The sequence below is a fragment of the Mercenaria mercenaria genome, chromosome 14 (assembly GCF_021730395.1).
Source record: "Mercenaria mercenaria strain notata chromosome 14, MADL_Memer_1, whole genome shotgun sequence".
Taxonomy (NCBI): domain Eukaryota; kingdom Metazoa; phylum Mollusca; class Bivalvia; order Venerida; family Veneridae; genus Mercenaria; species Mercenaria mercenaria.
The window spans coordinates 38,705,532-38,993,889 of NC_069374.1; the positions used below are offsets into that span (position 1 = coordinate 38,705,532).

The 288,358-nt window shown below is 36.3% G+C and overlaps 7 protein-coding genes across 16 annotated transcripts in view; 3 read left to right on the forward strand and 4 right to left on the reverse strand.

The window, feature by feature from the left end:
- Nucleotides 1-2,093: 2,093 nt before the first annotated feature.
- On the forward strand, nt 2,094-131,032 carry LOC123539361 (calsyntenin-1-like). Its single transcript, XM_053523303.1, has 18 exons — nt 2,094-2,295; nt 25,449-25,598; nt 45,722-45,920; nt 54,584-54,792; nt 72,543-72,689; nt 74,665-74,856; nt 79,377-79,652; nt 84,463-84,644; nt 88,035-88,164; nt 92,635-92,789; nt 95,473-95,624; nt 97,526-97,670; nt 98,843-98,990; nt 100,013-100,189; nt 110,518-110,663; nt 111,210-111,336; nt 122,613-122,794; nt 126,745-131,032. The coding sequence occupies exons 1-18, from the start codon at nt 2,232-2,234 to the stop codon at nt 126,922-126,924; spliced, it is 2,961 nt and encodes a 986-aa protein (XP_053379278.1). The 5' UTR covers nt 2,094-2,231; the 3' UTR covers nt 126,925-131,032.
- A 24,892-nt stretch (nt 131,033-155,924) lies between these two features.
- On the reverse strand, nt 155,925-200,627 carry LOC123538488 (alanine--glyoxylate aminotransferase-like). 2 transcript variants are annotated; one of them, XM_053523304.1, is made up of 12 exons: nt 200,138-200,627; nt 199,809-199,887; nt 198,918-199,031; nt 196,082-196,146; nt 195,767-195,867; nt 191,646-191,716; nt 191,131-191,215; nt 181,929-182,024; nt 164,940-165,009; nt 163,005-163,100; nt 158,882-159,000; nt 155,925-158,610 (listed from the first exon to the last, which is right to left on the reverse strand). In XM_053523304.1, exons 1-12 carry the CDS (start codon nt 200,420-200,422, stop codon nt 158,469-158,471), a joined length of 1,323 nt encoding a protein of 440 aa, XP_053379279.1. In that variant the 5' UTR covers nt 200,423-200,627; the 3' UTR covers nt 155,925-158,468. The 2 variants fall into 2 exon arrangements, with proteins under 2 accessions (XP_053379279.1, XP_053379280.1); XM_053523305.1 differs by having other exon boundaries at nt 158,882-158,964; nt 200,138-200,625.
- A 5,347-nt stretch (nt 200,628-205,974) lies between these two features.
- LOC123538414 (uncharacterized) lies at nt 205,975-234,173 on the reverse strand. The gene is made up of 5 exons (XM_053523307.1): nt 234,026-234,173; nt 213,807-215,151; nt 210,721-210,883; nt 210,332-210,537; nt 205,975-207,389 (listed from the first exon to the last, which is right to left on the reverse strand). The coding sequence occupies exons 2-5, from the start codon at nt 215,080-215,082 to the stop codon at nt 206,815-206,817; spliced, it is 2,220 nt and encodes a 739-aa protein (XP_053379282.1). The 5' UTR covers nt 215,083-215,151; nt 234,026-234,173; the 3' UTR covers nt 205,975-206,814.
- On the forward strand, nt 233,744-243,609 carry LOC123527423 (protein PRRC2C-like). 2 transcript variants are annotated; one of them, XM_045306862.2, is made up of 2 exons: nt 233,744-233,845; nt 241,080-243,609. In XM_045306862.2, the coding sequence occupies exon 2, from the start codon at nt 242,176-242,178 to the stop codon at nt 242,584-242,586; it is 411 nt and encodes a 136-aa protein (XP_045162797.2). In that variant the 5' UTR covers nt 233,744-233,845; nt 241,080-242,175; the 3' UTR covers nt 242,587-243,609. The 2 variants fall into 2 exon arrangements, with proteins under 2 accessions (XP_045162797.2, XP_053379283.1); XM_053523308.1 differs by lacking the exon at nt 233,744-233,845 and adding an exon at nt 239,661-240,178.
- On the forward strand, nt 241,231-242,091 carry LOC128546147 (trichohyalin-like). The gene is made up of 3 exons (XM_053522597.1): nt 241,231-241,402; nt 241,463-241,789; nt 241,826-242,091. Exons 1-3 carry the CDS (start codon nt 241,231-241,233, stop codon nt 242,089-242,091), a joined length of 765 nt encoding a protein of 254 aa, XP_053378572.1.
- Nucleotides 243,610-245,350: 1,741 nt separating the features above from the next.
- On the reverse strand, nt 245,351-247,432 carry LOC123528215 (uncharacterized). The gene is made up of 4 exons (XM_045307944.2): nt 247,140-247,432; nt 246,589-246,615; nt 245,840-246,419; nt 245,351-245,486 (listed from the first exon to the last, which is right to left on the reverse strand). Exons 1-4 carry the CDS (start codon nt 247,192-247,194, stop codon nt 245,465-245,467), a joined length of 684 nt encoding a protein of 227 aa, XP_045163879.2. The 5' UTR covers nt 247,195-247,432; the 3' UTR covers nt 245,351-245,464.
- Nucleotides 247,433-264,424: 16,992 nt separating this feature from the next.
- Nucleotides 264,425-288,358, reverse strand: part of LOC123527417 (uncharacterized) — a 265,494-nt gene continuing 241,560 nt past the window's right edge. For all 8 annotated transcript variants that reach the window (XM_045306853.2, XM_045306848.2, XM_045306852.2 and 5 more), the window contains 2 exons: nt 277,986-278,156; nt 264,425-265,166 (listed from right to left, as the gene is read on the reverse strand). In XM_045306853.2, coding sequence (XP_045162788.2) covers nt 265,029-265,166; nt 277,986-278,156 — 309 coding nt within the window. In that variant the 3' untranslated portion in view covers nt 264,425-265,028. The remainder of the gene's footprint in view (nt 265,167-277,985; nt 278,157-288,358) is intronic.

Here is a 288,358-nt window from a genome sequence, read left to right on the forward strand (position 1 = left end):
AATCTATGGCAAAACTGATAAACGTGGCGAACTATTTGAATTGCGCATGAAATTATATTTTGTGTTGTCAGTCTCAGCACCTTTGAACTTTTGTTGAACTTGTGGAATCTCGATTTATGGTTATAATAGTCTGGCGAATAAATCGCCAGCCTAAAAACCACTACTTACAACCGATGTCTTTCCAGACATCCCAACTCTCCCGATCCGATCGGGTTTCTCCCGATTCTGGTTGTAAAACCCGATCACCCCGATCAGAAGTCTCAAACTCCCGATTAAAAAAACAACAACAAAACAACATAAACAACAATGAAAAAACAAAAATTATGAAATAATCCACTTCTTTGCGCCTATCTGATACTGTATGTATCACTACTGATCGAGTCTGTAAACAACACCTTTCGGATATTTTCGCACCTTATTCTACCCGTGCTGATTATTGTTTATTACACGATTCAACAAAGCCAGGTGTTGATTAATGTGTCACAATTGAAATTAAAATCCAGACATTAGATATCTAATTAAATTCAATCAAATTTAGATTAGAAATTATACTGGCTTTACCTTTTTCTGTAACTTTTTGAAATCGAAAGTAGATGGTCGCCGAGTCAACCTGCTAGGTTTTAAAACATTTCTCTTAAATTCATTTTGAGAAGAGGAAATGTCATGGTAAATTTTAATATCACTTACTATCAAATGCTGTTAAACTGTCTTTTGCATCAAAACAATTTGTCAAACACATCCTTTTAACTGGAGATTTTAGGCAAATCTACGAAAGTGTAACAATACCCCGGACATTCAATTTTGGATAACAGGATTTTGATCAATAAAAGTATTTGAGCGAGGGTTTTAAATTACTGGTTGACAGGGGTGAGAATCAAACAGTAAATTTTCTATTGCTTGAACTTTTATTCTTTTAGCTATATACATTTTGTTTTTACAGTTCTAACAGCTGCACTGTTTGTCATGTAAAATTCACCTGGGGAGTCTTCTTTCCAACAAAAAGAAATAAAAGTGCAGGTTTAATTCTCAGTGGTGTTTTGAATTAAGACATAGTGCTTAAAGTGCCATAACTATTTAATTTTGCACAGAAGGCTTCATGTATTATTGTTCCAAAATATAGACAAGTGAATGTTTTAAGACTAGTGATTTTATATGGGCAAATAAGTTTATATTATCATTAGATTTGTTAAAAGCTTCGTTATCATGAACATAATTACCGCGGTATAAAATCTCCCACTTGGACACCTCAATCTCCCACTTTGGAAAGCAAAAACTCCCACTTGGCATTCAGAAAAAGTTGGGATGTCTGTCTTTCAAGACTGAAGCAGATCGATGCAGGATATACAACAATACGTCTTGACTGTATGGCTGCACAGGGCCGGATCCAGAAATTTTTGACTGGGGTGGGGGGGGCACCAGTCTTGAATGAAGACATCAACGCCAAGGCACAAGGTTTTCGAGGGGGCGCCTTTGCCCATGTTAGGTAGGGGTTTAGGGGTCAGGTGTGGATCAGATTGACTCCCCCTGTAATTTTTTGAAGAACATGCATACAATGGTGGCCTCTGGTGCAATTTAGGTCTAAAATTTGAGGTATTAGAGGAGTATGATACTCCCTTCTTGATTGGGGGGTCAGGGCGATCTCCCCCTGGAAAATTTTGAACTACAGGTATGAAATGGTGGCCTCTGGTGCATTTCTGGGTCTAAATTTTGAGGGGCATCTTTGATGAGTACAAGTCACTTCTCGGCCAACTGGGGGAGGGGGGGGCACGGGCCCTGGATCCGGGCCTGCTGCAGGAACTAGAATGCCTCTAGAATACCCCCATGTGCACTGGTCAGAGGCCATTATTCACAACACAACACACACACACGCACAACATCTCAATATTTTCATTTTTGGTAAGAAGACATGTTATACTAAATTTCTATATCTGGTTTTCATATCAATGAAATGCTCTAAAGAACTGAAAATAAGGTCTCATGATTTCATTGTTTATATATGAAATAAAGAAGGAACTGGGATTGGTATAGTGTAACCTGTTTCACTAAAGGGAGGCAACACCTGATACTGTAACCGAAACCGGAAGCAAACTTACGACATTGTGGGAATTATTTGCATATATTTACATTGTCGGCCATATTTGACAGAATACACATTTTGTTTGAGTTATAGACAACGAAACAATAAAGGGGACATACGTGATTGTGAACAAATCTGATGACCTAGTGTCACAATGGAAAAACTTTTATTTCTTACATTTTGTGTTTATGGCGTCGGGACAGTAGTTTCTACCTCGGGTAAGGCAACAGGTCAAAGCCAGAGTGTGGCAGAGTCTAGGGGTACGGATCCGTACCTCTAGAATCTGATTCTAGGGGTATGAATCCGTACCTCTAGACACTCCTGTTAGGGGTTGTCTAGGGTAACTGACCTCCTTTACCCAGATGTGTGTTATTCCAGAAATCATTCTGAAATGTCACAAATTAGCTATTCATAATTTTATCATGACATCACAGTACATTAGGGGTTCTAACTGACCAATCAGAGAGTTGCATTTTCGAGTACCTGCCAGTAAATCTAGCTATATTAGCTAAAATTGCCATAAAACCTATAACGATTGTTCAAAATATGTGAATATCTAATATAAAATAGTTATTATCCCATTCAAATGGTTTATGAGACAAAAGACAAACACCAAGAATGGAGATCTATGCAGTTTCAGTTTCAATACATGTTGCGAATTTCTGCTATTAGTCATTTATAAATTTGTCTTATACTACGATGATTATCACAAGTGAAAAATTCAGTTATGATTTATCGAAAAATACTGCCACAGTAACTGAAAATGTGACTACCAAGTTCTCGGTTTTGTGTTATTGTCTTTCATCTTCTAAACCTTTTGGACGTGATTATGACCATTTTGCATCTTATTTTAATTTAACATATTTTGCATTATTGGTATTGGTTTTATAGCTACTTTTAGCTATATATTGCTAGATTTAGCTATATAGCTAATTTGTGACTTTTCTAGGACCTGTTATTTATCCTGTTTTCTCATATTCTCGGGGGCCTAAAGGGTTGTTTTTATTCCCAGTAACAGATTAACCATTTCATAAACAGCATTTGGGTGTTATTTTGTAGAAAAATCACTTGTCTTTCAGACTGAGTCATAAAATATTACAGAAATTATCCCATTTAATTATTTTGTTACTGTATTTGATACCATCCTCACCGGTAAAAATGGACCAAGAGTTTCTCGTATTCCTGTGGATTTAGATTTGACTTTTCATCACAAATAAGTTGTAGAATTTAAAACATTAAAATTACCATTGTGTAATAAAAAGATATATTCTGTAGTAAATACATCAAGAAATATGACAGTTAATTGTATAATCAATAATTTATGGCAAATTTGCTAACCCCACCAGAAAAAATAAGGATTTTTTTAAAAATTGAATAAAATGCTGATAATTTCTTCAATATACTTTCCTGTGACGTCATACTATTTTGTTATTATACTCTGATGAAGTCCAATGGACGAAACATGTTAGTTTTGAAGTAAAAAGTATATTTCTGGAGTTAGTTCTTCGCTTTATCTATTTCTTTCAATATGCGTTCAAATCACTTGAAATTTTCAGTGTGTCAGTTTTGTACCATTCCTGTCTAGAAAATAACAAACATTAAATTATTTGACAACATTAAGGCAAAAAAGAGAATATAAGAAACCCTGAGAATATAAGAAACAGGGATACATCTTAAATTTGGTTGCAAATGAAAAATCAAATAAGATTTAACCAATATTCAACTAAAACTTTAATCTGAATTGTTCATCGATACCATTACCAGCATTCACCCGATTGTTAACTAAATAACTTTTCCATTGAAACCTTAATAACTGAGGAGCACCAAATAAATGACGAGGAATCAAATTGGCACATAATAGGTTAGTCCAAATAATAGGACGTTTCAGGACAGCGTGATAACTTTCCAAACTTATTCTGCATATTTCTGTTAGGAAATCCCCAATTAAAAATAAAATCCGTTGGGAACGTTTTCTGGTACATGTACAAAGTATTTGTAATGATTACATCTCTGATAATGAATTCATGTTGACATTGAAACATAAACTTGCCTCGCTGACATTTTATGAATGTATATTTTAATAATTTTGTGTTTTATTTCTGTTATTTAGTGTCATATCGGCAGTCTGCTGATGAAACCGGTGTCGGGTTAGATATCTTCTTGCACCTGTCACGTCATATTTTCGAAGATTTAAGTCTCTTATTTAAAATTATAGATTAAATCAGGGCTCACGCTGTCAGTCGCCATTATCGCCATTTGCGATTATTTTATTTAAATGGCGAATATTTTTTTCATTTTGGCGACAGGAACTGGCGATTATTTTATTTAATAGCTACATAAATAATTATGCCAAGTGAGACAGTAACCCGCGGTCTGCTAGTGTAGAAAATCAATAGAGCGGACTGTTTATTACCTCCTGTATTCCAAACACTGTCAACTATGCCGATAACATTGCCCAAGGTGGTATGATGCAGACGACAATTAAACCGATTATGATCGGAAGTTAATCTTACTTATCTAGCTATCAATTAGGCTGAACTGGCAGGCTACTTTTTTGGAACATTTTAAAACGCCAACGCAAATTTTCTTCAACTCTACATTCGGCAGACGACAATTAAACCAATTTGTACGGCAGTTTCCTGATGAAAAATTAAATTGCCATCTTGGCATCTATAGTTACCGCTAATTTAATTATCTTTAAAAACGTGTTATAAACTGACCTAACTGTCGACGATTTCAAAATATCTTTAATCAGGATCTAGGTTAGATCTGTGTGTTTTTAATATAGAATGAAATTGTTCGAAGAGAAAAAAGGATTATAGTCTTAATTTTTTACCAAGACAATTCTAGCATAATAAATGTTTTTTGTTTTGCACATTAATTAAAAAATTATCGGAAAACCCAGTCCTGTTTCTATTTTTAGAAACATGGCCGATACGGGCAAACTAAAAAAATCAACAAATAACTTTGCTTGCATACTGTAATTAGCGTAAGTAAAACATTCTAAAGCGCTTAAAAATTAGTATATTTATTGAATAAAGCATCAAATACTTGTTGACAAAAAGCTGTAATTCAACAATGTGCATAGATGCCAAATATCACGTATTTTCGCGACCTGATTGTTTTGTACTTTTGAGCTATTTAAGTGCAGCTATGGTCAAAAGAATCATGAAAACACTTTTGTATAAAGAAAAAGTATAAACATGAATGATACTCAAAGACTTGGTAAACTTTGCATTGTGTGCAACCGTGTCCTTATTGTGTGTGCATGAATGGGGCTAATTGAGCCATTGCCCTGTCCATAATGTCAGTCAGTATCAACCATTTCAGCTGCCTTACACAAACTAAATATGTGTCCTGTAAATGCCTTCAAAATCGATCAGAATATAGCATTTTACACTGTTACAGTGGTGGGGTCCTATTAGGAAGTAATTTCCCTGAATCCCCGATTCCCACACCTGTTGGGGCCTGCTACATGTACTTTTTAAAGCAATATAGAAGATATATCGCCCAAAATCAATTAAATAGCGCCAATGTCTTCATGAGAACGGCCACACATTTTTTGTCAGGGATGTTAATCTAATATATTGTTTTCATAATTTTGGTATCTGTAGGGTGCGAAAAGAGCATTTATAGAGTTTGACTGTTTGGAAACTTGTTTGCAGCACATGAAATAAAACTGATAGTAAAATTGTTCGTGAATTACGTTACGTCTTAGCTCACATAAACAATCATCAAATCTAAGAAAATAATCAGTTAGTACCGGATCCAAACGTTCAGATACCTGCGGCATGGAAAATAATCAAGAAATATTTTATCCTAAAAAGGTTCAAGTAGGCGTAAATTTTCTCAAAACAAAAGATTCAGTATAAGCTTAATCTCTTATTTTATCAATTATTTGCACAGTTTAGGAACTAATACATTTGACTTTATTTTGCAGGTAGATAATGCAAAGTCTGTGACTTTAATCATCTTCAATGCAGATAAAAGAGCAGTGCTGAAGTGCTGTCATACAAAAATAATGAATACGACGTTACAACTCAAATTTATTTGTATTTCAATAAACAGTCTCAAATGTAACGTAATTCACATTCTTTTTGCCAAAAATGACAATATATATATATATATATATATATATATATATATATATATATATATATATATATATAAATCGAAGTTGACAACATGAAACAGCCATACAATGATAGATGTATCGAACTTTACTGAGTCTACTTGTGACTGAAGTCTCAACCTTCATAGAATAGTCGAAGAACTAATGCAACCTGGCTACTAAGTTATTCATATCTTAAATGTTTGTTCAGAAATGTCACTAACATTAAAACAGCTATATGCAAGACTGATACTAACAATAAAATTTAAAATATGTTAGTGAAACTATCTGTTCCTTATAAGAATCTAACGCTTAACACAAATTGAAACTGCAATAAACAGGAAAAAAACTATTCAACATTAACAATTGCTTTTTGTAACGTAGTTCACATTTTCAGGAGAAATCACATGTAACATTAATTTACATTAAAACGCATAAATTTTATCAATTGGAACAATAATTCTGTTACCAGTAGATCTACATATAATACGTACATATAAAAACATTTAAATAAGACAATTTATGCCTTTCACATATTCCAAAACACAACGTAACTTTCAATAACATTACGTGACACATTATATCTTTCACTTAAAGAACAACTCTAGTCAATGAATTTCATGCAGGTGATAAACTTAATGACGTAATCATATGCTTAAACACTAGGATGTCAAGAACTATGAAATTTCAAAAAAATTAACTGCAGTAATAATAACTGGAACATTTTCAATTCGTGTAACGTAATTCACAAAATTATTTAATCAATGAAACCATGCACCTTAGGATCGATAATATGCAATGAAAATACTGCATACTATATTCTGACTTTGATGACTTTATTGGTGTGTACTACACCATAGTTATTACTGTGTTAGTTCATCTAAGTATATGTATATGGTAGTTTTCAAACCAGATCATTTTCCAACACACTACCAGATTACTTACCAAGATACTACATGTATGCCGATCTAATTTCCATATAAACTTTCAACATTATCAATGTCATCTTGGAGGAACTTGAACGTGTTTCTTGTTTTTCCAAGTCTAACTGGTTCACGAACCACAGAGAGGATGTCATCTTCCTGGATCAAAATTGTGTCTGGTTTATCAGGCCATTTGTAAGACTTCTTACCGGCAACCATGAACGAAACAAAATACTCCTGATCATTTTCATCATATTCTAGTATTTTACCCATATACCACTGTTTGTCATACAAGGCCGCCACATAACTACCGATAGCAAAGCCTGGTTTTATAATGGATTCGTCTGGCACAAGTTGTTCCTTCTCAAGTTCGTTTTCAGTTTCAGTGGAAGTGTTCTTCGCCGAACAGTATTGTAGCGTTGGTTTACTCCACCCTGGACATAGAACTGTAAATTTATCACCATTAAAGCAGCTTTCACAAAAGCATGATGTATCCCTGACTGCTATGCGACCGTTATCTAGAGGTACAACTGCATGCAACTGTAGGGTGCCTTTAACAGGTTTGATAGCAATGTCATCAAGTTCTTTCTGAACGTCAGTACACATGTTGCGGGAAACAAACAAATATTTCAGACGACTGTTTTCTTGGCTCTTGCCCCAACTGTAAAACTCCTCTGCAGATTGTATAACAACAGACTGACGCTTGACAGCCATATCTGCTAGACGCTTTGCTGTGCCCCCAACACCATCGCACGGGCCTTTACCGTGACCTGCTTCAAAATACAACCATGACGCTTTAACACCTGGGAATATTTTGTCATGGTTTGCAACAACAGAAAATATTTGTTTGTTTCTGTACTGGGACGTAGGTGAGTCAGTCATGTAATGTATCATCTTGCATTCTGGCATTATATTTTGTACTTCCTTAACAACAGCTTTCATGCATGCAAACACGGTGGTGGCTGTATGAGCAGTTTCATCTGATACAATCACAAATGATCTATGTTCAACTTCTTCATCATTCCCCTCTGTATTGTTGCTATAAATAACTACTGGATGCAGTGTAACTGTACCTTTGTCAAAATAAGCAGATTGCACTTCTTCTGCAAATGTGCAAATATAATTCTCTGCAAAATCCATGTGACAGATCACGTGGTCTATTGGTAATTCATTCTTTAACTTCCGTGACTGCTCGTACTGGATTTTCACTTTCCTTATATGTTCTCTAAATTCGCCCAACTCTTTTACCATTCTCTGTCTAAATTTTTCTTTCTCCTCTTCTACATTTACAATCTGCATGCGTTTAAAGACTCTGCCTTTCTTTTCTATTGTCACCCTTCGCCACTCTGAGAATTTTATAACGTCATCTGTGATGTCGTCTATTTTGTTAGCGATGTCATTGTCATTTAGTTTTTCGACAAGAGCATCTGGATTATCTATCATCAGTACTTTATTAGTCTTTTAAACGCCTTACATTTTAACACCATGTTTTGGTGTTTCTGACATAGACATGTTTTCCTGTTTCTGAAGTGTACCAGTTGTACATAACTTGGTCTCAATCTACTGAAAACGCTCAGACTTATGTTGGATGTGCTATTTTCGGCTTTAAACTTCAGATGTAGATTGTAGAGGTAATCGTTTAGAACTCTCTTTGGTATCTTTCCTTTCCGATTTTCTTACTGTCCTTTTTACCGGGTAAGTTGGTGCTATTATCATCCCTCTCCATAAAGGCCCTTACCTTTTCTCTTAAGCTATTTCTTTCTCTTTCATTTCTAGTCTTTCTTATTGATGAACTTTTTCTGGTTTTCTGTATCTGTTTTCTATTGATGCATGTGTATTTTCCCAGTTGCCGTTCCATCTTGTATTTGTGCATGATCTTCCCACAGAGAACACTTAAAAGAGGTCGCTGTGATTGCTTTCCTTTTGCAGAATTAACAGATGTCTTCACTTCTTGTAGTAGACAGTTTTGGAATTCAAGCTTCTTTAGAACTTTCTTACGTGTAGACGGCGTCATATTCATTTCTCTTACTTCTGCTTTTGCTCTACTTTTTGGTGTCAATTCGGCTTCCTTTTGATCATTACTCTCAGTACATGGGGTAGCTTTATCGTTTCTCGGTGTTTTTGTTTTGCTTGCTAATCTATGTAATCTTTTTCTCAGGCAAGAATTTCGGCACTGCAAGTTTTCGACTTTCTCGTTCATTAGCTTCAATTTCTTTTTTGTTAGATACAGCTGTGAACTGGCCTTTCTCTTTTTCTCTTTTCTTGGCTGTTTAAAGTCTAGTTTTACGGTCAGCTTTGACGGTTCGGGGGCTTGAACAAGCATATCATCATGTACTGTAGAATCACACGGATCATCATTTATTGTTGAATCTCGTTGACTAAAACTACATGAAGCTACTTCGGAATTACTATTCACTTCATTTTTGTTACTGTTTGGCCTTTTTCGCATTCTTTTCATACATTCTCGGATTTTTTCACGCCTTTTCAATAGCTTCCTTGTAGGCAGCTCTGTTGTTGGGACATAATAGCGCTGTACTCTTTTACTTTCTTTTTGAAGAAATTTCTCTCCTTCCTTGGCCTTTTTACGCTCTCTGTATTTCTTTTGTCTCTCAGCATTTGACATACGAGCCATTTCCTGCAATAACAGAAGTCAATGAATTACGTTACATTATTGGTGAATTACGTTACACTATGATTTCAGCAGTTATTTAGAAACGGGAGCCTTTAATACACAATTGTGATGTGAATTTATATAATCATTTATATTTTAATCCTCAAAAACAAGTCACACATGTAATTACGCTAAATAGAATGTCAAAATCGCAAGAGAATAAAATGCATACTTACCTAGTGTTTTTGGCAGAATTCATGTACGCTTTAGTTGTTTTCCAACATGGCGAAATTACGTCATTTATGACGTAAGTGCTTGTAAGCGGTGTTTATAATTGTTTTTCTATGTGAAGATAGCTACTTTAGGCTGTTAACCTTCAAATCTTATTTTGTTGTGTAACATAGTTCACTGTAACGTAATTCACATTTTAGAAGAATACTTCCACAAATCTACATAAATTTATGGAATCTATATAACACCTGTGCTTCTTATGGGGGAACAGTATAGTCTACACAGCTGTGAAAGGATGATTTGTATTTCATCCTACACTTTCTGATAAATATGCGTAACGTAATTCACAAAATATTGGAAAAAATGAAAAAATTAGAAATCAAGTAAAGTAGCGTGGTCTTTATTAGACTGATCTTTATATGCACACTTTTAATATTAAATTGATGTATTTACATGCTAATTTGACGATACTATAGAGTTTTTACATGTTTCCGTTCGATTAATATATTCATCCAGTTAGTGTAACGTAATTCACATAAATATTGTGACAAGTGTCAGTAAGAAGTGTGGAAATTATTTTTTGAAGAAACTATTAAAAACGGCCGATGTCACTCATGTATATTTATTTGTAATTATAATTAAATGAGAAAATGAAGTTAACATTAAGTTTAATTAATGTAGCCCCACAGGTTTTATAAACCACTGACACTGTGACAGGCTATTTGAGGAATATAACCATCAGGTTCCGGTGTGTTTTGAAAAGAAACAGCAGTAACAATTACTTTTACCAGTTTAAACAATATCAATTACATTAGCACCTTTAACAAAAAACTTGTTTTGTATTGTGCTGCGAGTTATTATTAAGTATATGTGCACGTGACTTATAAAAAGGCGACTGGCGTGATTTAACTGATTTTGGACGATATATGTTAAAATTTATCATTTTTATACGCCCGTTTGAAAAACGGGACGTATTATGGGAAGACCCTGGTGGGCGGGCGGGCGGGCGGCGTCCACAGACTTTGTCTGGAGCATATCTTCTACATGCATGAAGGGATTTTGATGAAACTTGGCACAGTTGTTCACCATCATGAGACGGAGTGTCATGCGCAAAAACCAGGTCCCTAGGTCTAAGGTCAAGGTCACACTTAGAGGTCAAAGGTCAAATTCAAGGATGACTTTGTCCGGAGCATATCTTCTTCATGCATGGAGGGATTTTGATGAAGGTTGGCACAATTGTTCATCATCATGAGACGGAGTGTCATGCGCAAGAACCAGGCCCCTAGCTCAAAGGTCAAGGTCACACTTAGAGGTCAAAGGATACATGAAAGAAAACTGTCCGGAGCATATCTTCTTCATGCATGGAGGGATTTTGATATAACTTGGCACAAATATTCATCACCACGAGGCGGAGTGTCATGCGCAAGAACCGGGTCCCTGGGTCTAAGGTCAAGGTCACACTTAGAGGTCAAAGAATACAAGAATGAAAACCTTGTCCGGAGCATTTCTTCTTCATGCATAGAGGGATTTTGATATAACTTTGCACAAATGTTCACTACCACGAGGCGGAGTGTCATGCGCAAGAACCAGGTCCCTAGGTCAAAGGTCAAGGTCACACTTAGAGGCCAAAGGTCAGATACAAGAATGACTTTGTCCGAAGCATTTCTTCTTCATGCATTGAGGGATTTTGATGTAACTTGGCACAATTATACACCATCATGAGACGAAGTGTCATGCGCACTTCCCTTCTTTAGAATTACTTCCCTTTGTTTTACTATAAATAGCTTATATTGTAACTTTTTCATTACTAGTCGTAGGGAAAAATCGAGACCACTTTTCTGTAGTACATCATGCATACTACATCCAATTATGAGGTGTATTTTGACTAATCTCTACCTGGTAAAGATTTTTGTGTGGACTTACATTTTTTTGGGGGATTTTTTTTTTTTTTTTTTTTTTTTTGAAGATTATCTTCCCTTAGTTGTTATTATAAATAACTTATATTGTAACTTTTTTATAATTGACAGTAGGGAAAAAACAAGACCACTTTTCTGTGGTACAACATGGATGTTACTTTCAAATTTTAGGTGTATTTTAAGGTATCTCTACCTGGTAAGGAGTTTTTTTGTGGACTTAGAAAAACTTTTTATGACTTACAATGATTACTTAACAACCACAAAATTAAAATTCCATTTGCAAATACAGGTGCTAGAGTAAAGAAACTTGCAGTGACGGGCGTATATTGTGACATTCTGGCACTCTTGTTATTTTTATGAAAATTGCACGCAAAGATCCGCATCAATTTTGGCTATTAATTTTTCATAGGTTAAAAAGTTGGCCATTATTTTTTAGAGGCCAGTGTGAGCCCCGTTAAATTCAACCCATATGAAGTCTACAATGAATATTTATGTTTAATTATTAAAGCAAGTAAGTCTGACCAGTATGTTATGAATTTTGGATTATTTAAAGTGTTCATTTTCATAACAGTAAAATGCAGATACGGGTAAAGCTTAGAAGGATGACAACTATAAAATATCAAATCATAAAATAAGTCGGGGGGACCGTCATCCCGATATTATGTTTTCCACGCCGGTGACCATTATGAATATGTCACATATGTTTTACGTTACCTTCAACTGCAGGGTTCTAGCCAGGATTTTCTGAAGGCATGTTGCTGGAGGGTATTTTTGAAAAGAGCGTAAACGACAAAGGGGTGGGTGCGGGAGGGGTACCTCCAGAAAATTTTGTATTACTACAACTCATTTTGGTGCATTCTGGAGCATTTCAGAGTGAAAAACACAGTGTTATGTTCAATGTTTAATAAGCATCATTTACATGCTCAACAAGAACAAATAGAGATAATGTGTCATAAAAAATTCCTCTGGAGTTTATTTTCTGAATGACAATGTAAACTTAACCATTTTAAGTTTTAATTTATAAGTCCCCTACTAGTTGAAAACCAGTTTCGGGGACTATAGGAATGCACTTTTCCGTCATTCCGTCCGTCCGTCTGTCCGTCCGTCCACAATTTCGTGTCCGGTCCATAACTCTGTCATCCATGAAGGGATTTTAATATTACTTGGCACAAATGTTCCCCATGATGAGACAACGTGTCATGCGCAAAACCCGGACCCCTAGCTCAAAGGTCAAGGTTACAATTGGAGGTCAAAGGTCAACAGGGCTTTTTTCCTGTCCGGTCCACAACTCTCCCATCCTTGAAGGGATTTTAGTATTACTTGGCACAAATGTTCCCCATGATGAGATGACGTGTCATTCGCAAATACCGGACCCCTAGCTCAAAGGTCAAGGTCACAATTGGAGATCAAAGGTCAACAGGGCTTTTTCCTGTCTGGTTCATACTTCTCCCATCCATGAAGAGATTTTAATATTACTTGACACAAATGTTCCCCATGAGGAGACGACGTGTCATGCGCAAAACCTGGACCCCTAGCTTAAAGGTCAAGTTCACAATTGGAGGTCAAAGGTCAACAAGGCTTTTTTCCTGTCCGGTCCATAACTCTCCCATCCATGAAGGGATTTTAATATTACTTGGCACAAATGTACCTCATAATAAGACAATGTGTCATGCACAACTTTCAGACCCCTAGCTCAAAGGTCAAGGTCACACTTAGCAGTCAAATGTTAACATAGCATGAACAGGGTCTGTTTCGTGTCCGGTCCATAACTCTGACATTCATTAAGGGATTTTAATATCATTTAGCACAAGTGTTCCCCATGTTGAGACGACGTGTCATGCACAAATCCCGGACCCCTAGCTCAAAGGTCAAGGTTACAATTGGGGGTCAAAGGTCAACAGAGTTTTTTTCCTGTCCCGTCCATAACTCTGCCATCCATGAAGGGATTTTAATATTACTAGGCATAATTGTTCCTCATGATGAGACAACATGTCATGCGCAAAGCCCAGACCCTTAGCTCAAAGGTCAAGGTCACAGTTTGAGGTCAAAGGTCAATAAGGTTTTTTCCCTATCCGATCCAGATCTCTGTCATCCATCAAGGGATTACAATATTACTTGGCATAAATCTTCCCCATGATGAGACGACGTGTCATGCGCAACACCCAGTACCCTAGCTTAAAGGTCAAGGTCACACTTTGAGATCAAAGGTCAAGAGGATTTTTAGCTCGACTATTCGAAGAATAGTCTAGCTATTCTACTCACCCTGGCGTCGGCGTCGGCGTCGGCGTCACACCTTGGTTAAGTTTTTGCATGCAAGTACATACAGCTATCATTTAAAGGCATATAGCTTTGAAACTTATTTATTCTTTTTCTAGGTCAATTACCAACCTCACTGGGTCAAGTTCCATAACTCTAACATGTATTTTGAGCAAATTATGCCCCCTTTTGGACTTAGAAAATTCTGGTTAAAGTTTTACATGCAAGTTACTATCTCCAAAACTAATGCAGATATTGAATTGAAACTTCACATGTGTCTTCGGGGTTATAAAACTAGTTGATAGCACCAAGTCCCATAACTCTGACCTTCATTTTGGCCAAATTATGCCCCCTTTTGGACTTAGAAAATTCTGGTTAAAGTTTTGCGTGCAAGTACATACAGCTATTACTAAAAGGCATATAGATTTGAAACTTATTTTTTCTTTTTCTAGATCAATTACCTACCTCACTGGGTCAAGTCCCATAACTCTGGCATGTATTTTGGCCAAATTATGCCCCCTTTTGGACTTAGAAAATTCTGGTTAAAGTTTTGCGTGCAAGTACATACAGCTATTACTAAAAGGCATATAGATTTGAAACTTATTTTTTCTTTTTCTAGATCAATTACCTACCTCACTGGGTCAAGTCCCATAACTCTGGCATGTATTTTGGCCAAATTATGCCCCCTTTTGGACTTAGAAAATTCTGGTTAAAGTTTTGCGTGCAAGTACATACAGCTATTACTAAAAGGCATATAGATTTGGAACTTATTTATTCTTTTTCTAGATCAATTACCTACCTCACTGGGTCAAGTTCCATAACTCTTAACATGTATTTTGAGCAAATTATGCCCCCTTTTGGACTTAGAAAATTCTGGTTAAAGTTTTACATGCAAGTTACTATCCCCAAAACTAATGCAGATATTGAATTGAAACTTAACATGTTTCTTCGGGGTTATAAAACTAGTTGATAGCATCAAGTCCCATAACTCTGATATGTCCCCTTTTGAACTTAAAACTCTTTTGATATTTAACATTTTGGGTAATAATTTCCAGCTTCTGTGACAATATTTCGAATAGTCGAGCTTGGCTGTCTTATGGACAGCTCTTGTTTTCCTGTCTGGTCTATAACTTTGTCATGCAAAGCAGAATTTAGATATCATTTGGCACAAATATTCCCCTGGATGAGACAACATGTCATGCGAAAGAACCAGGTCCCTAGGTCTAAGGTCAAGGTCATATTTAGAGGTCAAAGGTCAAATTCAAGAATGACTTTGTACGGAACATTTCTTCTTCATGCATAGAGGGATTTTGATGTAACTTGAACCAAATGTTCACCACCATGAGGCACCCTTGTTTTTAGAATTACGTCCCTTTGTTATTACTATAAATAGATTTTATTGTAACTTTTTTTATTACTGGCGGTAGAGAAAAATCAAGACCACTTATATGTGGTATAGCATGCATGTTACATCCAATTTTTAGGTGTATTTTGACCTATCTCTACCTGGTAAAGAGTTTCTTGTGGACTTACATTATTTAGATTTTTTTTTTTTTTTTAAGATTAATTTCCCTTTGTTGTTACTATAAATAACTTACATGATAACATTTTTATAATCAGCCAAAAAAAATTCAATATGAAAACAACTGTGGGTTTTTATATATGCACATTTTAATCCAAGTGTTTTGTTATAACATATTGTATATGTAGTACAATATTGTTTATACATCATTGACAGATATCAGTTCATTATGTTATACTGCAGTAGAGAAAATTAGGTGCCTTCAAGTAGGGGACTTTGTATTCATTCACTTGTTTTACTTACAACAACACAATTTTAGCACTGCACATTAAAGTTTCAGTCTTCTATTCCTGTGGAATTTATTTGCAGAATGTCAACGTAAACTTATCAATTTTGTGTACTTGGCATTATCCCCCTTCTCCAAACTATTTAGAACATCCACTCCTAATGTCTTAGCTACATCAACTAAAGGTTTGTGTTTGGTGGTGTGGGGAATTTCCTCCATCAAGGAAAGTAAAGCAGTGTCATAGATGCTGTCATTGCCTCACGGTTCACATGTTTTCTTCCCTCACAAAACAAGCCTCGATCCCACCACCAGTTTTTGCTTCTGCAACGTCAAATACCACTGCTTTCTTGTGTGAGTGTGAGTCTGAGTCCTTATGATTTACTAAAGATGATTGCCTTATTGAAGTACACTTCTTTGGCCTTCTCTGGTGCTTTACGCATACTGAACACAACATACCTTGGCCTGAAATAAAGAATTTAAAACAATTTTGCCAAAGGGATCCGTCACTGCTATGATAAGAGATCTAAATGTTTTTTTAATGAATTTCAAGAACTTATATCTAAAAAAAAAGACACAAACACATAAACATAGCCCTGTGTGTAAAGCCGTGACAACTTAATTTCTAGTTAGTCATCATCTCTTCCTACCTATTTTCTAAGTATGCATGTCCAATGTTTTTCCCCCAAAGGAATCAGATTTGAAATATAAAATGTGGTCTTCTTATAATATGTTTAACAACTGATAGTTTGCACTTTTTTTAAATATGTTCACAGATCGGGGATCAGCCTACAAGGCGATTTGAGCGATATCGTTGCTTTAAAGTCGGCCACTTCGCCTAATTATCGCCTCCAGGCGAAATCCAAATCGCCGAGTTTTTCAGCGAGTTATTATCTGTTTACTTAAAGTTGTAAAACTTGATGCATATTCTAGATTAAATTATCGATAAATCCATAGTCAACCCCGCCTACTCCCCTGTCAAACTTCAGCCAATGGTAGCGTTAATATCTAACAGTGTCAATCAATAATATTGTAAGCCGCCGCCATTTTGAAAATTTTCAATCGGCGTGTAAAAAGCCGATAAACTTAACGAGAGCATGATTTTATGCAACAATTGTATATTATTCTTTCATTTTATTAAAGATTACTTCAAAAATTATTTCAATTACCATAATTACGGTCAATTTCTGTAAATGAACGGCTCGGGTACTGTGGATAAAAAATGATTTCGCGGACGTCAGAACTGCCGTACAAAATATTGTAAAAAGATCGCCATTATCTACGAGTTTGATATTATTTTCGAAAAAAATAATAAATAATTAAATTAAATGTATAAATCTGAACACAAGTTGGTGCAAAAATCGGGCATTATATAAGTACAAGAATCGAAACATTAATGAAAATTTTCACGCCGTTTTGATCGCGCACCTGTTAAATTTACGAATTTCGGACATGTAAATTTTGGATAAAAATTTAAAGGCGACTTTTTCATAGCTGAGTTTATACTTTATTTAGAAATTCATGAAAATGATAATGCAAGAATCAATTTCCTTAAATAATTACTGTTTATAAGTTACAGCTAGACCCATAGAAAGTGGATATATATAGGCAAGAAACTGAATGCTATGCCGATTCTTCTCCTTAAATTTCTCAACTTCACTTCTCCCTAAAATTTTGACCTAGGATGATCCCTGTATATGATAAGATTCAATAGACCGTTTAGTATTTTTGGGATTACTTAAAAATGATTTAAGTTACCGTTCTCTGAGACTGTCATCCAGGGAAACACTTGTTTCCATTTTGGATCAATGCCTGATTTCCTTTGGTCATCCGGCGTGACTGGGTGGGATTCTGAATTTGTGACCATTTTCTCAGGTGTACCTGGTCCAGGAAGAATGTCATTCACAGATTCATCTCGCTTTTCACATCTCACTGTCTCCCTCTCCTCTATTACTGAGTCACTAACATCAGGGCTCTCGCGAGTGGGCGACTTGAGCGAAATAGGCGCTCTAGGACTTCAAACTTCGCTCAAAACTAACCTCAAAGGGAAATGCAAGTCGCCCGATTTTCTTTGATTTCCGCACTCGCTAATTACTGCTACCCGGACTGTTGACAATTTGCACGGTGTCATAAACAGGTCAGAGACTTCCCCTGGATTGAGAGACAGTCTCTAGATCTAAACACTGTCTCTCGTTTGAAAGATAAAATGAGCTGTGCCATGAGAAAACCAACATAGTGGGTTTGCGACCAGCATGGATCCAGACCAGCCTGCGCATCCGCGCAGTCTGGTCAGGATACATGCTGTTCGCTAACAGTTTCTCCAATTCCAATAGGCTTTAAAAGTGAACAGCATGGATCCTGACCAGACTGCACGGATGTGCAGGCTGGTCTGGATCCATGCTGGTCGCAAACCCACTATGTTGGGTTTCCCATGGCACGGCTCAAATGTCTTTCGATCGAAAGACAGCATTTAGCTTAAGTGTTGAAAAAACATGAAATCATTATTAAAACAATCATTTCATTACAGTCGCATTATTCATTCATTGAAACAAATTGTTATTTCAAGTAAACTTTACAAGAAACACATTGTCATAGAAGTTTGCTTAAGCATTATAATGCTTAAACAAAATTCCCAAAATAATTTTGATTTTGAAAATTTGATAAAAGAAAGATAATTTTCTATATTTGAAATAAATTTGCACATTCTAAAAAGAGAGTTTCAATTACTCTTTCAATGAGTTTCATTGCTTAAGCTAATTTGAGTCTTTCGATGGAAAGACATTTTGTCTTTCGAACGAGAGACAATGTTTAGAACGAGAGAATGTCTCTAAATCCAGAGGATGTCTCTGACCTGATAAATGAGTGTCGAATACACAAACACACGCCGGTAGCATAATTTAAGCTCCGCCTACCTCAGGTACTTGCGAGATTTTCCCGAGAAGTCTGAAAGCGAATCAAATTATCCGGTACACCAGAGTCTATTGTGTTAAGCCAATCAGTGCCGCGTTTATGTCTTTGACACTTCGCGTTAATTGTCAACATGTTCGAGTGCAAAAAAAAAACAAACAACACAATGTTTTATTAAAGAAACTGCTGATTAACCATGCGATTAATTGGAATATGGTACACAAATATTTGTTATCTATGATAAAAGAACGACATGTAATGTATTAACTTCGTTAAATTGACTTCCATCGATGAATTTATTTGAATATGTATATCTAGTTTACACATTTTACTTTCAGTTTTATAATTCGAGTGAAATACTGACATTCCTCGGTGAATGACTCGGTGCAAAGAGCTATAAAAATAAATTCACTTCTACTTCTTTGCTCGGTGTTAATAATAAACACTTCATATAAGATATAACCAAAATTCGGCAGGTTACATTTACAGCATCTCCTTGAATTTTGAAAACTACTTTTTTTCAGAATTTTGTAACGAAAGGATTACCACTGTATGGGAAATGATCTAACTAAGAAAATGAATGATCACATCAATGTTTTTTATCAAGAAACAAGAAAATTTACAGCCACCTTTCGAATCACTCAACATCATATTGCGGTAGAAAAAGTCTTCCCACTTCTCCCTAAAGTCTCCCTACTTCTCCCTAAATCAGCTTGAGGCAGAAGTGACTTCTCCCAAAAATTTGGACCTAGCTAGACCCCTGAACATTGTTCTCCTTCTTCTTGAAACAGTTCATATTTAACAATGTCCCACTCTCTGATTTACGTTTATTTCCAGGCATCATCAATAATTAAGTAATACATCCACAATATTTCAAACTTTTCTCTCCAAGTTCTATTTTGAAAGTGACGAAAGAAAACATTAATTCTGGCATTGTCTTTTCGATATTCCATTTGAGAAAACACAATTCATACATGTGAAAAACATTAATATTACGCCGAGAATTGTTCAAAATCATTTTAACATGTTGCACAATTTTTGACTTTGTACCTTCCATGGTCTTTTCTTGATTGCGAAAACATTCGGACAATAATTGTTGAAAGTCATCTGTCATTTCTGATTACATAAAAAATCTTAAAACACTTTCATGTACACATACAAGATACCGTCTGTCAAAGGATTTAAAGGCGGAGCTACGATGAAATTTAAGTCACACGTTTCTACATAGGAAGCTGTCATTGGTTTATCGTATATCTTAACTGACATCGCTTTACCTGAACTATCGGGTGAGCACGTGGTAAACTTTCCAATACCAGTCAGGGGTGTAACTGTTTTATGTTATGTAACCTATTTCAGTTACTTTTTCAAGCATTTTATAACCTGTATTAGTTATAAAATATAGTTAACTCAGGTAAGTTATTCAAAAAAAGTCTTTTTGCTGTTCTCACAAAGTGACCTTTAAAGTGAAATTAGTAGCAAACTGTGGTTAATCAAATTCTCTTTTAGTCTGAGCATGACCTGATAAGCATAATGGGATATTAAGTTTTATAGCTTTAAAACGTTTGCTTAAAACTTTATAAGCCTTGCGTAACAAAATTTAATGCATAGCTGGAAAGATAAAAGGTCAAGGATTCAGGAAATAATTGCATTAGTCTCATTCAAAATGAGGAATTGGCACAGGAGGGCTTTGTAATATTTTATGATAACTGAAATAAGTTAGGAAAGTTTAAGCAATAACTCAAATGGGTTATAAACTGAGATAACTTGAAACAGTTACACCCCTGACTGAATACACTATCGGATTACTCGAGGTGTTGATCACTGTTTATTGGAATGCGTTTAAGACACGTCGCTTTGGCAATTAAGGGATGACGGGGGAAATAAGGGATGTCAAATATACAACTCAAAGCCTGAAGGCATATGCACGCGACTGGCTATAATAGCCTGGCTAGAACCCTAAACAGTGATTATAAAACAAGCTGTTCAATGTTGATTATTTATTGTTAATTGTGAACAACATGAATGGGTTCACAGCCTTTTAATATACGGTAATGTTTGTTTTAATCAGTTTATTTTTTTCTGCTGAATTTCAAATATCATTCATTTGAGAGTTTGTTACTCTGGTGCATCTTTTATCAACAATTTATATTACAATAAAATAAATCAGCACGGAACAATTATCTCATTTGGAGTTCCTCGAATTTTTACGTCTCGGAAGAAAAAGTAATTAATCGGGAGAATAGTGGTATCTGTAAACCATTTTGATTAAAGTTGCAATTTTATTATACTTTTATATTGATTAAGTTGTATTTGATATTTAATTTTCTACCAAATTAAAGATGTAAACAACCCACAATATCTGGCAAAAGGAGGTCCGTAACCCTAGACAACTCCTAACAGAATTGTCTACAGTCACAGATCTGACAGTAATTTTTAAATGGACCGATAGTTGGGACCAACTCAATTGGTGAGCAGGAATAATTTTGATTTAGATAATAATTTATTATCAACAGTAACAATTATGGCATATTTTTGTTAAAAAAATAATTGTTCCTCGGTAAACTATTAACGGCCACGAACATTACGCCATTTTATGAAAACTTTTAATGTTTCCAATCATAATGGACAAAAAATAAGTTCAGTATAAGGTTCATGTGGATTAATAACAATGGCTCAGAAAAGCCTTTTTGATTTTGGAGCTAGTTGTGGTAAAGGACAAAAACATGTCCTTATGAATCCGGAAGTTCAAACCCATGTACAGTACAATGCATTCACAGTGGTTGACTCCTGAAATTTGGACATTGACTCATGAAAATTTCATTTTGGCCCTTGAAATTTTGACCTCAAGGGTCATTGACTCTTGACTTTTAAAGTCTAGTGAGCCCCCTGCGTGACATACGTTCATGCACACTTTAAATCCGAAATTTCCTGGATTACCTACACAAATATACATCATTAGTCTAAAATTTTCACAGCGAATTTTTCATGTTTTCTCACTTTTCCTTGACCTTGACCCTACAACACTTTCTCAAAATAAGATCAGTCAGCTGTCATTAAAACAACAGATTACTTTTAAATGTGTTAATGCTTCTTTTGTGATGATCAATCAATTACCATAATAAATATATCAAAGTTTCTTTAATCTTGTACTCAGAATCATTATGACTTAGTTATGTATTATTACAGTTATATTTAAAAGTTTGAATAATGCAACAATCAACAAGGTTTTTAGCAAGGGTCTCCTCAAAGACACTTGCTTTAGTTAGGCTAAATGCAAAGACACTAGATGAAAGCCTTTAGATTTGAACTGCCAGATTGGCATGAAGAAAGTAGTCCTTGGTTAACAAAAAGAAAGCAGCGGTAAGCATTTGCGATATCAGCTGGAAAATGGATTTGAAGTGATATGACTTATACAAAAGAAATCACCGAAGAGAAATTCTCTGTTAAAATTTTGTAATTGCAGAATTAATAAAAATGTCTTCCTACGCGAAAGCGACCATCAACGCATGCAGTCATCAGGGGTTCCACTAGACCCGAAAACCCAAGAGTCCCAGGACCCTTGGGCTCAAATTTTGAAAGGTCCTTTTTCAAAATACAGGAGTCCCAACATGTCCGTATAATTGACTATATTTTTAGCCCACCATCATCAGATGGTGGGCTATTCAAATCACTCTGCGTCCGTGGTCCGTCGTCCTTCCGTCCGTCCGTCCGTCATTCCGTCCGTCCTTCCGTTAACAATTTCTCGTTATCGCATCTCCTCAGAAACTACCAGGGGGATTTTGACCAAACTTTGTCAGAATGATGTATTGGTACTCTAGTTGTGTCCCCCTGAAAATCAGACTGGTTCAACAATTTTTGAATGAGTTATGGCCCTTTGTTTATTTCTATAATGTACATAGATTTATATAGGGAAAAACTTTGAAAATCTTCATGTCCAAAACCACAGAGCCTAGGGCTTTGATATTTGGTATGAAGCATCATCTAGTGGTCCTCTACCAAGATGATTCAAATTATTTCCCTGGGGTCTAATATGGCCCCGCCCCGGGGCGTCACATGGTTTATATAGACTTATATAGGGAAAAACTTTGAAAAACCTCTTGTTCAAAACCACAGGGCCTAGGGCTTTGATATTTTGTATGTGACATCATCTAGTGGTCTTCTACTTAGATTATTCAAATTATCCCCCTAGGGTCAAATATGGCCCCGCCCTGGGGGTCACATTGTTCATATAAACTTGTATAGGGAAAAGCTTTTAAAATATTCTTGTCAATAACCTACAACATTCAGATTTGGACCACATGTATGGTTTTGAGTGGCAAGATGAACCTTGACATGAGTTGACCTTGATTTTGACCTAGTGACCTACTTTCACATTTATGTAGCTACAGCCTTCAAATTTGGACCACTTGCATAGTTTTGTGCACTGAAAAAAACTTTGACCTTGACATTGACCTAGTGACCTACTTTCACATTTTTGAAGGTACAGGCTTCAAATTTGGACCACATGCATAGTTTTGTGTTCTGAAATGAAATTTGACCTTGATTTTGACCTAGTGACCTACTTTCACATTTTTCAAGCTACAGCCTTCAAATTTGGACCACATGCATAGTTTTGTGTACCGAAACAAAGCTTGACTTTTACATTGACCTAGTGACCTACTTTCACATTTTTGAAGTACAGGCTTCAAATTTGGACCACATGCATAGCTCTGTGTTCCGAAATAAAATTTGACCTTGATTTTGACCTGGTGACCTACTTTCATATTTCTCGAGCTACAGCCTTCAAATTGGGACAACTTGCATAGTTTTGTGTACCGAAATGAACTTTGACCTTAAGATTAACCTAGTGACCTACTTCCACATTTCTGTAGCTACAGGCTTCAAATTTAGACCACATGCATAGGATTGTGTACCGAAACAAACTTTGACCTTGACATTGACCTAATGACCTACTTTCACATTTTTGAAGGTACAGGCTTTAAATTTGGAGCACATGCATAGATTTGTGTTCTGAAGTGTAATTTGACCTTGATTTTGGCCTAGTGACCTACTTTCACATTTCACAAGCTACAGCCTACAAATTTGGACCACTTGCATAGTTTTGTGTACCGAAATAAACTTTGACCTTAAGATTGACCTAGTGACCTACTTTCAAATTCTCAAACTACAGCCTTCAAACTTGATGCACATGCATAATTTTGTGTACAAAGAACTTTATCCTTGAAATTGATCTAGTGACCTACTTTCACATTTCTCAAGCTACAGCTTTCGAATTTGGACCACATGCACAGTGTTGTGTACGGAAATGAAATTTGACCTTGAGCTAGTCATTAAGTCTTGAAATTTGGAACACTCAAAAATGGCACATTGGTGGGCGCCAAGATCACTCTGTGATCTCTTGTTTATACAGTAATACGTAGATCTTTACCTAAGAAAACAATAAACCCAAGATCATGTTACAGCATGATAAAAATGTCAGTTTCAGGTCATAATTAAAGTCTTATATTGTAAACTAATATTTATCAAAATTCATTTTACTTTGATTAGGGTTTTCTTCAATATTTCATTTCATTTTTAATAACAGAAAAGTGCTAGAACACTTTATAAAAAAATAAAAATGTATCCAAAATATACTATCCAGATACTGGTACACTTTCAGAATGTCATCGGAAAGTACTTTTTGCTCTATTTACTTGTCAAACTAAGCTAAATCAGCGATAGTTCCTCGAATAATGATGCTACTTGTCATTAAAAACTGCATTGAAAGTCAGTTTTTATTAAGGAATTTTGGAAATATGCATATGACATCGGGTGTAATTAGACCCGTGAACGGACATTCTAAACTTATTTTTGCTTTCAAAATTCATCAAAATTTGTGAAGTTTCTTGTTGAAATTACGATATGATCACTAACAATGGTCTGATTTAAAGTTGGCATGAAAAAACCTTGCAGGGCACTTTTCACATGCTCGGTTTTCAGCTGCTTATGATAATTTAATAATTGGCGCCTTTTTTGACAGTACACGTGATTCGCTTTATCAATTAATTTCAACACTTCATTGATTCTTGTTACCTATGTGCACTCGCCGTGACGTAACTTGCTGTTAAAAAAATCAGCGAAGCATGTCTACAGGAGAAAGGGCGGGATTTAGCAGAGATCAAAGGCAGAAAGACAGGAGGGCATGACCGCGAGTGTTTATTTTGAATACACGTGTCTATCGTGGAAATAGTTTTACTGCTGGAAATTAATGATAAGAGAAAGGATTATCAAAGGAAAATGCCCCGGGTCCCGAAGGACGCACAGGCAAGTATTCTGCCGGGTCCTTTGAACGTCTTTTGAAAATCTCCCGGGTCCGGACCCGGGGTCCCGGGTCAAATGGAACCCCTGAGTCATGCCTGTCATGCGTGAACTGTATGGGACGGTAAAACACAAATATGATTGGTGCGAAAAAAATTGGTTTACTGTAGTTGACATTAATACATTTGCATGTAGGTATTGATTGCTAGCATTTGAATATCTACAGTCTTTAAGGCTCTTATAAAAGATTTATAGATATGTCGTACTTACTTTAATTAAATGAAGACATTTGTAAGTATTTTTGTTCATTTCAGAGCCAAATGCTTACACACCAGAGATAATATCACAGTACAAAAATAGCCGAGACATTCCGTTGTTTAGAGGTAAAATACGGGAAGGTGAAACTGTAGTGCGTCTTGAGCCGAGACTGGCTGCTCGTGATAATGATACGGTTGGATCTGCACGTAAGTTTTTTAGCTCACCTGTGTACCAAGTGCTGAAAGTAAGCTATTATGTTCACCCAGTGTCTGTTGTGTCATTGTTCATCATCAACAATTTGACTGTTAACACTCTACACAGGTCACAACTGTAGACCAATCTTAACGAAACTTGGTAAGAATATTACCCTCAATAAAATCTTGAACGAGGTCTTTACTGGGTCATCTGGGATCAGAAAATAGGTCAATAGGTCAATTAATAGAAAAACTTTAACATTTTAGAGGTCACATTTTCTTCCTTACCCTTATGAAATTTTGTCAGAATGTTTGTGTCTATGGAATCAACTGGATTAACTGAGGTCAAACACTAGGTCTAATCATAGAAAAACCTTGTTTACTCTCTAGAGGTCACATTTTCTATTTTAGCTTCTTAAAACTTTGTTGGAATATTTTTCTCAATGAAGTCTAGATAAATTTCAAAATTCAAAAAAAAAAATGGTTGCATTTTATCAGAAACTAGATCACTAGGTTAAATCATAGAAGGATGTTGTAAACACTCGAAAGGTCACATTTTCTACTTGATCGTCATACTAACATCTTTGTCAGAAGGATTGTCTCTATTAAATCTAGGTCAAGCTCAAAACTTAGTTACCCAAGATTGTGAACTAGGCCACTAAATGGAATCATAGAAAAACCTTGTTAAATCTCTAGATACCACATTTTCTACTTGATCTTCATAACACTTTGTCAGAATGTTTTTCGTGTTTGATACTGGGTAATCTAGTTCAAAAACTAGGTCACTTGGTAAAATCATAACATGTCAATCAGAAGGCCACATTTTCTACCTGATCTTCATTAGACTTGGTAATAATGTTTGTCTGTTTAAAATCAGGATAGATTTGTAAGTGGGTCACTTGAGAAAAAACTAGGTCATTGGGTTTAGTCATACTCATAGAAAAAGTTTGTTAACACTTTTTCAACTTGATCATTATAAATCTTTTTTTATCATTGTTTGATGTCGTGGGTGTAATATGATAGGGTTATTATAACAGTAGCGCGATCTGGGATGTTGTATTCGGCTCGAGTTGATTTTGTGGGCGGATCACACGAGGCGCTTCCGCGCTTCGTGTGATCCGCCCACAAAATCAACGAGAGCCGAATACAACATCCCAGATCAAGCTACTGTTATAATGACCCTTTTATTATATACCTCCTACATTTTACTTGTTGTTATTTTATTCAAAAGATGACTAAATACCCATCGGCAAAAATAACTATTTGTTCAGCTCGCGCAGGAATATACTATACATTGCAATCATTGATTGTCACTCGTTTAAAGTCGTGAAAGTATTGATTGCCACCTTTTGGAAATCATTATCGTTTTTCAGCTATTTTGATGAAAAAAAATGACAGAAAAAGCAAACTTACACATAATAATTGTTTAACAGCAAAACAACACAAAATGGATGAAACAGTTTTTCTTCAAGGTTATTCGTTGTTATCGATCTGAAAATAGAACTGAGTGGGGTTTTTTGTGCACTATTTATAGATCTGGGTCAGGTTATGCATATTAATGAAAATAGTCCGGCAACATGCAATACGGAGGGGTATAATCCGGAGTTTTGAGGTACAATCCGGGATTTGTTTTCAGCCTGTTCGTATTTCCTCGTGAAAAACAAGCTGTACTTTTTACAGAATTTATATAGGTATATAATAAAAAGCCATTACATAAATTTTGTATTACACAAGTGTAATAAAGCTTTGACAAAGTCGTTGTAGGTGCTGTTTGTTGAATTGACTTGTTTATAATAGTTCAAGAAAGTAGAATTTTGAAGTTTCGGTAAGAAAAGCTAACATGTGATAAAAAGAATACTACATGATTTGTGACTTTCCACTTAAAATTTGAACTATGAACAAAATTGATGAAATGCTCAGCAGAGCCTTTTATTTTAGTATTTTATTTCAGTTGTTTAAAAAATTCAGTATGAAGAGGCACTGGTGTTATATCCTCTGTGTCAGATTGTTTGTCTGTATGAAATCTACATGTAGGTCAAGTTAAAAAATGGTTTACCTGTGGTAAAAAACTATATCACTAGGTCAAATTGTTGAAAAACTTGGTTAATGATCTACCTGATTTACATAAAATTTGGTCAAAATGATTGTCTCTATGAAATCTAGGCCTAATTATATAGGTTATCTGGGATAAGAACTAGGTCAGGTTCATGCAATACAGGGCGTTCAGGGCCCACTTGTGTATTTCTTGTTGGCAGTCTCAGTATGACAAAGTAAATATCTTAGAGTTGTTACCATTTTGAAGTCATGTTCTGCCTTTCAGTGGCATAGGAACGTTTGCAATACTTCTAAAAGAAATTTTCACAGTAAGTTCAACTTCAAAAGTTTAAACAAAGGACGCTAAGAGAAAAGCACTCATCATTTCATGTCCCAACCTGCACACTTTTCAAACAAGCATGTCAATCCTTGAAAGTTCACTGCTTTTGAGCATAACACTTGCAGTTATTATGCCCCCCTTTGAAGAAGGAGGGGTATATTGTTTTGCAGATGTCGGTAGGTCGGTCTGTCGGTATGTAGAAAAATCCATTTCCAGATGATAAGAACTCTTGGGCCTAGCATCATGAAAGTTGATAGGGAGATTGGTCATGACCAGCAGATGTCCTCTATTGATTTTGAGGTCAATAGGTCAAAGTCACAGTGACTTGGAACAGTGAAACGGTTTCCGGATTGTAACTCAAGAACACTTGGGTCTAGGATCATGAAAGTTAATAGAGAGATTGTTCATGACCAGCAAATGACCCCTATTGATTTTGATGTGAGTAGGTCAAGGTCACAGTGACCTGGAACAGTTAAACGGTTTCCGGATGATAATTCAAGAACCCATGGGCCTAGGATCATAAAAGTTGAAAAGGAGGTTGGTCATGACCAGCAGATGACAGCTATTGATTTTGAGGTCAGTAGGTAAAAGGGTAAGGTCACATTGACCCGGAACAGTTCAACTGTTTCTGAATAATAACTTGAGAACGCTTTGGCCTAGGATCACGAAACTTAATAGGGAGGTTGGTCATGACCAGCAAATGATCCCTATTGATTTTGAGATCAATAGGTCAAAGGTCAAGGACACATTGATGCAGAACTTTAGAACTTTTGTGTACAGTGATCAAGTAATTTCTCTTCCTTGTGCAATTACTGAATGCATCAATGGAGGCATTTCGTGTTCTACGAGCTCTTGTATTATATTACATTTAACAAATGTTACATTGTTGGCAGTAAATAATGTTCATTATAAACAAAAAGTTAGGAATCTTGTGCTCTTTGCCTAAAAAATATAAAAATAAGTTGTAGTTAAAGCTGTACTCGCTTTGAAACTTTGAACACTTGCTTATCATCATGAACTATAGGCAAGAGCACATAACTTTGTCAACTATCTTGCCTGAATTATGGCCCTCTTTGGACTCAGAAATTGGTTCAGTTTCGGTACAAACTTGTCCACGTTTTTGTCAAAACTGTTTTGACTTTGAAACTTGGAACACTTGCTTCTCATCATGATCTCCACCTGTAGGCAAGAGTACATAACTCAGTCATCTATTTTGGTTGAATTATGGCCGTTTTTAGCTCTACTTTTCGGAGAATAGGGGGGCTATTCTACTCACCCCGGCGTTGGCGTGAGCTTTCTTGGTTAAAGTTTTTCGGCAACCTTTGTTTTCTTTCTTACTATTGCTTATATCTTACTGTAACTTCACATTAACATTGTCCAGCATACAAACAAAGTATGTGCAGGGGCTGGGCCCATTATACCCAAGGTCAAGGTCACCAAGGTGTTATACTTAGGTTATTTTTAAGGTTAAAGTTTTCCAGCAACCTTTGTTTTCTGTCATATCTTTGTTATACCCCCACCAAACATGTTTGAGGGGGGTATATAGGAGTCAGTTTTGTCGCGTCCTGTCGCGTCCCGTCCCGTCCCGTCGCGTCCCGAAATCTATTATCTCAGTTATTACCAAATGGATTTGATTCAGACTTAAAATACATGTTAAACCTTATCACCCACATCATGTGACACAAGGTGCATAACTCTTGACACCAAGTTTTCATGAATTATGTCCCCTTTTACTTAGAATTTAAGGTTAATTTTGTTGTATTTTCACTATATCTCAGTTATTACTAAATGGATTTGATTTAAACTTAAAATAGATGTTCCACCTCATCACCCACATCATGTGACATAAGGTGCATAACTCTGACACCATTTTTTTTATGAATTATGCCCCTTTTTACTTAGAATTTAAGGTTGATTTTGATGTATTTTCACTTTATCTCAGTTACTACTGAATGGATTTGATTCAAACTTAAAATAGATGTTCCACCTCATCACCCACATCATGTGCCCACATCATGTGACACAAGGTGCATAACTCTTACACCAAGTTTTCATGAATTATGTCCCCTTTTACTTAGAATTTAAGGTTAATTTTGTTGTATTTTCACTATATCTCAGTTATTACAAAATGGATTTGATTCAAACTTAAAATAGTTGTTCCACCTCATCACCCAGATGATGTGACATAAGGTGCTTAACTCTGACATAAATTTTTTATGAATTATGTCCCCTTTTACTTTAAATTTAAGGTTGATTTTGATGTATTTTCACTATATCTCAATTATTACAAAATGGATTTGATTCAAACTTAAAATAGATGTTCCACCTCATCACCCACATCATGTGACACAATGTGCATAACTCTGACACCAATTTTTCATGAATTATGCCCCTTTTTACCTAGAATTTAAGGTTAATTTTGATGTATTTTCACTATATCTCAATTACTACTGAATGGATTTGATTCAGACTTAAAATAGATGTTCCACCTCATCACCCACATCATGTGACACAAGGTGCATAACTCTGACACTATTTTTCTTGAATTGTGTCCCCTTTTACCTAGAATTTAAGGTTAATTTTGATGTATTTTCACTATATCTCATTCTGATTGGCTTAGAGCCAAAGGGAAGTAACCTTTTTTTAACCTTTGTACTGAGTTTCTTCCCCTTAAATTCCAGGAATTAGTCTATTTTTAGAAATCCTATTTTTAGATTTTCAATATTTTAGGTATTTTTCTAACTTTTTAGCTCACCTGTCACAAAGTGACAAGGTGAGCTTTTGTGATCGTGCGGTGTCCGTCGTCCGTGCGTGCGTGCGTGCGTGCGTCAGTCCGTAAACTTTTGATTGTGACCACTCTAGAGGTCACATTTTTCATGGGATCTTTATGAAAGTTGGTCAGAATGTTCACCTTGATGATATCTAGGTCAAGTTCGAAACTGGGTCACGTGCGGTCAAAAACTAGGTCAGTAGGTCTAAAAATATAAAAACCTTGTGACCTCTCTAGAGGCCATATATTTCATGAGATCTTCATGAAAATTGGTCAGAATGTTCACCTTGATGATATCTAGGTCAAGTTCGAAAGTGGGTCACGTGCCGTCAAAAACTAGGTCAGTAGGTCAAATAATAGAAAAACCTTGTGACCTCTCTAGAGGCCATATTTTTCATGGGATCTGTATGAAAGTTGGTCTGAATGTTCATCTTGATGATATCTAGGTCAAGTTCGAAAGTGGGTCACCTGCCGTCAAAAAATAGGTCAGTAGGTCAAATAATAGAAAAACCTTGTGACCTCTCTAAAGGCCATATTTTTAATGGGATCTGTATGAAAGTTGGTCTGAATGTTCATCTTGATGATATCTAGGTCAAGTTCGAAACTGGGTCACGTGCGGTCAAAAACTAGGTCAGTAGGTCTAAAAATAGAAAAACCTTGTGACCTCTCTAGAGGCCATATATTTCATGAGATCTTCATGAAAATTGGTCAGAATGTTCACCTTGATGATATCTAGGTGAAGTTTGAAAGTGGGTCACGTGCCATCAAAAACTAGGTCAGTAGGTCAAATAATAGAAAAACCTTGTGACCTCTCTAAAGGCCATATTTTTCATGGGATCTGTATGAAAGTTGGTCTGAATGTTCATCTTGATGATATCTAGGTCAAGTTCGAAAGTGGGTCACGTGCCGTCAAAAAATAGGTCAGTAGGTCTAATAATAGAAAAACCTTGTGACCTCTCTAAAGGCCATATTTTTCATGGGATCTATATGAAAGTTGGTCTGAATGTTCATCTTGATGATATCTAGGTCAAGTTCGAAACAGGGTCATGTGCGGTCAAAAACTAGGTCAGTAGGTCTAAAAATAGAAAAAACCTTGTGACCTCTCTAGAGGCCATACTTATGAATGGATCTCCATAAAAAGTTGGTCAGAATGTTCATCTTGATGATATCTAAGTCAAGTTCGAAAGTGGGTCACGTGCCATCAAAAAGTAGGTCAGTAGGTCAAATAATAAAAAAAAGTTGTGACCTCTCTAGAGGCCATATTTTTCATGGGATCTGTATGAAAGTTGGTCTGAATGTTTATCTTGATGATATATAGGTCAAGTTTGAAACTGGGTCAACTGCGATCAAAAATTAGGTCAGTAGGTCTTGAAATAGAAAAACCTTGTGACCTCTCTAGAGGCCATACCCTTGAATGGATCTTCATGAAAATTGGTCAGAATGTTCATCTTGATGATATCTAGGTCAAGTTTGAAACTGGGTCACGTGCCTTAAAAAACTAGGTCAGTAGGTCAAATAATAAAAAAACCTTGTGACCTCTCTAGAGGCCATACTTTTCATGGGATCTGTATGAAAGTTGGTCTGAATTTTCATCTTGATGATATCTAGGTCAGGTTTGAAACTGGGTCAACTGCGGTCAAAAACTAGGTCAGTAGGTCTAAAATTAGAAAAATCTTTTGACCTCTCTAGAGGCCATATTTTTCAATGGATCTTCATGAAAATTGATCTGAATGTTCACCTTGATGATATCTAGGTGTGTTTCGAAACTGGGTCACGTACGGTCAAAAACTAGGCCAGTAGGTATAAAAATAGAAAAACCTTGTGACCTCTCTAGAGGCCATATTTTTCATGAGATCTTCATGAAAATTAGTGAGAATGTTCACCTTGATATCTAGGTAAAGTTCAAAACAGGGTCACGTACCTTTGAAAACTAGGTCAATAGGTCAAATAATAGAAAAACCTTGTGACCTCTCTAGAGACCATATTTTTCAATGGATCTTCATGAAAATTGGTCAGAATTTTTATCTTGATAATATCTAGGTCAGGTTCAAAACTGGGTCACATGAGCTCAAAAACTAGGTCACTATGTCAAATAATAGATAAAACGACGTCATACTCAAAACTGGGTCATGTGGGAAGAGGTGAGCGATTCAGGACCATCATGGTCCTCTTGTTTATTATAAGTCCTATGTAAAAAATAAAAACATTTTTCTGTGGTAACATGGGTCGGTAAGACACTTTTTTGTATTCACTTTTAGTGTATCTCTAATATAAGAGATTTAATATATTTACTAGTATTACTTTACTAGTATTATACTAGTATTACTTACATGTGGAAGCCCAGGATGAAGTACTCCAAAGTATTTTTAAGATTCCTTATGGTTGCCATTCTTCTGTGACAAGACCGTATGGTGGGGGTATGAGTCACTCCTGTGACAGTTCTAGTTACTATTGCTTATACCGTATTTTCCCGAATTAAGGCCCCCCCTCTAATTAACGCCCCCCACCCATTTTGGAGGGAAAAAAAGTCAACAAGAACGGGAAAAAATCACCTACCTCATTTTTATAAGTCCACATAATAAGTAATTTACAGTACTAAAGTCCAATGTATTAAAAATTAAACACACTTTTAAACAGTCCATGTACCGTAAAGCCAAAACATTTGTACTAAGTACGGTACGTAACAGAAAATTAAACGGTAAATACATTTTTGATTTGTTTTTACACCACTCGCGCACACGCTTCCTTAAACAAACTTGCAGCAATGTGTTTACGATATACCCTTTTCTTCGGCAGTTTTAAGAACTTTTAATTTAAAAGCAGGCACAGCAGCGTGTCAAACCATTGACATTGTGTATTGCGCTATTAGCTACCCGCATGTACTAAGGAAAATGTTATCGGAGTACACAGCTGTTTGGGTCATGACGTAATGTGTAGTGTCGCGAGCGTGTCATAAAGCCAGACATGGAATACACGAGGTACCGTATTTAAATGCATAAAAGACACACTGCATTAAATTAGATGCCAAATAATTACGTTTTAGGGGGATTAAACAACACAGAAACACTTTATAGCTAGTTTGAACGATGTTTTTAAGTTTTGTAAAAATTTTCATTTTTAGCTCACCTGAGCACGAAGTGCTCAAAGGTGAGCTTTAGTGATCGCCCTGTGTCCGTCGTCCGTCGTCCGTCCGTCCGTCTTCAACAATTTGACTGTTAACACTCTAGAGGTCACATTTTTGGCCCAATCTTAATGAAACTTGGTCAGAATGTTACCCTCAATAAAATCTTGGATGAGTTCGATATTGGGTCATCTGGGGTCAAAAACTAGGTCATCAGGTCAAATCAAAGGAAAAGCTTGTTAACACTCTAGAGGTCATATTTTTGGCCCAATCTTAATGAAACTTGGTCAGAATGTTACCCTCAATAAAATCTTGGACAAGTTCGATATTGGGTCATCTGGGGTCAAAAACTAGGTCACCAGGTCAAATCAAAGGAAAAGCTTGTTAACACTCTAGAGGTCACAATTCCAATCTTAATAAAACTTGACCAGAATGTTAATCTAGATGATCTTAAGGTCCAGTTTGAATCTGGGTCATGTAGGATCAAAAACTAGGTCACCAGGTCAAATCAAAGGAAAAGCTAGTTTACACTGTAGAGTCCACATTTATGACCATATCATAATGAAACTTGGTCAGAATGTTAATCTTGATGATCTTAAGGTCAAGTGTAAATCTTGGTCAGGTGGGGTCAAAAACTAGGTCACTAGGTCAGATCAAAGGAAAAGCTTGTTAACACTGTAGAGGCCATATTTATGACTGTATCTTCATGAAACTTAGTCAGAATGTTAAACTTGATGATCTTTAGGTCAAGTTCGAATCTGGGTCATGTCGGGTCAAAAACTAGGTCACAGGATCAAATCAAAGGAATGGCTAGTTAACACTTTAGAGGCCACATTTATGACCATATCTTAATGAAACTTGGTCAGAATGTTAATCTTAATGATCTTTAGGTCTGTAGGTCAGGTGAGCGATACAGGGCCTTCATGGCCCTCTTGTTTATTTTTTTACCTCAAATAAACGCCCCCTCTTTGGAAAATGTAACGCCCCCGGGGGCGTTAATACGGGAAAATACGGTATCTTACTGTAACTTCATATAAACATCGTCCAGCATACAAACAAAGTATGTGCAGGGGCTGGGCCCATTATACCCAAGGTCAAGGTCACCAAGGTGGAATTATTTTCATTTGCATTTTTAGCTCACCTGAGCACGAAGTGCTCAAAGATGAGCTTTAGTGATCACCCTGTGTCCGGCGTCCGTCCGTCCGTCGTCAACAATTTGACTGTTAACACTCTAGAAGTCACATTTTTTGCCCAATCTTAATGAAACTTGGTCAGAATGTTACCCTCCATAAAATCTTGGACGAGTTCGATATTGGGTCATCTGGGGTCAAAAACTAGGTCACCAGGTCAAATCAAAGGAAAAGCTTGTTAACACTCAAGAGGTCACAATTTTGACCCAATCTTAATGAAACTTGGTCAGAATGTTACCCTCCATAAAGTCTTGGACGAGTTCGATATTGGGTCACCTGGGGTCAAAAACTAGGTCAACAGGTCAAATCAAAGGAAAAGCTTGTTAACACTCTAGAGGTCACAATTTTGGCCCAATCTTAATGAAACTTAGTCAGAATGTTATCCTTAAAAAAGTCTTGGACGAGTTTGATATTGGGTCATCTGGGGTCAAAAACTAGGTCACCAGTCAAATCAAAGGAAAAGCTTGTTAACACTGTAGAGGCCGCATTTATGACTATATCTTCATGAAACTTGGTCAGAATGTTAATATTGATGATCTTAAGGTCCAGTTTGAATCTGGGTCATGTAGAATTAAAAACTAGGTCACCTGGTCAAATCAAAGGAAAAGCTAGTTAACACTGTAGAGGCCACATTTATGACCATATCTTAATGAAACTTGGTCAGAATGTTTATCTTGATGCTCTTTAGGTCAGGTTTAAATCTGTGTCATCTGGGGTCAAAAACTAGGGCACTAGGTTAAATCAAAGGAAAAGCTTGTTAACACTCTAGAGGCCACATTTATGACTATATCTTCATGAAACTGAGTCAGAATATTAAACTTGATGATCTTTAGGTCAAGTTCCAATCAGGGTCATGTTTGGTCAAGAATTAGGTCATGGGGGCAAATCATAGGAAAAGCTTGTTAACACTCTAGAGGCCACATTTTTGACTTTATCTTCATGAAACTTAGTCAGAATGTTAAACTTGATGATCTTTAGGTCAGGTTCGAATCTGGGTCATGTTGGGTCAAAAACTAGGTCACGGGGTCAAATCAAAAGAAAAGCTAGTTAACACTCTAGAGGCCACATTTATGAACATATCTTGATGAAACTTGGTCAGAATGTTAATCTTGATGATCTTTAGGTCAGTAGGTCAGGTGAGCGATACAGGGCCTTCATGGCCCTCTTGTTTCGAAAGCTTTGTTTATAGACATACCTTTGGTACTTTAAAAGATAATGAAATTGAGATATAGTAATATAGTACGTAATACAGTCAATCTAACAAAACTTGCACAAAAACATGACAGAAATCCAAAAACAGTCACTTCATATCAATTTGTCCCTTCAATAGTTTTTGTACTGTCAACTGTACGACCAAAAATGAATGTGTCGATCTCACCTTACACATGTGGCTATCGAAAGAGTATATCAGCAGTTCGATCAAATGGCAAATAAGCATGTACTTACATGCTTTTTTTTTAGCTCACCTGTCACAAAGTGACAAGGTGAGCTTTTGTGATCGCGCAGCGTCCGTCGTCCGTGCGTCCGTCCGTCAGTCCGTCCGTAAACTTTTGCTTGTGACCACTCTAGAGGTCACATTTTTCATGGGGTCTTTATGAAAATTGGTCAGAATGTTCACCTTGATGATATCTAGGTCAAGTTTGAAACTGGGTCATGTGCCGTCAAAAACTAGGTCAGTAGGTCAAATAATAGAAAAACCTTGTGACCTCTCTAGAGGCCATATTTTTCATGGTATCTGTATGAAAATTGGTCTTGATGTTTATCTTGATGATATCTAGGTCGAGTTTGTAACTGGGTCACGTGCGGTCAAAAACTAGGTCAGTAGGTCTAAAAATAGAAAAACCTTGTGACCTCTCTAGAGACCATACTTTTGAATGGATATTCATGAAAATTGGTCAGAATGTTCAACTTGATGATATCTAGGTCAGGTTCGAAACTGGGACACGTGCGGTCAATAACTAGGTCAGTAGGTCAAATAATAAAAAAACCTTGTGACCTCTCTAGAGGCTGTATTTTTCATGGGATCTGTATGAAAGTTGGTCTGAATGTTCATCTTGTTGATATCTAGATCAAGTTTGAAACTGGGTCAACTGTGGTCAAAATCTAGGTCAGTAGTTCTAAAAATAGAAAAACCTTGTGACCTCTCTAGAGGCCATTCTTTCAAATGGATCTTCATGAAAATTGGTCAGAATGTTCACCTTGATGATATCTAGGTCAAGTTTGAAACAGGGTCATGTGCCGTCAAAAACTAGGTCAGTAGGTCAAATAATTAAAAAAACCTTGTGACCTCTCTAGAGGCCATATTTTTCATGGGATCTGTATGAAAGTTGGTCTGAATGTTTATCTTGATGATATCTAGGTCAAGTTTGAAACTGGGTCAACTGCGGTCAAAAACTTGGTCAGTAGGTCTGAAAATAGAAAATCCTTGTAACCTCTCTAGAGGCCATACTTTCAAATGGATCTTCATGAAAATTGGTCAGAATGTTCACCTTGATGATATCTAGGTCAAATTCGAAACTGGGTCATGTGCAGTCAATAACTAGGTCAGTAGGTCAAATAATAAAAAAACCTTGTGACCTCTCTAGAGGCCATATTTTTCACTGGATCTTCATGAAAATTGGTCAGAATTTTTATCTTGATGATATCTAGGTCAGGTTCAAAACTGGGTCACATGAGCTCAAAAACTAGGTCACTATGTCAAATAATAAAAAAAAACAACGTCATACTCAGTTCAAAACTTGGTCATGTGGGAACAGGTGAGCGATTCAGGACCATCATGGTCCTCTTGTTTAAGAAAAACCTCCCGTTTCTTTGTTTACATCGCCATTTCTGCCAAGATGACATTGAATTCTCGCTTAAAAACCTGAGAGACATTAGTCCCCCTGTATGAGCTTACATGCATTGTACAGGTTCCATAACCCTGTTATGCAATTTTACAAAATTATGCCCCTTTTTATACGCCTGTTTGAAAAATGGGACTTATTATGGGAACGCCCCTGGCGGGCGGGCGGCGTCCACAGACATTGTCCGGAGCATATCTTCTACATGCATAGAGGGATTTTGATGAAAGTTGGCACAATTGTTCATCATCATAAAACGGAGTGTCATGTGCAAGAACCAGGTCCCTAGGTCTAAGGTCAAGGTCACACTTAGAGGTCAAAGGATACAAGAATGAAAACCTTGTCCGGAGCATTTCTTCTTCATGCATAGAGGGATTTTGATATAAATGTTCACCACCACGAGACAGAGTGTCATGCGCAAGAACCAAGTCCCTAGGTCTAAGGTCAAGGTCACACTTAGAGGCCAAAGGTCAGATACAAGAATGACTTTGTCCGAAGCATTTCTTCTTCATGCATGGAGGGATTTTGATGTAACTTGGCACAATTATACACCATCATGAGACGAAGTGTCATGTGCAGTTCCCTTCTTTAGAATTACTTCCCTTTGTTGTTACTATAAATAGCTTATATTGTAACTTTTTCATTACTAGTGGTAGGGAGAAATCGAGACCACTTTTCTGTAGTACAACATGCATGCTACATCCAATTTTGAGGTGTATTTTGACCAATCTCTACCTGGTAAAGATTTTTATGTGGACTTACAATTTTTTTTTTTTTTTTTTTTTTTTTAAGATTAACTTCCCTTAGTTGTTACTATAAATAACTTATATTGTAACTTTTTTTATAATTGACCGTAGGGAAAAACCAAGACCACTTTTCTGTGGTACAACATAGATGTTACTTTCCAATTTTAGGTGTATTTTAAGGTATCTCTACCTGGTAAGGAGTTTTTTTGTGGACTTGGAAAAACAAAAGACTTACAATGATTACTAAACAACCACAAAATTAAAATTCCATTTGCAAATCCATTTGCTAGAGTAAAGAAATTTGCTGTGACGGGCGTATATTGTGACATTCTGGCACTCTTGTTGGACTTCTATATTCATTCAATTGACAAAGATGTTGAATAGTCGAGTGTTGCTGTCGTCCAACATTTGACATAGAAATTAGTTAAGTTTCATATATCATTCCATATTTTGTCTGAACTGTTTGATATGCGACTTTGTTACCATCATGGTCACACATTGCCATAATATAGTGCAATACTTATCCAGTTCCACAAATACAGGAACATAATTTACATAATTTGTTTGTCTTATCTATTTTTCTTTTTTAAATTCTGTGGTAATATTTTGACCCCATACTTAATACATCAATTCTTTGTGTAATCATAGTCGGGCACATTGTCAGCAGACAGCTCTTGTGGTGAACTGTAATTGTGGTGACATTGTATATATGCATTGATTTAATATTATTAGCTCATCTGATTTTTTGAAAAAAAATGATGAGTTATTGTCATCACTTGAGCGGTTGTCGGCGTCGGCGTCTGCGTCGGCGTTGCCTGGTTAAGTTTTATGTTTAGATCAGCTTTTCTCCTAAACTGTCAAAGCTATTGCTTTGAAACTTGGAATACTTGTTCACCATCATAAGCTGACCCTGTATAGCAAGAAACATAACTCCATCTTGCTTTTTGCAAGATTTATGGCCCCTTTTGTACTTAGAAAATATCAGATTTCTTGGTTAAGTTTTATGTTTAGGTCAACTTTTCTCCTAAACTATCAAAGCTATTGCTTTGAAACTTGGAATACTTGTTCACCATCATAAGCAGACCCTGTACATCAAGAAACATAACTCCATCTTGCTTTTTGCAAGAATTATTGCCCCTTTTGGACTTAGAAAATCAGTTTTCTTGGTTAAGTTTTATGTTTAGGTCAGCTTTTATCCTAAACTATCAAAGCTATTGCTTTAAAACTTGCAACACTTGTTCACCATCATAAGCTGACCCTGTACAGCAAGAAACATAACTCCATCCTGCTTTTTGCAAGATTTATGGCCCCTTTTGGACTTAGAAAATATCAGATTTCTTGGTTAAGTTTTATGTTTAGGTCAACTTTTTCTCTTAAACTATCAAAGCTATTGCTTTGAAACTTGCAACACTTGTTCACCATCATAAGCTGACCCTGTATAGCAAGCAACATAACTCCATCCTGCTTTTTGCAATAATTATTGCCCCTTTTGGACTTAGAAAATCATTTTCTTGGTTGAGTATTATGTTTAAGTTGACTTTTCTCATAAACTATCAAAGCTATTGCTTTAAAACTTGCAACAGTTTTTCACCATCATAAGTGGACACTGTACATCAAGAAACATAACTCTATCCTGCTTTTTGCAAGAATGATGGCCCATTTTATACTTAGAAAATCGTGGGTAGGACAATATTTCTATTACACAAAAAAAATCAGATGGGCGTCAGCACCCGCAAGGCGGTGCTCTTGTATTTAATTCACTTTGACAGTACTTTAACAGACATTTTTGTTAACAAATTGCTTACAGGGTTAAACATTGATGGATGTTTTGTTACCGTCAGTGTTATACAGGGGCTATTTCTATATAACAAGATTGTGTCCTCACAATGTTTAGTATTGTTTGTTGACACTGGTGATATTGATACCTCAAGCTGACTGAGTCAATACTTAGCCAAACTGAACCTGTTTTTCAATAGTTTCTCATCCATTGATCTTTCTGTCACAGAAGTGTTTACTTTCTGAGGAGTTTGATACTTCACAGAGAATATGCAGAATTCTTTTAAGGCCAGAAAAAAAGACCTGTGTTTATGGTTACCAGAGCAATTAAATATTATCCCCAACAGCTATGTTTTTTCTTCTTGATTTTTTTTCTGCCAGTGACTTAGTTAGGTAAAAAAAAATTGTTACCCTAAACACAAGTATTTTTAATCTCCTATAATGAAAAACACTGCACATCATCAAGTCTCATAACTGGAGCAATGATAGATTCTGTGTTCCTAATGTTTGGATTGGTTGCTAGAGCAATGATAGATTTCGCATTCCTAATGTGATAGGTTCCAAGTTGCTAGAGCAATAATAGATTTCGCATTCCTAATGTGGTGATAGGTTTCAAGTTGCTAGAGCAATAGATTGTGCCTTTTTAAGGTGGTGATGGGTTTCAAATTGCTGGAGCAATTATAAATCCTTCGTCTTGCATTATAAGGGTGATAGGGACAACTGTATTGATGGGCCCTAGGTTGCTAGAGCAGTGATAGATTCTGCCTTTGTAATGTAGTGATATTTGGGTTCTAGGTTGCTGAAGCACTGAATGATTCTACCTTCCATAGTTGATAATAGGTTGTGGATTGCTAGTGTGATGATAGATGTTGAATATAGATTGATGCAGGTTTTTGCTAGCTGCAGCTGGCATAAAGTTTCCTAGGAATATATCCCACCCCCTCAAAATCCTACAGCAATGAATTAGATGGCATTAAGTTGATCAATAATTTACACCTTTTAATTACTGGGGTTGGCTGGCAGTTGTATAGGATTACTGTATTTACTGAAATAGGAGACATGAATAGCGTTCTTATTTTTGCTAGGTTATGGTGAATAAAATAAATGTAAATATAACATTTACCTGAAAAAATGGTCAAATTACTAGTTATCGGTAAATACTCGGGGATAATTAATTTAAGTTGAAAGTAGATTCTCTTTAATATATACTCAGTTGTGAGGACATTGGTAACTTGGTGTTTCTTGTTCACATAAAAATTGTTTTGACTAACATACTTGTAGGAGTTTCCAAGTAACACTGGCATTATACTTTAGGCAGATGATGGTTGACTGATTGATTACGTAGTATGTATTTAGATAAACACCATCTATCCACTGCTGATGGCAGAGGGATATAGTGTCCATCCCTCTGTCATCTTTGCATGTATCTTTCCATCGTCAGTGATTTCTTTGCTAAAACCACTGAATGGATTTTGTTGAAACTTGGCCTTGATGTTCTTTTGATGATCCTCACTTTCACTCCTCACTTTTCCCTATATGTATAATAGTGGAAACTCGAATAATCTTCTTGTGTGTTCCATGATGCCAGGGTGATGATAAATTCTGCCTTCCAAATGTGCTTGTGTGTTCCATGTTGCCAGGGTGATGAAAAATTCTGCCTTCCAAATGTGCTTGTGTGTTCCATGTTGCCAGGGTGATGAAAAATTCTGCCTTCCAAATGTGCTTGTGTGTTCCATGTTGCCAGGGTGATGAAAAATTCTGCCTTCCAAATGTGCTTGTGTGTTCCATGTTGCCAGGGTGATGATTGATTTGACTTCCCTTATGCTTTGAAGTGTTCCAGATTGCTGGCCCAATTTTAAAATAATTTCAAACAAATGGTTCTTGTGTGACCTTGTACAAGGATTTTCAAATTATTTCGATTTGTCAAGAAACATGGCTACCAGAGAGCTTGGTAACTTTTCCCTATTATGGGAACACCCCTGGCAGGCGGGCTGATGGATGGGTGGGCGGTGTCCGCAGACTTTGTCCAGAACATATCTTCTTCATGCATAGAGGGATTTTGATGAAACTTGGCACAATTGTTCACCATCATGAGATGGAGTGTCATGTGCAAGAACCAGGTCCCTAGGTCTAAGGTCAAGGTCACACTTAGAAGTCAAAGGTCAAATTCAAGAATGACTTTGTCCGGACTATATCTTCTCCATGCATGGAAGGATTTTGATGTAGCTTGGCACAATTGTTCACCATCATGAGGCGGAGTGTCATGCCCAAGAACCAGGTCCCTAGGTCTAAGGTCAAGGTCAAACTTAGAGGTCAAAGGATACAAGAATGAAAACTTTGTTCGGAGCATTTCTTCTTCATGCATGGAGGGATTTTGATATAACTTAGCACAAATGTTCACCACCACAAGATGGAGTGTCATGCGCAAGAACCAGATCCCTAGGTCTAAGGTCAAGGTCACACTTAGAGGTCAAAGGATACAAGAATTAAAACTTTGTCCGGAGCATTTTGAAAAATGGGAGTGACTTTTGCCCAAACTTTTTTTTGCAAGTGCAAAATCTCAAATAGAGATGATTACCATTTTCATTCACTTAACTTTCCATCTGCTGTAAATACGAAATCATTGGTGATGTTTCACACAGTATGCACTGATTGGTGCATGGACTGTTTTGCAGACTGCAATTTTGCAGTGACATTATGCAGTGACATTTCATTTACTCTGGGTTCAGTCTTTTTTAGGCTCATCTTATTAGCTCACCTTTCACATAGTGACAAGGTGAGCTTTTGTGATCACCCTTCGTCCGTCGTCAGTCCGTCCGTGCGTCAACAATTTCTTGTCTGCACAATAGTGGTTTCATTTATGATTTATTTTAACCAAACTTGCACACAACTTGTATCACCATAAGATCTCGGTTCCTTTCTTGAACTGGCCAGATCCCATTATGGGTTCCAGAGTTACGGCTCCTGAAAGGGCCAAAATTAGCTATTTTGACCTTGTCTGCACAATAGCAGCTTTATTTATAACTTGATTTTTACCAAACTGGCACACAACTTGTATCACCATAAGATCTTGGTTCCTTTCTTGAACTGGCCAGATTCCAATATGGGTTCCAGAGTTATGGCCCCTGAAAGGGCCAGAATTAGCTACTTTGACCTTGTCTGCACAATGGCAGCTTCATTTATGATTTTATTTTAACCAAACTTGCACAAAACTTGTATCACCATAAGATCTTGGTTCCTTTCTTCAACTGGCGAAATTCCATTATGGGTTCCAGAGTTATGGCCCCTGAAAGGGCCAGAATTAGCTATTTTGACCTTGTCTGCACAATAGCAGCTTCATTTATGATTTGAATTTAATCAAACTTGCACAAAACTTGTGTCATCATAAGATCTCAGTTCCTTATTTAAACCGGCCAGATCCCTTTATGGGTTCCAGAGTTATGGCCCCTGAAAGGGCCAAAATTAGCTATTTTGACCTTGTCTGCACAATAGCAGCTTCATTTATGATTTGATTTTAACCAAACTTGCACACAACTTGTATTACCACAAGATCTTGGTTCCTTTCTTGAACTGGCCAAATTCCATCATGGGTTCCAGAGTTATGGCCCCTTAAAGGTCCAAAATTGGCTATTTTGGCTTTTGCAGCCATATAGATACTTCATTTATGGTTTTATTTGATACAAACTTCCAAAATATCTTCAACAACAATAAATCTTGGATTCCATGACAAATCGGATCCAATCGTAGGTTCCAAAGTTATTTTATATCTGATTACCTCCCCTGGTTGTAATCAAAATGGATTTATATCAGTAAGTACTTATAGGACTTATTTGAAATTTCATTATTGTCATTAGTTGGACTGAGTTAATCAGGGTAGATAACTATGGACTGATTTTATGTCAAATTACCTCCCTTTATTTCAAATTAAAATGGGTATATCTCCGTAACTAATGAAGATACTGATCTGAAATTTCATTTACGTCAACAGATTTATTTGGCAGATCCTTCTTTTGTTCACTTACAATAATTTTCTTTTTAATTATTTTTAGTAACTTTTTTAGTATTGGCCATAGGCAAAAACCGAGACCAGTTTTCTGTGGTACAACATGGATGGTACCTCCAATTTTTAGGTATATTTTGACATATCTGTACCTTGTAAGAATTTTTTTTCTTTTTGGTTCAATTTCTTCCCTTTGTTGTTCCTGTCATTTCGACTTAGATATGTTTTCTGAGGACCTTCTTGTCCTCAAGTGCAATGATAACAGGTGAGCGATATAGGGCCATCATGGCCCTCTTGTTTTTAGCTCATCTGAGCAATGGTGAGATATTGTGATTGCTCGATGTTTGGCGTCTGTCTGTCTGTCTGTCTGTCGTCCATCAGCATTTAACTTGTGTATGCAGTAGAGGCTGTATTTTTCTACTGATCTTCATGAAATTTTGTCAGAATGATTACCTTGATGAAATCTAGGCCAAGTTCGAAAATGGGTCATCTGGGGTCAAAAAATAGGTCACTAGGTCATATCAAAGAAATAGCTTGTGTATGCAATAGGGACTGCATTTTACACTGAATCTTCATGAAATTTGATCAGAATGTTTGTCTGGATGAAATCTAGGTCAGATTTGAATGTGGGTCATTTTGGGTCAAAAACTAGGTCACCCGGTCAATTTGAAGAAAATACTTGTTTACACTAAAGAGATCACATTTTTCGTCCAGTCTTAATAAAAATTGGTCAGAATATTTGTTTCCATGAAATCATTAGGTCAAACATGTTCACACTGTTATGGTGTGTTTCTCAGGTGAGTGACCTAGGGCCATCTTGGCCCTCTTGTTGTTGTTTTTTTAATCTACAAGGGATTGTTGTCACTTGATCGTAGGCGTTGGCGTTGGTTAAATTTTTTGTTTAGGTCCACCTTTTCTCAAAAACTCTAGGAGCTACGGCTTTGAGACTTTGCATACGTTTATCAACTTTAGATGACTATGTAGGCCAAGAACCATAACTCTGATAAGCATTTTGTAAGAATTATGGCCCTTTTTGTTCTTAGAAAAGTTGATTTTCTTTATTAAAATATTTGGTTAGGTCCACTTTTCCTCAAATTTGTAACAAGGTACTTGAATTTCTTAATTATTTTCATGTAAATCATGCATAATTACCATCATGGAAATACAAAATACAGTAACTGTTATTCTGTGGCGTGTCTTTAAAGACTCCTACATAATAAATAACCTATTTAACAACGTCTTGTCATGAACTGCTTGATGGGTGACACAAAATTTGTCACAAACAATTATTATTTACATACATTCCATCTATTTCCAGGTCTGATATGCAGATATGAAATTGTCTCAAATCGAAAAAACATTCCATTTGTGATAGAAGTGAAGAACAAGGAAACGGGAGAGGCAGAGCTTAAAGTAAAAGAGGGGATGCTACTAAGCTATGAAAAGAGGAAACATTATAAGTTCAATATATTTGCCTACGATTGTGTAGATCCGCCATACAACAAAAAATCAAACAGGTAAGGAATGAAAGTATAATGTTACTGATATTTCAAGTGCATACTCCAGGGACACAGTTTGAGAGAGATGTGAGTGATTTACATACAGACCATAATTATGGAATATTTGTTATGGTCTGCAGGTAAAAAGTAAATAATGAGTGGGTTTTCGTCCTTCCATAAAACTAGGTGATAGTACAAGTCCCATAAACTGACATGCATTTTGGCCAAATTTTGTCACCTTTCCTGGTTAAAGTTTTGCATGCAAGTACATATAGCTATTATATAAAGGCATATATGGCTTAGAATATCCTAGTTAGAGTTTTAATTAAAGTTTTGCATACAAGTTACAATGTCCAAAACTAATGCAGATATTGATTTGAAATTTTATTTGTGTCTTCAGAGTTATAAAACTAGGTGATAGCATCAGGTCCCATAACTCTAATATGTATTTTGGCCAAATTATGCCCCCTTTTTAAATCCTGGGTAAGTTTTACATGCAAGTTAACATCTCCAAAACTAATGCAGATACTCGATTGAAACTCTGTAGATATTTTAACAATTAGGGTATTATTCCTGCTTCTGGGACAACAGTTTGAATAGTCAAGCACTGGCTGTCTTACGGACAGCTCTTGTTGCAGCTAACAATTAACACTTCCATATATTATATTACTTTAGAACTGAACAAAATGAACAGTTTTTCTTACTTGGCACAAATGTACCTCATAATAAGACGATGTGTCATGCCCAACTTTCAGACCCCTAACTCAAAGGTCAAGGTCACACTTAACAGTCAATTGTTAGCATGGCATGAACAGGGTCTGCTTCGTATCCGGTCCATAACTCTGTCATTCATTAAGGGATTTTAACATCAATTGGCACAAATGTTCCCCATGAGGAGACGACTTGTCATGCGCAAGACCCGGATCCCTAGCTCAAAGGTCAAGTTCACAATTGGAGGTCAAAGGTCAGCAGGGCTTTTCTCCTGTCTGGTCCATAACTCTCCCATCCATGAAGGGATTTTAATATCACTTGGCACAAATGCACCTCATAATAAGACGATATGTCATACCCAACTTTCAGACCCCTAGCTCAATGGTCAAGGTCACACTTAGCAGTCAAATGTTAACATGGCATGAACAGGGTCTGCTTCATGTCCAGTCCATAACTCTGTCATTCATTAAGGGATTTTAATATCACTGGCACAAATGTTCCCCATGAGGAGACGACGTGTCATGCGCAAGACCCAGACCCCTAGCTCAAAGGTAAAGGTCACAATTGGAGGTCAAATGTCAACAGGGCTTTTTTCCTGTCGGTCCATAACTCTGCCATCCATGAAGGGATTTTAATATTACTTGGCACAAATGTTCCCCATGATGAGACGATGTGTCATGCGCAACACCCAGAACCCTGGCTTAAAGGTCAAGGTCACACTTTGAGATCAAAGGTCAGTAGGATTTTATAACTTTGTTCATGCAAGGCAGGATTTAGATATCAGTTGGCACAAATATTTCCCTGGATGAGACAATATGTCATGCGCAAAACCTGGGCCCTAAGTCTAAGGTCAAGGTCACACTTCGAGGCCAAAGGTCAGATACAAAAAATGACTTTGTCGGGAGCATTTCTTCTTCTTCAATAACTTGAGAACCACTACCAGAATGTTGAAACTTCATAGGATGATTGGTCATTCAGAGTAGATGACCCCTATTGATTTTTGGGTCACTCTAATAAAGGTCAAGGTCACAGGGGCCTGAACATGGAAAACCATTTCCGATCAATAACGTGAGAACCACTAGACCCAGAATGTTGAAACTTCATAGGATGGTTGGACATGTCAGTAATTTGAGAACCATTTGACCTAGAAATTTTTAATTTCATAGGGTGATAGGACTTATAGAGTAGATGACCTCTATTGTTTTTGGGCTAACTCTATCAAAGGTCTAGGTCACAGGGGGCTGAACATAGAAAACCGTTTCCAATTCATAACTTGAGAACCAGAAGGCCCAGAATGTTGAAACCTAGTGGGATGATTGGACATGCCAAGTAGATGATCCCTATTGCAGCCAACCATCAGTGTCTCTTTGACTTTTGCTCCTGTCCCCTATTGACTTCTTGCCTATATGACTATGCATTGGGGGAGACATGCGCTTTTTTCTTCTAGTTACCCTATATCTGCTCTTGACAACACTTTCTGGATTGACAGACAAGGTAGCTTTTCCTGACTGCTCTCACATTTCCAGGCGAATTACTGATCTTTTATATGTTACTGATTATTGTAGGAAGTTGTTTTGCCAAATATCCATAATTTATTTTCATCACAGAAAATGCAAACCAGTAACTGCCTTAGTACATTCAAGTACCATTTCAACTGCAACTTATTGTCAGACTTAATCATGCAAAGAAAAAGAAACTATCTGTAATTAATGCATTTTCCAGACATATTTACATAAAGTAAACTGTTCAGTCAATTGATTATATGCCTGATGGGAAGTTGTGTGATGTGTTGCCAATTGTCTACATGTTAAATCTACTGTAGCTGCAGGATTACCAACAGAAAACCTAAGTTCTACCATTGTTAAAACTGTTATAATATGGGTATATTTTCAATACCTGAAACAGTTTTCAAATGTTGACTGTAATAAGATAATGTGCAAAGCTCAACTTGCAGCGATGTCAGTAAGTTCCAGGTCAAGGCTATAGGGTGAGGTTGAAAGTCATAGGTAGTTCTTCAAGTCCTCTGCATATTATATAGCTCACATGAGCTATGTTAAGGGTGAACTATTGGTATAGATAGGTGTTCCAACTCCAGCAACATTTTTCAGCCTCCCCATCCATACATATATCCCAAAAGTCAAGTCTTTAGAGGCAACATTTTCTATCTCATCTTCATAAAATTTTGTTAGAATATTTTTCACTATGAAATATGTAAAGTTTGAAACAAGGTTACCAGAGTCTAAAACTAGGTCCGTAATAGGTCAAATTATAGAAAAAAAACAATGACAAGTGAAGGATTTTCAAAAAAGTAACCAACTTATTATGCCCCCCTTCGAAGAAGGAGGAGTATATTGTTTTGCAGATGTCGGTCAGTCTGTCGGTCAGTCGGTCGGAATGTAGACCAATCCGTTTCCAGATGATAACTCAAGAACGCTTGGGCCTAGGATCATGAAAGTTGATAGGAAGGTTGGTCATCAGCAGCAGATGACCCCTATTGATTTTGAGATCTAAATGTCAAAGGTCAAAGTCACAGTGACCCTGAACAGTTAAACGGTTTCCGGATGATAACTCAAGAACGCTAGGGCCTAGGATCATGAAAGTTGATAGGGAGGTTGGTCATGACCAGGAGATGACCCCTATTGATTTTGAGGTCAGTATGTCAAAGATCAAGGTCACAGTGACCCGGAACAGTTAAACGATTTCCGGATGATAACTCTTGCTTGGGCCTAGGATCGTGAAAAATGATAGGGAGGTTGGTCATCACCAGCAGATGACCCCTATTGATTTTGAGGTCAGTATGTCAAAGATCAAGGTCACAGTGACCCCGAACAGTTAAACGATTTCCGGATGATAACTCTTGCTTGGGCCTAGGATCGTGAAAAATGATAGGGAGGTTGGTCATCACCAGCAGATGACCCCTATTGATTTTGAGAGCAGTAGGTCAAAGGTCAAGGTCACAGTGACCAGGAACAGTAAAACGGTTTCCGGGCGATAACTCAAGAACGCTTTGGCCTAGGATCAGGAAAATTGATAGGGAGATTGGTCATTACCAGTAGAAGACCCCTATTGATTTTGAGGTCATTAGGTCAAAGTTCAAGGTCACATTGGCCAGGAACAGTTAAACAGTTTCTGGACGATAACTTGAGAACGCTTGGGCCAAGGGTCATGAAAGATGATATATAGGTTCATCATGACCAGCAGATGACCCCTATTGATTTTGAGGTCAGTAGGTCAAAGGTCAAGGTTACAGTGACTGGGAACATTTAAACCGTTTGCAGACATTTTCTTGAGTGCAGACAATTTCTTAAGAACGCTTGGACCTAGGATCATGAAACTTGATAGGGAGGTTGGTCATGACCAGTAGATGACCCCTATAGATTTTGAGGTCAGTAGGCCAAAAGTCAAGGTCTCACTGACCCGAAACAGTTAAACCCTTTGCGGACGATACCTTGAGAACGCTTGAGTCTAGGATCACGAAACTTAATAGGGAGGTTGATCATGACCAGCTGATGACCCCTGTTGATTTTGAGGTCAGTAGGTCAAAAGTCAAGGTCACATTGAACAAGAACAGTAGAACTTTTGTTTACAGTGAGCAAATAATTTCTGTTCCTTGTGCTATTACTGAATGCATCAAGGGGGGCATTTCGTGTTTGATGAGCTCTTGTTTTCATATTATTTCATAACGGGGAAAAAATGAGTCACTTAATCACAAAGTGGTTAAAAACTAATGGGAATTCATAGATACATCAATTAACATTCAAGGAGGCAGAACAGCTGCCAAATACAGGGACTGCTAATAAAATTAATAAAAATGGACCCCCTCGATCGTGAGTGAAGTTAAGACTAGCCAATGAACTCCAAGAGACTGAAGAAGGCGCTGTTTAGTTTACCTTAGACAGAGATTTTTAGCTCGACTATTCATAGAATAGTGAGCTATTGCACTCGCCCATGCGTCGGCGTCGGCGTCGGCGTCTGCGTCCGCGTCCGCGTCCCGATTTTGGTTAAGGTTTTGTATGTAAGCTGGTATCTCAGTAACCACTTGTGGGAATGGATTGAAACTTCACACACTTATTCACTGTGACAAACTGACTTACATTGCACAGGTTCCATAACTCTATTTTGCTTTTTTACAAAATTATGCCCCTTTTTCGACTTAGAAATTTTTGGTTAAGGTTTTGTATGTAAGCTGGTATCTCAGTAACCACTTGTGGGAATGGATTGAAACTTCACACACTTATTCACTGTGATGAACTGATCTACATTGCACAGGTTCCATAACTCTATTTTGCTTTTTTACAAAATTATGCCCCTTTTTCGACTTAGAAATTTTTGGTTAAGGTTTTGTATGTAAGCTGGTATCTCAGTACTTACTAATGGGAATGGATTGAAACTTCACATACTTGTTCACTATCATGATCTGACATGCACTAAGCAAGTCCCATAACTCTACTCTCTTTTTTTCAAAATTATGCCCCTTTTTCGACTTAACAGTTTTTGGTTAAATTTTTGTATGTAATCTGATATCTCAGTATCCACTAATTAGAATGGATTGAAACTTCACACACTTGTTCACTGTCATGATCTAACATGCACTGTGAAGGTCCCATAACTCTACTTGGCATTTTTACAAAATTATGCCCCTTTGACTTAGCAGTTTTTTGTTAAGTTTTTGTATGTAAGCTGGTATCTCAGTATCCACAAATTGGAAAGGATTGAAACTTCACACACTTGTTCACTGTCATGATATGACATGCAGTACAGAGGTTCAATACCTCTACTTTGCATTTTACAAAATTATGCCCCTTTTTCAACTTTTGTATTCATTCAATTGACAAGGCTGTTGAATAGTCGAGCGTTGCTGTCCTCCGACAGCTCTTGTTGTTGTTTGTTTTAACACTTCAATAAAATGAAACAGGTCGTTTTTACTATAAGTCTTTATAGATCATTTATGCATTTTAATGCTGCGCTCCATATCACCAAACTTAATTGCATTAGAATGTCAATCAATGATCTATAACCTATACATAGAGGCCACAATTTCTACTTGATTGTTTTAAATCTTTGTCAGAATGTTTGTCTCCATGAAATATAAGTTCAAGATGAGTTACCTGAGGTCAAAAACTGTTTGTTTGTTTTGGGTTTAACGCCGTTTTTCAACAGTATTTCAGTTATGTAACGGCGGGCAGTTAACCTAACCAGTGTTCCTGGATTCTATACCAGTACAGACCTGTTCTCCGCAAGTAACTGCCAACTTCCCCAGAATCAGAGGTGGAGGACTAATGATTTCAGACACAATGTCGTTTATCAAATAGTCACGGAGAACATACGACCCGCACGAGGATCGAACTCGCAACCCTGGGTCAAATCTCTACAAAATTTAGTTTATGTTCTTAAATAGATTATCTGAGGTAAGGCTAAACTGTGTGGTTCCAGTTTCCCGACCAACCCTATTTTTTCCTGCCAACCCTAACTTTTTTATTGTGATCAAAAAAAAAATTAAAAAAAGAAAGAAAAAAAAACTTGGTTTGGTTCCGCGAAAAATCGAGAAGAAACTCTTATTTGACTGGCACAGAAAATGTCCCATGCGACAGCTTGACCCGAGGAAATTTTCTTTGAAGAGTCTCAAGTTCGAAAGTTCTGCCTCATGTCAATCAAAATCCTGGTGAATTTCAATATTGTTCGCCGCCACAAGCGGAAGTATCATCTGGGGTCAAAAAGTAGGTCACTAGGTCAAATCGAAGAAAAACATTGTGTATGCAATAGAAGATGTATTTTTCAATTGATCTTCATGAAATTTGGTCAGAGTGATTGCCTTGATGAAATCTAGGTCGAATTTGAATATGGGTTATCTGAGGTCAAAAACTAGGTCACTAAGTCAAATTAAAAAATAATCTTGTGTATGCGGTAGAGACTGTTTTTTTTCAATTGATTTTTATGAAATTTGGTCAGGATGATTGCCTTAATGAAATGTAGGTCGAATTTGAATATGGGTCATCTGAGGTCAAAAACTAGGTCACTTGGTCAAATCAAAGAAAAAACATTGTGTATGTGATAGAGGCTGTATTTTTCAATTGATCTTCATGAATTTTGGTCAGAATGATTGCCTTGATAAAATCTAGGTCGAGTTTGAACATGGGTCATCTAGGGTCAAAAACTAGGTCATATCTAAGAAAATGCTTGTTTTATCATAAGAGACCAATTTTTTGGTCCATCTTAATGAAAATTGGTCAGATTATTTGTTTCCATGAAATCACTAGGTCAAACATGTTTTACACTGTTATGGTGTGTTTCTTAGGTGAGCGACCTAGGGCCATCTTGGCCCTCTTGTTTAATGAGATTTTCTAGCGCAATCTAAATAAAAAGTCAATAAAAAGTCTGCATTTAAGAAAAATGTGACAACTGTTGCAAAAGCATCTCTTATTTTGAAGCATTTTTCGAAAATAAAAGCATGCAAAGGCACCAAACCCCACCCACTTTTAGACAATGTGCAAAATAGGATAAGTTAAAATATATCCTCCAACTGAAAGATATTAAATATTTAAACACAGAAATAAAGTCACTCTCCAAGAAAATATTAGGCTGTAAGACTTTACCATTATGATAAAATATATGCAAAATTTACCTTTTTCAATTTGCAACTTTAAATTGGATTTTAGTTTACTATGAGATGTAACATCATGATCGAAACTTATGAATATGATCCTATGTGTATTTTTATGCCCCCGAAGGGAGGCATATTAGTTTTCAACTGTCCGTCCGTTCGTTAGTTAGTTCGTCCGTTCGTTCATCACAACGTTAACTTTTTGCATGAAGGCACTTTACTCGTGAACCACTGCACCCAGGACCTTCAAACTTCATATGCTGATAGTACATATTGAGTACACCACCCCTACTGACTTTAGGGTCACCAGGTCAAAGGTCAAGGTCACAGGGGCCAACATTAACTTTTTGCATGAAGGCACTTTACTCGCGAACCACTGCACCCAGGACCTTCAAACTTCACATGCTGATAGTACTTATTGAGTACACCACCCCTACTGACTTTGGGGTCACCAGGTCAAAGGTCAAGGTGCTATGGGGGCATTTGTCACCATAAGTGACAGCTCTTGTTTATATATATATATATATAGTTTGAACTGTTAATTACAAAATGTACAGATTACATCAGATGAAGGCCTGTGCCTGAAAATTTTTATCAGAGTAACCTTTTTCCTGGCCTGTGTTTTGGACTTAGTAATATTCAGAATGCATAAATAAACTATTTATATATCTGCTACATTGACTTGTGTTCCTGGGTATTTTTCTAACCTGAATGCCCAGTTTTGATGGTTAATATTTTTCACATGCCAAACGTTCACTTTGCAAGCTATATTACTGTGAACATAAGATTAAAAGAACGAAAGAAATATACATATCAGGAGAAGAAAGCAATATAGAATATAGTAGCAAGTAAATTTCATGAAAAGAAAGTTAACATGCTGCAGGAAGTGATTAATAACCAAAGGGTACATAAAAAAGCACCGGTATGTACTGATACACCATTGTTTCAATACTAAAAAAAAAAAAAAAAAAAAAAAAAAAAAATTATCCCTACCTACTTACCCTATTTTTTTTTTGCCATGTAACAGGAACCACACATTTCTTTTTTGGCCTAAGTTAATTGGTCGAATACTAATCATAGAAAAACCTTGTTAGCACTCTATGAGATATGCAAAGCACACAGCTCAGAACAATAGGTTTAAGGTCAAGGCCTCGCGTAGAGGTCAAAGTTCATGATCACAACATTTCATTTTGCCTGTATCAAATAGGCATTTCAGAGTATTTAATAGCCTTCAGTGATAGTTCTTCAAATTGCAGCATTGCAGAGTTATGTGCCCTTTGACTCAGACAAAGTGTCTTCTATCCTGTGATAAAGCAGTATTTGTGAGTGTAAACTATATGTAGTGATTGGTAAAGTTTTCATTTTTCAGAGCGGTTGTAACAGTGAAAGTTGAAGATATGGACAAGTATGCACCAGTATTTGATAAAACAACATACTTTTGTGAAATGGAAGAAGACAAGTTGTATGACAGTATCATGAAAGTGAGGGCACATGATGATGATAGGGCACCTGAGAATCAAGGCATATGTGCATATGATATATTGGATGAGGATGTCCCATTTGTTATAGACAATGATGGTAAGTGGATTAACAGTAATGGTTTTGCCACCTGAGTAACAGGTAAGGTCCTCAGTCATCTGACAGACACTTGATTGTGTCTTTTTATACATCAGTTACACAGTGGCAAAGGCAGTGAAATACTATTGTCTGTGTGTGTGTGTGTGTGTTTGGACACTCTTACCTGATTCACAACTTTAATGCATGGCCAGATGTTGAAATAACTAAAGGGTCATTGATACCTATATAACTTTGTCCATGTGTCTGTTCTGATAATTGAGTCTGGCTGTTTAACATTTTTATCTCCTAACACATTCATGTCATAGTGCCATAGTCAGGTATTGCATATCCATTCATCTTTCCAATTTAATGAATTCAGGGAGACATGAACTTTTACCAAAAAGCTGCTTTTGATATCTCCAGCCTATAGGAGTTTGTGCTGATTATTGTTAATTGAAGATTGTTAGTTTGAAACAATTTGCCTGATCCTGAAATTATTTAGCTCCTAACAGAAATCATTTACAAATCATTGGACACAAATCATTTAGGCAAGGAAAAAATAATATATATGAGATATATGGTCTCACCAGCTATAAGTTTTAACAAAGGACATTCTACATCGTTTGTCAGCTAGTCTAAGACAGAGTCACCTTAGCGATTGGACCCATTCCATTGTTCAAGATACTAAAGGCATAGGCACCTCCCTGGGCCATATAACTCGTATCCTGACAATTGCGAAAAAACAGCCGGTCCCTTGGCTTTTCGTAGGACTGCGATTGTATTGTATTTATTATATTTCTGCAATATTATGAGGATTTGAAAATATCTTACTACTGATTAACACGTAATGATATTGCAAGATGGGAAATTTTTGTATGCCTATGCTCTAGGAAGTAGTCCAGCCCTGAATTAATTATTATGGAACAGTTGTGTATACATAGGAATACATTTAATTTAAGTTGATAACATTGCCTTTATGCTAGACTTTTAATAAACAGAAATCGCTTAAAAATTCAAAACAGTATATTTGACTTTTTAGCTCGTATGAGCTCTAAGTTTTCGTGGTTTTTTGTTGGAATGATTGCCTTGATGAAATCTAGGTCGAGTTTGAATATGGGTCATCTGAGGTCAAAAACTAAGTCACTAGGTCAAATTATAGAAAAATCTTGTGTATGTGATAGAGACTGTATTTTTCAATTGATTTTCATGAAATTTGGTCAGAATGATTGCCTTCATGAAATCTAGGTCAAGTTCGAATATGGGTCATCTGGGATAAAAAACTAGGTCACTAGGTCAAATCAAAGAAAAACATTGTGTATGAGATAGAGACTGCATTTTTCAGTTGGTCTTCATGAAATTTGGTCAGAATGATTGCCTTGATAAAATCTAGGTCAAGTTTGAATATTGATCAGGGTTTGCACAGGTCTGGAAAAGTCATGGAAAACGAGATTTGTCATGGAAATGTCAGGGAAAATTTAAAAATCGTCATGGAAAGTAGGAAAGTGATCTGGAATAAGTCTGTATGTGCATAAAACCATTACATCTGTTTTAATTTTATATCAGAAAAATCCAGATTTAAATGCTTAATCGAACAATCAGTAATTTACGTCAATATTGGGGTTGAATCTGGTTGGGTACGAAATGACCGTTAAGTTTACTATTGCACCGTTTCCGGTTTATTTTCGTTGTATACTTTTAAAAACGAAACAAAGCGTAACAGCTAAAAATAGTAAAATATGAGTCAGAAAAGAAGTTGACGATACAACATAACTGGGAAAGGAATGAACAGTACAAAGCATGGTTAAAGCCTTTCAAGTCGGATAACAGGAAAGCCTTATGCACCGTCTGTGACAAACTTATCACCGTCTGTGACAAACTTATCAATCTGTCAAATATGGGCGAAACTGCAATAAAATCGCACATGAAAGGTGGAAAACACAAGCATTGAACTCCGTGATAAAACCACAAAAACATGTGACACAGTAAAATCTTTTTTCAAACCTGTGGAAACAAAACGTGAGGAAACTGTCGTGTCTGATATGTGTATTCCCCCACCCACTCAAGAACAATGTCCAAGACAAAGTGCCAGTGGGATAGACTCCTTTGTGTCTAAGGAGGATGTAACAAGGGCTGAAATATTATGGACACTGAAACTAATAACATCACATCAAGATAGCATTTGTGACCCAAGCTAACTCTTTGAGAAGGACTGCTAAAGAAAAGCAACAGGAATTAGAGCAGTTGGACCATAAACTTGACTCACTAAAACAAAAAGAGTAAACAGCTGTTGGAACTTGAACTTTACTCTTGAAAAAGAAAAAAAAAAAACTGAAGTCTTATTTTGCAAATAGTTTGAAATAAATTCTCTGTATGCCAATAAAATGAGTGTATCATTGCATTTATTTCGAGTTTCGTATGTTTGGATTGCGTCATGGAAAACCAGGCAATGTCATGGAAAAGTCATGGAATTCTTGTATCCAAGATCTGTATGAATCCTGTTGATCTGGGTTCAAAAACTAGGTCACTAGGTCATATCTAAGAAAATTCTTGTTTAAGAGACCACATTTAGACCAATCCTAATGAAAATTGGTTAGAATATTTGTTTCCATGAAATCACTAGGTCAAACATGTTTACACTGTTATGGTATATTGTGATGAGTTTCTCAGGTGAGCGACCTAGGGTCATCTTGGCCCTCTTGTTAAGATAGTTTTATGTCTTAATTGTCCATCCGTCATCAATAGTTTCTTTAAAGAACATCTCCTGAACTATGTTGCCAATTTCAACCAAACTCTTAGGTGGCCCTTTTATAGCTTCTATCAAATTAAGGTCATTTTGTGAAAATTCTGGTTGCCATGCAGCTAAAAGGAAATAAATAATTATAATAACAATCTTCCTAGAAACCACTGGCCCAATTTTAAATCAATTTTACATAAATTAATGTTCTTTGGGTTACCTTCCCCAAAAACATTCAAATCATACTGTTTTGTTAAAAAAAAACATGGCTGCCAGGGTTGAGGCTACCTTGCCTGAAAAGGCTTTATGGACAAATTTGAAAATATTGTTCTCTGAAACTTCAGGCCCAATTTCAAAGTAATTTCACAGCAATGTTCCTTAAGTGACACATGACCAAATTCAGTCAGATCATTTGGTTTTGTTCAAAAGCATTGCCACCATGGTGCAGGGTCAGTTTTCCCCATTTGGATACATGGAAAAAGTCTTCTCAGCAACCACTGGTTTGATTTCAAGTAATATCACAGCAATGTTCCATGGGTGACCATCTCCCAAGTTCCTTTAAATCATTCATCTTTGTTTAAAAGCATGGTCTATAGAGGTATATAGAAGACTAGTTTTCCATACATAGCTTGAGGTCAGAAAAAAAACCTGTGCATGGCTACACAACTGACCCTACAACTTTGCCTTACCCGTAATGTTTTCTTTTTCCTCTTGAAAAAATAAAAATGTAAAATTGGAAGGAAAGTATTTAAAGTAAGAAATTGATCAAGGATTTATTAAAAGAATGAAAGTAAGTGATGAAAAGATGATCAAGTAGAATCAAATAATCACTGCTGACAGTATCAGATCAACACCAGATAGAGGTAAGATGACTTGGTTTAGCTTTTGGTGTATTTGGCTTGTTGCTTTCTTGTCTGGGAACTTTCATCATTGTTTTCAGTAAACTAACCCATTCCCACATAGAATATTACCTGTTCATCATTGCCGCTTAAGATCACTTACGCTTGTTTTTTTTTTTGTTATGCTGCATTGTGTAAATGTGGTGTGAGAGAAAATACTAGTTAAAATAATCAGCCAATGAAATGTTGGGTTCCTTCCAAGCAAACATGCTTCATCTTTATTTCAGTGCAAAAAACCCACGGACAATTAAGTATCTGTCACACATTACTGGATAACGTTAACAAACCTCCAAGAGAAACCAAAACTTTAAGTCCGTTTGTCCCCATCCACGTGCATTTCTTGTCCGTTTCTCATTCGGATAATGCACTTCGTCTTGGGCGAGATCCTTTCAGTCAGATGGAAAGTTGTGATCATACACAAAACTTGAAACAGACTCCACCAGACTAAGTTGCCAGCTGAATGTATGGTAGCTTTATGCTGGCATGTGTTTTGTTTGCAACTGGTGTGTTCCTTGTCATGATCTTGTCCAGTTCACATCCATTGATGTCTGCTGAACCTGATTCACAGCTGAACCCTGAGAGACCGCGACAGTATAGCTGGTTTGCCAGTCAAACAACCTGGATAAAAATGTTCTTATAATGTTCGAAGAATGTTTCATCATTTTCTCATGCATTACACTTTCATTTTAACTTGCTTGTTACTCATATGGTGATGTCTGTTTAACAACCGTTAATCGTCCTCAGTACAATTGTCTGGTAGTCACGCAGGGCCCATGCTACCGTTTGCCACTGTAGAGTCAATTGGTAAATTTGCAATCAAAGTGGTGCATAATAATCGCAAGAGGCAAATTTGTTTATTCTAAATCATAACCTTTCTAGAATTTTGACTGGTTCAGATAACGTGCCTTCGATTAAAGTTGCAAAAAACTGATACTGATACGCAGTCTGCATTTTATGCAGCAGTGTGAAATAATGCGTGTAATAAACATCTTGACACGTGGATTGCAGTTTGCACTCAATTAACTGATAAATTATTGGGTAAAGAATAAGCACTAACTGGTTTGTTTTAATTATTACTGATTAAATGATTGTATTCCTTTAATTTTCGAGAAATAAACAAATGGGGGAAATAATATTTTTTTTGAGTCCGTCTGCACCGAAATCTTGTTTGTCCAACTCCTCCTACACTATTGGCCTGATTTGCTTCAAACTTTCACAGATGAACCAGCTTGATGTACAGACGACCTTAATGGAAAGAATTATTTCTGTGACTAAACAGTATTATGGCCCTTATATAGTTTTGCTATATAGGATATAGAGCAAAAATCTTGTGTGTCCAACTCCTTCAACACTATTAGCCTGTTTTGTTTCAAACTTTCGCAGATGAACAAGCTTAAGTGCAGATGACCATAAAGGAAGAAATTTTCTTTATGACTATTTTTACCACAGTTATGGCTCTTTGATAGTTTTGCTAAATAAAATACAGAGAAAAATCTTTTGTGTCCAAATCCACAAACACTGTTGAAAGGATTTGCTTGAAAGTTTCACAGATGAAGGACCTTCATGAGAAGATGGCCATAAGTAATAGACTTTTTTCTGTGTTTTCTAGAATTTCACAAAATAGGCCGCAGTGAAGAAATCTGGTATTTTCAACTCCTCATACACTTCTTGAATAAAAGGATTCAAAGTTGCTTAGATGCACAACCTTATCTGAATTCAGTTTGCTTCAAAAATTAAGTTGAACATCCTTCATGTGATGCATGATGGTCTGTACTAAAACTTTGCTATTTAGAGGATGGCACAGTTTGTGGAGGTATCCATGTCCAATGGACGCAATGTTATTTCTAATTCCTTTCTGAATTTTTTTCCTCCGGAGACTGGCAAGAGAACAATTCCCAATGAACATGGATTAAGCCATTTGGTGCATATTTATATTGTGAAGATCCTATACAAAACTACAGAAAGATCGATCATGGTATATTGAGAAAATGGGTTGATCAGATATTGTCAGATTTTTCAATAATCAGATAGTGGTGTTGCTGCTGTCATCAGAAGGAATCCTCTAGTGATTTATTTCTGGTCATATATCTTCTTGCTTCATGCTTTTCTGCCTAACAATGAAATATGTATGTCATATAATTATCTTGCTTTTATTTCATAATCATTTGATCAATACACTGAAGTAATTTTCATTGAGATATAATTTGGTGGATTTTAAAAACAAAAGATGGTTTAGACAGAGTTAAAGTTATATGACTGGTTAGTTATCAATAGCAGTTTATCTTAAACAGGGAAGAATAATGGGAAAATACAATATAATTGTCATGTAGTGGTCTATCAGGAAGTAGATATTAACATGCATCACTGTGGTATTCCTGATGTGACTAAGTGTAATATTTGGCCTCTATGACTAAGTGTAATAGTGGTCCGCTGTGGTATTCCAGAAATGCTTATGTGATTTACCAGGAATGTCATTATTATTGAAAACTAACTCAGGATTTTATTTTGAACTCGGGGATTTTATTTTGTTCTTGTAATAAATAAGACATGGCCTGAAAAGTAGTATATTAAATGAAAACCACAGCAAAAGAAATTGTTAATACTCTCACTCTTTGCTCCAATGATAAAATGATAGAAATCAGATAGCAAAAGGACTCCTTACATAGATACAATAGTTCATGAATTGTCTCCCTTTTTCACTTAAATTTCAGGTTAAAGTTTTCATGCACTTTCACTCTATCTCAGTTATTACTAAATGGATTTGATTCAAACTTAAAATAGTTGTTCCACCTTATCACCTACATCATATGACTTAAGATGCGTAACTCTGGCACCAATTTTTCTATTCTACGCGCCCCATTGTCTGCATCGGTGTTGGCGTGGGCTTTCTTGGTTAAAGTTTTTCGGCAACCTTTGTTTTTCTGTCATATCTTTGTTACTATTGCTTATATCTTACTGTACTTTCACATAAACATTGTCCAGCATACAAACAAGGTATATCAGAGCTCCAGATAAGTGCGTATTTGCGCAATTGAAATTGCAGAAAACCCAGTTTAATTTAAATTGTGTGCATACTAAAACGCAATTAAAATTCCTAATACCCAATTCATAAAAAGTCACTTGCGTATCTCATTTTCCTTAATAATAAAACGGGTACGAGACTTTAACGCTAGACAACTGACTGGTATTACATTCCCGCAAAACAGGTTAGAATTTATCGGAAATATCAAAGGACCATTCAGTCGGCTGATCGGTGTTATTTGGACGCCTTGTAAACAATTTTTTTTAACGCCAATAAAATGTAAAAAAGGGCAGTAAACAACATTGTTGCAGCACAAACAAAACAAATTAGTGGGATATCTTGCTGTTCAACAATGACATTTATCTCTTTGTGACGATGTAGTGTCACCGATACTGGATGACATCTTATGGGAGAACGCATATTGCGATGAACACATCGTTCTGGATATTGATGAATTGATCTCCAACTACATTTAAGTGAAAAAGAAAAGAACAGTATGGAACAAAAGTATCTCATATACATTGAATGATTGGAGAAAAAATATCTTTGGTACTATGAATTAAAATACACATGTTTACATTGATTACAGGCATGAATTTTTTTTTTAAAAAAGACAGTACTGTTTTAATTAATCACATTGTATTAAACATTGAAGGGTGCTATTGATTTATAAAAAGTACTTTTATGTAGTTAGTCAGTCCTGGTAAATGATGTTACCATGTTACCATAAGCAAAAAATACTCAATTGTTTGTGCGAGATTGGTGAACTACCCAGTTGGTTTTAGCAAATACCCAATTACTTCTGAAAAGGATGGGTAATGATACTATTTTTACCCAATTCAGATTTCCAATACCCAATTCAGACAAAAAGTGATGGATAAATACCCAGTTGCACCAAAAGCTTATCTGGAGCTCTGGTATATGCAGGGGCTTGGCCCATTATACCCAAGGTCAAGGTCACAAAGTTGTTATACTTTGAATTATTTTCATGTTAAATTTTTATACGCCCGTTTGAAAAACGGGACGTATTATGGGAACGCCCCTGGCGGGTGGGCGGGCGGCGTCCACAGACCTTGTCCGGAGCATATCTTCTACATGCATGAAGGGATTTTGATGAAACTTGGCACAGTTGTTCACCATCATGAGACGGAGTGTCATGCGCAAGAACCAGGTCCCTAGGTCTAAGGTCAAGGTCACACTTAGAGGTCAAAGGTCAAATTCAAGAAAGACTTTGTCCGGAGCATATCTTCTTCATGCATAGAGGGATTTTGATGAAAGTTGGCACAATTGTTCATCATCATGAGAAGGAGTGTCATGCGCAAGAACCAGGTCCCTAGGTCTAAGGTCAAGGTCACACTTAGAGGTCAAAGGATACAAGAATGAAAACTTTGTCCGGAGCATTTCTTCTTCATGCATAGAGGGATTTTGATATAACTTGGCACAAATGTTCACCACCATGAGGCGGAGTGTCATGCGCAAGAACCAGGTCTCTAGGTCTAAGGTCAAGGTCACACTTAGAGGTCAAAGGATACAAGAATGAAAACCTTGTCCGGAGCATGTCTTCTTCATGCATAGAGGGATTTTGATATAACTTGACACAAATGTTCACCACCACGAGACGTAGTGTCATGCGCAAGAACCAGGTCCCTAGGTCTAAGGTCAAGGTCACACTTAGAGGCCAAAGGTCAGATACAAGAATGACTTTGTCCGAAGCATTTCTTCTTCATGCATGGAGGGATTTTGATGTAACCTGACACAATTATACACCATCATAAGACGAAGTGTCATGCGCAGTTCTCTTCTTTCGAATTACTTCCCTTTGTTGTTACTATAAATAGCTTATATTGTAACTTTTTCATTACTAGTGATAGGGAAAAATCGAGACCACTTTTCTGTAGTACAATATGCATGCTACATCCAATTTTGAGGTTTATTTTGACCAGTCTCTACCTGGTAAAGATTTTTGTGAGGACTTACAATTTTTTTTTTTTTTTTTTTTTTTTAAGATTAACTTCCCTTAGTTGTTACTATAAATAACTTATATTGTAACTTTTTTATAATTGACCGTAGGGAAAAACCAAGACCACTTATCTGTGGTACAACATAGATGTTACTTTCCAATTTTAGGTGTATTTTAAGGTATCTCTACCTGGTAAGGAGTTTTTTTTTGTGGACTTAGAAAAACAAAACACTTAGTTATTACTAAACAACCACAAAGTTAAAACTCCATTTGCAAATACAGGTGCTAGAGTAAAGAAATTTGCTGTGACGGGCGTATATTGTGACATTCTTGCACTCTTGTTTTTGAAAGCTTTGTTTATAGACATATCTTTGGTTCTTAAAAAGATAATGACTTGAAATTAAAAATATTTCTTTATAATGTGTGTTACAATCCCCATAACTCTAATTGTATTTTTTACAGAATTATGCCCCTTTCATACTTAAATTTTTTGACAGTCTTCACTTTCTTGATGTTACTTTAGTACTATATAAGATAAAGACTTGGAAACTTGAAATGTATTTTTATCATCATCATCTGCATGAGTGGTAACAATCCCCATAACTCTTGATTTGTAATTTTGACCAAATTATGCCCCTTTCATACTTAAATTTTTTGACAGTCTTCGTTTTCTGGACATAACTTTGATACTATATAAGGTTATGACTTGAAACTCAAAATATATTTTTATCATCATCATCTGAATGTGTGGTAACAATCCCAATAACTAGTTTGTGTTCTTGTTAGAATTATGCCCCTCTTATTGAGACATATATTCATTTTACTATCAAATCGCCGAATAGTGGAGCATGCTGTCTTACGGACAGCTCTTGTTAAAGGTTAAAGTTTTTCGGCAACCTTTGTTTTTCCAGGGGTGTAAAATTCCACTCGCCCGCTCGCATTGGCGAGTTAAAGTCTGGATAGGACGAGTGGATCTCGCTGTATACTCGACCGATCGGGCGAGTGGTTTTTACGTCGTAGCTTTAATGAAATTCAGAAATTACATCTTGAAAAACGTCAACAAACTTTGAGATAGTTCAGTTGCTACTTTGATTGACTGGAATTTACCTGCGAATCGTAAAGATATCAAAACGTCAATCATGCCGGTAATTTTCCATTCCGAGAGCACGTGCGACCTGCGTAATATCAAATTTACATTTCCGTTACTTTTGTTTATCGACCAGTACACAAAAAAAACGCGCGTAGTGCATTCATTTTTTAACATCGCTTGAGAAGTAATACAATTTGAATTATACTAAGATTTCAATAAAATATCGACGGAAATGTAAGCAAATTTGTATGAAAACGGTCGAATTTTCATATAATCATTTGTTAAATTTCAAACAGCGAGATCTTAATTACTGATTTCTTTCTAAGAGAAAATAAGTGATACATACTATGGGCATAAAATTCGGACTTTTGACCAGAAAGAACAAAAAACAGAATTAAAAAATCTTAAATAATGAAAAAGCGGCAGTAATTTAAATACATTGAGTAAAACGATTTTTTTGGCGATTTTTTTGGCGAAAAGGTTTCTGTTAGTGCGGCGGAATAGGTTACGTGACCTCGTGGACGTAAATAGAAATGTGGTTTTAAAATAAAACAAAATAATGTTGTTACGGTTTTTAATAAGTTTTAAATGAATCTTTGTACATGTATTTTTTTTTATAAAATATTCTTCTCAAACGATAATGTAAATTCCTTGAGGGCAAATAGGTCACATGGCGCGAAAAACTGTAATATGACGTAATGCCATGACAATCTCGTGCAACAATACCGCTTTGATCTCCACTTCAGATGTCATGATGCCGACACACTTTTAGCTCTTTGAGTGGATGTTAATTGATGATGAAAACAGGCCATTTACTTAGTTTATCAACAGAATAATTACCGATGATCGTCAACTCTTTTTTTTTCGCTTTCAAGACGGGTAGGTGGATGATGAATATTGTGTCCATATTTTTAGGACACTTTTTAAAATAATTATTTTTCGGGAAATATGTCTTGAGAAAAGGAAAATAACTGATGTTTAATACTTTCCTGACACTTTGGGAAACTACGGTAGGGGTTAGACTGTGATTATTTTTACTATCGATGCAGTTATTATGGAGAGCAACTTGATGGTGGAGATCACAAAATTAGTGAAAGAAAAATGTCTGGTGTGAAAAAGAAATTTAAGAGTAACAGAAATGAATAATCAAAAAGGAAACGTAGTGTACGAGCTATGTGTTAGTTTGAAATTTGCTTGTTGTACATAATACTCATTCCTTACTACGTGAGTTTTAAAAATGTTAATTATTAGGGCGAGTGACTGTCCACTAAGGGCGAGTAGATTTTACTAGCTACTAGTCCTGCAGGGCGAGTGGTGTGAAAAAGAATTTTACACCCCTGTTTTCTGTCATATCTTTGTTACTATTGCTTATATCTTACTGTAAGTTCACATAAACATTGTTCAGCATACAAACAAAGTATTTGTAGGGGCTGAGACCATTATACCCAAGGTCAAGGTCACCAAAGTGTTATACTTAGGTTATTTTTAAGGTTAAAGTTTTTTGGCAACCTTTGTTTTTCTGTCATATCTTTGTTACTATTGCTTATATCTTACTGTACGTTCACACAAACGTTGTCCAGCATACAAACAAATTAGTTGCAGGGGATGGGCCTATTATACCAAAGGTCAAGATCACCAAGGTGTTATACTTGGAATTATTTTCATGAAAACTTGTTTATAGACATATCTTTGGTACTTTAAAAGATATTGACTTGAAATGAAAACTATTTCTTTATAATCATGATGTGCAAGTGTGTGTTCATGTGTGGTTACGGTCCTCATAACTCTAATTGTATTTTTGACAGAATTATGTCCCTTTCATACTTAAAGTTTTTGGCAATCTTCGCTTTCTGGATATAACTTTAGTACAATATAAGATAATGACTTGAAATTTAAAATGTATATCATCATCATCTGCATGTGTGAAAACAATCCCTATAACTCTGATTTGTATTTTTGACCAAATTATGCCCTTTTCATGCTTAAATTGTTTGACGAAACTTTGTTTTCTGGACATAACTTTGGTACTATATAAGATAATGACTTAAAACTCAAAGTATATCTTTACCATCATCATCAGTACCCCTTCCATACTTGATCTTTAATGCCTCTGAATAGTAGGGTCCTTTTATATGAATCCATTTTACTGTCAAATCACCGAATAGTGGAGCATGCTGTCTTACGGACAGCTCTTGTTCATGAATTATGCCCCCTTTTACTGAGAATTTAAGGTTAATTTTGATGCATTTTCACTGTATCTCAGTTTAATACAAAATGCATTTGATTCAGACTTGAAGTGGTTGTTCCACAGTTCTCCTGGGACAGCTGTTGTTATTATGTCTCCCGCCACACAGTGGTGTGGGAGACATACTGATTTACTTCTGTCTGTCAGTCTGTCTGTGTGTGTCTGTCACAATCCTTAAAATTGTCCGCACTGGTAAGTTGAACATTTCTCATCCGATTTTCACCAAACTTGAACAAAATGTGTTTGCCAATAAGTGCTCGGCCAAGTTCGATAACTAGCCAAATTGGCCGAGGCACTTTGGAAATATGGCCCTTGAATTACCAAAAAAACACTCAGATTTCTTGCGCATTTTTTGACCTCAAAAGGACCCCTATACTACTCTTAAAAGTAGTCCTTTTGGTGTCAAAAAAGCACATGGACATGTGCTCTAAGTAAACAGTATATAAAGACTGACTTACTATTTAGATGATTAGGCAGTTGTGGGAGACATGCATTTTTCTCAAAGCAGCTTTAGTTATTCCTTGTATTTCCAAAGAACCTTAAGGTTAAGAAGTAGGCCTTGAGAAACAAAAATCAAACAACACCAAATCATAGAAAGAGTTGTTTGGCATGAAAATTGAACAGCATGTAAAACATGTATATTACTTTACGATACAAGTGTCAGTATACTGATATAAACGTTGAATTCCAGAAAATGACTGCCTATAGGGGCCCCACTTCCGGACAGTCAAACGCCTTTAAAAACTCACCATTTTCAAAGAACAGTTACACATGTTCGTTTTGATGCATTTGCAATAGCGTGCGAGTGGTGAAATTTCACATAACAAGGTGAAACACAGTTTTCAGCAATTGTTTATCTTAATTTCTTTACAAATGGCATCATTTTCAAAGGGAGACAACCTTTTCTAGACGATTACTTAAAATAATCGGAAAAAGTTGTCTCCCTTTGAAAATGAATGCCATTTGTACTTAAAATATTCCGGAAAAATTGTCTCCCTTTAAAAATGAATACCATTTGTAAAGAAATAAAGATAAACAATTGCTGAAAACTGTGTTCCATCTTGTTATGCGAAATTTCACCACTCGCACGTTATTGCAAATGCATCAAATTGAACATGTGTAACTGTTCTTTGAAAATGGTGAGTTTTTAAAGGCGTTTGACTGTCCGGAAATGGAGCCCCTTTAGGCAGTCCTTTTCCTGAATTCAATGTTTATATCAGTATACTGACACTTGTTTCGTAAAGTAATATACATGTTTTACACGCTGTTCAGTTTTCATGTCAAACAACTCTTTCTTTCTATGATTTGGTGTTGTTTGAATTTTGTTTCTCAAGGCCTACTTCTTAACCTTAAAGATACACTTGTTACAATTTCTTGTTTAGTTTGCTATTATGTAAATTTTATATACAACTTGGAGATGCCATGCAAAAAAAGGACTACATGGCCTTAAGTTTTAACACTTAACTTTACATTTGGAGAAAAGAAATCCAAACAACGCTAAATCATAGAAATGAAAGGTTGTTTCACATGAAAATTGAACAGCATATAAAACATGTGTATTACTTTACAAAACAATGTTGAATTCCAAAAAAAGGCTGCGTAATACTTTCAGACAGTTCAACATCATTAAAACCCCACAATTTTCAAAGAACTGTTTGGTTCCTGTATGCAGTCCTTTTGTTCATATATATTTCTGTCAAAAATCCATAAAAAATTAGTACTCTGAAAGGTACTTTTACAAGATATTCTTATGAATAACCAAAAATATTGAGCAGAAAGTAGTAATAATGCAGAAAATTTACATTCTTCTTGCATCTGTACCAATATCTATCTTTTGTTCATTTGTTTAAATATAGTGCTAAGGTGTGGATTATATTATTAAAATCAAGTTGATTATGAACATTTTAAGACAATTGTTGTTTGCTAATAAACAGGTAGCCCATTCTTCACTGTATTGAATTTAACATTACAGCAATCGCTGTTAAATAGTACTAGTTTGTCTGAAAGACTTCTATTAATAAGAAATTTTATACTTTTTGTTTGGTTGTCATGGAAATGAATAAAGAAATGTTATCTTACTTTTGTAGGAGTATGTGACATTTAGAAATAATAGCTATTGAGATTAGGTTACTATGTGATACAGTTTCATCTCCAGTATTATTGTTGATAAAATATATCAAACAAGGTTGCAGAGGTTTCATTGTGTTTGTGTCCCCTCCCCCATCCATGGGGGATGGACAGACAGGGAAGTGAGTGGCACTTAGATTTGCCTGTACGTTTCTCCGTTTGTGTTGTGCATATGTCGTCAAACATCATACTATTAGGATTGTTATTCAACATGTGAAGTTGTAAACCTAGCGTGGTGTTCGGGATTTCACTCAGCCAGAACAGAGTTATGGCCCCTAAATTAAAAGTAGAAATATATACATACAGAGCTTTAGCTTTGTGTTGCATGCAAAGTCACAAAACCATATAGAAATGTTGTTCAGCATGTAAAGTTGTGCACCTACTGGGTTTTTATTAGCTCACCTGTCACATAGTGACAAGGTGAGCTTTTGTGATCACCCTTCGTCCGTCGTCAGTCCATGCGTGCGTCAACAATTTCTTGTCTGCATGATAGTGGTTTCATTTATGATTTTATTTTAACCAAACTTGCACACAACTTGTATCACCATAAGATCTCGTTTCCTTTCTTGAACTGGCCAGATCCCATTATGGGTTCCAGAGTTATGGCCCCTGAAAGGGCCAAAATTAGCTATTTTGACCTTGTCTGCACAATAGCAGCTTTATTTATGATTTTATTTTTACCAAACTGGCACACAACTTGTATCACCATAAGATCTTGGTTCCTTTCTTGAACTGGCCAGATTCCATTATGGGTTCCAGAGTTATGGCCCCTGAAAGGGCCAGAATTAGCTATTTTGACCTTGTCTACACAATAGCAGCTTCATTAATGATTTTATTTTAACCAAACTTGCACACAACTTGTATCACTATAAGATCTTGGTTCTTTTCTTGAACTGGCAAGATTCCAGAGTTATGGCCCCTGAAAGGACCAGAATTAGCTATTTTGACCTTGTCTGCACAATAGCAGCTTCATTTATGATTTGAATTTAATCAAACTTGCACAAAACTTGTGTCGCCATAAGATCTCAGTTCCTTTGTTGAACTGGCCAGATCCCGTAAGGGTTTCAGAGTTATGGCCCCTGAAAGGGCCAAAATTAGCTATTTTGACCTTGTCTGCACAATAGCAGCTTCATTTATGATTTGATTTTAAAGTAATAACCAAACTTGCACACAACTTGTATCACCACAAGATCTTGGTTCCTTTCTTGAACTGGCCAGATTCCATCATGGGTTCCAGAGTTATGGCCCCTTAAAGGTCCAACATTGGTTATTTTGGCTTTGCAGCCATATAGAGACTTCATTTATGGTTTTATTTGATACAAACTTCCAAAATATCTTCAACAACAATAAATCTTGGATTCCATGACATATCAGATCCAATCGTAGGTTCCAGAGTTATTTTATATCTGATTACCTCCCCTGATTGTAATTAAAATGGATTTATATCAGTAAGTACTTATAGGACTTATTTGAAATTTCATTATTGTCATTAGTTGGACTGAGCCAATCAGGGTAGATAACTATGGACTGATTTTATGTCAAATTACCTCCCTTTATTTCAAATTAAAATGGGTATATCTCTGTAACTAATGAAGATACTGATCTGAAATTTCATTTATGTCAACAGATTTATTTGGCAGATCCTTCTTTTGTTCACTTACAATAATTTTCTTTTTAATTACTTCCCTTTTATGTTACTATAAATAGCTTATTTTTAGTAACTTTTTAGCTCATCTGATTTTTTGAAAAAAAATGATGAGTTATTGTCATCACTTGAGCGGTTGTCGGCGTCGGCGTCGGCGTCGGCGTTGCCTGGTTAAGTTTTATGTTTAGGTCAGCTTTTCTCCTAAACTATCAAAGCTATTGCTTTGAAACTTGGAATACTTGTTCACCATCATAAGCTGACCCTGTATAGCAAGAAACATAACTCCATCTTGCTTTTTGCAAGATTTATGGCCCCTTTTGTACTTAGAAAATATCAGATTTCTTGGTTAAGTTTTATGTTTAGGTCAACTTTTCTCCTAAACTATCAAAGCTATTGCTTTGAAACTTGGAATACTTGTTCACCATCATAAGCAGACCCTGTACATCAAGAAACATAACTCCATCTTGCTTTTTGCAAGAATTATTGCCCCTTTTGGACTTAGAAAATCAGTTTTCTTGGTTAAGTTTTATGTTTAGGTCAGCTTTTATCCTAAACTATCAAAGCTATTGCTTTGAAACTTGGAATACTTGTTCACCATCATAAGCAGACCCTGTACATCAAGAAACATAACTCCATCTTGCTTTTTGCAAGAATTATTGCCCCTTTTGGACTTAGAAAATCATTTTTCTTGGTTAAGTTTTATGTTTAGGTCAGCTTTTATCCTAAACTATCAAAGCTATTGCTTTAAAACTTGCAACACTTGTTCACCATCATAAGCTGACCCTGTACAGCAAGAAACATAACTCCATCCTGCTTTTTGCAAGATTTATGGCCCCTTTTGGACTTAGAAAATATCAGATTTCTTGGTTAAGTTTTATGTTTAGGTCAACTTTTTCTCTTAAACTATCAAAGCTATTGCTTTGAAACTTGCAACACTTGTTCACCATCATAAGCTGACCCTGTACAGCAAGAACATATCTCCATCCTGCATTTTGCAATAATTATTGCCCCTTTTGGACTTAGAAAATCATTTTCTTGGTTGAGTATTATGTTTAAGGCAACTTTTCTCATAAACTATCAAAGCTATTGCTTTAAAACTTGCAACAGTTTTTCACCATCATAAGTGGACACTGTACATCAAGAAACATAACTCTATCGTGCTTTTTGCAAGAATGATGGCCCTTTTTAGACTTAGAAATTCATGGGTAGGACAATATTTCTATTATACAAAAAAATCAGATGAGCGTCAGCACCCGCAAGGCGGTGCTCTTGTTTATTATTGGCCGTAGGGAAAAACCGAGACCACTTTTCTGTGGTATAACATGGATGGTACCTCCAATTTTTAGGTGTATTTTACAATCTGTACCTTTTAAGAATTTTTCTTTTTGGTTAAATTTCTTCCCTTTGTTGTTCCTGTCCTTTGGACTTACATATTTTTTCTTTGGACTTACATATTTTTTCTTGTCCTCAAGTGCAATGATAACAGGTGAGCGATATAGGGCCATCATGGCCCTCTTGTTTGGGATTTACTCTCCCTACCCCCTCATGACACATTACATTGTCAACATAATTATGGCATACAGTGACAGGAAGCGAAGGCATCAATAAGTACGGAACATTTTTTTTTTTTTTAAATATGTAAATAAACAGTCAGCTACTTTGATAGTTCGGTTTTTAAGGTTTGTGCATTCAAAGGTCAAGGGGAAAGACTGCTGACCCATTTTGTTTTTTTACGTCAGTAGGTCAAATGTCAAGGTCACAGTGTCTGAGACTGAAAACTGTTTCAAATCAATAATTGGAGAATGTTGGAGTTTAATAATGGCCATCCCGTTAAATAAGTTGATTTGTAGAGGCCAGTGAGTTAGTCATATTGTTTTTTAAATGTCCAAAGAACACTGTTGGGGTTAGTTGTTTGTAAACAAACATCAATTTAGATATCTTGCAGTTGCAGTTACTGAAGGCAAAGCTATTTTACCCAAAGGTTGTGCGCAACATACTGCAATAACTGCTACAGAAAATCTATAGCAATCTTTTGTATTTTATATCCAGGTAACTTGAAGAATACTGAGAAGGTGAGCCATAAAGATCGATACAACTTTATACTGAAGGTTGTGGCCCGGGACTGTGCTGGTATGGTCTCTACTCCAGTATTTATCAACATTGATGTAAAAGAAACTTGTAAGAATGGATGGACAGGTAAGGGTTTCAGCTTTAATCAGGACCATAAAGAAATTTGCTGCTGATATAATCAGTTGGTAAGTCATGCTCAACCCATACAGCTGTCTGTAGGTTTAATGAGTTGTAACAAGTGGAAAATTAGTGCTTGTGAAAATTCTGATTTTGGAGTCGATCTACGAGAGCTGTTGAAAAATAATGTAGATTTTTGCTGTCAATAGCCACCTTTTGTGTATAGTGCAATTGTAATTCGGTCATACATTTTTTGTAACATTTTTGTTGACATGCGAAGCACTAAGAATGTTTTAATAACTATAGCTATGCATAACCAGCCCAGCTACTTTTTCATCTCTCATGATTGGAATTCGACCGCTGATGTTTGCACTAATAGTCCACTTATTTACCTGAAAATACGCATAAGTGCAGCAAAAGTCGAGGTGTTATACACATAAAGCATGGTGTCGTTGGAATGGGGAGGCAGAAATAATGTTTGTTATAGTTTAAACATCTTTTTTAACCATTGACAAATGAAGAATTTTCAATAAAGTAACCAACTTATTTTCATATTATTTCATAACAGAAAAAATGAGTCTCTTAATGATGAATTGGTTCAAAATTAATAGACATAGATATGCCTGCTTTGAATAAACAAAGGAGCAACCGCCAGAGGGACTGCTAATAAAATTAAAAATGACATTGTAATAAATATGTACTCCTCGATCGTGAGTGAAGTTAAGACTAGCCAATGAACTCCAAGAGACTGAAGAAGGCGCTGTTTAGTTTACCTTAGACAGAGATTTTTGTTGTTTTAACCTGTCAGTAAAATGAAATTGGGGGTTTTAACTATGACTGTGACTCAGTGCAGACTTGGAGCGCCGGTATAAATTACAGACTCCGGTACATACCGGATTAACTAAATTTGAACGAAAATATCTTAACTGTATATATTTTGTAACCATGGTGATACTAACCCTAACCTTTAGTCAGTATTTTATGCATATTGTACACTAAATGCATGCGGACATGCAAAAATATGCATATTTTTGCCGTGTGCTACAATTGATAATCACTTTCGGGCATGCGCAGAAGACCGCTCCAAGTCTGCAATGAGTTACATCGTTTAACTATAAGTTGGTTATAGATCATTTATTGACATTCTGATGCATTAAGTTTTGCCTTCACTATGCCGTGCTCTGTTTCAGCAAACTTAATTGCATTAGAATGTCAATAAATGACCTATAACCTATACAACTAAGTATAGTATTGCTGTTGATCGAGAAGGCATGTAAAACTGTAATTAGCTCGCATAAATAATCAGACATTTGCGTAGATAAGTTATTTAGGCAAACACAAACTGAAATTAATAAACTGATGAAGCAGACTTGTTAGGTCATCTTTGTCTTGATCTTCATGTGGTACAAACGATTCACAAATGGCCCAGAATTGCTAAAAGACAGGGAAGGTCAACAGAGAAAACTGTCTGAGATGCTTGGCATAAGTGTTCATACTGTTTTCAGTATTCAAACCAAACAACGGTAGCTAATGACTAGCTACTTTTCATCAAAATTCACTTTTTGAAGGAATGGATTAGAAGTTGCTCAGATGCTCAACCTTATCTTGATACAATTTGCTTCAAAAATTTGTGTAACATACTTCATGTGAAGGTGGACTGTATTAAAACTTTGTTATTTGGAGGATGGCCCAGTGTGTGGGGGCAACTGTGTCCTATGGACACAGTTCTTGTTTTTTCATGTTTTTAGATGGTAGGTTATTTGTAAGTAATGCAGACTTTTCAGTTAAGTTTCAGTGTAAGCAGCAAGGTTCCTGTCACTGCAAATGTGACAAATGCCCCTTCTGGTAGTGGACTTTTATTGCTGGACAGTCCTCTTGTTATCCAGAGTTAGCCTTGAAGAAGTAGTAAATTAAATTGGAATGTTTGTATATTTGATTTGCAGTTTCTTTTGAACATCACATTACTGTCTCTCTCCCTTTTCAGATTTTCCAGAGCATATAGAATACACACCTGGTTCTGGACGTAAACAGCTTACCAGTAATGCCCATCTACGTATCTGTGACAGCAAATGTGTTCCAGACCATATCAGCACAAAGTTAAGCCTAGCAACCAAACACATTGGAAAGGGCTGCGACAGGGATACATACAGTATTACTTCCCAAAGAAAACTTTGCGGTGCGTGTTTTATATCATATTGAACACGTTTTTAGCTCGACTTTTTGAAGAAAAAGTAGAGCTTTTGCACTCGCATCGGCGTCGCCGTTGGTTAAAGTTTTTGATAAAGTCAAATATCTCTGTTACTATCAAAGCTTTTGACTTGAAACTTAAAATACTTATTTACCATCAAAGTCTGCACCAGGAGAAACAATCCCGATAACTCTGATTTGAATTTTGATGGAATTATGCCCCTTTTTAACTTAGAATATTTTGTTAAAATTTTTGATAAAGTCAAATATCTCTGTTACTGTTAAAGCTTTTGACTTGAAACTCAAAGTAGTTATTTTCTATCAAAGTCTACACCAGGAGACACAATCCCCATAACTCTGATTTGAATTTTGACAGAATTATGTCCCTTTTTATCTTAGAATTTTTTTAAAAAAAATTTGATAAAGTCAAATATCTCTGTTACTATTAAAGCTTTTGACTTGAAACTCAAAGTAGTTATTTTCTATCAAAGTCTACACCAGGAGACACAATTCCCATAACTCTGTTTGAATTTTGACAGAATTATGTCCCTTTTTAATTTGGAATTTTTTTTACTGGCAAAGCTCTAATTCAGAGTCAAGCACTGAGAAAAGTTGAGCGCGCTGTCTTACGGACAGCTCTTGTTTTATCAGTTATTACAAAGATTTTACAGCTTACGTTAAATAAACTAAAAAGCTGCTTCCTATACTCATTGTCCGTAAGTGATGCAGACAAATTGCGCTAAGGGTTAGGAGCTTTAACACTGTACACCTTGTTTAGCCGTACACCACGATGTCTGTACGCTTGGTGTGGTATGAGCATTCTGTTTTCATGATGTTAATTATTCATCGAAAATCATTGGACCATCTGTGAATTTTGTTAGACTATTGCACAGAGAAATTGGTATATATATATGTATAAGCTTGCATGTTTACAAGCAGATAAACTATTTATACTGAAGGTAAATGTGTCTTGTGAGATCTAAACATCATGTCTCAACAAAGAGTTTTATGGTATAGCTCTGCTGCATCATTGCTCTCATGAGAGAAATGAAACACTGCTTATGTCAAGTTTAAGGTAGGAAGGAGACAGTTAATGTTTTATCAGTTTTTATCTAATGTACAATATGATACATTTTTGAAATGCTCATTAGCTCGACTATTCGAAGAATGGGGGAGCTATCCTACTTGTCCCGGCGTCGGCGTTTGCGTGAGCGTTAGCGTCACACAAATGTTATAGTTTGCGTACCACCCCAAATATTTTCAATTTTTTGCATACTTGTTTACCATCATGACCCCATTCTGTAAACAGGAGCAGACAACTCTATCAAGCATTTTGACTGAATTATGGCCCCTTTTCAACTTAGAATATGCTTATTGTAATGTTAAAGTTTGCGTACCACCCCAAGTGTTGTCAAAGTCCATTGAGATATTGTTTTCATATTTTGCATACTTGTTTACCATCATGACCCCAGTCTGTAAACAGGAGCAGACAACTCTATCAAGCATTTTGACTGAATTATGGCCCCTTTTCAACTTTGAATATGCTTATTGTAATGTTAAAGTTTGCGTACTATCCCACAATAGTTAGAAAGTCCCTTGAGATATTGCTTTCATATTTTGCATACTTGTTTACCATCATGACCCCAGTCTGTAAAAAGGAGGAGGCAACTCTATCAAGCATTTTGACTGAATTATGGCCCCTTTTCGACTTAGAATATGCTTATTGTAATGTTAAAGTTTTACTCATAGCTTATATTATACCTATCAAGCACTGAGAATAGTCAAGCGCGCTGTCAACTGACAGCTCTTGTTTTGAGAATACAGATATATTATATGATAGCATGTGGGTGTAAGACCCTCTTGTCTGTCCATCTGTCTGTCAGTCATAATTCTTGTCTGGAGCATAACCCAGCAATCCATGAAGGGATTTTTAGCTTGACTTTTTAAAGAAAAAGTAGAGTTATTGCGCTCGCCCCTGCATCACCGTCGCTATTGGTTAAAGTTTTTGATAAAGTCAAATTATCAAAGCTATTGACTTGCAACTTAAAACTAGTTTACTATCAAAGTCTACACCAGGAGAAGCAATCACCATAACTCTGGTTTGAATTTTGAGAGTTAGGCCCGTTTTTTAACTAAGAACTTTTTGGTTAAGTTTTTGATAAAGTCAAATATCTCTGTTACTATCAAAGCTTTCAACTTGAAACTTAAACTAGTTATTTACTATCAAAGTATACACCAGGAGAAACAATGCCCATAACTCTGATTAGTTATGCGCCTTTTTTGTTAAAGTTTCATAAAGTTTTTACTAGCAAAGCTCTATTTCAGAGTCAAGCACTGAGAATAGTTGAGCATGCTGTCTTACGGAGAGCTCTTACAATATTACTTGGCACAAATGTACCCCATAATAAAACGATACGTCATGAACCCTAGCTAAAAGGTCAAGGTCACACTTGGCGGTCAAATGGTAACATAGCATAAACAGGGTCTGTTTGGTGTATGGTTGAAAACTCATACATTAAGGGATTACAATATTGCTCGGTATAAAGTTCCCCATAATCAGACGATACGTTATGCACAACATCCAAAACCCTAGCTCAAGGTTCAGTAGGATTTTTTCCTGTCCGGTCCATATGTTTGTCATGCAAAACAGGATTGAATATAAGTTGGTACAGATATTCTCCAGGATGAGGTGACATGTCATGTGAAAAACCGGACTTTCAGCTCGAAGGTCAAGGTCACACTTAAAGTTCAAGGACCAACAGGGCTTTTTTCCAATCCGGTCTGTAACTCAACAATCAAAGGGATTTTAATATTACTTGGCACAAATGTAACCCATATTATGGCAAAATGTTGTACATAAAACCTAGACCCCTAGCTCAAAGTTCAAGGTCACACTAGGAGGTCAAAGGTCAGTATGTTTTTATGCCCCCACTTTGGGGGTGGGCATATAGATTTGCCCTTGTCCGTCCGTCCTGCCGAGAATGTTGTGTCGCGCCTAGCACCAAAAGTATTTGACGTAGAGTCACAAAACTTTACAGGAATGTTGGTCAGCATGTGTAGTTGTGCACCTGGGGTTTCGCGTCCGGATTCATTCAGTCATGTAGAAGTTATGGCCCCTGACTTTGTAAAAATTGGTCATTTTAGTGTTGTGTCACGCCTAGCTCCAAAAGTATATGACTTAGAGTCACAAAACTTTACAGGAATGTTGGTCAGCATGTGTAGTTGTGCACCTGGGGTTTCGCGTCCGGATTCATCCAGTCATGTAGGAGTTATGGCCCCTGACTTAGTAAAAAATTTGTCATTTTAATGTTGTGTCGTGCATAGCTCCAAAAGTATTTGACCTAGAGTCACCAAAGTTTACAGGAATGTTGGTCAGCATGTGCAGTTGTGCACCTGGGGTTTCGCGTCCGCATTCATTTAGTCTTGTAGGAGTTATAGCCCCTGACTTAGTTAAACTCATGGTAGCTCCAAAAGTATTTGACCTAGAGTCACCAAAGTTTACAGGAATGTTGGTCAGCATGTGCAGTTGTGCACCTGGGGTTTCGCGTCTGGATTCATTCAGTATTGTAGGAGTTATGGCCCCTGACCTGGGAAAAAATTATCATTTTAATGTCATGTAGTGGGGGCATCTGTGTCCCATGGACACATTTCTAGTTTCCCCTGAATTTTCAATAACTCTGTCATCCATCAAGGGATTTTGATATTAATTCACACAAATGTTACCCATAAAGAGATGTACGCATCACCCTTAACCCCAACTCAAAGGTTTAAGGTCACAGAGGTCAGAGGTACAATTCTTGTCAGGAGTATTTCTCAGCAACCACTGATTGGAATTTAGCATAACTTCATAGGAAACTTCACCAGAGGAAATGCACTTATTGTCTTCTTATTCCAGTTTGGTGATTTTTCACTGTGTTATAATTGCCCTTTGATTATTCAACAATAGTGTGCTACAGTACAATTCTTGTCCGAAGTATTTCTCAACAACCACTGGCGTCAAACTGGTGTTTCTGGTCAATAACTTTTGTTTCGGTAAAGATATTTGAATAAAACTTGGTATGTATGTAGCTTGTATCAAGACAAAGGCTGGGATTGATTTTGGGGTTTCTGGGTTCAAGGTCAAGGTCACTGTTACTTAAAATAGAAAAGGGTTTCCGGTCAATAACTTAACTTAGGAATGAGCTATCATGATGAAACTTGGTGTATAGAAAACTTATATAAAATTGTAGCTTGGGATTGATTTTGGGGTTTCTGGGATCAAGGTCAAGGTCATTGTTACTAAAAATAGGGTTAGGGTTAGGGTTTAGGGTTAGGGTTGTGCTTTAAAGTGGTGCACTGTGATTCAGTATACTTTTTTATTCTTATGAAAAGTGTTGAAAACCTGGTTTCGTGGCATTGCCGCGTTTCTTGTTGCTCTTTTAATATGCTATAATCATATTCATCCATTGGTTTTACCGATATTTTCTTGTTCAGTATGGTTACAATGAGAATGACAACTATCTTATATAGGAGCCAGTGAAGACAGTGTTGACCTTCTGCCACCACCATCATTGACCGCTAATTGGACAAATGCAATTCCAACAGACGATGGACATGATGGAGACAAAGTATACATGTTTAACGGAGTTGATATTGCTGTGGAGGTACCAAACAATCATGTGGATCACAGATTGCACAAACATTTCACAATATCCACGTGGATGAAGCACACATTCCCAAATACTGTAGTGAGCAGCCACAAGAAGGGAAACAAAGAACATTTGCTGTGTATGTCTGATGGAGATGGTAGGTTTTAATACACCCATTTTGCACAGGCATATTTTATCAGTCAGTCAATAGTTTCTGTTTCTGGGCTCTAAATCACAAAATACAATAGAAATAGGTTTCAGACTTTCAGGATAAGCACCAGTTGAAGAGGATCTTTACTGTAGGTCAAAGGTGAAGGTCACAGTGACTCGGAGATGGTTTCCAGTCTCTTTAAGTCTTAAAGGAGGACAGCTATGACTTTCAAATTTCACATAATGATTAAAGTACTGTGAGAGGAAGGTCCATACCAATTTAAGGGTCAGTGGCTCGACGGTCAAGGTCAGTGGGACCTGGCTTAACTTCTGGATTTTCTTTTTCATTTCCGGCCTTTAAGTTACAGCTTTAACCCTTTCCCACATCAATACGTTTATCACCATATCTGTCAATTACCAAACAAACGTATTGACCCATGTCTATCGATTACCCTATAAAAACGTATATTATCGAGTATCTGCCATTTGAACAAAAACATCTATCCTCGTATCTCATTATCAATCGCTTTATTTTCATTCTTTTCCTAAAGAAAAGAATTCCGGATGTTTACTAACGCAAAATATGGGATTTCGTCATCATTATTTCCATAAAATATCATGTGGTTACTATTTAAATTTATCGAGTACTTTGCAAAATAAGACACCAGGGTTTTTTCCTACATGTGCATGACGCTATGTCATGGAAAATTACTGTGAAAACTACTTGCAACTGGCCAGTTCGCGGGACTTTCCTCGTTCTAAAAATAACAACCATTTAACATCTAAGTATTTTTAAATGTGTTAGGTCATGAAGGTTACGCATGATATATGCGGATTTCCCATAAACAACAATTTGTGTATACGATGGCTTAGAATTTATGGCCTTACATAACGGGAAGTGTTATCAAAACAGAAGGACCCCGACTTCCAAATATTTTTTGACACCCCAAGAGTTAATTGCAGCGGAAGTCACCAGTGATGTACCGACGTTTGATCAGCAAAATATTACGTAATATTATCTAAAAATATTTTAATTTTTAGCACAAGAGTCGGTTACGAGTCTCGATGTCAGCGATCTTTTTGCACTTTCAGAAATTTTACGATCCGTTATTTATGTAGTGTTATTCAGTTTGATGGTTGTTTTTTTATATAAATACTTCCCGATTCCAATTCGGAAGATGAGTTTATTAACTATAATTCAAACTTTCAAACATCAAAATGAAATTGTATATGAATATCAATGTGAAAGTAATCCAAAACAGAATTTTGTGCCTAAAAATATATTTCCAGTACTTTAACACTTTATATCTTCGAAACTCAAAGAGAAACTGCAATGAATTTTATATCATCGGAAAGAGAATTTAAATTGCTATAAACTTTATATTGACAAAAATAATGTCAAACTTACAGAAAATATTAAAATAATGATATTTTTAACATAAGTGTGTGTAATCACAAAATAATGCCAACACCTCTGTTCAGATAAGACAGTCACGCTTATCAGCCATATACCGATTATTGATTATTGATTATCACTTATCAGTGTTATGTAAAGGAGGTTACTTTGGCTTCTGTTCTGTGTGATAAAGAGTTAAAACTTTACAAGTAGGTTCAGTAGGTCAACAATCTGACTTAAGTACTTGATCTTCTAAACGAAGATCTGAGAACGACCCATTCACATACGTCTTCTGTATATTTTGGATTTCCAGTATTGCTATTTTTATTTTAACCAATCAGATGACTTGTTCGAATGTCAAAGAGTAAGAAAAATGTGCAATCATTCCAGGGCTCGAACCCGAGACCCCTAGCTTACAAAGCAAGTGGCCTACTGACTGAGCTAACCGGCTGTCTGTCACATTTCGACATAAGAATTGTAAATATCAAAAGTCAAGGCTACAGGTAGATTTGCAAAATGTTGTAAGTTAAGCTTTGATTGGCTAGCGAAAGGGTCGTTAGAACGAGGCTATGAATAGGTTGTTCTCAGATCCTATGCGTAGCGTAATAGGAGATGTACTTTAGTCAGATTGAGTAGGTCAAAAGTCAAGACTGCAGTGACCTGGAGAGAGTAAATGGTTTCAGGACTCCCAGACATAAAGTATTATAGCTATGGCTTTCAGACATGAAGTAGTGACTAAGTACTACTACAGGAAGATCCCATTAAATTTTGAAATCAGTATTGTTCGTTTTATTCAACCTGGCGGGACGGAGTTAATCTCAGACATATGCAGAAAATGGTAATCGCAAAAAACAAGCAAAATATGTAGAGCAATATAATTAATTCTGTAATCGGTAACCAACGACTAAAATTCAACGCTACAATGGTTACATGTACTACATACCCTGCACAGTAATGTAGTGGACAGTCGAAACCCCGCCCCACCAGGTCAGATAAAATGCACTATAGCTTAAAGGTAAAAGGTCACGCGGACCCTAATTTCTGGTAATTTTTAGCTCGCCTTGAGCACAAAATGCTTATGGTGAGCTATTGTGATCATGCTGTGTCCGTTGTGTGTGTGTCCATCTGTCTGTCATCAACAAAATGGCAGCCATTTTATTTCCATGGCAACAAAAAACAAAATGGCGGATTTGTTAAATTTCCAGATACATATTTGAACAGTATTTACTTATATCTTGAAAATAATTATGTCCTCCGCCCCCTCTGGGGGAGACATATTATTTTTGCCCTGTCCGTCCATACGTCACACTTCATTTCCAATCAATAACTGGAGAACCATTTGATCTAGAACCTTCAAACTTCATAGGGTTGTAGGGCTGCTGGAGTAGACGACCCCTATTGTTTTTGGGGTCACTCTGTTAAAGGTCAAGGTCACAGGGGCCTGAACATTGAAAACCATTTCCGATCAATAACTAGAGAACCACCTGACCCAGAATGTTGAAACTTCATAGGATGATTGGTCATGTAGTGTAGATGACCCCTATTGTTTTTGGAGTCACTCCGTCAAAGGTCAAGGTCACAGGGGCCTGAACATTGAAAACCATTTCCGATCAATAACTTGAGTACCACTTGACCCAGAATGTTGAAACTTCATAGGATGATTGATCATGCAGAGTAGATGACCCCTATTGATTTTGGGGTCACTCTGTTAAAGGTCAAGGTCACAGGGGCCTGAACATTGAAAACCATTTCCCGTCAGTAACTTGAGAACCACTTGACCCAGAATGTTGAAACTTAATAGGATGATTGATCATGCACAGTAGATGACCCCTATCGATTTTTGGGTCAGTCTGTTAAAGGTCAAGGTCACAGGGGCCTGAACTCCGAAAACCGTTTCCGATCAATAACTTGAGAACCTCTCGACCCAGAATGTTGAAACTTCATAGGATGATTGTTCCTGCAGAGTAAATGACCCATATTGTTTTTAGGGTCACTCCGTTAAAGGTCAAGGTCACAGGGGCCTGAACATTGAAAACCATTACCGATCAATAACTTGAGAACCATGATTGAACATGCAGAGTAGATGACCCCTATCAATTTTGGGGTCACTCTGTTAAAGGTCAAGGTCACAGGAGCTTGAACATGGAAAACAATTTCCGATCATTAAACTTGAGAACCACTTGACCCAGAATGTTGAAACTTCATAGGATGATTGAATATGCAGAGTAGATGACCCCTATTGATTTTTGGGTCAGTCTGTTAAAGGTCAAGGTCACAGGGGCCTGGTCATGTAAAATCATTTCCGGAAAATAACTCGAGAACCACTTGACCTAGAATGTTGAAACTTGATAGGATGATTGGACATGTAGAGTAGATGACCCCTATTTATTTTGGGGTCACTTGATCAAAGGTCAAGGTCACAGGAGCCTGAACAGTGACTTGAGAACCACTAGGCCAAGAGTGTTGAAACTTAGCGGGATGACTGGACATGCCAAGTAGATGATCCCTATTGCAGCCAACCATCAGTGTCTCTTTGACTTTCGCTCCTGACCCCTATTGACTTATTGCCTATAGGACTTTGCATTGGGGGAGACATGCGCTTTTTTGCAAAAGCAATTTCTAGTTTCTCTATTTTTTCCAGCTATAATGAAAGAAATTACCATATTTTACATCTAACAGTCAAGAAACATAAGAAATTAATCTATTTAAAAGGTTATTTGTTGAATAAAAAATTCAGCAGTATGTGAATGATGTCATAAACACACAACACACTTAAATGGCTGCCTCCGTGATCAGCTATTTTCTTAAATTTCTGTCCTATCTTTTTCAATAAAGGTCTGATTTTAAAAAATTCTTTCAGTCTTTTGGACGGATTGTAATGGCTTTGATATGAAATTGACTTTCTGTCAGGCATTCTTTTCCCTTTAAAAACATAGCTACCAGAAGGCTTGGTCACTTTCCCTAGGTGTAATATATATAGTTGAAACTTTAAAGATCTTGTGTGAAACTGCCTGCCTGATTTTAAAATAATATCACACAAATGGTCCTTGTGTGACCTTCTACCAAGATTGTTCAAATTATATTGATTTGTCATAAAACATGCCTACCAGGGGGAGTTGTCACTTTTAACTTCACACTCGAAGTGCTCAAGGTGAGCTATTGTGACCAGTCCTTCAAAAACTAGGTCAGTAGGCTCTGTTAATATAGAGGATAAATCAGTTATAGATTTCAAGACATTTTCAAACTACATAACTTCTTCATGAATTATATTATATACATTGTCAATATGTTGCCACCCTTTGAAATTTGAACTTTGAAGATGTTGGCATGCAATATGTTTTGTGAAAAAAGGTGGGTGATGTTGGTAACTCTGTTACAAATTCTTGTTATATTTAATTTTTACTTGTTTCTAACCATTCAGGAATGAATCGTCATCACTATGCTATATATGTTCACAACACAAAGTTGATATTTGTGTTACGGAGAGAAAGCGAGGATGCAAAAGACCTAGAAGTGTTCAAACCAGCGGAATGGCGCTGGGATCTCGATCAAATAAATGATGGAGAGTGGCATCACTATGCTATCAGCATGGACTTCCCAAATGTAAGATTAATAAATGTTTAGTTTATATAACTTTATTCTGGCACTTTTGTAACAAATGTTTGTAGGTAATGGCACACTTGGCTTCTTTGTGAAGAAAGTGCATGTGTTTGAAGGAGGTATAGTGATGTAATTGATAGACTAAGCCACAGAACATAAACATGTGGACAGCTTATACCTTACGCTACTCTTGTATTGCTACTTCTGATTTCAGAGGTTTATCTTTTATCCATTGGAGTGAAGGAATAATTGTTTGCTAAACATTTGAATGTGATTTACTTGCTGCAATGCTGTTTTAAGGACAATAATTTAAATGAGTAAATACGATTAAGACTGAAGTTGCAGACCATTTTAAGAGCCATTAGTGAGGTCACAGTTTTAATAATTTAGGTATGGCATGATTTGAGGTACTAAGAATCTTTGTCTTTCATTGTAGTTGTGTCAGTAATGGTGATCTAATGCAGAATTGACATTAACATGAAACTTCAATATACAAATGACATTGTAGGTGACAAATGCTGTTGAAGGTCACAACTGACTACCTTTTTTAAGATGTTAAATGAATGTCAAGTGCAAAGAATACATAGTTCCAATATGTAGAACAACTGAATAGATTATTTACAGATGTTTTTAAGCATTCTGCAGAACATCAGCAAAGTTATGAAGAATGCATATATAGAATTGCAGGATTATCTTCCCGGTTATGAAGAATGCATATATAGCGTTGCAGGATTATCTTCCCGGTTATGAAGAAGGCATATATAGCATTGCAGGATTATCTTCCCGGTTATGAAGAAGGCATATATAGCATTGCAGGATTATCTTCCCGGTTATGAAGAATGCATATATAGCATTGCAGGATTATCTTCCCGGTTATGAAGAATGCATATATAGCATTGCAGTATTATCTTCCCGGTTATGAAGAATGCATATATAGCATTGCAGGATTATCTTCCCGGTTATGAAGAATGCATATATAGCATTGCAGGATTATCTTCCCGGTTATGAAGAATGCATATATAGCATTGCAGGATTATCTTCCCCAAGTTTTGTAAGGGAAACTAAACCTGCTTATACCAGAACAAAGTCTAATCATTTAGAATTTGCTGCACCATATATTCGTGTTAGTGGAAATAGAGTTGGTAGTTTAAAAAATATGCCGTATGAATTCAACTTTAATGGTCATGGTCTGTTTTTATCCAATTTTCATTAATTCATTTCAAAAAAATTATGAGGATTGAAGAATATATGAATCTTTGTTGAATCGATTTAAGACTCTACCTGTACTTGATCCAAGAAATTAAGTTTAGAAAGTAGTCTCAAATCTTCAGGATCTGATTGGTTGCTTCTGGGCAAAATGTTTGAATTTGACTAATGGGAATGTTGCATTTTGAGAAAGAGATGCCCTATGGGAACAATCTAGATAAACACCTTATCTGCTGCATGAGTCATTCTCTTTGCAATTGAATATCACTGCAGTAAACATCATTTACTGCGAACACGGTTATAACAAATTTTTAGTTATAAGATCTCTGTGTATGTTCTCTTCTTTGTTCTTTATAAAATAAAAGGTTACAGCAAACAGGGTTATTGTGAATTATTGGATATAAGGAGCACATTTCATGTCCCAGTGTGAAAAAATACATTGAAATATTAGAAGTAGTGAACTCCAAACATAATCACATTTTTAGCTCGACTATTCAACGAATAGGTAGAATTGTTGGACTCAACCATGCATCGTCGTCGGTGTCCCGATTTGGTTAAGTTTTTATATGTAAGCTGGTGTCTCAGTAACCTTTTGTGGGAATGAATTGAAACATTACACACAGAGTCACTGTGAAGAACTGACTTACTTTGCACAGGTTTCATAACTCTGTTTTGCTTTTTAACTCTGCTGACAACAATTGTGTCCGCTCCATATATCTTGAAACCCTCTAAGGATTTTATGAAACTTTGGTCAAATTATCACCTCATTAAGACGATGTGCAGAACTCATGAGTCAGCCATGTCAACTCAAGGTCAAGGTCAAAGGTTTGAGCCTTCCATTTTATGTCCACGCTGTATCTCCTAAACCCCTTGAAGGATTTTCATGAAACTTGGGTCAAATGATTACCTCATCAAGACAATGTGCAGAACTAATGAGTCAGCCATGTCGGCTCTAGGTCAAGGTCAGAACTCGGGGTCAGTGCTTTCACTCAATACCATTAACCCTTTCACTAAGACTGGCTTGCCTTTAAACAACATCTGCTTTGAAACCTTTGGGTGGAAGTTGATGAAACTTGGCCTGGATGTTTTTTAGGTTGTTCTCTTTCAAAGTTGTTCAAACGGTTCTGCTTGGTTGCACATAGGGCCCACCAGAGCTAAAAATGAAAAAAAAAAGTCTTTTAACAACATCTCTTAAACTGCTTGTCCAATTTCAAAACAATTTCACACAAATGGTCCTCTTGTCAAAGTTATTCAAGTTGTTATGATCCATCAAAAAACATGGCTGCCAGGGTGTGTGGTCTCTTTCCCATATATATATATATATATATATAGTGGAAACTTTAAAAATCTTTTGTATGAAACTGTATGCCTGATTTTAAAATAATTTCACACAAACTGTCCTTGTGTGACATTCTACAAATCAAAGAACATGGTAGCCAAAGGGCGTGGCCACCTTTCATCAGCAATTTCTTTAAACGACATCTCCTCCTAAACCACTGAATGGATTTTTGATGAAACTTTACACAAAAGATCTCTTGGTAGCTCAAAATTGTTCAAATTGAACATATGGGTCATTTTGTTTAAAAAAAAGAGGTTTTTCTGCTATAACACTTCAAAAATCTTCTCTAGAGCTTTGATATTTGGCCTGTGATATAGGGGTTTGACTCTACCATAATTGTCCAAATTATTGCCCTAAGGTCAAAAATGGCAATGCCTCTGTGTGTGACATGTACTTACTATGGGCTTGTATTATAAGAAACTTCGAAAATCTTCTTCTCTGAATCCATAATAGCTACAGCTTTGATATTTGGTGTGTGATATTAGAGTTTCACTGTCTACCATAATTGTTCAAATTATTGCCCTAAGTTCAAAAATGTGTGTTACATGTATATAAATATAGGCTAACATAGAAGAAACCTAACTCTGTAGTTGTTCCATTACGTTATACAAACACACTTGAAGCCATGTATACTGGTGAGCGCTTTAGAGTCAATGACCCTCTTGTTATATTTGATTAGAATGTACAGTATTGTTACAGAGCTGTAATTATTTAAGATTTTTAATTTCTGTAGACTGATATGAATATGTGTTGCTGTACAGTATACATTTTCTGCATCTTCATTATTAGTAAACACAAAGTATTATGCCATCTGATGTAACATAAATATTACATGGTTCCCTTTACAGTTGAGTTTGTATGTGGATGGTCAGTTGGCAGAAACAAACAGTGAGAATTTTGAGATTCTAGATGACTGGCCACTTCATCCCACAGATAGAGTCCACTTTACAAAGCTTGTAGTAGGAGCTTGCTGGAAAGGTAATACCTACAGTTTTGATGTACAAGTAAAATGTACTTTTCTAGTCACCTACTGGTTGAAAACCAGTTTTTAGCTCCACTATTCGGAGAATAGGGATGCTATTCTACTCGCCTTGGCGTTGGGGTAGGCATCGGCTTGGGCTTTCTTTGTTAAAGTTTTTCGGCAACCTTTGTTAGCCCACCATCATCAGATGGTGGGCTATTCAAGTCACTCTGTGTCTGTGGTCCTTCCGTCGGTTAACAATTTCTTGTTATCGCATCTTCTCAGAATCTACTGTGGGGGGGGGGGGGGGGGGTTTTGACCAAACTAATTGTAAACATAATTTGTTTTTAAGTTGGAAAATTGTCAGTAACAAATTTTATTGTAAAAAGAACACGCCGGAGTTGTAGATTGCTAAGAAGACCATTTGTATTGCGAAGGCAAATGCACGTCGATGTATCCTGGTAAAATAATAATAGAAAAACGAAAAAGAAGTGGACCCGTAAAACTACATGTACATGGATCAAAATTGACAAGCTGGAAGTGAGTCCAGTGAAACGAGATAAGAAATTTGTTTTAATTCTTAAGTCTGGGCAACATAAGTTTTCATGCAATCGGAGGCTCTTAAAATCCATGAGCTGCAGGGGGCTTTGCCCCCTGTGACCCCCAACAGGGCTCTAGCCTGGACCCGCAAGGGGGCCTGACATGTGATTTCAGCTCTCAGCCATTCTCATCCCTGATTTGGGTTATTTTTAAGTTTAAAATGTTTCGGCAACTCAAATCGCCGAATAGTGGAGCGCCCTGTCTCATGGACAGCTCTTGTTATAGAATTATGCTTTTCCAACCGTCCATCAATTTGTCATTCCATATGGCCATGTGCAATTTCATGTCCAGTATATAACTGTCAACCAGGGATAATAATATATTACTTGGCACAGATGTGCCACATAATCTGATGACATGATATGCACAAAACTTAGGCCTAGCTCAAAGGTCAAGGTCACATCCTTTAAAAGTCATATGACTTTTTCCTGTTCGGTCCATTATAATGTAATCCATAAAGAATTTTAATATTACTTTGCACATTACAATCATCATAATAAGATGACATGTCTTGGGCAACATCCAAACCTCTAGCTTAAAGGTCAAGGTCACACTTTGGAGGTCAAAGGTCAGTATTTCTTTATTGTCAAATCTGCACCTTTGTCGTCCTTTATTTTTTTTATATAGCTAAATATCAGATCATAGGTTATACTGCGGTTGAGATATAAAGTCACCTTCCAGTAGGGGACTTTGTATTACATGGCATTACTTCAGTCACTTGTTTTATACTTTATTATTTGTTCATGAAGTGAAGACATATTATGGTTACTTTTGATGGTTGTTTAGAAACGGGTTTGATACCGCCTCGGTAGCCTAGTGGTAGAGCGTCTGCTTCAAGTGCGGGAGGTCGTGGGTTCGATCCCCAGTCGCGTCATACCAAAGACGTAAAAAATGGTACTAGTAGCTTCCTCACTTGGCGCTCAGCATTAAGAGGATAGAGCTAGGACTGGTCAGCCAGGTGTCAGTATAATGTGACTGGGTGGGGTATCATGCCACATGTCTACGGCTTGATATTCCAGTGAGGCAGCACTATAAAGTTGGGCATTGTGCTCACTGCTACAAGTAGACACCATCGTTTATAAAAAGACTAAACCCGAACACACACACACACACAGAAACAGGGGTTTAATGCTGGTTTTCAGCACAGCTTAAGTTATGAAGCAGCGGTCATGTAGCTTAAGTAGCTTCACCAGTGTTCCTTCATACCCCTGAAGGTTACATTATGTAGCATTGCCAAGTAAACCTGACCAGTGTTCCTTGTTTAACCAGTGTTCCTTCATACCCCTGAAGGTTACATTATGTAGCATTGCCAAGTAAACCTGACCAGTGTCCCTTGTTTAACCAGTGTTCCTTCATACCCCTGCAGGTTACATTATGTAGCATTGCCAAGTAAACCTGACCAGTGTTCCTTGTTTAACCAGTGTTCCTTCATACCCCTGTAGGTTAGATTATTTAGCATTGCCAAGTAAACCTGACCAGTATTCCTTGTTTAACCAGTGTTCCTTCATACCCCTGCAGGTTACATTATGTAGCATTGCCAAGTAAACCTGACCGGTGTTCCTTGTTTAACCATTGTTCCTTCATACCCCTGCAGGTTAGATTATTTAGCATTGCCAAGTAAACCTGACCGGTGTTCCTTGTTTAACCAGTGTTCCTTCATACCCCTGCAGGTTACATTATGTAGCATTGCCAAGTAAACCTGACCGGTGTTCCTTGTTTAACCAGTGTTCCTTCATACCCCTGCAGGTTACATTATGTAGCATTGCCAAGTAAACCTGACCGGTGTTCCTTGTTTAACCAGTGTTCCTTCATACCCCTGCAGGTTACATTATTTAGCATTGCCAAGTAAACCTGACCGGTGTTCCTTGTTTAACCAGTGTTCCTTCTTACCCCTGCAGGTTACATTAATTAGCATTGCCAAGTAAACCTGACCAGTGTTCCTTGTTTAACCAGTGTTCCTTCATACCCCTGCAGGTTAGATTATTTAGCATTGCCAAGTAAACCTGACCAGTGTTCCTTATTTAACCAGTGTTTCCTTGATACCACACCAGTATAGGTTATGTGGCAGCACACAGTTAAATTGACCAGTGTTCATTGATAACACACCAGTTTAGGTTATGTAGAAGTTCCCAGTTAATTTAACCAGTGTTCCTTGATACCACACCAGTATAGGTTATGTAGAAGTTCCCAGTTAATTTAACCAGTGTTCCTTGATACCACACCAGTATAGGTTTTGTGGCAGCACACAGTTAACCTAACCAGTGTTCCTTGATACCACACCAGTTTAGGTTATGTGGCAGCACACAGTTAACCTAACCAGTGTTCCTTGATACCACACCAGTATAGGTTATGTAGAAGTTCACAATTAACTTAACCAGTGTTCCTTCCTACCACACCAGTATAGGTTATGTGGCAGCACACAGTTAACTTAACCAGAGTTCCTTGATACCACACCAGTGTAGGTTACTGTAAACCTAGAAATGTTCGCGGATACTATGTTTCGCGTTTTTCAGAACGTGGACATTTTCGCGGATACAAATATTCACGGAATCATATCCATCGCGAATCCCGCGAAAGTGAAGTCGCAAGTGAATGTATTTAGTATGCTAAGGTGATAGTTGCATACTTGCATTTATAGTATTCTCGAAAACGTTCAGTATTTTGTACCCATTAATTATAAATGTACCCCAATCCTTTTCATCCATATCAACGGTTATTGACAGTCAGTAAATTGCTGTTATTACACTATCATTTGTTTGCCATTTAAAGCATTATCTTTTGTTAGGATATTAAACAACACTTAGCAGAAATAGACATAATATTTTACTTACAAATAATACATGTGTATATCGCATTGGCTGCCGACTACAAATTGCATTATATGTCGTTCGATAGATGCATATTTTTTTGTTTTTATCCTCTGTTTGCCTGACAGATCGATATTGAAAAGGCTGTTACATCATAGAGAACATCATGATGACTTGTCAATCAATTGAGTTAATGTGGATTTGTGCACTCATTTTATACAATTATGGTACTAGAATTTGAGCTATTAATATCCAGGTATGTGTAAGTACAGAACCATTTTATAGCGTTCTATTTAAGCTGATGCTAGAATCTTTCGCATTTTTGTTAGATCAGAGTTTTTCGCGGCTATTTAATTTCACGGAAACATACTACCCGCGAAAGGCGCTAATTTAAAAAACGCGAAAACATTTCTAGGTTTACAGTATGTAGAAGTTCACAGTTAACTTAACCAGTGTTTCTTCATACTACACCAGTATAGGTTATGAGGCAGCACACAGTTAACCTAACCAGTGTTCCTTGATACCACGCAAGTATAGGTTATGTAGAAGTTTACAGTTAAGTTAACCAGTGTTCCTTCATACCACACCAGTGTAGGTGTTATGAAGCAGTGGTCAGTTAACTTAACAAGTGTTCCTTGATACCACACCAGTTTAGGTTATGTGACTGCACAAAGTTAACCTAACCAGTGTTCCTTGATACCATACAAGTTTAGGTTATGTGGCTGCAGACTGTTAACTTAACCAGTGTTCCTTGATACCACACCAGTATAGGTTATGTAGAAGTTCCCTGTTAACCTAACCAGTGTTGTTCATTGATACCACACAGAGATCAAGGCAGCCCTACAAGTCGTGTGGTTCACGGATGCCAGTCAGTTTCTTATGTATACGCAAAATGTTGTTTCGTCACACGACAGTGACTGGTTCAGCGATACCTATGCTAAATGGTTATAAAGACATTGAAAACTCAAATGAATAAGAATAGGGTGAATGATGGCATGTTTGGTTATTTCAGGCCTGGATGAGATATATGTTGACCATGAATAAGAATAGGGTGAATGATGCCATGTTTGGTTATTTCAGGCCTGGATGAGATATATGTTGACCATTTCCAAGGTTACCTTGCTGGATTGTCAATTTTGAAAGATAAAACAGAAAGTGAAAGAGTTATACAATGTCTCAACAACTGTCAAGAAAACCTTGATTTCACTGAACTCAAAGATATGCCAAGTGGAACTGTAAGTATAGACCAGAATTTAGAGGTTATTAAATTGTGAAATTTTACTTTATAATGCAAATTCATGAAATTTTGTTCAGTGTTCAACTGATTTTGAAGAAACTTAAGGGACATTATGTTGGCCCTGTAGGTTAGCACTTGTCGTTGTTTGTTGGTGCATATTTCTTGTGAACAGATGTGGATGAAGGTAACACCAGCACTTGCTGTAGTCTGTTGTTGTATATTTCTTGTGAACAAACTAGGATGAAAGATTTAGATAAGCCGGCCAAGTCACACCAGCATTGCTGTAGTCTGTTGTTGTATATTTCTTGTGAACAGACTTGGATGAAAGATTTAGGTAGACAGGCCAGTCACACCAGCACTTGCTGTAGTCTGTTGTTGTATATTTCTTGTGAACAAACTAGGATGAAAGATTTAGATAGGCCGGCCAGGTCACACCAGCATTGCTGTAGTCTCCTGTTGTTTATTCCTTGTGAACAGACTTGGATGAAAGATTTAGATAGGCCGGCCAGGTCACACCAGCATTGCTGTAGTCTCCTGTTGTTTATTCCTTGTGAACAGACTTGGATGAAAGATTGAGGTAGACAGGCCAGGTCACACCGGCACTTGCTGTAGTCTTTTGTTGTTTATTCCTTGTGAACAGACTTGGATGAAAGATTTAGATAGGCCGGCCAGGTCACACCAGCATTGCTGTAGTCTCCTGTTGTTTATTCCTTGTGAACAGACTTGGATGAAAGATTTAGGTAGACAGGCCAGGTCACACCAGCACTTGCTGTTGTCTTTTGTTGTTTATTCCTTGTGAACAGACTTGGATAAAAGATTTAGATAGGCCGGCCTTGTCACACCAGCATTGCTGTAGTCTCCTGTTGTTTATTCCTTGTGAAAGACTTGGATGAAAGATTTAGGTAGACAGGCCAGGTAACACCAGCATTGCTGTAGTCTTTTGATGTTTATTCCTTGTGAACAGACTTGGATGAAAGATTTAGATAGACAGGCCAGGTCACACCAGCACTTGCTATAGTCTTTTGATGTTTATTCTTTGTGAACAGACTTGGATGAAAGATTCAGGTAGACAGGCCAGGTCACACCAGCACTGTCTGGCTGTAATCTTTTGTTGTTTATTCCTTGTGAACAGACTTGGAAGAAAGATTTAGACAGACAGGCCAGGTCACACCAGCACTTGCTGTAGTCTTTTGTTGTTTATCCCTTGTGAACAGACTTGGATGAAAGATTTAGATAGACAGGCTAGGTCACACCAGCACTTGCTATAGTTTTTTGTTGTTTATTCCTTGTAAACAGACTTGGATGAAAGATTTAGATAGACAGGCCAGGTCACACCAGCATTGCTGTAGTCTTTTGTTGTTTATTCCTTGTGAACATACTTGGATGAAAGATTTAGGTGGACAAGCCAGGTCACACCAGCACTTGCTGTAGTCTTTTGTTGTTTATTCCTTGTGAACAGACTTAGATGAAAGATTTAGATAGACCGGCCAGGTCACACCTGCATTACTGTAGTCTTTTGTTGTTTATTCCTTGTAAACAGACTTGGATGAAAGATTTAGATAGACAGGCCAGGTCACACCAGCACTTGCTATAGTCATTTGTTGTTTATTCCTTGTGAACAGACTTAGATGAAAGTTTTAGGTGGACAGGCCAGGTCACACCAGCACTTGCTGTAGTCTTTTGTTGTTTATTCCTTGTGAACAGACTTGGATGAAATATTTAGATAGACAGGCCAGGTCACACCAGCATTTGCTATAGTCTTTGTTTGTTTATTCTTGTGAACAGACTTGGATGAAAGATTTAGTTTAGACAGGCCAGGTCCCCACCAGCATTGCTGTAGTCTTTTGTTGTTTATTCCTTGTGAACAGACTTGGATGAAAGATTTAGGTAGACAGGCCAGGTCACACCAGCACTTGCTGTAGTCTTTTGTTGTTTATTCCTTGTGAACAGACTTGGATGAAAGATTTAGATAGACAGGCCAGGTCACACCAGCACTTGCTGTAGTCTTTTGTTGTTTATTCCTTTAGATAGACAGGCCAGGTCACACCAGCACTTGCTGTAGTCTTTTGTTGTTTATTCCTTGTGAACAGACTTGGATGAAAGATTTAGGTAGACAGGCTAGGTCACACCAGCACTTGCTATAGTCTTTTGTTGTTTATTCCTTGTGAACAGACTTGGATGAAAGATTTAGGTAGACAAGCCAGGTCACATCAGCACTTGCTATAGTCTCCTGTTGTTTACTCCTTGTGAACAGACTTGGATGAAAGATTTATGTGGACAAGCCAGGTCACACCAGCATTGCTGTAGTCTTTTGTTGTTGATTCCTTGTGAACAGACTTGGATGAAAGATTTAAGTGGACAAGCCAGGTCACACCAGCACTTGCTGTAGTCTTATGTTGTTTATTCCTTATGAACAGACTTGGATGACAGGAGCATTTAATTTTTTTTAATTTTTTCCCTTATCAGATCTATATCACACTGAAAACAAACACAAATTATCTGTTTAAAATCAATTTATCCTTTCTTGGCAGTTCATTTGATTAAATGATTTTGAGTTACTGAAATTTTTTCTACAAATACCAACTTGTAAAGTTTGTAAAGGTTCAGTTACAGTAATGCTGGTGTGCAAGGTATAAATGCGATAAAGTATGTAAAGGTGTAGTCATTTTATACACTTTCAGTCTGTGAGTTTTAACAAGGATATGACTGAGTTCAGCATTACAGGACAGAATGCATCGGACATACAAGTTTTAGTACAGAAATTGGCCTATGTGAACTACAGACCATTTCCTACCCCAGGACGTAGAAATCTGAATGTTCGCACAAGTGTTCAGTAAGTATTTTACTTAAATATGTGTGTAAGCAGTTACTTCCTGGATATCTCCAAATATTTGCTTCATTCTAATGGGGTTGGTGGAAAACTTATCTGTGTATTTGTTGAAAAGAAATTATTTTGGTGTCAAAACATGATGACAACGATCTTAAGAATTGTCCCTACTTCCTAGCAGAACATGTTTACTAAAATGTAGGATAGATTTGTAGCTAGGTCACATGGGAAAAACCTAGGTCGTTAGGTTAAGTCATAGAAAAATCTTTGTTAACACTAAGGGCAACATTTTCAGCTTGATCATTATAAATCTTTGTCAGAATGTTTGTCTGTATAAAATCTGGTTTTAATGAATTGCATAAAGGATTTTCACCAAACCTGGTTAGAAGCAAGGTCCAGATGGTTAAGTTCCCCACTGGTGAGCAACTTAGGCCCATTTGGGCCACTTGTTATGGTTTTATTAGCTAACCTGAGCACGAAGTCTGTCTGTCTGTCCACACTTTTCTTCAAAAGACATTTTTGAGACAATGAGGTGGAAGTCGATGAAACCTGGCCTGAATGTTCCTTGGGTGGTCCTCTTCGAAAGTTGTTCAAATGGTTCTGTTTGGTTGCATAAAGAGACTGCCAGAGTTAAAAGTAGAAAAATCTTCAAACAGCATCTCCATAAGCTCTAGGCCAATTTTAAAGTAATTTTACACAAATGATCCTTTTGTGATCCACTACCAAGATTGGTTAATTCATTTTGATTTGTCACAAAAAATAAAACAACATGGCCCCCAGAGGATATGGTCCCTTTTCCTTATATATACATAGTTGAAACTTTAAAAATCTTCTTGTTTGATATTGTCTTTTTATGCCCCCCAGTAGGTGGGCATATTAAAATCGCACTGCCCGTCCATTTGTGAGTCCATGTAAATTCTTGTCCGGGCTGTAACTCTGCCATCCATAAAGGAATTTTGAAATAACTTGGCATAAATGTTCCCTATAATGAGACATGTCATTTGCAAGACCCAGGCCCCTAGCTCTAAGGTCAAGGTCACACTTAGAAGTCAAAGGTTAACAGGTGTCTGGTCCGTAACTCTTCCATTCATCAAGGGATTTTGAAATTACTAGGCATAAAAGTTTTCCATAATAAGACGATGTGTCGTGCGCAAGATCCAGACCCCTAGCTCTAAGGTCAATGTCACACTTAGAGGTAAAAGGTTAATATGGTCTGTTTATTGTCCGGTCCAAACTTTGCCATCGATGAAGGGATTTTAAAATTACTTGGCATAAATGTACCCTATAGTGAGATGACATGTCATGCGCAAGACCCAGATCCCTAGCTCCAAGGTCAAGGTCACACTTAGAAGTCAAAAGTTAACAAGGTCTTTTATTTGTCTGGTCAATAACTCCTTTATCAAGGGATTTGAAAATTATTTGACACAAATGTTAACCATATTGAGAAGGTGTGCTGCGCTCTTGACCCGGGTCTCTCAGGTCAAGGTCAAAGTCACAAAATGATTCATACCTAAACTATTCCGTTATATTTTGCTCTGACACCTGTAGCATTCTTGGGCACGCTTCTGGGGAATTTGTCACTATTAGTGACATCTCTTGTTATATCCTATGTCATCATTCCCCAGCCTCTTCCCCCAACCACCACACACACAGAGTGTCATTACCCACCAAAAGGTATTAAGTAGAAACTTATATATCTTGTAAGAAAGTACAGGCCCCATAACAATAATTTTGAATGAATGGCCCATTATCAAAACTGTTGTTCAAGCAAGCTGTGAAACTTGATGAGCTATCTGGGGCCAACATGACACTCTTGTAATGTTAATCTGCCTAGTACTTTTAGTGGATATTTGTCATACAATGTTGACATTATTCTTGTAGTAATGTTTATTTTCAATATATTACAGTTGTGGACATACAGAAGAAATCCTGCCATTAGTTGAGAGCTATGTATTTGTACAGCACTCAAACAAGCCTGTGATAACCATAGCAGGCAAAGACGTGATCACAGGCACAAAAGAACAGCTTGATGAAGGAATTCGTATCTTTAAAGTATGTTTACTAGAATATTTACCATTTAAAGTAAAAGAACACAAATGAAGGAAAGTAGAACTAGCATAAAGCATGATTTAATATGGATAGTTTTAGGTAGATTAGTCAAAGAAATGTGTTACTTCCAGCCAGCAGCTTCCAGTTTCTTATGTGATACTGCCAGGTCAGCCAAACAGGTAGGGCGCAAGACTTTCAGTCAGCAGCTTGCAGATTCTTGTGTGATACTGCCAGGTTGGCCAAACAGGTAGGGCGCAAGACTTTCAGTCAGCAGCTTGCAGATTCTTGTGTGATACTGCCAGGTTGGCCAAACAGGTAGGGCGCAAGACTTTCAGTCAGCAGCTTGCAGATTCTTGTGTGATACTGCCAGGTTAGCCAAACAGGTAGGGCGCAAGACTTTCAGTCAGCAGCTTGCAGATTCTTGTGTGATACTGCCAGGTTAGCCAAACAGGTAGGGCGCAAGACTTTTAGTCAGTAGCTTGCAGATTCTTGTGTGATACTGCCAGGTTGGCCAAACAGGTAGGACGCAAGACTTTTAGTCAGCAGCTTGCAGATTCTTGTGTGATACTGCCAGGTTAGCCAAACAGGTAGGGCGCAAGACTTTCAGTCAGCAGCTTGCAGATTCTTGTGTGATACTGCCAGGTTAGCCAAACAGGTAGGGCGCAAGACTTTCAGTCAGCAGCTTGCAGATTCTTGTGTGATACTGCCAGGTTGGCCAAACAGGTAGGGCGCAAGACTTTCAGTCAGCAGCTTGCAGATTCTTGTGTGATACTGCCAGGTTAGCCAAACAAGTAGGGCGCAAGACTTTCAGTCAGCAGCTTGTCAGCTTCAGTTATATAACTGAAATAATGTTTAAAACAACATTAAATCCAAAACAAACAAATTCATATGATCTTCATCTTTAAACTTAAAACCTTAAAAAAAAATCCTTGGTTTTACACCGTTGGGGAGCATGATTTTGCGCTTTGAAAACTCTGCTCCTTGTTTTAAATCTTGTTTCTTTTGCTATACTTTGTGACAGTCAAAGCATTTTATTGCTTTGGTTATAAAAAAAAAACCTGAGAAAAATGACTCTGCAGTGACAGCTGGCAAAGCAAATTGTGTATAGACTAGTTGATAGCTGTTGTTACTATTTTATCATTTCTGGACAAAATTTATATATACCACTATTTCAGGATTTGAGTATCCATGTAGATTTCATGTTAGCTGTAAATGAGGTAGATGACAGAGATGAGACACATGATGAAGATGCAGACATCAATGATACAACAGAGCTCAAGAAAGCCAGGCTCCAATACAAGCTTAGCAAAGCTACTCTCATGCGTATGTAGTCATGTTAAAGGAACTTGGTTAAAAATGGAGTACTCCTGTGAAAACATTTAATTTTGTTGGCACCAAATTTCATGGTTTTGGCCAAAACTGCTGTTTCGTGGAGATGTAAATTCGTGGATTTCAAATTTTTAACTCACCACAACACGAAGTGAGCTGTTTTGACAGGTTATTGTCTGTTGTCGGCCGTGCATCAACATTTGCCTTATTAACACTCTAGAGGCCACATTTGTGACCCAGTCTTAATGAAACTTGGTCAGAATGTTTGTCTTGATGATCTGTAGGTCATATGCGAATCTGGGTCATGTGGGTCAAAACTAGGTCTGTAGGCCAGATCAAATAAAAAAAATTGTTAACACTATAGAGTCCGCAGCTTAAGTTCGAAACTCATGAGAATTGGTCAGAATGTTTTTCTTGATGAAATATAGATCAGGTTTGAATCTGGGTCATGTGGGGTCAAAAACTAGCTTACCCGGTCAAAGCAAAGGAAAAGCTTGTTAATACTCTAGAGGCCACATTTATGACCCTATGTTCATGAAACTTGGTCAGAATGTTTATCTTGATCTTTAGGCCAAGGTCGAATCTGGTTCTTGTGGGGTCAAAACCTAGTTCACTAGGCCAGATCAAAGGAAAATCTTGTTAACACTCTAGACCCCACATTTTAAGTTCGAAACTCATGAGAGTTGGTCAGAATGTTTGTCTTGATGAAATCTAGGTCAAGTTTGAATATGGGTCATCTTGGGCCAGAAACTAGGTCACATAATGAAATCATTATTAAGTGACTCCTTCTACGAATGGCCAGTCCATAGTTTGGGCTAAATGACAGGTCTTCATGCAGCACATGTTTACTGTTTTAATAAGTGAAAGATTTAAAAAGTAAACTGTAAATGTTCATTTATAATGTCAAATAATAAAACACTTCCTGAATGGGTTGCGGATCAATAGTCAAAACTATTGGCATTTGGACCTCTGTCAGTAGTTTTAACTACTGACCAGAAAGCCATACTATATTTCAGAGGAGACTATGGTCAAGAAAGATAACTCTGAAGATGTTTTACTGGACATGTGTACCATTAGGGCAGAACCTGTTCTCAACTTCTACAATGAGCACCTGGACCTACCAAAGGATGAAATTAAGAAGTTCAAAATGAAGTTGGAGGGTATAGAGACCCAGGCTGGGCTTGTTATCATGGGTAAGTAGCTGTCACCTGCACAGCAGTTATGTTTCCCCCTACATTGAGGAGCAGTGGTTTGGAGACTTGTTTCTTCCAATCTGTAGGCTTGTCAGTAACTTAATAGGATTGTATTTAGTGCTGGAACACCCAAAGTGTTAGGACACCCTTAGGTCCTTTTGACATCACAGCTAGTTTTAAGTAGCTGAATGTTTGAGTCATTGAAGTGGTGTGTCAGCAGATTATTTTCCTTATTATGCCCCTCTTAGGAGGGGTATATTGTTTTGCAAATGTCGGTCGGTATATAGACAATTCATTTCCAGATGATAACTCAAGAACGCTTGTGCCTAGGACCATAATAATTGATAGGGAGATTGGTCATAACCAGCAAATGATCCCTATAGATTTTGAGATCAGTAGATCAAAGGTCAAGGTCACAGTGACCCGAAACAGATAAACAGTTTCTGGATGATAACTTAAGAACGCTTGGGCCTAGGATCATGAAAGTTGATAGGGAGGTTAATCATGACCAGCACATGACCCCAGTTATTTTGAGGTCAGTAGGTAAAAGGTCAAGGTCACAGTCACCTGGAACAGTTAAATGGTTTCCGGATGATAATTCAAGAACGCTTGGGCCTAGGATCATAAAAGTTGATTGGTAGGTTGGTCATGACCAGCAGATGAACCCTACTGATTTTGAGGTCAGTAGGCCGAAGGTCAAGGTCACCGTCACCCAGAACAGTTAAACCATTTCCGGAAGACAACTTGAGAACGCTTGGGCCTAGGATAACGAAACTTAATAGAGAGGTTGATCATGACCAGCAGACAATCCCTATTGATTTTGAGGTCAGTATGTCAAAGGCCAAGGTCACATTGACCCAGAACAGTAGAACTTTGTTGTAGAGTGACCAAATAATTTCTGTTCCTTGTGCAATTACTGAATGCAGTCAAGGTGGGCATTTCATGTTCTACGAGCTCTTGTTGCATTTCTGAGATCCTTTACAGTTACTGAAAGGAGTTCAATGATTTGTCATGGTAATGACTAGATATACAGAACTTAGTTCTGCTGCCATAATTCCTGACTTAAACTGCATTTTCCCTATAAAACACAGTGGCAGAGATTACGGCTACCTCTTGAACCGCACTCGTTTAGCACTGCAGTAAAAATTACACATTTTAAGAATAAAAAAGCTGTATTGTATATTTCTTATGAAATACACTGTTGGGGAATTCAGTCAAATGCGGTGTAAGGCATATACATGTATTATGAAATACATATTTAGCTCAGCTATTCGAAGAATAAGTAGAGCTATTCTACTCAGCACGGTGTCAGTGTCTACGTCGGCGTCATTCCTTGTTTAAGTTTTTCGTATCAGTCCACATTTTGACAAAGTCTTTTGAGATAAAGCTTTGAAATTTTCAACACTTGTGTACCATCACCTTGTCCAGTTTTAGACAAGAGAACATAACTCCATCGAGGATTTTGGCAGAATTATAACCCCTTTAAACTTACAAATCTTGGTTAAGTTTTTAGTACCAGTTTATATTTTGTGTGAAGTGTTTGACATATGGCTCTGAAACTTTTATTACTTGTTTATCATAACAGTCTTTATATGTATGCAAGAGTACATAACTATTTTAGCTGAATTATGGCCCTTTTTGGAGTTGGAAATTGGTACAATTTTGGTACAAATCTTCATTTTGTCAAAACGATTTGACACGTGACTTTGAACACTTGTTTATCATCATGATTTCCATTTGTAGGCAGGAGTACGTAACTCGAGTTTTTTGGCTGAATTATGGCCCTTTTTTGACATGGAAATTTGTTCAGTTTTCATACAAGTCGACGTTTTGTCAAAACTATTTGACATATGGCTTTGAAACTTTGAACACTTGTTTATCATCATGATTTCCATCTGTAGGCAAAAGTACATAACTCTGTCAAATAATCTGGTTGAATTATAGCCCTTTTTGGACTTGGAAATCAGTTAAATTTCATACCAGTCCATATTTTGCCTAACCTGTTTGTCATATGGCTTTGAAACTTTGACCACTTGTTTACCATCATAGTCTACATATGTAGGCAAGACTACATAACTAGGGCAAGTACTTAAGCTCAGTTATGGCCCTTTTTTGACATAGAAATTAGTCTAAACTGTTTGATATATGGCTTTAACACTTTGAACACTTGCTTACCATCATGGTCACACATTGCTGTATAGTACAAGACTTACTCAAATCTGCAAATACAGGTACATTGTTCGTCTTTTCTATTTTTTTTACTTTTGTCTAAAAATATCTGGTAATATTTTGACCCCATACTTCTATCAATTCTTTGAATAGTCAAGCGCACTGTCAACAGACAGCTCTTGTTTAGTTACAGTCTTATGGTAAGACATACATTATGAAATACACTGTTGGTGTATTCAGTCAAATAAAGTGTAAGGCATACATTATTTCTTACACAGTCTGATGGTAAGACTGCTTTGATAGCCTAGTGGTGCAGCGTCCGCTTGGAGAGCTGGAGGTTGTGGGTTCAATCCCCGGCCACATCATACCAAAGATGTAAAAAACGGTACCAGTAGCTCCCTTGCTTGACGCTCAGCATTAAAACAGAACCTGGCTTCTCTTCTCTCATACCCTTGTGGCGGTGGATTCCATCAGGAATGAAGTGTCAAGAGTGATTAATATAAGTTGTAGAACTTGCTTCACAATCGACCTAGAACAAATTTGTATAAACTAATAGCATACATTATGAAATACACTGTCTATTCAGTTAAATACAGTGTAAGGCATCATTATGAAATACAACATACATCATGAAATGTACTTTTGGGTTACAAAGTCTAATGGTTTAACATACATCATGAAATGCACTTTTGGATTACACAGTCTAATGATACAACATACATCATGAAATGCACTTTTGGATTACACAGTCTAATGATACAACATACATGAAATGCACTTTTGGATTACACAGTCTAATGATACAACATACATCATGAAATGCACTTTTGGATACACAGTCTAATGATACAACATACATCATGAAATGCACTTTTGGATTACACAGTCTAATGATAGAACATGTATCATGAAATACACTTTTGGGTTACAGGGTCTAATGCTACAACATCTGTCATGAAATGCATTTTTGGGTTACACAGTCTAATGCTACAACATATATCATGAAATGCACTTTTGGGTTACACAGTCTAATGCTACAACATATATCATGAAATGCATTTTTGGGTTACACAGTCTAATGCTACAACATATATCATGAAATGCATTTTTGGATTACACAGTCTAATGATAGAACATGTATCATGAAATGCATTTTTGGATTACACAGTCTAATGATAGAACATGTATCATGAAATACACTTTTGGGTTACACGGTCTAATGCTACAACATCTGTCATGAAATGCACTTTTGGGTTACACGGTCTAATGCTACAACATCTGTCATGAAATGCACTTTTGGGTTACACGGTCTAATGCTACAGCTTACATCATGAAATGCACTTTTGGGTTACACAGTCTAATGGTACAACATACATCATGAAATGCACTTTTGGGTTACACAGTCTAATGGTACAACATACATCATGAAATGCACTTTTGGGTTACACAGTCTAATGGTACAACATACATCATGAAATGCACTTTTGGGTTACACAGTCCTAATGGTACAACATACATCATGAAATGCACTTTTGGGTTACACAGTCTAATGGTACAACATACATCATGAAATGCACTTTGGGTTACACAGTCTAATGGTACAACATACATCATGAAATGCACTTTTGGGTTACACAGTCTAATGGTACAACATACATCATGAAATGCACTTTTGGGTTACACAGTCTAATGGTACAACATACATCATGAAATGCACTTTTGGGTTACACAGTCTAATGATACAACATAACTTACGAAATGCACTTTTGGATTACACAGTCTAATGGTACAACATACATTATGAAATGCATTTTTAGGTTACACAGTCTAATGTTACGACATACATCATGAAATACACTTTTGGGTTACACATTCTAATGCTACAACATACATCATGAAATACGGGTTACACAGTCTTAAAGTATAACATACATTATGAAATGCACTTTTGGGTTACATGGTCTAATGGTACAACATACATCATGAAATACACTTTTGGGTTACACAGTCTGATGTTACAACATATATCATGAAATGCACTTTTGGGTTTCACAGTCTGATGTTACAACATACATCATGAAATACACTTTTGGGTTACACAGTCTAATGCTACAACCTGCACCATGAAATATGGGTTACACAGTCTAATGTTACGACATACATAATGAAATACACTTTTGGGTTACACATTCTAATGCTACAACATACATCATGAAATACGGATTACACAGTCTTAAAGTATAACATACATTATTAAATGCACTTTTGGGTTACACAGTCTTATTGTACAACATACATTATGAAATGCACTTTTGGGTTACACAGTCTGATGTTACAACATAACTTATGAAATGCACTTTTGGGTTACATGGTCTAATGCTACAACATACACCATGAAATACACTTTTGGGTTACACAGTCTAATGTTACAGCATACATCATGAAATACACTTTTGGGTTACACGGTCTAATGCTATAACATACACCATGAAATACGGGTTACACAGTCTAATGTTACGACATACATCATGAAATACACTTTTGGGTTACACATTCTAATGCTACAACATACATCATGAAATACGGGTTACACAGTCTTAAAGTATAACATACATTATGAAATGCACTTTTGGGTTACACAGTCTTATGGTACAACATACATTATGAAATGCACTTTTGGGTTACACAGTCTGATGTTACAACATAACTTATGAAATGCACTTTTGGGTTACACGGTCTAATGGTACAACATAAATCATGAAATACACTTTTGGGTTACACAGTCTAATGGTACAACATATATCATGAAATACACTTTTGGGTTACATGTCTAATGCTACAACATACACCATGAAATACACTTTTGGGTTACACAGTCTAATGATACAACATATATCATGAAATACACTTTTTGGTTACACAGTCTAATGATACAACATGTATCATGAAATACACTTTTGGGTTACGTGGTCTAATGCTACAACATACACCATGAAATACACTTTTGGGTTACACAGTCTAATGATACAACATATATCATGAAATACACTTTTGGGTTACACAGTCTAATGGTACAACATATATTATGAAATACACTTTTGGGTTACATGGTCTAATGCTACAACATACACCATGAAATACACTTTTGGGTTACACAGTCTAATGATACAACATATATCATGAAATACACTTTTGGGTTACACAGTCTAATGGTACAACATATATCATGAAATACACTTTTGGGTTACACGGTCTAATGCTACAGCTTACATCATGAAATGCACTTTTGGGTTACACAGTCTAATGGTACAACATACATCATGAAATGCACTTTTGGGTTACACAGTCTAATGGTACAACATACATCATGAAATGCACTTTTGGGTTACACAGTCTAATGGTACAACATACATCATGAAATGCACTTTTGGGTTACACAGTCTAATGGTACAACATACATCATGAAATGCACTTTTGGGTTACACAGTCTAATGGTACAACATACATCATGAAATGCACTTTTGGGTTACACAGTCTAATGGTACAACATACATCATGAAATGCACTTTATGGTTACACAGTCTAATGGTACAACATACATCATGAAATGCACTTTTGGGTTACACAGTCTAATGGTACAACATACATCATGAAATGCACTTTTGGGTTACACAGTCTAATGGTTTAACATACATCATGAAATGCACTTTTGGGTTACACAGTCTAATGATACAACATAACTTACGAAATGCACTTTTGGATTACACAGTCTAATGGTACAACATACATTATGAAATGCATTTTTAGGTTACACAGTCTAATGTTACGACATACATCATGAAATACACTTTTGGGTTACACATTCTAATGCTACAACATACATCATGAAATACGGGTTACACAGTCTTAAAGTATAACATACATTATGAAATGCACTTTTGGGTTACATGGTCTAATGGTACAACATACATCATGAAATACACTTTTGGGTTACACAGTCTGATGTTACAACATATATCATGAAATGCACTTTTGGGTTTCACAGTCTGATGTTACAACATACATCATGAAATACACTTTTGGGTTACACGGTCTAATGCTACAACATGCACCATGAAATATGGGTTACACAGTCTAATGTTACGACATACATAATGAAATACACTTTTGGGTTACACATTCTAATGCTACAACATACATCATGAAATACGGATTACACAGTCTTAAAGTATAACATACATTATTAAATGCACTTTTGGGTTACACAGTCTTATTGTACAACATACATTATGAAATGCACTTTTGGGTTACACAGTCTGATGTTACAACATAACTTATGAAATGCACTTTTGGGTTACATGGTCTAATGCTACAACATACACCATGAAATACACTTTTGGGTTACACAGTCTAATGTTACAGCATACATCATGAAATACACTTTTGGGTTACACGGTCTAATGCTATAACATACACCATGAAATACGGGTTACACAAATAGACCGCCTCGGTAGCCTAGTGGTAGAGCGTCCGCTTTGAGTGCGGGAGGTCGTGGGTTCAATCCCCGGCCGCGTCATACCAAAGACGTAAAAAATGGTACTAGTAGCTTCCTCGCTTGGCGCTCAGCATAAAGAGGATAGTGCTAGGACTGGTCAGCCCGGTGTCAGTATAATGTGACTGGGTGTGGTATCATGCCACGTGTCTACGGCGTGATATTCCAGTGAGGCAGCACTATAAAGCTGGGCATTGTGCTCACTGCTACAAGTAGACACCGTCGTTTATATGACTCAACAATTGTTGAAAAGACGTTAAACCCGAACACACACACGGGTTACACAGTCTAATGTTACGACATACATCATGAAATACACTTTTGGGTTACACATTCTAATGCTACAACATACATCATGAAATACGGGTTACACAGTCTTAAAGTATAACATACATTATGAAATGCACTTTTGGGTTACACAGTCTTATGGTACAACATACATTATGAAATGCACTTTTGGGTTACACAGTCTGATGTTACAACATAACTTATGAAATGCACTTTTGGGTTACACGGTCTAATGGTACAACATAAATCATGAAATACACTTTTGGGTTACACAGTCTAATGGTACAACATATATCATGAAATACACTTTTGGGTTACATGGTCTAATGCTACAACATACACCATGAAATACACTTTTGGGTTACACAGTCTAATGATACAACATATATCATGAAATACACTTTTTGGTTACACAGTCTAATGATACAACATGTATCATGAAATACACTTTTGGGTTACGTGGTCTAATGGTACAACATACACCATGAAATACACTTTTGGGTTACACAGTCTAATGATACAACATATATCATGAAATACACTTTTGGGTTACACAGTCTAATGGTACAACATATATTATGAAATACACTTTTGGGTTACATGGTCTAATGCTACAACATACACCATGAAATACACTTTTGGGTTACACAGTCTAATGATACAACATATATCATGAAATACACTTTTGGGTTACACAGACTAATGATACAACATATATCATGAAATACACTTTTGGGTTACACAGTCTAATGATACAACATGTATCATGAAATACACTTTTGGGTTACATGGTCTAATGGTACAACATATATCATGAAATACACTTTTGGGTTACACAGACTGATGATACAACATATATCATGAAATACACTTTTGGGTTACACAGTCTGATGGTACAACATATATCATGAAATGCACTTTTGGGTTACACAGACTAATGATACAACATATATCATGAAATATACTTTTGGGTTATATGGTCTAATGGTACAACATATATCATGAAATGCACTTTTGGGTTACACAGACTAATGATACAACATAACTTATGAAATACACTTTTGGGTTACACAGTCTGATGGTACAACATACATCTTGTAATACACTTTTGGGTTACACAGTCTGATGTTACAACATACATCATGAAATACACTTTTGGGTTACACGGTCTAATGCTACAACATACATCATGAAATGCACTTTTGGGTTACACAGTCTGATGGTACAACATACATCTTGTAATACACTTTTGGGTTACACAGTCTGATGTTACAACATACATCATGAAATACACTTTTGGGTTACATGGTCTAATGCTACAACATACAACATGAAATACGGGTTACACAGTCTAATAGTATAACATACATTATGAAATGCACTTTTGGGTTACACAGTCTAATGGTACAACATACATTATGAAATGCACTTTTGGGTTACACAGTCTTATGGTACAACATACATTATGAAATGCACTTTTGGGTTACACAGTCTAATGATGCAACATAACTTATGAAATGCACTTTTGGGTTACACAGTCTAATGGTACAACATACATTATGAAATGCACTTTTGGGTTACACAGTCTTATGGTACAACATACATTATTACATTATAAAATACAATGTGGGTTATTTAGTCAAATATTGATATGAAATACACTTTTTGGTTACACAGATGTGGTATAAGGAACTTGACTGCAGACCTAAGCAAATTGTTGTCCAAATTTTTTTATAAGAACCATATCGTCATAATTTGTACATGTGTTATATAATGATGATTGTGTGATTTTTAGCTCACCTGAGCACAAAGTGCTCATCGTGAGGTATTGTGATCATGCTGTGTCCGGCGTTCGTCCGTCCATCCGTCAAGTCGTCAACATTTGTGTTTAAACGACATCTCGTCCAAAACCAATGAATGGATTTTGATGAAACTTGGCATCATGATGTTCCTTGGGTGGTCCTCTACCAAAGTTGTTTGAACGGTTTCACTTGGTTGCACATAGGGGCTGCCAGAGCTAAAAATAGAAAACACTTCTAACAACATCTCCTCCTAAACCGATGGTCCAATTCTAAAATAATTTCACACAAATGGTCCTTCTGTCACCCTCTTCCAAGATTGTTCAAATTATACTGATTCGTCAAAAAAGATGGCTGCCAGAGGGCATGGTCATTTTTTTATCTCCCACCACACAGTGGTGTGGGAGACATTGATTTACTCCTGTCTGTGTGTGTGTCTGTCTGTCACAAAGCTTGTCCGCACTCTAAATCGAACATTTCTCACCTGATCTTCACCAAACTTGAACAAAATGTGTCTGACCATAAGACCTCGGCCAAGTTTGATAACTAGCCAAATCGGCTCAGGCACTTTGGAATTATGGCCCTTTAATTACTGAAAAATCCTCATTTCTCATGCACTTTCATACAGGCAAAACGTACCCTATACTACTAATTAGTATAGGGTGCGTTTTGCCTGCACGAAAGCGCATGCGAAATTAGTAGTATAGGGTACGTTTTGGGTGCACGAAAGCGCATGCGAAAGATGATTAGACAGTTGTGGGAGACATGCGCTTTTCTCAAAAGCATCTCTAGTTCCCTATATGTATATAGTGGAAACTTTAAAAAATCTTGTATGAAACTGCTTGCCGATTTTAGAATAATTTTACACAAATGGTCCTTGTGTGACCCTCTACAAAGAATATTCAAATTATTTTGATTCATCAAAAAACATGGCCGCCAGAGGGTGTTGTCACTTTTCCCTATATGTATAAAATGGAAACTTTAAAAAATCTTTTTGTGTGAAACTGCTTGCCCGATTTTACAACAATTTTACACAAATGGTCCTTGTGTGACCCTCTACCAAGATTATTCAAATTATTTTGATTCGTCAAAAAACGTGGCCGCCAGAGGGCGTGGTCACTTTTCCCTATATGTATATAGTTGAAACTTTAAAAATCCTCTTGTTTAAAACTGCAAGCACGATTTTAAAAATAATTTTACACAAATAGTTCTTGTGTGATCCTCTACCAAGATTGTTCAAATTATTCTGATTCATCATAAAACATGGCTGCCAGGGGGCGTGGTCACTTTTTTTCTCTGAATCAATAATAGCTAGAGCTTTGATATTTGGCGTGTGATATCAGATTTGTAATGTCTACCATAATTGTTCAAATTACTGCCCTAGGTTCAGAAGTGTGTGTGTGTGACATGTATATAATATAGGCTAACATAGAAGAAACCTAACTCTGTACTTATACAAACACACTTGAAGCCTTGTACACAGGTGAGCGCTTTAAGGTCAATGACCCTCTTGTTTACAGATGCTGATACTATAAAGAACTATGAGACAGTGATGCAGAATATCAGATATGTACACAACAAGGCAGAGGAATTATACATGAGGAAGTTTGTAATCAGTTGCTCATCACAGAGTGGAAGGTTTGTCAGCAATGAGCTTGAAGTGCTGGTGAGTGTTTTTACCCATACTACATACATACACAAATACCTGTTTATTTACTGCCATACATGGTACTACACTTATTGTACTGCCTGACCTTCTAATGGATGATCAGGTTTCCTTGACAGTTTTTATGAAGTAAGTGCTTGTCCATGTGAGAAACACTTATTTGAGCAACTTACCTACAAAAAAGGTTAAATCCAGGATGAAGTGAAATGGTTGTAATAAATACATTAATTTAGTTTGCTTTCTCTCGGGGAAAGTTGTCCCGCACTCTTCAGTTACAGGCTTTTCAACAGACCAGTATCAAGTTGTCCCGCACTCTTCAGTTACAGGCTGTTCAACAGACCAGTATAAAGTTGTCCCGCACTCTTCAGTTACAGGCTGTTCAACAGACCAGTATCAAGTTGTCCCGCACTTTTCAGTTACAGGCTGTTCAACAGACAAGTATCAAGTTGTCCCGCACTCTTCAGTTACAGGCTGTTCAGCAGACAAGTATCAAGAAGTTTAGCATCAGTCTACAGGTGTTAATTGTTTAAATTACTATATTTGTAGATCGCTCCAGTGAAGGATGTTGAGGAACACGAGGCAATTATGCGTGCAAATGTTGCCATTGACAGCAGACATAAACAAGTTCTATCACCTAAGTTTGAACAACAGTTTGCTGGGACTGCCAGTACAAGTACGTATATAGATCCCTGTATCTTTTTTAGCTGACCAAAGCACAACATGCTCACCTTCCATTGTCCATAAACATGGATGCCAGAGGGATAATTTTCCACTATATAGCTTCATTGAAAACTTTAGACCTGTTTTCAAAGTAAATGGCAAATGTTTTATGGATGACCACCAAACTTGTTGAGCAGTCTTTCAAAATGTTTCTCGGATGACTTAACCAAACCTGTTCAAGCATCCTTTCATAGTAATTTGGCAGAAATATCTTTTTGATGACTTCCAAACTTGTTAAGCATCCTTTCAAAGTAATTTTATGCACATCTCAAAAAGAATTTGACCCATAGTCATTAAACCTCGCACAGTTGTTATTCAGCATGGGAAGTTTTGCTTCTGAAGTTTATTAAGTGAAATCAATTTGGATTTCAACAGCCAGACCAGAGTTATGGCCCTTGACTTAGTCAAAAAATGTGCATAAAAAGGGCCTAAGTTTGTGTTGCATCTGTCACAAAAAAGTGTTTGACCAAAAATTATGGAACATTACAGGAATATTATTCAGCATGTTAAGTTGTTTGGGGTTTGGTGAGAGATCTCGCTTAGTCAGACTAGAGTTATGGCCCTTAATCTAGTGAAAAATGTGTATTTAAGGGCATAAAAGTTTGTGTCGCACATATCTCAAAAAGTATTTGACCTAGGGTCATAAAACATCATAGAAATATTATTCAGCATGTGAAGTTGTGCACTTGGGATTTTGTTTGTGATTTCTGACAGTCAGATCAGAGTTAGGCCCTTGTCAAAAATATGCATTAAGGGTATACAAGTTTTTGTTTTATGTTACTGTATATAATAATAATGCATTTCAAAAAGTATTTTAACTTAGTCATAAAACATTTGGGGATAGCATGTGAAGTTATGCGTGTTCTGTTTAGAATTTTACAAAACCAGACCAGAGTTATGGTCCTTCACTTAGTGAAAACTACACATAAAGTGCTTGAAAGTTTATGTTGTATATATCTTAGAAATATTTCATGAAACCATATATATTATCCAGCATTAGAATTTTTGCACCAGATGTTTTGGGGTTTTTTTTGTTTCACTTTGCAAGACCATGGCCCCTGACTATGTCAAAAGTGTGAAGATGTTTGCTTATAAAATATATAGACATGTTTAAAGTGTGTGGATGTTTGGTTATGAAATATATGGGCTTTTTAGAGTGTGTGAATTTTTTATTCTACTCTACCTGGCGTCAGCGTCACACCTTGGTTTAAGATTTGCATACAAGTACATATGGCTACCAGGCACTTCGAGCAGGAGGTCCTGGGTTCGATCCTCGGCCACGTCATAACCAAAGACGTAAAAAATGGTACTAGTAGCTTCCTCGCTTGGCGCTCAGCATTAAGAGGGTAGTGCTAGGACTGGTCAGCCCGGTGTCAGTATAATGTGACTGGGTGGGGTATCATGTCACGTGTCTACGGCTTGATGTTCCATTGAGGCAGCACTATAAAGTTGATCATTGTGCTCACTGCTACAAGCAGACACCGTCGTTTATATGACTGAAAAAATGTTGAAAAAGATGTTAAACCCGAACACACACACACTTCGGAATAATGGCCCTTGAATTACCGAAAATTGGCCGTTTTACTCTTGTCTGCGCTCTAAGTAGAACATTTCTCATCCGATCTTCATCAAACTTGAACAAAATGTGTTTGACCATAAGTCCTCGGGCAAGTTCAGTAACTGGCCAAATCGGCCTAGGCACTTCGGAATTACGGCCCTTGAATTACCGAAAATCGGCCTTTTTGTTCTTGTCCGTGCTTTAAGTCGAACAGTTCTCATCCGATCTTCACCAGACTTGAACCAAATGTTTTTGACCATAACTCCTTGGTCAAGTTCATTAACTAGTCAAATTGCCTGAGGCACTTCGGAATTATGGCCCTTGAATTGCCCAGAATCAGCCTTTTTACTCTTCAAAGGTATATTTGTAGTGAGTAAACAGTATATAAAGACTGACTTACTATTTAGATGATTAGGCAGTTGTGGGAGACATGCGCTTTTCTCAAAAGCAGCTCTAGTTTCAAGGTCAATTACCAACCTCACTGGGTCAAGTCCCATAACTCTGACATGTATTTTGGCCAAATTATGCCCCCTTTTGGACTTTGGACTGGTTAAAGTTTTGTGTGCAAGTTACTATCTCCAAATCAAATGCAGATATTGAATTGAAACTTTGTGTCTTCGGGGTTATAAAACTAGGTTATAGCATAAGTCTCATAACTCTGACATGCATTTTGGCCAAATTATGTCGCCTGTGAACTGAAAACTTAGGTCAAAGTTTTGCATGCAAGTAGTTCAAAACTAATGCAGATACTGGATTGAAACTTTATAGATATTCAAACATTAAGGGTAATATTCCTGCGACTGGGATAACAATTCAAATAGCCAAGCATTGACAGTCTTAGGAACAGCTCTTGTTATTTTGAAATATATGGGCATGTTTGAAGTGTGAGCATGTTTGGCTGTAATACATATGGGTGTGTTTTAAATATGAAGATGTTAGGTTATGAAATATATGGGCAAGTTTATAGTGTGTGGATGTTTATTTATGAAATATATGGGCACATAGAGATGTTTGACTGTAAAATATATTGGCATCTGTAAGGTGTGAGGATGTTTTGCTGTAAAATATATGAAATGTGTGGATGTTTGTTTATGAAATATATAATTGTTTGTTTATGAAATATATAACTGTGTCAATAGTGTGTTTAAGTGTTAGGATTTCTATACGCTCATTTTGGAAAAACAGGATGTATTATGTGATGGCGCTTGTGTCTGTCCATCCATCTGTCTTTCTGTCATAATTTGTGTCCGGAGCATAACTTTATAACCATTAAAGATATTGACTTTAAACTTGGCATATAGGTTGATGGCAATGAGACAATATGCAGAGCATTTGAACCGGCTCTGTAGGTCAAAGGTCAAGGTCAGAAATAGAGCTAAAAGGTCAAAAATGCCCATCATAATTATTTTGTGTCCGGAGCATAACTAAATTGACTTCAGACTTGGCATGTAGGTAGGCAGTGATGAGACGATGTGCAGAGTGCATGAACCAAGATGATAGGTCAAAGATCAAGGTCACAACAAGGTCAAATCTGTTCATAATGTCCAAGAGCATATAACTTGTAAATATATTTGAATTTAAAATTATATCCCTTTTTTGTTCACTTACAATTTTTACTATAGAATTACTTCCCTTATTATGCCTCCCCCCCCCCCCCCCCCCCCCCCCCCCCCCCCCCCCCTCCCAACAAAGGTGGGCATTTTAAAATCACACTGTCTGTGTAAATTCTTTTCTGGGCTGTAACTCTGCCATCCATAAAGGGATTTTGAAATAACTTTGCATAAATGTTCACCATAATGAGCAATGTGTCGTGCGCAGGACCCAGACCCCTAGCTCCGAAGTCAAGGTTGACAGAGTCTGTTTCGTGTCCAGTTCATAACTCTGCCATCCATTAAGGATTTTGAAATAACTTGGCATAAATGTTAACCATAATGAGACGACATGTCATGTGCAAGACCCAGACCCCTAGCTCCAAGGTCAAGGTCCGAGTTAGAAGTCAAAGGTTAACAGGGTCTGTTTTGTGTCTGGTCCATAAATCTGCCATTGATGAAGGGATTTTGAAATTACTTGGCATAAATGTTCCCCACAATGAAACGACATGTCATGTGCAAGATCTAGACCCCTAGCTCTAAGGTCAAGGTCACACTTTAGAGGGTAAAAGTTAACATGGTCTGTTTCTTGTCCAGTCCATAACTCTGCCATTGATGAAGGGATTTTAAAATTACTTGGCATAAATGTTCCCTATATTGAGTTGACATGTCATTTCCAAGACATAGACCGCTAGCTCCAAGGTCAAGGTCACACTTAGAAGTCAAAGGTATTTCTTGTCTGGTCAATAACTGCCATTTATCAAGGGATTTGAAAATAATTTGACACAAATATTAAACCATATTGTCATGCTTATGACACGGGTCTCTTGGGTAAAGGTCACGAAATGATGTGTGTGGTTTTTTTTGCGCAAACAACTAGCATTCTTGGGCATGCTTTGGGGGCATTTGTCACCATTAGTGACAGCTCTTGTTCTTATAAATAGCTTACTTTTGTAACTTTTTAGCTCACCTGAGGCAAAGGCTCATGGTGAGCTTTTGTGACCACTTAATGTCCGTCGTCAGTCGTCCATCGTCCGTCTGTCAACATTTCCTAAAAAAATCTTCTTCTTGAAAACCACTGGGCAGAATTACACCAAACTTCACAGGAATGATCCTTGGATGGCCCCCTTGCAAAATTGTTCAAACAATTGAATTCCATGCAGAACTCTGGTTGCCATGGCAACCGAAAGGAATAACTTTAAAAATCTTCTTGTCCAAAGCCACAGGACCTAGGTCTTTAATATCTAGTGTGTAGCATCATCTAGTGGTCCTCTACCAGAATTGTTCAAATTATCCCCCTAGGGTCAAATATGGCCCCGCCCCGGGGGTCACATGGTTTATATAGACTTACGTAGGGAAAACTTTGAAAATCTTGTTGTACAAAACCACATGGCCTAGGGCTTTGATATTTGGTATGTAGCATCATCTAGTGGTCTTCTACCAAGATTGTTCAAATTATCCCCCTAGGGTCAAATATGGCCCTGCCCCGGGGGTCACATGGTTTATATAGACTTATTTAGGGAAAACTTTGAAAATCTTCTTGCACAAAACCACATGGCCTAAGGCTTTGATATTTGGTATGTAGCATCATCTAGTGGTCCTCTACCAAGATTGTTAAAATTATCCCCCTAGGGTCAAATATGGCCCCGCCCCGTGGGTCACAAGTTTTACATAGACTTATATAGGAAAAAAAGTTTAAAAATCTTCTTGTCTGAAACCACAACACTTAGACCTTTGATATTTGGTTTGTAGCATTGTCTTATGGTCCTCAACCAAAATTGTTCAAATTGTACCCCTTGGGTGAAAAGAGGCCCTGCCCTGGGGTCCCAAGTTTTATAAAGGTTTATATAGGAAAAAGCTTTAAAAATCTTCTTGTTAGAAACCATACGACGTTGGCTTTTGATATTTGGTATGATGCATTGTCTAGTAGTCCTCTACCAAAATTGTTCAAATTATGCCCCTGGGGTTAAAAGAGGCCCCGCCCTGGGGTCACTTAGTTATTATGGGAGTTATATAGGAAAAATACTTAAAAAAATCATCTGATCCTATTTCCAAGACTATTTAATTATAATTACCTGATGACCCCAAGTAATATGATGTCACTTGACTGTGACCTTAACCTACTGACCTACTTTCTTGTTTTTAGCTCACCTGAGCACGAAGTGCTCAAAAGGTGAGCTTTTGTGATCACCATGTGTCTGTCGTCCGTCGTCGTCCATCCATCCGTCGTCAGTCGTTCGTCTTCAACAATTTGACTGTTAACACTCTAGAGGTCACAATTTTGACCCAATCTTAATTAAACTTGGCCAGAATGTTACCCTCAATAAAATCTTGGAAGAGTTCGATATTGGGTCATCTGAGGTCAAAAACTAGGTCACCAGGTCAAATAAAAGGAAAAGCTTGTTAACACTCTAGAGGTTACAATTTTGGCCCAATCTTAATGAAAATTGGTCAGAATGTTACCCTCTATAAAATCTTGGATGAGTTCGATATTGGGTCATCTGGAGTCAAAAACTAGGTCACCAGGTCAAGTCAAAGGAAAAGCTTGTTAACACTCTAGAGGTCACAATTTTGGCCCAATCTTAATGAAACTTGGTCAGAATGTTACCCTCAATAAAATCTTGGACGAGTTTGATATTGGATCATCTGGGGTCAAAAACTAGGTCACCAGGTCAAATCAAAGGAAAAGCTTGTTAACACTGTAGAGGCCACATTTATGACTATATCTTCATGAATCTTGGTCAGAATGTTAATCTTGATGGTCTCAAGGTCCAGTTTGAATATGGGTCATGTAGGATCAAAAACTAGGTCACCAGGTCAAATCAGAGGAAAAGCTAGTTAACACTGTAGAGGCCACAATTATGACCATATCTTAATGAAACTTGGTGAGAATGTTGATCTTAATGATATATAGGTCAAGTTCAAATCTGGGTCAGGTGGGATCAAAAACTAGGTCACTAGGTCAAGTCAAAGGAAAAGCTTGTTAACACTCTAGAGGCCACATTTATGACTGTATCTTCATGAAACTTAGTCAGAATGTTAATCTTGGTGAGCTTTAGGTCAAGATCGAATCTGGGTCATGTTGGATCAAAAACTAGGTCAACGGGTCAAATCGAAGAAAAACCTAGTTAACACTTTAGAGACCACATTTATGACCATATCTTAAGGAAACTTGGTCAAAATGTTAATCTTGATGATCTTTAGATCAATAGGTCAGGTGAGCGGTACAGGGCCTTCATGGCCCTCTTGTTTATTATTGCCTATAGGAAAAAACCAAGACACTTTTCTTTTGTACAACATGGATGGTACCTCAAATATTTATGTTTTTAGCTCACCTGTCACAAAGTGACAAGGTGAGCTTTTGTGATCGCGCAGTGTCCGTCGTCCGTCCGTCAGTCCGTGCGTGCGTGCGTGCGTCCGTAAACTTTTGCTTGTGACCTCTGTAGAGGTCACATTTTTCGTGGGATCTTTATGAAAGTTGGTCAGAATGTTCATCTTGATGATATCTAGGACAAGTTCGAAACTGGGTCACGTGCCTTAAAAAACTAGGTCAGTAGGTCTAAAAATAGAAAAACCTTGTGACCTCTCTAGAGGCCATAATTTTCAATGGATCTTCACGAAAATTGGTCAGAATGTTCACCTTGATGATATCTAGGTCAAGTTCGAAACTGGGTCGCGTGCTTTCAAAAACTAGGTCAGTAGGTCTAAAAATAGAAAAACCTTGTGACCTCTCTAGAGGCCATATATTTCACAAGATCTTCATGAAAGTTGGTCAGAATGTTCTCCTTGATGATATCTAGGTCAAGTTCGAAAACTGGGTCACGTGCCATTAAAAACTAGGTCAGTAGGTCAAATAATAGAAAAACCTTGTGACCTCTCTAAAGGCCATATTTTTCATGGGATCTGTATGAAAGTTGCTCTGAATGTTCATCTTGATGATATCTAGGTCAAGTTCGAAACTGGGTCACGTGCGGTCAAAAACTAGGTCAGTAGGTCTAAAAATAGAAAAACCTTGTGACCTTTCTAGAGGCCATATATTTCACAAGATCTTCTTGAAAATTGGTCAGAACTTTCACCTTGATGATATCTAGGTCAAGTTCGAAACTGGGTCACGTGCCAGCAAAAACTAGGTCAATAGGTCAAATAATAGAAAAACCTTGTGACCTCTTTAAAGGCCAATTTTTTCATGGGATCTGTATGAAAGTTGGCCTGAATGTTCATCTTGATGATATCTAGGTCAAGTTCGAAACTTGGTCAACTGCGGTCAAAAACTAGGTCAGTAGGTCTAAAAATAGAAAAACCTTGTGACCTCTCTAGAGGCCATATATTTCATGAAATCTTCATGAAAATTGGTCAGAATGTTCACCTTGATGATATCTAGGTCAAGTTCGAAAGTGGGTCACATGCCATCAAAAAGTAGGTCAGTAGGTCAAATAATAAAAAAACCTTTTGACCTCTCTAGAGGCCATATTTTCCATGGGATCTGTATGAAAGTTGGTCTGAATGTTCATCTTGATGACATCTAGGTCAGGTTTTGAAAGTGGGTCACGTGCCATCAAAAACTAGGTCAGTAGGTCAAATAATAGAAAAACCTTGTGACCTCTCTAAAGGCCATATTTTTCAACGGATCTTCATGAAAGTTGGTCTGAATGTTCATCTTGATGATATCTAGGCCAAGTTCGAAACAGGGTCATGTGCGGTCAAAAACTAGGTCAGTAGGTCTAAAAATAGAAAAACCTTGTGACATCTCTAGAGGCCATACTTGTGAATAGATCTCTATAAAAATTGGTCAGAATGTTCATCTTGATGATATCTAGGTCAAGTTTGAAAGTGGGTCACGTGCCGTCAAGAAGTAGGTCAGTAGGTCAAATAATGAAAAAACGTTGTGACCTCTCTAGAGGCCATTTTTTTCATGGGATCTGTATGAAAGTTGCTCTGAATGTTCATCTTGATGATATCTAGGTCAAGTTCGAAACTGGGTCACGTGCGGTCAAAAACTAGGTCAGTAGGTCTAAAAATAGAAAAACCTTGTGACCTTTCTAGAGGCCATATATTTCACAAGATCTTCTTGAAAATTGGTCAGAACTTTCACCTTGATGATATCTAGGTCAAGTTCGAAACTGGGTCACGTGCCAGCAAAAACTAGGTCAATAGGTCAAATAATAGAAAAACCTTGTGACCTCTTTAAAGGCCAATTTTTTCATGGGATCTGTATGAAAGTTGGCCTGAATGTTCATCTTGATGATATCTAGGTCAAGTTCGAAACTTGGTCAACTGCGGTCAAAAACTAGGTCAGTAGGTCTAAAAATAGAAAAACCTTGTGACCTCTCTAGAGCCATATATTTCATGAAATCTTCATGAAAATTGGTCAGAATGTTCACCTTGATGATATCTAGGTCAAGTTCGAAAGTGGGTCACATGCCATCAAAAAGTAGGTCAGTAGGTCAAATAATAAAAAACCTTTTGACCTCTCTAGAGGCCATATTTTCCATGGGATCTGTATGAAAGTTGGTCTGAATGTTCATCTTGATGACATCTAGGTCAAGTTTGAAAGTGGGTCACGTGCCATCAAAAACTAGGTCAGTAGGTCAAATAATAGAAAAACCTTGTGACCTCTCTAAAGGCCATATTTTTCAACGGATCTTCATGAAAGTTGGTCTGAATGTTCATCTTGATGATATCTAGGCCAAGTTCGAAACAGGTCATGTGCGGTCAAAAACTAGGTCAGTAGGTCTAAAAATAGAAAAACCTTGTGACATCTCTAGAGGCCATACTTGTGAATAGATCTCTATAAAAATTGGTCAGAATGTTCATCTTGATGATATCTAGGTCAAGTTTGAAAGTGGGTCACGTGCCATCAAGAAGTAGGTCAGTAGGTCAAATAATGAAAAAACGTTGTGACCTCTCTAGAGGCCATTTTTTTCATGGGATCTGTATGAATGTTGGTCTGAATGTTTGTCTTGATGATATCTAGGTCAAGTTCGAAACTTGGTCAACTGTGATCAAAAACTAGGTCAGTAGGTCTTGAAATAGAAAAACCTTGTGACCTCTCTAGAGGCCATACCCTTGGATGGATCTTCATGAAAATTGGTCAGAATGTTCACCTTGATGATGTCTAGGTCAAGTTTGAAACTGGGTCACGTGCCTTAAAAGACTAGGTCAATAGGTCAAATAATAGAAAAACCTTGTGATCTCTCTAGAGACCATATTTTTCAATGGATCTTCATGAAAATTGGTCAGAATTTTTATCTTGATAATATCTAGGTCAAGTTCAAAACTGGGTCACATGAGCTCAAAAACTAGGTCACTATGTCAAATAATAGAAAAAACGACGTCATACTCAAAACTGGATCATGTGGGAAGAGGTGAGCAATTCAGGACCATCATGGTCCTCTTGTTGACATCTGTACCTGGTAAGGATTTTTTTTTGCGGACTTAGAATTTTTTTTTAGAATGTCTTCCCTTTGTTGTTCCTGTCCTTTGGGCTTCAACAGTCTAGTTCTTTAAATTTTGCTCCCATCCTCCTCTGATACAACCCTTCGGGCGTATATAGCCTCGTTTGGTGGAGCTCTTGTTTGTTATGAAATACCAAGTGTTTTAAGTGTGAGATTGTTGGATTATGAAATATATGGACATGTGTGTAGAGTGTGGATATTTGGGTATGAAATATAAAGGTGTGTTTAAAGTGTTAGAATGTTTTGTTATAAAATAGTGGGTGTGTCTTAAGTGTGATGAAGTTTGGTTACGAAATATATAGGCATGTTTATAGTGTGAGGATGTTTGTTTATGAAAGACTTCCTTAGCTCACCTGAGCCAAAGGCTCATGGTGAGCTTTTGTGACCATTCAATGTCCGTCGTCAGTCATCTGTCGTGTGTCGTGTGTTCGTCAACATTTTCTTAAAAGATCTTCTTTTTGAAAACCACTGGGCAGAATTACACCAAACTTCACAGGAATGATCCTTGGTTGGTCCCCTTTCAAAATTGTTCAAAGAATTGAATTCCATGAAGAACTCAGGTTGCCATGGCAACCGAAAGGAAAAACTTTAAAAATCTTCTTGTCCAAAACCACAGGGCCTAGGGCTTTGATATCTGGTGTGTAGCATCATCTAGTGGTCCTCTACCAAAATTGTTCAAATTATCCCCCTAGGGTCAAATATGGCCCCGCCCCGGGGGTCACATGGTTTATGTAGACTTACATAGGGAAAACTTTGAAAATCTTCTTGTACAAAACCACATGGTCTAGGGCTTTGATGTTTGGTATGTAGCATCATCTAGTGGTCCTCTACCAAGATTATTCAAATATGGCCCCGCCCCGGGGGTCCCAAGTTTTACATAGACTTATATAGGGAAAAAAGTTTAAAAATCTTCTCCTCTGAAACTACAACACTTAGACCTTTGATATTTGGTTTGTAGCATTGTCTTATGGTCCTCAACCAAAAGTGTTCAAATTTTACCCCTTGGGTGAAAAGAGGCCCTGCTCTGGGGGTCCTAAGTTTTATTTAGACTTACATAGGAAAAAGCTTTAAAAATCTTCTTGTCTGAAACCATACGACCTAGGCGTTTGATATTTGGTATGATGCATTGTCTAGTAGTCCTCTACCAAAATTGTTCAAATTATGCCCCTGGGTTAAAAGAGGCCCCGCCCTGGGGTCACTTAGTTATTATGTGAGTTATATAGGTAAAGTACTTAAAAAATCATCTGATCCTATTTCCAAGACTGTTTAATTATAATTACCTGATGACCCCAAGTAATATGATGTCACTTGACTGTGACCTTGACCTACTGACCTACTTTCTTATTTTTTAAGATACAGCCTTGAAATTTTGATGACATACACAGTTTTGCACACAAATCTACTGACTTTCTTAATAATTTATCATCAGTTTGACATTTGAAACATGTAGCTCATATTACTCAGGTGAGTGATGCAGGGTCATCATGACCCTCTTGTCAAGTTTTTAGAAGTGCTTTTTTTAGGTAGATAATGATCTGAAGGGTGAAACCCTTAGGGATTACCAGTTCACTTAACTGGCTTGTTTAATTTATTTATCAGTATGGATGATAGCTATTGTTCATTTCAGATCTTGGAATGGTTGCTATAATTGTTGTGTGTGTCGGTTTCTTGTTGTTTATGATTGTACTTGGTGTGTTACGTATCCGTGCTGCCCACAATAGACAACGTGTTCCATCAATGGATGATAGACCAGAAATGGAATGGGACAATTCAGAACTAAATATAACAGTGAACCCGATAGACCAAGAGGTAATTATTTTTCTATTTATTCATTGTAATGGAGTGAATATCTTGTCTTTTTAAGAGGAGACGTGCATTAACGGTTATTTCAAAATTATAGTATGGCAACCTAGATTGAAAATAAGTCAAATAAGTCTTGATACCAAGTATATGGGGGTTATATAGAGAATAACAGGTTACTGTCTTTTGAGAAAGCGTTTCTCAGACGAGGCTAGATAATTATGGTCCTGGAAGGAGCGAGGCTTGCCATTACTTGCAACTTTTAATTTTTAGCTCACCTATCACGTAGGGAAAAACCGAGACCACTTTTCTGTGGTACAGCATGGTACAGTATGGATGGTACCTCCAATTTTTAGGTGTATTTTGACATATCTGTACCTTGTACGAATTATGTCTCCCCCCTCTGGGGGAGACATATTGTATTTGCCCTGTCCGTCCGTCTCTCTGCCCGTCCGTCCGTCCGTACGTCACACTTCATTTCCGGGCAATAACTGGAGAACCATTTGACCTAGAACCTTCAAACTTCATAGGGTTGTAGGGCTGCTGGAGTAGACGACCCCTATGTTTTTGGGGTCACTCCATCAAAGGTCAAGGTCACAGGGGCCTGAACATTGAAAACCATTTCTGATCAATAACTAGAGAACCACTTGACCCAGAATGTTGAAACTTCATAGGATGATTGGTCATGAAGAGTAGATGACCCCTATTGATTTTGAGGTCACTCCGTCAAAGGTCAAGGTCACAGGGGCCTGAACATTGTAAACCATTTCCGATCAATAACTAGAAACCACTTGACCCAGAATGTTGAAACTTCATAGGATGATTGATCATGAAGAGTAGATGACCCCTATTGATTTTGGGTCACTCCGTCAAAGGTCAAGGTCACAGGGGCCTGAACGTTTGAAAACCATTTCCGATCAATAACTAGAGAACCACTTGGCCCAGAATGTTGAAACTTAATAGGATGATTGATCATGCAGAGTAGATGACCCCTAACGATTTTGGGGTCACTCTGTTAAAGGTCAAGGTCACAGGGGCCCGAACTTTGAAAACCATTTCCGGTCAGTAACTTGAGAACCACTTGACCCAGAATAATGAAACTTCATAGGATGATTGGTCATGCAGAGTAGATGACCCCTAACTATTTTAGGGTCACTCTGTTAAAGGTCAAGGTCACAGGGGCCTGAACGTTTGAAAACCATTTCCGATCAATAACTAGAGAACCACTTGACCCAGAATGTTGAAACTTCATAGGATGATTGATCATGAAGAGTAGATGACCCCTATTGATTTTGGGTCACTCCGTCAAAGGTCAAGGTCACAGGGGCCTGAACGTTTGAAAACCATTTCCGATCAATAACTAGAGAACCACTTGGCCCAGAATGTTGAAACTTAATAGGATGATTGATCATGCAGAGTAGATGACCCCTAACGATTTTGGGGTCACTCTGTTAAAGGTCAAGGTCACAGGGGCCCGAACTTTGAAAACCATTTCCGGTCAGTAACTTGAGAACCACTTGACCCAGAATAATGAAACTTCATAGGATGATTGGTCATGCAGAGTAGATGACCCCTAACTATTTTAGGGTCACTCTGTTAAAGGTCAAGGTCACAGGGGCCCGAACATTGAAAACCATTTCCGGTCAGTAACTTGAGAACCACTTGACCCAGAATGATGAAACTTCATAGGATGATTGGTCATGCAGAGTAGATGACCCCTAACAATTTTAGGGTCACTCTGTTAAAGGTCAAGGTCACAGGGGCCTTAACTTGGAAAACCATTTCTAATCAATAACTTGAGAACCTCTCGACCCAGAATGTTGAAACTTCATAGGATGATTGTTCATGCAGAGTAAATGACCCCTATTGTTTTTGGGGTCACTCCGTTAAAGGTCAAGGTCACAGTGGCCTGAACATTGATAACCAGTTCCGATCAATAACTTGAGAACCACTTGACACAGAATGTTGAAACTTCATAGGATGATTGAACATGCAGAGTAGATGACCCCTATTGATTTTGGGGTCAGTCTATTAAAGGTCAAGGTCACAGTGGCCTGTTCATGTAAAATCATTTTTTGGAAATAACTTGAGAACCACTTGACCTACAATGTTGAAACTTAATAGATGATTGGACATGCAGAGTAGATGACCCCTATTTATTTTGAGTCACTTGATCAAAGGTCAAGGTCACAGGAGCCTGAACAGTTACTTGAGAACCACTAGGCCAAGAGTGTTGAAATTTAGCGGGATGACTGGACATGCCAAGTAGATGATCCCTATTGCAGCCAACCATCAGTGTCTGTCTGACTTTCGCTCCTGAACCCTATTGACTTCTTGCCTATAGGACTTTGCATTGGGGGAGACATGCACTTTTTTACAAAAGCATTTTCTAGTTGTTTTTTCTTTTTGGTTAAATTTTTTCCCTTTGTTGTTACTGTCCTTTGGACTTAGATATTTTTTCTGAGGACCTTCTTGTCCTAAAGTGCAATGATAACAGGTGAGCGATATAGGGCCATCATGGCCCTCTTGTTGTGGTTTCCGGATGATAACTCATGAAAGGCTTGACCGATTTGAATAATTTTTGGTACACTTTTGTAACATCAGAAAATACAGATCAAGTTCGAATTTGGGGTCAATAGGTCAAAGGTCAAAGTCACAGTGACCCTGAACAGTTAAAACAGTTTCAGGATGGTAACTTGAGAACGCTTGGGCCTATGATCATATATTTTGGTACACAGTTGTAACGTCATGAAATACAGGTCAAGTTCGACTTTGGGGTCTGTAGGTCAAAGGTCAAGTTCACAGTGACTCGGAACAGTTAAATGGTTTCCGGATGATAACTTGAGAACACTTGGGCCTAGGATCATAATTTTTGGTACACAGATGTAACATCATGAAATACAGGTCAAGTTCGACTTTGAGGTCTGTAGGTCAAAGGTCAAGGTCACAGTGACTCGTAACAGTTAAATGGTTTCCAGGTGATAACTTGAAAACGCTTGGGTCTAGGATCTTAAATTTTTGTACACTGATGTAACATGATTAAATACAGGTCATGTTCAACTTTGAGCTTAGTAGGTCAAAGGTCAAGGTCACAATAACACGAAACAGATAAACGGTTTCCGGATGATAACTTGAGAACGTTTGGGCCGGAATTCTTAAACGGTTTTAGGACAATAACTTCACAACGCTTGGGACTAGGATCACGAAATTTAATAGGGAGGTTTGTCATGACCAGCAGATGACCCCTAATTATTTTAGGTTCCAAAGGTCAAAGATCATTTAAACCGTTTCCGGACAATAACTTGAGAATGCTTGGGCCAAGGATCATGAAACTTCATAAGGAGGTTGATCCTTACCAGCAGATGACCTCTATTGATTTTGAGGTCAGATATATGAAAATGATTTCCGAACAAAAGTAGTTAGGAATTGAAATTGCAATGACACTGTGATTCCTAGGCCAAGTTCGAAACTGGGTCATGTGGGGTCAAAAACTAGGTAACTCACTCAAATAAAAGGAAGAGCTTGTAGTTAACATGGAGAGAAAAGTTTGGATTGTATGTCAGTCAGGGTCAATTTCAACAGGTCATTGAAATAGAACTTTCCATACCAAGCTGTAAGAATGAGATATTTCAGTGAAACTAAGGAGAGAGAGGTTTGGAATGCAGTTGGGGCTGCCCTGGTCAAGGTCTGACTGTTTCCTGACAGTAACTTTAGTTTAGATTGAGGTATTGGCTTGCCGCCAAACTGGAGGTAAGGCAAGCTCTTAATTTATTATGCTAGGTCTTAAGATTGTATTTAGCGCTGCTTAGGTCAACTTTCTTATTTTTGAAAAAAAAAAGAAAACATTTCTGGCAGATAATGAGCTTAAATGGAGATCAAGCTTGGAATTGTATTTTGGGTTGCTGGGGTTATTATGTGGAAAACCTGGTTGTGTGACATTGCCATGTTTCTTGTTTCAGTTATTTGAGTATGAAGAGAATCCACAGAAAACATCATTACCTGATGACAGTGATACGGATGATGATATCAGCGAGTGTTTCCATGATGACGACGGAGATTCCTCAGATGATGAAGATTATGATGATGGCAAAACAGCGAGAAAAACTCTAGAGTGGGATGACTCAACACTCTCATATTAAAACATTAATAATGAAGCTGATGATGTTTAAAGATACTGTGTAATATGTTTAATGAAGGTATAAGTTACTGTGTAGTACATTTAATGATGGCCATGTAAAAATATTATTTTTCTCAACAGTTCCTTTTTTTACAGTTGATACTGTATCCTTATAAATTTACTGAACTGTTGCTAATCATGTAATGTCATGTATAAAGCTTCTAGATTCAGCATATCTACATTGTACCGTAGTGTTAACACACTTATATCTGTAATGATTGCTACCCATTCAAAAGAAAATTTTCAAAGTACATGTTCACCTGATAATTTCCAGGCAATTGTAATGAAAGTCACATTAAGCTCAAATGCTTTTGGAATGTATGATAATGCTTCCTTGTTAAAATATTACAGTGTGTCTTTTTTAAAATGGCTGTGCTTATTACCTATAAAGCAGAAGAAGGGTTAGTGTGTATCAGGGATGAAGTTATTTGGAGTCATTCTATACATGTTGTGTTGTGAAGTTTACGTATCACGTTGTTAACAGTTGTGTGCACTCTCTCAAATATTAGTATATCCCAATAGACCGTTTTCTTATCAAGAAGAAAAAACTTACAGAATTGTATTTTGATTTGTTTTCAATCATCTCAGTTTTGTATACATTGGTGTTGAAAATTAATGTTTTCCATAAGAAAGCATGAAGGTAAGTATGGTCACTAAATACCATGATATGCCAGAATGGTGGATTAATGATATTTAAGAAGGATCAACTAGTGCAATTATATATAACAAATAAAACAAGAGTAGTCAAGTACAATGTAAAAGTCATGCTGTATGTTGAAGTAAATATCTTTGATATAAGGAATAATTAACACTTAATAATTATAATTGCATGTTTACGAACATTAAAATTTTAGCATTAAGGAAAGTCTTACATTTTACTAGATTTGAATATATTTCCCTTCATACATGCAATGAAAAATGTGTGGAACAAAGCATAAACTGGATAAATTTTCATTGTGACAACTGTTGTTTACACTTACTTATCTGTTATACTGTCCTGAAAGTTTTCAGTGTGAAGGGATAATTTATTTGTTTATACTTGTGTTACAAAATGTAATATATACATATATATATATATATAGCTAGGCACAGAATGCAAATCTTGATCATTCATTTCTATTATGTTGTTAAATAAAGAATGGCAAACTTTACATTCTCTGTCTAGCAGATGATTTGTGTTGTCGGTGCTTTCCGTTACTTTTTAACAAGTCTTTGTGTTGTGATCTGACTCATTTATTTTCATATACTGTTTGCATAATTAATATTCATTAAAAAATCAAATTTTCATTGAACTTTTAGTCGCAAAATACAAGTCTGAATTAAAAAAAAAATAGGAAATGCTCTTTCATCTGATATAAACTTTATTATTGTTGAACAGCGAAATATTTTTGCTAAAATAGTGTTAGATTTATTAGCTTGCCAAGGTGACCTGTTATGATCACTCTCCATTATTCCGATTAATTTAAATACATGGCAGCCAGAGGGCATGGTCACCTTTCCTTATATGTGTATAGTGGAAACTTGACAATTTTCTTGTATGAAACTGCTGGCCCGATTTTAAAATAATTTCACACAAATGGTCCTTGTATGACCTTCTACCAACATTGTCCAAATCATTTTGCTTTGTTTTAAAACATGGTTACCAGGGGGAGTTGTCACTTTTTCCCTATATATATGTATTGGAAATTCTTGTCAGAAACTGCAGGCCCAATTTTAAAACAATTTTACTCAAATGTTACTTGGGTATTTGGTGTGTGATATCAGGGTTTGACTGTCTACTGTAATTGTTCAAATTACTGCCCTAGGTTCAAAAATGGCCATGCTCATGTGTATGACATGTATATGATATAGGCTTATATAAAAGAAAAATTGAATATCTTCTTGGAATCCATAATAGCTAGAACCTTGATGTTTATATAAACCTAACACTGTACTTGTACCATTACATGATACAAACACACTTGTCTTGTATACAGGTGAGCGCTTTAGGGTCAGTGACCCTCTTGCATTCATATTCTATTTCGTCAAAGACATGGCAGTTAGAAGTAAAAACAGAAAGGTCTTCAAAATGCCATCTCTTACACCACTGGTTCTATTTTGAAGTTATTTCACAAAAGTATACTTTTTCCTTCTACTTAAAAAATGTATTAAAGCCATCATCATTTGACCAAAGAACAGCATTATTGCTGATATAGACGTGTGGAAAACTTTGAGAATATTCTCCTTTTACTCTGCAGGTCAGTTTTTTAAGTAATTTGGCAGAACTATTTATGTTTAAGGTGTTAATCTCTGGTTACCAATATAGGCCTATAATGGTCCTTTCATTATTTAACTGGTAACAATTTTGATGGCATAACATGTCTTTGATTTAAGACTTTAACCTTTTTTACAGATTTTTAACATTTTTGATAGTTATTTTACATTCCCAACTGAATTTTATGTAGCAATACTAGTTATAGACTTGATTTGTATATATTTGTTATACGGTTTCTGTTCAAATATCCAAAGTAAAATACCATTGTTGGAGAATTATGATCATTTCAAACATTCCATTTTCTTACTATTAAGATTATTTAGGAAGTAGAGGGGATGTAGGGGTATGGTGTATAAGTTATATATATAATAGTATTGCAGATAGGTCTGTAGGCTACTTTTCCTTACTTTCAGCTTTATTGTACATCCATTGGGAATCAATATTTCTGACAAGTTCCCTATTTATGTCTTTATTTTCTCTAAAACTGCCAAGATAAAGTTTATACAGGAACTATAGGAAACAGTAAGAATGGAATTGATTCTATGATGCCATATTTTCCTACAACAGCTTTGAGAAGTTTTTCATTCATCATCTTACCTGGTCATGATTGTGATCATTGTGTGCTGTCTGCCATCAGTTTCTATGTGTATCATCTGTATATATACACCATCATGTATGTTGTTTGTTTTTGTTGTTGATAAAAAAAAATAATGTCTGCTTACTTAATCTTTTTTTTCTGCTAAACAGCTTAAATGCCTTTTCAGGAATTTACTTTTATTTCATGGATAAAAATCAAATAGTGCAAAACTAAAGTTAGACAGAATAGACACACAGACACATTGGTATATAGTTTACAGCAGAAATGATTTCACATCACTGTGACTAACTTTGAAAACATATTACAGATTGAACATTTCATATTCATTTAACTGATTAATATTGAAGTAAGTATCTGAATAAATATCAAAGTAAAGAAGCAAAAGCACATCTTAAAAAAAAACGCACATTTTTATTTGTTGATAATGAAGTCAGTGAAACAGTGAACTGAACCTTGTGAGGGAAAACAAGATTTAAAAAATACTTTTTTATCTCCATAACTCAGCATAATTCACCATTTTAGAAAGTTGTACATGTAAGTTTAAAGTTTTTCTTGCGATTTTTTTTTTTTGAAATTACTAATTTGAACTATAGCTTCTGGTTAGGGATAGTTTTCATTTTGCATTTTTATTTGTTATTTGTATTTTTAAGAAAATTCTAACTTACCACATTTTGGATGTTTATTAAATAACTTAAGGGTCAGAAACGTGTAGTAAAACTTTAAGACTAAACACCAGATATAAGAGGAAAAAAATTATTGATCAAAGTTACAATAAGAATTACTTGTTACAATATATAGAGGATATTTGTTTGTTTCAGTGTAAGTTTGAAATATCTTTCTTGAGTAATTTAGATGTAACATTTTCATGAGGGGCATAGCCATGAGTGAAAATGTAAGATATGGTGTTCACGAGTGAAAGACATTTTGATCTTACATGTAAAACAAACATTTCTTTTTATTTCATGTTTCGACTAAATGTACCAATTTTATAGTTTCTTACCAGTGAAAATTGTATTTGATATTTTCACTGAAAATACAAGATATATTTCACTCTAATATTTCAATTAATCACTGAAAAACAAGGAATAAAAAAGGGAAACATGCTAGCAGTTACATAAAACAGTAATTTTGAAAGTCATTTTGTTTACTTGCTACAACTGGATACTTATGATTGTATTAGGCTGTTTTTCTGTCAATAAAACATCCAGCCAGTATCAAGTTGGTGTTGTTTTTAGTGTACAGCAATACTATCGCCTGCCCGAAGGCGGAGGGATCTAGTTTTGGCATTATCCATCCAAAACCTTATCTATGAAATGGTATGGAGTACAACATGGTAGAAATGTTAACTGCTGTAGGGAAATGCAAGTTTGGGTAAGATTGCTTGAGTGAGACAAGATTTATGGCCTTTGTACATGTATACATAGTGTTTTATTAGCTCATCTGTCACATAGTGACATGGTGAGTTTTTGTGATCATCAGTGGTCCGTGCGTCAACAATTTCGTGTCTGCACGATAGTGGTTTCATTTATGATTTTATTTTAACCAAACTTGCACACAACTTGTATCACCATAAGATCTCGGTTCCTTTCTTGAACTGGCCAGATCCCATAATGGGTTCCAGAGTTATGGCCCCTGAAAGGACCAAAATTAGCTATTTTGACCTTGTCTGCACAATAGCAGCTTTATTTATGATTTGATTTTTGAGTCGGCTAAACGATGTAATCGTTTTGACGAGTCCTTGCTATCCAGCGATTCTCTAAGTCTAAATGGACCAAATAACATAGTGAAGCGATGTAGTTCCATTAGATTTCTCAAACTTCAAACAGTTCACTGCAAGAATGAAATTAAGTTGCGTGAATTCCCTTTGCTATGACCAATATACGATGTAATCTGTCATATTTATGACTTGTAATTGTGCAATACTCGAATGTAACTCATTAAGCATAAATGTGCATTTTATGAATTACGCAGGCTTACAAAGCTTGCGTAACATCCAGCGAAAGACAAAAAATAGTTCCACAGGGCTCCAGATAAGATGCGTATTAGCGTAAATTACGTATAGAAATAATGCAAATACGCATGTCTAATAATTTCTAAACGTATATAAAATTACAGAAATGCACACAATGCTTTTTTAAAAACAAAATCTGAATCATCTGGATGCGTTAGGTAACATAGCCGATCCCGATCAGTCTTAATTCTCCCACATTGAACGTATACACGCATCGTATGATTTCTATAAACTTTGCGTGGGTTTCTACACACACACATGAATTTTGCAGTCAGTAAACGGATAAATTATCGGAAGAAGAAGCTCTTACTGGTTTGTTTAGTTACTACAGATATTAAAAATGATTTTAATTCTTATTTTTCGAGAAATAAACAAATCGGCGAAACATTAAATTGTATTTTCTTGTAGTTTTTGAAATCGAAAGTAGATCGTCTATGTTTGGCGAAATGAAACAACTTTTTTATGAAAAGATTTAAATAAGAGGTAATTTAACCGTAAACTTCAATGTCAGATACTGCCAATTGCTGCCAAATGTCTTCGTATCATCACAGTTTGTAAAATATATTGTTCAAACTGGAGAAAAGTGTAATCGTATCCGGATATAATATTTTGGGTAAATATCGAGCTGTGTTATGAAATTTAAAAAAAAAAAAAATAAAAACAAACTGAAACTGGTAGACTATACTGTCAGTACATCAATTATTAGCCGACTCAGGCCATTCAGGCCTTTGATTACCAAACTGGCACACAACTTGTATCACCATAAGATCTTGGTTCCTTTCTTGAACTGGCCAGATTCCTTTATGGGTTCCAGAGTTATGGCCCCTGAAAAGGCCAGAATTAGCTATTTTGACACAATATAGCAGCTTTATTTATGATTTGAATTTAATAAAACTTGCCCACAACTTGTGTCACCATAAGATCTCGCTTCCTTTCTTGAACCGGCCAGATCCCTTAATGGGTTCCAAAGTTATGGCCCTGAAAGGGCCAAAATTAGCTATTTTGGCCTTGTCTGCACAATAGCAGCTTCATTGTACCCCCCGACAACAAAGTTGTAAGGGGGGGTATACTGGTTTCAGGCTGTCTGTCTGTCTGTCTGTCCGTCTGTCTGTCTGTCTGTCCGTCTGTCCGTAGACGCAATCTTGTGCGCACCATCTCTCCTCATCCCCTTGACACAATTTAATGAAACTTCACACAAGTGATCAGTACCAACAGTAGTTGTGCATGGGGCATGTGAGGTTCTTTTAGAAAAAAAATTTGCAGAGTTATGGGACTTTATTTTTTGTTACTATACTATATACATAGACACAATCTTGTGCGCACCATCTCTCCTCATCCCCTTGACACAATTTAATGAAACTTCACACAAGTGATCAGTACCAACAGTAGTTGTGCATGGGGCATGTTAGGTTCTTTTAGAAAATTTTTTTGCATAGTTATGGGACTTTGTTTTTTGTTACAATACTATATACGTAGACACAATCTTGTGCGCACCATCTCTCCTCATCTCCTTGACACAGTTTAATGAAACTTCACACAAGTGATCAGTAACAACAGTAGTTGTGCACGGGACATGTTAGGTTCTTTCAGTGACAAAAATTGCAGAGACTTTGTTTCTTGTTAACATACTATGTACATACAGTCTGCATATGCAGTCTTGTGCGTGCCTAATCTACCAAACCCTTGCACACAATTTAATGAAACTTCACACAAGTGATCAGTACCAACCCTAGTTGTGCATGGTGCATGTTACATTCTCTTAGATAAATATTCTGCATAGTTATGGGACTTTGTTTTTTGTTACTATACTGTATACATACAGTCTATATATATACAGTCCACATAATTATGCAATCTTGTGTGCGTCAAATTGCAATGTACGGTGTCAGTGCATGCGGGGGGTACATTCATCACCTTTAGTGATAGCTCTAGTTTATGATTTGATTTTAACCAAACTTGCACACAACTTGTATCTCCACAAGATCTTGATTCCTTTTTTGAACTGGCCAGATTCCTTCATGGGTTCCAGAGTTATGGCCCCTTAAAGGTCCAGAATTGGCTATTTTGGCTTTTGCAGCAATATAGAGACTTTATTTATGGTTTTATTTGATACAAACATCCAAAATATCTTCAACAACAATAAATCTTGGATTCCATGACAAATCAGACCCAGTCGTAGGTTCCAGAGTTATTGTACCCCCCGACAACAAAGTTGTAAGGGGGGGTATACTGGTTTCAGGTTGTCTGGCCGTCTGTCCGTCTGTCCGTAGACGCAATCTTGTGCGCACCATCTCTCCTTATCCCCTTGACAGAATTAAATGAAACTTCACACAAGTGATCAGTACCAACAGTAGTTGTGCATGGGGCATGTTAGGTTCTTTTAGAAAAAAAAATTGCAGAGTTATGGGACTTTGTTTTTTTGTTATTATACTATATACATAGACACAATCTTGTGCGCACCATCTCTCCTCATCCCCTTGACACAATTTAATGAAACTTCACACAAGTGATCAGTACCAACAGCAGTTGTGCATGGGGCATGTTAGGTTCTTTTAGAAAAAAAATTTGCAGAGTTATGGGACTTTGTTTTTTTGTTACTATACTATATACATAGACACAATCTTGTGCACACCATCTCTCCTCATCCCCTTGACACAATTTAATGAAACTTCACACAAGTGATCAGTAACAACAGTAGTTGTGCATGGGGCATGTTAGATTCTTTCAGCGACAAAAATTGCAGAGTTATGGGACTTTGTTTCTTGTTAACATACTATGTACATACAGTCTGCATATGCAATCTTGTGCGTCCCAATCTACCAAACCCTTACACACAATTTAATGAAACTTCACACAAGTGATCAGTACCAACCCTAGTTGTGCATGCTGCATGTTACATTCTTTTAGATAAATATTCTGCATAGTTATGGGACTTTGTTTTTTGTTACTATACTGTATACATACAGTCTATATACCTACAGTCCACATAATTATGCAATCTTGTGTGCGTCAAATTGCAGTGTACTGTGTCAGTGCATGCGGGGGTACATTCATCACCTTTAGTGATAGCTCTAGTTTTGATTACCTCCCCTGATTGTAATCAAAATGGATTTATATCAGTAAGTACTTATAGGACTTATTTGAAATTTCATTATTGTCATTAGTTGGACTGAGCCAGTCAGGGTAGATAACTATGGACTGATTTTGTGTCAAATTATCTCCCTTTATTTCAAATTAAAATGGATATATCTCCGTAACTAATGAAGATACTGATCTGAAATTTCATTTATGTCAACAGATTTATTTGGCAGATCCTTCTTTTGTTCACTTGCAATAATTTTTTTTTAATTACTTCCCATTTACGTTACTATAAATAGCTTATTTTTAGTAACTTTTTTATTATTGGCTGTAGGGAAAAACCGAGACCACTTCCCCTACCAACATGGATGGTACCTCCAATTTTTAGGCATATTTTGACATATCTGTACCTTGTAAGATTTTTTTTTTTCTTTTTGGTTAAATTTCTTCCCTTTGTTGTTCCTGTCCTTTGGACTTAGATATTTTTTCTGAGGACCTTCTTGTCCTCCAGTGCAATGATAACAGGTGAGCGATATAGGGCCATCATGGCCCTCTTGTTCCATTTTTTGTCTGTCCGGAGTCATATCTCTGACATGGTTGGAAGGATTTCAACAAAACATGGTAGAAATGTTACACGCTATAGAGCAACCGGGCCCTGCAAATTTCCTTCAGATTGGTTGAGGAAGATTTATGGCCCTTAATAGCTCATCAAACTTGGTCTGTAGCAATGATATAATTTGTTCATGTGCCACACAAAGTAGTCGCATTCATGAACAGTGGGGATGAATTATCAATGATCAAGCAGTTCTTATTCATCACCTATCCATTCACACTGGCCATTTAGATTATATAAGATCTGTCAATAATTAGGTATTCCAGCCCATGGTTACATCACTGACTTGCACCTGTTCATGTAAGGTCAGGCAGAGTTTATCTTAGGTATGAGGCACATTAGTATTTGTTTCTTATACATGTGTATTTATAGATTGGCATTTAAAATGAAAATAACTCTAGCAAAACCCGCAACCACCAGACATCTCAAGGCTTTGATTTAATTTGGCATAAATGTTTAACTCCATGAGGTCTGTTTGGTTGTCAACTGTTGTCAACATTTTTTTTAAACAACATCGTCAATAACATGGCCACTTTTTGCTGTATGTATATAGTGGAAATTTTCTTGTATGAAACTGCTGGACCGATACTGAAATAATTTCACACAAATGGTCCTTAATATTCAGCCAATGGTTATATTTGAAAGAAACTATAAATATCTTCTCTGAATCCATAGTTGGTAGTGCCTTGATATAAATATCATCTGGCAAGACAAAGTTCCTGACACAGAAGTATTGGAAAGAGAGAGGCTACTCTTAATCCACACACTTTTTCAAAAAGCCAACTGCGATGGGCTGGACATGTACAGGATGCCTGACATCACGATCCCAAAGCAGCTCCTCTGGTGAGCTGATATGTAGGTGGGCAGAGAAAGAAATTCAAGGACAGCCTTTAAAATGCCCTCAAAGCATTGAACATTGACTGGGAAACCTTCACTCTTGATCGTCCTCACTGGCGCCATCGCATCAGTGTCGGATCCATAAGGCTCAGCTCAGAACAGTCACGCCTTCAGACAGCAAAGGAGAAACGTGCTATCCGCAAAGCCAGGTCAGCCAGCAACTCAACAGAAGTTCCTACAGATTACAAGTGCCCCACCTGTGGTCGATACTTCCGCGCCCGGATCGGACTCATCAGCCACCTCCGGACGCACAGAACCCAGTCGACTGCATAGAAGGATGTCATAGTCCTCATCAAACAACGATGGACGAACAACATACATATAAACCTAACTCTGTACTTGTACCATTACGTTATACAAACACCACACTGGCCATAGCTTTCGCAGAAGCAGGGGTTCCAATGCCGCGGTGGTGGAGGATTCATCGCAGAAACGGTGGATAAATATGGCCGGGTAAATGTATTTCCGCTGTCAGCGCTAAGTTTTTTTTATGAGTTTTTCTTATTTTTTTACATTTGGCTAGAGACAACAAGTGAGACAGGAGCCCACATTATGTACTCTTCCAGCTACAAACACTTGTTCATAACAATTCTTTACCATTAATGTAAATACTTCTGTACAGTTTGATGAGGGACTGCTGATTTTGTAGAATTTCGATTAAAATGGTTGAATTTGTGTACAAAACACCCCCGGATTACGTTTGCATCATAACGTATGACACTATCAAACAACACAATTATTCCTCGAAATCTGTGAACTTTCAATGCAGGTACATAAAATAGTCTACCAAAAATGATTCCAACGCAGTGGATGGTGGATACAGTTGCAACGCATTACGTTTTGTCCGATTCTTTAATGTCCGTCCTGGCATTTAAACTTAATTAAAGTGCACCTTCCCGGGATTTGACTTTGTTATGACCATTACCTCACTCTGACACCAGATGGCCATACTAACTCAAAGTTTAGAAATAGTATTTGTTACTACACAACAACTTACACATATCTCAACACGTGCTTACTGGGTTAATATGTTAACAATTTAAATATTATGTGCAGATTAATTGATAAGTTTTCAGGGTGAGTGAATTACCCCATCATTTTAGTATGAATTGAGTATTGCCTAAATTGAACTGGGTATTCGAAAACACGTTACCCCATGACTTTTGCTTTAAAATTTGTATATTAACCTGCAGGACAAAAAATAATAAACAGAATGAAGGACATTCCATCACTATGTGTATTCGGTTAAACTGGGGTTTTTTTTTTCAAGATATTTAGGCAAAAACATGCATTCATTGCCGAACATGGAATATAACATTGTAATACGATGGTAAAAAAACTACATAAATTCCAAAAGTTTATATATAAGAAAAGTATGAAAATAATGAATAACAGGGTATAAGTTACATACTACAAATATATGACAAAATACTATGAAGATAGTCGTACATGAAATAACACTTTAATATTTTTGGTAAAGGTCAGCTTTAATTCTATATATAGGTATTACATATTATTCACTAACTTTAAAATCAGTACCTATTCGAACTTAAGTACTTGTAGTAGGACACTCACATATTCTATTTTATTAAGTAAATAATGTAAGCAACCTTAAGCACGGGTTAGCCATGGATACTTAATTGTCGTTTCGACCTGAAACGTAGTGACAACGTGAGTTTTTGTGATCGTTCGTCTGTCCACAATTTCGTATGAATATGATAGAGACAACCTTGCACATAAGTTGGCAAAATAGAGTTACTGCCCCTGAAAGGGGCAAAATTTTCTGTTTTGGCCCTTTCAGTCATATTGAGGTTTCATTTATGCTTTGATATGATACAAACTTACACAGAAGGTTTATCTTGTTGATCTTATTGCTAAATTTGAAATTCGGTCATATGGGGCCAAAAACTAGGTCACCAGGTTAAATCAAAGGAAAAGCTTTTTAACACCCTAGAGGCCACATTTACGGCCCTATTTTCGTGAATCTTTGTCAGAATTTTTATCTTGATGATTCCTAGGCAAAGTTTAAAACTGGATTATATTGGGTCAAAAACTAGATCACCCGGTCAAATCAAAGGAAAAGCATGTTAACACTCTTGAGGCCACATTTATGACCCTATCGTCATGAAACTTGGTAAGAATGTTTATCTTGATGATTCCTATGCCAAGTTCGAAACTCGGTCATGTTGGGTCAAAAACTAGCTAACCACTCAAATCAAAGAAAAAGTTTGTTAACACTGAAGAGGCCAACATTTATGACCCTATCTTCTTGAATGTTTATCTTGATGATTCCAAGGCCAAATTAAACAGGCGAGCGATGTAGGGTCAACATTCTTATTTACTGCAAGTAGGCCTAATACATCAAACAACTTTATATTGAAAATACTTTCCACACCCTGTTCTGAAACCTAGGCCGATTTACTAATACGTAAAAAGTTAGTAATAACAGCTTTCTGTTTTAAACTTTCTTTTCGACATACGAGAGCTGTTAAAAATAATGTAGACTTTTGCTGTCAAAAGCCGCATATTGTGTAAGGGGCAATGTGAAATATATTTAATATTGCAATTCGCAATCTTTCTGTAATTTGGTCACACATTTTTGTAACATTTTTCTGATAGGCGAGAGTATGGCGTCATTCGGACGTGGGAAGCGGAAGTTAACAGCGTTTTGAACTTAGTACTACTGTTTTTGATTGCGGGTTTATCCCGCTACCAAAGTTACAAGTGTATTTTTGACAATCATATAGCATCTTTATTTTATCCCTAATCACACCAAAAGGATGTTCATGTGCTAAACAAAATAGTCCCATTCATAAACAATGCGGAATGAATTATCAATGGTCAAGCAGTTCTAATTCAATCCCGCCCGCTTAGCTCAGTAGGTACGAGCGTTGGTCTACGGATCGCGGGGTCGTGAGTTCGATCCTCGGGCGGGGCGTATGTTCTCCGTGACTATTTGATAAACGACATTGTGTCTGAAATCATTAGTCCTCCACCTCTGATTCATGTGGGGAAGTTTGCAGTTACTTGCGGAGAACAGGTTTGTACTGGTACAGAATCCAGGAACACTGGTTAGGTTAACTGACCGCCGTTGTATGACTGAAATACTGTTGAAAAACGGCGTTAAACCCAAAACAAACAAACAAACAAACACACTGTCAATTTAAATTACTAGTATATAAGATCTATAATAAAACCATGAGCTGGAATACCTATATCTAGCTGGAATATAGGTATTCCAGCTCATGGTTTCATCACAGATTTCCAGCTGGCAATGTAAGGTCAGGCAGAGTTCATCGTTTATATGAGGCACATTTGTATTTGTTTCTCATACATCTATATTTATAGATTGGCATTTGCTTTGTTACCAGTAGAGTGTAACCAACAGATCAGATATACTATAGTACAATTATTAGTCTAGAGTATTCACCAGCAACCACTGACTGTAATTCCTTGAAACTTCGCTCCCGATAGGAAATGCATATATGAGCCACGCCATGAGAAAACCAACATAGTGCGTTTGCTTTGCGACCAGCATGGATCCAGACCAGCCTGCGCATCCAGGATCCATGCTGTTCGCTTTCAAAGCCTTTTGCAATTAGAGAAACCGTTAGCGAACAGCATGGATCCTGATCAGACTGCGCGGATGCGTAGGCTGGTCTGGATCCATGCTGGTCGCAAACGCACTATGTTGGTTTTCTCATGGTGCGGCTCATTATTATTATCTTCACGAGTTACTGTAACTGCCCTTTGATTACTCAACATGAGTAAACTATAGCGTCATTATCGTCAGTGAATTCCACTTTTGTTCTTTTAATATGTAATAATGCATATTTTGGGGAGCATCCATCGGTTTTACTGATATTTTCTTGTTTCATAAAGTTACATTTTGTACAGGTGACATGACATTTTTAATAGATAAAATGTAAATGCAGATGCTCTCTGCTTATTATATCCTAGCTGTAAATGAAAGGCATTGAAGAACACAACAGTTGCCATTAAACAGAAGATAAATCTACCAAAACCCGCAACGACCAGACGTTTCAAGGCTTTGATTAAGCATGTAATGTCGTCACCTACTCGCATAGATAATCAAACAGTTATTTAGTTATGTAAACATATTGGCGAGCAGCAACTGAAATTTATAAACTAATGAAGCAAGACACCAGCCAAATGTTTGGTCATCTGTGTCTTGATTTTCAAGTGGTACAAACTACTCGAAAATTGTCCAGAATTGCTTAAAACAGTGAACTTTAAGGTGGTGGGAGAAAACAAACAAACAAAAAATCTGTGATTTTACGATAATGTCAATGTATGGCGCCTTTGCTATAGAAAAAGTACTCACGTTGAGCACCCTGTCTGAGATTTTTGCATAAGTTTATATACTTTTTTAGCATTGTAACCAAACAACTTATTATGACTTTAGGTATTGTTCATAAAAATTAATAAAAGGACTTTACAGATAAATGAATGCAAACTTAAAGACACATCTGACAGTTTCCTATATGTATATAGGCAAACATTTTCCTACGGACGGAATTTCTTTAAACTTTGTGTACTGACCGAGAATCAACTGTGCCTTTAATGAAAGCATCACGATGAAGGCACGACGTCATTAACGTTGAAATATGATCATCGTGCGCCGGGTTCGTGTATGTGACATACCTGATTGTAAAGTATTTGCATTACAATTAGCAGAAAGATTGTATATTTAGCATCGAGAAGTTGGCACTGACATCGAAGATCGAAAATCGAAATTAAATTTCTAGCCAGCTTTAAATTTCGAGCCAGCTCGAAGATCGAAATTCAACATTGAATATCAATTTCGTGCTAGCTTTTAACTTCTAGCCAGCTCGAAGATCGAAATTCAACACAGAATTTCGAGCTGAAATTGAATTTCGAGCCAGCTCGAAGATCGAAATTCAGATTTTCTACAACTTGAATATCGAGCTGGGGTTGAATTTCGAGCCAGCTCGAAGATCGAAATTCAGATTTAAAGTAAAAGTTGAATTTAGAGCTAGGGTTGAATTTCGAGCCAGCTCGAAGATCGAAATTCAGATTTTGAAAAAGTTGAATTTCGAGCTGGGGTTGAATTTCGAGCCAGCTCGAAGATCGAAATTCAAATTATCAAAAAGTTGAATTTCGAGCTGGGGTTGAATTTCGAGCCAGCTCGAAGATCGAAATTCAGATTTTCTACAACTTGAATATCGAGCTGGGGTTGAATTTCGAGCCAGCTCGAAGATCGAAATTCAGATTAAAAGAAAAAGTTGAATTTCGAGCTAGGGTTGAATTTCGAGCCAGCTCGAAGATCGAAATTCAGATTTAAAGAAAAAGTTGAATTTCGAGCTAAGGTTGAATTTCGAGCCAGCTCGAAGATCGAAATTCAGATTTTCTACAACTTGAATATCGAGCTGGGGTTGAATTTCGAGCCAGCTCGAAGATCGAAATTCAGATTTAAAGAAAAAGTTGAATTTAGAGCTAGGGATGAATTTCGAGCCAGCTCGAAGATCGAAATTCAGATTTTAAAAAAGTTGAATTTCGAGTTTGGGTTGAATTTCGAGCCAGCTCGAAGATCGAAATTCAAATTATCAAAAAGTTGAATTTCGAGCTGAGGTTGAATTTCGAGCCAGCTCGAAGATCGAAATTCAAATTATCAAAAGTTGAATTTCGAGCTGGGGTTGAATTTCAAGCCAGCTCGAAGATCGAAATTCAGATTTTGTAAAAGTTGAATTTCGAGCTGGGGTTGGATTTCGAGCCAGCTCGAAGATCGAAATTCAAATTATCAAGAAGTTGAATTTCGAGCTGGGGTTGAATTTCGAGCCAGCTCGAAGATCGAAATTCAAATTATCAAAAGTTGAATTTCGAGCTGGGGTTGAATTTCGAGCCAGCTCGAAGATCGAAATTCAGATTTTGTAAAAGTTGAATTTCGAGCTGGGGTTGAATTTCGAGCCAGCTCGAAGATCGAAATTCAGATTTTGAAAAAGTTGAATTTCTTGCTGGGGTTGAATTTCGAGCCAGCTCGAAGATCGAAATTCAAATTATCTAAAAGTTGAATTCAACCCCAGCTCGAAATTCAACTTTTACAAAATCTGAATTTCGATCTTCGAGCTGGCTCGAAATTCAACCCCAGCTCGAAATTCAACTATTTCAAAATCTGAATTTCGATCTTCGAGCTGGCTCGAAATTCAACCCCAGCTCGAAATTTAACTTTTTGATAATTTGAATTTCGATCTTCGAGCTGGCTCGAAATTCAACCCCAGCTCGAAATTCAACTTTTTCAAAATCTGAATTTCGATCTTCGAGCTGGCTCGAAATTCAACCCCAGCTCGAAATTCAACTTTTTCAAAATCTGAATTTCGATCTTCGAGCTGGCTCGAAATTCAACCCCAGCTCGAAATTCAACTTTTTCAAAATCTGAATTTCGATCTTCGAGCTGCTCGAAATTCAACCCCAGCTCGAAATTCAACTTTTTCAAAATCTGAATTTCGATCTTCGAGCTGGCTCGAAATTCAACCCCAGCTCGAAATTCAACTTTTTTAAAATTTGAATTTCGATCTTCGAGCTGGCTCGAAATTCAGCCCCAGCTCGAAATTCAACTTTTTCAAAATCTGAATTTCGATCTTCGAGCTGGCTCGAAATTATACCAGAGCTCGAAATTCAACTTTTTCTTTAAATCTGAATTTCGATCTTCAAGCTGGCTCGAAATTCAACCACAGCTCGATATTCAAGTTTTAGAAAATCTGAATTTCGATCTTCGAGCTGGCTCGAAATTCAACCCGAGCTCGAAATTCAACTTTAATTCTGAATTTCGATCTTCGAGCTGGCTCGAAATTCAACCCCAGCTCGATATTCAAGTTTTAGAAAATCTGAATTTCGATCTTCGAGCTGGCTCGAAATTCAATTTCAGCTCGAAATTCTGTGTTGAATTTCGATCTTCGAGCTGGCTAGAAGTTAAAAGCTAGCACGAAATTGATATTCAATGTTGAATTTCGATCTTCGAGCTGGCTCGAAATTTAAAGCTGGCTAGAAATTTAATTTCGATTTTCGATCTTCGATGTCAGTGCCATCTTCTCGATGCTTGTATATTTCTTGTTTTGCTTTTTTAAAGTATATAAAAGCTAGAAAAAAATCTATCCAAAATATCATTTTATGTTTGAACTAAGTCTATTAAATTTACAATAATCGATCATTTCTAACCTTTCATATTTGTATGCTATTAAAACAAAACATTTACATAATCAACTGTATAATAACTGAAATCATTGTCTAATTATAACACTAGGCTCTTTCACAAACACTTGTTTCAGTTTTTTTCATCAAGTTAAACAACTTGAATTGCACCTTCTTGTGGCCATTTCTTTCTTATAGTTGCCTTACTTCTATGATAAAGACATGGTATATAGGTTACTTTTGGTATAGTATTCAACGGTTAGAAAAGGAACATTATTACTTATCATCGAGTTTTACACCTGTCTTGCGCTAAAATGGTACAATGGTCAAACCCAAGTCTAAATCCTGGAAAAAGTGTAGTTTAGGTAAAAAATAAACCATCCTCATCAGGACTCACAAAACGATTTGCGTATTTCCAAGCGTTATCTGCAGTTTTATGTTGCAGTATACTAACTGGATAGTTAAAATGAAACAAATACTAATATTTACCTGTCAAGTCATGTGTAAGCAATTATAAATTGTTATTTTATCAGTTATCATAAAATGGACTCGTCCTGGCGTTTCGGCGGGATTCTAGTACATATATATATATTTAACAGTGAAAGTGCAGGCAAAGTCATGGCTGCCTACAGAATATCAAGGTAGATGAGAAATCAATTTTCTAGTATAAGGTAAACGTAAATTAAATATGAAATCAATTTTCTACAGAGTATAAAGTCAAAGTTAATTAGATATGAAATCAGTTTTCTATAGACTGTAAGGTCAAAGTTGAATCGGTTATGAAGAAAATGTTATAGAAAAAAAAAAGAAAATGAAAAGTATATGAGAAATTTAGTATAGTTTGGATGTTATTTGTCAAATATAAATATATATCAACATATTTAGGATAAAAACATCTTGAAAGACAATTCTGGAGTTGATGTGATATACAGGACTGATATCTCTCGAGCAAGGCGTTCGTACTCTAGCAATACGTATGTAGCCTCGAGCAAGGCGTATATACACTCGAGCAATGCGTTCGTACTCTAGCAATACGTATGTAGCCTCGAGCAAGGCGTATATACACTCGAGCAATGCGTTCGTACTCTAGCAATACGTATGTAGCCTCGAGCAAGGCGTATATACACTCGAGCAATGCGCATAAACTCTCGAGCAATTTGCATATATATACTTTCGAGCAAGGCATTTGTACTATCGAGCAATGCGCATAAACCCCAAAGCAATGTGTACCCTCTAGAGCAATGTGTACCCTCTAGAGCAATGCGCATAAACCCCAAAGCAATGTGCACCCTCTAGAGCAATGCGCATAAACCCCAAAGCAATGTGTACCCTCTAGAGCAATGTGTACCCTCTAGAGCAATGCGCATAAACCCCAAAGCAATGTGTACCCTCTAGAGCAATGCGCATAAACCCCAAAGCAATGTGTACCCTCTAGAGCAATGCACGCTTCCTTTAGGTATGAAAGAAATCAATTCCTAATGAATCAAAGCTTTAAATGACGGTTGGCATAATATACGAACTTGCTAACTGTTCCTTTTGGATAACATCTGTTGTACAAGGCTCATAATTTGTGATAAAACATAAATTTCATTTTTCATTTTTCTCTTTGCGTCATTGTAACTTCGTGCTGAATATAAGCTAAACAATATCTTAATAATAATATTGTAGCATCGCCTGTTTTACATTTTCGTGTTCTTATTTTAACGCGATTTACATAATAACAGAGCCGTGAATATTTATTCTTCTGTCCTGCAATGAAATACTAAAAAAGAGGGTCATGATGACCCTGGATCGCTCACCTGAGTAATATGAGCTACATGTTTCAAATGTCAAACTGATGATAAAATATTAAGAAAGTCAGTAGGTCACATTCATGGTCAATGAAATTCAGTTTAACGATTTGTGTGCAAAACTGTGTATGTCATCAAAATTTGAAGACTGTATCTTAAAAAACAAGAAAGTAGGTCAGTAGGTCAAGGTCCCAGTCAAGTGACATCATATTACTTGGGGTCATCAGGTAATTATAATTAAACAGTCTTGGAAAAAGGATCAGATGATTTTTTAAGTATTTTTCCTATATAACTCACATAATAACTAAGTGACCCCAGGACGGGACCCCTTTTAAACCCAGGGGCATAATTTGAATAATTTTGGTAGAGGACTACTAGACAATGCATCATACCAAATATCAAAAGCCTAGGTCGTATGGTTTCAGACAAGAAGATTTTTGAAGCTTTTTCCTATATAAGTCTATATAAAACTTGGGACCCCAAGGGCAGGGCCTCTTTTCACCCAAGAGGTACAATTTGAAAAATTTTGGTTGAGGACCATAAGACAATGCTACAAACCAAATATCAAAGGTCTAAGTGTTGTGGTTTCAGACAAGAAGATTTTTAAACTTTTTTTCCTATATAAGTCTATGTAAAACTTGGGACCCCCGGGGCGGGGCCATATTTGACCCTAGGGGGATAATTTGAACAATCTTGGTAGAGGATCACTAGATGATGCTACATACCAAATATCAATGCCCTAGGCCATGTGGTTTTGTACAAGAAGACTTTCAAAGTTTTCCCAATATAAGTCTATATAAACCATGTGACCCCCGGGGCGGGGCCATATTTGACCCTAGGGGGATAATTTGAAAAATCTTGGTAGAGGACCACTAGATGATGATACATACCAAATATCAAAGCCCTAGGCCATGTGGTTTTGTATAAGAAGATTTTCAAAGTTTTTCCCTATATAAGTCTATATAAACCATGTGACTCCCGGGGCGGGGCCATATTTGACCCTAGGGGGATAATTTGAATAATTTTGGTAGAGGACCACTAGATGATGCTACACACCAGATATCAAAGCCCTAGGCCCTGTGGTTTTGGACAAGAAGATTTTTAAAGTGTTTCCTTGCGGTTGCCATGGCAACCAGAGTTCTGCATGGAATTCAATTCTTTGAACAATGTTGAAAGGGGGCCACCCAAGGATCATTCCTGTGAAGTTTGGATGAAATTGGCCAAGCGGTTTATGAGGAGATGTCGTTTAAAGTAAAAGTTTCCGGACGACGGACGACGGACGCCGGACGAAAAGCGATCACAAACAAAAATGATTCAAATTTCACCTTCGTTCTCTCTCGACATTCTGTCGTTTTTTTTCTCTGCCTTTTATGCAAATGTATGTGTGTTTTTTTTATATCTTTATTTAAGTATCTTCGACATACACATGTAAAACACCAAGAAAGAACACTATCTTATTAAAGCAAAATATGACAACAGATATATGGCCATTCCATACAGGAATTATAAGATACTATTCTATAATTAAATATTATATACTGATATCATATCTTTTAGAGAAAGTTATTATCAAAACAGCAACAATATTAAATGTGAAATGAATGAGTAGATGAAACTGGAATGACTTCCATAGTTAATTGAGGTTGCCCAGTAAAACTACATGTATGATGATTATGTCACTCTACAATATACTTAGATAATTGAATGTATATAAATACTTTTGATATGGTTTAAGAACTGGTAACCTATACTAAATTTCACATTATATCCATTCCGCGTGTTTGGCCTATTGTAACTATGTCCCATCGTTGAGCTCTATGACTGAAACGCAAATAGACATCTTTAGTATGTTAAATTGTTAAATTTCACAAATTTCAACTTAGCATAAGGTTCTTTCTTTTAAAAAGTCTGTTTATATATAGCATCATGTTATAGATGCTTAACATGACAATCTGTATGGTTACTATATCTGCATTTTTTTTTCTCAGTCACCTGATTAACACATTCGAGCACCTGTATATATAAATTATATTTACACAAAGTCATATACATTTACGAAACGCAAGAAAAAAATTTAGGTATGTAGGAAGCATCTGCAAACAAAACTTCAGCACAGAAACATCACGGTATAAGCGATTATTTTATTACGTGATTTTTTTTTTTTTTTTTTGGCGGGAGCGTATTCTTAGATAATGCATATTCATTGTATTAATCTCCCTTTTTCCAATGCACGGGATAATACTCTATACGAATTATTGCTCCTTGCCGACTTGCTGTTAAAAACTTGCATTTTACAATAGACTGACTTATTAAAGATGTATGAGTCCAAGATGGCGGCGCCCAATTGCTAATCGGATTTCTTTGACACTACCCTTGTATCCATTACATGCTCAGTCAAGTGTGAAATATCAACCATATGTGTTCCACCTCTTGAGAAGTATAAATAAGAATCAAAATGAATAGAAAAAAATGAAAGCAACAATGCTACAACAAGAGCTTATTCCGCGTAATCACAGTCCTTCTATCCAGAGAACAAACAGGTATTTAGAAACGATCCTGACGAGTTCCAAGTGCGTAAAATGTCCACTCATTTGTTAATCATTTCTTTAGCTAGTTTTTGTAGATGGTACGTACGTTCACGCTGTTGTTGAAAAACTTCTAAAGACGTTGCCTGACCTGGTTGTCTAGAAATTTTTGCTGAGTGCGCCTGTCTTTGTTGTTCTCGTACTGCCTCGTCGAGGCGGGCTCCTTTTTGTTTCGGTCGGACGAGAGTTCCACGATTTTTCAGAGCCGAGAAGTGTACCGGAACTTGGCCGTGTGACTGCAGGAAGCGCTTCCGACCCTCTAGACGCAGTTGATCTATGTCCGATTGCAAAATTTTGGGTCGAGCTGGGTATGATTCGTGCATGTAGAGATTCCGATCACCAACTAATGGTTTATAAAACTGAGCAGGTAAAGAGGTCCTGATTTGACCGTCTCTTATGGCACTATTCTCATTCGCGGAATGTTCCGCGCTTATTTTCACCTTCTCGGCAATTTTATCAGATAATTCCGGTGGTAAATATCCGCTGTAATAGTTAACTCCAGTCTCTGTGTCCTTTATTTCTGTTAATTTAGCTTTAACTGACGGTGAAGGAGACGACTTTATCGGTTTTGCAATTGTGCCATTCATTCCAACTTCAAGTTCAACCTCTTCTGTTGGGTCTAGAATTTTTACACGTTTACCTAATGAGGAAACTGTTTTCGCGCTAGTTTCTCTAGTATCGTTCGCTCTTGAACGTTGCTGTGAAGAAACATCGGACTTTCTTAACGATTCAGCGCGTGAAATTGTATTCCTGCGCGATATGTCAATACTCATATCCGTATAACTGCGACCAAGAAGTCCATGAGTTACTTCTGTCGTGTTGGTAAAGTCTCCCGAGAGCCTAGGATCCTGGTAGTCTGTTTTTGTAATAGAAATCCAAGGCGAGAGATATTGCAAAGTAGGTAAGGTTGCATCTGGCGAGCGAAACTTTAGCACAGAAGAGTTATCTCCCCTCCGTAATGGTTTGTAATTGAATATGGCATTTTTCGCCGTGTCCGTGACACGTGATTTCCGTTTTATACCCAGCGTCGACGGTGTGAAAGACACACGTACAGGCGATTGTGCACGCGCCATGTAAGGTAAGACTTCCTCTTCAACAAATGTTTGTGAGAATGGATACGCTGTATAGAACTTGTTACCACTTGGTCCCGGTGGGTCTAGGGTCACCGTGATAGGGGCCGTTATCTCAACTCCAGAAGTCATAGTGCACTATATATATCCGTCAATTTTAAAGTTACCGCTAGTCTTAAAATAGTCTTATCTTATATAGCAGGTAATCTATTTTGTGTACTTATTCACAGTATTTCACTTCATTTTTCACTTTTCGCAACAAATGACAGCCGATTTGATATTATTCAGGGTTAAACTTTGCCCGAATGACCTAACGTCTATGCTAACTTTTTTCATTTGTCCTTCAGATTGTAGATTTATTCAAACTTTATCGAACAAGTAAGCAACGATGTTTTGAGATAGCGTTGGAAATACGCTTAAATAAATTAATAAATATCTGTTAAGTTATTCCAGTTTGAAAAATTAAGATAAAATCCGCATTTCAGCTATGTCCTTGGCAAGTCAACTTTACATTTATTACCTCGATCCCTTATTATTATTATGTATGGAAGTGTTAGTTTTGTATAAAAATTGCCCAATTACTCCTAAATCGCTTTCAAAATCTCTTATTAACAATGCACGTCCTCAAAATATCAACCAGGTGTGTATTTAAATCCTTCAAAAAATTATTTTAAGGTGAGTTTTAAAAAGTAATAGTTATTATTTAATGTGATTAATAGGGACTTAAAATCAAATTTTAATCTCTGTTCTTTGTTTAAACGCAAAGAGAAATTGAAAATCTTTGTTACGGAACTATGAACGCTTCTTAAATAACCCAGTCGCTAAAGTCTTCTGCATTAATTGGTTTACACCCGATTACATTTTCTTTATCCGGTTAAACAGGTTCATTTATTTTCTTATTCAGTTTCTAATTTGTTTTGCGTCTGCTTTTGTTACCATTGTTTGCATGTCTAACTGTTGATTGTAAAAAGTTGGAAAACTTAAATGTTTGAATACCGCACAACTTATCATTGTTAAGTATACACTACCAATGTTTTAGGAGCTTTTAATACGTAGATATTTTAAGATTTTTTGCAAGACAAATAAAGGAGACCCTCTGTCGGTTTAAGTAAAGGCGACACTTTGTCAGTATACAAGTAAAGGCGACCCTTTGTCAGTGTACAAGTAAAGGAGACACTTTGTCAGTGTACAAGAAAAGGCGACCCTCTCTCAGTGTACAAGTAAAGGCGACCCTCTCTCAGTGTACAGGTTATTTATTTATTTATTTATTTATTTTGAAAAGGCGACCCTCTCTCAGTGTACAAGAAAAAAGGCGACCCTCTCTCAGTGTACAAGTAAAGGCGACCCTCTCTCAGTGTACAGGTTATTTATTTATTTATTTTGTTAGGTTTAACGTCGCACCGACACCATTTTAGGTTATATGGCGACTTTCCAGCTTTGATGGTGGAGGAAGACCACAGGTGCCCCTTCGTGCATTATTTCATCACGAGCGGGCACCTGGGTAGAACCACCGACCTTCCGTAAGCCAGCTGGATAGCTTCCTCACATGAAAAATTCAACGCCCCGAGTGAGGCTCGAACCCACATCGATGAGGGGCAAGTGATTTGAAGTCAGCGACCTTAACCACTCGGCCACGGAGGCCCCCAGTGTACAGGTTAATGCGACCTTTTGTCAATGTACAAGTAAAGGCAACCCTCTGTCAGTGTACAAGTAAATGCGACCCTTTATCAGTGTACAAGTAAAGGCGACCCTCTGTCAATGTACAAGTAAGGCGACCCTCTGTCAGTGTACAATTAAATGTGACCCTTTGTTAGTGTACAAGTAAATGTCACTCGGCCACGGAGGCCCCCCAGTGTACAGGTTAATGCGACCCTTTGTCAGTGTACAAGTAAGGCGACCCTCTGTCAGTGTACAATTAAATGTGACCCTTTGTTAGTGTACAAGTAAATGTGACTCTTTGTCAGTGTACATGTAAGGCGACCCTCTGTAAGTGTACAAATAAAGGCGACACTCTGTCAGTATACAAGTAAACGCAACCTATTGTCAGTGTGCAAGTTATGGCGACTCTCTGTCACTGTACAAGTAAAGCGACCCTTTGTCAGTGTACAAGTAAAAGTGACTCTATATCATTGTGTAAGTAAAGGTTGATAAGCTGTTATATGCTTAAGACTAATAAATTTATCTATTAAGGCGACCCTCTGTCAGTATACATGTAAAGGTGACTCTTTGTCAGTGTACAAAGAAAGGCGACCCTCTGTGAGTGTACAAGTAAAGGCGACCCTTTGTCAGTATACAAAGAAAGGCAACCCTCTGTGAGTGTACAAGTAAAGGCGACCCTTTGTCAGTATACAAATAAAGGCGACCCTTTGTTAGTGTATAAGTAAAGGTAACAATATGTTAATGTTCAAGGTATGGCAACCCTCTGTCAGTGTACAGGTAATAACGAACCTCTGTCAGTGTACAAGTAATGGCGACCCTCTGTCAGTGTACAAGTAATGGCGACCCTCTGTCAGTGTACAAATAAAAGCGACCCTTTGTCAGTGTACAAGTAAAGGGGACTCTCTATCAGTGTACAAGTTAAAGCAGCTTTCTGTCAGTGTCGATAAAATGCTTAAGACTAATACAGTTATCTATAAAGGCGACCCTCTGTCAGTATACAAGTAAAGGCGCCCCTTTGTCACAAACTAACATACCGGTCTCAACGTATCTGTTGTATAAAGACAGGTATTACATCATCTTTTCGTAAATTTTTGAGTTATTGAGGTAAATGTCAGATTTTACGCATAAAATACCTCTCATGCTTTTCTGTGATTTTATAACTTAAATTTCCATGTAAATTTCATTCAATTAGGTTCAGTAATGAAGAAGTTGATATTTTTTAAACATCAGTAATTTATGTTTTTATCCCCAAAACCACTATAACGGGCCTTAAATTGTCCATTTCTCCTTCCCGCCGTTATAGTCAGAGCTCACGGCTATGTCGTGATTCCCGTGCAAAATCCAATATTTGGCGGGACATAACCATACAAATTGGCTCGACCAGATATGCTTAGCGCACAACACATTATTCTGACTGAGGACACTATGTCACTCTTCTATTCCTTGTAGAAATTAAATTTTGCTCGATCGAGGTAAGAAATTTATTTGTTAGATTTTTGTATTATTTTTGAATTACGATTTTATTTAGTAATTTTGTAAAACGTTGACTTTTTGGCAAGAGATTAGCTCGTTTCGATATGCCAGGCTTAGTTATTAATTTTTTTTGATTTTTGTAAATTATTTATTTCGAAAGAGAAATCTAAAATGTTTCATTTGCATAAGTTGTAAAATTTATATTGGAAATTGTGTAACACGATAATAAGCAAATAATAAGCAAATAATATTGTTGTAAATTATGGAACGCCGGTACTGCATTGTATTGTAATGTATAAATGTATGGTTTGACAAGTACAGTACCGTATATTTAATTCTTAAGACCTGCCCCAGTCCTACCTTTTAACCTTAAATTGTCACTGAAAAAGCATGAAAATCCTGACTATGAGCAGTGACGCCTGTCAAAATAGAGTCTATTTTATATAAAATTCTATATAAAAATACCTGTGGTTTTGCGTGCTAAAGTGTGCCGCGTGGCCGTTAACTGTTACCTATTGTAATCATGGGTTGCATACACACAATATAATTTGAATAGCAGCGGAGCAGGGCTTTAATTGCAATTTAAAATTATTGTATGCTAGTATATTGCATATCTATAAGATGTCCGTTTTGTTGTATGGTAGTCGATAATACATTCATACCAGCTATTGTGTTACGTTGAATTTGCATTGCATTTTTGTTAATTTGTGGTTGTAAATAATAGCTGCAGTTTATCATCTTCTTATCTATAATTTTTCATCATAATCTTTTCATATCTTTATCATACTTTAACTTTAGACTAGTAAGTAATTAATTTGAGAATTGATGGAAGTAATAAGTGAAGTATTGTATTCACGTGACGTATGAATTTAATAGCACGTACAGTTTGTATAAGTAGCACGTATTATCTATGGGAGCCTGCGGAGGTATGGTGTACCCAAAGGAGCAGTTTTGTGCTTTTATTTGTATTTGCCTTAACCGCCAAGCTGCTGACCTTTGTAATCGACTGGGATAGCTCAGGGATACAAACACCGGATGTGGGGAGCCAGAATGGGGTCAACGTCTTTGCGATTTAATGGAACATTACCTTACCTAATTTTAGTGCTACTATAAGTTTAAAGTCAAATTGAAACATCTGTGTAACCATCATAATGACAGTCTATAAGCACAGGTGACAGTAACGTACCTAGGATACAGTATGGGTCCATGAGCCATATGCACTTAAATTTATTACAATTATAATGTTTTCTTAGGAAAAATGACAAAAAGCCATTTTGAAAAAAACTTTGCACCTGTGATAATGAGTCGTGAGAGAAAGGTTGGTAAGAACAGTTTTACATGTGCATTGGGATTTATTCGGATAGAGAAAACACTACCGTTTTGTACGCCGTTGCTCGCTCATGATGCGTAAACGGTTTGGAACTGGGCTTTGAAGTAAGGTTTTTCTGAAAGATTATTCTTTTGCCCGAAAGACGGTCAATCCTTGATAAGGAAATATTCTTTTGAAAAAAATATACGGACCTGGAAGCAATGCACATGTGAAACTGTTCATACCTACCTTTCTCATGGCTCATTGTCACAGGTGCAAATTTGTTTTCAAAATGGCTTTTTGTCAGTGTCATTTTTTCCTAAGAAAACATTATAATTGTAATAAAATTAAGTGCATATGACTCATGGACCCATACTGTATCCTAGGTACGTTACTGCCACCTGTGTCTATAAGTAATCTGAGAATTGAATATCTTTTATAAATCAGTTATTGATCTCAGTTTTTTCCTCTTTTCTTCTATTTAGTTTTTATTTCATTCATTGTAAATATTCATTTTTTTCTGTAAATATTGTAATGAGTGTTGAATTGTTCGTATAGTTTCTGTCCCCGGTTCGACCATCCTGTCGCATCCTTTGTCAGTGTACAAGTTAGGCAACTCTTTGTCAGTGTACAAATAAAGTCGACCCTTTGTCAGTGTACTAGGAAAGGCGACCCTCTGTCAGTGTACATGTAAAGGCAACCCTTAATGTACAAATAAAGGCGACCCTATAGCTGGATGGTGATCAGGCACCCACGCTAAAATCCCAAAGGGTACCATAACTGCTGGATGGTGATATAATATCCATACTAAAATCCCATAGGGTACCGCGACTGCTGGATGGTGATATATTACCCATACTAAAATCCCATAGGGTAACGCGACTGCTGGATGGTGATATAATACCCGTACTAAAATCCCATAGGGTAACGCGACTGCTGGATGGTGATATAATACCCGTACTAAAATCCCATAGGGTACCGCGACTGCTGGATGGTGATATAATACCCGTACTAAAATCCCATAGGGTAACGCGACTGCTGGATGGTGATATAATACCCATACTAAAATCCCATAGGGTACCGCGACTGCCGGATGGTGATATAATACCCATACTAAAATCCCATAGGGTAACGCGACTGCCGGATGGTGATATAATACCCATACTAAAATCCCAAAGGGTACCATAACTGCCGGATGGTGATATAATACCCATACTAAAATCCCATAGGGTACCGCGACTGCTGGATGGTGATATATTACCCATACTAAAATCCCATAGGGTAACGCGACTGCTGGATGGTGATATAATACCCATACTAAAATCCCATAGGGTACCGCGACTGCTGGATGGTGATATAATACCCATACTAAAATCCCATAGGGTACCGCGACTGCTGGATAGTGATATATTACCCATACTAAAATCCCATAGGGTAACGCGACTGCTGGATGGTGATATAATACCCATACTAAAATCCCATAGGGTAACGCGACTGCTGGATGGTGATATAATACCCATACTAAAATCCCATAGGGTAACGCGACTGCTGCATGGTGATATAATACCCATACTAAAATCCCATAGGGTAACGCGACTGCTGCATGGTGATATAATACCCCATACTAAAATCCCATATGGTACCGGGACTGCTTGATGGTGATATGGTTCCTCGTACTAATATCCTAGAGGGTACCGGGACTGCTTGATGGTGATATGGTTCCTCGTACTAATATCCTAGAGGGTACCGGGACAGATGGATGGTGATATGGTTCCTCGTACTAATATCCTAGAGGGTACCGGGACAGATGGATGGTGATATCGTTCCTCGTACTAATATCCTAGAGGGTACCGGGACAGATGGATGGTGATATCGTTCCTCGTACTAATATCCTAGAGGGTACCGGGACAGATGGATGGTGATATGGTTCCTCGTACTAATATCCTAGAGGGTACCATAATCCGTCTGTTAATCTATTTTAAGTAACATTACCACGGTACCATATTCGATATCACCAGCTTTTACCATTTGCAGTTTGATTTGACAGTTGGAAACATTTACAAATATTTCATAAACAATCATTAGGCGTCTATATTCTTCTCTTATAAGTTAGATGTGTTCGTTCCAAGCGCCAAACAAATCGAATAAAACCTTTCATCAAATTTTGAACCGAAACCATAATCATCAGATAGAAAATATTCTAACCAAGAAATTGAGTGCTCGCACTTGTATGTTTCGTTCAGAAATATCATGGAAAAATAATGCAGGCTTTTTATTTTTATAGTTTTACTGCTGTTTTGCGAAACGCTTATGCAAAGGAATTGATTTTTTTTATTCCGAATTACTCCCTTGCAGAATAGTCCAATACGAAAAGAAATACTGCGTTTTCGGACTGTGGGTTTCGAATATTGTTATATATACTTACAGGACTGTGAATGCATCTTAACGCACACTGTAAAATACTGGTTTCTATTTATTGTGACGTCATAGAAAAAAGCGAAGGCCACACCAAATTAATTTCTTGGTCGTTGGATTTTTCCCCCAAAAATCAGGAGCGAGTATAAAAATAAAAATATTGTTTTGGATTTCACCTATTTTTGGAGCGGGCGAGGAGCGATTTGAAGAAAAAAAAACTTGTTAGAAGAATCAACAAGTACTGCCAATTAAAACATATCAAAAAGGCTTGAAAATACATAAAACAACCAAAGATCCTTAAATATTGAAGGTTAAATGACGAACTGTCCCAAAAATACATGGCAGCCAATTAACACCTGACTCCAATATATCTTTATGTATATCAGGACGCGCTACATAGTACTATTTACAAACATTGAGAGATGTAAACAAACTAAAAGGACAGCAGACGGATACAAAAAAATCTGGCAATTTAATCATATTTCTAGTGTATAGAACTAATGTGTTGGCTAAGTTTGTATCCAAGGCAAACCAGTGCCCTAGCCACATAAACAAAGGGTTTCTCCTTGGATTTTATCTCACTACATAAGAAAAAGAAAGCTTTTACTCTCATGTAGTATATAACAGAAATCATTATACATATGGAAAACACTGAAATCACCTCACCAGTACATTAGGTACCCATGATCTATATATTATAGTGTCTGTCAACTTTCAATGCAATTTCGCCAGATGCCAGGAAACCCATCATCCACTGATGGCCCAATTCACTTGTAAATTCAATGATTTATTTTGCAATTTCTGTTGCTCTTTGTTTTAACATTTAACTTTGGCATACTCTTGATGCTGCAAGTCATAACTGCAATAAATGCATTACCATGTTCAGTGTCTTTTGATAAACAGATCTGATGTTACCCATAAAACAAATCAGAAAAAAAATTCTATAAACAGTAACATAATATTCTTGTATTTCAACTCTACTAGAAAATAATAAACAAGTAAGCCTTTAGTGCATATTTTCTTGGATTGGGCGTGGTAAGCTCTTTAGGATTCTTTTACTCTAATTAAGTTCCATGTGCGTACCCATTCTCCGCTAGAAAATTGTGTTCATTTTAAAATCAAAGTTATATCAATAAGACCAGCAGGACTAGCATAAAATATTTTTTGCCTCTGGTTCTACAGAACTTTTGGAATAGGCAAATGTGCGGATGTCAAAGGCTTGAACCCTAAATAAACTCAAAAGCATGTATTTTACAAATGTCAGATTGTATTACACAAACACATGTATGCAGTTCCATTGCCCTTACTATATTAGTCCTAAAAATGCACAAACAGAGAAAACAGACTTGTTCAATTTTTATCTCATGTTTTACCCATTTTTGGTCTCAAGGTAAGGTGTGCACATCATGGATTCATGGACTGGGTAGGTAAGGGAACTTAATTCTTCCCATGTGTACAAAGAAGTATTAAAATTGCCGAAACTGAAATTCACTGGAAACCAATATAATTTTGATAGGCAATCTGATCAACATTTTAAAATGGACAAATTCAGAAACTGTATTTGATAAGTCTTATTTTAACGACTAAGCAATTACCTACTGTCTTCTTGCTGAAGGGCTAACGGGATAATGTGTAATCACAACATATTTCTGATGACAGAATCTTTATTAATTTAGCTGCCTGAAACAATTACTGGTTTATCACACATACAGAATTAAATTTCCATGATGTAACGTCCAAATTGAGTTATACCACCTGTTCATCATTTAACTGCTAGCCAATTATTGCTGTTTAAGGATCGCAGCAAAACTCTTGTTCTCATCACCAATTATTATTTGATGACACTGTTTTGAATAATGAGATGTTGATGTTCATCTTGAGAAGAAAATAACTTGCAAAAACTCTTCCTAATGACCTTTCCCAAATTTATTTATACAATCTAACTGTCATATCGGCTGTCAATTTTGCATACTAGTGCAATTGTTGAGACAAATACAGAGGCTGAAACATGTTCTCCTGCTGTTTTAGTGGACAATTGAAAGTATTAAATTTTATGAATCCCTGTCGCTACATAGTGAAAAAAGGACCCTACACAGTGAAAAAAGGCCCGCTCTGAAATATTTTAACCAGTCTGCAAAAACTGAAGCGAGCGGAAGCTGATTAAAAAAAAAATCTTGATTCTGAAAAAAATGGAGCTGGAAATCCGTTGACCAAGTAATCAATTTGGTGCGGCCTAAAGGTGTGAAATAATGATATATATGTTCGACATGTCGCCAACATATATAAATATATAGATCTAACACAACAACCGCATAAACAGTGTCTGTCTAGGACCCATAAGCGATAATTACTGGATCCAATGAGTATTAGTTAGTTTGTTTCACAACTGGTAGTTGGGTGTTACTATTAAATACATATGAATATTACCAATATCTAATTAGATATGTGTTTATTGTTTATATGTGTATTGCTGTATCTGCTTCTTGTATTCACGTAATATTTCTCCTTACTTGTCCCATTGTGTAATGTCCAAGTACAGTTTTAAACTTTCAATATTTAAATGTAATAATGTTAATATTTGACACTATTTAACATTTTTCAGGGCTTCACCAAGTGCCCTCAACACGAGGTTGACATTGTGCTCAGTACAATTATGGCCCATCAGTCCTATTCGCCATATCTTTCCAGCCTGAGCTCCAAGTCCGCCAGATATTTCCAAACGATAACTGAAAAGAATACGCCTGTGAATGAAGAGGTTATTCAAGTGCAAACTACATAAAGTTGTAACTGAACATTTTTTTAATCGTCTAGACCTATTATGATCATTGTTCACGTTTTTATAAATGAAATAGAGACACTAATGTTATCAAGTATTGAACTACCAATCAATTAAATCATTGTACATAATTCCAGTTTGTTCACTTTGTTTGGGTTAACAGAATTACAATAAAAAAAACTTTATTTCACATTAAGTTTTATGAAAGAAAGCATGTTTACTGTTTCATGGCAAAATCTGCAACGTCCTTCCAGTTGACTCCGTCAGGAACGACAACACCCGTAACACAAGGTAACCTTGCTAACTGGAATATAATCGTAACACAAGGTAACCTTGCTAACTGCAATATAACCGTAACACAAGGAAACCTTGCTAACTGCAATATAACCGTAACACAAGGTAACCTTGCTAACTGCAATATAACCGTAACACAAGGAAACCTTGCTAACTGCAATATATCGTAACACAACCGTAACACAAGGTAACCTTGCTAACTGCAATATAATCGTAACACAAGGAAACCTTGCTAACTGCATATACCGTAACACAAGTAACTTGCTAACTGCAAAATGTTAATTCGCTAATTGATTATTTAAATAACGGTATTATATCTAGAAAACATTATGAATTTGTTTCAGAATAATGATAGAAAACAATGAAACCCAAAAAATTGCCTTTAACTGAATATAACGAAAAGTTGTAAGATGTATATGTAGTTAACTAGAATATATGTTGAAAACATGTAGTTAACTAGAAAATAATGGTAGAAATATATTGTTACTAGAAAATAATGGTAGAAACATATTGCTAACTAGAAAAAATGGTAGTAACAGAAATTTCTAGTGAACTGGTAGGGAAATATTGCTAACTAGAATAAAATGGTAGAGAACATACAGCTATCTAGAATAGAATGGTAGAAAACATATTGCTAACTAGAATATAATGGTAGAGAACATACAGCTATCTAGAATAGAATGGTAGAAAACATATTGCTAACTAGAATATAATGGTAGAGAACATATAGCTATCTAGTATATAATGGTAGAAAACATACAGCTAACTAGAAAATAGAGATAAAAACTTATTGCTAACTAGAATATAATGGTAGAAAAAATATTGCTAACTAGAATATAATGGTATACAGCTAACTAGAATATAACGGAAGAGAAAACATTGCTAAGTAGTAATGGTAGGGAATGTATTGATAACAGAATAGAATAGTAGAAAATATATTACTAGAATATAATGGAAAAACATAATTACTATAAATAATGGTATGAAAACATTATTAATAGAAATAATGTAGTAAAAATATAGTTAATAAAAGTCAGAAACAAACATTAATTGTTTAACTAGAAAAATAGATGGTAGGGAAACTATTGTTAACTTAAAATATCATAGAACATCTGTGAACAGGAATAGTGGTAGAAACAAATGTTAATAGGAATAGGTGGTAGGAAAAGATGTTGTTCGAAAGAAAAAAATGGTAGAAAACCATACAGCTTACTAGAATAGTGTTGTAAACATATTGTTAAAAAATAATAAATTTTGGAGAAAAGACATATTGGTGAGAGGAATAGGTGATAGGTGAACATAGTCGTTATCAGAAAATCCGGCGAAAATATTGTTAACTGAAAATATTGATAGAAACCAATTGTTACACTAGTAAAATAGTTGGGTGGAAACATTTTGTTACTGAAAATAGATGTATTACAACATATTGTTAACTAGAAAAGAATGTAGGAAAACCTATTTAACTAGTAATAATTGATAACATATTGATTCAAAAATTTCAAATTTTTACTTTGCGTGTGGGAGTGAAAATGCCGTTCATAAAGAATAAGTATAGCTAGAAAAAATTATAAAATTGTATAAAGATTAAATTTATCCTTGCAATAAATGTAAAGAAAAATATTGCAAACTTGAAAATATGGTATGAAAATATTATTTTAACTTAAATAATGCAAGAAACAACTGTTATTGCATTTAAAAACTACTAGTAGTTTTTAAAATGGATATACGAAATAGCATTTGGAGATGGAAAACGGATATTGAAATATAGGAAATGTTTCGCTTTTAAACAATGTCTTTATAGGGAATACATGTTTTATGAAGGTTTTTTGAATTATGGCTAGTTGGTATGTTCACGATGTCTTGTTGTGACAAAATTTCTTTTACTGTAAATAGGGAATACTGTTTCTGGAAGGTTTGGAAGACGCCTTTCAATTAGTTTTTTACATCAAACTGATGTTTCCACTCTACAGACAAACTTTTTGGACCATTTTTTTTACAGCAAGTCCGGGTTTTGTCAGACTAACGCTTTTAAGGTAATTTTTCATTAAAATTACGTTTTGTACGAGGAGTGAATGTAGACGAAGGCGTTTAGTTTAAATTCGCGTATTGTAAACTTATATAATAAATTGCATAATATTGCAGAACCTGAAGTATTACGAATTCTATTTATTTTAGTAAACTTTTATTTGATAAAACTGTTAAGTCCCCAAACCCTACACCAATTTAAAGGAAAAGTAAACGGGCTACCGTATCACATTGAAACGTTGTTATATTTTTTATGTAATGCATGTTTTTAAATGAAATTACATGTTAATATTTTCGTGTGTCATTCAGGACAGTAGTTCTGCTGTTTTGACTTTACAGAACTTTGGTACAGTGACATTTTGTTAACTTCCATTTTTAAATAAGTTTTACCTTATCTTTTAACAAAATTCAAACCATGTCTTTTAACCGTTATGCAAATTTGTGGAACTCAGTTGACATTGTTAGATCTAATATATTCTAAACTCTGAATTCATTCACAAAATAATGGTACGCTATACAGTTTATCTATGTGATATTACTCGACAAACTTGTTATGAAACAGAATATTGAATAGTTACAATTGTATGTTTTACTTGACTTCACTGTTTTATGGTGTGACGTCATTGTCCAAAGATTCATGAATAGCGAATATGCATTTGTTAAAGCGGGATCAGTTGGCCTATTTTTGAAATAAATAAAAAATGATAAATAAAAAAATCCTTTAATTCATTTTTTCTCATATATTCTAATCAAACTTGATTTGTAGCATCTTTATTAGGTCGGGAGCCAACTTTGTTCAGCTGGGACATTTAACCCTTTTAGGGGCTGCTAGAGCTAAACTAGAAATGCCTTTTACAGCATCTCATGAACAGCTTGGTGGATCTTTGTATACTTTGGGCTGGAGCATCATTTTTAAGGTTCTCTTCCAAAATTATTTATATAGGAACTTGGGCCCTATTAGGAACCACTATAGCAAAGTAGATATGCCTTTCTTCGCATTAACCCCTAAATGTAATGGATTTTTTCATCTCGATGTGTAACAATATCGTAAGGTCTCCTGCTATTTTGTTACAAATGGGGATAGGGACCAATTTAGCTAAAAATATAAACACGTTTAATGACCTCTTCTCATGAACCGCTTCATGAATCTTCATCAAACTACTGCTGTAATTATTCGTCCTAGGATAAACGAAACAAAATTGCAGCCCTACAAAACCTTTGCGAAACATTAAAAGAGAACCATTTAAATTGTTAAAGTGCGGTGTTTAGTTTTGCAGTTTGAAAAATGTTAGATGAAAGATGAATGTTAGATGAAAAATTCATAAACTTCTTTCCTTATTACAATTCGCCGACCATCATTTTTAAAGATATTTCTTGTTTAATTATAGGCTCAGATGTAATGTTCACGAATAAAAGTCTTGATTGTTGACATAATTTCGCCCTTTCTCCAGTAAATATGACACTTCTCTGTAGGCTGGAAGTGTCCTTTCACGTAGATATGTTTTTACATCAAAAACTGATGTTTCCACTCCTACTGACCATAATTTTTGGCCATTTTCTTTTACAGCAAGTCCGTTTTCGGTAGAGTGAAAACACATTAAGGTAATTTACTACAGTTAAAATTACAGTTTTTGCCGAGGCAAGGGATGTACTGACTTGAATTGGCTTGTTTAGTTTAGTATATTGTGTATTGTTAAAAACTTATATAATAAACTGCATAAACTACTGCAATACCTGAAGTATACGGATTCTATTTATTTTCAGATAATCTTTTATTTGATAAGCATTGTGAGGTCCCCAAATCCCTACCACCCTGTTAAAGGGAAAATAAACAGGGCTACCTCTCAGGGACATATGAAACCTTTAGTTTATATTTTTATAATTGTAATGCATATTATATGCAAATAACATGTTAATATTTTGCACGAGTGTGTCAGTTCACAGGACAGTAGTTCACCTGTATCACTTTACAGAACTGGTACAGTGACATTTTGTTAACTTCCATATTTAAGATCACGTGTTTACCTTATCTGTAACAAACAACTTCAAACCAAGACTCTCTAAACCTTCATGCAGTTTGTGGACACACTTGACATGGTTAGCCCAACTGTTTTCTAAACTCTGAAATTACATTAAATTTATATAATTCGATATAAGTTACAATATACAATATAAATATCACAATATTGTCAAACATTCGGCGGAATACTGTTAACCAAATTCTAGCACCCGGGCTGATATCCAGCACCCGGAGAAATACGGCTGATGTAAAATAGTGCAAGGTAGCTAACTATATTATCATAAAATTTATTTTAAAAGAAATTAATTTGCTTTAACAAATTAATATTCACCGACTTCAAACGTTCACAGAGCCGGCAATATTCCAACAAATATAGGATTATATATTTGTCTACCGATGTTCGATAAAGACCTCAGCAAAAGGTAGCTTGAATTCGGCGCTTATCTAAGTACACACACTATAAACGACTGTATTCCCCTTATTCCTGTTGCGACCGGTCAAAACAATAAACTGACCGCTAAAAGTTTAAAGACACCATTTTAAAGTGATTGATATGCTTTGTTGGTATGTATATTTATATTTTATTGGAAGCTGAACATGATTTTTTTCTTAATATAATATGTTAGTCTTATTACAGGTAAAATTATAGCAAAAAACTCGATTGATCACTGATTTTGTCCAGAAATTGTACATTGTCGGCGTCAAAAGTACATATTTTCTTGCATGAAGAATGATCTACATATAAATCCCACTGTTTCATGGATAAAGAAACAATACTAGTTTGGTAATAAAATAAAATCATTGCTAAAATATCCAATTTGTTTATAACCGTCAATGAAAGAGATACGGTGTGATGTCCCGACTGTATGCATGTTTGCTTGCAGTACTGTACAAATGTTTGCGACTTTCGTAAAAGAGACTGTATGCCTGTTAGCAACGGACCACCCTCAAGCATTTTGCATTGACGAGTTTGTTCGATGACGGGTTTATCTCACACAAGGGCACCGCACGGAGAGTTTTGGTGCATCCTTGTTTACAACATTACAACATTCAGTTTGGTAACTGTTCAGTCTTTTGATTCCTCACCGCCGTCTAGTACACAGGAGGGGCGAGAAGTGTATCATTCGTATGCTACATGTTCGTATACTGACAACCGGCTCAGTTAAACATGCCGTAAGGTTTTATAAATTGCTTCCTGATGTGTAGTAACAAACAAACAATTCAATTATGAATAGATATCCCCTCTGTCGTCTGTTAAAAAATATTGGAACGTTTGCCGACCTGGGACCAGATGTCCGCCGGTTACTTTTTTATTCAAAATATTAGTCTTGATAGAAATCACTCAGTGTGTATGATGTTTCGCTTTTACTGCATAGTCAGTTTAGTGTTCATAATCTCAAACTCATGCATTTGTTTTTCTAAGTCTCATTGAATGTCGAAATATAGCCAATTATTATATACTCGTTTTTAATGTGTGTCACTGCGTTATTTTTTTATTTACGTCAGTATTGCTAGTTTTATTCTGGTTGCTGAACAAATTCATAATATTTACACATCATTAATATGTGTAAGTACGTTCGTCATAATGAGAGCATTCGCTTTGCATCAAGAAATATGCACTCGTTCTTTAGCGGAAGAATATTGCCCTCCTAATGCTCTGGAGAACTCATGCATATTTCTAGATACAAAGCTATTAACCTGTAACCATTAGCTCGTGATGAGCCCTACAGTTCTGAATATGATGTAATGATCAAATAACTTCTACATGACTTCCACATCAATTGTTATTTCACGGCATGTTTGTGTACGTTATGGTTAACGTGCTTGACGCCTAATTTGTAAGCATATTTTTGGCAATCCTGACTCATAAACCTTTCATTAATTATTAACATATCAACATTCGTGAATTTTATGTAAGAATAGAGAGTAAATATGTTCACCTCCTCTGCAAGCCGGGCAAGCCCTTCCCGTAAGGCGTATGCATTGCTAATAGGTCCCGTGTGATGGTATCTGAAGAAAGTAGAAGAAAGCCAGTATGTTGATAAATACTACCCAAGTACAGTCCATAAAATGTAAACATGGACGGGTCCAAACGGAAGGGAAAGAAGCATTTTATAGAAATATTTCAATGGCAAAATACAATACATATCGTAGCCCAGACCTACCTATAAACCGGGCCAGTCTATTTTATAAGTACAAGAACACGGTAGACCCAATTAAACAAGCTAATAAACTTTGATAATGTGACAGTAAGTGTTGCCTTCAATACAATCGACGCTGTTTATTTTCCAATACAGGTAAATCCAATAATTGCTTTGCAATAGATCTATGACGGATTATCTTTGAAGGAGTTCTGGAAATACTTTAAGAGGAAAAGTACTATCAAAAATAGCCTTTCTATTGAATCTTTTTTCAAATATTTTTCCGAGCTAGGAAATGATATTTTTCAGAATGTGAATATGGAGTCTGAAGATTTTTCTTCTACTCATGATTTTGATTGTACTGATGATGCTGATGAAATTTTAGATCAGCCAATATCTGTTAATGAAATTGTAGATGCTGTGAAATTACTGAAAAGAAGTAAGGCATTTGGAAATGACTTTTTATTAAATGAATATTTTATCGAGTCAGTAGACATTTTGTCGTCTCATTTATGTGATATATTTAATAAAATACTTGACAGCGGTTATTTTCCAGAAAATTGGTGTGAAGGAGTAATCGTTCCTCTTCACAAAAAGGGAGATAAAACAATGTAAATAACTATCGGGGAATAACTTTAGTAAGTTGTCTATCAAAGATTTTTACTTCTATTGTGAATAAGAGAATAAGTAATTATTGTGAAGAAAATTGTATTTTATCTGATGCTCAATTTGGATTTAGAAAAGGGAGATCTACTATTGATGCTTTATTTATTCTTTCGTCAATTGTGCAGAATTACATTAATGATAATAAGCGTTTATATTGTGTATTTGTTGACTTTAAAAAGGCCTTTGATTGTGTATATAGAAATGCCCTTTGGCTGAAATTATATAAAACTAGTATCAGAGGTAAACTATTACGTATTGTTAGGGATATGTATAATAAAGTCAAGTCTTGTATTAAATTATGTAATAAATATTCGGATTTCTTCGAATATGCAGTAGGCTTACGACAAGGGGAGGTAATCTCGCCGATATTATTTTCTCTGTTTATAGATGACCTTGAGCTGTTTTTACAACAGGATACTACTTGTGGTTTAGAATTAAATGACATTATATTGATACTACTGCTTTTTGCAGATGATATGGTTATACTAGGAAATTCACCTGATGAAATAAACAGAAGTTTAGATTTATTATATAGTTATTGCAACAAATGGAGTCTTGATGTTAATATAGATAAAACTAAAGTAGTTGTTTTTAGAAAAAGAGGCGGTTTATTGCGCTCTGAGGAGTTTTGTATAACGGTAAGAAAATAGAAGTTGTTAATGACTTTAACTATTTAGGAACTGTTTTTAATTATACGGGTAATTTTGCATTAAACCAAGAACAACTAGTTGGTAAAGCCTTGAAAGCTTTAAATGTTTTATTGATCAATTGTAACAAATATAAATTGAAACCAAAATTACTTTGCCAGCTGTTCGATTCCTTTGTAGGGTCTATTTTAAGTTATGCAGCCGAGATTTGGGGCCACAGTAAATCTAAAGAAATTGAAAGGGTGCACTTGAAATTTTGTAAAAAGATATTAAATGTAAATATAAGAACTTCAAATGCAGCCGTTTACGGCGAACTAGGGCGTTATCCATTGTATATTGCAAGATATGTTAAGATAATTAAGTACTGGTTTCGTCTACTAGAAACAGACAACATAATTCTCAAAGAAGTGTATAATATGTGCCTAAATGATTGTAATAATGGTAAAAATAACTGGTTAACTAAGGTTAAGAATTTGTTATGTCAGTACGGTTTTAACTATGTTTGGAATGATCCAGCTGTTGTAAATAGTAAATCATTTTTACTTCTTCTTAAACAGAGAATTGTAGATACATTCATTCAAACTTGGCACGTTGACAAGGAGAATAACGGTGTTTTAACCTTGTATACAAGCCTTAAAGCCTCTTTTGCATATGAAGCATATCTAGATATACTACCTAGTAACTTAAGAGTCTTTGTCAGTAAAATGAGAATGTCTTCTCACTCTCTACGTATTCATACTGGTAGATATGGTATAAATAGTGTTGTTAGGAATGAACGTTATTGTACTTACTGTAATACACATGATTTGGAAGACGAATATCATTTCATACTTATATGTCCTTGTTATAATGATATTAGAAAAAAATACATTAAACGATTCTATTATGTAAGACCAAGCGTTAGTAAATTTATAGATCTGTTGAATACTATGAATAAGAATACATTAAAAAACTTAGCATGTTATATAAAATTTGCATTATCTCATAGAACTGCAATTACTTATAATTAATTACAGTTCATCCTCTCAATAGTATCTGTAGGAATATCTTAATATTGCCATTGTGACTTTGTATATATTTGTATTATTTATGTAATTTGTGATGATGTACTTATTGTACAAATCGGAAATAAATGTATGTTCTGTTCTGTTCTGTTCTGTTATCTTTGAACACCCCTGGACTTTTTGGACTCAGCTGCCACATTATCAAAGTTTATTAGTATTTCCTGATTTGGATTCACACTAAAGCATTATCGATAATCAGTTATTAACACAACAAAAGGGAGATCACAAACTGTCGCCTCATTACAGTATAGGGAATATATCACAAACTGTCGCCTCAATACAGTATAGGGAATATATCACAAACTGTCGCCTCATTACAGTATAGGGAATATATCACAAACTGTCGCCTCAATACAGTAAAGGGAGTAAAGTATAGCTAGTATATCACAAACTGTCGCCTCAATACAGTATAGGGAGTAAAGTATAGCTAGTATATCACAAACTGTCGCCTCAATACAGTATAGGGAGAAAAGTATAGTTAGTATATCACAAACTGTCGCCTCAATACAGTATAGGGAGTAAAGTATAGCTAGTAGATCACAAACTGTCGCCTCAATACAGTATAGGGAGTAAAGTATAGCTAGTATACCACAAACTGTCGCCTCATTATAGTAAAGGGAGTATATCATAAACTATCGCCTCATCACAGTATAGGGAATATATCACAAACTCGCCTCAATACAGTATAGGGAGTAAAGTATAGCTAGTATATCACAAACTGTGGCCTCAATACAGTATAGGGAGTAAAGTATAGCTAGCATAGCACAAACTGTCGCCTCATTATAGTATAGGGGGTATATCATAAACTATCGTCTCATTACAGTATAGGGGTTATATCACAAACTCTCACCTCAGTGCAATTTTAAGAATTTATCACTAACTGTCGCCTCTTTACAGTGTAGAGAGTAAAGAAAAGCTAGTATATCACAAACTGTCGCCTCATTATAGTATAGAGAGTATATCATAAACTATCGCCTCATTACAGTATAGAGAGTATATCACAAACTGTCACCTCATTACAGTATAGAGAGTTTATCATAAACTGTCTCCTAATTACAGTATTTAGAGTATATCACAAACTGTCACCTCATAATTGTATAGAGAGTATATCAAAAACTGTCGCATCATTACAGTATAGCTAGTATATCACAAACTGTCAATTCATTACAGTATAGAGAATACATTACAAACTGTCGCCTCATTACAGTATAGAGAGTATATCATAAACTATCGCCTCATTACAGTATAGAGAGTATATCGTAAACTATCGCCTCATTACAGTATAGAGAGTATATCACAAACTATCGCCTCATTACAGTATAGAGAGTATATCACAAACTGTCGCCTCATTACAGTATAGAGAGTATATCACAAACTGTCACCTCATTACAGTATAGAGAGTATATCACAAACTGTCACCTCATTACAGTATAGAGAGTATATCACAAACTGTCGCCTCATTACAGTATAGCTAGTATATCACAAACTGTCACCGCGTTACAATATAGGGAGTGTATCACAAACTGTCGCCTTAGTACAGTATAGAGAGTATATCACAAACTGTCACCTCAGTACAGTATAGAGAGTATATCGCAAACTGTCACTTCAGTACAGTATAGAGAGTATATCGCAAACTGTCGCTTCAGTACAGTATAGAGAGTATATCGCAAACTGTCGCCTCGGTACAGTATAGAGAGTATATCGCAAACTGTCGCCTCGGTACAGTATAGAGATTAAATCGCAAACTGTCGCCTCAGTACAGTATAGAGAGTATATCGCAAACTGTCGCCTCGGTACAGTATACAGATTATATCACAAACTGTCGCCTCGGTACAGTATAGAGAGTATATCACAAACTGTCACTTCAGTACAGTATAGAGATTATATCATAAACTGTCGCCTCGGTACAGTATAGAGAGTATATCACAAACCGTCACTTCAGTACAGTATAGAGATTATATCACAAACTGTCGCCTCGGTACAGTATAGAGAGTATATCACAAACCGTCACTTCAGTACAGTATAGAGATTATATCACAAACTGTCACTTCAGTACAGTATAGAGATTATATCACAAACTGTCGCCTCGGTACAATAATGAGAGTTTATCACAAACTCGGTAATAGACCTTTTCGGCGTAAATGTAAATGTACATGACTATGTAAGTGTATACGTATTTCGACTAATTTCGAGGCGTTTTCTCAAAACACTGGACGGAACATATTTTGGAAGGAATAATTAAGCCAGTTTACATACAAAGTCAAACCATGCTAGGAACGTACGTAATTAAAAGTCTGGCATAAAAAGCAACATCAAGTCTACATTTGGTTGTCTAACTTCACTGTGCCATTGGTATTAATATCAACTAATAATATGTCATTCGTCGTTGTCCAGAGAAACCTGATGTTGGTGATTTATATTAAGTTCTATTTAGATTAAATAAGAACAGTAAAAGGAGGTGAAAACGAAATGAATTGTGAAGGACGGACGGACAACGAATATTGTATGTCTCACGGGTTCTCTACACCAGGGGAGTAAAATCCTGCTTGTGGTAGTTCTCTTCAGATTCAACAATTAGGGGACGACCATTTAAAATCAAATGAGTCCAAATTCTTTATGTGAGGAGGCCATCCAGCTGGCTTACGGAAGGTTGGTGGTTCTACACAGGCGCCCGCTCGTGGTGAATAATGCATGGAGGGGCACCTCGGGTCTTCCTTCACCATCAAAGCTGGAAAGTCGCCATATGACCTATAACTGTGTCGGTGCGACGTTAACCCCAACAAAACAAACTCAGGTGTGCCATGACTATGAGACTTGGCATATTAGTATATTATCTAAAATATGTTTCAGAAAACCCCTTACTTTGACCGAAGTGTGTACGTAGTCGCATACATATACACTTACGCCGAAAAGGACTAATAATTTGTTATAGTCATAGTGTACTTATATTTTAAAATCATCGATACACCACCGGAATATATAATACACTGCCTTGGTAACAATATTTTAAAGTCTTAGTGTATAAAACAAATCCATATCAGCTCGTTGTTACATACACCATCTCCTTAACGTAATTGAAGTCAACTTTGAAATAGACATATCCCAACCTTGATACATTATAACATGCTGTATGTCTAAAAATGTAGAATGAACATCATGATAAGCTATTACTAGTATGTGTTAGGTCATACTGTCTGTTTAACAGTCACAATACGTTGTTAAAGTCATCATGTATGTTTCACCACCACGTTACGTTGGTAAGGTCATATTGTACGTTTAACAATCTCAGTACGTTGTTAAGGTCATGCTATACGTTTCATCATCAAGGTACGTTATTAAGGTCATACTATATGTTTCACCATCACGGTAGGTTGTAAAGGTCATACAGTATGTTTCTCCATCATTGTACATTATTAAGGTCATACTACATGTTTTACCAGAATGGTACGTTATTGAAGCATACTGTATGTCTCACCATCATGGTACGTTATCAAGGTCATGATGTATGTTTCTCCATCACCGTACGTTATCAAGGTCATGATGTATGTTTCTTCATCACCGTACGTTATCAAGGTCATGCTGTATGTTTCTCCATCACCGTACGTTATCAAATTCATAATGTATGTTTCTCCATCACCGTACGTTATCAAGGTCATGCTGTATGTTTCTCCATCACCGTACGTTATCAAATTCATGATGTATGTTTCTCCATAGCCGTACGTTATCAAGTTCATGATGTATGTTTCTACATCGCCGTACGTTATCAAGTTCATGATGTATGTTTCTCCATCACCGTACGTTATCAAGGTCATGATGTATGTTTCTCCATCACCGTACGTTATCAAATTCATGTTGTATGTTTCTCCATCACCGTACGTTATCAAGTTCATGATGTATGTTTCTCCATCACCGTACGTTTTTAAGTTCATGCTGTATGTTTCTCCATCACCGTACGTTATCAAGTTCATGATGTATGTTTCTCCATCACCGTACGTTATCAAAGTCATGATGTATGTTTCTCCATCACCGTACGTTATTTCCGTCATGCTGTATGTTTCTCCATCACCGTACGTTATTAAGGTCATGATGTATGTTTCTCCATCACCGTACGTTATTAAGGTCATGATGTATGTTTCTCCATCACCGTACGTTATCAAAGTCATGCTGTATGTTTCTCCATCACTGTACGTTATCAAAGTCATGCTGTATGTTTCTCCATCACCGTACGTTATTAAGGTCATGATGTATGTTTCTCCATCACCGTACGTTATTAAGGTCATGCTGTATGTTTCTCCATCACCGTACGTTATCAAGGTCATGATGTATGTTTCTCCATCACCGTACGTTATCAAGGTCATGATGTATGTTTCTCCATCACCGTACGTTATTAAGGTCATGCTGTATGTTTCTCCATCACCGTACGTTATCAAGGTCATGCTGTATGTTTCTCCATCACCGTACGTTATCAAGGTCATGATGTATGTTTCTCCATCACCGTACGTTATTAAGGTCATGATGTATGTTTCTTCATCACCGTACGTTATTTCCGTCATGCTGTCTGTTTCTCCATCACCATACGTTATCAAAGTCATGATGTATGTTTCTCCATCACCGTACGTTATCAAAGTCATGATGTATGTTTCTCCATCACCGTACGTTATCAAAGTCATGCTGTATGTTTTCTCCATCACCGTACGTTATCAAAGTCATGCTGTATGTTTCTCCATCGCCGTACGTTATTTCCGTCATGCTGTATGTTTCTCCATCACCGTACGTTATCAAAGTCACGCTGTATGTTTCTCCATCACCGTACGTCATTAAGGTCATGCTGTATGTTTCTCCATCACCGTACGTTATCAAAGTCATGCTGTATGTTTCTCCATCACCGTACGTTATCAAAGTCATGATGTATGTTTCTCCATCACCGTAAATTATTTCCGTCATGCTGTATGTTTCTCCATCACCGTACGTTATCAAAGTCATGAAGTATGTTTCTCCATCACTGTACGTTATCAAAGTCATGATGTATGTTTCTCCATCACCGTACGTTATCAAAGTCATGATGTATGTTTCTCCATCAACGTACGTTATCAAAGTCATGCTGTATGTTTTCTCCATCACCGTACGTTATCAAAGTCATGCTGTATGTTTCTCCATCGCCGTACGTTATTTCCGTCATGCTGTATGTTTCTCCATCACCGTACGTTATCAAAGTCATGCTGTATGTTTCTCCATCACCGTACGTCATTAAGGTCATGCTGTATGTTTCTCCATCACCGTACGTTATCAAAGTCATGCTGTATGTTTCTCCATCACCGTACGTTATCAAAGTCATGCTGTATGTTTCTCCATCACCGTAAATTATTTCCGTCATGCTGTATGTTTCTCCATCACCGTACGTTATCAAAGTCATGAAGTATGTTTCTCCATCACTGTACGTTATCAAAGTCATGATGTATGTTTCTCCATCACCGTACGTTATCAAAGTCATGATGTATGTTTCTCCATCACCGTACGTTATCAAGTTCATGATGTATGTTTCTCCATCACCGTACGTTATCAAAGTCATGCTGTATGTTTCTCCATCACCGTACGTCATTAAGGTCATGCTGTATGTTTCTCCATCACCGTACGTTATCAAGGTCATGCTGTATGTTTCTCCATCACCGTACGTTATTAAGGTCATATGTTTCTCCCTCACCGTATGTTATTAAGGTCATGCTGTATGTTTCTCCATCACCGTACATTATTAAGGTCATGATGTATGTTTCTCCATCACCGTACGTTATTAAGGTCATGCTGTATGTTTCTCCATCACCGTACGTTATCAAAGTCAGCATGTTTCTCCATCACCGTACGTTATCAAAGTCATGCTGTATGTTTCTCCATCACCGTACGTTATCAAAGTCATGACGTATACATGTTTCTCCATCATTGTACATTATCAAAGTCATGCTGTATGTTTCTCCATCACCGTACTTTATTTCCGTCATGATGTATGTTTCTCCATCACCGTACGTTATCAAAGTCATGCTGTATGTTTCTCCATCACCGTATGTTATCAAAGACATGCTGTAAATCGGCTGCCTCATGACGTCCTTCATAGTGCGAGAAAGTGTTTATTTTGCTAAGGAACATAAATCTAAACTTTACATATGTTTTCTTGACGGTCGTCAAGCTTTTGACAGAATGTGGCATTTTGGCCTTTTTTATAAACTCAAACAAACTATTGATGATACGTCACTACTTGCATTTTTCGAGATGTACAGAAATATGACAAGTTGCGTGAAGAACCGTGGTTTTGTTTCTAAATGGTTTCCTATAGGTCAAGGTACGCGACAAGGGGGGAAATCTTCTCCGCATTGCTATCTTGCTTATATAAACGGTCCCATACAGGAAATAGAACAAAGCGGTCTTGGGTTTTGTCTGTATAACTATCAATTGTGCTCTCCAACAGTTGCAGATGACATGATATTTGTTTCATTCTCAAAACGCGCACTTGAAGAAATGCTAAATATCTGTCATAAGTACTCGTGTAAGTGGCGTTTTGATTATAATACGCCGAAATGTGCGATAATAGTTCTAAATGAGACTGGAAACTCCCGAAATAATAGACAGTGGAAACTTGGTAATAAGGAGATAAGCGAAGTAGAGACTTACATGCATCTTGGTCTTGTATGTGATAGATTTCTGTCAACAGGAAAAATGCATGAAGCAGTGACCAAACTGAGAGGAACTCTACTGAGTGTGACTCAAAGTGGTTTACATCCAACCCAATTAAACCCACTGACATCTAGAACAATATATAATGCTGTGGTAATTCCTAACTAGTAAGGCTTTATACGACTGCGAACTGTGGAGCAACTATTCTAAAACGGAGTTTGATCATTTGGAAGTAGACCACAGGTTTTGTATGAAACACGTGCAATCATTAAAAGTCAACACAAACAGACTTCACATTGTGTGCGTTAAACATGGTATCCATTCGGAAAATACCGTTGAGCTGAAGAAGCTACAATTTCTGGGCCAGCTGTGTCGACTACCATCGACCTGCTTAGCGAAAAAAATTTTTGTCAGCCGGTTAATGTCCTTTATGAACCATGATGAGCAGTATACTGGGTTTATTCCGGATGTTTATAGAATCCTGCAAAAGTATGATCTGCTTCAGGTCCTGCCTAACTATATCGCGAGCGGAGTATTTCCTGGACAGTATGCTTGGAAAAAAACCTCTAATTACTAGTGTTGTTTTTAAAAACAAAAGAGTGCGGGTTGAAACCCTAACAAGCAACTGTACAAGCGTAGCAGATGTAATAGAGGTAAATAAACCATGTTTCCTATGGGAAATTGCAAGAACACTTCCGGAGTTGTCTCTCTTGTGTTGTACGGCGGTTCAGATACTGAGTGGTATGGTATCCAGGTCATACGTTCACAAATGTAAAACATGTAATTTATACATTGAAAGTGAAATTGATCATGCACTTTGGTTTTGTAAAGACAATGAAAATAGGAGACAATGTCTGATATCTATGCTTTACGATATTATGGGTCTAGTAGAATTTATTCAATTTCAAATTTTGTCAGTTAATGAACAGTCATCTATTGTTGTGCTGCTAGCTATTAAGACAAATGATGAATCAGTATTCACTCATGTACCCTTGCTAAGACGTATCTTCAACATGATTGGCTGATCTGTATTTACATATGGTTATATGTGTTTTGTTGCACACATCGTGTCAAGCTTATATATGTATATATGTGAACTGTTACACATTTTAACCTAGACTTAGTGACAACCTGTGTGAATGTCTGACATTAATTATGAACATGTTTATTCATTTTTTTTCATTGTTGTTCCATATTTTTAAATTCAAAACTTTTTTTAAGATCTTACATGTGTCTATTCCTTGTGAAACATTTCATCTTATCGGAAGAATGCAAACGAACGTTGGCAGCCGCTAACTCGACTTTTATATCATTTTGTTAAAGAAAAACGTTCTTCATCTGTTATTCGTTCTGCTATTTTGATATATGTGTTCCCTTTTACAAGCTTTCTAAGACCTGCAAATCTTGAGTTTCGCTTTCGTTTCAAAAGGTTAAAAAGGTTTTGGAAATAACTTGCGTGATTACTTTGGAACTTATATAAATACTCTTTGGAATAATCCGGCATATCTTCATTCCTGTAAATCTTGTTTTTCTTGTACATTCGCTCAAGATTTGCTGATATGTGAAGATTACGTAATAGAGTATTACATTCGTTGTTTTTGTTTTTAATATGTAATTGAGTAAGTTCTGTTGATGCACTCAGGGTCACCCGTAACGGTAAATTAATTAAGGATTATTTTGTGGTTGCCCATGTTTCTTCGTCACCTCACTTGAAATCAGGCTATATGTCTCTCGAGTTAGGAATCAATATTTTCGTTTTCTTGTGAGCGGCATTATAACACTTTAATTTCAACTGAAATAATTTTGTATAAATGTTCATAATATTGATATTGCTTTTTCTGCGTTGAATGTTTGTACTATGTAAATAATTGTATATGTGTTATGCTCTTCACAACTGGAGGAATAAAAGTATCTATCTATGTTTCTCAATCACCGTACGTTATTATAACATGCTGTATGTCTCTCCATCACCGTACGTTATTAAGGTCATGCTGTATGTTTCTCAATCACCGTACGTTATTAAGATCATGCTGTATGTTTCTCCATCACCGTACGTTATCAAGTTCATGATGTATGTTTCTCCATCACCGTATGTTATTAGGGTCATGCTGTATGTTTATCCATCACAGTACGTTATTAAGGTCATGCTGTATGTTTCTCCATCCCCGTACGTTATCAAGTTCATGATGTATGTTTCTCCATCACCGTACGTTATTAAGGTCATGCTGTACGTTTCTCAATCACCGTACGTTATTAAGATCATGCTGTACGTTTCTCCATCACCGTACGTTATCAAGTTCATGATGTATGTTTCTCCATCACCGTACGTTATTAGGGTCATGCTGTATGTTTATCCAACACAGTACGTTATTAAGGTCATGCTGTATGTTTCTCCATCACCGTACGTTATCAAGTTCATGATGTATGTTTCTCCATCACCGTACGTTATCAAGTTCATGATGTATGTTTCTCCATCACCGTACGTTATTAGGGTCATGCTGTATGTTTATCCATCACAGTACGTTATTAAGGTCATGCTGTATGTTTCTCCATCACCGTACGTTATCAAGTTCATGATGTATGTTTCTCCATCACCGTACGTTATCAAATTCATGATGTATGTTTCTCCATCTCCGTACGTTATCAAGTTCATGATGTATGTTTCTCCATCTCCGTACGTTATCAAGTTCATGATGTATGTTTCTCCATCACCGTACGTTATTAAGGTCTTGCTGTATGTCTTTCCATCACCGTACGTTATTAAGGTCATGCTGTATGTCTCTCCATCACCGTACGTTATTAAGGTCATGCTGTATGTCTCTCCATCACCGTACGTTATTAAGGTCATGCTGTATGTCTCTCGATCACCGTACGTTATTAAGGTCATGCTGTATGCCTCTCCATCCCCGTACGTTATTAAGGTCATGCTGTATGCCTCTCCATCCCCGTACGTTATTAAGGTCATGCTGTATGTTTCTCCATCACCGTACGTTATTAAGGTCATGCTGTATGCCTCTCCATCCCCGTACGTTATTAAGGTCATGTTGTATGTTTCTCCATCCCCGTACGCTATGAAGGTCATGCTGTATGTTTCTCAAGCACCGTACGTTATCAAGTTCATGATGTATGTTTCTCCATCACCGTACGTTAGTATGGTCATACTGTATGTTTATCAATCCCCGTACGTTATTAAGGTCATACTGTATGCTTCTCCAACCCCGTACGTTATCAAGTTCATGATGTATGTTTCTCCATCACCGTACGTTATCAAGTTCATGATGTATGTTTCTCCATCACCGTACGTTATTAGGGTCATACTGTATGCTTCTCCATCACCGTACGTTATCAAGTTCATGATGTATGTTTTTCCATCACCGTACGTTTTTAGGGTCATACTGTATGTTTATCCATCCCCGTACGTTATTAAGGTCATACTGTATGCTTCTCCATCACCGTACGTTATCAAGTTCATGATGTATGTTTCTCCATCACCGTACGTTATTAGGGTCATACTGTATGTTTATCCATCACCGTACGTTATTAAGGTCATGCTGTATGCTTTTTCATCACCGTACGTTATCAAGTTCATGATGTATGTTTCTCCATCACCGTACGTTATCAAGTTCATGATGTATGTTTCTCCATCACCGTACGTTATTAGGGTCATATTGTATGTTTATCCATCCCCGTACGCTATTAAGGTCATGCTGTATGTTTCTCCATCACAGTACGTAATCAAGTTCATGATGTATGTTTCTTCATCACGTACGTTATCAAATTCATGACGTATGTTTCTCCATCACCGTACGTTATTAGGGTCATACTGTATGCTTCTCCATCACCGTACGTTATCAAGTTCATGATGTATGTTTCTCCATCACCGTACGTTATCAAGTTCATGATGTATGTTTCTCCATCACCGTACGTTATTAGGGTCATACTGTATGTTTATCCATCCCCGTACGTTATTAAGGTCATACTGTATGCTTCTCCATCACCGTACGTTATCAAGTTCATGATGTATGTTTCTCCATCACCGTACGTTATCAAGTTCATGATGTATGTTTCTCCATCACCGTACGTTATTAGGGTCATACTGTATGTTTATCCATCCCCGTACGTTATTAAGGTCATGCTGTATGCTTCTCCATCACCGTACGTTATCAAGTCCATGATGTATGTTTCTCCATCACCGTACGTTATCAAGTTTATGATGTATGTTTCTCCATCACCGTACGTTATTAGGGCCTTACTGTATGTTTATCCATCCCCGTACGTTATTAAGGTCATACTGTATGCTTCTCCATCACCGTACGTTATCAAGTTTATGATGTATGTTTCTCCATCACCGTACGTTATTAGGGCCTTACTGTATGTTTATCCATCCCCGTACGTTATTAAGGTCATACTGTATGCTTCTCCATCACCGTACGTTATCAAGTTCATGATGTATGTTTCTCCATCACCGTACTTTATTAGGGTCATACTGTATGTTAATCCATCCCCGTACGTTATTAAGGTCATGCTGTATGCTTCTCCATCACCGTACGTTATCAAGGTCATGCTGTATGCTTCTCCATCACCGTACGTTATCAAGGTCATGCTGTATGCTTCTCCATCACCGTACGTTATCAAGGTCATGCTGTATGCTTCTCCATCACCGTACGTTATCAAGGTCATGCTGTATGTTTCTCCATCACCGTACATTATTAGGGTCATACTGTATGTTTATCCATCCCCGTACGTTATTAAGGTACGTTATCAAGGTCATGCTGTATGTTTCTCCATCACCGTACGTTATTAGGGTCATACTGTATGTTTATCCATCCCCGTACGTTATTAAGGTCATACTGTATGCTTCTCCATCACCGTACGTTATTAAGGTCATGCTGTATGCTTCTCCATCACCGTACGTTATCAAGTTCATGATGTATGTTTCTCCATCACCGTACGTTATCAAGTTCATGATGTATGTTTCTCCATCACCGTACGTTATTAGGGTCATACTGTATGTTTATCCATCCCCGTACGTTATTAAGGTCATACTGTATGCTTCTCCATCACCGTAGGTTATCAAGTTCATGATGTATGTTTCTCCATCACCGTACGTTATTAGGGTCATACTGTATGTTTATCCATCCCCGTACGCTATTAAGGTCATGCTGTATGCTTCTCCATCACCGTACGTTATCAAGGTCATGCTGTATGCTTCTCCATCACCGTACGTTATCAAGGTCATGCTGTATGCTTCTCCATCACCTTACGTTATAAAGGTCATGCTGTATGCTTCTCCATCACCGTACGTTATCAAGGTCATGCTGTATGTTTCTCCATCACCGTACATTATTAGGGTCATACTGTATGTTTATCCATCCCCGTACGTTATTAAGGTACGTTATCAAGGTCATGCTGTATGTTTCTCCATCACCGTACGTTATTAGGGTCATACTGTATGTTTATCCATCCCCGTACGTTGTTAAGGCCATACTGTATGCTTCTCCATCACCGTACGTTATTAAGGTCATGCTTTATGCTTCTCCATCACCGTACGTTATCAAGTTCATGATGTATGTTTCTCCATCACCGTACGTTTTCAAGTGCATGATGTATGTTTCTCCATCACCGTACGTTATTAGGGTCATACTGTATGTTTATCCATCCCCGTACGTTATTAAGGTCATACTGTATGCTTCTCCATCACCGTACGTTATCAAGTTCATGATGTATGTTTCTCCATCACCGTACGTTATTAGGGTCATACTGTATGTTTATCCATCCCCGTACGCTATTAAGGTCATGCTGTATGCTTCTCCATCACCGTACGTTATCAAGTTCATGATGTATGTTTCTCCATCACGTACGTTATCAAGTTCATGATGTATGTTTCTCCATCACCGTACGTTATTAGGGTCATACTGTATGCTTCTCCATAACCGTACGTTATCAAGTTCATGATGTATGTTTCTCCATCACGGTACGTTATCAAGTTCATGATGTATGTTTCTCCATCACCGTACGTTGTTAGGGTCATACTGTACGTTTATCCATCCCCGTACGTTATTAAGGTCATACTGTATGCTTCTCCATCACCGTACGTTATCAAGTTCATGATGTATGTTTCTCCATCACCGTACGTTATCAAGTTCATGATGTATGTTTCTCCATCACCGTACGTTATCAAGTTCATGATGTATGCTTCTCCATCACCGTACGTTATTAGAGTCATACTGTATGTTTCACCATAACCGTACGTTATTAGGGTCATACTGTATGTTTCTCCATCACCGTACGTTATTAAGGTCATGCTGTATGTTTCTCCATCACCGTACGTTATTAAGGTCATGCTGTATGTCTTTCCATCACCGTACATTATTAAGTTGGTATGTATCTCTATCAGCGTACGTTATTAAAATCATGCTGTAGATCAATGTTTCTCCATCACCGCATGTTAGTAAGGCTATACTGTGTGTTTCTCCATCAAGGTACGTTATTTAGGTCATAATGTATGTTTAACAATCACGATACGCTTTTAGAGTCATCATGTATGTTTCAGCATCAATGTTACTGTATGTCTAGCAATTACTGTAAATCATTAAGGTTATACTGTTTGTTTCAACATCACAATACATTATTAAGGTCATAGAGATCTAGATCTACTACGCATATAATAATAATAGATCTACGCATCTAAACGACAATGATTTTATCAACGAGCAAATCACTGTTTGAGATATATTATTTCGATTCTAACACGTTTTCAATGATTATTATGTACGTCCTTGACAATATCCATCAAATATTTGCCTGATTTCTCTTGATTTCTTTATGCCGTCCAACGCTATGACGTAATAATTGTGTCGTCAGAAAAATGAATTGTTGAATAATAACACACAGTTTTCAGCCTTCTATGTTCAAGCTAGAATCACACTGCCCCGTATGGGCTTGTGGATGTGTTCCGGATAGCATCCATAACGCATCCGTAGAACTCCTAACTCATTCGTAAGTCATCCGGTGTATCCGTTCAGAAATCGGGGGCATCCGGAGGCAAGGGTTCGAAGTTTTGAACTTGCTCAAAATGTTGCCACGGATAATATATCTGTAAGTAATCCGTAATAAATCCGTAACAGTTCTGAAAATATCGTAACAGATCTTAAAAGATCGTAACAGTCCGGAAGACAATCACTGTGGTAAAAAAATACGAGCTATTACGGTCCAGTAAGGTTAACTAATACGACTGCATTAGAGATTTATAACGTAACACATCAATGAGCAATCCGGGGATGGGAATCCGGGGCAGCGTGATTCTAGCTTTTAATAGGAAACAAATCGGGTCGTGTTAGAATGTATGTCTCGCCACCACGGTATGTTACTAAGATCGTGCTCTATGTTTCATCATTACTATACGTTATTAAGGTCAGACTGTATGTTTAACAATCACGGTATGTTATAAAGGTCATGCTGCATGTTTCACCATCACGTTACATTATTAGGTCACACTGTATATTTAAAAATCACGGTAATTTATTAGATTCATCATGTATGTTTCAGCATCACGTTATTAAAGTTATGATGTATATTTAACAATCACGGTTCGTTATGAAAGTCATACAGAATGTTTAACAATCACGGTACGTTACTAAGGTCATACTGTATGTTTAACAATCACGGTACGTTACTAAGGTTAACAATCACGGTACGTTACTTCTAAATGTCATTGTTTTGCGGTATATAAAAACGGTACTGCTTACCTTCTTGGCTCTTTATCACAACCCCAGTAGTTGGCAAGATGGTGCATATCGAAGTAATATGAGCGAACCTTGGTCTTTCTGTTTTCTACTTTTTGCCTGTTGAAAGAAAATAAATTGTTAAATCCTACAAAAATTAAACATATACTTAGTGCATAAAACAGATTTGTGAATGAAAAAAAAAACGTCAGTGGATGAGTGTTTAGCGTGCATGGTCTAGAGCAAGTTTATAAAACGTAACAGAAAATTTTCTTAGGGCTTCCGTGCAGACAAAAACAATTGACCATAAACAAAGGTTAATATGAATCAATTCATCTCAACTTAATCTATGACCAGCAATCAGGAAAGGAAATGTGGTTAGGGACCTGTTGTATTGTATATCAAAATAAACTTAATAATTGATGTAAACACCCTATACAGAAACCACCAAAATTATCAGGTGTAAAGTTCCTCTCGTCATGGCCATTAAACGGAACTCCGTGTTTTGATAAAAGTTAGAAATACAACAATACTTGATAATATTGCATTTTTCACGACGCAGGCTTTTCGACAGCCAGGCAACTTTTGAGCTTTTCACGGCTGTGTTCGTATTTATAAGGTTCTATCCAACTATGTTTAATGAGCGGTCTATTATTATGATAAAATCAAGTATCTAGATACATTCTTTAATTAAATTCACAATTTGTACTTATTTTGTCCAAAGTTCACACGAAAATCGTAAATATTGTACAAGTAGAAAGGGATCTCGTATTCATTACCTAAAATATTGAATTTTGGTGGCTCATTTGTGGGTCAAGATAATGGTATGAATATGATAGGGATCTAATGATTTTAATTACGACCTGTTATAAGGATTGTATTAATACTGAACATACATATATGGCACGCCAATTGTCCAATAATTACGTAAACCCAGGGTCGAAAAACTAGGATTAACGATCGATAAACCAGGTTTTTCGAACGTAAAACCAGGTTTTTCAAATACTAACCTATATTTTCGAGCGAAAATATAGGATGACGCCGTAAACCATAGTTCACGCTCGTAAACGTAGGTTCACGCTTGTAAACCCAAGTTCACGGTCGTAAACATAGGTTCACGTTCGTAAAATATGGTTTACGAGCGTAAACATAGGATAACGAGCGTAAACATAGGCTAACGACCGAAATTCGTAGTTCAATCGAGAAACCTAGTTTATCAAACGTAAACCATGGTTTACAGTCAATATATTAGGATAATAAAATCAACTATGAACATGGGTTTACGAGCGTGAACCTATGTTTACGAGCCAGAACCTACGTTTACGAACATGAACCAATGTTTACGACCGTGAGCCTAGGTTTAAGACCGTGAACCATAGTTTACGGACGTGACATATATGGCAATTGTCCAATAATTACGTGAACCCAGGTTTACGGTCGAAAAACTTGGATTAACGATCGATTAACTAGGTTTTTCAACGTAAAAGCATGTTAACCTATTCTGTCGATAATCCTTGTTTTTCGACCAAAGACGTAATTATTGGATAATTGGCTTGCCGTGAACCACAGTTAACGGACGTGAACCTATGTTTACGACCGTGAACGTGGGTTTACGAGCGTGAACCATAGTTTACAAACGTTAACCTAGGTTTACGTTCAATAAACTAGGTTTCTGAAACAAAACTATGATTTTCGGTCGTTATCCTATGTTCACGAGCGTGAACCTATGTTTACGGTCGTAAACCCATGTCCACCGTAAGTTCACGGTCGTAAACCTAAGTTCACGGTCGTAAACATAGGTTCAAGTTCGTAAACTATAGGTTAGTATTTGAAAAACCTGGTTTTACGTTCGAAAAACCTAGTTAATCGATCGTTAATCCTAGTTTTTCTCACGTTATTATTGGACAACTGGCGAGCCACGCCATATTACACTCTCCTCCGATATCATTCTACCTGTATAACATTATCGTTATACCTGTGTGTCTTAAAATAATTCTAATTTAATTAACTCATAAATTACGAAACAAAAATACGCCGAGTATACAAAGACAAGCGTTCAAATGTTTCTCATATTATCATGTTGTAAAACAATGTTTCACCAGAATTACATGAATACATTCAGAAATTACCGAATAAGACGAAGTAAGGCTGGCGGTAAAGCATCTCAAACGAGTAAAAACCAAGCCCTGCCCACCTAAGTATAAACTTAGAATAAAAAAAAATACGTACACAGTTGTTTTTAAAACTGCTGGTGCACTCGCTCAAAACGAACATTGGGTATACAAAACCAAAATTTACTTTTGAGGTCATGCTTTTCGTTATACAAGACATCCTACTATGATTTCGGCCAGTTAAAAAAAACAGTATTTTTTAAACTGTCTGACACTAAGGTACGTCAGCAGAAACTTTGGGGTTTAAATGAATTTGAGGAAATTGAACTAGTACAGTATTAAGCCTATGCATGTAAACGTTGTAACTATACTCTTAACAGAAATCATCTAATGCTTGCTGTTCTTGGTGTTTGTGAAAGATAACCTCTGTATTGTATTATATACAATACAGAGGTTATATATCACAAACACCAAGAACAGGGTTAGGGTTATGGTTAGGGGTAGGGTATAAGATATTTGTTAAATTTATCAAATGCCTAACTATTCAAATGTCTATCTGAAATGATACGCGTACTAAACAATTGGTATTCCACAAAATTGCGTTATACTGACCCAATATCTGGTATCTCGCAAAAATATGAGAATACTGCCGTTATACTTGACCACAATATCTTGGTATCTTCCACAAGAAATACTGCCGTTATACGTGACCACAATATCTTGGTATCTTCCGCAAGAAATACACGAAGAAATACTGCCGTTATACTTGACCACAAACTTATCTCCACAAGAAATCTGCGTATCTTACCACAATCTGTATCTTCGCAAGAAATACTGACGTTATACTTGACCACAATATCTTGGTATCTTGGTATCCTCCGCAAATACGCGTTATACTGCCACATATCTGTATTCGCAGAAATACGCCGTATACTGACCACAATATCTTGGTATTTCCGCAAGAAATATTTAAAGAAAAAGAACATGGTTTGGATATGTTTGGGAGAACCACCAGTTGATTCGGAAAACATATTTTTTGTTAACTGGTTCAAACATAAAGAAATTGCGTGTATCAGTAAGCATAAATAAAAAAAGATGTCGTTAAACAAGATGTTAAAAAAAGAAAATAATTGTTATTTGATTAATGAAATCTTAGTTAGGACAGGTTCTCACGATCGTGAGATTTGCACTGGTCGGCATAGAAGAAACAGAGAGAGAAACTATGGTGGCTGATTTCTGACATTTCGTGTGTTCGTGTTGGCGAGGTGAAATGTCGAAGTAACGAAAACACGAAAGGTAGAAATAATACTTATTTGTCTTGTGCTCGCCTTTCGACTTTCTAGGCGAATACAGGAAGGCACGACAAAAGAAGCGCGACAACACGAAGTTTTGATACCCGCCGACACGAAAAGTGATTAATACAAAAGTTCGTGTGTTCGCCTCTGAAATTTCGTTATTTCGCCTTCAATGTTTCGTTTCTTCGTGTATTCGCCTCGAATGTCGATAGGCGAACACACGACAAATAAGCAGTTTTCGACCTTTCGTGTTTTCATGTCTTCGACATTTCGACCCGCCGACACGAACAAATATGCATTACTTCGACATTTCGCCTTGCCGACACGAACAATCGAAATGGCAGAAATCAGCCACCATAAGAAACACATTGTGTAGAAAAGGCAATGAGAATGTCATAGAATGAACTGTACTTTGAATTATAAATAATGTAAGAAGTATTACTCCAGTCCAACCCAAAATAAATTCAATATGATAATGTCTACAAAAATGAAGCGTTGATTAGGTCAGTTCCTACAGTCTTACATTACGCTTTTGATAAACGGAAGTTAAATGTTTATTAAACCTTTAAGATAGTGTATGCATATGATGCATGTTTACAAGTTTCCTTTACTTTTATATGAATGAGAATATGCAGGTATTTCTTTATTTGTAAATATGTTTGCATTGGCCTGAGGCCCAAGAGCTATATGTTTTGTTCAATCTGTACTTTCGCTTCACTAACAGTTCTCTTCTGTTGCATTTTCATATGCTTTCTCGAATATCTATACAACATATAGTACATGTCCTCTCAAAACATGTCTCCTTATATCCCGCGACAATATGGTTTCTTTACTCTGGTATACATATCCTGCATTTAATGCATACTGGCAAAATTGACGTTCTACGTCAGGCCTGTCATATTATCGTTTTCGCAGATAACATTCTTATGTAGTAAGTAAGCAGTCTACGCTTTTGCCTTTGTGAAATTTTTCCAACGACGTGTCCGGTTTAAATTTTTACCAGGCCAATTTCACGAAAAAACTTTAAGTAAATTACTTAGCTAAGTCGTATTTTATGCCTGATTGCATTTTAATGGGTTAATGTTGACTTATTAGCTATAACAAACCGTATAAGACATTCAAGAATAAAAGACAACAATTCTGAATTTAAGAAGTGAGTATAACAAATAAGAATAATTTAATGAATCTTGTTTTATATCGTGCTTAAGTGAGAATTGTATAATTTTTTACAAATAGTATGCATGACAAAAACTACTAACCATAGTATAATTTAGCTTAACAATGCATTGTTAATGAGAAACATCAACATGAAACGAATAAATTAAGCAATAGCATGATTTTAAATACAGACTTAACTAAGTAATTACTTAAGTTTTTCCGTGAAATCGGGGCCAGGTATTTGTCCAGACTGGCTCTCTCAATAACATCCTATTTTTTCCAGAACAGAACGTCATGTTTGTCCACTGATTTTAATGGTATTATGTTCACTGGCTAAGCTAAACTACATCCGCATAAAATCAAGGGTCCAATACAACGTCCATGTCAATCTCTGCAATTATGACAGTGGTACGGCAATATCTGTAATCAAATCAAATTGACAGTTCTGTCTGTTCTTTGATTTTCAAATAATGTCCACTTGTTGATGGAACTTGTAAATCAAATTTTTTTCAAGATATGCTTATACTCTGTTGAACTCAATATTTTTTCGTATGAGTTTGTCTTAGTTACATTATGTGGTAGAATAGTGTGCAAAGTTGAGAAATCATGCTCTGCTAAACGTTTCAAGAGAAACTACTTACCTGACATGTCTGTAGACTGACCTTTGCGATCATACGAACGATGAACTCAGTAATGACCAGTGTTGCCATAGGTAGTTCTTTGAAACGTTTTCTAAATTTAACTGATACTATTTTTATAGAAATGTAACCCGAAATTATGATGGATATATGGTAATCTGTAATCTGTATTCCACTGAAAAATGTTATATCCGAGTTGATCTACCACTTTACATTATATCTATTAGATAATGTATCGCTGAACACAGTACAATTTCGTACATGTCTCTAAGAAAGATTCCGAGTTTTCAAATACAAGCTAAATACATCTCTCTTGTCTGTTTAGTCTGTTATAATAATTGCATTTTCAATAAGGTATACAATGTATGTCTGTATTTACCATGTGGTCACGCTGTCGATCCTAACCGTATGGTCTATACATTGATCTATCTTTAGGCTTATTTTATAACGTCTTGGGTCTGCTTACACAGTCATAACCATACTGTAACGTCTTGGATTTGCTTTCACAGAAAAAACAACACTGTAACGTCTTTGGTATCTTACACAGTCAAAACAATAATGTAGCGTCTTGGGTTGCTTACACAGTCGAAACAGTACTATAACGCCTTGGGTTTGCTTACACAGTCATAACAATTTGTAACGTTTAGAGGTTCCTTACAAGACACAATAATATTGTAACATCTGGGGGTTTGCTTACATAGAATTTGAATGATAGGAGAGGTATTCAATTCATATCTGAACATCTTACAAGCATATGCATGTGCTCAATGATCTGTATTCCACTGAAATAAATATTCGATTTGAGATCCACTACAAAGCGTAGAGGTTTGCTTGCACATAAGTAAGAATAATGTAACGAAGTAAGTGAAATCAGGATACAGAATATTAATGAGGTTGTTTATCAGTTTAAAAGCATTACTTTTCTCTTGCAGAGAAGTTTTAAACCATTGTATTGCCATGACAGGGAGGTTTTAAACAATTTCCTTGCCCTGGCAAAAAGAAGTATTGAATTAGTACCCATTGCCCTGGCAGAGAATTTTTAAATCATCACTTTGCCCTTGAGGGGACATTTTTACCATTACCTTCCCCTGGAAGGAAACCTTTAAACCATTCCCTTGCCCTGGTAGAGAAATTTTAAATCATTCCTCTTGTCCTGTTTGACTTTGCCAATGCAGAGAAGTTTTGAACCGTTGCCTTACCCTTGCAAAGATGTGTTAAACCATTACTTCGCCTTGGAAGATACGTTTGAAATTATTACCTTGCCATTGCAAAGAAGTTTTAAATCGTTACCTCTTGCCCTAGCAGAAAGAAGTTAACCTTGCACTGAGAGAGATTTTTAAGCGATTACCTTGCGTTTGTTTTAAACTCTTGTCTTGCCCGGACAGAGAAGTTTTTAACAATTACCTTGCCCTAGCAGAGAAGTTTTATGTCATTATCATGCCCTATTAGAGATGTTTTAAATCATTACTTTGCCCTGGCAGATAAGTTTTATGTCATTATCATGCCCTATTAGAGATGTTTTAAATCATTACTTTGCCCTGGCAGATAAGTTTTATGTCATTATCATGCCCTATTAGAGATGTTTTCAATCATTACTTTGCCCTGGCAGATAAGTTTTCAGTCATTAATTTGGCCTGATATTGAAGTTTTAAGTTATCACTTTTCTCTGGCAGAGAAGTTCTAAGTCATTACCTTGCCCGGTGTCAGGATACGAGTTATATGACACAGGGAAGTGCCTACGCCTTTAGTCTAAGAAATTTAAACGTCTTCTTTTTAATAATTTATCCGCCCTGACAGTGTAGTTGCAATTACTTCTTTAGTAAGGTACTGGGATAAATTATTAGTTGAAACATCAATCGCTTGATACAGAATGATCCCTCTGTCATCCACCTAACTATTTATACCTTAGCAGAAGTGAGCTTTGATTGATGCTATTGATAGACTTGTTTCTGATTGGTTCAAATTCGAACATAGTATTTTACAAAGAGTTCTTGCTTTAACAAATAGTTGGTTCCTTTTCACTATTGCATAAAACATAATGTGTGATGCTGAGCTCCAGCTAGCATTATAATTAACCCAAATAGTCCATAAATGACCCAACTTCTATTATTAACAGCAATTCAAATGGTAGCATGAAAAGGGAGCCAAGCACTACTTGTGCTTATTTGTTACATCAGTAATATATTGAATATACAAATTATTCTGACATCCGGACAGAGACTTTTTAAACCATTTCTGTGCCCTAGCAGATAAGTCATTACCATGGCCTGACAAAGAAGTTTTAAGTCATAACCTTTCCATGACAGAGAAGTTTTAAAAAATTGTGTTGTCCTGGCATAAAGTTTCAAATCATTACCTTTCCCTAGCAGAGAAGATTACTTTGCCATGGCACAGAAGTATTACACCATTACCTTGCCCTTGCAGAGAAATTTTAAACCATTGCCCCCATTGCCATGGTTGAGAAGTTTTAATTATTACCTTTCATTAACAGAGAAGTTGTAAACGCTTAACTTGCACTGGCAAAGGAGTTTTATACCATTACTTTGGCATGGCGGGGAAGTTTTAAACAATTGCCTTGCCCTGACAGAGATGTTTTAAACCATTTCTTTACTATGGCACAGACGTTTTAAATAATTGCCTTGTCCTACCAGAAAAGCTTTAAACGATTACCTTGCCCTAGCAGAGGAGTTTTTATTCATTGCTTGGCCATGACAGAGAAGTTTTAAACCATTGCCTTGCCCTGACACAAAAGTTTTGAAAACACTGCCTTGTTCTGGAGAGAAGTCTTAAACCATTATATTGCGATGGCAGACTGAAAATTTAAACTATTATATTGTGATGGAAGAGAAATATTAAGCCATTACCTGGCCCTTGCAGTTAAGTTTTAAACCATTGCCTTGCCCCAGTAGACATGCTAAAACATTTTTTGCCGTGACAGAGAAGTTTTAAACCCTTGCCTTGCCCTGGCGGAGATGCTAAATCATTACTTTGCAACAACAGATTGCATTGACATGGTAGAGAAGTTTTTGTCCATTACCTGCTCCTGGCAGGGAAGTTATAAATCCTTACCCTGTCCTGGCAGATAAGTTTCAAATCACTTACTTGCATTGGCAGAGAAGTTTTTAACCATTACACTGATCTATCGGGGAAGTTTTAAACCATTACCATGCACTGACAGAGAAGTTGTACTGACAGATAAGTTTTAAACCATTACCTTGCCCTAACAGAGATGTGTTAAACAATTTCTTTGCTCTGACAGATAAGTTTTAAATCACTACTTTGGCCTGGCAGAGAAGTTTTAGTCATTACCTTTCCCTGGCAGATAATTTTTAAACCATTGTGTTTCCATGGCGGAGGAGTTTCAAACCATTACCTTGTCTTGGCAAAGAAGCTTTAAACCCTTGCCTGGCCCTGGCAGAGAAGTCTTAAACCATTGCCTTACCCTGGCAGAGATGTTTTAAAATTATTGCCCTTGCCACAATTCTACTCTACTCTACATCTTGCCCTAGTTTTAAACCATTGCCTTGTCCTAACAGAGAAGTTTTAAATCATTACTTCTTGCCCTGAATCATTACCCCTTGCCCTGACAGAGAAGTTTCAAATCATTACCCCTTGCCCTGATATAGAAGTTTTAAACCATTGCTTTGTTTTGGTGGAGAAGTCTTAAACCATTCCGTTGTCCTGGCAGAACTGTTTAAAACCATTACAGTGCGATGGCAGAGAAGTTTTAAGCCATTACCTGGCCTTAGCACAGACGTTTTAAACCACTGCCTTCCCCTGGCAAAGAAGTTATAAACTATTGCCTTGCCCTAACAGAGATACTAAACCATTACTTTGCCAAAGTAGAGAACCTTTGAATCATTGCCTTGCCCTGGCAGAGAAGTCATAACTTATTGACCCTTGCCTGGCAGAGAAGTTTTAACCATTATCTTGTCCTGGCAGGGAAGTTATAAATTGTTACCCTACACTGACAGATAAGTTTTATACATTGCCTTGCACTGACAGAGAAGTTTTTAACCATTACCTTGCTCTCGCAGAGAAGGATATTGGACTTGCTCCAGGTGGGGCGCTAAGCACTTTTTGAGCCCCGCTGTACACCACGTCTATTTCTGGAGAAAAATTGAATTATGTTAATATATCAATATCTCCATGAGTGATAACAATGTAAACCATGTAATATTGTAAGAGTTTGATTTAAGAATTTTGTATACTTAAGATGTCATGATCATAATAAAAATCTAGTACAGCTTTTTCACAAGGAGAAATTAGGCCCTAAGTCCAGTAAATAGTTTTACTCAGCATGGCAGAGCAGTATTTTTGGAGTTTTTTTTCACAACTGAACGAACAAGTTATGAAGAAGTCATATAAAATATACCAAGAAGCACAATTCCACACCAACGAAAAGAGTAATGGAAATACACTATGCCTGTGTTCACAAATGAGTCAAATGATAGTTAGGGCAATAATCATACTGATTTAAAATCTCCAGCTACATTTATATTGCACATCTAACATAAATCTTAAAAGTGTATTTCTTACCCCATTTATCCATAAATAGTGGCACTCCTCCCATAGCTGCGACAGAATCAACAATAAGAATGCAGTTATACCTGAAAGAAAATTACATTATATGCCTGATACGTTTCAACGACCGATTCAGGGGCAACAACTGATTCAGGGTCTTACGACCAACGACTGATTCAGGGACAAAGACTGATTCAGGGACAACAACTGATTCAGGGTCTTACGACCAACGACTGATTCAGGGACAACGACCGATTCAGGGTCTTACGACCAACGACTGAATAAGGGACAACGACTGATTCAAGGACAACGACTGATTCAAGTTTACCAAAGACTGATTCTGTGGCAAAAACTATTTCAGGGACAACAACTGATTCAGGGACAACAACTGATTCAGGACCAACGACTGATTCAGGGTCTTACGACCAACGACTGATGAAGGGACAACAACTGATTCAGGGGCAACAACTGATTCAGGGTCTTACGACCAACGACTGATTAAGGGACAACAACTGATTCAGGGGCAACAACTGATTCAGGGTCTTACGGCCAACGACTGATTAAGGGACAACAACTGATTCAGGGACAACAACTGATTCAGGGGCAACAACTGATTCAGGGTCTTACGACCAACGACTGATTAAGGGACAACAACTGATTCAGGGGCAACAACTGATTCAGGGACAACAACTGATTCAGGGGCAACAACTGATTCAGGGTCTTACGATCAACGAGTGATTAAGGGACAACAACTGATTCAGTGACAACAACTGATTCAGGACCAACGACTGATTCAAGTTTACCAAATACTGATTCTGTGGCAAAAACTGATTCAGGGACAACAACTGATTCAGGGACAACAACTGATTCAGGACCAACCACTGATTCAAGTTTACCAAAGACTGATTCTGTGGCAAAAACTGATTCAGGGACAACAACTGATTCAGGGACAACAACTGATTCAGAGACAACGACTGATCAACTGATTCAGGGACAACTGATTCAGGGACAACAACAGATACAACTGATTCATGGACAACAACTGATTCAGGGACAACAACTGATTCAGGACCAACGACTGAATCAGGTTTACCAACGACTGATTCAGGGGCAAAAATGATTCAGGGACAACAACTGATTTAGGGACAAAAAATGATTCAGAGACAACAACTGATTCAGGGACAAAAAATCATTCAGGGACAACAACTTATTCAGGGACAACAACTGATTCAGGGACAACAGCTAATTCAGGGAGAACAACTGATTCAGGTATATTAGTCTTTTACATGTGCAAAAAGCTCGATTGAGTGGTCGGTTAAATTCAACAGTTTACTGAGGAAAGCATATGCGACCAACTACTCTAATAGAAATAACAACAACATACTAAGTAATACTTGTAAGCTTACATGTAATCTTCATATAAGTAACTCTTTCGATGTTTTTTTAGCAATTCATGTAGTATGGAACAGACATGGGACATATACATACTGAACAAATCTTCTAACTAGTATAAATAACTGTGAATAGATCATTTGGAAACATAGAACTCAACCAAGCAACATAACAGAAGACTCGATTTGACTGAGTCTGTCCACTAGGGGTTATGAAACATCAGCACCACTCACGCCCTTAGCTATGACTTAAGTGGAATTCTTTTGTAGTAAAATTGAATGTCCATAGACCAGAAGATATAATTATATTGAGTCCAAGTATGGAAAGACCTTTTTAGTCTCTTCAAGATTGTTGTTAAGTTAGTTAATGAAATCTGTTAACAGATCATCCGGAAGCATGGAACATAATTAAGCAATACAATAGATAACTAGACTTCGCATGAAAATGATATTTTTCCGTCACAACTATAACTGATGCAGACCATCACTATGCTTCATAAGTCATAAAATGATAGTTTGTATGGTTTGATTCCATTTTATTTGATTTTTGGTTTAGCGACATATTTCAACAGTATGTCAGCTATAACGACAGGGAGATAACCTAAAAAATGCTCCTGGATTCTTACTTACCTGTTCTTCGCAAGTAACTCAACTTTTCCATATACATCAGAGTTGCAGGCCGAATGATTTCAGACACAATGTCTTTTATCTAATCGTCTCTGAGAACAAACGCCTCGCTCGGTGACCGAACTCACGACCCTGTAATCATTATATCTGCGCGCTCCCTATTGAGCTAAAAATGCAAGATCTTTGGAATAGCTCCTTTTTTCAAAATTAAAGAGATGGACCAAGGAAATTACTTTTAGCCCGAGTATTCGAAGCAGACCTTTTACAGTCTTCCGTTCGTCGGTGTCGGTGTCGGTGTCGGTGTCGGCGTCCGCGTCATCGTCCGCTTTCAATTGGTTGATTTTTTGTATGAGTAAGGACTGAAACTTCCCGCCTTTGTTCAATGTGATGAACTGACAATCAATGCATAACTCAATCTTACTTTTTACAATGTTAATCCTAGGTATTCTATAAGAACCATGGTCATGAAGGGGAAAATATACTAACCCGTTTCAATCGTTTATTTCTCAACTGAAACGCGCAGTTCGGTGAATGGGTACCTAGTATATTGAACAAGCGATAATTTATCTTCCAACGTGCACCAGTCACATTGTCTCAAAATTATATATTGCTGAGATTATCCACATATTTTATGCTTTCGTCAACGTTACAGAAAAAACTTGCGTGACCTTCCCTAATGAATATCCGGTCTAGAGGTCACGGCAGTGTGCACATGTTAGGCGAAACGTAAACAAACAAAAACAGAATTTAAAAAAATCACAAGTTTGTACTAAAACTCGAAATGATGAATAATATTCATCTTGTGATTTTTAATATGAAATCATACATTGGTCCACATCTGTTCTGTTTATTTTATTCATTTTGCACATTTATGCTGCATTCCCACATATTAGCGAACACGTGTAGTAAAATGACGATTGACATACATTGTCACAACAGCCAATCAGAATGGTTTCGTAATCTAGAACGGAACTTCACCAGGGAAGGTCAAGCAAGTTTTTTTGTGTTAACGTTGAAAAAACTATAAACTACGCGTTGTTTTTGTAAGATAAGAAGTATTGAAGAAATGTGACCGGTACACAATGGAAGACAAATTACCATTTGTTTGATATCTATAGTATACATTTACCGAACTGCGTGCTTTAGGTATGAAATGCGCGATTGAAACGGGTTAGTATATTTCCCCTTCATGACCATGGTTCTTATAGAATACCTAGGGGTAGGATAGAACATGTACAGAGGCATTTTCTTTCTGGTCTGGCGCCAGTGGGTATTTCAGTAATCGCTTTTTTGAATGAATTGAAATTTCACACACATCACATGCAAATACAGAGATTACACTTTTATAAAGTTATGCGCCCTTTACCTTTTGACTAAGCAATGTTTAAGTTTTTATATGTTGGGTGGTATCTCAGTAACAAGTAGTGGAACTGAAACTTTACCTATATGTTCACTGGCTTTATACTTTCTGTGACTAGTTCATCTTTCAATTACCTTCAATAGTTTCAAAGATTTTGCCAGAACAGTGTTCTTAATTGAATTAAAATAAAAGGAGATTATTTGAAAAATATTCAAGACAAAGATATGCTGCATCCCCTCAATAATATTTACCTTTTTTATATTCAAATCTCTTCACATATTCAAGTTATGCCATAATAAAATTCAAGAATAGAAAGTAGGCTATTTGAAAATAAATGAAGACAGTTGTAGTTGACTTGTTGCCCTATACGTACTTGCTCTCATTGATACCTATCTATATTCTACATTTCACTTCTATATCTTTAGCGCTACTGAGTTATGCTCCGGATTACAAACGGGACATTATTTGAAAATGGTTCAAGGCAGAGGTACGGTTCTGGAATTCTGCACTTCCTCTGATCATTATGATAATTAAAGTATTATATTTATATTATCTTCAGAATCTTGACGATAAAGTTTTAGTGCTTACACTCTGCACTTCTCAACATATATATACATATATCTCAAGTTCTGTTGAAAACATTTTCATTTCTTCTGGAGTGAGAGCTCCGGACAAAAGTGTAACGGACATAATGACGAACGGGTGAAGCGGCAACTATATGCATTTGCTAAAGTAAGGTTTGGAGAATATATACTTACTTGTGACACAATTCACCAATACCTTCCAGAGGTTGCACCGTAGTGCCACTAGATTCCCCGTGTGTTATAAACATTATTGCTGGTCGATTTTCTTTCAGTCCCTAGAAAAACAATGGAACTATAAGAATAGTATTACAAATGCTGACCACTGAAAAATGATCCGGCAGACACCTATTAACTTCCTTTAAAATTAAAACCATTAAATTTATAACTGAATCGTTTCTACATTTTTATCATTCTTGGAATAAATGCATTATTCCTTTTCGCCATTAATATTTGTTGTTTTTATGATAATAATCATATGCCTCAGCGTACATTTTCTATATCCTGCAGAGTAAACACCGTCCCCATAGGAATGTCAATGGTCGCAACATCACCATCTGTAATAAGGATAATAATACGTGTTACAAAAGCTACCTCATACGGTAACATTATAAGAATCATTCACTGGTTGCAGGTATAGATTGGAATATCCGGCACGAGGGTAACTGTTTAGGCGGTAACGAACGAAAGTTTCTTCAATAATTCTGAGAGCCCTAAACAACCGAAAACCTTGCCGAGAATTACTCGACAACAGTGGCAGTAACAGATATATAAGGTAGGCAAGTCTGCAATATAGGCCTCTACATTACATCACGATGTCCTCATACACCACTGGTATGAGGCATGCAAGTCTGCAATATAGGCCTCTACATTACATCACGATGTCCTCATACACAACTGGTATGAGGCATGCAAGTCTGCAATATAGGCCTCTACATTACATCACGATGTCCTCATACACAACTGGTATGAGGCATGCAAGTCTGCAATATAGGCCTCTACATTACATCACGATGTCCTCATACACAACTGGTATGAGGCATGCAAGTCTGCAATATAGGCCTCTACATTACATCACGATGTCCTCATACACAACTGGTATGAGGCATGCAAGTCTGCAATATAGGCCTCTACATTACATCACGATGTCCTCATACACAACTGGTATGAGGCATGCAAGTCTGCAATATATGCCTCTACATTACATCACGATGTCCTCATACACAACTGGTATGAGGCATGCAAGTCTGCAATATAGGCCTCTACATTACATCACGATGTCCTCATACACAACTGGTATGAGGCATGCAAGTCTGCAATATAGGCCTCTACATTACATCACGATGTCCTCATACACAACTGGTATGAGGCATGCAAGTCTGCAATATAGGCCTCTACATTACATCACGATGTCCTCATACACAACTGGTATGAGGCATGTAAGTCCGCAATATAGGCCTCTACATTATATTACGATGCCATCAGTATGTATATAAATAACAGTATCAGTAACAGATATATAAGGCATGTAAGTCTGCAAAAAGGCCTCTACATAACATTACGATGTCCCCATACAGATACTGACATAAGGCATGTAAGTCTGCAATATAGGCCTCTACATTACATTACGATGTCCCCATACAATACTGACATAAGGCATGTAAGTCTGCAATATAGGCCTCTACATTACATTACGATGTCCCCATACAGAACTGGCATAAGGCATGTAAGTCTGCAATATAGGCCTCTACATTACATTACGATGTCATCAGTATGTATATAAGTAACAGTATCAGTAACAGATATATAAGGCATGTAAGTCTACAATATAGGCCTCTACATTACATTACGATGTCCTCATACAGATACTGACATAAGGCATGTAAGTCTGCAATATAGGCCTCTACATTACATTACGATGTCATCAGTATGTATATAAGTAACAGTATCAGTAACAGACATATAAGGCATGTAAGTCTGCAATATAGGCCTCTACATTACATTACGATGTCCTCATACAGATACTGACATAAGGCATGTAAGTCTGCAATATAGGCCTCTACATTACATTACGATGTCATCAGTATGTATATAAGTAACAGTATCAGTAACAGACATATAAGGCATGTAAGTCTTCAATATAGGTCTCTACATTACATTACGATGTCCTCATACACAACTGGTATGAGGCATGTAAGTCTGCAATATAGGCCTCTACATTACATTACGATGTTCCCATACACAACTGGTATGAGGCATGTAAGTCTGCAATATAGGCCTCTACATTACATCACGATGTCCTCATACAGAACTGGTATGAGGCATGTAAGTCCGCAATATAGGCCTCTACATTATATTACGATGCCATCAGTATGTATATAAGTAACAGTATCAGTAACAGACATATAAGGCATGTAAGTCTGCAATATAGGCCTCTACATTACATAACGATGTCCTCATACAGATACTGACATAAGGCATGTAAGTCTGCAATATAGGCCTCTACATTACATTACGATGTCATCAGTATGTATATAAGTAACAGTATCAGTAACAGACATATAAGGCATGTAAGTCTACAATATAGGTCTCTACATTACATTACGATGTCCTCATACAGATACTGACATAAGGCATGTAAGTCTGCAATATAGGCCTCTGCATTACATTACGATGTCCCCATACAGACACTGGCATAAGGCATGTAAGTCTACAATATAGGCCTCTACATAACATTACGATGTCCCCATACAGAACTGGTATAAGTCATGTAAGTCTACAATATAGGCCTCTACATTACATTACGATGTCCCCATACAGAACTGGTATAAGGCATGTAAGTCTACAATATAGGCCTCTACATTACATTACGATGTCCCCATACAGAACTGGTATAAGGCATGTAAGTCTGCAATATAGGCCTCTACATTACATTACGATGTCCCCATACAGATACTGACATAAGGCATGTAAGTCTGCAATATAGGCCTCTACATTACATTACGATGTCCCCATACAGATACTGACATAAGGCATGTAAGTCTGCAATATAGGCCTCTACATTACATTACGATGTCCCCATACAGATACTGACATAAGGCATGTAAGTCTGCAATATAGGCCTCTACATTACATTACGATGCCATCAGGATGTATATAAATAACAGTATCAGTAACAAATATATAAGGCATGTGAGTTTACAATACAGGCCTCTACATAACATCACGATGTCCCCATACAGAAACTGGTATAAGGCATGTAAGTCTGCAATATAGGCCTCTGCATTACATCACGATGTCCCATTACAGATATTGGCATAACATTTACCGTGTCTTTGTGCCATTTCCGCGAATCGTTCTCCCCACAAACCATTAACACACGCCAGGACCTTATCTCCCGGTTCAATAAGGTTACATACCGAAGCTTCCATCGCAGCATGACCTGTCATACACAACAAATATAATACAAACAGTATCTTCCATCGCAACATATTATATTAATATACTATACCCATTTGTATTCAAAGATCCATTAGCCACTCAAGAGCGTCAATTCATCTTCAGCTGTGCAGATACAGAGCGATATGCTCACGCGAAAAGAGCACCGACTCACGGAAAGCCTTCTTTCCTGGGAAAGACCAGTACTTACCACAGATTTGAACCCCATACGTCTGGACTGACCGTCTGGCGTGTCATCACTAGATCACCGGACCACTCATAAACTGTCATACACAACAATACAACACGCAATAAACAGCACAAAGTATCAGATGGCTACGTTTAGGACAGTACATTCAAATTAACAACTTCGTTTCAAAGTTATTTTGTTAACTTGTATATCACATTTAAAGTTGATTTAGCTCTCGGTACAGTAAGAAGACTTTGGTTGTGAAGAAGATTTCCCAAACTCCATGTTTCCTCGTTGTCGTGTACACAACCAGGAAACGGCCAAGGTCCTAGCAAGCAGTAAATAGACAGTAAATGTTCAGTGAAAGAGAAATTATAAGTTCTCATAAAAAAAAAAGTCAAAATGTGAGGATTCCAAAATGTGAGGATTCTCTGTTATATTCATTGAATTTTTAAAAATGTGTCAAACGTTGTACAAGCTAAATAATTAAAATCACAAGTTAAGGAGAATCAATAAAATAATATTTTCCACTTTCCAGATGCCATGATATCATAAGCACATTAGGTTAATCTGTCAAGCGGATAAACTGACCTGTGCCGGACACGCATACCGTCCAGGTGTTGTCAGTCTGAAATGCATATTTGATGCCCTCTTTGATTTCATCCATAATCTGGAAAGCAAATGTCATTTTTACAGAGCTTAATATGATAAATCATGTGCACAAATGCAATTTCATTTCAGGCAGTATCTATTTTGAATTAATTGTTTTATAATTATTCGAATATAAACTACACGTAACTCTTACTGAGGATTCTGTCCGCTGAATGTAAATAATTAAAATGAATGGCGTTGTTATTACTTTGATTTATGTTGAAAACTAGAACACCTTTTTTATTTGTGATATGATTTACAAACTTTACCTGTGTGAATTCAGGGTGGAGATGGCCTAGTAAAGGCAAAGCGTTCGCGTTTAAAACCCTTGGTGGACAGTTAGACGGTCCCGGTCCCATCAGTGTCTTCATTGGAACATTGATCGGCTTCATTAAACATTGTGGAGGTGGTGTCGGTGTGGGAGACGTTGACATACATCTTCCTGAAACTAGCCGATACACTCTCGACTGAAGGTTCACTGACACACATGGTGAAACAAGTCCATAAAATCGGATGAAAGGAGAAGAAAACTTTACTACAACTGGTGAAGACATTGTTACCTCTCCAAAAGAAAATCACAAAATAAATCCAAGTTCAGACCAGTAAATACGTTCAATAAAAATACCGAAAACGATTTAAATATTCTCTTGTTTTATCTTGTAGTGATGACCATGACAAATAAAGTTTTAGATAAATTAACAGGTACTGTTATATAGGTCAAAGAAATGTTTAAGATAGTTTTATGTAGTATTAAACCACGGATACTAATCAAATATTATTACAACGTGATGATGTTTCGATGTAAATTGTTTGTGAATGCATCAATGCCCGCCTATAATAGTCATAAGAGATAGTATTACAGAAAAATTAAGCTGAAGTTGAAATTCTGGTTGGAATACAGTCCATTTAATACTTTACAAACATAATATATGCTAATGTATACTATAAAAGTATAAAGTTTCTTTCCTAAAATTTCCGTTCTCCTTATTCAAGTTCGAATCATGATTGTGTTGGTTACAATGCATATTTAATCATATCTTTTTTTTGCGACGGTGAAAAGTTTTCATTCTGCTATATCTCATTCTTTAATGTATGTTAAAAATCATCATATACAAAATAATAATAATGATAATACGACGTCCATTGGGCATCACGATAAAACATTATGATAATTGAATTCATTTTGGATATGGTTATATTATCGGGTTATCATCACCAGTAAGCATGGCAGTGAAAATAAAAGTAAAATCCTACGTGCTTGTTTTATTTTCTTCAGCGTGGTATATGTTAAAAAGAGACGGCAACTAAAATGATACTAGCTGACGATATCATGTTTATGATGATGTTTTATTTATCCTTGCCACCGGCGAACTATATGGGCGAGCCTTTACTGTGCCCAAACACCGATTATGTAGACTGCGTCGTTATGCTACTGCGTCAGTTTGGGTTCTATGTTGATTTCTGTGCAGTTACTGTTATTGAACTAAATAGACTGGTCGTCTCACGGCGTAGTTCCATGACTTTCCGGTTATTGTCGGCATCTTCATTTCGTTGATTCTTCATTTACTTGCTAGATAAAACGTCTGGTCGTTTTGTCTGCACCCCGTTCATGTTGTCTGTAGAAGGTGTCTCATCAGACGTCCACGTAGCCTGCCAGTTTCCAATTATGTGCCCCTATCGAGTCCCCGGAGTGCTGATGAACCAGCAGAGGTAAACATGGAAAAACACCCCCAGAGATGTTAATCCGGCATCAAGTCAGGAGATTCCAGCCCGTGGTTCGTGGCGCGCTTATCGGTGTAAATCCGACCCGATAATACGTTCAGTTGATAGATGTCCCCTTTTTACAGCCACCCTCCCTGATTTTGTCATGTGACGCTAACTAGGCCTGATGTTGACCTAGTTAGAGCGCTGACCCTGTTAGCGCATATGTGCCCTCATATTTTTGTTAATGTATGATGACTTTAAAAGTTTTCAAAGTTTACGAAAAATCCGCCGTGAACACATTATGTCACATACCCTTTTTGTACATACACTAAAGAATGAGATATAACAGAGTGAAAATTTCTCACCGTTGCGAAAAAAAAGATATGTGATGACATATGCAAACTATCATGTTCTTATTTCGCCGCTCCGAACGAGCGAGATTTTGTAATATTTGTTTAAATACAATTTTTAAATCGATTTGTGAATATTTCACTTCCAAAATGAATTTTCTTTACACATTTTTTCCGTCAGAAATGCAGGTACCGCTAAGGGCGCTCTTCGTAACAACAAAAGTTACGAATTATGCAAAAACATGTTTTCCAAAGATTCAGTCTTCAATCTTTATTCAGATAAAATTTCAATTGTGTACGTTAATTTTCTCTTCTTTTTTTTTTTGTCTAAGGTCCGGCGCCTCCTAACATGTTACTTTTTGTGTGTTTTGATTTCGAGTCAATCCGACGATCGAAAAAAGTCAAAGTTTGAATTGGCAGTAAATTTCGATATTGTGACATAGAGGGTATTACATGAGTGTCTTTTCATATTGGATGTATTAAACGAGTTGAATAAAAAAAATACTGCGAGGCTCTGCCGAGCATTTTTTATCAACTTTATTCAACGAGTTTAATAAATTCCATGTGGAAAGTCACAAATGTAATATTCTTTTTATAACATGTTAGCTTTCCCTGCCGAAACATAAAAATTCTACTTTCTTTTACTATATAAACAAGTCAATTTGACCAACGTCTCCTATACTTTAAACGACGTCGACGTCAAAGCTTTATAGAGGATATTACATGAGTGTCTTTTCATATTGAATTTACTAAACGAGTTGAATAAAATAATAAAATGCGAGGCTCTGCCGAATTTTTTATGTTTCGACAAAAAAAGGCTAACATTTGATAAAAAGAATATTACATTTGTGACTTTCCACATTGAATTTATTAAACTCGTTGAATAAAATTGATAAAATGCTCGGCAGAGCCTCGCATTTTATTATTTTATTCAACTCGTTCAAATGTCAAAAAATTCAATGTGGAAAGTCACAAATGTAATATTCTTTTTATCAAATGTTAGCCTTTTTTGTCGAAACATCAAAAATTCGACTTTCTTTTACTATATAAACAAGACAATTTGACCGACGTCGCCTATACTATAAATGACGTCGACGTCAAAGCTTTATTACACTAGTGTATTATCATTTTTATTTAATGGCTTTATTACACTCCCGCGACGTCAAACATGTGATAAATTACACTACTGTATTATCATTTTTATGTAATGGCTTTATTTCACTCCCGCGACGGCAAACATGTGATAAAAATTGATAATGGCACAGTGTACCTAACGCAACATAATCATAATGGCCCCGGGTAATCAGAGCGTCCGGGCGTCGGCGTCATGTCATAACGTCATTATGGCGTGTGAAAGGGTGCCGGATCGTTTTAGATCGATTCTCAAATATTGATGACATTGTGGTTGAGAAAAAGCAATACAATTGATACTTGTAAGTTTGTGAAAAATATGAAAAAGTAAATACCAAGATAAAAATAAAGAGAAGGTTTATAATAGAAAGGTCGATAAAGGGCTGGTGTGTGCCTTTCAGTCATGATGCTACGCCTAATTTAGTTTCATAATGGTCCTCGGGTAAATATAGTACTGGGTCTGTCATTATGACAAGAAGGCAAACCTCGCCGTATATTAACGTGTTGATCCTTATATATACATTTTTGCAATAGCTTGTAACAAAAATAAGTGGTTTTTTTCCCATGAGTAACGCAAAATCAAATTAAATGCCAGGATATTGATATTTTCAACTTATAAATAGAATAGTAAAAATTAAATTGTAATTCACATGCCGATAAAAATGTTGTTCATAATTTTCATATAGATATCTGTAAATCCAGGAAAAATCAAATTGTCGTGTTATATCCTGACAATGACGCCAGACTGTGCGTGCATTCCACTCTGGATATTGCAACATTGCTGTTTATACGAACTTAAACGACTTTTTTCTTTCCCATACAAAACATAGTGAATGTTAACATTTTGCAACAATCCTTATTTCGTTCGAATTTCGAACTAGCATGAATTTTACTTTCTATGTAGAAATCGATATAACTTGCCGGCTTCGAATAGCATCAGTTCCTTTCTTCTCTATATCGTAATGAAATCTAAAAAGTCCTTTGCTAGCATAGAACGCAACCATAGAAACTAATAGCAGACTCGTGCAACACACTTCACGCCCCCAGCAACTCTAATTATTATATAGATGGATACACTGAATGGACATTATTATCCCAAAGGACAAGAAAATCTAGCTAACACGAGGTATAGAACAGATTCACTGTATAAGACTGCTACACAAAGGACAAGAAAACCTAGCTAACACGAGGTATAGAACAGATTCACTGTATAAGACTGCTACACAAAGGACAAGAAAATCTAGCTAACACGAGGTATAGAACAGATTCACTGTATAAGACTGCTACAAAAGGGCAAGGAAATCTAGCTAACACGAGGTATAGAACAGATTCACTGTATAAGACTGCTACACAAAGGACAAGAAAATCTAGCTAACACGAGGTATAGAACAGATTCACTGTATAAGACTGCTACACAAAGGACAAGAAAATCTAGCTAACACGAGGTATAGAACAGATTCACTGTATAAGACTGCTACACAAAGGACAAGAAAATCTAGCTAACACGAGGTATAGAACAGACTGACTGTATAAGACTGCTACACAAAGGACAAGAAAATCTAGCTAACACGAGGTATAGAACAGATTCACTGTATAAGACTGCTACACAAAGGACAAGAAAATCTAGCTAACACGAGGTATAGAACAGATTCACTGTATAAGACTGCTACACAAAGGACAAGAAAATCTAGCTAACACGAGGTATAGAACAGATTCACTGTATAAGACTGCTACACAAAGGACATGAAAATCTAGCTAACACGAGGTATAGAACAGATTGACTGTATAAGACTGCTACACAAAGGACAAGAAAATCTAGCTAACACGAGGTATAGAACAGATTCACTGTATAAGACTGCTACACAAAGGACAAGAAAATCTAGCTAACACGAGGTATAGAACAGATTCACTGTATAAGACTGCTACACAAAGGACATGAAAATCTAGCTAACACGAGGTATAGAACAGATTCACTGTATAAGACAAGAAAATCTAGCTAACACGAGGTATAGAACAGATTGACTGTATAAGACTGCTACACAAAGGACAAGAAAATCTAGCTAATACGAGGTATAGAACAGATTGACTGTATAAGACTGCTACACAAAGGACAAGAAAATCTAGCTAACACGAGGTATAGAACAGATTCACTGTATAAGACTGCTACACAAAGGACAAGAAAATCTAGCTAACACGAGGTATAGAACAGATTCACTGTATAAGACTGCTACACAACACTTTAAGACTGCTTATGCGGTTATCAGAAAAAAAAACAACAAGATCCTTTGGACAACCATACCTCCTTTGCCGTATTACATCTGCCTACCGAAGTCGTTGGAAGGTCAATGTGATCATAATCCCACTGGCTCCGTATGCAATCTTAACCTTGGAATTGATATAAGGTTCTCTTAGCAAAATTTCGGATGATCCTGGACTTATTTCGTGGACACTGTTTTCTATTTTAACTTAACCTTGACTCTACTGGCTTCAAATGTAATGCAAACATTGATTTTACTACGAGCTACACTAACGTTATTGACAGTCAATCCATCCCTCTGACCGCCCACTAAACGACATTTAGCATCATACTAACCAGGGTTTTTATTTTGAAAACACTAATTTAGAGCAAGCTTTGAATTTCGAGCAGGCGAGCTCGAGGATCGAAATTCAACTTCAAAACATTCCGAATTGCAATTACCACAATTCAATTTTTGGCAAAAATTTAAAGCTTGTTCGAAATGGAATTTCTATCATCTATGCAAAATACCCTATGACATATTCATAACCAGTCGTGATTTTCATAAAAGAGTGTTTTTTTTCAGTGTAGACTGCAAATCGTCTTTAAATATAGATCTAATTAAAGAGAAATCAATGACTTCCTTGAATAGTTTAATCAATCAGGAATAACTACATACGATTGCTGACATTGAGAAAAAACATTTATTTATTATTGTGGTAGGATAACAAATACAAAACACAAATAGTTTGTATTAATTAGTATGTAACATATTTGAATTGATCAGCAAGGGTTTACCTTGAGAATTTATCGGACCAATTATATCATGCAAATCTAAGTCAAACAAAAGGGCCATGATGGTCCTAGTTCGCGCACCTGAGTTCAACTATTTGCTTGAACAGCTTTGATAGATGGCAGTTTCTGACAATGAGATCTTTAAAGTGTTTACTATATAGTATACACACATAGGGAAAAGTGACTACGCCCCCTGTCGGCCATGTTTTTTTGATGAATCAGGATAATTTGAACAATCGTCATAAAGGGCGGTAATTTCATATAAGAATATCTTTAATGAATCCACTATATACATGGGGAAAAGTGACCTTGACCTCTGGCGGAATAATTTGAACAATCTTGGTAGAGGAACACTGAGGAACTATTTGTGTGAAGTTATTTTAAAATCAAACCAGCTGTTAAGGAGCAGATGTCGTTTGAAGACTTTTGTTTTAGCTCTGGAAGTCCCTATGTGCAGCCAAATGAAACCGATTGAACAACTGTGGTAGAAGCCCACCCAAGGAACATACAGACAAAGTTTTATCGCTTCTACACTACAGTTTCAGAGGATATTGCGTTTGAAGAAAAGTGTGGACGACGGACGGAGAGTGATCACAATAGCCCATCCAGAGCACTGTATGCTCAAGTGAGCTAAACATTAAGCACACAGTGCACGGAAAAACAGAGATGTTTAATGAATAAAGACTTACAAAACTGTTTAGATGTTTGGAATGATAACTGCAGGTGTGTATCATCGACTTCTACCTGTTTTCGGATGAAATATTTGATAATATAGCACTAACAGGAAAACATGTAAAACGAAACCAACGGGAAGTGCTATCAAATTAAGCAATTTATCATTTCGAACCTCGGACGTATACATCTTATAAAATGAAAGCACTGCAAATGTAAAATTTTCAATATATATCAGTAAATAAAAGGCCGCCATTCTAAACCTGGCTTTACTGTTCCTCAAATTTAAGAAGCATAAAAGGGAAACGTAGGCAAAGAAAATACAATACATATATTTTCCAAATTTTGAAGAGGTGGTCCCTTCAAGCGTAGGTTTTTCTTTGAATATAATCCACAATAACATGTAAATAACATGTACAGATAGCACAAAAATACCAATCCAAGTTTTGAAATAAATTAGAAATAAAACAACAGAAATAACTCTAGCTGCTAATGCAGATAGGACAGACATGAAAAATATTGCGAAACCAGTTATTTTAATGTCTTGTTTTCCAACTAAAACTTCTCTGTTACACTTATAATATGCTGAATATGTCCACGCAATACTGGCCCACGAAGACAGGAGATTCAAAGCTGAAAAATAAGTTCCAATGTAATTAAATGCAAAACTTAATGATAATAGCAACCCGTTAACTAAAATGTATGTGGAAATCAATTACATTCTAAACACAACTTGCAAATATACACAGCTATTTTCTCATGTACTCTGTTGCCATTTTCTCACATACTTTGCTGCTATTTCTCATATACTCTATTGTAATTTTCTCATATACTCTGCTTCTGTTTTTTCATATACTTTGTTGCTGCTTTCTCATATACTCTGCAGTGATACTTTGCTACTATGTTCTCATATACTCTGCAGTGATACTTTGCTTCTATGTTCTCATATACTCTGCAGTGATACTTTGCTACTATGTTCTCATATACTCTGCAGTGATACTTTGCTACTATGTTCTCATATACTCTGCAGTGATACTTTGCTACTATGTTCTCATATACTCTGCAGTGATACTTTGCTACTATGTTCTCATATACTCTGCAGTGATACTTTGCTACTATGTTCTCATATACTCTACAGTGATACTTTGCTACTATGTTCTCATATACTCTGCAGTGATACTTTGCTACTATGTTCTCATATACTCTGCAGTGATACTTTGCTACTATGTTCTCATATACTCTACAGTGATACTTTGCTACTATGTTCTCATATACTCTGCAGTGATACTTTGCTACTATGTTCTCATATACTCTGCAGTGATACTTTGCTACTATGTTCTCATATACTCTACAGTGATACTTTGCTACTATGTTCTCATATACTCTGCAGTGATACTTTGCTACTATGTTCTCATATACTCTACAGTGATACTTTGCTACTATGTTCTCATATACTCTGCAGTGATACTCTGCTACTATGTTCTCATATACTCTACAGTGATACTTTGCTACTATGTTCTCATATACTCTGCAGTGATACTTTGCTACTATGTTCTCATATACTCTGCAGTGATACTTTGCTACTATTACTTTGCTACTATGTTCTCATATACTCTGCAGTGATACTTTGCTACTATGTTCTCATATACTCTGCAGTGATACTTTGCTACTATTACTTTGCTACTATGTTCTCACATACTCTGCAGTGATACTTTGCTACTATGTTCTCATATACTCTGCAGTGATACTTTGCTACTATGTTCTCATATACTCTGCAGTGATACTTTGCTACTATGTTCTCATATACTATGTTGATATTGTTTCATATAACCTATTGTTACTTTCTTCTCATGTACTCTATTGTTATTTTCTCATATGCCCAGCTGCTATCCTCTCATGTAGCCTACTCTATTGTTATTTTCTCACACGCTAATTTAATATATTGCTATTTACTTATGTGTTTTATTGTTGTTTTCTCATATACTCTGCTGCTACTTGCTCGTATACTTTGTTGCTATTTTTTCATACACTATCCCGTTGAAGGACAGCACCGGGTATGTTCATTCATTTATGTAGGGATAATACACGTTTGTTTTATTTTGTGTATTAACGTCTGCAGAAGCCAGAGGGATTGTTTGTGACCGAGACCGAAGGTCGAGGTCACAAACATAACCCAAAACAAATTCCTTAAAACAAAGAATCGCACAGGTTACACGCGATTCTTTAATATTCAAGGTTGTCAACAAAATCTGAATCGACGCCGAGTTCTAAAAGGGGGGTAAACAAGGGAAGAAACGAGTACGAACATTGTTGGGGACAGCGCATTTGGCGTTAGTTACTGATACAGCAAAACATTCTATGGTTTAGATTGCATCTTTTATGCTTCAAGAAGAGGTTTTTATTAAAGAAACAAGACGCAGATACCACATGTCAATCTGCGCAGAAATACATATACGTCCCTGGGAAAACATTTCAAAAATAAAAATCGGGTATTAACAGCACGTGAATTGCCTTCAAAAGCTTGTTTGCACACGATTTTTCTCCCGTTAATACACGGGCGGATCCAGTGAAAATATGCAAGAACTGACAATAATCACTATGTTTTAAGAAATAACGTTTTAGTTCTTTGGGCAGCAAACACAATATAGACACGGCCAAGCATGCGCGGATCCAGCTAATTTTCTCAGAGGGGGTACGACCGAACCCCTCACTATGACCCGGAAGGTCTAATACGTATCAATCGTTCCAGCTTTGACAAACATGTGTCTTCACACACTAAATAGTTCCATATGTGTGTGTTGAGTGGATGTTAGCCGTTTAGAAGTATAGGGTTGTCAATACGTTTTTGTTGAACAGGTTGACTAGATAATGAGCCGTCCAGCTAGGGGGGTCCGGGGGCAGGCACCCCCCCCCCCCCCCCCCCCCCCCCCAGGAAAATTTTGAAATTCAGCGCTTCATTTCCTGCCTTCTGGTGCATTTTAGGAGCATTTAAGAACACCTTTTCCACTGCAATTTTATATACAATATACCCTTTATTTTCACATTTTTATGGGCTAACCTGTTAAATTTGGGAAAAATAATAAAATTAAGTTTTCTTAAAGGTAAAATTCTTAGTTTCTTTGAGATAATTAATATAAATATGAATTATGTCGAGGTCGTATGTAGCAGCAGCCACATACACTCTGAATGCGGTCCTAATTTTGCCTTTTCAAAAAACATATTCTTTCCTTCTTCTCTTCTTTTCTTTGTTTGATTTTCCAGGGGGGAGGGGGGGCTCACCCCCACCCCCAACCCCATCTGGAGCCGCGCATGCCAAGTGATAAAACAAATATATCCGCGTGGAAATGTAGTGTACATAGTATACATGAAAGTATTGACTACATGGTTTATCTAGCTATATGTTGAAACCCTCGCTGAAGATTTTTAAATGCGGCATATTCAATACTGTAAACTTTATGTTGATGCTCTTTCAGGAAGAAACACTGAAAATGTGGACAAAATGACTATATTCAGTACGTTTGTATTTGAGTTACAATTCGACCTTACATAACAAACTATATAAACCTTATACTTACTTCTTACTTTTGTCAGTTGCAGGTCAAAGGCGTACATAAGATATAGCTGTACAAACAGTTGTGGCACAGATTCTGCAAATGCGTTGATGAAGTCCAGCATGAAACAATCTCTCTTCTCTTCAGTCGCTCTTTTCTTGTGCCAAAGTTTCTCTTCTTTCTTGCTGAGCGTTTTGCTCTTTATGATGTGCCACATATAGGTAACTGATCTAAAATATGAATTGTTTGTTATGACAGACAATGAAAGCATACTGAAACAGATATTACATATACACTTGTAATATTGGTAAATGTTGTTTGAAGTTAAGATAAGTAGTAAAGGAATAAACTGCATATATAGTTCATACACATAAAGGACATTAATGCTTGTAAACAGATTTCAGGCGACCTACCGGACGATCCTGCCTAGAGTGAACACTCCGAGTATATATCTGACAATATGGCTGACTCTGCTCGGAGGTCTGTCTAGCCATAACCAGGATATATCCACTATGGACATCAGTATTACAGGAATGACAATACACGCCGTTGTTATCCAGAACAGATTGATGTCACCTGAAATTATGTACATGTTATTATCAGACATTGTTTTGAATTCTGACGGTTAACATAGAATGCGGGCTATCTAAAAATACATGTACATTAAATTTTATTCAGTCTTTTGTTTTTGTTTGTTTTGTTAAGAAAAGTTTATTTCAACAGTAATATGATGTAATAATAAAGTAGTGTGACAAAGCGATATTATAGTGGAACATTTGTCATTTATTTACATACAAAAGTACTGGAGCAAGCATTGAATTCTAGCGCGTCTGTTGCTTTCTTCTCTGGTAAATGTGTTGAAAAAAGTATCGTTGTCGCTAACGACCATGATCTATATTACTGTTTTAAACACTGCATGTCTCAAACAATTTAGTTCAATGCTTGCTTATTGCTAATACAGAAATAACTGAAATTTAAAAGTAAAGCCGGTACTAGTATATTAACAGTTGTCTATGTATCTGGTACCTTGTACCCGGTTGTAGGGGCGGATAAAACTAGTCTCACTAGTCCATTAGATTTTGACCATAATTATGTTGCATTTATGAAAATTATGAGATGGTAAATGGTAAATGTTACAACAATTTGAATAAATTATGTTAAAATTGCATTAGTACAGGGATAAATTACACCCTTAAATAATGCATACTGAATTTTGACCTACCGGAGATCATTTAATTATAGTTTGGTGAAACTATATTTCACATAGTGCGTTTTCAAGCTATCAATACTTGTACACTTGTAGAACACAAACATTTCATTTTAATGTGCTAACAGTGCACAAGCCTAAACAAATAACCGTCTAACAGTACACATATGTATTTTCTAAAATATGTTAGACATTAAAATGCATGTCAACACTCTGGGCTGATCCAGTATCATTCTTGAACGATGTTTTTATCAATTTTAAAAGGTAACTAGATATACTATATAGGAAATGATACGCGTACTGTATTCAAAGGAAATGATATCCGCCATGATTTATCAGTAGGAAATGATATCCATCATCATTTATCAGTACTGCATTCTAAGCAAATGATATCCGTCATCATTTATCAGTACTATATTCTAAAGGAAATAATATCCGTCATCATTATCAATATTGTATTCTAAAGGAAATGATATCCGTCGTCATTTTTCAGGACTGTATTCTACAGGAAATGATATCCGTAGTCAGTTACCAGTATTGTACTCTATAGGAAATCGTATCCGTAGACATTTACAAGTATTGTAGTTTACTGGAAATCGTGTCCGTAGTCATTTACCAGTATTGTACTCTACAGAAAATGGTATCCGTAGTCATTTACCAGTATTGTACTCTACAGGAAATCGTATCCGAAGTCATTTACCAGTATTGTACTCTACAGGAAATCGTATCCGTAGTCATTTACCAGTATTGTACTCTACAGGAAATCGTATCCGTAGTCATTTACCAGTATTGTACTCTACAGGAAATCGTATCCGTAGTCATTTACCAGTATTGTACTCTACAGGAAATCGTATCCGTAGTCATTTACCAGTATTGTACTCTACAGGAAATCGTATCCGAAGTAATTTACAAGTATTGTAGTTTACAGGAAATCGTGTCCGTAGTCATTTACCAGTGTTGTACTCTACAGGAAATCGTATCCGTAGTCATTTACCAGTATTGTACTCTACAGGAAATCGTATCCGTAGTCATTTACCAGTATTGTACTCTACAGGAAATCGTATCCGAAGTAATTTACAAGTATTGTAGTTTACAGGAAATCGTGTCCGTAGTCATTTACCAGTGTTGTACTCTACAGAAAATCGTATCCGTAGTCATTTACCAGTATTGTACTCTACAGGAAATCGTATCCGTAGTCATTTACCAGTATTGTACTATACAGAAAATAGTATCCGTAGTCATTTACCAGTATTGTAGTCATTTACCAGTATTGTACTCTACAGGAAATAGTATCCGTAGTCATTTACCAGTATTGTACTCTACAGAAAATCGTATCCGTAGTCATTTACCAGTATTGTACTCTACAGGAAATCGTATCCGTAGTCATTTACCAGTATTGTACTCTACAGAAAATCGTATCCGTAGTCATTTACCAGTATTGAACTCTACAGAAAATTGTATCCGAAGTCATTTACAAGTATTGTAGTTTACAGGAAATAGTATCCATGGTCATTTACCAGTATTGTACTCTACAGGAAATTGTATCCGAAGTCATTTACCAGTATTGAACTCTACAGGAAATCGTGTCCAGGAAATAGTATCCGAAGTCATTTACCAATATTGAACTCTACAGGAAATCGTATCCGTAGTCATTTACAATTATTGTACTCTACAGGAAATTGTATCCGTAGTCATTTTCAATTATTGTACTCTACAGGAAATAGTATCCGTAATCATTTACCAGTATTGTACTCTACAGGAAATCGTATCCGTAGTCATTTACCAGTATTGTACTCTACAGGAAATCGTATCCGTATTCATTTACCAGTATTGTACTCTACAGGAAATAGTATCCGTAGTTATTTACCAGTATTGTACTCTACAGGAAATAGTATCCGTAGTCATTTACAAGTATTGTAGTTTACAGAAAATCGTATCGTAGTCATTTATCAGTATTATACTCTACAAGGAATCATATCCTTGGCCCTTTTACAACAACAGGGCAGAAAATATTTTCATCTTCTGTCGGTAGTGTTGAAAAAAAAGGCACTGGAAAATTAAACAGCTAGGCCCTTGAAAAAAAAATGGACTAGAAGTTGGAAATTTGCCTGCAGATAAAATGATGAATGTATTTTGAACAAAAAAAGTCTGTAGCACCTAACAAACCTGCCGGTGATTTAATTGTTAAGGAATTAAGAAAAAAAGTATTCAAATTCTAAAGATAGTAATGATGATGTTAATATAAGAATTAATAAATTATTGTCAAAAATATAAGTGCAAGGAGCTACTCACCTTGTTCCTTGTATGCGATGGCTAGCCTTATATCAGACCCAATATCCCAAATGTATACAACCAATGACAATATAGGAACTGCAAGCCCAGTTATGATACGACATACAATTGGTTTCCTCCGCTTCGTTTGCTTATTGTTTTTCAGTATGATATGATTTTCTAGAGGGTCCAAAGGTGTCCTAGTGTTACAAAACTTGTAGCTTTTATTTTCTAGAGGATCCACTGGTGGCCTGCTTTCATAAAACCTGTCCGTTTTATTGTCAACGACGACATGTTCCGTATTTTCAGTACACTGTTTACCACAAGCATCTGTCGCGTCAGTGCCAGTGTTCTTCCATGTTTTGTCACTGAGACCGACTGTCGACACATTGCCATTCTGGTCATTTTGTGTTTTTATATCTAATGTAAATAAAGTTGCCTCGACAATATTTTCTGCATCATTCTCATTTAGATAAGATACAAAACTTACTCGGCTAGGAGTTTCAATGGATTCGATGGACTTATACCTATTCTTGGGTAGACCTTTCTCCAAATCGGGTACAGATTCACTGTCAGATTTATTCATCTCAACAGATATTTTAAGAATAGAAGAAGGTGGTAGCTCATTGGCTAAATGGTCAGTATCCAAACTGGAATCCACATCTCCAAATGAGTTGGAGCGCCCGATACTACCTGATGAAGACAATACAGCTCTATGTGGTATTTCTCTGCGCAATTCCTCCCTCGTGTTGTTTTCTGCTTTCATCTCTCCAAAAAGATCTGGCAAAACAATGTTCTTACTGTCTGACTTCGTTGGATCAATGACTTGTAACTGTTCGGAAGAGACATTTTGTGTTTCGGCAACTCTGTTAAACAATGGTCTTTGTGGAGTGGTTAGTAGGCGGTCAGTGTTACTTTGTCCTGTACTTATATCAACATGTTCATTTACACATTCAGTATTAAGACTGCACGGTGCTGAGGCTCTCGAGGACAACTGCGGTATCTGTAATTTTAACTTGACTCGAGTTTCTGTATCTTTATTACTCGGAGGCACAGAGTAAAATGAAGATACCGACTCTCTTTTGATGATTGTTTCTTCATTGCACTTATATCCTGATTTGAGTAGTTTTTCATTTAACTGAGGCGTACTGTTGGAATTCTCCAACTTGGAATACTTGTCCTCATTACTGTAACCCTGACTGAATCCCTTAACTGACAATGCTGAGTAGTCTACAAGCATCTCCAAGCTTTCCTTCAAAGGAACTCTTGAAAACATAGCACCGTCAATGTCATCCATTTTCTCATGTTACAAAGGCGACAACCCCAACTTCACTCGATTTTATTCAGAAACTGTTAAACGAAGCAACTGAAAATACACGTATTAAACGTAATAAGACGCTTATGTTATAACCAATAAGTCGATAAGAATGAAAAAAAGCCAAACTTTAGCTCTTCTTTGTTCTGTGTAAAATATAATGGATATGCGAACATAGTTATAGCGAATAATCGGATATAAGACTCATTTGTGCGTCCATATGTTAATAAGACGGCCAAAATGTCCATAAATCGCTCACCTGAGTTTCAAAATTCAAACATATCATTGCAGCATATATACTTTTAACATATATTCATGGTTTTAACATGTTTACTAGCTGACCACAAGAAACGTTTATTTCTCATTTAAAACTCGCATACACATGAAATGCAGTATCTGAACACTATGTTAAACCAGTGAACCCCAGAAGGGATCAGTTTTGACTCCAGGGTATAATCTGTACATATTTGATAGAGTACAAAGTTTTCAAAGTTTATTTCATTTAACTCTCAGTTCGTACACATATACAAAAACATGAGACAAATACATTCATTATATACATGAGGGCAACAATAATCAAAGGCCTGAAGGGCCTTAGTCGGCTAATGATTGATGTACTGACAGTATAGTCTACCAGTTTCAGTTTGTTTTTAGTTTTTTTCTTAAAATTTCATAACACAGCTCGATATTTACCCAAAATATTATATCCGGATACGATTACACTTTTCTCCAGTTTCAACAATATATTTTACAAATTGTGATGATACGAAGACATTTAGCAGCAATTGGCAGTATCTGACATTGAAGTTTACGGTTAAATTACCTCTTATTTAAATCTTTTCATAAAAAAGTTGTTTCGTTTCGTGAAAGCAGCCAAACATAGACGATCTACTTTCGATTTCAAAAACTACAAGAAAATACAATTTAATGTTTCGCCGATTTGTTTATTTCTCGAAAAATAAGAATTAAAATCATTTTTAATATCAGTAGTAACTAAACAAACCAGTAAGAGCTTCTTCTTCCGATAATTTATCCGTTTACTGACTGCAAAATTCAACCCACGCAAAGTTTATAGAAATCATACGATGCGTGTTTACGTTCAATGTGGGAGAATTAAGGCTGATCGGCTATGTTACCTAACGCATCCAGACGATTCAGATTTTGTTTTTAAAAAAGCATTGTGTGCGTTTCTGTAATTTTATATACGTTTTTATACGCTTAGAAATTATTAGACATGCGTATTTGCATTATTTCTATACGTAATTTACGCTAATACGCATCTTATCTGGAGCCCTGTGGAACTATTTTTTGTCTTTCGCTGGATGTTACCCAAGCTTTGTAAGCCTGCGCAATTCTTAAAATGCACATTTATGCTTAATGAGTTACATTCGAGTATTGCACAATTACAAGTCATAAATATGACAGATTACATCGTATATTTGTCATAGCAAAGGGAATTGACACAACTTAACTTCATTCATGCAGTGAACTGTTTGAAGTTTGAGAAATCTAATGGAACTACATCCCTTCACGTGTTATTCGGTCCATTTAGAGAATCGCTGAACAGCAAGTACTCGTCAAAAGGCATTCAGCCTTTAGCCGACTCAAAAACTACTTAAAAGTTAAAAATAGGTCATTTCTTGCATACCAGACGGGGATTTCCCGTATTTTTACCGGTGCTAGGTTTTAAACTGGTGTAAGATGACTCTCGTGCTGTAAATGACGTATTACGGACTACATATATGTAGAAGATTTATGTAGTAATTTATATTTTATTAAAAAAAAAACGGAATAAAATCCAATACCTTGACAGTTCCTCCTTGTTCTTGATAGTATATTTCTCGATTCAAAAATTCAAAGTTACGCTGCAACTGATAAAACAAAATCGGAACTAAACATTGTTATTTGTCTTTGAAACGTCATGACGTCTTTCCTGTTTACGAACGTTGGTTTCCCGCGCTTAGTTTAAATACGCTGCTATAAGAAAAAGTTCTAAAAAGAAAGCCGTTCGATTCATTTTATTTTTATTATTATTCTTGAAATCGGTATGCAAGAAAAAGATTCTGTCACTGGTTATAGGTGCAGATGGGAATATCCGGCTCTCGGGTAACTGTTTAGGCGGTAACTCGGCAGGAGGCTCGTTACCGCCTAAACAGTTACCCTCGAGACCGGAAATTCCCATCTGCACCTACAACCAGTGAAAGAATTTTATAGTTCTAAGGTGTTGATGTGATGAAGCGTGTAATCGGCTCGGCGTGTAACTGTTTGTGTGACTGATTGACCAATTTGGCATAACGGGATGCCACGTGGAAATATTTATGGATTAACCTAGTGGATTAATTTGGCTATAAATATGTTTTCCAGGAAAATAGAACAGAATATAAGAAAGTGTGTATTCACGGAATGTTTATTCTTGGAATATAGATAAATTTTGATTTTTTTAAATTATGATTGGCTGGAGCCTGTATTTGAATATTGTATTATATTTACTGTGTCAAATGCCAGTATTGTACAGCAGGGTCACTTTTTTGAAAGACCCTGTGTTCTGCAGACTCAACTGTATATTAAAATGACATTATATTGAATATTAGGTAAACAATGAGATGTCAAAGAAATGGATCGTCCTGCAGAGATGACAAATTTTATAATTAAACAAATTTTTGTGTTATTTTAGTATAGATGTGTGTATGTGTGTGTGTGTGTGTAGTGGGGGGGGGGGGGGGTATGGGAGTGGGGTTGTAGTGTAAGGGAGTGGGGGGGGGTAGTACTTGGGGAAGAGGGTAGTAGTTTCCAACTGAACTTAAATATAGTAAAAAATGATTATTTAAATATACATGGTATTTACCGGATTCTAATTCCATATACAATAATATGCTATTATAATTTAAATAGCATATTGTATAGAAATAATCTATTACAGCACAGAAACGCAGCAAGTTTTGTACACTCTTTTGCGAAACGAAATAAAAGAGCAATTTAACTTGCATTTAGGCGGATATCTTACAAATTAGTTATGACAATAATTATGTACCTTAAAACAAAATATCTACATTATATACCTACATATTTATAACATTAGCATATATTATTAGGTTATTTAACATTGTACTGTACAATACGGAGATATATTTGGACAAGTACCCAGCTGAGAAAACCATATTGGACGAGCCGCTAGGCGAGTTCAATATGGTTTTCTCAGCTGGGTACGAGTCCAAATATATCTCGTATTGTACAGTACAATGTTAAATAACCTTTTTATTCTATATCTATTTTATCTTACTATAATAATAGTTTAAATTAAAAATGTTTCACTGAATATTGTATTCCTGCCTTTTCTAGTTTTTCACAGCTTGGTATGAGTGCAAATATATATTATACAGAACAATGTTAGACATTAAATAACCTTTTTATTCTATATTTATTTCACTTCATACGTAATATACGTAATTCATTGAATGTTGTTTTTTCTGCGTATCATCATTAAAAAAAGTATATGGTGCAACCTCCCTACAACAGCCATTTGGCGATTTGGGTGGTATTAATACTTGGCTGAGATATTATGCCCACAAACATTGTCAGCAAGTTTGGTGAAGATCGGATGAAAACTGTTCGACTTAAAAGAGCGGACAAGGCTAAATTCCCCGTTTTTCGAGTAATTCAAGGACTATAATCAAAGAGTGACTGATACAATTTGGCTGGTTATCGAAACTGGCCGAGATGTAATGCCCACAAACATTGTCAGCAAGTTTGGTGAAGATCCGACGAAAACTGATTTATAGAGCAGACGTTTTGGATGCTGACCGCCCGTCCGTTGCCGTTCATAATCTTCTCCATTTTGTTTCTTAACCGTTAAATAAAAACTGCTGAGGTAGCTATTCAGACAGTCAGGGCTGATACCAATTTCTAGGTTTCGTCCGGAACGGTTTCTTTAAGCGACTTTTCAAATATTCCAACATCTGACATCTGATCCTTTTTACTGTATTTTTAAGTTTTTTTTATTATTAAGAACGTTTTAATATCTAAATCAGAAAGCATTGTTATCCCTTGAATCGTTCTTGTGTGTTGTAAACAAAAAAAACTCAAATTAAATCCAGATTTCAAGACGCATAATCAAACTCTGTACATAGAGCACCTTCTTCATCCGATTTACATTCGGAACATTTTCACGCGTTTCGGGCTTTATCGTATGTTTAACATGGGACTGTTGAACCGTCCAAATACAGAAAATACAGGATTTTTTGTACGCGCGTGCGTCCAAATACAGAAAATACAGGATTTTTGTACGCACGTGCATCCAAATACCGTAATATATTGTACGGTCACGTGTTTCAAATGAACGTTCGTGATTGGATAGATAAAATATGTATAGAATAAAAGATTCATATACTGTAAAGTCAATGTTACTTATCAGAACTGTTAGAACTAGTTCTGTTTGAGCTAATATATATTTTAAAACATAGACTATTGCATGGAATATAACATTTACTACCAACAGATATATAGTCAACAGTAGTTATACAATAAAATTAACAAAATACAACATGAATCATTTGAAATAATATTTTAAAACTTGCTACCGGTCTCTTAAAATCTTTAAGGATTATTTCTAACTGTTTTCACGACAATATCTAAACAAGAGGGCCATGATGGCCCTATATCGCTCACCCGAGTACCATTGCTTTAACCAAAAACAAAAAGAAAAAATTCTTACAAGGTACAGATATGTCAAAATACACCTAAAAATTGGAGGTACCATCCATGTTGTACCACAGAAAGGTGGTCTCGGTTTCTCCCTACGGCCAATAATAAAAAAGTTACTAAATAAGCGATTTATAGTAAAATTAAAGGGAAGTAATTAAAAAAATTATTGTAAGCGAACAAAAGAAGGATCTGCCAAATAAAAACAAGAGCACTGCAATGCAACGCAAATGCAGAGCAATATTCACACAAAACAAAGTCATATGACCTTTGACCCCTAAGTGTGACCTTGACACTGAAGTGAGCCATCCGAAACATGCGCTCTGCACGTCATTTCAATGAGGTGAACATTTGTGTCAGGTTTCTCTGAAATCGATCAAGCGGTTACAGAGCAGAAGGGAAATTGCTAACCAACACACAGGCAGACAGACGGACACCGAGGCGATAACATAATACGTCCCTTCGGCGTATAAAAAGAAATCGAGATCTTATGGTGATACAAGTTGTGTGCAAGTTTGGTTAAAATCAAATCATAAATGAGGCTGATATTGTGCAGACAAGGTCAAAATAGCCAATTTTGGCCCTTTCAGGGGCCATAACTCTGGAACCCATTAAGAGATCTGGCCGGTTCAAAAAAGGAACCAAGATCTTATGGTGACACAAGTTTTGTGCAATTTTGATTAAATTCACATCACAAATGAAGCTGCTATTGTGCAGACAAGGTCAAAATAGCTAATTCCGGCCCTATCAGGGGCCGTAACTCTGGAACCCATTACGGGATCTGCCCTGTTCAAGAAAGGAACCAAGATCTTATGGTGACACAAGTTTTGTGCAAGTTTGGTTAAAATCAAATCATAAATGAAGCTGCTATTGTGCAGACAAGGTCAAAATAGCTAATTTTGACTCCTTCAAGGGCCATACCTCTGGAACCCATAATGGAATCTGGCCAGTTCCAGAAAAGAATCAAGATCTTATGGTGATACAAGTTGTGTGCAAGTTTGGTGAAAATCAAATCATAAATAAAGCTGCTATTGTGCAGACAAGGTCAAAATAGTTAATTTTGGGCCTTTCAGGGGCCATAACTCTGGAACCCATAATGGAATCTGGCCAGTTAAAGAAAGGAACCAAGATCTTATGGTGATACAAGTTTTGTGCAAGTTTGGTAAAAATCAAATCATAAATAAAGCTGCTATTGTGCAGACAAGGTCAAAATAGCTTATTTTGGCCCCTTCAGGTGCCATAACTCTGGAACCCATAACGGGATCTGGCCAGTTCAAGGAAGGAACCGAGATCTTATGGTGATACAAGTTGTGTGCAATTTGGTTAAAATAAAATCATAAATGAAACCACTATCGTGCAGACAAGAAATTGTTGACGGACGGACGCACGCACGCACGGACGGACGCACGGACTGACGACGGACGAAGGGTGATCACAAAAGCTCACCTTGTCACTATGTGACAGGTGAGCTAAAAATTGCAGAATCTTATTAATTCAAATTTGTTTCCATTGTTCAAAAGCTGAGAAAATTTTATTATATCGGGGTTTGTATAATAATACTGTTTTATCAATTGCTTCCTTTGTTCTTGAAAAAAATTACAACAAAGTAGGTAATGAAATTCATCTCCTAGTTCATTTTGTTCACATAAGTTACATTTTCTTTCTGCTAATGATAATCCTGTCCACCTACCAACTTCAACTGGGAGTCTGTGGTTTCTAGTACGAAAAGCTGTTAAAATTTTACAAAAATAGTTTGGTAACAAGAAGAAATATCTATTCATTCTGAAATTGTCCTTAAATAATTTATGATTATAGCTGCTTGTTGATTTTAATATTATGTCGTTCCATTCTTGTAAATATTGGTCATTTATCTTTTGTTTAAAAGCCACTGGAAACCATTTTCTATTCATTTCTGTCTGTTGGTCCCATATATTTCCAAATCCATTTTTTTGTACTAATTTTTTTACATATATTGACCATTTTGAATTTAATTTTCCTTGTTCCTGTAACCCATATAGAATTATATACATGTTATTAGATAATTTATTACTTGTTCTATCAGTTAATTTACTCCAGAAACTTATCATTCTAGAATTAATGTCTAGCTGTAGAGGTGTGACACCTAATTTTCCATATACCATATGTAATGGTGTTGACTTTTAAGATTCAGTATCAGTTTAAATAAAATTAACTGTACAGTTTCAATATCTTTATTATTTGAAAAGCCCCATAACTCACATCCGTATAACAAAATTGGTTTAATAACTTTATTATATAAATCAACTTGCAAGTCAATAGATAAAATAAGAGTTCTTGTTTTCTTGAGTAAAGAGAACACGGCCTTACTTGCCTGTTCTGCAATGTGTTTTTTAGTTCTAATGAAACTTTTTGTTTTTGATAAATAGAGATCAAGGTATTATATTCATTTGTTATTTCTAGAGTTTCACCATTAAAATGGAAAAGATTATCATATGTTCTACTCCTTAAGCCAAAGATAAGAACTTTATTTTTTAGTGTATTAACTTTTAATTTCCACTGATTACATAGTCCTCAAATACATTTCAACTTTTCTGTAAGTCAGCACTGCTTTCACTTAATAAAACTGTATCATCAGCATATAATATTATAAACAGTTTAAAATACATTCCAATGTCATCAAGGCTTATGTTACATTTGATACCATTTATATTTTCATCACTAAGAAAGTTTTTAAAATCATTTAAATAAATTGCAAATAATAAAGGAGAAAGATTTTCGCCTTGTCTTACACCGGACATACAAGGGAAAAACTGAGAATATCCTGTGTTTGTTTTTATTCTAGATTTTATATCTAGATACATGTTTTTGATAACATTAAAACATTTACCATTTATATTACAGTTTAATAGTTCTATCCAAAGTCCTTGTCGCCATACAGTATCAAAAGCCTGTTTAAAATCAATAAACACACAGAACAGTTTTTTCTTTTGTGCGCCTATTATATCTAAAAGAAATGTTAAAACAAACAAATTATCTATTATTGAGTGTTTTTTTCTAAAGCCTGCTTGACAATTTCGTATTAAATTACTTTCCTCAGCAAATTTGTTTAATCGATTATTTATAATAGCTGTAAATAATTTCCAAAGCAACTTAAAAGTGTGGTGGGTCTATAATTTTCTGGTGCTTGAATATTTCCCTTATTTTTGTATATTGGTATGACATTACCTTCTGTCCAGTCAAAAATAATGTTGAATAGCTTTACATAAACTGGTAACATTATATTTAAGGTGCTTTTAATATACTCATATAAAATATTATCTACCCCTGGACTTTTATTATTTTTTGAGTCGGATAAACGCTAAAGCGTTTGACGAGACCTTGCTATCGTCCGATTTCTCATTCTCATTAAACGGCCTCACAACACAGTGAATTGATGTAGTTCCATTAGATTGTCTCTAATTTCGAAGAGTTCATTGATCGGATGAAGTTCAGTTATGTCAATCCCATTTGATATGACCAATATACGATGTACTCTGTCAAATTTATGAAGTGTAATTGTGCAATACTCGAATAAAGCCACGTATTTTCTTCCGTGGTAACTCATTAAGCATAAACACGAATAACAATTCTGCGGGATTTGGTAATACATTTGTGCATATGATTATGTTGACTTATTTTTTGCCCTTTTGTCACATAATAGCAAATATAATGTTCACAAATTCAAATAAAAACTGCATATTGACTTATTAGCCAAATTATCCATTTTGTTACCCTGCCCGTTTCAAAAAATAATCTTTAAAATCATTGCGCAAATAACAAATTTATTGTGCTGTACATTTCACAAATTGCGCAGACTTAGCAAGCTCGCGTAACATCCTGCGAAAGACAAAATATAGTTCCAGAACATACTGCTAGTATTTTATCACATCTGTGAAATCAAATTATGACAGCTTCATTTTAAATGACCCGAATAAGATATTTGGAGTACGTTAATTCTTCCGCGAGACTTCGCGGATGAATCCTAATTAAATTATGGGCACTTGTCGGCGAACACATGTCACCTGTTTATAACAACGCATTGTCCGTAGTTTCTCTACGACTTTGCGTTTGAAAATACGGACTTCGGTTTACCAAAAAATACTACGAAGATCGGCCAGATCAAAATGATGCAAAATCGCGAGTGGCGAAAATGGAAACGTCTACATATGACTTCGTTCTAAATCGTAACCTTTCTAGAATTTTGACTGGTTCGGATAATTTGCTTACATTCAGGTCGCAAAAAAACATGAAACCGACACCCATTCTGCGTTTCATGACACATGGGTTGAATTTTGCAGTCAGTAAGCGGATAAATTATTGGGAGAAGAAGCTCTTACTGGTTTGTTTACTTACTACTGATTAAACGATTTTATTTCTTATTTTTCGAGAAATAAACAAATCGGCGAAACATTAAATTGTATTTTCTTGTAGTTTTTGAAATCGAAAGTAGATCGTCTATTTTAGACTGCTTTGACGAAACGAAACAATGTTTTATGAAATGATTTAAAAAAGAGGTAATTTCACCGTAAACTTCAATGTCAGATACTGCCAATTGCTGCTAAACTGTCTTCGTATCATCACAATTTTTAAAACATATTGTTGAAACTGGAGATTTGAGCTGTTTTATGAAATTTTAACATTCCAGTAACAGACATGATAGATATCATTGTAACAGAAATTATTCTGAATTTTATTTTCAAAACACATACATAGAATCTATATCAGACTTATATTCTAGAGTCCTGAGGCATGACTTGAAAGTAAAAATATGAAGTGACAATCATTCATACTTTGGATATTGTAATACTATAAAGAATCTAGGTAATATTTAGAAATTGAAACATATAATTTTCAGTTAGAAAACGCACCAAAGGGTCTACATTTTCAAAATTTTATTGTGGTGATATCCCAAACCCTATTTGTAGGAGGGGGTATCCTTCCCCCCCCCCCCCCCCCCCCCCCCCCCCCCACCACCATATTGCCACTTTACAGTTTGATACATTTGCCCTTTTACCAGCTGCCACAATGCCCATTTCAAAATCTGACTGCAATTCAAAGCAGGAAGAAACAGCCCTCCCCACACCCACCCTGCTACCGACCACGTAAAAATGGCTCAAACATTTTTCAGCCAAGTCTGGGCCTATCTGTCTACATGAATGAAAATGGATAATTGAAAGTGTAGTGCACGGACTTGGGGACTACTGACATGGTTTTGAAAGGGGTTAACAGGTCTGAAATAGAAGAAATGATGGTTTTAACTAAAATAGAACTGCATTTATTATTATCGGTTATCTTTTCCGAAATTGGTAGCTAGTCCAAGTAACTTCCCTCGTTTCGAATGCGCAATTTTCCTGTCAGTGTAAACATTATACATTGACACTCATTTACATATCTTTAAATGCAAGTATACTTTAAATTCACATCACTTATGATACGATTGAACAATACCTAATGTATGGCACGGTTATCACCAGGCCCTTTATCTGTAAAATATCTGAACAGTTCTTTCGTCCACCCGTTACAAATTGTATGTGGCAATCCGCGCTATAAAATTTCAATATATAAATTGTCATATTCAAATTTTATCATGTGCGAATATATACCAGCCGATAATTATATAATTACCCGTTTTGGTAATGCCGGAGGCAAATGTTTGCTCGAAAAATATATATAGTTATCTTAGTGTCAGCTGTCAAAATGTTGTTTGTACTTTCAACATTTTTATTTTTGCGAACCACTCTTCAATTTTAGAGAAATATATTGGATTTAAATACTTGTATAATGTCAATCAAAGTTTTACTAGGCATCGATGGAATGTCCATTTCATTGATATTTATTGTAACAAAATCTCTGTTCAGTTGAAAAAAACAAACTAAAAACAAACTGAAACTGGTAGAACTTGTTGAACATTTAATATTGTCTGTTCCATCTTCAGTAAGCAGGCAGCTGAACATTTAATAGCAGTAAGTAGGCAGATGGCTATTTCAATCAAAATAATTGCAAATCTTTACAGATTAAAACCTGTGACTCTTGGCGAAAATCGGCCAACGGGAAACTATAAAGAGTATTTCAGACAGCACATGTATACTCAATACTCTTTGTCGTTTTGTATACAACTAAGGTATATCTAGAAATAAAATATCTTTCAAAATATACTAAAACCACTTATTTAGCAGCGGTTTTAAATTCACTGAATATAATGCTTGTTCTTTCCACTTTTCTGATATGCTTGTTATGGTCCCTAAAATTGGGGGAGCATAGTTATAGCCACCTTGTCCATCACACTTTCTGTCCAAATGATATCGAAAATACCAAGTTGTAACTTTTACATGAGATCCATTTCGGTTTACTTTATTTCTAGATTTGATCCTTCTCAGATCAATCCTAGATAGGTTTGTTAGAACTTTGACACTATTGATGGAAATTGTATGAATCTTAAAAATTATTAGAATTGAAGCCTCAATTTACATACACCACTTTAGTCGACTTCATTGATTTATTATCATACATAATCTGAGGAAAAGAAATATTTGAAATACTAGTAAGTTGCATGGAAGCATATTATTTTTACCCACAAAACTAGTCATTCACGTGCATTCTGTATTCATTATTCCTGTTGTTTGATATTATAACCTTGCCATTTAGACTAAACTACCAGTATATCAATCATTAGCCGACTCTCAGGCCCTTCGGGCCTTTGATTAATGTTTTTACTCGTCTTCTGTGACTGGAATGTTTATATCCTCATTTATCTCATTTAATCTTGTTATTTCTTCTAGATTACTTGCATTATCGTCGGTTGAACTTGGAATTAATATTTTTGAAATATTCATATAAGTCATCAAGTTTAACATGTTGTTCTTGATGTGTTTTATTTACATTATTTATTGTATCCCAATCTTCTTTTGGGTTATTCCCCTTTAACCTTCTTAGACTTTCTATTTTATTCCTATTATGTACTTTATATGTTGTATTTATTTTATTTTTATACTGTTTACTAACATTCTTTAATATTTCTTTATTTCTTTCTGGTCTATTTTTATTATACATCTTCCGTGCAATATGGCACTGAATTCTCATGCTAAAGCAGTGGTTGAACCAAGGTTTAAATGTTTTGGTCATTTTTTTATTTTTTCTTCTATGCTGTTTAATCCCAAATGCTGAATATGGAGTTTATACTCTCAACAATTTGGTCTACGTTGACCTGGTTCACCATGCTAGAGTCTGCTAATGTATTCAGATTATCAAGTATACTTTCTACTTTGAATAAATCAATATTTTTCATAAAATTATCATTGCTAATATTGCAATCCCATAGTTTGATTAAGTTTTCATCACAAATAATGTTTTCTATATCATTTCTATCTTTTTTTTTTGTTAAAGTAACTGGGTAATGTACATCTGATAACAAATCTGAGAAACACTCTACCTGTATATTCTTAACTATCTAAAATAACTTTACTGTACAGATAAAATAGTCTATTGTACTTTTTCCTTTACATGTAGTACTTGTATTTACACCAACTCTACCTTTAATGATAAAAGGTCATTGCTGGCACAAAAACAAGGGCGTAACCAGGGGGGGGGATGCGACGGGTGCGATCGCACCCCCCTTTTTCAGCAAAGCTTGCATTTTTCATTACATCAAAATACCCTGGAATGTCCATTGTTCGTTTTTTTTCGGCTCGCTACGCTCGCCAGTTTGCATATATTTACTATTATGGACATTGTAACCTTAGTATACAGTCTGCTGATGACTGTCTATATCTCGAAAGATCAATGGATTGAGCCCCGGCAGCTTTTTACAGATTTTACATAACGTTTCAATGTTGAATCCGGCAATTTTATAGAAGATTGGATGTATTTATCAATACAGAGGACTGTTATTACAACGATCAATTTTGTTATAATATGTTGGATTAGGTGCTTATATGATAAATGCATTACTGTATTACAGTGTATAAGTGTTTGCTTTTAATATGGATTTTGTACGAGTATTAGATCTAGCCTTAGGAGGAATTATTCTTACTTAAGAAATTCTGTATTTTTACATGAAACTGTATTTGAAATCAAATTTTATAGCTGTGCCTTTTTCCTTAAGTTGTAGATATATTGTAAGAAAAATACAGGGTAATGCTACAACTGCTAAAAAAACAATAGAAAATATATTTTGTCGTGCATTTTTTAAACGCCGTTCAAAGATGCAATTTCCTGCGCCTTCGTCGATTTAGATAAAATTTAAATTGACCGAAAAGCGTATTTTAATCCCATTTCTTTTCTTTTCTATCGCTTACTTGCCTAACATTCTCAGCCGTTTACGTGTACGTGTAACTATTTAACTATTTGTATCATATAGCATTACTTTTATGCATAAATGTATAGAGGATATTTGTTTCTTTAGCGTGGATATGGAATAAATCTCATCGAGAAGTGGTGTAATTTAAATATTTTCACGAGCGCATAGCGCTCGTGAAAATATAAAAATTGCATCATCACTTCTCGATGAGATATATTCCATATCCACGCAAAACAAGCACATTTTCTTTTTATTTTATGCTTAATTACGTTGAGATATGCATTTTGCAACAAATTTTAATCTCAGCACGAGAAACAGACGCGCGTAAACGAACATTTCAGACGTGTTGTGACGTTAGAAAGACGCACACGACATAAAGTTCCATTTTATTTTATTTCTTGCTGCATAGCGTTATGAAATTCTCATTAAGTCGAGAAATATACTAGCAGGAACAAAGTGCAACTACAATGACCGGGGAGCTGATTTTAATGTTAAATACAACAAAACATGTGAAGTTTTTGATATAATCTTGTTTATAAATGGAAAGGAGATATAGAAAAATGTAAATATAAGAAATGAAACATTTTTCGGTGTTCATGCGAAATGAACGACAGAACAGGATCGGCAAATTAAACATGCATTGCTAGAGCGATTCATGGGTTTTCCGATCCTATTCTGTTGTTCATTTCGCGTGAACACGGTAAAAAAATATTTCATTTCTTAAATAAAGGATATAAAACTTTGTGTTAACTTTGTTTTGTATCGCATCTGTCAAATATTAAAAAAAAAAAAAAAAAAAAAAAAAAATGTTGTGTCTTTCTGTATAATACTTTTGTATTATTATTATTATCTTAACTGATTACAAATAAAATGAGTGAACTTACAAAGACGTTATTTATGTACTATTCACAGAAAAAAGCGATAAATTGAGTTGCATATCTACTCATCAGTAAGCTTTCAAATACATGCCAAATCGCACGAAATGACTTCTTGATTAAAAAAATTTTCGGGGGAAAGCCCCCCAGACCCCCACCGGCGGGAGGGGGACACCCCCTCCTACACCTACCCCCACTCGTCGTTTCACGACTCGTATTCGCACCCCCGTCCAAGAATTTCTGGTTACGCCTATGAAAAATCAATCAATATTTGACCATACTCATTTGTAGCTTTATCTACAACCTTTTTTTCTAAAGGCACATTGTACTCATTTAATATTGTTAAAATTTCATTGTTTTCATATACAAGTTCATCATTTCCATTTGTATGTAGAATAAACTCATCACACTGAATAAAATCAAATTTTTCTCCAACACGTGAATTAAAAATGTTTACACTCATTATTGTGTTTAAAATCTAATCTAAACCATAGCACTAATTTGCTTTCATTTTTTAAAACTGTGATTTTTGATCTCAATTCATTTTTAACTATCAGGCAAATTCCTCCAGACCTGTGCCTAGAATTCTCATGCCTGTTATATATATATATATATAATATATATATTTGGTAGCCATCAATTGTAACAATATCTAAATCATCAAGTTTGCTTTCTTGGATACCAATAATATCATATGTATTTATAAATTCTATAAACTCTGGGGAATTTAGCCTTGATTTCAAACCACACACATTTATTGAGCATAGTTTTATCTCTTGTTCTATTACAGTATTACTATCTTGCTTAGAATGCAAGTTGCCCTCTGCATCCTGCTAGAATTCATTCTCTTCCTGTTTAACTTCATAAACTGAGAGTTGTGCTGATTCATTATCCTTTTGTTCTGATTCTGATAAAACTTTGCCATTTGTAGTTTGTTGATATTTAACGTCACTTTCATTGTCAGAGTATTGGCTTGGGGGGTATTCTCTATGTTTTTTTGTTTCTATAAGTGTCTATTGGATTTCGCTGGTCTTTTACCAGAACGATTGTAACTTTTGTCATCTGCATTTTCCATATGAGCTAAGGCTTGGTATCTGTTTGCAACTTGAGTACTTACGTTTGCACTGGCTTGTGCTGTATATCTTTGTATGGGAGTATGGCACTGTCTATTATTTCTATTTATAGATTTTCCATAGTACACCTTTCTGTGACTATATTCTTTTTGTTTAGGTTGTTGTGTGGGACTTCTTCTATTGTAATGTGTGCCCTCATTTCTGTCAGTATTTTCTAGGACTGGATCCTTGTCTGGTATATACCTTTGATTTTCTATAAACAATTTGTCTCTTACCAGTTTTACCTTGTGGCCTTCTTCTTTTGCCTCTCTCAGTTTAGGATATAACAACTTTCTGCGATTTTCAATTTCTTTTCGGAATTGTTCTCTTACACCAAACTCTGTTTCTTTTAGTATCTCTAGGGCTGTATATTTAATGAGATCCCTATCTTTATCATCTTTATTTTTTGCAATGATTGGGCGTGGCTTTAACTGATCTCTTCTTCTCCTTCCAAGTCTGTGTATTCTTTGAAATTTTGTTGTTTGCTTTATGTTCATTTTCTCATTAATAAATTCATGTAATGTTTGTTCGGTATTTTCATGTTGTCCTTCTTGTAGTTCAGCTTCTTTTATATTATTGCATATCAGGTTTTCTTGCATGCTTCTACACTGCAGATCTAAAATTGTTTCATTTTGCTCATATTGAGATTCTTTGAGCTCCTGCATGTTTGTTTCAAGTCTGTTCATCGGTTTCTGTAAGGCCTCTATTTTATGTTTTAATTGTATTTGTTCAAAAGATGTGTTTTCATACAAATCACTTATAACTTCTATGCTATCTTGGTAACCACCAATTTGTTTTCCATAAGTTTTCACATTTTCATCAAGCTTACTAACTTTTTGGTCAACCCTTATCACTGAATTTTTATAGCATTTGTATCTTGCACCTGACTTTCTATTACATTAATTCTTGCATTTTGTGCTCTAATTGTATCTTCTAAACTCTGCCACTAATCCCCCTGTCTCTGTAACTGGACTTCAATTCCATTTAGTCTAACATACAGCCTTGTTTCTAATCCTTGTAGAATGTGAACCCAAGTGGGCATTTCATTTGGATCTTGTTGAATTAAGGGGGGTGCTTGTTGTTGGATAGGTATTTGTGTCTGTGTTTGTGAATAATTCAAATTTCTCATGTTGGCACTATGTCCACTATGTCTGTTGGTATTATTCATATCATAAATGTGATCTACAGTATTATTTGTTTGGTCAACCACTACACAATGCTACATGTCAACTATCTATGCTCAGGGCATTACGGTAATGGACAATAATATTTTTACAGAATATGAATGACACAACATTGAATAACAATATCAGAGATACTATAACGAAATATAGAATAACAATAATGACTTTTACCATTAGAATATCGAACATACAATAAGAATAACGACATATACAATAACAAATATGAATGATACGGCATTGAACAACAATATCAAAGATACCGAATAACAATAACGAAATACAGAATAACAATAATGACTTTTAACATAAGAATATTGAACATACAATAAGAATAACGACATATACAATAACAATAGTAAGACTTAGAATATGAATGACACGACATTGAATAACAATATCAAAGATACAATAACGAAATATAGAATAACAATAATGACGTTTATAGGTATCGCACATCACTACTCGCGCACTGGCACCACTGAGACCAGAAAGAAAATGCCCCTGTACATGTTATACCCTACCCCTGGGTATTCTATAAAGACATAATCGACTTTTCCAACAACGCGCTTTGATATGTAAACCAACAAAACAATAGCATAAATTTAAGTCAATACACTACGTTTACGATGCAAACAGTAATTCCTCGTTGGTCGAGCGGTAACGGTATTCGTGTTATACTCTTTCGTCGGGAGTTCAATGCCCAGACCCGTAAAAAGTTATTTTTAAAACTGTATTTAATTTAGGATGATTTTTTCCCCGTAACTCAGAACAATAATATTTTTTTACCTTGTATATTTCGGCCGTATCGCACAGCCTTCATCAGCAAAGTGCCTGGTCAGTGTTGCATAGCGTCATCTAGATGTACGATCCAGAACAAGAGAACAACCTTCATAGTTGAATTTAACTTCTTTCTTTTCAGTACGATTCAACAAAAACAACACGAGTACTAACTTGTTCACTAACATATATGTCACGGTTAACACGTAATTATGTTTAAATACGCTTCATCTTTAATATGATCTAACGCTTTCGTGAATGAATAAGAAACCAGAGAAAAAACAAACTTACAAAAAGTATGTAAATTAGAATGCGAAATGAAAAAAAAAATAGTGGACAGGCGCAAGGTTCGAACCATCAAAACTATCACTACAAAATGATTACATGCCTGTCCACTCAACCTACTGCGCCATCAAGCCAACTGATGAATTTATTTCTATACCTTTTGTTTTAAAAGAGAGTGCTAAGTACCGATTGTTTATTTACATGTTGCTAAAAATAAAAACGCCATAAAACTGTGTGGTACTTATACCATAAGAATATCGAACATACCTAACGACATTATACAATAACAATAGCAAATTTTAGAATATGAATGACACGACACTGAATAACGGTAACAAACATACAATAATATTAACATACATATATAATTTAGCAACATTTGACATGCCATACCCAATAGTAAATGTCATTTTAATTTCTTTATTTTTCTTTACTTATTTTATCTATTTTGTCAAGAAAACCCTATTGTAGCCCTTGTGGTTCATTTCCTGCGCATCTGCACTCTGAACAGTGATAAATTAAACGACAAACTGCACTCTGAACAGTGATAAATTAAAAGACAAACCATTCGAAGGCCTCGATTTTTTGATAAATGTAACATCTAACATCAAAATAGTCTTAATCGACAAGCAGGAAACATGTTTTCTTTTTGGGTTTAGTGCCGTTTTCAACTGTTTTTCAGTTGTTATGTTTGACTGGGCAGCTAACCTAATCAGAGATTCGGTGCGTGTAGTAACATTTGTTTTTCCTAAGTGTCGACTTCTCCGCATTAATCAGAGATACAGGAGAAATGATTTCAGGCACGATGTCTTTGATCACGGCGGAGAACATACGCCTTGCCAAGGATCGAATTCATGACCCTGTAATACGTAGAACTGCGCTCTCCTTATTATTGCTGTTACTAATACTGTTACTAATACGATTTGTGTAGAAACGGTTCAGCAAGTTGATTTTTGCATCACAATGTTCCGATAGAGGTGTCCACTTCACTAGCAGCACTCCTTAAGGTAAGTGTCACATGCTAAATTGTTAACCGATTGTTTAAAAAGTAGATGATTTTTTTCAAAAACATGGTTAATAAGATAAAGATTCATATAAAAGAATGAATCATTTTATGACAATAAAATAATATATTAATATAAAAATAAATGTGTTATTTTATTCATGTATGTCTATTCATATTCCTCATGTAGCGCATTATCTTCTGTAGTAACGTGAAAAAGTTGAAAATACTAAAATTCACTAATAAGACCACCCCGCTATTAAGACCACTTTAGAGAAGTCCCACAGGTGGTCTTAATGGAGAGGTTTCACTGTAGTTTGACATGGTTCTGTAGTCGTGAGTACAGAGATGTATACAGATATTTTCAGTTTCAGTTTGTAAACAAGACATCACTACTCAACATGTACGTGGAGGAGAGATATTTACGTGTGTGCAAAAATTATTCGCGTACATTTAGTTGGACTAGACTAAGGATGTGATTTTATATGTAGTAGACAGTGAGATATAGTTTATAGGTTTATGAGTTAAATTTGAAGTAGAGACATGTAAAAAAAACACATGTAGATCTTATTTACCGTTTTATATTAAATTAATCTTAAAACATGACTCGCACATTAAATGAAATACCTAATATTAATTACAAATGAATCTGTTTGTGATAAATATCATAAATTTACTTCTCTGTTGTTATCCAGTCTAATATATGGAGCACGTCTCAGTAAACAAGAGCACAGTAAATGAACCAGATATATTAACTTTCATCAAGTCTCAAGGTCATAGGCATACTTAGTCATGCAATAATTGTTTACGTTTGTAGGGCCGGAAGGTCAGATAATCTTGCATTGTTGTGAATGCAATACACAGTGTTCCTTCCCCTTATTGGAACAGAATTATATTAATTTTTGTATATTATATATTTTTCTTGTAAGACGAGAATAATAAATACAGAAACACTAAATTTACTTCTGACGCGCTTTTAATTGTATTGGACGAATTATTTACAGCAAAACACTGATTGAATACTGTATAGGCTACGGCACAGGCGGCAGAAACGTACCTAGGATACAGTATGGATCCATGAGCCATATGCACTTAAATTTACTACAATTATAATGTTTTCTTAGGAAAAAAATGACAGAAAGCCATTTTGAAAAAAAAATTGCTCCTGTGACAATGAGCCATTATAACTGTAGAAAATTTAAGTGCATATGGCTCATGGACCCATACTGTATCCTAGGTACGTTACCGCCACCTGTGGGCTACGGTACTACCCAAAAATTCAACAACAAAAAAAAAAACAGTGTGAAATGATAGCTAAGCCTAAGTGCACCTATTTACTTAGACTGGCATCAGTCGTTATAGAGTCATTGAATAAAAAAAAAAAATTCTGAGAAAATAATTTTGTGTCAGTGTGAAGAAATTAATATTATTACAGACTATTTGATCTCAACAGACTTTGTAAGTCTACTATTTACTAAATAAATTTATGTTTTATTCCGCCTATTACGGTGGCATAGAGGGGACATAGGAAATATTTTACTTATCACGTGCGCACGTTTTAGCTTCCACAGGCGAACGTGCGCATGTGATAACTATCACGTTCGCACGTGTTAGCTATCACGTTCACACGTGGTATCTAACACGTTCGCACGTGATAGCTATCACGTTCGCGTAGGAAATATTTTATTTATCACGTTCGCACGTGATAGCTATCACGTTCACATAGGAAATATTTTATTTTTCACGTGCGCACGTGTTAGCTACCACGTGCGAACGTGATAGCTAACACGTGCGAACGTGATAGTTAGCACGTGTTAATTAACACGTTCGCACGTGTTAGCTAACACGTGCGCACGTGATAAATAAAATATTTCCTATGTCCCCTCTATGCCACCGTAGCCTCTTCACGTAAAAAAGAAATATTTGGTATTTAAAAAACGACCTTAAAAATATCGGTTCAGACCCTCTTGTTTTAACTTTTCTACTGATACGACTAGTAATTAAGGCCAAAAAATACCGCAGCATCAAACTGTTTGATAGAGAGTACACTTGGTACTATTCTGTATTTTCCATAGCTGTGTTCTTTTTTTTTTCTTGGTTTAAGTAGTTGTTATTGTTGCCCTCATGTATATAATGAATGTATTTGTCTCTTGTTTTTGTATATGTGTACGAACTGAGAGTTGAATGAAATAAACTTTGAAACTTTGTAGTATAAAAGTTAAATACAGTAGATGATGATTTTATACATTTGAAGTAAATATCTAAAGAAATTATAATATTTTAGTGCCCATTGGAAATCTTTAAACTGAATTTTAAGAATTGTGTAATAGAAATGTTTTTTCTACAAAATAGTGCATTAGTTCACTGCTAAACCTAGGTAAATTGGACATGTGACCTTTTTAGTGTGTACATATTTTTTACAGTTTTGCTTAGCTGACCACTTTCAGATGCCTAGTTCAGTTGTGTTGTGAAATGTCAGTTCTGTTCTTGAATTTTACACATTTAAAAACCTACTTAGTTCTAATTGATATTGTAGCTCACGTTGAAAACCGGGGTGTGTGTGTGTTGGGGGGGGGGGGGGGGGGGGGAGGCACTGAACGGCTTACCTAAACAACAAAGATGGCGTCACTGCACGAAAAGGTGAGTTTTTTCCTAAACATTGTGTTTTATAAAAATACTGGAAAAAAACACCAGGCTATAAACCTGCTACACACTTTTTGGAACATACCAGTTTTTGTAACAGCACAAAAGTATTTGTAGTTTTCCAGGACTGCTGGTCACGGGATTCGAATCGCGGTAAAATCTAACTGAAATCGTATGTTAAGGTTCAGTGCATTTTGCTAAAATAGTATTTTTCTCGAGTTATTCAGGACTATAGGCACTTTTATCATAAACTTTAGCCTTCTGTTTTAAATATTTGCCCAAAGTCATCTGTCTTATGCTAAATGAGCTTTTAAAATTCAACAAAACTCAATTTTAACTGTTATGGTAAGGTTCAGTGCCCAAAATTAATGGGTAAGGTTCCGTGCTATTCAAACACATCATTGTAGGGGTTCATAATTTCTCGTTTCAGGAGGTAACTAACTTGATGATTATTAGAGTGCGTAGGTATTCAATTTTCTCTCATTCTCATACCATATAACAGTTGTCAGATTTACGTTATAAGTAAATAATTTGATTACCGTTCGTGAAAAAGCCTTGAAATGACATAAATATGCTGGTGAAATGATAGCTAAATAGCTTGACTGTATCCTGACATTATACTGAACTAAGAAAATGTATGACCACAATTTCACGTATTATGTTTTACAAATATTCCAGTATTTGCTAACCTGCACTCAGTTTCTAATCAACAGTAGATTGAAGGCTGCTGTACATTTCAACATGTGGCATATTACTGAAGGATTAAATCAAAGATTTTTTTAACAACTGACATAATCTAGTTGGATCTTATCGAGTTTTGAGTATATTTACAGAGGATGTGCCATACAATAAACACTCCTATAGTCCTCCAAGAAGAGTATGCAATGCTATAAAAATACTGTTTGCATTTTTAAGATTGCGCTCTTTACATTTTTTTAAAATATATATTCTACTGAATGAAACACTTTGTAGCACGTTTGCTAAATTGCGAATTGCAGAATTATTCCTACACAATAGTTATGATCACACATAAAGCTCCCAGAAGTGTTTAAGAGCAGCCCACGGGGGCCAGCATCTGATAGGTTTCTGAGGATAAACCCTATTAACCGACACAGGAAGAACAAACTGCTTCAACAAACAACTACACTTTACTACACAAATGAATTACGAGATTCAACAATTCGAATGCGATGTGATGTTATCCTTTAGTCATGAAGCGCTTCGAAACATTATTGGTAAAGTGTCAGGTTTATGTCCCAGAAGTCATGGGTTCGCTAGTTTGCAGCGTCTTACCATAGGCTTTACCAATAGCTCCTTTTCTTGGCACCCGGTTTGGTACAATAATGTACTCCTGATTTCGGATCAAAAGCTCCTTCATCCCTTGTGTTTGCAAAATGAATGTCACCCCCTTTCACACTTATTAAAGTGTTACATAACACAAGATTTAGCTTAGCAAAAAGTTCCTTTTAGCGCATATGCAACATTCTGTCTTTTAAGAAAGTCTGATTTCCATATCATGTAACAGATGTTTAATATGACCACTGTATGTTTTCGTCACGTGATTAACACACGCGAGCACCTACATATATATATGAGACATTATCAAAAGATGCCACTTTTCATGTGCAGGAGCCATATCTTTAATTTTGGCATTTAATTGCTAAAAAACCCAGTACTTATGAAAAGTGTCGATGTTTCCCGACAATGTGAGACATAAATAAGTTAGCTAACATGCTTAGATATTTTTTCATGAGAACTCAAAAGCCCAGTTTTTCCATGATGTAACGTGTCTCAAAATAAAATTTTCAACTTCTGAGTGAATTCTCTAAAAAGTTACGTTGGCTATGCCATTAATTTATACCATCAATTTCGATTTGATATCTCCCCGATATATGGATGTTGAGACATATACATTAAATCAATCCTTTCTTACTTTTATTTTGCCACAAAATTTGTAATAAAATATTTGCAGTTTTGTCCGTTCTGTAAAAAAGTAAAAAATACAAACTGATCCCTGAAAATCATCAAATGACTAGTACCTCCCTTTTGAAGAGTCATTCCTACATAAGCGCTATGGCGGTGTCCCCGGTAGTTTTTATTTCAATTTATTACAAAAAGTGGATTTAAATGTAGGTAATTGACTGCGTATATTTTATGTGCATCTGTAATGTAACGCTGTTAATTTTTAGTAAAATGCAAATGATCAAGACTTTGTGCAATAAGATAGATCGTAATGACGATTTTGTTTTTTAAAATCATACCCAGAAATCTAAGCCAATTTGCAGGCTTATTGGCGAAATTGTCTCCCTTGAAAACAGGTTATCGGGTATATCGATTAGCCATTATCGGTCAATTTACGCCTATTGAAATATAGAAAGAGAAAAATTTTAACACATCAAATGAGACCAAAAGCATCATCTGACAATATTTATTAAGTTATTGAAGTAATCTGCAATATTTGCACTTTCTTTCAATATAATTTTAATAAAATAAATATGATCTTCTTGCTTCCCTAAGCGTTTGAAATAAGTAACTAATTTTGATCCCGAGTCCCATTGATTTCTGTAGGAAATGACAGATTTTAAGCTTTACATGGTCTTTTAGAATGATTTATTCTTATATTTATAATCATCTCACAACATTTATTAAGTTATTGAAGTAAACTAGAAAAGTTAATCTTTCTTTCAATGAGTTTATTTTTAAATTATTTTTATGTCTTCTTGCTTCCCTAAACGTTTATCACTGATTTTACTAATTTGGAAAATTTTGCCCGTCACAGTACACGTGTACTGATGACACCGGATAAACTGAATTAGAATTAGACATGTGTGTCAATCTAATTCCGTGTTTAATGTCATTACTTTGTCAGATTAAATAAAAATAAAGTTATTTTAAATTACATGTTTAAATAAAAATATTCCATTTTTTAATTCATTTAATACCATTTTCACAACTAGAATTATTTATTGCATTAAAACGTAACATAACATAAAGTTGATTAACATATAGAACTACATGTTCATATTTAAACTTGAATATTGTAAATGTAAATATAACAAGTCCATTGGGTCGGGTGTAAATTTCATGTTTCTTGTTTGTAAGTATTTTATTTTATCTTTTTCGGTGGTTTATCGAAATATAACGGTGAATTATATCCTGATAAACTCACTGGCCACTCAATGAAAATTATCAAATCTGATACCCGGATTAACGTCAAAAAGTTTACCGAGCGTACTGAAAGCCGGAAACAATATGACGATGACGTCGTTAAAATGACGTCATCTTTGCGATGCTTCCTGATAAAATTTCCGGCAAATTTCGACATTTTATTGAAATAAACACAACAAAAGTAGAGTTTTAGACATAAAATAAACAGAAAAATTGTTGGTATCGATGTAATATCACGGTAATTTCACTCGTGAACACCAAAAGTTGTTATTTTCACTCGTGGCTGCGCCACTCGTGAAAATATCACTTTTGGTGCCCACTCGGTGAAATTATAACGTGATATTACACCGAAACCAACAATTATCCTCTATATAATATTGTTGTTAAAAATTTCTTAAAAAAAAAAAAAAAAAAAAAAAAAAAAAAAATTTCTTATCTTATCTTTTTGTAATGATTATATAATGTATGATAAAGTCAAATAACGTGTTTGACAATAAGTTAACCGAATGCTGACATATTTCTGTTTATTACCGTTACTAATTGGATTAGTATCTGTTTGTCTGACATGCCCCGCGGCCTAAAGGGACAATTATTACAGCTCTTGCATAAACATGACATGCTTTCCGCCATTTTGAAGGGACAAGTTCTTATAGTCTTGTTTAAAAGTCTAATATATTCTGTGCTGTAACTTGTCCATGATGTTACGAGAATTTGTTACAGCATAGACGGAAAATATTACATCACAGACAATTTTACTTTATTGTATCATGAAAATCTCAAATTAAGTTAACAGTTGGGTTTATTTTGAAGTTTCGTCCCTGTCAAAATAATTCATAGTGAAACGGACAGGATTTATGTTTATTCTGGTATTGCTAAGATGTTAAAATGGACATATGGAACTTCTTTGTTACATGATGGACATCAGAGATAAAACATGTGTTACAAGCAGAGACATCAGGTGAAACAGACAGGTTACAGTAGAGACCACTTTCATTGCAAGAAAATGCACACAAAAAATGGTAACAGTAAAATTTGATGTAAACATTATGTTGTAGTCTAGCAGATCCTTTGTAAATTATAAAGCTCATTACTTTTATGGTTACATTGTTATTTTAGGAGATGTAGTATGAATGTTTGACGTTACAGCAGAGACACTTTGACGAAAGCTTAAGTTACTTTATTATATAATATTATATCTATTGTATATATACACTAAAGTCTTAATTTGATGAAACCCAGTGGATAAACTCAGTGGAATAATAAAAAAAAATGTTTTAAAATGTTTAAACGTCCATAAGTGACATGACGAAAAATCATTGTTACAGCACGGACAAGAATTTTCACAAAAAGCAAATGTATATATCTTATTTTCTTTTGTATCTTTTATTGTTCTTAACTATTTCACGCATATATTTCCACTACTTTTATGAAACAGGTCTGGACTTAAAGGAAACATCGTGAAACACTAAAATGATTAAATGTGCATAAATCAATTTTTTGTTACATGATGGACAACTATTATGACAAGAAAGACACAATTCATTTTTTTTCAAACTTTTTGTGTTATTTATGTAAATAAGTTTCTTTTATTCAAACTTCCATCAAAATCATCGTTATAATTCAACTGTAGATAATAAGAGATTGAAATACTGGTTAACACCGGTACCTGACGAATTCGTTACACCACGGACAAGAGTATTTGAAAATTGAATAGTATTTGAGAGTACATATCCTTTAAAACAATTTGAAAAGCTTAATAGTGTTAGATTAATTACAAAATAAGTCAAACTATGTGATGAAAATCTTATATAAAAACTAGTAGGTGGCTGTAGTGACTTGCGGTCAATCTTACCATTTACCTTGAAAACTTTGAATTTTATGACATCTTAACTTTAGATTATAAAGTGCACTGTCTTTCAGAAAATGGGGAAGATGTCCAATGCGGAACGACAACGAAAGTTTAGTTTAAACAGAGATGCCAGCCCCACGAAGGGGCAAGCCTACCTTACAAAATGTAAACAGAAAATATAAAAATGATAAGCTATGTGGTTAAAGAAAGTTGGTGAAAGATATGACAGACAGAGAACGCAGACATGCCAGAAAGCAATGGCGAAACGAAAAGAAGGTGTTAAGGAAAAGACAGGAAAAGGAAAAAGAGTTCCAGAGAACTATTATCACACCTCCGTCTTCTCCAGAGCACGTAGAAAATCAGAAAGGAATATCAAGACAAAAACAACAAGCACGTAAACAGCAGAACAAGGAAAGAGCCAAAGTCTATTTTTAACCGAGCCATGACAATGTAGAGAGTCAAAACCTTCCTGGAGACCACTTGAAGAACTCACAAGAACAGAACTCGGAAGATGGTGTGACAGTTTATGTCTATAAGAATAAGAATGGACTGTATGAAATTTCGTTTGAGGAAAGGGAAGATGAAATGAATGTAGAACAAGAGAAAGAAATATCTAAAGAATCAGAGGAAAGAGACTCTACAGAACAAGAATTTGTGACGACTATGAGAGATACAAATAAAATGAGTGTAGACCAAGAGAAAGAACAGCCCAAAGAATCTGAGGAAAGAGAATCCACAAAACAAGAAACTATGACGACTATGAGAGATACGAATGAAATGAGTATGAGTGTAGACTAAGAGAAAGAATTATCCAAAGAAATAGAGGAAGATCAATCTACAAAACAAGAAACTGTGACGAGTATTAGTGATACGAATGAAATGAGTGTAGAACAAGAGAAAGGAGTATCCAAAGAATCAGAGGAGGGAGAATCTACAGAACAAGAAACTATGACCACTATTAGTGATACGGATGAAATGAATGTAGAACAAGAGAAAGAATTATCTAAAGAATCAGAGGAAGGAGAATCTACAGAACAAGTACCTATGACGACTATTAGTGATATGAATGAAATGAGTGTATGACAAGAGAAAGAATTATCCAAAGAATCAGAGGAAAGAGAATCTACAGTACAGGACACTGTGACATCTTTGCGAGATACGAATGAAATGAGTGTAGAACAAGAGAAAGATTTATCCAAGGAATCAGAGGAGGGTGAATCTACAGAACAAGAAACAGTACCGACTATGAGAGATACGAATACAATGAGTGTAGAACAAGAGAAAGAACTGTCCAAAGAATCAGAGGAAAGAGAACCTATAGAACAAGGAATTGTGACGACTATGAGAGATACGAATGAAATGAATGTAGAACAAGAGAAAGAACTGTATAAAGAATCAGAGGAAAGTGAATCTGTAGAAGGTGAAGGTGAAAATAAGAGGTCCATGGATAATGCACATGGTATCAATGAAAGACAAGAAAACGAAATGAGTGAAAAATCAATGGACTGTGACATTTATTACACTGTAAATGATTCAGTTGACACTATTAAAAGCAATGTCGTTTTAAAAACAGGGTAGAAAAAAACGAACTGAAGCAAGAGTCTGAAACAAAACATATCAGCATAAATATGCGAATGAAACGGATTAAAGTTGTCAATGAAAGGTTGAATGAATTGCTGCTATCAAGGGAATCAGTCTTTGAATGAATGAGATACCAATCTCTGTTGGTCATTCTATATAAGAAGTCGAGACGTACAATCATTGCTCAAGAGATTTTACAGTTACGGATTTACTGTTAGTTTTGTGTTTGACTGGTTAAAAGTATTCATTGAGAAATAACATTCTCATTTTGTTGTTGTTACATTAAAACTTTGTATAGTTGAAGTTATTTTGTGAACATCATGTTTGAATATCCGACTTTTGAGTATTTGACAACATTTTCTTATCTAAACGATATTGAGAAAGGTTGTTCTCGTATTTTCGTATTAGAAGTTTTCATATGCAAGCTTTTGATTTGAACAAGAGTTAGAACAGGAAATCTCATATTTCGTTAGAGTTACAGTTTTGATTTACAATATTGATATTTGTTTGAACAGCAATTGAGAAAAAATCTCTCGATTTATTCTTTGAGGTTCGATTTTGTATTAGTTAATTTGTTTTATTTTTTAAGAGTTATATAGTTCTACTAATTATAATTATGCAATTGCCGGTCTTATGAAAATAAAACGAGCTTTTCGAGCTTTTATGTCTATGATGTAACATAATTCCAAATTGGAATGAAAAAAAACACTAAGTATTATTGTGTTTCCTCAAACATTGATATAAAACTCTACAAACACATTATGTGTTTACTATTTCATCTTTTACATCTAAAAGCTAGGTTTCGAATCAATAATATGAATTGTTTTGATTTTTCGAATATGTCTATCCTGTAACGCAAAATGTCCATCCTGTAACATGTTTAATAACATTCAATGCCTTTCATAATGTGGAAACCATACTAATTCGATACTCTTAGTACAAGTGGAAGTTGACGTATGTTCTGTTATATTTGAATTAGAGATTTGTTTCAAAATGTTAAATAAAAATGTTTAATTTAAATAGATGTGTTTGATTTGTCTTTTACGTAATAAAACTTGGTCCATGCTGTAACGTAATTTCCGTCCCGGTTGTGTTTGATGTGTTTGATGTTAATTTTATAAGCCAGTCCTGTTTAATACATAAAATGGCTGTGTTTTTTCCTGAAACTGATGGTATATCTTGAACCGAAAGCAAAAGGCAAACAATTATTTGCCAGGCTTTATGAATTTGAATAAAAAATACCTTGCACTAAATATATCTTTCCAGTTTATGACTCGTACACTTTCAAAATTTTGTTATTGTGCATTTGACTAGTAGTTTTTGGCTATTAATTTATTATAATGATTTATAAGATTCTGTTGGCACTGGGGACAACATGATGGATATTTGTTAAACAATTTAAAATTTTATTTTAAATACTGTTACAGCACGGAAACAATGCATTACCTAATAGAGTTTTGAGAAGGGTTCTTCTTAAATGAAGACACATTAAGCTTTCAAACAACTTGAATAAGATAGAAAAAGGTTTATGCTAAAACAAACACTCGAAGAAAAAGGTAGGACATATTCATTTTTTCAAATTTTGCAAAACGGAAAAGTGGCTTATTTTGATATCGTCTCATATACACACAAAATATTTCACATATACATTTGCGAAACGTTAGAAAAAGACCTAAACAGGTAAACAAAGAAAAGAAGCATCTACAATCCAGAACTTTAGCATTTGCAAGTTGCACAGATATATTCGATGCTATAAAACATCACGCGACCAGCGACAATTTCATTGCATGGTCATTTGGCAGGAGTCTATTTTAGATCATGCATATTCATATATTTATCTCTGTTCTACAGTATCAACTATTCAATGCACGGGTTAATACTCTATATGAATTATTGTTCCTTGTCAGCTTGCTGTTAATAATATGCAATTCACAATAGATTTACGTAAAGACGCATGAACACACATTGGCATAGCGAATATGCAGGAGTCCAAGATGGCGGCACCCAAATGGTAATCGGATGCTTTTGACAGTACCCATGTATCCATAACCTGCTCAGTCAAGTGTGAAATGTCAACCATAAGTGTTCCCTCTCAAGAGAAGGAACAATAACACTTTATCGATCTTACACTTTATTAATACTTAAACAAATGTGATGTTTGTTTTGAAGCTGTACATCCTATATGTCTACAATACAAGGAAATGTTTTGAATATTTTAAATTGAAAACTGAAATTAGGAAAGTTTTTTTTGCAGCCGCGAAAACTGATGACAAAATAAACTTTATATATAATAGGACAAATGCGGAATAACATTGCAACAAAGGCAAAAGTTATCCATATGGAATCGAAAGAAATAGAGAAACATTCCCTGGCGTTGTAGAGATATAACTACCAAGTAAATTTGAAAAATATTGGCATCATCTAGATAAATGTCTTGTCAGTATATTAAATGGACTCTGCGTGCATTTCGGAGAAGCTCTTGATTTAAAAAAAAAATGCAAATTTGTCATCGTACGGCTTATAAAAAGTGTAGTTATCGTAGTTTGACTATCTGGTAATATGCTTCGTTTCAGACAATTCCATTGGTATATACTTTATTTAAACTTTTGCTTAATAACAAACCCACAAATCTGAAGTATCTAGACCCACTCTTTTTCCGATAAAATGAACCTTAACCTTACCAGTTGTACTGGATTCTTCAGGATAAAACATTGAGATAACGTAAGATAATGTAAATTCCAAATTATAATAAAACAACAGCTGAATGCAGAAATAAGTTTATTATAGCGAGACTAAATAAGCGATGAACAGTAACGAGCATATATGTAAACCACGTTGACTTAGTTTTCATTGCACATTCCGGAATCGAATACCCTTAACCTTGGTGGTGGAAGGACCTGAAAGCATTGTCAATGTGTAAAAAATTGAGATTTCTTTTACATCGTAATATGCATAAAAACATCTGTCAAGCATAACTTGTAAATAATAGAAAAAAATCTGGAATAAATCATCATGACTCGAAAGCATGTTAAGAAAAGAGATACTTGTGATTTCAACAATATATACAACCATTTTATTACTTGTTCTTAACCTATATTTAGAAGAAAATCACATTACCTATTAAAGGCAACATTTCTGACTACATGCTTTAAATAACAGCGCTTTTTACAATTTAAAATTTGGCAGAATCTTATGCTCTTTTCTTAGGTCAAAATACATCAGGATTATTTTCATAAAAAAATAAAACTACCATATTCTTCTACAGCATCGGACCCTACAGTGATGATATTTACACCACCAACAGCGTCCTGCGTATCTTTCCGCTGGGTAACAGCGCTTTCTGCATGAGCATTTATTGTAGTGGTGTCCTCGTCTGTTCATTCCAAAGCCGCTCATCCCTCCAGTCATTCCACCAATGCCATTCATCATACCGCCATCTATCCCACCATGACCCATATGACCACCCATCCCACCCATTCCGCCCATCATACCCATTCCACCCATACCACCTGTTCCGCCCATCATACCCATTCCACCCATCCTATTCATTCCACCAATACCACCTGTTCCGCCCATCCCATCCACTCCACCCATCCCATCCACTCCGCCAAAACTCATTCGTCCCATACCACTCATTCCGCCAGACCTCATCCCACCATAGCCCATACTGCTCATTCCACCGTAACCTACGCCGCCTGTTCTGCCATATCCTATTTCGCGCATTCCTCCAAAGCCGGTTCCTCCCATTGCGCCGCCCAAACTACCATAGCCATAGCGCATTCCACGGCCCATCATCCCACCTGAATATGGCATCATTCCACCACCGCCGCCTAGCAAAACAGTTAAACGTTAACATTTCACTAGTTATCTGATAGTTCATGTATTCATTACATTTCTTTAACAAGCTTTACTTATGCAAGTACTAAATTCTTGTTCTACGTGTAATTTAGACTAATGACAATAAGCAAATGTACTCAAGAGAAGAAAACGAAAACGTACCTGCCATGATACCTCCATATTTTATACCTGAAATTCAGAAATATGGATTCAAGTATTGGACAGATTGTCTGTCGTTCGGATAGACAAGCTTACAACTTATGTAAGACCAAGAAAAAAATCGAAAATTGGGTACCTGTTTTAATTTTGATACATATATTTGTATCAATCCTGACAGGTTTTTCTTAAAATGAATTTGGCTCAAGAGGAAGAGTACAAACATTTTAAGAACAGTTTCATTGTTACAATATTTCAATCAAAAAGATAATGGAGGATTACGTCCTGAAAGAAACTAAAATTTTCATATACTGAGGGAATAATTCAGGAGCTGTTAAAATTAAAAAAAAAACACTTCAATAATATCAAATAGTGTTAAACGGAAAGTGATCCAACATCTCACACAACTGTCAAGAAGTTTTAAATATGTATGAATATACAAGTTTCAGAAAATAAGACAATTAAGGCTAAGTAAACTACCGTCGTCAAGATACAGCGTGTTATACAGTAACAATATATATAGAAGCAGGTCCTTTTACAAAAATAAAATGACATACCTTGTGAAATATCGAAAACAGCGCATAAGGCTGTAAGTATATAGATGGTATTCATGCTGAACGTGCAAGCCGAATGTCCGAACGTTTAGTGAAAATATTGTCTTCTATTTATATGCTTCTTCAGACAAGCTTGTAAACATGATTACGTATTTTGTGGTCTTTTGATTGATTTTCGTCACAAGTTGCCAGTTTCTGATTGATTAGAATGCAAAATTTGACATTTGATATTTTAAAGCGATTCCCGACCAATAGCTTACATAAATTCAGTTCAGGTTTCCTAGCTTTAAACTGTTTGAATAACTCGTGTAACAACACCTTTTAATATGGAGGCCATCAATATATCGCGTGAGTATGTCATCCGATCCTACTATATGACTAATTTTCAGCATTAAATACTGGCAGATGAAGACTCTGGACTGCCATCCCGGCATTATCTAAGGCGGTTATATAGGTAGAAACAGTCATTGGTTGTTTTCACAAAAAGGTAAGGGGCAGCGGTCGTTACCACCTTACAATCATTTGTATGTTAGTTAAAGTTCCTTAAATGCTAACGATTTAATGTATAAAAGGAGAGATATAAAACTATGTTATAAAAATATATTATGCAGAATAGAATGGTTAAAAAGCAATGATTTTAATGTAATACATGAACTGTCAAGGATATAAAGGGAGGCGAACAATCGCAAACAGTAGATTTAATGATATTTTCCGCTGTGTTAATAAATACTCAAACTGGTTGTAAATATGCGAAATAATTGTAGCCAAAAAGAGAGGGAAGAATGAAAAAATGCTAATTCTTTGTTTAGAACCCGAAGTATGTAGAGCTACATTATTAACGAATTTTACTGTAATGTACTTTAATTTTTAAATCAAAATACATTTTGTGTTGACGATTGCTCGGCTGCAGTACCTTTAAAAAAAAAGAAAAAAATGTAACTTTTGACTTGATACATTTTTATGCATTATCGTGCATGTACTACACCGACCGCAAATGTAAATGTGTGTATCAAATGAATTTGAACTTTCCTCTCACGTTGATGTGTAACATCTTGAATAAACTGTTTCATTTAATTGGAAAAACTTTTATCGAACTTAAGGCGTGCATAACGTTAGATGACAAACATTTATTTTTATCATTTTTTTCAATACATGTAAAGTTTTGTAAAGCAGTTAGATATGGATGTATAAATCTTGTCGAGGTTATTGTCATGTTAGGTTGGTGCTTTTATAAAGAGATACTCTTATTCATACATTTAATACATCCACTTACGAACGCAGATACACCCCACCCATGCACGTACACACACACATACTTACGTACGCAGACACGCAGGCAGGCACGCACACCCACGCACGAAAATGGAGGATCTAATGTCTAATGTGTAAGCACAAGTGCAGTAGCAGTAAACAGCTGCTCAAAATAAAATCATTACTTGTATGCATCGAATCAGTAATGTCGCGCGAAATATATAAAGCAGCACGGAAAGGTTGAAACTTTTTTACAACTTTATGAAACGAAATTGTCAAATCTAAGATAAGCATAATTATATCGCATGCCATTGCTCGGATATGCGGAACTTTGCTTTTGAACTTTTCTTAATATAGTTTAGACAGAGATGTTCGTCTGGCTTGTCGGAACTTACACGAACCTGAATAAAAGACATTGTGTCTGAAATCATTCGTCCTCCACTTCTGATAATTCATGTGGGGAAGTTGGCAGTTACTTGCGGAGAACAGGTTTGTACTGGTACAGAATCCAGGAACACTGGTTAGGTAACCTGCCCGCCGTTACATGACTGAAATACTGTTGAAAAAACGGCGTTAAACCCAAAACAAACAAACAAATAAACAAACAGTCACGTATGCTAAGACAAAAACAGAATATCTTCTTGTGACCGCGACTGGATCCAGAAATCACTTTATCAGTATGATCACCGAATATGAAAACACGGTTAGTATTGTGTAAAAGCGCGAATGGATCCAGAAATAACGTTATCAGTATGGTCATCGAATACGGTCACAAGGTTAGTATTGTGTAAAAGCGCGACTGGATCCAGAAATAACGTTATCAGTATGGTCATCGAATATGGTCACTAGGTTAGTATTGTGTAAAAGCGTGACTGGATCCAGAAATAACGTTATCAGTATGGTCATCGAATATGGTCACTAGGTTAGTATTGTGTAAAAGCGTGACTGGATCCAGAAATAACGTTATCAGTATGGTCATCGAATACGGTCACAAGGTTAGTATTGTGTAAAAGCGTGACTGGATCCAGAAATAACGTTATCAGTATAGTCATCGAATATGGTCACTAGGTTAGTATTGTGTACAAGCGTGACTGGATCCAGAAATCACTTTATCAGTATAGTCATCGAATATGGTCACTAGGTTAGTATTGTGTACAAGCGTGACTGGATCCAGAAATCACTTTATCAGTATAGTCATCGAATATGGTCACTAGGTTAGTATTGTGTACAAGCGTGACTGGATCCAGAAATCACGTTATCAGTATAGTCACCGAATACGGTCACAAGGCTATTATTGTGTACAAGCGTGACTGGATCCAGAAATCACTTTATCAGTGTAGTCATCGAATACGGTCACAAGGTTAGTATTGTGTAAAAGCGCGACTGGATCCAGAAATCACGTTATCAGTGTGGTCACCGAATACGGTCACAAGGTTAGTATTGTGTAAAAGCGCGACTGGATGCAGAAATCACGTTATCAGTATGGTCACCGAATATGGTCACAAGGTTAGTATTGTGTAAAAGCTGGTCAGCCGCCCATTTGTTATGCTAATATTCAACATAAATCACTCTGAAATATCTGTGAAGTACATACAAAATTATCGTCTCTTTGGGTACCGGCAGAGCAGTGTTACTGCTACTACTGCTGGAAGTTGTAGCAATAGCAGCAGTATTACTGCAGTAACTGTTGGCAGTTTTAGCAGCAACATCAGTATTACTGCTACTGTTGGAAGTTAGAGCAGTAACACAGTAGTTGGAAGTTGATCGAGATACTATATGAAATCAATTTTAGCAATTAATGCATTATTTGCCGTCGAAAATTTTTCAAATCTGTTTTAAATAGTATTTTTGTCTTTTTATGTCTCTGGAAACGCGCTCGGTGGAAACCCTCTTACTGCTGTAATTCACAACTTCCATGAGGGCTTGAGCCGGGTGCGTTGCACGATACGGATATATTGCTTTTATCTCTGTTCACAGAAAGTACATATTACATTGCCGACGGATTTTTAGGATAGCGACGGCATCGTATTGTTTTTAGAATTTTAGAGGTCTGAAAATGAGCTCGAATCCTTGTTATTGCTGTAACTCACAGCGTCCAAGACGACTTGAGGATGAATTAAACCATGCGGATGTATTGCTGGTATATATTACCAAAACGATGCACTTGAGCAAAGATTTGGACACCTTAGGACATGGTTAGAGTCTTAATGAGATAGAAAATGAAATTAGTTTTAACAAATCATGCATTTTGTGTTGAAAATCGTATGCATATGCGGATCCAACCAATTTCTCAGCACCGTCCCCATCCCCCCACGCTGTGAAAACATGTGTCTTTATACACTAAATATTTTGATGTTTTTTTGTGGATGTTAGCCGTTTACAAGTACCTGGTTGTCAATAACTTTTTGTTGAACAGGCTGAAATAGAAAAGTAGCCGACCAGACGGGGGTCCGGGCATGCTGCCCAGGAAAATTTTGAAATTCAGCGCTTCATTTCCTGCCTTCTGGTGCATTTTAGAAGCATTTAAGAACACCTTTTCCACTGCAATTTTATATACAAGTTACCCCTTATTTTCACATTTTTATGAGCTCACCTGTTCAATTTGGGGAAAATAATAAAATTAAGTTTTCTTGAAGGTAAAATTCTTTGTTTCTTTGAGATAATATACATAAATATGAATTACGTCGGGGTCGTATGTAGCAGCATGCCTTTTCGAAAAAAACATTTTCTTTCCTCTTTTTTCCTTTTTTTTAGGATTTCCCAGTGGGAAGTGGGGTTTGGATTCTTGGACCCACCCTCTGGAACCGAGCATGAGTATGTTTTGTCATTTTCAAGTGTCCAAAAATGGATTCGAATCTTTGTTACTGAGGATGAATTGAATCATGTGGATATATTGCTGGTATGTCCATGCATGTCCAAATAACAGTGCATAGAATATTGCCGGCGGATTTTTAGTTTGCCGACGGCATACGTCCAAAGAATGCCTCATTACGAAATTGAAACATATTCTGGTGCTAAATACTGCTGTATTCTTCACCGAAACGATGCGCTTGAGCAAAGATTCGGTCACCTAAGGTCAACGTTGGTCTCTTAATTAGATACTAAATGAAATAAGTTTTAACAGTTTATGCATTCCGTGCCGACCAAGAACGATGCAGTGTGTTACAGTAATACTTAGAGAACATGTTCAAATCTTTATGTGTCCATCAATCTTAAAAGCCTCCTCACACACAGGCGAAAACTTCCCGACGTCAACTTGCATGTACTTGCGAATAGGACTTGAGCAAAATTCGTTCCCATTACTATATGTACGTTGTACAACGTTGGTGGTGTTCGTATGGATGCGTTTGTGAGCTTTTGCGTCCGTTGCGATTAGTTTTGTTCGTCGGATAATTTAGACATGTTGAAAAATTTGTGGCGATTAAACGTTTCGTCTATCATTCGTTAAAATTCGTTTCAATACGTTAACCAATCGGAAAGTCGTCAACTGGCGTTAGAGGTCGCAAGTTATCAGGTCGTGATCAGCTAATTTGCATATCAAGCGATCGAGGACGATCCCATGACGAATCTTTGCGATAGTTTGCTAACTTGTACGAAATAATAGCGAATAATTACTTAATGTAGCTAACTGAATCCGAATTTCATGACGTATGAAAGCGAATTGTAACGATTAATAGACGTTCAGAAAACGAACGGCATACGCTTGCATATACGAATCATTACGAAGGGTAACTACGCCATGCGAATCCACGTGAATCATAACACATCTAAATTTCTTGGTTAGTTTTGAGTAACTGAACAGATTTGTGTAGACATATGTCTGTCGTGATTTCATGAATTTCATATATAAAGGAGGAGGCTGTTTTCAAGATTATTAGTTATTCCTTCGTCAAAATGGAAGATATACAACGCCTGATGCTGCAGTATGTGACTGCTATGGCCAACCAAGAAGTCTTCCAGCAACAACTTAACATTCACCAGTTTATCAGAGGCCGATTTAGTCGGAGAAGAGGAGCCAGAGCACGTTGCATCTGGAGAAGACATTGGCTGCATCCCGAGAGACGGCGCCAATTTGGCATCTACGATCAGCTCATAGTTGAGCTCAGAAGAGAAGATCCTAGAACGTTCCGAAGAAATTCCTCTGCATGTCAACTGAAATGTATAATGAAATATTCGAGAGGGTCCGTCATCACCTCTGGAAACAACACACCTGGAGCCCTTGTATCGAAGCCTCAAGTTAGCTGCCATTCTACGCCACTTGGTTTCTGGTGCCAAGTACTCAGACATGCAGTACTCCTGGCGGGTCGCTGAGATTACCCTCTGTGTAGTGGTCAGAGAAGTCTGTCATGCTATATTTGAGGATGAGGTTATGACAGCCCCTCCACATCTGAAGAATGGAAACAACTGGCTGATGGTTTCCTCAAGAAGTGGAACTTTGCTAATTGTGTTGCTGCCATTGATGGCAAACACATAGCCATGATGACAGAAAGCCTGCCAGCTCTGGTTCCTTATATTATAATTATAAGGGTTTCTTCAGCATCATCTTTTACTGGCCATTGTATCATGCGCAAACAGTTCGCATGTTTGCGCTCCTAATCGCTAACGGAAAGAACAAAGATTGGTTGCGCGACCAAACACATTCTAGTGGATAACAGTAACCAAACGTCACACTTCGTATATCATTCGCAACACAAATAGTTCCCCTACGTTTACCTTTCGTTATATTTCAAACAAATTATTAAATTTTCAAGCAGTTTCGGTCGAAATTCGTCAGAATTTACAAAAAAAAAAAAAACAAACAAAAAAAAAATAATTCGTCATGCAGGCTGCGTTTTATGGCTTCGCCAATGTGTGAGGAGGCTTACGTAATGTATCTCTGTGTATGATTAAGCCCAGAGAAATTATTTGTAATCAGTTTTACCATCATTGTTCTACATAATTGTTAAGTATGTCATGCCTTTGGTTTTTCTTTTCAACATTATGCCCAATTTTATGATTAAGGATGTATGAGCGTTTTCTTTTTCAAGATATCTGCCATTTTGAAAAATGTTTCTTCGAATATTTCTTTCTAACAAAAAAGTTTGCCAAAAAAGAATGCTAAATAATTAAAATATGGCTAATCATGTACCATTTTACCAAACAGATTCTACTTGTTGTTATTTTTTTCCCACCCTTTATTTCGGCTGGCATTTGCCTAAAATTGATGTACGATTACAATGGGGTAGAGGTCCGTTATTTCAAATATCTATGAAAGTAGATCAGGTTTGGTTCTGATACTTTTCTGACTGATATATATATATATATATATATATAGTAGAGAGAGAATTTATACGAACTAAATCACCACCACAATATACCAGACCAATTACGGCAAAGCGCCTAGCAGTACAAACGAACACCCATATGCCACAGCAAGTCCACTAACCCAATAAGATTAGTTTCGATGCTGCTTTATATATGAGCCCGAATTGTATTACACATTCGTACTGGTTCAACTTTTGCATATATATACTCAAATCTCTGTTTTCATGTCTCATAAATCAGTAGTGACATTTTAGTCTTTTTAACTGATTGGGACCAGAGAAGCTATATTTTCTCTCTCTGAAAGTAAACTGGATCTCGTGGATACGTTGAATATATATAGAGATAATTTGCATTAAGGGATATAACTATATTCAGAACAGTTGACTTTCCCATACGTGAGATCCGCTAGGATACAAGTTCGCATTATAAATTATTATATAGTAGAAAGAATTTATACGAACTAAATCACCACCACAATATACCAGACCAATTACGGCAAAGCGCCTAGCAGTACAAACGAACACCCATATGCCACAGCAAGTCCACTAACCCAATAAGATTAGTTTCGATGCTGCTTTATTTATGAGCCCGAATTGTACTACACATTCGTACTGGTTCAACTTTTGCATATATATACTTAAATCTCTGTTTTCATGTCTCATAAATCAGTAGTGACATTTTAGTCTTTTTAACTGATTGGGACCAGAGATGCTATATTTTCTCTCTCTGAAAGTAAACTGGATCTCGTGGATACGTTGAATATATATAGAGATAATTTGCATTAAGGGATAAAACTAAAATAAAAGTTTTCAACATAGCACTTTATATTTTCCAGGAAATATAGATTAAAACAAAAAGAACTAAGTATATTAAAATTCACCAGTTTTTTAAACATTTTTTAAAAATAAATCTCTTAGATGCACGGTGACCCCAACTTTTTTCTTTCCATTTTGAAGCACTTTTGCGTGTCATTAAAGCTGCAAAATATTTTTAAAATTTAAATACGTTTATTCCATTGAAAACAAGCAAATTCGATGAATTGGTATCCCCCGCCCAAAGGGTTTGTGGTGAGGAATGGCAAAAAAATATATCCGGCAAAAAGTTAAGGATGTTAATAAGAAGCAAATAATTTCATTAGTCAAAATCAATTTAACAGAAAACAAATGTTTAATTAAAGAGACATAATAAATGTATGATACTTTGATCCTGACTAAAGAATTTATTTTGAATGGAATATGCTTACTGTAATAAGCTTAGCTTTTAAAATTAAATGCAGTTAATTGAAATATGAGCTTGAAGTTTAACTGGAACGAAATATTGTCTTTGAGTGGTTAATGGCACCAGGTGTTGCTGTTTAACATGTACATTTGAACTTAAAAGGACGGATGTCCTTAAGAGAACACAGGTAAGATATCTTGAACATGACTGAGGGCAAGGTTTGTGCAGTCACAAGTTAACTTGAAGGTTTGAACATTTAAAAAAAAAAAAAAGAAAAAAAAAAAAAAAGGAATGCAAATATATATATGTATATATAGTCGATGAGCCAGACCCAGTAATTTTGGCCAGCGGTACCATCCGAGGGGATTAAAGCTCAATGCTATTTTTGGATAGGTAAACATCTGACAATTCAGTAACTATGTGATAGCATTGCCGTGGTGGTGGCTTTTTGTGAGTTATTAGCCGTGCAGTAACCCCATCCCAAAATAGACTTTCATCAAACTTCTTTTATACATAAGAAGACTTTCTATTTCAAACTAATGGTTCCCTCTTATTTTTGACTATATTTGGAAATTGATAGACAAACAGCTCAGTTTATGTATTTTATGTATTTTATAGAACTGTTGTTGAACTATTGCCTCTTCAGCGTTTAGTGATTGCAATTACAGACACACATAGACCAGTGCTTAAACGTAATTAAAGAACACAAATATTGTTTCATAATATGCAGTTAGAAAAGTATTTTGCTCATTCTTGAAGTAATATGACATGTTTAAATACATAGAGTATAAGGTAGTAGAATTCTACAGATCACAAAATCAAGTTGTCTGCCATTGGCTGTTGGGGCGCTTGTAATTTACGGCCTATTAATGTGCGTTACCTACTTGTTTGAAATTAATTAATACTTCTATAAATGATATGGAACAGAAAAGTATGAATATCGTTAAATCAAAGCAATTTCTGAACTAGTTTTGATATGTTAAATCTACAGTTAGACAGTTATTCGCAGGCCATTAGTTTTTAATATCAAAGTCACCTTGTTGTTATAATTGTAATTTACGTGACAATACACGTGTAGACGCAAAACACAAAATATGTTGTTTAAACATGTTGTTTTACTATCTGATCAGTCTAAAAGGTGCATACTCATGCCTACTTCTGTATCAATGTTCTTATGCTTAAACAGTAAACATTTTTATGCTGAATAATACCAGATGGTATTTTTATACAGTAAAATACATTACCATAAAACCAGGATTTTCATAATATTTCATATAAACATGATAAAGTGGTTGTTATTTAGTATTATGTTTAGAAAAGAAACATTTTAACTAATCAATAAAATCATTCTACAATTAGATATCAAATGTCATGTTAATTATTTGAATGGAAAAGTGTAATTTATGTTACAATATGTTACCTTAATCGGTAATATGCTGCTGTTATTATTTTCAGTCATTGTCTTTGTATATCATGTCAAGGTTATTCTTTGTTTTCAATAAACCACATTTTCTATTTATTCAACATACTAGAACATTCTTAGTTATGACTCTTCATCACCATCTGAATCTTATAAGATATCGTCAATATTGGTTAGCTCATAATTTTCATCAGTTTAACTGGTTTCGTTTATGTCAGTGTTGCACAATATGTCAACAAGTTTATCAGGAACAATCTTTTTGTCACTCAAGTTGTACACTAACTGTCGTTGGTCATCAAAGTCCCAGCAATTTTTATCAACACCAGGAAGATAAAGGCTGTTCTCATGGGCATGTAGCCAAATATACACCTTAAAGAAAAGATCAAGGTCGTTTAATTTTATATGAATAAAACTACAAAAGTATTAATTCAATGTAGAAAAACATTAAGGGATTGTATCAAATCTGAGTCTATTATAATAAAGTTTTCCTATTGTTTTTTACAATAGCTACGAAAATATGTATATTAAAATTTTTGTAGATTAATATAAATAAATGAATAAGTAACTGATAGCTGACTGGTCTGATATGGTGGCAACAGGGTCATGTCTATGCCGTCGGAACTATCAAGAACGCCGTCTTAGTTGCCGTTCTTCTTGACAAACATTTCGTACCTAACCTTGTTGATGTTCCGATATTTTGGATGACCATTATACTGCAAATACAAATGACTCTCCGTCCTCCAAAACGTCGTCGGAGCACACATGTTGACGTCCCACCTGTTGAGCTGTCTGAACATAATTGAGTTTTGTTGTCATCATTGCTCATGAAATATTTCCAATTCTGCGGATGTTTTGTTATTTTTGACCAAAAACAGAAGTGTTGGTGCAGTTCCACGTCGTTTTCTTTCGACAGACTAGATTGTTTTGGAAAAGTATGATTCTGCAACGAAATCTACTATGAAAGCATCGCCATCAATGATGTGATATACATGTTCAATAGAATGGTATGATTGTTGCAGCTCGATACTTCCTTCAACGTAGTATAATAGTTTAGCTTTGTTTGTCTTTGTTTCCGTAGTTTGCCAATGACACAGGAAATTCTATGTCTACATCATGCGCGTTCAACAATTGATATCACGAATAGTCCAGACACAGCTTTGAATTGAAACATAAATTTTTCTACAACTGCCATCACTTTTTACATCCGCATAATCAGCTTTGATCTGCGCAGGTTCCACTTCTTTGTGTGCGGATTTGTCTTCTAAAGTCATGTCTGCTTTCGGTTGTGTAGCTTCAACATATTATGCTCCCATGTGCTGTGTCAAACAACACCTGTAGAATGAAGAACATTTTCTGCTGAAACTTATGATGCTTTTCTTTTTCTTGGCATGAAGGTTGATAGTCTGTTCTATAGTAAGTTTTACAGCATTCTGTGATGCTGGTACGGCTGATCTAAACACACTGAAGCCATGACCCCTCAAAAGCTTTTCTGCACAAAGGTGGGTTACTTCAAGATTCATCATAAGGAACAGATAGGGGAGCGTTGATCTAGTGGATAAGGTGTCAGCTCAATCCAGGAGTTGTGGGTTCGAGCCCCATTGGGGTCACAACCATGACTTTTCTATTGACACCAGTACTGGTTTTCCAGGAAGCGGACTCGACAGTGATACCAATAGGTTTGAAGCTTTCATTACAATCGAGCTAAAACAAATTAGTATAAACTAACGGATAAGCAGGTAGATACATTGCATCGTTCAGATGATTGGACGCAAATGATAGTGGGCACAACTTGTGCCAGAGACCTATATGCACATCCAGGTCGTTGACATTTGTGGCCTCTATTAATGCCAGTATATAATGAATGATATCAATAAAGTATATACAGAAGTGTGCCGTTTTCCGTGATGTCTCTCTCTGACACTTTTGAAGTGTTGGTACTTTTGAAAGTACTCTTTGAACGCTGTTTGACTTTCAACAGGTTTTCAAGGCTTGGACTGTCAGCAAGTTCCTTTACTTGTTTACATAAACATCGGTTGAAGGTCAAATAATTATGGTTGAATATATGTGTCATCTGTTAATAAGTAAGTGTCAGAAGATTTCTAACATTTGAACTAAAAATGATAGTGTCCCTATTAAGCCATGGTGATCCAATGAGTATCTATTTGTTTTCTATTTGTTTAAAACCTAATTCTAAAACGTATTACAATATATACATGTAAAATTATGTTCTTGAACATTTATAATTGATTTGTACTGATTTCGTTAACACATATTATTGTAACGTAAAATTGGCACAACTATTGAAATGAGATGATGATTCACTGCATTCTAGTAAATATCTAGTTCAAGAATACAAATTATATATAGTTATTATAAAATGTTATAATTTTTTCCCGATCTGTGTAGGGCATTTTCTTCGCTTTAGAAATTTCAGTTTTGTAACATTTTGGTAACATACAAACATATACGGAGATTACATCATGGAAAGTTCCTTCCACCACAGAAAAAAATAGTTATAAGAAACACTATTCAGTCTGTACTTTCAATTGTATTGAAGAATCATAACATCTTGGTTATTGGGTTATAAGTACGAGTAAAATATCTATAATGTTGGTCATAAAATCACTGTTACGTGAAGTACACTAATTTAGATATTAACGTGTACGTGAAAGAAATCTTGTTTTAAAGCACATTCAATTCATGGTTAAACAAGATTGTTAATAAACTACAGAATGCACTTTTTCTTCATCATTGTGTAACACTATTTCATCGTCTTAATGTTTTTAGGAAACATATTAAATGTCCCGTAAATTACAAAAGCCCTAACAATCAAACGGAATTTATGTAGGAATAAAAAGCATTCAGTATAATCTTTCCAAAAGCCATAATGTTGAATATTTCTTAGGGAAGGCAGGGGGAAATGGTACCTCAATGTCTAACATCTATCTGAAGAAAATCTAATAATGAACTGTAATTATGCTTAATAGTTGTCCATGCTATTAAGATGTTCTTTATAACCATTATCCTAATTAACATTTATTCAAAGAAGCAGACCCAAAAATGTCGAAAATTAAGGAAATATTTTATTTATTTGTTCTTAAATACCTGTTACAAATACATCAATTATTCAAACTGAATGGCATATGTTCCATAATTCGTATGTCTACATTGGATATATGTTAATTCACCTGAACTTGTATCTAAGTGTAGGCATATAACAGGATGATATCACACCAAAAGCTACCGTCGATACATTGCTATCATATATTATCTTACTCCAGGGTTGTATACCTTTCCAAAAATCACTATGAGAATTAATCCCCCGAGATGGTACCAATCAACCCTATGGCTCCTGTACTAATATATATATATTTTTTAGGGGGTGTGGGGGTGCGGGGGAACGGGAGAGGAAACAAAATTTCACATGTTGATTATAAATATTGATGGAAAATTAAAAATGAAAAAAAAAAGGGTAAAAGGGTGAAGTTTAGTGGGGGTGGGGCAGAGGATGCATGATCAGTGGTGGGCATGACTGGGTGGAGGAGTGAGGTGGGGGAATGGTACAACTTGTATGTTGATAAATAATCATGGAAGGTTTGAAAAAAATCTAAAATAAGAAATGAATTTTTTTTTTTATTTATTTCTTTTTTTTGGGTGTGTGTGTGTGGGGGGGGGGGGGGGGGTGGGTTGGGGGGGGGGGGTGTGACCAAGGCAAGTGGGCGACCAGGTGTGGCTGCACAACTTCACATGTTTATAATAAATGTTCACAGAAAAGAATGAAAGAAATTTAATGAAATTCTGCCAAATGGTAAGTTTATTATGTACAAATATGTGGATTTTTAGATAATTAAAGGGCAATAACTCTGAAGTTACAAATGAAATACAAACAAAATTGTGTATGCACAACCACATTATAGTGATCTCAATTCTGTTAAAGTTTCATAGTTCAAGGTCAAATACATCAAAAGTTATGATGCAGAAATTGCCATATCTACAGTACCCTATACAGATAACACTAGAAACTTCTAAGGGCCATAACTCTGGTGTTACTTGTGCAATCTGTCTGAAACTTGATGGGCCCCATAACCTCATAGTGGTGAACATGTATATGAAGTTTGTTTGAAAAAAATCTAAAATAAGGAATGAATTTTTAAAAAAAATAATTGGGGGGGGGGGGGGGGGGGGGGGGGGTCGGCGATCGGGAGGGGGAGGGGTGTGATCAAGGTAAGGGGGTGACCAGTGTGGGTACACAACTTCACATGTTTACAATAAATGTTCATGGAAAAGAATGAAAGAAATTTAATGAAATTCTACCAAATGGTAAGTTTGTTATGTACAAATATGTGGATTTTTATACAATTAAAGGGCAATAACTCTGAATTTACAAATAAATCCGAACGAAATTGTGTGTACACAACCACATTATGGTGATCTAAATTCTGTTTAAGTTTCATAGTTCTAGGTCAAATATATCAAAAGTTATGATGCAGAAATTGCCATATTTATAGTACCCTATATAGTTAACACTAGAAACTTCTAAGGGCCATAACTCTGGTGTTACTTAGGCAATCTGACTGAAACTTGACGGGCCACAAGAACTCATAGTGGTCAACATGTATATGAAGTTTTAAATAAATATTCCCAACCATTTCCTAGATATGGCTCCAGACGGACGGAGGGACGGACAACGCCAAAACTATATCCCTCCGACTTTCGTCGGGGGATAATAAAGTGGGCGGGGTAATTATGTCAGCATGTAAAAATGAAAGAGATCTGTTAGTGACATTTATGCTTATTCATAATAAACGGCCTGAAAGCCCTATAACATTAAGTGGGATGTCGTATGTTCTATAAAGTTCCATCATTTTTTCAGTTTTACAAAATTTCAGAAATGCTTAGTGGATGAAGAAAATTAAAACGAGTTCGGTGACCTGTGCTTTTTCTTCTCTTATTTGTCTTAGAAACCAATGTTCTTAATGTTCACAGAGTATGAAATAATTCTTAACGTTAGAAAAAAAAATCCAACATCCTTAAATAATTTTCGACTACCCACCACGACCTAGTGTCCTACCTTTTAATATACTGCACCTTAATAACACAACACTACTGCTAAATTTGTTGTACTACAATACAACTACAGTACTACAATGCCAGCTTATACTACACTACACACATCAGCATCCTTTCTATTGTAGCTGCTGAAATTCACTCTTCAATAGTCCTAAAAAATTGTCTAATAGCACACTAGGTACATCTTCTTCTTCATACCAGTCTGGAGGTATGTTTTTATTCTGATGACTGATCAGATAGCTGTACTTGTCATTGTCCTCAATGCAAACTTCTATTATTATGTTCTGTTTCAATGAGCAGTTCAGTAAAAATCCTTTTTGCTGGTCGCCCTTCCTGCCTATCTAGCCTGAATTTAAGAAGATTCATTTTATCTTGTCTTCTACGTTCTGCTATAAGTGTGTCATGCTTAATGTAGACATCTTCTGCAAGTGCCCTGGCAGCCTGCAAAGTGCACCATTCTGGCTTTGAAGATCCCTGTTGAACATAAAAATATGGTTTGCATTTTATGATGCGGATGCACAAGAGTTTATTGTGAAGTGGAGTGGACACTTGATCAGAGTTTGTTTCTTCACTCACCACCTGTGTTGCATTTGTTTGGGTTTTCATTGTTTGAGTTCCTGTAGATTTGCATGTGGAGACTTGATTCAATGAAGCCTTTTCAAAGTACTTGAATTTTCCCTTATGTGGTGGACGTCGGCGTCTTTTACCTTTCATGGTTTTCTCAGCATGAAATTCCCTTCTTAATTTGTCTGGAACTTTGCACTGGAATTGCCAGTCTGGTCTTTTCCCTTGGGCTGTGTAACACAGCTTGTACAACGTTTTCCTTTTGTTGGACCAAGCTTCCAAAATTTTTGAAATCTCAGCCTCAGCAATAGGTTTGCATTCACCGTTCGAGCAGTCTTGACATGTGTCTGGGCTCTTTTCTCTTGATTCTGCTGTATCTGCTTGTTTGCTTGTGGATGTCTGTCATTCTGTTGTAATTGTTTCTGTAGATGCTGTTGTGGAGGCTGTGGCTGCGGTTGATGCTGCTGACGTTGTGTTGGCTGTTGTGGATGCTGCTGTACTGGAGGCTGCTGCAAGTCCCGTGGTCTGACTGGTTGGTTCAGCTGCCCTTCATCCTTTTCTTGCAAGTTTAGGTCTTCTCTGATTTCCTCAGGGTCCAATTCCGCATCATTGTCTTCCTCTGGGAGGGGATTTGTGGGACGGTCTGCTGGGTCGTTGTAGGACTTCATCCTTTGTACGTTGACAAGTGATTTTACTTCATTGTTTGTTTGGCAGATCGGTAACCTGTATGTATCCTTTGGACACAACTGTACTACATAATAGGGTCCAACCCACTTCCTGTGCAACTTTGGTGCCTTTCCTGGTGGAACTTTTGAGCAATACAGCCACACTCTTTGTGCTGGTCTGAAGGAAATTTCTTTCGCTGTATTGTCATATTGTGACTTGTACCTCTCTTGCGCCCTCTCAACATTTTCCTTCGCAATTTTCCTTGCATCTTCCATGTTCTGAAGTATTCTGCTTAAGAATACTTTATGATGTTGTGTCATATGCTCCTTAGGGACCAATGCAGTATCAATGGGCATCTTCATTTCATGGCCAAATAATAGAAAATATGGTGAGTACTCAGTAGACTGTGTCGCAGGTGTGGCTCTATAGGCCATCATGATACCTGGTAACAGCTCTGGCCAATCATCTTGCTGGTTCTGGGTATAAGCACGTAGAGCTTGCAGAACAACAGAATTCATACGCTCTACAGAACCACTGGTTTGCGGATGATAGGAACTAGTGAGGTGTCTGGTGATTTGGAAAAATTCACACATAGCCTTCACCAGCTTAGAAGTGAAATCTTTCCAACGGTCCGTGATTAGAACTCTAGGTGCGCCAAACCTAGTTACGATTTCTTTGTAGAAAATGGCGGCTACTTCAGTGGCCTCCTGAGTTCGGAGCGGGAAAGCTTCACACCATTTTGAGCATCTGTCTACCACAAGGAGCACATGTTTATATTTGTCCTTACTAGTAGGCAGACCACTCAAAATGTCCATCCTGTAGACTTGCTATAATGGCCTCCTGTGATTCACCTTCATAAATAAAAGTGACCTCAGTCATTGAAGTGTTGGCAGAACTGTTAACATTAAAAATTGTATCTATGTCAGGTGACTTGCTGGGCTTATTTTTATATGTCTGTCTTGACAAATAATCTGCAGGATTTTGTTTTCCTGGCTTATGCACAATCTCGAAATTGTATCCTTGCAGTAACAAGCTCCACCTACCTAACCTACCATTACAGTCCTTTATGTTCTGCAAGTATTTCACACAGACACATTGTCTGTAAACACTGTAAATTTTTGATTTACCAAATACTCCCTATAGTGCTGTATGCCCTCAACTAGTGCCAAAGCTTCTTTCTCTGTTATATGCCATTTTAATTCATTTCCATGTAAGGCACGACCATTGTATGCAATTGCATGTTCCTTGCCATTCTGGACTTGCGAGAGAATAAAACCTATTGAGCAGTCGCTTGCATCAATCGTTAAATTAAAGGGTAACTCAAACTTTGGATAGGCAAAGATGGGTGCCTCAGTGAGTCGTTTCTTTAACTCATTGAAAGACGTTTCACAATCTGGGGTCCATTTAAATCTTTTATTCTTTTTGAGTAACTGATTTAAAGGGCCAGCTATCTTTGAAAAATCTTTCACAAACCTGCGAAAAAAAATTTGCTGTTGCAAGGAAACTTTTGACCTGTTTGGCACTTGAAGGCCTCTTGAAATTTCTCAGCTTCTCTATGTTTTCAGGATTTACCCTAATGCCGTCTTTCGACACAATGTGACCTAGGTACTTAATTGACTTTGTGGCAAAAGCACATTTTGCTGGATGAAGCTTCAAATTAGCACTTCTAAGAAGCTGTAACAACTGTTGGAGATGGGACATGTGGGAATCAAATGACTTATCAAATAAAAGCACATCATCAACATAAATCAAGGCCGACTTGAAGTTCATAGATTTTAATACCTTGTACAGACAAACATTCTGACTAAGTTTCATAAAGATTAAGTCACAACTGTGGCCTCTGGAGTGTTCACAAGGCAAATGTTGATGCACGAAGCACGCTGACGGATGCAGGACATGACTGGTCACAATACGTCACATTGAGCACTTCACGCTCAGGTGAGCTAAAAGCCGTTTAATGGAATGAATTTATATACTGAAAATGTTTGGTTGTTTAATACAAAAATCGCTTAACAGAGGTGGTCGCAAGTACGATGCCGACTGTATACAGTTAAATTCACTTGACATTGACATTTTAGATATTATTGTTGATTATACTAAAACTTTGCTCAAACTGGCATCTACCCTTAAAAGTTTTCTGAAGGACAGTATAACATTTTGATATAGCTCAACCATTATGACTTCCATATTTTCTGGGCAACTGACCATACCTGTTTTAAACCTAACTGAAAATTAGGATAGGTTTGAAGAAAATGAAGGTAGGATTTCATCAGAAAGAAATTCAACATTTCTTTATTGAATTTGTTCCACAAAGACTACTGCTAATTCCACATTTCCTCTCAAAACAAATTTCTGCATTCTAGAAATGGTTTGTTTAAGTGAGTCAGTTGTAAGTATGCTTATAGATCATAATCAGTGGTCAGTATGACTGTGGTGGATCCTTGGTAGCTCTGCCTTGACAAGCGTCTCTCACATTTGGGACATGGTCGATTTTCTGTCTTACACTCCTTATGAAATACTGTCTTGCACTGGGGACACTGTAAATACAGAAAAATCACCTAAGCAAAATAACAAGACTTTAGTATATATTGATAAATATATGATTTTACATAAAACAAGCTATCTAAAATAAAAGGTCTTGTTATGCCCCCCTTAGAAAAAGATGGGGTATATTGTTCTGCAGATGTCAGTAAAAGATCTTGTTATGCCCCCCGCTTCGAAGAAGATGGGGTATATTGTTTTGCAGATGTCGGTCGGTTGGTATGTTGGTCGATCCATAGACCAATTGGTTTCCGGATGATAACTCAAGAACGCTTTGGCCTAGGATCATGAAAGTTGAGAGGGAGGCTGGTCATGACCAGCAGATGACCCTTAGATTTTGAGGTCAGTTGCTCAAAGGTCAAGGTCACAGTGACCCGGAACAGTTAAACGGTTTCCGGATGGTAACTCTAAAATGCTAAGGCCTAGGATCATGAAAGCTGATAGGGAAGCTGGTCATGTCCATTAGATGACCCCTATTGATTTTGAGGTCAGTAGGTCAAAGGTCAAGGTGACAGTGACCTGGAACAGTTAAACAGTTTCCAGATAACAACTCAAGAACGCTTAGGCCTAGGATCATGAAAGTTGATCAAGAGGTTGGCCATGACCAGCAGATGACCCCTATTAATTTTAAGGTCAGTAGGTCATATTTCAAGGTCACAGTGATCCCGAACAGTTAAACAATTTCCAGATGAAAACTCAAGAACGCTTGGGTATAGGATCATGAAAGTTGATAGGTAGGATGGTCAGGACCAGCAGATGACCCCTATCGATTTTGAGGCCAGTAGGTCAAAGGTCAAGGACACAGTGACACGGAACAATTAAACAGGTCCCGAGCTATAACCTGAGAATGCTTGGGCCTAGGATCAAGAAGCTTAATAGGGATGTTGATCATGACCAGTAGATGACCTCTATTGATTTTGAAGTCAAAGGTCAAGGTCAGAGTAACCCGGAACAGTTAAACGGTTTCTGGATGATAACTCCAGAACACTTGGGCCTATGATTTTGAAAGTTGAAGGTTGGTCATGACCAGCAGATGACCCCTATTGATTTTGTGGTCAGTAGGTCAAAGGTCGAGATCACAGTAGAACATTTTTGTGTCAGATAACTGAAGAATATTTTGGTCTAAGATCACATTTGATACAGAGTTTACTTATGATTGGTAAATGACCCATAATTATTGATTTGAGGTCAGTATGTCAAACATCCAGTGCACAGTGACCAAATAATTTGTTCCTTGTGCAATTACTGAATGCATCAAAGGGGGCATTCCGTGTTCTACGAGCTCTTGTTTATTATAGTGTCACCCCTATTGAAAGGGCCAGCAAATATGGCTTATGAGACAGCTTAGTTAGGTTCCTTTATTATATACATGTGACACACAATGTTTGAACCTAAGGCAATAATTTGAACAATTACAGTGAGTAGACAGTACAACTCTGATATCACATCCCAAATAATCAAGGCTCTAGCTGTTATTCCGAGAAGAATATTTTAAAAATTTCTGATACATGTATATAAGCCTATAGTAAGTACAACAATTTGGACAAGTATGGCAGAGAGTCAAACCCTTATCCTTATATCACATGCCAAATATCAAAGCTCTAGAGAAAAAGATTTTTGAAGTCCGGATAGCTGAAAACCTATTTTTAACCAAAAAGACCAATAAGTTCAATGAACCGGAACCACTTGAACAACTTTGAAAGAGGGCTACCCAGAGATCATTTGTGTATGAAGATTTTGTAAGTTTCTACTCTGTACATATACAGAAAAGTGACCACATCCCCTGGCAGCCATGCTTTTTGATGAACTGGAATAATTTGAACAATCTTGGTAGAGGGTCGCACAAGGACCATTTGTGTAAAATTATTTTAAAATGATTTATGAGTTGGTTCTTCCAACCCACCCCCTATTCCTCCAGTATCTATACACTGTAGAAACCCCGAAAACCGGACCCTGTCCGGAACAAGTCAAAAGTCCAGTTTCAGAGTATTCCAGTTTTCAGAGGATTTTGCACATATTTCTGAGAGAATTTATATATGTACAATATTCTTATTTATTTCATTTGACTGTCTCATGTTCAATGTCTTTTCAGTTTTTCCTTTTCCCAAATCTGCATTGTATGTCTCTGTTATATATTAAAACTGAATTATTTCTATCAGATAAACATCACTTAAAATGATACTTTATAATGAAAAGAATGTTTTCACTCATTCTCACGAGAATTGGGAAAACGGCCATACCTAAAAACAACAAAATGGAATTGTTCCAAATATATTTATTTTATATGGAACTAACTGATCGAACATTGAATAAAACATTGTGAAAAACTTTCGAACAACATTTAGAAAACAAAAAAATTATGACACATTGAAAATACAGCATGAGATTGCCTATTTTGCGTCCAGTAATGTACGCTACATGTACACGTATTGACAAGAATACCTTATACTGTAATTGAAGCATATAATTGTAGGCTATAAACGACTGTAATAACGAAAGGTATATCAACGCCTGTTGTGGAACAAGATATCTTACAATAAACATTTATATAATATTCATTTAGAAATATCCAAAGAAGGTGTATATAATGTGCTTGATAAAAATATTGTGTACATTTGAAAGTTACCTTGTTTCAATGTATATAATTTAGATGAATGTGACATAATTTTTAAAATAACCTCTTAAACAGATAGTATATGGTTTATAATTGAATATAATAACATTTGAATACTTGAAAGTTCGTATCCTATACTGTATTGATACGTTTTGATATTAGATCTAATTGTATCGGACATTACATGGATTATGTAACAGACACTATACCGGTTATTCCATTCAATAATTACTATATATCCATTCAAACACATAAATTTGGTTATTATGATATCATCAATTTGTTTAACATATGTTTTGCAACATTATTGGTAAACATTTTACGCATGAATTCTCTTGGATAATGTAAATATACACACTATTACACTAATTAACACATATTTTATGTTTTCTACTCCATTATAAACTTTAAAAAGAAACATTTTTGCCAACAACATCGAACAAACAAATCAACAATAATAACAATTTCAATCATAAAGCTATCAATATGAATACAAGCTTAACATTTATAAAAAGTTTGGGGTATCGGACATTACTCAATTCTATAAATGAATAGATAAACTTCTGTTTGTAAATACATAATGTCTAAACATGTTTCGTTGCATTCATATATGATGATAGTTAGTTGTCTCTGCATAATTGTATTTGATAAGTATGTATATACAGTATAATTTGTTAATTATGTTCTGATGTATCGAACATTACAAAACCATCTATGTTGTTTTGATGGTCATATAATCAATTAACCTGACCTTTATAAGATCTAACTTCTATTTGCATATAACTGTTCACATTTCTCCTCATCAGTATCTACTAGTTTGTACATTCGCTTTGTTTTTCCAGTTCCTATAGGTGTTTGAATAACACACAAAATATCCCTCATTGCAATCCATATCTTGTCAGCTTGCCTCGGCCACTGATATAATTCCTTTTTCTTCACCATAAAGGATATTTCAACCTCGTCATCTTCGTCATCGATATCCACCACCTTCCCAACATACCACCCGGTCTCATACACTGCTGCAACGTAATCATCAATGGTAATATGTGTATGTGTTGCAATATGTGTGTCCAAATGTTTTTCGGGTTCAGTTTGGTTTCCAACTTCTGTATTCCGTTTACGTGTTCGTTCTTGTCTCCACGTGTTGCAGCGTTCACCTGACAAGCAAAGCTGACAGTAACAGCTTGTTTCTTTCACTAAGACGCTAGATTGTCCATTTCCAACAACTGCATGGAGTTTCATTGTTCCTTTGACCGGTCGAAGATCTTCAAATATGTGTGACATGTCACGGACCTTTTCTGTTATGGCTTGATCTCCAACAAATATAAATGATACATTTTCAAACGTAGATGCCTCACTTGCCCACGTAAAGAAATCTTTTGCGTCTTGAATCATGGCTCGTCCTGTTTTAATGGCTGTATCGGCCATTCTTTTAACCGTGCCGCCCAACCCGTCGCACGGGCCCTTCCCGTGGCCCGCCTCGAAATAATTCCACACAGCTGCGCAGTTGTATATGTTCTCATGATTGGCCACTGTGTCAAATATCAGTTTATTCCTGTATTGAGACGTAGGACTATCAGTCCAATAATGACACACCTTCACGTTAGGAACGAACTTCTTTACTTCTGGAACAATTTTGTCCATGAATGTAACAACAGTCTGTGCATTATGTGAAAGAGTATCTGACACAATTACGATGCTTTTGTGTTTTAGTTCGTTGTCTTCTTTGAAGTACAACACTACAGGGTGTAGTGTCACACCAGTTTGGTTGAAATATGCTGATTGAATTTCCTCCGAACATCTACAGGCATAGTTTTCGGCGAAATCCATCTGAATTATCGCGTGGTCTACAGGTAAGTTTTGCTTAAGTGTCCTTATTTGGGCATACTGGGTTTTGACTCTGTCAACATGCTCACCAAAATCATTCTTCTGTTTATCAATGTGATCAGCGAATTCATCCCTTTTCATATCAGTGTTGGTTATCCTCATTACATGTTTCTTTTTCCCTCTATCCTCAATTTCAACTCTCTTCCATTGAGGTACAGCAATTGTCTCTGATATTTTGTCTAGTACTTCCTGTCTATCATGGTTCTCTTTTAAAAATACCTCTGGGTTGACTGATGTTGAGACCCCTTCTCGTCGCAGTGTTTTGGCCGTTAGTGCCATATTCTGGTGTTTAGTGCACAAACAACTACTTCTTGAAATGAATGCGGAAAGTTGTATGTGTTTAGGTCTGATTCTACAAAATGTTGCAAACGATATGTTGCTCCTTGGATTTTCAGCTAGAAATTTTTCATACAGATTTTGAAGATAATCTGTAAGAACCCTTGCTTGTTTGACTTCTCCAGCATGTTTTATTGTGTCCTTTTTCCCAGGTTGCATTCGGCTGTTATCATCGCGCTCGAGGAATTGGGTTATTTCTTGTTCCAACTTTCTTGTTTTCTTCAGGCTTTCTTTGTTTACTCGTACACCATTAGCTGAGTACTTGGTTACAGTGTTTTTGTTCAGTCCAATTTTTTTGCCAAGTGCGAAACGACATTTATATTTCTTGACTATTTTACCCGCAATAAGTCGGTGAATGTTCTTTATTGTTGACTTATTGCAAACCTTTGCCTTCTCTTTCAGCTCAGCAGCTACTACATGACCAAATATGATTTCTTTTCTGACTTTATTCTTCTGAATATTAGAAAGTCCAGCTCGATTCATCAGCTTTTCCGTACTGGTTCTTGGGGTTTGGGGTGAACCATGAAGTCTTTTGACGATTCTTTGTCGTTTCCGCTGTTCAGTTTTTAACTTTCTCATTAGGTTTAGGTTAGCCATTTTCAGTTCTTTCAGTTGTTGGTTGGCGCGTTTTAACTCCTTTGTGACTCGATTCCTTGGTCCGACTGCTCTATTTGAAAACCGCATCGCAACAACAAACCTCTCGCTATTTTCCGCAGACCCACCTGCACTTTCATACCCACTTGTGCTTAATGATTCACGTTGATCAGCCCTATCTCTTTCTTGTGCTATCACCTTTTTCCTCTCGCGACATCGTTTTACGGCCTCACGTACTTTATGCCGTCTTACAGCTCGTTCAGATGAGCTTAATACACCAGAAGGGACATAGTTCTTTCGACGCCTCTCTCGTTCCTTTCTTAGATATGCCTCATTATCCTGTTCTTTAAGCCTTTTTCTGTAATCTTTACATATTTCTGATCGTGACTTTACCATATTCACCTGAAATATAAACGAAAAAAGTTACCATTTTCAATGAAATGTTCGATACATAATAATGTAATGTTCGAGACCTAGTTTTACAATAAAGGCGCCTGATCATATGCTTTTAAAACTATTAAATGCAAGTTTAAGGCTTGGTTTCTAGTAAAATTGTAATTAATTGCTTAAGAAATATCCCCTTTTGGATTATGTCATTAAACAAATGCTAGAACAACATACCAAACATAACACATGTTTTACGACGCATTATTTTATATACAACATTCATGTGCATCAAAAATATTTTTCCCTGAATAGATAAACCTTTTTAAAGGGGAGGGATGCTGTTTATTCAAGTATATAACACAAAAGAAACAAGTACTTAAAGTATTTCAAATAATATATAAATGTGTAATGTTCGATACCAAAGATCGCGTACATTACACGCCATACAAAGCATGTATTTATTCACATATTTTCATCATTTATATTTGCATCGCTTACCCGATTTATATGGTTACAACATTACAAATTTGCAAAAGACATAAACGATTATTAATATATAAAAGAAAGCAGAAGAATTTACTTACCAAATCGTATTTATTTCCGTAGAACAAACTTCACAAAAAATGGCTGCCGGGGTATTTTTCTAGCAGTAAACAAATTCTTGGAACAGAAATGTGACGTCACTATTAATGACGTAGTTAACAGGTGTTTTTAATGTCTTTTAATTGCAATTTAATGAGTATAGTATTGAACATTACAATCGCGTACATTACACACCATTGTTATTGGCTTGACAAATCAGCCTTATTGCGTTTTTAACTTACCAAAAGCTACCGCCGTACAGCCATTTGATGTAACTCAGTGATGAAATAAATGCAACGTCCAAGATTTACCTTTATCATAGAAAATGGATCGCGGACATTACATTATGTTCAGTAATATAGCTTATTGAGTTAACAGGCCTCAGTGTAAACTATAATTGTGATTTAAAATTTGTCGTAATATTTCAATATTCTTTAATTTGATATGTCATATCAATTTACCACCTTTAGTGACGAAATTCGCATGTCTGTTGTGTAAATATAATGGACTGTGCATTACATAAGATTACTGATCGCGGACATTACAATGCAACAAGAAATTTGGCGACATCATGTTTGGGCATATTTTTTATTTATTTCGTCAATTTCTTTCAAGAAATCATATAAGACTCTGTTTGTAACATATCAAAATATGCAACAAAGATAAATATATCATTAAAATGTCCAATTGTACATCAGTACATCTACCCAAAGAAGAACAATGTAAATGGCGACAGTCTCGAACATTACATTTTGCACAGTAATGTAGCAAATTCTAATGCATTAATCGATTTTGGGACAATTTTTTACATCCAGTGGGTCGATTGCACCCTGTATTTGATATCTGTTTTTCAAAATCAATATTATAACATTCACATGTTGGACTTAGTGTATGGCGACATCAAATTCCCAATTCCCGTGAGAATGAGTGTTTGCTTATTATGGCCATATAAATAGTCTGTAGCTCCTATAAATCATGGAACATGCATCATATGAATATTGATATTTAATGATTAATACCAATACTAATAATAATTAATATGAATTAGAATCTTTTCATATTCCCCCAAAATGTAATTTTATGAAAAATCACCTGTACACCAATAGATCAATTAACTTCTCCCTATTAGATTAAAACGTTTTGCACTTTATAAGCTTATCTTTTAAAGCTAATATACAAAATACAAACACGCAGATAAATGTTTTTCACACCTACTTAGGTAACATTTGTGATTGTTAGTTGGTAAAAAAATGTCACCTGCTTGAGATTATGTTTTTAAAATCAATTCGAAGTGATAATACACATAAGTTTTGACACTTACTGTCCGGTTTTCAGAGGTTTTTTTTATAATATGATATTCTTTTGTGGCCATGAAAAACCGTCCTATTTTCAGAATTCAGAGTTTCTGGTGTAACAGCCCAGTTTTTCCCCCAGTCAGTTCTTTCCCCGGGGAAAAAACTGACTAGTCAATTCTTTCCCCCGGGGAAAAAACTGACTAGTCAGTTTCTTCCCCCCCTAGTCAGTTTTTTCCCCCCTTGGAATAAGTTTTCTGATAGGGGAAGAAACTGACTAGTTAGTCAGATTTTTCCCCAGGGAAAAAACTGACTAGTCAATTCTTTCCCCCTAGTTTTCCCTTCAAGTACTGGATTCTTTCGGTATTGTTATTTGAGATACAAGTGTCTATTCATTTTCCATTTAAATTTCAGATGAAACAGGTATTGTTTTTCATTTGAATAAACCTTATGTTTCTTTTTTGTAACTTTAATCAATGTTTTTTTTGTCAAATCAAATTTTTTAACTTCTGTTTGATTGCCATTACTATTTAATATCTGTCAGGTGCGGGGAAGAAATTGACTGGTCAGTTCTTTCCCCCTTGCATATACTTGACCTATCAGGTGGGGGAAAAAATTGACCAGTCACTTATTTCCCCCCTAGCGTATATTACACCTATCAGGTGGGGGAAGAAATTGACCAGTCAGTTCTTTCCCCCCTAGCATATAGGCGGGGGAAGAAACTGACTAGTCAGTTCTTTCCCCCCCCCCTTGCATATACTTGACCTATCAGGTGGGGGAAGAAACTGACCGGTCAGTTCTTTCCCCCCTAGACAGTACTTGACCTGTCAGGTGGGGGAAGAAATTGGCCATGCGGTTCTTTCCCCCCCCCCCCCCAGCCAGTACTTGACCTGTCGGGTGGGGAGAAGAAATTGACCGGTCAGTTCTTTCCCTCCTAGCATATACTTGACCTATCAGGTGGGGGAAGAAATTGACCAGTCAGTTCTTTCCCCCCTATATATAGTTAGTACTTGACCTGTGGTGTGGGGAGAAGAAATTGACCGGTCAGTTCTTTCCCCACTAGCCAGTACTTGACCTGTCGGGTGGGGAGAAGAAATTGACCGGTCAGTTCTTTCCCCCCTTGCATATACTTGACCTATCAGGTGGGGGAAGAAATTGACCAGTCAGTTCTTTCCCCCTAGCATATACTTGACCTGTCAGGTGGGGGAAGAAATTGACTAGTCAGTTCTTTCCCCCTAGCCAGTACTTGACCTGTCAAGAGGCGAAATGAAATTGACCAGTCAGTTCTTTCCCCCCTAGCCATTACTTGCTCTGTTGGGGGGGGGGGGGAAAGAAACTGACTGGTCAGTTCTTTCCCCCACCTAACAGAGCAAGTACTGGCTTTGGAGGGGAAAGAACTGACTGGTCAATTTCATTTCGCCTCTTGACAGGTCAAGTACTGGCTAGGGGGGAAAGAACTGACCAGACATTTTCTTCGCCCACCTAACAGGTCAAGTATATGCTAGGGGGAAAGAACTGACTGGTCAATTTTTTCCCCCACCTGAAAGGTCAGAGGGCTTTTTTAATTGAACTTATAAGAGAAAAACTTAGGACTTTGAAAATCGTCCGATTTTCTGAGGATTCCGGTTTTTGGAGGGTCTGGTTTTCGGAGTTTTTACTGTATCAGCATGTCTGAATCACAGTGAAGGGGGATTTATTTATTTATTTTGTTTGGTTTAACGTCGCACCGACACAATTATAAGTCATATGGCGACTTTCCAGCTTTGATGGTGGAGAAAGACCCCAGTATAAATTCAATAAAATCTGGGTATTCTAATCGTTTCTTCAAACTGTTTAAATTCAGGCATCCAAATGATAAATGCTTTATCTCAGAATTTCCTATATTTCAAATAAAAAATTCTATTTTCTGAATTTTGCAAATCATGGTTTTGTCGCGGTGAGTCCCATGGTCGTGCTATTTCGGGCCGCCATGAGAGCTCTATCTGGCACATGCCTTCGCTGAACATTGCAGCTCTGGTCCCATCTGTCGCGATCTGATCAACGTTGGGCCTGCGGTGACATGGATTCCTATCATGTTGGTAAAGGTTGTCGACTAGGAGAGTTAGAATGCCCACAGCGACTGCGTGTCTTGTTCGGCAACACAGCCGATCATCCAGAATGAATGCTAGTGTCTACCTCCTCACAGTGCTGAATAGGTGTATTACTGCGTGGTCTCTGGCTATTTTTAGATTGAGAATTGACACAATCAGCTGATTTTGTGTTTACATTACGGGTGGTTGGCACAATATAATCCCAGTCCAGGAATCTGTCCAGAATTGTTTCACTGTCTTTTATAATTTGGGCAGGGTATGCTAGTACTACTCTGCTGTTAGGGTGGTGGGATCTTGCTCTTGCTTTTAGAAGTTGGCTGGAGTGCTTTTCAGGCATCAGCAATCTCAGAAGGAAAGTCTTTATTTATACTATATGTTGTACCTTTTAGGTATATAGCCCTAGAGGGAATGTCTAGTACATCTACATGATTTGCAAATGTAACGAAGATGGCTCTTTTCTTGCCTCGTTCAAAATACACTAAGGACCAAGTATATAAGCACACTCAATCGCCACAGGCCATTCAATATCTAGGTATGTCGCAGATCATCAATAACCAATGTGCACTTTTCACTCTTAAACTCTGTTAGACCCCCAAAAAGCAAGTAACATCACCTGTTATGTGTATCCTGCCCCAGCGATATGGAATTCATGAAATTATGAATTTTTCACCACCATTATGAATTATTCATGAACTGTTCTGGATTACTTCTTAATCTAACTTCATGAAGTTTTATGCATGAAGTGTAGTTTGATCTACTTCATGAAGATATCAAGCATTACTGACAGATTCATAAAATCCTTGAAATATTCATGAACTAGTTTAAGAATGAATCAAGATTTTTTCATGAATGTCAATATACCTATAGAATTCAAGAAAAATTCTTAAAAAAAAATTATGAACATTTTATGAGCAGTTTAAGAATATTAAATTCTTAAAACATTCTTTATGTTTTCTTAAGAAAAAGTCATGAATATTTAATGAGTGTATCTTCGATTCATTAAAAGTACTAAAATTCAAAACCTTTTTCTAGTTCAGTACCAGTTCTTGAACCGAATTGTGAGTTTCTGAACTGTCTTTTCATTAAACATAAAACTTAGGTTTACCTTTTACAATAAATGAATAAGTTCATGAACTGTTCATGAATGTTCATGAACATTAAATTCATGTCACATGATCAGTTTCCATTATTTTGTTGCATGCCGGAAATTTTTTGCACATGTGATTCAGGAATTTTTGAGAAGTTTTTGCAGCAAATGAGAAGGAAATATTTATCATACTACAGTTAGGAATGGTTTAAAAGGAACATGAGTATACTGAATATCAAATAAGTAATTATGGTGTCGTTATAAATTGTTCATTTTAAAAATACAAAATCCTTCTAAAATGTCACAAGTTTTCACGACCCTGAAGCTAGTATCTAAATTTCAATCTTGAGATTAAAGTAAATTATACATTGCTTAACTTAATGTTTTGTATTTTATACAGTACCTGTTTACTTCTTATTATGCTCCCAATCCCACTCCAGTTTACTGTTTGACACAACATTTCATTTGTTGAGGGTGGAAAATGTCACTGTCACAGTGATTCAGCAGAGACTAAAACAATCTCTAGCCACTAACTGAACAAGCTTTGACCTAAAGGATTTTTTCTTGTATCAAGCTATACCGATATTGTTCAAAGAATCCCATTACATGCAGATCTCTCGGGTTTCACTCCTACCATTGGTTACCTTGACTAGTTCATGAAACTTTTTTTTTTTTTACAAAAATAGTTCATGAATAAATATTCATTAAAATCAAAATTTATGTTTCATGAATTTCAATACATTATCTCAGCTCATAATAACAAGTGCATGGATACTACTTAATTAGTACAGGTATTATTTAGTAACTGAAAATATGATGGATTAATGTATCATCTATGGCAAAGAAGTCCTTTTATAATGTTTTGTATTGTTCATGAAATATTCAAGAATTTAAGCACAAATGTCTTCATGAAGTTATAAGAATATTTATTCTTGAAGTGTTCATGGAAAAAACATGAAGTGCAAATGAGACATTGAAATAAAGAACAAAATAATGCATGAATTCTTCATGAAGTATTTTTTCAGGAATATTTTCATGAATTCTTCATGAAGATTAATAAATACAAACTTCATGAATTCTTCATGAACACAGGCTATGCTTAATTTCATGCATTTTTAATGCATTTACCACTTCATAAATAATTCTTGAATCTGTTTTCATGAGCTGCTGATGCATTTGTCTCATTTGCACTTCATGTTTTTGTCATGAAGACTTCATGAAGTATGACTAAACATTTGACAGGGGTGGTCAGCAGATTTATATTCTAGGTATTTCAGTCTGCATTCCTAAGAGAGAGCATCTTCTTTAGAATTAACTTTAGCACGACTCAAGCCTGTCTCTTTTTACCTATAACTCCCGAGTGCATAACTGAAAGTTTTTCATCTACAGGTAATGTTTTATATTTGTTTAGGATTGTATCGAAACTTTGACACCAGTGCTTTTATGGCCTTGTTTAATGCATGATAAAGACCATGTAAACCTTTCATCATGTCCACCTTGACTGCTAAACACGTGATCACCATTATCGTCAACATGCTGGAGAATTTCAAACTGGTTTGGGGCTGATATACTATAACCGTGAGGTGGATTACTCCCTGAATTCTGTTCAGTACCCATAAACATACTTATATGACACTATTAAGCACTATTCAGTTACTATTGTCTGATCTTTTAGCACTTTCAACAATGTTTTCATCTCAAAACATAAACAGACGTCCATACTGATCACTACCAAAAGTAAAACAAAAAACACACAAAAAAAAAACCCAGACAGACAGAGAGGACAAAGTCAATATGTATTTAGGACAAACTTTTGTGAGTGACGGACAGAACAAGCAGACAGACAGACAGGTCATAAAATACATATTGGGAGAAATAAAACCAAACTAGGTAGATATCCATTATTGAAATATTAACTGTTTTACAGAAGGTGAAGACAATCTTACCCTGTAAGTGGCATCAAGTTCAAAAGCATAGATGACCTTAGGATTATTACACAGTTCACAGATGAATCCTTTCTGGCTACATAGTCTACACCCATAGATATGTTTGGAGGCAAACTTGATTACCTTACGTAAATTACTGGACAGAGCACCTGTTGGAACTTGAAGTAAATCCTGCAAAAAAAGTTTGATCATATTTCAATGTGGATAAACAGAAGGAAAACAACTTCACATAGTTTAACATAAAGAGAACAAGAAACAAGAGCTGTCACTAACGGTGACAAATGCCCCCGCAGCACTTTGACCTTTGACCTGGTGACCCCAAAGTCAGAAGGGGTGGTGTACTCAATAAGTACTATCAGCATGTGAAGTTTGAAGGTCCTGGGTGAAGTGGTTTGCATGTAAAGTGCCTTCATGCAAAAAGTTAACGTTGGCCCCTTTGACTTTGACCTTTGACCTGGTGACCCCAAAGTCAGTAGGGTCGGTGTACTCATAAAATACTACCAGCATGTAAAGTTTGAAGGTCCTGGGTGAAGTGGTTCGCGAGTAAAGTGCCTTCATGTAAAAAATTAATGTTGGCCCCTGTGACCCTGACCTTTGACCTGGTGACCCCAAAGTCAGTTGGAGTGGTGTCCTCAATAAGTACTATCAGCATGTGAAGTTTGAAGGTCCTGGGTGCAGTGGTTCGCGAGTAAAGTGCCTTCATGCAAAAAGTTAACGTTGGCCCCTGTGACCTTGACCTTTGACCTGGTGACCCCAAAGTCAGTACGGGTGGTGTACTCAATAAGTACTATCAGCATGTGAAGTTTGAAGGTCCTGGGTGCAGTGGTTCGCGAGTCAAGTGCCTTCATGCAAAAAGTTAACGTTGGCCCCTGTGACCTTGACCTTTGACCTGGTGACCCCAAAGTCAGTAGGGGTGGTGTACTCAATAAGTACTATCAGCATGTGAAGTTTGAAGGTCCTGGGTGCAGTGGTTTGCAAGTAAAAGGCCTTTATGCAAAAAGTTATCATTGGCCCCTGTGACCTTGACTTTTGACCTGGTGATCCCAAAGTAAGTAGGGGTGGTGTACTCAATAAATACTATCAGCATGTGAAGTTTGAAGGTCCTGGGTGCAGTGGTTCGCGAGTAAAGTGCCTTCATGCAAAAAGTTAACGTTGGCCCCTGTGACCTTGACCTTTGACCTGGTGACCCCAAAGTCAGTAGGCGAGTGTCCTCAAAAAGTACTATCAGCATATGAAGTTTGAAGGTCCTGGGTGCAGTGGTTCGCAAGTAAAAGGCCTTTAAGCAAAAAGTTAACATTGGCCCCTGTGACCTTGACCTTTGACCTGGTGACCCCAAAGTCAGTAGGGGTGGTGTACTCAATAAGTACTATCAGCAACAAAGTTAACATTGGCCCCTGTGACCTTGACCTTTGACCTGGTGACCCCAAAGTCAGTAAAGCTGGTTTGCTCAATAAGTACTATCAGCATGTAAAGTTTGAAGGTCCTGGGTGAAGTGGTTCGCGAGTAAAGTGTCTTCATGCAAAAAGTTAATGTTGGCCCCTGCGACCTTGACTGTTGACCTGGTGACCCCAGAGTCAGTAGGAAGTACTATCAGCATGTGAAGTTTGAAGGTCCTGGGTGCAGTGGTTCGCTAGTAAAGAGCCTTCATGCAAAAAAGTTAACGTTGGCCCCTGTGACCTTGACCTTTGACCTGGTGACCCCAAAGTCAGTAGGGGTGGTGTACTCAATAAGTACTATCAGCATGTGAAGTTTGAAGGTCCTGGGTGCAGTGGTTCGCGAGTAAAGTGCCTTCATGCAAAAAGTTAACGTTGGCCCCTGTGACCTTGACCTTTGACCTGGTGACCCCAAAGTCAGTACGGGTGGTGTACTCAATAAGTACTATCAGCTTGTGAAGTTTGAAGGTCCTGGGTCAGTGGTTCGCGAGTAAAGTGCCTTCATGCAAAAAGTTAACGTTGGCCCCTGTGACCTTGACATTTGACCTGGTAACCCCAAAGTCAGTAGGGGTGGTGTACTCAATAAATACTATCATCATGTGAAGTTTGAAGGTCCTGGGTGCAGTGGTTCCCAAGTAAAAGACCTTTATGCAAAAAGTTAACGTTGGCCCCTGTGACCCTGACCTTTGACCTGATGACCCCAAAGTCAGTAGGGGTGGTATACTCAATAAGTACTATCAGCATGTAAAGTTTGAAGGACCTGGGTGCAGTGGTTCGCGAGTAAAGTGCCTTCATGCAAAAAGTTAACGTTGTGAAGAACGAACGAACAAACTAACTAACGAACAAACGAACGAACAGACGGACAGTTGAAAACTAATATGCCTCCCTTCGGGGGCATAACAAACAATTAATACAAACAGCTTTAATCTAATCAAAGTACTGAGAGGACTGATGGGGGCAATGCTTTGCAGTTTCAAGACTTGATGTAACCCATTCATGTCAGGGAAGTACATGCAGGCATTATGTAATGCACTTGTGTGTAGCATGAAATGGAGTGGTCACAACTTTAACAGTGCACAACAATAAAATTTATTAACTTTGTGTTCAATACACTTCTATATCTTGTTCAAAAGGTAAAGATAAAAAATCTAGTCTTGTTCAATAGCAGTTGTTCATCAACAAACAAAAACATTTCATTGCCAGGTTTGATAAAATGAAAAAGATAAAGCTATACAATGTATTTCAATTTCTTCAATACTTCTGTTTGCACTCTATGTCCTGTTATCATGTGTTCTTGACAGTCTAACAGAAACAGGCAAACTTTGTAACACTTTATGAAAGTTTGGGAAAAAAAGTCAAAATATTCCAATATGTGAAAGTTTAAAGGAACAGGATTTCCTTGAACTGACATTGAAAAAATCTAGGCTATGATTTCTAATGTGTACAATACTTATCAATTAAAAAGGTCAGGAATGTTTTTTGTTACAAATAAGCATCATTTTAATAAGGAGTCGTCATTAGTTAACACACAAACACCCGTAAAAATATTTTTACAGATCTACCTTTTTTCCATTCCAACTATTGCTAAAAATCAGTAACTGTTTTCTTAAAAACATACATGATATATGATGATATTATTTTTCATATTGTTTGTTATGTTTGTTGATCAAAATAACATTGTCTGTTTCAATTTTAGGTCATTTAATATACATCTGCATTTCAAACTATCAATATCATAATATAAGAAATACATTAAACACTATGAAAACCATGATTCGTCATATCAATGAACCTACCGAACTGGCGTATACAGTTAGGTTCGAGTAAATTAGGATACGAAACGCCCGTGGAAAAAGAACAAAATTTCTGGGGGTTCTGTCTTCGAATATCACCATCAGAAACCATTTGCACCCTCAGATAGATGAAATACATTAAACTGGTAACATAAATGTACATCTGCAGGGATAATTACCAAGAAAATGAGGCCAAAATATAACCGGCACCTGCGGCAAGTTATCATCGCGGAATGGTGGATTACCTCCCATAGCAAAAATTACTCGGTCTGAAAAATGATGAAATACGTATATGTACACCAATTAGAACAGTATTTAGCGCACTTTTTACGTTAAACGATAATGTTCCTGCAGATAAATACCAGTTTGATCAGCGTATATGGCGGTTTTTTTAATATAAAAATCTGGGAATGAATTTTTTCTTCGGTCCTTTTTCAAGGATTTCCCGAACATTATATGTTAAACACGTCATATACATAATGTTCTGATCTTTAGACTAAAGAATCGGGCACATGTTCAGTTTGGGAAATGCTGTACTTTTCAAGAATAAGCGCGTTTCTATTGGCCCTATAGTGAGGTCGGATTTCAGGAAAAAGTAAAAAAAAATATCTCCCCTGATTTGCGGTGGCGTGGCGGTTGCTATTGAAATTACTGCATGCCCGCAAGATTCTGATGCCATAACTTTTGACAACATCTCCATGGATTAAAACCTTCCCTAGATGGCATGTATATTTAGAATGCTCTCTCCAATTCACAGTACAAATCCATATCGACGCACTCTTTGCGAAATCTGCTATATTGGCGGGTTCTTTGCGTCGGCACTGGCTATTTTTTGCTATAAACAGTGCCCAGGTTGGTGGGAGGCGAAAAATCGAGCTGCCATCCATGATCATAGGTATGCTGCTCAAAAATAAGTAGAGCACGGAACATAAGATTGTCTTTTCTATGTTTTATAGTGTTTACTTTTTAATTATCAGCGATTCTGCTCGCAACTCAATGAAATTCGTTGATGGTGTACTGACATGGAACACTAGCCCGACTTTTTCCACAGTCTTTAACCAGTTTTTGCTTTGATATCATACATATCAAGCGCACTATTTGTATTCATTTATCAATATTCTTCCAAATAATAAAGATAAATAAGCCGAAATGTAAATGGACTTTTTCAAAACTACTTACTTTCAGTTTTGTCGTGGCACCAGTGGTCTCTCTGAATATCAGTTTTTTTGTTGTTTTTTTGTTTTTTTGATGCACAGGCAGCCCGTGCGAAAAAGGAACAGGAAATCCTGGGATTGTCCCAGGACTATCCTGGGATAATGTCCTGAAAATATCTCAGGAATTCCTGGGATAGTCCTTGGACTTTTCACGCCGTTAAATGGGAATGGGACAATCCCAGGATTTTCCTGTGAACAGGAAAAAAACAGGACACCAGAACACCAAGAAACCTATGCTGTCCTGCTATCCTGAAAATCCCAGGAATGTCCTGGGATTTCCTGATGTCGGGAAATAAAAGTATATATTGTCCTTTCTCAGGAATCCCAGGAATGTGTTGAGAATTTTTGAAGTCAGGATATCCCAGGACAATTGTCCTGTCTTCAGAAAATCCTAGGAATTCCTGATGTCGGGAAATTTCAGGAGAATTGTCCTGTCTTCAGGAATTCCAGGAATTCCTGTTGTCAGGAAATCTCAGGACAATTGTCCTGTCTTCAGGAAATCCCAGGAATTCCTGTTGACAGGAAATCTCAGGACAATTGTCCTGTCTTCATGAAAGTTTCCAGGACATGCAATTGAATACCTTGTAAACATGATTTGAAATTCTCTTTGGCGGGAAATACAGTTAACCAATTGAATGAATGTTAAATTTCAATTGTATTTACAGTAGGAATAATAATTAAGGATTATCATTTCCAAATATTAAAAAATATTTTCTAGTTAAAAAGTATACATCATGTACATTGAAACATACAACCTGTCATAGCAGAAATATCAATTTATCAGTTCAAATAATTATGTGCATACATGGCAAAAACATTAGGTGTAATATTTAGTCTAGAAACATCAAATTATGAGCTTCATATTGAGCAAAAAGCTCTTATCATTCTATGATCTGTTTACTTTTAAGAGTGAAACTGCCTTTGATCAAACATGTACAGATATCTAAACAGTACTAACATATTTCACTCTTTAACGCTCTGATTGATTTTAAAGAAAAAATACGTTTCTAAATAACTTACTGGTATTGTTTTGTAAAATCATTAAATGAAGGTATTTATTTAGTATTATTTCTAAAAGTTTAATACAGAAATAATTTGCTAACTTACCACAAATATAGAATATATTTCTGTTACTCCAACAACACCACAACACAAGTGCTTAATGATACAAAACATGGGTCTTCAACACCAGGATGTAATTAACTTACTAGACCATTACAAGATCATGTTTCAAATTAATTACCATCTTTCAATCTGTATCTTTTAGAAAAATTCCTGTCTTTTTCCTGTGAACAGGACAATTTCTATCAAAAGTCCTGTCTTTTTCCTGTGAACAGGACAATTTCTATCAAAAGTCCTGTCTTTTTCCTGAGAACAGGACAATTTCTATCAAAAGTCCTGTCTTTTAGTGTTAAAGTCCTGTCTTCAAGACTTTTATGCAGCCTTGCTAAAAGAATCTAAGGATATCCCAGGATAATCCTGGGATTTCCTGAGAACAGGAAAATATTTCTGCACGGGTGGTTCTCTGCATTACGCACAGAGAGGCTCTAGGCTAATGACTATCTGGAAACATTATAGCTTAATTAATTTGGTGTGTTTGTCTGACTTTTTATAACTGCCAACCTGTTTATAGCAAAGAATCGCCGGTGCTGACGCAAGAAACCGCCGATAAAGCATATTTCGCAAAGAGTCCGCCGATATGGATATGCACCATGCAACTGTGTATTAAATTTTAGTAACTATTTGAAATTCAATTCATTTTTATGCAACTTCTGTGGACAAGACATTTTGATTAAGTAATGAATTTTTTCTACCTATTCTATTTCAAGTAAAACACTGTTTTTTATTTTATTTTTTATTATTACTATTTTTATATAGTATTGTCCGTAAGTATTGACCTGGCACTCATGAATATTCCGTATATTTCCGTAAATTAATTTTCGGTATCCAAATATAAATAGCGATATAACTAAATAATACATATATCGTTCTTTATTGATATACTCAGTCTGTCACATGTGCAGGTAGGTGTGCGGACAAAGCGTTTACCTCCAATTATCAGGGTTGTGTGTTCGAGTCCTACGTCTTACCATTTCTTTTTTCCCAAAATTTTATATGCAAGCTTAGTGCACATTTGATCAAACGTATTGCGATATTTATGGTTCATTTATGAAGTGTAGTCATATTTACCTGTTGTAAAAAATATGTGGAATTTTTTTAGTATATTAGACAAAAAGACAAACTACCTGTCACCAGCGTTCCCGAAATTAATACTACAAGAGAAAACATAAAGTTCATGAAATATGATGCATAAAGTAATGTAAACGATAACATCACAATACATTAAATTGAAAAAAAATCCATTCAGCAAGTGATTTCAAACCCGTGGTAACATGCATGGAAGTCAGACACCTTACCTCTACGCCACCATGTCATCGATTATCTTTACATGTTACTTTACTAATGTAGATACTTTCAGGATAATAATATTGCGTAAATTTAAGGAAAGTAGACATGCGAAAAGTATTTCATTTCAGCACTGTATTTTCTGAAATAATATTTTAGAAATAACACCTGCAGAAAAGATATTTTAACAGATTGCGAATCGGGATCTATAGGATGTTGCCGCATATTTATAGATTCGCCTACTGATAAACGGTACTGATCGCCGCAAACTGATAAAGTTTCTCCATAATACACATCCACAACAGTGTCGAGGCACGGCGATGAAAAAATCAATAATCTATCAGCTTATCAGTGGCGTTGCAATTCCTTAGTAGTTGCTATTTTCACGCAGAATCATGAACACATTTTTTTTGAGCGTATTGAAACTAGTTATTGGATTTCAGAATAGGTCACATGATCAAAACAAGTGTCGGTTTCAGAATCGATCACGTGATCAAATCAGGCGTCTTTATTATTCCTACGCTTAAGAAGATATTATAATTTATATATATAATGCAGTTTAGTTTTCTTCACATACTGTTGTTAATATAAAATGTGTAGATCTATTTAATCATATCTGGATCAAAAATATTATTGCAAAATGCAATATGAAAGTTATGTTTGGTAAATACTTTGGAACTTGTTTTCTGTGTTGTCAGTTTGGTCATAAGCTCGACAAGAAAATTGAAAGACGGTTTGTTAAATCTGAGGGCATTGCCCCCAAAAATGTATAGTGAAATTATGTCAACTTGACTTAACTGCACCATGTGTAATCAGTTAAAACATGTTGTTGACTGCAGTAGATCCAATGTAAACAAGCAAATTCAGTGATTTTATATCCCCTGGGACTGTATTTTGAAGAAGATATTTCATTTCCAGATATAAATAAGTGAAGTTCAATGCCATGACTTTTTGGTTCTGATTTCCTACCATTTCATGTGGAAAAACTCCCTATAGTGATCTAAATTTGTATCAAGTTTCGTGAAGATCCATAAAGGGGTTACTTTATTTTATATATTCCGTTACAGCTTCTTTTTGTTGTGGGCCTACTTTGCAATGCATGGCTCTATGGCTGTGTTTGGGGTGCTCTGTGCTTCCGTGAAATCTACCTTACCTTTTATCTTTTATTGGATTCATTATGAATTTTGGAAAGAATAAGGGCAATAATTTTGCAGTAACTGGAGAGATCATGATGAAAGATGTGTACATGCCACTTTCCTATAGACATCTATGCTTATTTTATTACCCGAAATCAAGAATCAAAGAAAGATGTGCAATATTTTCAATTTTAATTCAATATACCAAATATATGAACATATATCAGTACAACTAAAATAAAGCACTAAAAATGTTTGTATCTTATGTCTTGAATATGGGAATATTATGGCCACTCAAAAGTTTAGCCGGGTAACCAGCTGAACAACCAATCTAGCCGGGTAACCAGCTAAATTGTAGGGAATAAATCTGCCGACCAAAAGAAGACCAGGCGTGTTCACTAAAATCTAACCGGGTAACCAGTTAAATTTAATTTACAGAAAAAACTGATACCGTGGCACAAATACCATCAATGCTACGGGTCACTATGACGGATGAAATGACAGATGAGTGGTATCCCCATTTCGTGACCTTTAGCTTCCATTTTTGCGCATGCGCAGTACAGCTGACAAGTACTTGTTACTTTAATTACACCAAACAACAGATAAACTATTAACTGAAGTCAACAAACCCTAAAAACCCTGTAAACTGCAGCATTTACAAAAAAATCACATACCTGATTTGTATACATGCAGTGATCTGCTTCTCCTAGAAGCTGTCTCCTCAATTCGTGACCTTTGATTGGCTGCTCATTTGGGTCAAGGTTGTTATGGTGAATACTAATTTACAGTTCAATTCCATTAATGTAATCCCTTTTCTATCAAGTTATGTGATTTCATCTCCTATTATTGCCAGTTACTCAACAGTTTTAGTGACTTCATGAAGACTAGTGTATAAATTTAGAGCATAAAAATAACAAAAAAATCAGGAAACGTAACCCCAACTGTTAATGGTAAAAGTATGTTCAAATTCTAACTGTTTATAGACACTTACAGTGTTAAAATTTAGAGTTCATATTTTTTAAGTTATCTGTTTCACATTTTATTGCAATTTGGGAAAGTAATTATCAATATTTTTTTTTCAAACCAACCAATCACAATGCAGTCATAAAATGATGTTAATTGGACGTTAATTGAGCCTGGAATTTTAAAAATAGACATGTTGCCCAGTGATGGAATAGTAGTAGTGAACGTAACTGTAAATTCAGTTCTGTGTACAAAATTTTCAAGAGCGCCTCCATGATACTGATGGCGTCTGCTAGATGGTGAAAAATAGCTGGATTTATGCAAATTTAAGGTTTATAATGGAAATTTTGGAGATATTTAGGAAAAGTTTTTAAAGGTAATCATTCTTTTAAACATTTTTAAATGCTTTTCCCACATTTTTCTTGGTATTTAAAGTCAGCAATGCATGAGCAAAAACATGGTATAAAATTCATATGTCATACAGTTCAGCACGTGTTTAAAATCGGAAAAATAGTGACGTCACGAATTGAGGAGAGGGCACGAATTGGGGAAACACAAGGATACTCTACGGTAACCATAGTCACGGGTGGTAAACGCGCAATCCAATTCCCACTGGGAATACGCTTAAAATGGGTTGCGCGACTTCCGGTGCTGGTGTTGCGCATCAATATATACAAATTCGAGGTAGGTGGGATTTTGTTTTTGTAAATAATGACATATTTACGAGTGTTTTCGAAAAAAAAGCTAAATGCTATTCGACATAAAATTGAATAAAGATCATATGTTTGAAATACCAAATTATTAATTTAAGAATCAGCCCTGATATCACGAAAACTCTGCTGGCTCGATCTGTCAAAAAAGTATGGAATCATGAAATATGCAATTTTTCTAACTCTTGTGCCTTCTTTCTGGAAATGTGACACTTCTAATGATCAAACACGTGTAAAATAGTCATGAATATTGCATACACTTGAATGAAATGTTACTTTTGTGAGAAAGATTGGCAAAAAAATAATCGGGAATGGGGTTGCGCCACGGGAATGGAGTTGCGCGTATACAATATATACATTATGATGTATACGAGCAACTCCATTCCCGGTGCGCAACCCAATTCCCGATGATTTTTTGTCAATTATGTCCCCGTAAGCAGGATTCAAAACAAATGATTTTGATATTCATTACTTCATAACAGTTGAGTTATCATAAAAAGCATCAGATGTCCTCAGATTAGGCATATGAGGTCAGAAACTGCCATTTTTGTTGATTTCATACTTTTTTCACGCTTCGTGTCGCCAGAGTTTTTGTGATAATATAGCCAAATCATAAGTTACAAACCAGATATTTTACATATATGATGTATAATCATATTTGTGTCGAATAGCATTTCCCTTTTTTCTAGAAAAAATATTCTTGTCTTATACTAAACAG

Bases quoted from the DNA above. Each gene is read 5' to 3' on its own strand.
- LOC123539361 (XM_053523303.1), top strand. From the start codon at position 2,232: ATGGAAAAACTTTTATTTCTTACATTTTGTGTTTATGGCGTCGGGACA. The intron at 88,165-92,634 runs GTAATACCTACA...TGGTTATTTCAG, and splicing joins AGTAGGAGCTTGCTGGAAAG to GCCTGGATGAGATATATGTT. The intron at 111,337-122,612 runs GTACGTATATAG...TGTTCATTTCAG, and splicing joins TGCTGGGACTGCCAGTACAA to ATCTTGGAATGGTTGCTATA.
- LOC123538488 (XM_053523304.1), bottom strand. From the start codon at position 200,422: ATGTCTTCACCAGTTGTAGTAAAGTTTTCTTCTCCTTTCATCCGATTT. The intron at 195,868-196,081 runs GTACGCTGAGGC...TTGTTTTTCTAG, and splicing joins CTCTGCAGGATATAGAAAAT to GGACTGAAAGAAAATCGACC. The intron at 191,717-195,766 runs GTAAGTATATAT...ATTTTCTTTCAG, and splicing joins ATTGGTGAATTGTGTCACAA to GTATAACTGCATTCTTATTG.
- LOC123538414 (XM_053523307.1), bottom strand. From the start codon at position 215,082: ATGGATGACATTGACGGTGCTATGTTTTCAAGAGTTCCTTTGAAGGAA. The intron at 210,538-210,720 runs GTAGGTCGCCTG...TTCATATTTTAG, and splicing joins ACTCTAGGCAGGATCGTCCG to ATCAGTTACCTATATGTGGC. The intron at 207,390-210,331 runs GTAAGTATAAGG...CTTATTTTTCAG, and splicing joins GCAACTGACAAAAGTAAGAA to CTTTGAATCTCCTGTCTTCG.
- LOC128546147 (XM_053522597.1), top strand. From the start codon at position 241,231: ATGACAGACAGAGAACGCAGACATGCCAGAAAGCAATGGCGAAACGAA. The intron at 241,403-241,462 runs GTAAACAGCAGA...ATGACAATGTAG, and splicing joins AAGACAAAAACAACAAGCAC to AGAGTCAAAACCTTCCTGGA. The intron at 241,790-241,825 runs GTATGAGTGTAG...AATTATCCAAAG, and splicing joins GAGAGATACGAATGAAATGA to AAATAGAGGAAGATCAATCT.
- LOC123527423 (XM_045306862.2), top strand. From the start codon at position 242,176: ATGAGTGTAGAACAAGAGAAAGATTTATCCAAGGAATCAGAGGAGGGT.
- LOC123528215 (XM_045307944.2), bottom strand. From the start codon at position 247,194: ATGAATACCATCTATATACTTACAGCCTTATGCGCTGTTTTCGATATT. The intron at 246,420-246,588 runs GTACGTTTTCGT...CTGTTTTGCTAG, and splicing joins ATATGGAGGTATCATGGCAG to GCGGCGGTGGTGGAATGATG. The intron at 245,487-245,839 runs GTAGTTTTATTT...CAATGCTTTCAG, and splicing joins CGATGCTGTAGAAGAATATG to GTCCTTCCACCACCAAGGTT.